We start from the raw sequence: 239,587 nt of genomic DNA on the forward strand, positions 1-239,587 counted from the left end.
ATACCTAAATACTTTTGCAAATATCTTAATAAAAACTGAGTCATCTGGTTAAAAGTTTCCTCGAAAACGGAAATATTATCCGATCTAATAATATTTGTTCGTATTATATAAGATAAGGGCGAAATAATGCGCTACTAAGTGTGAGTAGTATTGTTTGCGAAATAGGTCACCGCACCATCGGTCCTCTCATGTTTATGTATGAGCTCTGTTCCGAACGCGCATGCGCATGGCACAATTCCATGCAGAGTGCGAGATCGTAAACAACAGCCTTTTCTTGGAAGCGCTGAATCAGTAGTATAAATTGGCCAAGAACCACAATGGAGACAACAATTTCATACCGAACGCCGACGGGGAAGGTAAGTCCAATCTCTCCGTATTTTGTGTTATATTTGTGGATAACTTGTAAAAAATAACATGAGGATTTATAGAAGCAATCGGATTTTTATATCGATTTCTATGTGCTTTTCTCAGTTAAGGAATGTACGGAATTTATTAAGGTGGCCTGTACATGCGCCGTGTACAAAATGTACAGCGGGATAGGGTTCCTCGCATTGCTTTCGCGATCAGCTGATAGCTGCGTTTGGCGAAAAGGGTATTCGTTGTGAATTGTGTATTGCGCAAAGGGTATTGCATCGGATTTTTACCTTAATCTTATGCAGTATTTCGATTGTCAGATGCTTATTCCAGTAGATGGTCACTATTAGGATCTTAAACGCATTTTATTTGTCTTAAGTGATTTTTGTCGATGGTCGCGTAACGATGGTAGTTGGTGTGCACATGTGATCGAACAGCTGATCGCGGAAGATTGCTTTATAGTTTTATTATACGTACCTGGGTCTTGCACGGTCATGCTTAAAATGTTAAAGCAATTATGGGCAGTTATTAATCTAGTTGATGCCTTTATGGAGCTAGCGTAATAATGTTGGCGCTAGAATTTGTAATCGCATATTAGATGTAGATGACTGATGCCTTATAACACTCTAGAGAATCAATTACCCAGATTGCCGAGTTGATCTCTTTCAGTGTTACCCCTCGCAGGCGATAACTCCGAGTTCATCTCATTAGGGTGGGCTGGTTACTCTAAATTTTTAGTTCTGGCTTGAAATAATGACATGGCAATACCACACTTAAGAAGTTGGCCCGGAAGTTGCGACGGTATACGGTTCAGACTGGGAGACGGCAGACTGCTGAAATGTGGAATCGGGAATGATTGCATCCTCGCTTTGCCAGTTGGCAGATTCCACATTTTAGCAGTCTCTCATTGTTTAAACCTACCGTCGTAACTTCCGGTGTGGTATAGCGTATAAATTGTTTAGGCCTGCTTTTTACCAGACTAAGCAACTCTAGTTAAGATACTGTCAGTGTTACTCAAAGTATATACATACATAATGTATAAGCGTGAATAAATAAATGAGACGTGCGACTGAGAAGTGCACGGAAGTGCGAAAACATCAATTGTGGAAAAAATTTTATATTCATCAATACTATCTTCGGAGCCACCGTGTCCAGGGCGACTTCGTTTGCTTAACTGTGACACTGATAGTGGATTTAATGACCAATACGAGACATGTCGGAGTCCTCTCACCCAGGCGTATCAAACCAAGTCTTAAGATAAGATAGGCTTAACACCTGTACTCGACACGTCGTGAATTTGATACTCGTCTTTGTCTTAGAAGAATTATTAATCGGTAAATCAAACATTTGAAGGTCAGTGTCAGTAAGTTTTTGATATTAAGTACTTTGCTGTTGCTAGGCCCTTGAATAAAAATTGGGTGCGACACGAAATACAAAAAATTAATTGTGAGTGTTTGACGTCACGCATACCATTGCATTTTTTATTTGGTACTCTGAGACCTACTTTACCCATGCCATCTGATCGATCTATTCGTGTAAGTGAGCGTTGATTTGTCACTAGCTCACCTTTCTGACTAACTTACTGGTAATACTGACTTTTGATATTGTCATATTGGCTTAGGGCAGCCCGTACCTGGTACCTGGGAAAATGACGCACAAATAGCTCGGAGTAACCAGCTAAGTAAATAGTCACCTCTAGGTGTAAGTTGACTAATACCAGCTCCTAGGGTTGCATGGCATTGCTATTGAAATCTTGGTGACATCACATTTATTTTTGTCACCAACATTCATCCCGAGTGATGAATAATGCCGGTGACTAAAATGATACAGGGAACGGGTACAGCCATCTATGATGTTGAATGTCTCAGCATCTTTGACTCAATCAGTCACTCATGCCGCACCAGCTAACCCCGCGCTATAAATAAAACAATCACTGAGCAACACAAATCGATAAATTCCTCGAAATGCTCCACACACTTTATAAACGTGATCGGTCATCGATTTTTGCTTAGCATAACGCTATAATGCATTGATGAAGTCCCGAGAAGGCTAGCATGGCATTAATATCCAATGCGTTCCTGGAACAGGTAATGGCCGCCGAGCTGGAAATGGTAACTACGTCATTGGCGCTAAAACGACAGTAAACAAACCCACGTGGGATTTCATACATCGCGTAAAACATGCGAAATGGTGGTTCTCTTTTCAAAGCATTATACGCAGGGAATGTTTCCACTGAAATGGGTACAAAACTATATTGTCGCCGCATTAACATGACTTTTCATTCACCCCAAATGAACTCAGGTTTTTTTCGGGCCACTCTATCATCACATAAAGTATTGAAATCTGGCACAAATGACAAATATCTGGGTCACGTGCATGCTTCTCTTATCAATATGCGCAGTTAAAATGCGAAAGAAAACAACCTTTCCAAAGGAATGTTGGACGAAATTCGTTCAAGATGATCGTATAAGCTAATGCAAATGTAACTGGCTACCATGTGCAGCTGTTTTGGAGCAAGGGCGTGTTAAATGAATGTTGTTCCCTGCTTTTTGTCACTCATCAATAGTCGTTAAACACTCATAAAAACTACATTTACGAACATATGATAACTTAATAACCCCGACCTTTATGTGGAGCAAGCAAAATACACATTTGATATGCAAAAATCAACTCGAGTATTGTTGGGTTGAGGTAAAATTGGGTCGCCCCTTGTCCCCAAAGTTGCATGATCATCAGCACGTGGTTTTATTGCTGCATATATCGCACAATCCGAATACTGGCTTACCTGAACCTTGTGGGAAACACAGGCTCACCCGATTGTTATTGTTCCCTTTTTCAGGATCGTCGAGAAAGAATATCTTCAAGGAGTATTGATGCGTTTAGAGAGGATCTAACGTGGATATACTTAATTAGGCGTTCCAGAGATTTAACCTAGTTCTGCAAAGTGCTTGAGAAGAAAGTGCGTAGTTTGTTGGAGATTCTCACTGGATTCAGACTATGACATTTGCTGATCTCATCGGAGATCAACAGGTAAGTAAAGTGCTTGTCTTGAGGACTTAAACAGTTGAGCATTAGGATATGATCTGTGTTACACTGTATTTGGCATCTGAAGTTGAAAGCATTTGTTGTATAACATCTGTGTCACAAACTAATCGGCATCTTCAGCTTTGAAAAAGCGTAATGGATGATTTTATCCCGCCTGTGTTACAATGTACAATGTAGTTAGTGCTTTGATGCAGTTATCATCTGTGTTAAAACGTAGTTGGCATTTGAAGTGCAATGAATGATTTGATGTAGTTATCATCTGTGTTACAGTGTAGTTTGCATTTATAATATAAGAAGGAAAGATTTTATAAAATTATCATCTGTGATGCAATATACATGTACCTTAGGGTATCTCCGTAGGAATAATAGTTACTACATGTATACTAAGCTTACTTTGCACTATACCGGCCTAATGGTTTGTCACAAAAAAATTAACAGATAAATTCATTAGTCATTTAGTAAAATGCATTGTTTAGCAAAAGTGGCCAGATCAGTCACACAATAAAAGGTTACTATTACTGTATCTGTATCACCGAAGCACCTAATCATCTCTTTCTGACTCGTGCAGCGGATGGTGTAACAGCATCACTTATCCGATGGTCTTGGTGGCCTTGTATTGTTTTGATCGAGGGTAATCGAAGGTTCACTTGGTCACTAGGCTTTTGTTTTAGGTCATTATCCTATTAAGGGTTGGCCTTGATGACAGGATATAGGGCCTACTATCACTTAGTAACAATGATTACACTGCATATGCCTATCGAAATTGTTGGCGTTAAATATAATGGTGCACAATACCAATTAATCTTGGAGATACAATTGATGATACTTGTCATAATTTGAATTTTCAAGGTTGATGATGCTTATCAAGTGTGATTAAAGTTTAAAATAGTTTAAAAAATTGGCATTTATGTTAATGATACAAAAAATTGGCATTGGAGTTAAAGATATTTGATGATGAAGTTAATGATACGTACCAAAATTAGCATTGAATTTAATCAGTTAATGATAGGCATACTTTGTGTGAAAGTTATTTATACTACCAATAATGGTGTTAAAGATACTTACCAACATTGACATTTAAGTTTTTAGGTGATACCATATACAAATACCTGGTTGAAACTATCACTGTTTGGAGAGTGCAGATGATACTACACGTATTTAAATATGCCTGGTCTCACAGTTTCCTTGTACATTGCAGGTACCTGAAAGTGTTATGCAAGACTTGCTGTCAATGGAAGACGAGAGGATGTCTGGAGACTGCCGAGTTCCCCCCATTTACAACAACAACAACAACAATATAAATAACTACAACATGGCACAATCAGTGATGCAGTTCACAGACAATGGTTTCTCCCAGGCCCTGAACTGCGGTGACTTCCAAACTTTTGCCGACATGGAGGACATCACGTTAAACTACCATGTGAATGGCCCCTTAAAACCTTCAAGGGAACCAGAGTACATTGCAATGGACTACTCCAATATCCCAGTTAGTGTTTCAAATTGTACGATTAAACAGGAGCCAAAAGATTATACTCAAACTTGTTCTGGACCGAAAAAGGATTTATCATACAATGACCACAAAGTTAGCTTCACTGAATTGGATCAGCTTTTAAACTGTGATCTTACTTTTTATGATGATATGAACTTTGGTGTACAGACGTGCAAGGAGGAGAACATTAAAGTCGAGTATGAGAGTGATCCCGAGAGCTGCAACAGCCATGACAGCGACCAGGAATCTGGACTTGGCGAGAATTTCGACAGAGTACAATCCGAAGTGATTAGACAGGTGAAGAAGGACATTGAATATGCCTGTACGATTCTGGACATTCCTGCTGGTAAGTGCATTTTTACATCAGATATTTCATCAAAGTTAACGATGATTTGGCATTGAGGTTAATGATACTTAGTTAATTTGGTGTTGAAGTTAATGATGCTTAGCAAATTTGGTGTTGAAGTTAATGATATTTGGCAAATTTCATGTTGAAGTTAATGATATTTGGCAAATTTGGTGTTGAAGTTAATGATATTTGGCAAATTTGGTGTTGAAGTTAATGATACTGAGCGAATTTGGTGTTGAAGTTAATGATACGTAGCAAAGATTGGTATTAAAGTTAATGATGCTTGGTGTGAAAGGTATTGATACTTCCAAATTGTTGTAAAAGTTAATGATAGTTACCAACATTTTAGTTTTTAGATGTATCCTTTCATAGCTTGGCAGTAAATTTTAATTAAAAAACCTGTTTTATTTGAGGATTATAAATCAACAACTGTCATGTAAAGGCTTGATAAAATGACACCTGTCAAATTTAACAATCGACAAATCACAAAAAAATCACGTAGTCCCAAAGTTGAACATACGAAAATTATGTTGACCCAGTAAATGGATTCGTATATTCAACCAAATGATAAGCACCTGACAGGTGAAAATTTGTTGGTGGTCCTACGTTCTTCCGACCTGTCATGTTATGATGTAGCATGTAACAGCTTTGATGTTTCTTGATAAACTTGTAAAATGACCATTCTCCTTTCTTCAACAGAGCCGAGGTCATGGTCTGTCGCCAACGTACAGAAGTGGGTCAGCTATATCGTCCATCAGTACAAACTGCCAATGGTCAACCTCGACTACTTCCAAATGAATGGCTTAGGGTTAACGATGATGGCTGAAGAGGACTTTAGGAAACGATCGCCAGAGGCAGGGGCCACCTTATTTGCTCATCTTGACATTTGGCTGAATGGTGAGTAGAGTTTCAAAAAGTGATACGATTCAGCTGTGACTTTCAATAACCAATACAGTACAGCTTTAAGTTAACCTCCCTTTGGTATATCCTCATGTATAATTGTTTAGGGATTACTACGAATCAGAACAGGAGCTCTTAACAAGTTTTAAAAATTAGGCTACCTTTTTAATGCGTTTCCTGTCAGATATTTAACGATCAACTTAAAGGTTAACCACAACAATTGACCTTCACAATACAATGGTGGTTAGCGGGAACCCTTTAGCCAGCGGTTCTTGGAACCCCTTTAGCCAGATGTTCTTGGAACGGGTACCGGGTTATGTAATAGTGTGAGTCATTCAGTACACTCATGATAAGCGTGGGCGGATTGTATAATTCTGGCCCATTAACCTGAATAAGCTGCGCGAGTGCCGAGGAATGAGTGAGTCATTAGCCTCTATGAGCAATTGCAACAGGTGGTCGCTCACACTTTCAGTGCCTCCTCTCTGAGCATCGGAACTTAAAACAAGATGTGGGTCTTTTCAAATCATTTTCAAAGCTAGAAAACGTTTGGACAGTGACCGAATATCACTCCCTACTTCTTGATGGATTCATCTTTCTTGGTTTAAACACTTCTTTTACATCAACGAAACCAATCTAAACTTGAGATGGACTGGCTACTTCATCATCCTCGAGACTTAACAAATTGTCCCTGCCCAAAAGTGTTATCAATCATTATTCTTATGTTTCTTGTCCACTCTTCCAGCATCAAAACTTGAAGATCCAAACCAGAACACACCCATTCCCAAACCAAATCTCATGTACCTGAACATGGACCAGCGGAAGGTGCTCCAAGAGCTGACTCCGGCTGACAGCAAGGTGCCAATCCCTGTGCCAATGTCTGTACCCTCGCCTGTCTCCAGCCTGGGCAGCATGTCCCCACCAGCCAGGAGTCCACCACTGGATTCCTCCTACGACTCCGGGAGCTTCTGCTCCATCAGTAGCTGTGGTTCCGAGGACGAGGCCGACACCGGGAACAGTAGGCCCAGCATCCACCTGTGGCAGTTCTTGAAGGAGTTGCTTATGCAGCCACAGTTCTATGGGAACTGTATCCGGTGGCTTGATAGAAAGAATGGTGAGTTGAATTTATAGTAAGGCAAGCTCTGATTTCAAGAAGGTGTTGCTTCCTAGAGTTCAAGTAATTATCAACACAAAACTTTTTTTACTCTCTGGCTACTAAGTGCTGTGCAGAGGCATTTGTTGACATAATTTTGGATCATCAGATGAATCGCTTCAGCATCTGTCAACTTGAGATTAGGAGTGTTTTAAATCGCTCAGTTTATGTAGGGAGCATTCTGTAGGGTCTCATGTGTTGACTAGACCCCCGAGACAGTCCATTCCTCCTCCTATCCATACCTCTTTCATGGGTGAGGATGTGACCGATCCACTGCGCCCAGAGTGTAGAGTTGCATGACAGTCGGCTGGACCAATCTTTGGAATACCATGTCAATGACCTGTGGGGTTCTGATCGATAATTTGTTAAGGCTGTATATAGGCCTATATTGTGTCATGCAGCAAGCCAATCTTGATAAAAAGATGCATTGGATAATATCTCTAATGACTAGTGGGTTGTGTTTTGACTGAAACACTTTTTACATATCATGTTGGGATTAATGTAAATTGCAACCACAACAATACTTCTTAGAAGAGCTGTCGTAAACATGTTTGTATGGCCTACATGTGAGTGTAAACAAACCCTTAAAAAATTGGGGAGTGAGATTGTAAACAAGTTCAATAACGTTATGATAGGAATGTACGATGCCCAAGAGCAAATGTTATTGAGATCGCACGAAGTTACCTTGAATCATGTCAGATCAATATGAACTCTCCCTCACGTTATTGACCCCACTCCTAAAACACCCTTTAGCCTCAACAAACTTCAGCCCTCCCAATCTATCATCCCTTGTTGGGGGATAAGGGGCATTCTCCTTCATTGATGCAGTTCCACATTGCCACGATGACTCTGAAAAACGACGCTGGTACTTTGCAGTAAGCATACTTTGGCGCAGTGATATTCATGTGGTGAGGCGGTCTTACTGGTCCAACATGGAAGCCTATCCTTGCAGAGAGAATATGTTTGGATCCTATGTCTGCTTTGGAGAATGCACAATGTCCATTGGAATCTTTTGCTCTTCATCTTCTTACGTTCCTCCTCCTCCTCTCTTTCCAGGTGTTTTCAAGATTGAAGACTCAGCACGAGTTGCCCGCCTCTGGGGCAAGCGCAAGAACCGTCCTGCCATGAACTATGACAAGCTCAGTCGTTCCATCCGCCAATACTACAAGAAGGGCATCATCAAAAAGACGGAGAACTCCAAACGTCTTGTTTACAGATTCTGTCATCCATATTTGTTGTAGATGTAGATGCAGACAACATGACGCGACATTAGTGCCATCTAGGAGTGGAAAGGGGAACTAACATCCAGGAGCAAACTTTGGCTTGCCATTGAAGAGTGGAACTTTTGAAATCTGCATTAGGAATCTGATCTGATGAACTGATTGAATCTGCATTAAAAATCCGATGAATTGATTGAATCTGCATTAAAACTCTGCTAAACTGATTGAATCTGCATTAACAATATGATGAACTGATTGAATCTGAATTCAAAATCTGATGAACTGGTCCAATTGCATTAAAAATCTGATGAATTGATTGAATCTGCATTAAAAATCTGATGAATCGATTAAGGTTAACAATACCATTGATTAAGTTTGAGTAACATAACACTTCTTCCAGTGTCCTGTTTGGTCCAACCTTGGATAAATTTACGGACAGGATGTCTGTTTCTGTTTGTTCTTTTTCTGGGCCATTCCAAAATGGCCGCAAGTGTCAAGTTCTCGAGATAAGGTGCTATGGCTGGGCATTGTTTTCATTTATGTTCATGTTTCATTCACCATACTTCACGATTCCACCCAAAGCTTGCTGGAAGTCCCTTGTACATCTTACATAGACGAATGTACATAATGGTTGGTTCTAGCTAACTTTTGGTGGAATGCTTTTTTTGTATATTTTGCATAGAGTAACCCACAGAAGAACAGTATTTTTAAATGTGTAGTTAGTTTTTTTGCCGACAGGAGTGCTTTGAGTGCATCTTTTGCTTGACCTTGGGGTCTGACCTTGAGGCTTGACCTTGACCTTCGATGCTGCAAAATAGCGTAGGCCATTTTTCTCTTTTGTTCTTTTTTTACTGCTGCTTCTTTCTAGTCAATTATTTACGGCATTTGACGTTGTTCCCTTGAAAAGGGATAAGCACAAACTTGACTTATAACAACAACCAAAAAATCAGTGCAGAATATATCGAAAATGTTCTCTTTCTTTGAGCCTTGTTAGGGTGAAACCTACTTCTCCTTAATTCTAAAGCCTTTGGGTATCCCTTAGCATTGACGAAGACAGTTCACCTATTCTCACAGCAGCTTGATTGAAATATTAAAAAGATGATTGTGGTCTTAAATGGAACTAAAAATGATATTTGTGGTCGAATTTTTATAACTTTTCATGATTGTAGTCTTGATCAATTTTAGATACATCTGCATTAAATCTCAAGTTCACTTTGTAAGAAACGTTCACATTTCTTATCAATGCTTTGGGACATATAGCTCAAATTGGGGTTTTTATTTTTTTCTTTAAGATGAAGCTGATGGTTGATATGTATAAAATAGATTAGGTGATGACTTAGACCTGATGTTCCAATGAATGGAATGACATTGTCTTAGAGATTTTACACACTATAGTGTACATTATCTCTTGCTTCTGCGATTACCGTTGAAAGAAGTCAATTGATTAAATTGTGAGATGGAACTCTCTAAATTGTGGGGTTTTTTTAAAAATCTGCACCCTGTATTGTTATTTTGGACATATCCTGTTCAATATGAAATCTTCCGGCCATTGGAAATAAAATGATTGAAAACTGCCTGTTCTATGATGATAAGGGAAAAGAGCCAGTATGTTTGTACAGTAACACACACATGTTATGTAATAGATTAAAATTGAATATTTTTATATCATCCGATTAAAAACTGTGATTAGCAATTACCAGCAGAAACGAAATGTGATTCTTTTTGGACAGTTTATTTTGAAGAAGTGCCAAGCACCTTCGTTTTCGTCCAATTTTAGGCTCAGTTTCCTTTTTGGTCTGACATTGACGCACAGAGAACTTTCGAGTGTAAATTTCATTGATGAGTTTGTAAATTTCATTCGGTCATTTTGAGGCATTAAATCGATTTTTGAAACCTGTTTAGACTTAAACACCCAGTGAAGTTGTAGTTTTAAATCTTTGGCATTAAATTTGAGTTTAGAAATATTCACATGGTATAATTTTAGTTCTAAATGCATTGCCTATTCCTCGAGGTGTATTAGTATTTTTGACACTGATTTTATGATAACTTTTGGATTAGTGATTGTGTTTTGAAGATGGGGACTCTGTTCGTCTAGAGTTGTTAAATCACTGTAACTATGCAGTTGTTGTTAGATGTACAAAAGTGGGAAATGTGGTTTTAAACAAGAAGTTGATTTTCATCTCTTGCTGTTAGTTCAGAATGCCGTCTTTAGGGACGAGGTTAGAAATCACCCATTATCTGTCAGTTAAGAAAGATCATATTTTGTATGATCTTTTGTATGAAAGAGAGCTGTTGAGTTAGAAAGCTATATGGTTAGATATATTGATATCTCCATAAACTGATGATTATGGTCAAATGAATTGGACCATCTGCAATAAAAATCTGACGATTGTAGTGCAATATGTATATTGTTACATAATTTTGTTTTCTTAACCATACAGCTTTTTACCTTGGCATCTCCTTTATAATCTTAAACTTTCATATTGACAACCTACTTCAAACTCAGTTGACTATCTTCATGTTGTTAAAACCCTCTTAATGTTGCCCAGCGTTAAAAATGAACTGTACCTCATCGAATATAGATCAAGTTGGAGAGCAGGACAGCCCTAAGGCTGGCATCTCTTTCAAATAGTTAAACTGTCCTTTACTCACCAAATCTTTGTGAGGTATTAATTGTTATGAATTGACAAATCCTGTTACTGTCTCGTAATGCCGGACAAAAAAGTCAGAAGCATTTGTTCAGAGACGGATGTGAAAAAAAATGGTTGTGTCTTTTTGTTAGTTTTATACATTGTTGTTCTTTTGAAGCGATTTTTTAATACAATCTGCATCCTAGTGTCATAAAAACTATGTAGATTTCTCTTTTCTTCTTTGAAAGAAGCCATTGACAAAAGTCTGTACAACGAATCGCCATCTGCATTAAAAATCTGATGATAAAGTCTGGTCGAAAAAATCGCTTCAATTTAATCAGCAATGTTTGGGAACCACTGATGAGAACAGAAATTGTATGGAAAGAATACTTCAGGGTAATAGTTTGAAAGTTTGTTAAGTCCTGACTTGCTTGTCTGACATTTTTAAAGGCAAGGTGCACGCACTTTCAAAATTATAAGTTAATTCTAACACAGACGTTTTAACTTGATTATTTTGAGATCCTGGTGTAAATTGTCGCCAAACTTTTTCTTTTAATTGTGTTCGCCTTAAAATCTGTTTGCAGACGCCATCAGGTTTTGTAAACAAGTATACTCATTGACCTGTCCTGATTAGATCGACATAAGGCATGTTTCAAGTGTGTATTTCAACTTCTCAAGTGTTTTGCAAGTGCGTGCACCCTGTTTTACAATTAATCATCATCAGAGATTCTTCAGTGTCTACTTATATACTGCCTCGAGTTAAGATTAGAGAAGGCCATAGTACATGAAGTGTTTCAAATTACATTGTACATTTACATGTATGTGCTTTCACTTCTATAACTTTAGCTGGAGACGAGACTCAGATTTGTATCTGTCTAGATTTCGCTTTAATGAGGTCAATTGTGCTGTTATTGTGTTTTTCAATTAATAATTGGCAATAAATGTTGAGATTATAAAGAGTTTGACTGATTTTGGCAGCAAAACCAAAGTTTTGTAAATAGAGACCCACTGCACTTTGTAAATATATTGTACTATAGAATAGGCTACTGCTATTTTATACGATGTCCCTACGTTTTGTATGCATCGATAAATAAAAGTATTTTTATATAAGATAATGAAATCTAAACACTGTTTTGTTGAATTTTATGAGTAAGGTAAGGTGGTATTATAGCTGCAGTACAATTGTACAATTATTATAGCTGCAGTACAATTGTACAATCATTATAGCTGCAGTACAATTGTACAATTATTATAGCTGCAGTACAATTGTACAATTATTATAGCTGCAGTACGATTTTCTACACTGTAGTCCCTGCAGTGTAGAAAATAACTAACAGTACACATTTATAATTGTACGGTATAGATGCTATGATTCTATTACCTTTCCTTATATTCTCGCCGTCCTTGGATGACAAACGTGGATATGGATGGGATGAACTTCAACATCCCTTGTTGGTCATTCTTGGTCATACCATAAGGTAATAGCACCATAAATAATGAATGACTAGCACCTTTATGGTCTTATCAATTTATGGTATCATCTGATTTCTATTTTGGCTTCCTTCCTTGACCGCAACTGCTTTCCCCTCTCACAGCTCTCTGACCAGAACTTCCCAATAATTTGAACCAAAGAGCAGCCATAATTATCAATATTAAGGCGCCAACTTCGAATCAATATTTTCCAGCTGTGGTCCGCCCCAAAACCATCATGTTGCAATAACACATTTCGGAGATACTTGTTACTGCTGGCGCTTATTCTCGCCCACGGACCATTAATATTGATAATGGCAATTTTGAAAATGATACCCCTCTCCTCTACTTCGAACACCCAAGGCCAATTGTATAATTGGGTTCGTTTTAAAGTACATTCCAAGTCCTACATACCTCAACCAAGCCCATCAAAGAGCGAACTCACTCACCGTAGGGGAGAGGTTTGCAAATATAAAACAACTCTTGACTTTTCTTGGAAGGTACCTAATCGGTTCTATATAAAGACTAAAGTATAATGAAATATTAGAAGAAAAAAATGACGCGAATGCTTGTCCAAATGGACATGTTATTCGGGATAACTAATAGCCGATCTTTCAATGTATAACTTGTTTGAATGGTGTTTTTATCTTGCGGTTTTTCGTCGAAAGCGATGAGTTGCACTCACAGCACAGGAAATAGGTGACAGGTTACACATTCCAAACAAAACATAGTTCTCCTACACCCGAAGGTTCGTTGCCCATGTACTGGGCCAACCCATCTGGCCCGCACAGCCCGTATAGTACAAATGCCTGGATAAAAGGTGAAAAACAATTCTTTGAAATCTTCGCGTGACTAAAGTGATTCCGAGAACATTAACACAGGTTTGCTCTGAGGCACCAGCAAAGCACAGGAGCCGCGCACGTGCAGGTGCTGCCTGGCGCCATGTTGAATCGGGGTTTGAAAATTCCCGCCTCCAGAAGCGCACAAAATCCTTTGCGGCCCACCGCAACGCCTCACTACGGTATAAATAGATTCAATTCAATTCAATTCAATTCAATTTATTGCACAACTATCAAAGGATACAGACAGTATGGCAGTACACATAGGACAAATACAATACACACAAAGATTTATTTTTTTTAATTACATGTATATGGCTGTTAAAAGTATTATAAAACCATAATCAATTGTTAAAACATAGTCATTGCTCCTGAAGAGCTGTTTGCTTTCTTCAAAGGTCTTACAGATAAAAATAGCAGTGTCTAAAATAATCTTGCTGTCAGTACTACTCAATGTAGAAATAGAATCCATATTTGAAAAAAGCTGACTAACTTTATAAAAATTGATAAAAATGAGATATTTGTCTCTTAGTTTGTTGATAGATGGACATCGTGCAAAAAAATGAATCTCATCCTCGACTACAATACACCCAAAAGGACAAAGACGAGACCAGAATGTCTACCTTTTTCGATGAGTTGGTTAAGGAATAGAGACCACAAATCATGAAATTCGCGTGATACTTCCTTGATTCTTTTCTCTTTATCCATAAAATGATTCTGTATATGATTTATAAATCACATCCTCGGACTCTGAATGTGCACTGACCTTATCAAAAAGATATTCGCATTGTCTAGGTGTACAGTTATTATTGATTTATACATAAGTACAATAAAACCTTATAAAGTGGGTAGCACCCCTCCCCCCCCCGGCGTTTTCGGCGGAGATCGATGATATTTAACGGCACCTCTCCCCAAGAAGCAAAGTCTTAGAACCCCCCCCCCTCCTCCCCCGCCACCGGTGCCCGGAAAACGCAAGTTTTGGCCCAAGTGGGTGAGCTCCGCCAGACCCCCTCGTTTCCATGACCGCATCTTCGGTCCTTTCTCTGGTTGAGGCTTGGCCCCTACCCTCCGTGGACATAGCTTTGCCACAAATTACAATGACAAAGGTGGCCTAGTACAAAGACGCCAATAATATCCGTATTACCTTGATTATAGGACATGATGAGGCATCAACCACTACACTACGGACGCATTGGACTGCCTCGTTCCGTCCCCATAAGGAGATGATGAAATGGACTGCATGGGAGTCCACCAGACATACAATTTATCCCCCCCCCCCCCCCCGGCCATGAAACCCATCCATTCTTGATGCCAAGCCGGTGTAAAGTTTGAAATGAACTAGGATAGAATGTCCGGGGAACAACAGATTCTATTATTGATCACGCCCTGGAACCATCCAGAATGTCACACGTTCTAAACCGGCTGTCACACGCTTTCAGGCCAGAGACCTCTATTGAAACCTGTGTACATTACGTGTACATTGTTGTGCATAAGTTTTGGTAAAAAAAGTACTCATTGGACCAATCAATCTGCACAAAATTTTATATGTGTCAAGAAGAACCCTTTGCCAATAGCATAATAAAGTTTTAAAACATTCCAATACCGATTGCCTGAGAAAAAGAGATTTCCGTACACCATATCCATCAAAACGTCACTGGCGCATTGATATGGCCCTGTCAAAGTACAAGTTCTAAACTGACCAGTGAGACCACATTTTCTTAAATATATTATCAAAAAGCATATTTCTGTGATGGCCTGACTCTGTAGATTAAGCATCAACCACAGATTGAGAATTGATTCCACTTTGGTCCATCCCAGCCATGTATTTACCACAACTTGACATTTTGATAAGCTCTATGTGACTGAATACATGTCTCTGCCCTTCTGGTACCAATACATTTTTTCGAAACGCTCAACACTCACCGCGCCATCTTACGAATGAAAATACAACTAAACGTCTCACGACTTGTCCTCAGCACGAGTCACGATACCAGGGTGTTCGATCAAAGACAAAATTATTTCATTCGTACGCGATATCGCTCATGCAAAACTAAATTTGGTTGTCGTATTCGCAGTTAATGTGGCAAAGGGAAGGGATGACGGGTGACGGGTGCAGTAACCGCTGCTGCCTTGTCTGAGCAACTGCACACGTAATCATCACTATTGTCAAACACTGCTGCTATTACGCATGAGCAAAAGACTCTTACCCTTGAAATGGGCATTCACTTCGCTTTTAAAGAGTTCTAATTGCTAATTTACGATTTCCAGTTTGTGCCTATGGTCGACCCTTAAAATCCACATGGTCACTGTGACAACGTGGTTGTGCCCGAGACGAATATTTACTGTAGGTCGTTTCCACAAACTTACATATTCAGTGAAGACACGAACACACACAAAAAAGAACAAAACAGAAATTATCTTTTCAAATTTTATTCGAAGCAAGAACAATTAAAAATTTGCTAATTAACATACAATGTACAAATCATGAAAATGAACATAAATGCAGTATACTGTAATAAAAGCATATTTACGAACTCATGGAATGAAAGTTAGCTTGATGAGCAGTGATGAGCAGGCGGATAGATTCAAATTACATATAAACTTTCTGGTCACCTAAATCCCACACCCAAACTGTCCCTTCAAATCACGTGCACTGAGCTATATGAATGCGATTTCCGTGTGCTTGCGCACTTCCGACTCGAAAAGAATCGACTCGAATCTTCCAAATTATTAAGTAAATATTAAGAAAAATCCGTACAACTATCGAAATACACATGTACATTTTTTCACTACTGGCAACATTGATATACATATGTACACATAAGCTATATTGTCTTCGTTCACATTTGAGTAACTTACTTTACTATATAGGCCTACCTGTACCAACATTCAGTGATACACATAGGCTAACTACACAAAGTACACCCAGTAATTAAAATGTAATCTCGTTCTTTAGATTCACAATTACAACACAAATGTTTGGCGAAAAAGATGATAAATGGTAATGGAATTTAAGTAAACAGGTTTTGAACTGGTTGAGCACAGAGAGTTGTAAAAGAAGAAGATATCGAAGAGACCAATGGAAACAAGGCCAAAACGCAAATCTGGATAACCTCGGCCCCCATGAAACAAGCATTGGGTGTAAAGATGCTAAATCAGAACTGAATGACAGGACAGAGCCGGTGTAATATATGTGAGTGTTTCCCGTGTGTGAGTGTTTCCCCTCATTGTTTGGGAACGCTCAAAAATAGATTGACAAGTTTTTCTGTGTATCCCCCCTATTGAAAAGTCGTGGTCTCTCTAGCTGCCTATTGTTTGGAAACACTGACACATGGGGAACAACCACAGATGTTACACCGGTGTAGAAGTTTAAAATGTCCTAGGACAGAATGCCCGGGAAACAAAGGATTCTATTATGCGCTTCAATCTCTGAGCTATTGACGGTCAGGGTCTCTATAGAACCATATTGCAGAATACAATAGGGCCGGACACTTTTTCCAGGGGGACCTTTTTGTACTGTTACACCGGTCTTACAGTGCATTTACAGTAGAATTCGCCTAGTGCAGCGCTCAGCACTGATGACTGAGCTCAGAGACGTGTGCGAGGGGACGAGCATACGACTGACTCTGGTATTCGAGGATGGATTCAACTGGATCAGCCATCTTTATCCGAGTTCCGGAATCCTCCTTTGGTAGTTTTTAAGCATTAACGTAACTTTAGCCTATCTTTATGCAACATTATTATTGATACATGGTTCACACTTGGATATACTTAGTACATGGTTCGCACTTAGAACTTGACCTTTGAATGAATGATATAAATCATTACCAATGCCCTTCAACGCTAGAATTTGGAGACTTTGCCTTTAATCGACTTCTTCAACAGTTGGGCCACCCTGGCCACCGCACTGTTGCTGGCCCTGGCCGCTTCCCCCAGAATGCAGCTTGGTCATGACGGGGGCGCAGACCAGCTGCAACTCCTGCATCTGATGATCGAATTCTTCCTTCTCCGCCAATCCATTCACCTCCAACCACTTCATGACCTCATCACACTTCTTGGTCACAATGTCCTTGTCGCCTGCTGAGAGTTTCCCGCTGCTGTCTTCGGCCACTGCGCTCTTGTACTGGAACGCCAGCGATTCAAGGTTGTTCCTGGCCATAACTCGATCACGTTGTTTGTTGTCCTCGTCGCGATATTTTTCGGCGTCTGCGACCATTCGGTCAATGTCCGTCTTGGACAGCCTGTTCTTGTCGTTGGTGATGGTCACCTTGTTCGTCTTGCCCGTGCTGGAGTCCTTTGCCGAGACGTTTAGGATGCCGTTCGCGTCTATATCAAACGAAACCTCGATTTTCGGTACTCCGCGCGGCGCTGGAGGAATACCTGTCAAATCGAAGCTTCCCAGTAGGTTGTTGTCCTTGGTCATGGCCCGTTCACCCTCGAAGACTTGAATCGTCACGGCAGGCTGGTTGTCCGCGAATGTGGTGAATGTCTGGCTGGTCGTATACGGGATTTTCGTGTTGCGCTCGACGAGTTTTGTCATCACGCCTCCGGCAGTCTCAATACCAAGTGACAGTGGTGAGACGTCCACAAGCAAGACGTCCTTGATTGCCTCGTCACTACTCCCGGTCAGGATAGCAGCCTGGACTGCGGCTCCATAGGCGACTGCTTCATCTGGGTTGATGGACTTGTTCAACTCCTTCCCTCCCATAAAATCCTGAAGCAGCTTCTGGATTTTCGGGATCCGCGTCGAACCTCCGACCAGGACGACGTCATTAATCATGCTCTTGTCCATTTTTGCGTCCCGCAATGCCTTCTCTACGGGTTCTAACGTCTTGCGAAAAATATCCGCGCACAAGTCCTCGAATCTCGCTCGGGTGATTTTGGTGTAGAAGTCGGTGCCTTCGTAAAGTGAATCGATTTCGATGCTCGCCTCGGCACCACTGCTGAGTGACCGTTTTGCGCGCTCGCAGGCTGTACGCAGACGGCGCAGCGCACGTGCGTTACCAGAAATGTCCTTCCTGTATTTTCGTTTGAATTCTTGCACGAAATGATCGACCATTCTGTTATCAAAGTCCTCACCCCCGAGATGGGTATCCCCCGCTGTCGATTTTACCTCAAACAAGGACCCTTCGTCGACAGTAAGAATGGACACATCAAAGGTACCGCCTCCCAAATCAAAGATCAAGACATTTTTCTCACCTCTGAGGTTCTTGTCCAATCCGTACGCAAGGGCGGCAGCAGTTGGTTCGTTTATAATCCTCAGCACGTTCAGTCCGGCAATACAGCCGGCGTCCTTCGAAGCAAGTCTCTGCCCGTCGTTGAAATACGCCGGGACAGTCACGACGGCGTCCGTCACTTTCTGTCCCAAGTACGCCTCAGCGGTCTCCCTCATTTTCGTCAACACCATGGAGCTCACTTCCTCAGCGGCGAATAACTTTCGTTCTCCCTTGTACTCCACTTCGATCTTCGGCTTGTTGGATTCACAGACAACTTTAAACGGCCAGTGCTTCATGTCAGACTGGACAGGAGAATCGTTGAAGTTTCTCCCGATGAGTCGCTTGGCGTCGAAGATCGTATTCCTAGGGTTCATGGCGACTTGGTTTTTCGCAGCGTCCCCAAGGAGTCTTTCCGTGTCCGTGAATGCCACATAACTCGGGGTGGTCCTGTTGCCTTGGTCGTTCGCGATGATCTCCACCTTCCCGTGTTGGAAGACACCGACGCAGGAATAGGTTGTGCCCAAATCGATTCCAATCGCTGGTCCTGGCATTTTGTTTCGTGTCGGTGTCGATTCGTGAAAGTTCGAATTAGCAACAGTTCAATCGCAGATATATGATTATGATGTCCTATGCGAATCCTGCACAGAAAATTGTGACAGTTCCTCTATTCAACGGTTTAGCAATAGTTCCGTAGTGTTGCAATTCTGATAATGACAACACTCGGAATTTCCGAGGCTTTTATCCATAAACATTGCAATCCAGAACGTTTGTGACTGTTCTACAACATTCTACCCACATGGCAATTAAATGTTTACGTGTTCGGCTCAAAATAGGCCTAGATTGTGCCAGGAAGTCCAGGTCGAATCCAGGCGTTTCTGGAAAATTCTTGCCGGTCTGGTGCCAAGGATAACGCCTGGTTTCCAGGTACATGTAAGCACTACCGCGCCATCTCTCCTAAACTTGTAGAACTGAAATCTCACGGCAAAACTGGAATCATTCCATTCATTGTTTACTTACGGCGCAACCAACGTTTACACAAAGACTGTCATGCTTTTATGTAGATGAAAAGTTTGCAAAGTTTTCTCAGTGATTCTATCAATCGTGGATTAGTTACGAGAAAGTTGAAAATCTTGAATGATAGTTTATATCATAGGTATGTATTTGCCTTTTTCTCAAGATGTTGTTTCATTGAAATATTGGAGAAATATTTAGGTGAAATTGGACCCTTTTTTTCTCGTACGCGGGATGAGTAAGGAGCGTGTATCGGGATATAAATGTATGCAGTTAGTGCGTAGTGTGTTGGATAACACATTAGCCAATAGTAATGTACTATCTGTTGTTACATTATTTATGAATGGCCAGGTGTGCAAATAAATGTTGCAATAATGAGGTCTGTTGGTGCATAAACTCATAATTTTTTTTCATTTGACTCAAGTTTTTTCAGCTCTTGGTAACTTGAGTAGTTGAGGGGCAAGAATGTTTTTGGCTAGCCATGCAAAATAAATGATGGAAGTGAAAAGTGGCATGGTGCGAGTCCTCCCCAGCCCAGGCCCTGTAGCCCCTTAGATTGCAGATTTAAAGGGGACCCACATGCTTAGTCCTACAATATCCAAGTACTCCCCATCTTCAGAAATAAAACTTCGTGATCTCCTTTCCTAGATATTTTCTTTGTGTCCCTTTAGTTGATTGTGCGTGTAATCTTTAGTTGCATATTGATCTCAATGACCTGAAGACTACCATACCAATATTTAACAATCCACATAGGTCCTCCCTATAGTCCCTTTAAAGGGAGACTATAGGCAGGAGGAGAGGGGCTAATTTGGCCATCTTTAAGTAACTAGTACACACAGTATTAAAGGGCCCTTGGTCATGTCAGACTTGGCACTAAATATATTCCTCGTACAAGCGTGAATCATTTCAAACTACTGTGAGATGTGATAGACCCCTATTGGCAGCTTTGTGTAACTTTATCTTGCCTGCCAACTGTCTATATTGTCCCTTTAAAGCGGGTTTGGTAAACAATTATAAAGTTGTAAGTAAGTAAAGGGTTTGGCAAGGAGAGGTTTGGCAAAAACACAACATTGTTAACTGAGAAAATTTCTTGTTGTAATACATGTAGTTTGTTTTTATATTGGCCACAAGCGATTCATTTGAGGAATGGTTTTGGCCAAGTGGTCTCACAAAGACAAGCTGTTAGTATTTTTATTGGGTGAAGTCCCTTGAATAATCTTATGCTAAGTTTGTCAATATTTTGTAGATGAGCTTCCACCTGGGCTTCCTGTTCAAAGAACCCAAATCCTTTTTGCCCTATGTTCAATAATCACTTCTTTTATACGTACATTCAGTTGGTCACAGGCTATTTGCCAGGGTGCCTGCACTGTTTCTGATCCAGTGTTCTCCACAAGGGCATTTGTCAAGGCAGAAGACCCAACCTTGGAGCAGCCACCTAAACTAGCTCTGGAATGTTGTAAGGGTTTCTATCGGGCTACCCTACCTTAAATGTGACCCACCACGACAAAATGAGTCGCATGTCGCACATAAGATTAGCCTAAAATGACACCAGGACATAATAGAAGAAATTGATGTACTCAGGTGTAAGAAAAGGCAGACAACAGTGAAATAAACAACCAGTCCGCCTCGACCTGTCAAGCTCGGAGCGACATGCGACTTGTTCCGTCATGGGGGTTAACAAATTGCTGGCCACCCTGAGTTGTGTTACACACTGGCAAAACTTCTTTAATATCAAGGGTTTCACCCTACATGAAATTGTACCTTGAGGATAACCCAGCTGCAGAGGTCTGATGTCAGTGACTTCTCCTTAATGCCGCCCATAAGACATTGTTGGATGTAACATACATCTTCAAAAACTTAGGGGTAGGTAGGCAGGCAAATAGTTTGCAAAACAAACATTTCCAGAAATCCCAATTCAAGACCTCTCAAAATTAAGATGAAAAAATGCCAAAAAATGAAATATTTCTAGCAATTTTTCTTCTTTTCCGACCCTAAACTTAAAGATTAGGGAGTATTTTCTATGGGTAGGTAAGAATAATCAAGTGGACAGCTCTTTGATGGCAGCCTTTTTTGCCATGGTGCCTGCATGGGTCTAATACTAAATATCTCTCGCTCTAATGTCAGTGACGACTCCACTGAATGGCGTAAAAAGTTATTGATGACACCAGCTGTGTCATTTGGATTGCGACCTAACACTTCATGGTGAATTTGTGAAACACAACAAAACTGTGTGCGATTGGTTTGACAATTTCACCATGCTTTGAATCTGTATTTCTCTTGGGTCTGCTCTGCCTGTGTATTCTTAGCTAAGAATATGACTTTGTGATTTCTGACTGAGACAAGACCACAATTGATTTTTTAAGCCTTTTAGCAGTTAAATTGTCAATGTTTGACCGCAACGCATCAAATACTGCGTGCGGTTGTGAATCTGAAATTTAGATTATGTTATTCCGGACAGTCGGGCAAGTAAATGGTGAAAAATAAACTGGTAGTTGACCACGGAAATTTTTTGATAATCGACAAATTAGACAGACCTTGATATTTCCACTCTTTTCTGCCAACTGGCAGAAAAAAACTCAAAACACGCCCCCTATTACCCAATTAGCAAAATTCGAAATTAATTTTTTCATCAAATAATTTCTTTATATCTGTAGACTTGCCACAGCAAATATTTTTTCAATACCTCTCCAAATATGTACTTGAGAGTTAAAAACATGCACTCGTCTAATTGATAGGCCTCGACCCTCCAACCTATGAATATTCATTAGTGGTCTTGTCTCGACTTAAGGATTGACCATAGGCACCACCATTTTGGCTAGAAATTGAAATACTTTTAAGTAATTAGAACTTCTTCAAAATGAAGTGAATGTCAATTTCAAGGGTGGGAGTCAGTTCTCTGGAAAACAAAGAACTGACTCTCACCCTTGAAATCAACATTCACGTCGATTTGAAAAAGTTCTTATTGCTTAAAGGGTAACTCGTGTCAAATTTCACCATATAATGTTTTAGCTGTTTTTGACAAATGACTACGTCACTTTCTCATAAATCGGTAAGGTTTTCAAATCGAAATTCACATTTTCTAGAAATTGATGGTTTAATCCCGCCCGGACGGCTCGCTTCGATGCCGTTTTCGTTAATGACGTCACAACATGAACATTTTCGCGGTCGCGGTGGTTTACATTCAGCGATTTTATAATAAATCTAATCAAAAATGGAAAATTTGTGATCAACAATTAAAAACGGATGTATTTCCGCAAAGTTGTAAATCACATCATAGTATCACTTTAAGTATTTCGATTTCTAGCCAAAATGGGGGTGCCCATGGTCAATCCTTAAAAGAGACAAGACCACTAATGAATATTCATAGGTTGGAGGGTCCAGGCCTATCTATTAGACGAGTGCATGTTTTTTACTCTCAAGTACATATTTGGAGAGGTATTGAAAAAATATTTGCTGTGGCAAGTCTACAGATATAAATAAATTGTTTGGTAAAAAAAATAATTTTGAATTTCGACAACCTGGCCATAGGGGGGGGGGGGGGGGGGTCAAATTTGGAGTGAAAATGGCCGAAGTGGGTGAAAATGTCCACTTGTGTCAAACTTGTCAATTTAAAAAAAAATTTCCGTGGTCAATCACCAATTTAAATCGCACCAGTTACTCGCAAGACTAACCCGTATATCATATCCGAATTTCAGTTTCACTACTCGACGCATTCTTTGATGCGTCGCGGTCAAACATTGACAATTTAACTGCTAAAAGGCTTAAACAATCAATTGTGGTCTTGTCTCAAAATGCTAACCCTAAATGGCTAATCTTTTGGACTGTTCAGGAAGAACATTGGTGGCATTCAGAAAGTAGTGATTGGAGTGCCGAACTTGTATTCGCTGCTTAGCTGCAGCTCGGACCTGTACCACTCCCAAATATAATAATTTTTGCTTCTTTGGTAGTGATGGACATCTTTACGCTCACCAAAATCAAAACTAATTGATATAATGTCCCATAATCACTAGTCAGCATTCTGCTACTAATTCATGTAATTATGTAAAAGGTTTAATGAGCATCTAGCTAATCTGCTCACTATTGGAACATTTATCGGTTGATTTAATTGGACTTGGAGTACTTTTTGCTCTTTAGGAGCATCTCAAATTGTGAAGAAGACAAGAAATATATTTGTCACTACTTGACCCCCCCCCCCCCCCCCGTTGGATACATGTACCTTAGGATACACATTCCAATATTCAAGGGTATAAGGGGGTCAGATTGATTTCAAAACTAGGTATCATTCCTACACAGGGCACTATTTAGCAGGGGGACAGGGGGCAACTACATGTAGGTTTCACTATTAACATTGACAACCTTGAGCTCCACATAAAAATGACAATGATAAATTGTGTTATATCGCACCTTGCTTACGATAATAACATTCGTAATCAGTTGACATTTGAACAGCTGCTGTGTGTTGCCAGCCCACGCACCATCCTTGAGGGTCAGTGTTGTTGCATTTAAAGGAACAACAAAGTTATTCCATTTAAAGGACCAACCGAGTCATTGCATTTAAAGGACTAGCAGAGTTATTAAGGACATTATTACCAAGCTGTCAGCTGCCATGTTTCCTTCTATTCCACATCACAGTGCTTACTTTCCGTCACCAAATTTGACAAAAACTGGAAAATGAAAAAAACAACAGAACTATCAAGTTTGCCTGATGTTTTTTCCAAGTGAGCCTTTAATATGTGTGTCGATGGTCTTTGTGTAGATCAATGCATTGGCAAGGCAATACCTGGAGCTCAGGGACATCATCAAGACGCCATCATGATGTCTTTGATAACCTTGATAGTACAATGATCCTGACAATGACATAAGTGTTGTGCTATTGAGGTAAAGTCTTACGTCACATGCACCAGGTGGCAGAAAAAGTTTCCCGCACCAGGCCGTGTGCGGGTGCTGAAAATAATGAATGATGTGATATCAAGTCTACTATCGACAATGTAAGAGTTGTAACAAAATTAGAAAATCGTCAAATCTTTCGGAAAAGTAGTTTATTAATGAAATTGGAGAAGAAAAAACTTGTTGAAGAGATAACCCACCTACTACTTTAATACAAAGATCGAAGCCGCCTACTCCTTTAATGCAAAGATTGGTGGATAAATTGAGCAGACAGAGTATGTACTGCTATGAGTACATTGATAAAAGTAGTTTATTAATGAAATTGGAGAAGAAAAAACTTGTTGAAGAGATAACCCACCTACTCCTTTAATACAAAGATCGAAGCCGCCTACTCCTTTAATGCAGAGATTGGTGGATAAATTGAGCAGAGTATGTACTACTATGAGTACATTGATAAAAGAACCATCAGCTGTTTTTATCTTTGTATATTACTTGTAAATAATGGACCATCAAATGATGATAAAAGCTCTTTAAGTGATCAATATCCATTCACCTGAGCAAATGATCTCTCCCAAGGTGTAATGATTAACTGTTTGTACTGTACTGGCTGAAAGAAACATTAACCCTTGATGGGCCCCGTATTTTCCTGGTGTATTCCTGTTTCGCCTATTCCTGTTCCACGAAACAGGAATTTTGTAGGCAAAACAGGAATAGGCGAAACAGGCATAAACCATTTTCCAATGGGTGACGTTATTTCCTGAAGATGCTTAAATGTTGGATTCCTTAGATAAAAGCTCTTTGAAAGTGATGAAGAAGAATTCACCTGGGCGATTGATCCCAACGTGTAATGATTGTTTGTACTGTACTGGCCAAAAGAAACATAGGCGCATGATTTTCCTAATGTGATTTTTTAAAAATGCTGATGGTGGATCGATTAATAATGAAAGCATCTTCAAAGTGATCTAGAGGCATTCGCCTAGGCAACTAATCCCGTGGCGTCTTAACAGCTTCGTTTCCAAGGCGTACTGAGTGATTGTTACATACTGTACTGGCTAACAGTAACATCCCTTATGACACTACAAACCCGTGGGATTACATGTCAAGGTACGGATTGATCAGTGGAAAGAAGAACACCCTCCCAAATCACCATGCCTGTTTCTCAAAGTTTACCAACACTACTATCCTGACAAAGTCTTTCGTAAGTCGTGGTTATTTGCCGCATCAGCAAAAATAAAATGCCCTCTGCATTTTTGGCGGGTTGCAGTAACTTGTAGCAGCTGTCATGCGGGGATGAGAGCTCGTCGAAACCAACCGTGGATCAATCACTACCTGGGAAAGTGATACAGCTTCGGCTGGGAAGACTAATTCTCAAGAGATGCAACACTGATGACAGCATCTTCCCTGTTTCTGTTTTCAGCCGGCAATGTTTCTTTTTTCAAAGTAAAACAAACTTCTAACGCTTAAAAGTTTGATGGTTGGAAGAATACTTTCTTAGGAAAGGTTGCTGAGAGTGCTTGGCTGCAGCTGACAACGTGGTGTTTCAGTTGCATGGGATTCCAACTCGCAGTCTAGTCTCTTGATCAGCATTGCTGGGGACCTGAGGCGCGGGTGGGAGAAAAGAAAAGGGTACATGTACTGCAGTCTTGACGAGCGTTGACAAGATTGGCCTGCCTATATTAGCTGTGACGTGGCATGGCTTGGGTGTTTTTGCAATTGTCAGTGGTTCTTGATTCTTCTCCTTCAACATTTTGCTCAGCACTTGGAGGTGATTTTCTCCGGTAAGCATTCGTTCTCTGAGGCGGGATGAGGGTCTTTACAATTACATGCCACGGTTAAGCCCGCAGCACACTAGCTGCCAACTTTGGCGACAAGAAGCGTTCGGCTGACGCCTCTCGACGCCAAAGTTGGCGGCCAGTGGATCACGGTCAGAGCACACCTGCCCAGAATCAGCGTCCAGTAGCGTCTTTTCCGCCACTTTAACCCATCCTGGGCCATGCAGCGCGAAATCATGTGACATCAAGACGCAAGCTGATTTGGCAAGTGGCGTCAAGTCGCGTTCGCCGACGCCGTTCGTAGCAGACTAGGGATTTTTCAGGCGTTCAGGACTCTTGCGGCAAAAAACGCCTGTAAACGCCGAAGTTGGGCACCAATTGGGTTTAATGGCCTAGTGACCCGTCTTCAGCCAGAGGTAGAGTCCACGCAAGCTACTCATGTTTCACTTGGTGAGGTCTTACCCTAACGTGGACACCAGATACAAGGAACCTCAGTGTTATGTCTCCTTCAAAAGATAGTGAGAAGCCAGGAATTTGAGTTCCTTGAAAGCCACGCCGGTTCATCCAGAAATACAATCCTGGGTTCTCCCTGGGATCGAACCCGGGCCCTATTGCCTGATAGCCAGCAGTGCTAACCATTAGCCTATGAGGCTCCTCATGTTAGTAGTAATTTTCCTCTGACCGTTAAATATCTTTGCAGGACTTGAGGTGAACTGAATTTCTCTGTCATAACGATACAAATCTGACATTGATTCCCAATTGCTTTTGGACAAATTAGCGCACCTAAATTCTGTGCACACACTTGAGCGCACTTATATTACCACTATAAATACATCAGATCGTAATTATTTAGAACAGGTCAATTATTCCTGGCTGAGAGTCAATAATTATATGCTAATTTACGGTGATAACAAGACATCTAAATTAACCGAATATATCGTCTAATCGGAAGAGGCAATTACTTGTGGCTAGAGGTTAATTCAAGTATGTTAACCCTTTTTGTCCCAAGGGCAAACACAGAGGGTTTGTGGTGCATCTTTCATCAGGTGGTCCATAAATGTTTTGAAATTTTAAAATTTTCGTCATTTTTTCATAATTCTTCTTCTTCAGCGTTCGCTCTGCACTTGGAGGGGTCATTCTCCTAGGAGTAATCCTCCTCCAAGGCGGGATGAGCGTATCCTGCGTGCCACTACGGTTAGACGCCAATTGGGTTTATTGGCCTAGTGGTCCGACTTTGGCGAGAGAGATAGAGTCCACGCAAGCTACTCATGTTTCTCACTTGGTGGGGTCTTAGCTTGCCCTGGCATAGACACCAGGTACAAGGAACCTCGGTTTTGAGTCTCATTCGAAGGACTGTGAAGAGCCAGGAATTTTAGTTCCTTGAAAGCCACGCCGGTTCATCCAGACATACGATCATGGGTTCTCCCCGGGATCGAACCCGGGCCCTATTGCGTGGTGGCCAGCAGTGTGAACCACTAGGCCATGAGGCTCCTGATTTCATAATCCACTTTTGAGGGTCTTTTGGATTTCTTGAAACACTTATGCTTTGCTGTTGGCTAAGAAAATACTGTGTCAGTGCTACAGTCCAAATCGGCTTTTTGGTTGAACACAGGCAGCACCATTTTGACTAGAACCATGATTAGAACTCATTTAGGGAAGATCAGTGTCGTAGTGGTTAGAGCACCGGGCTCATAATCAGGAGGTCGTGGTTTCGATTCTCGGAAGGGTCACCTCTGTTTCGTCTTTGTGTCTTTGAGCAAGGCACTTAACCCTACTTGCTTCTCTCCACCCAGGAGTAAATGGGTATCTAGCTGGCAGAGTTGGCACACTATGAATGTTAGTCCTGAGCGCTGTATAGCTGCAGCTCGGACCTTTAATACTCCCAGAGAGTAGAGCTTGAACCAAGAATGTACAGGCCAATAGCTAGGGGTAATAATCTGAAGCGCTTTGAGCGACTGAAACCAGTTGGATTTAGCGCTATTTAAGTCTCATAATTATTTTATTTAAAATGAAGGAAATGCCAATTACAAGGGCGGGAGACTGTTCTTTGTTTTTCCAGAGAACAGCCTCCCAGGTTTTGAATGGCCATTCACCTCATTTTGAAGGAATTCTACATGTAATTGCTTTAGGATTTCAAGTTGTAGCCAAAATGGTGGTACCCATGGTCAACCCTTAAAGCGAATTTCGCAGGAGGAAAACAATGCCTCTCCCAGGCCCCCATTTGGTATCAGAGGAATTACTTCATTATCAAGTCATACAGAGTTTCTGAATGGTACCCTATTTGGGCCCTATTGTCCACATATTCTGTTAAGTTGCCTAAATCACATAACTGACTATAGGCACATCTAAATATTGACCTGGAAACAGGGTTTTGACTGGTCAATGACTTCGGCATTTTTATTGTAGGTGCCTTGCTCTTGGAGGGGTGACTTGGGCCAAAAAACTCAAAACGGCCGAAAAGTGAGTTAGACAATTATCGTAGGGGGGTGGCGAAAGTTCATGTTGAAATCGCAATTTTCTGGAGGAACAGATGGAAAAACAATTAAAACACTGGAGTGCTAAAGGGTTAATTGCATCATTGTATTAAGATCTCCGCTCTGACTTCTGTGCCACTGCTATTGAACTGGAGTTGAACACACAACCCTCTCATTGCTAGCAGACTTTCAAACCACCATACCATGCCACTGCATTTCCTTGCCTGCACAATGCAACGCGGTGTCATCCATGATGTGTGTCACTGCACCGCAATGATAAGAGTTGGCATGTCTCTGATAATTGTCATTGTCTCGTCAAGTGGCCCTAACTTTGTCTCATCAATGACGTGTCACCCTGCGTAGTCATCATCGTTGAGCACTTGATGAGGTATACATACAACATGCTGGTATTGTGCAGATGACATTTTGCCGAGCTGAGTTCATTGCCCGATGTTGTATGCATCCTCAAGAATACCAGAGTCAGTCGTATGGTCCTGCTCTCCCACACGTTACTGACATAAGGTCGGTCATTTATGACCTGCCGTGACGAAACAAGTCGCATCTCCGAGCTTGACAGGTTGAGACGGACTGGTTGTTCATTTCACTGTTGTCTGCCTTACATCAATTTCTTCTATTATGTCCTGGTGTCATTTTAGGCTCATCTTGTGTGCGACATGCGACTCATTTTGTCGTGGTGGGTCACATTTGTGCGTGTTCATAGCTCAGTGTTCTTTAGGGCTGTAGGATGAGGGATGGTGGCATTTTTCGAAATTGGTCATCATCTAAATTTGGCCAACAATAAGCTTTTAAATGATACATTTTTGAAGAAATTGTAACAAAATGTTGAATGAAGACTGAAAGGTTGACCATAGGCACTATCAATTTGGCAAAAATTTGACATCCTAAAGCAATTGGGAGTCTTTCAGATGCTTGTTTCAAGGGTGGGAGGTTGTTCTCTGAAAAACGAAGAACTAACACGCAGCCAGAATTACAAAGATGTATGAAGTAGGCCTATGCCTCACCAGCAACCCCCAACAAGGGCAGTAACTGTTTGGTTGAGGGGAGAACACCACTTATCATTCCAAAAGGGTCCAAATCTGCTTGAAAATACACATGTACACTTTTTGGCAATGTATATGGCCCTGTGTGACAAAGTTTTCAAAGATTTAACTAAGATTTTCAACAGTTTTTCATTGAAGTTTAAAATACAGTAGACCTCCCTTAGCAGACACCTCTCTATTATTGACACTAGTTTTGGTCCCAAATTGAGTGTTTCCATTCACTTTGACCTCTCTAATCAAGGCACCTCTCTATTAAGGACAGCACCTGTCAGTCCCAATTGTGTCCTTAATAGGGAAGTTCTACTGTATTAGTAAAATTGTCAGACGGAATTCATCGCCTGAAACTGGCCATTTTACATGTCACCTCCAGACTGTCCAGAATACCATATCGAAATTGCAGATTCAGAACTGCACACTTGAATTGACGCGATCTGGTCAAACATTCTCAAATCAACCTCTGCTGAATGGCTCAGAAATTCAACGGCGGTCTTTTCTCTTGTGCAGACGTCGACGTTGTTTCTTTCTTGACCTTTCATAAAAACCTGCTCGCGATCTATTTTTGCCGAGGCTGTCAAAGAAACGCGCGGAAAAAATATAACAGATCGGAAAGGTGCAAATAGTCTGGGCAGACGGCTGGCTGGTTGCTAAGCGCAACAAAAATGAGAAGTGGGGACGCATCGCCACAAGGCTGATCTTAGTGTGATTGCGTGAAGTTGTGGAGTCGATGGCGTCGTTTTTAATGTGTCTTGGATTCTAAGTAAGCTTCGGATAATACAGTGGAAGCTCCCTTAGAGGACACCTCTCTATTAAGGACAACCTCTCTATTAAGGACTACCTCTCTATTAAGGACAACCTCTCTATTAAGGACAACCCCTCTATTAAGGACAAACTCTATTAAGGACAAACTCTCTATTAAGGAAAACCTCTCTATTGAGGACACTACTTTTGATCCCAAATTGGTTTGTTTCCCTTCAATTTGACCTCTCTAATCAGGACACCTCTCTAACTGATGGACAACGCTTGTCAGTCTCGAGGGTGTCCATAATAGAGAGGTTCTACTGTAACTCTGAAAATTCTAATTTAGGGCTCTTATTACACCCAATTTATTTCATCTTGACCCAGAAATCCTGATATCGTTTTTAACCGCTCTTGAAAATAGTAGTTTGCTGCACACATTTTTTTACTCCACGCTTTTCACAATTTCTTTCCCGGCTTGACATTAATTATGCAATTATCTAATTAGGTATACGCTGAAAGACTGACTATGCTACATTTTGTGTACCAGTAAAATATATTTTGCATATTTTTTAACCCTTTTGTTGCGACTAGCTGAGCTTTACCGTGTAAAAGAGAGGGAGTACCGAGGTGCTAGATAAATATGATTGATACAGAATGTAAGGACTAATGTTGTTGTTAGGATCAACTTGTTTACACAATGTCCGCATTTTGCATTCGCAGCCGAATTCCAGGGCTTTTCAAGTTGAGAAGCAGAATGCTAAAAGGCCTATTCCCACATAAGCATTTCACACCAGGTATCATGTTCAAGGCTCAAATGAGATGTTATTATAATCTATTAAATGTACAGTCCCAATCACAAATGACATCCATCCTGGTTCGCGTCATTGACGCGCAACGTACGCGCAATTTGCCCGCTGAGTTGCGTGCGTGTCAGTGACCAGTGACGCACTTATCTCTCCATGTTTCGCTTAAATTACGCGTAACCTAAGCACGAGTTACGCGCTAGGTAGGGACGACAATTGTCATTTGGACTGTAATCAGAAACTTTGTTGCCAACTACCTGTACTATCCTTCTAAAGCCTTTGACAGATACACGCGTAGATAAATGTGACCCGTTCCAGCAAAACCAGTCGCATATCGCTCAGAGCTTGGCAGGTTGAGACGGACTGTTTGTTCATTTCACTATTGTCTGCCGTTTGTGAAATCTGACAACATCAATTTCATCTATTATCTTCTGGTGTCATCTTGGCTCATCTTATGTGCGACATGCGACTGGTTTTGCTGGAGCGGGTCACAAATGGCATGGATTTCTTCAGGTATAAGAGGGCTACGGACAGAGTACCTCTGATAGTTCAGAATAACACAGAATGGGAAGAAAAATCAATGAAATCTGAAGCAAATTGTACCACCAAGCTACATCCAGCTTTAGTTAAGGAATTAATACCGAGCTGGCGGTCATTGGTTGTATAATCAAGACCGCTCGGGTAGACCGAAAATGCAGTCCAAAACCCGAGGCGCTTCGACGTAATTTGAGGTCTACCCGAGCGGTCTTGATTATTCAACCAATGACCGACAGCGAGGTATTAATTTCTATTCTAAAAGGTTTCAAAATTAAACAAATTAAATACGATTTGAAAGGTATATATGTTCCGTTTTCGTCAAAGAATGATCCAGCCTGGTGTCCGGAACTCTGCCATATTGTTGCTTGTGAAGATGACGTCACGCAGCAAGGGAATTCCCAGTCTGCTAGCTCGATTTCTACCATTTCCTCGTCTTTGACCTCTTCTGAATCCTGACTGACGACCTCGAAAGAGTCCTCGGGTATCCTCCCTACTTCACAAATCCCAATATCGGGGAATACTTCAAAATCTCGTGTTCTTGACATTGTTTTGTGGGGCTGAGTCGTTGCTTCTTGGTGAAAATAATTCGTCTGCTAAAATTCAGAATTTTATACCTACCCAGGCGGTCATTGGTTACGATACCAAGACCGCTCCGATCAAAACGAGGCGTAATGTATTTTGTATTAGAAACAATGATATACTGTGACTAAGGCATTTTAGAATTCAAATTCACAGCCATGCTCCAGAGTCAGTCAGTGTGATTCCCGCGTTATCGAACCTGACGGACAAAGGGGATTCCTCACAGAAATGTCTTCATCAGAGTCCCAGCGGATGCTGGATGCTGTCAGGGGATGCTGGATGCTACCAGCTGCGCTAATTAAAACGCAGAGTAGCCACCTGTCTTTGCCGTAGCTGAATGAGCTATGGCACCAAATGAGAAAAGAATTGATAGCATCTGTCAGACAAAAATGATAAAGAAGACACCATTTCATTTCTTCATTTGCTTGATAGGGCTGTTTATCAGACGCAAAAAGTCCCAATGATATTTAATCGAAGCCAGAAGTGGTTTAAATTTCTCTTGGGTAAACGGAAACTAATCGCTACTCATGTGGACCAGTCCAGATTCAGATCGTAGATCACGGGGTCATCACGGCCAATGACCATCTCGAAACTAGTCTGCGGTCAGACAATTGCCGCAGGCCTCTAACAGACAGACAGCATCAATAAGCCTCAGTTCTGCAGTGGCTCAATCTCTGGACTAGCGATCAAGAGATCCCTAGTTCGATCCCCACTGTCGGCGTGAGACTGTAAGCAGGTCTCTTTGTTCAACTCGCTTCTCTCTACCCGGGTGTATAGATGGGTTCCGGTCAGAAATGATCAGATTGTAGCGCTCAAGTCTACTGAAAGGTTTCAGGACACACCGGGGTTGAAGTGTAAAGTTGGATGATAACCTATATACATTGTATAAGGTACAGTGGAACCTCTTTTAGCGGACACCTCTCTATTAAGGACAACCTCTATTAAGGACACTAGTTTTGGTCTCAACTTGGTTGTTCCCATTCAATGTGACCTCTCTAATCAGGACACCTCTCTATTAAGGACAGCACTTGTCAGTCCCGAGGGTGTCCTTAATAGAGAGGTTCTACTGTAGTTGATATCAGACTATAAACTCTAAACTTTAACTTTTGATACTAACGGCCAAGTCGCTTTCTCTTTTCAGATTGTGCGTGAGAGAGTGAAAAGGAGGGGGTGCCAAAATGGCCAATGACCACCTGGAAGCTAGTCAGATGCTTGCCGCTGCCCTCGAGCAAATGGACGGCATCATTGCAGGTATGTATACGGCTACACTCCTATCACACCTTTTTTTCTACACTCCTATCACAGTGATAGGTGTGCTTGACCCATGCAGCGGTAAAACCATTTTATGTCTACAACAGTGATTCATGCTCGTTAAATATGCCAAGTTATTTTAGGGACACCCTGTAGGTGCCTCATTTGTAAGATCGAAGACCTGGATGGGTAAATTCTAATTGACATTGCTGATGAAAATCAGCTGGAAAACTCTTAGTCTTAGGCCTAAAATGAAAAAAAGTTTAGGAATTTTTGAATTCCTTCAACCTCGATGTACCCTGAAAACAAATCCTGGTGGAAACATCCAGCTTCTGCCATTTGAGTCCCTTTAACATCTGGCTTCTGCCTATAGGCTCCCTTTAACAGTTGTCTTCAGTCACTTTCTAAAGAATGTGCTGGCTGTTTATTTTCAATGAGTATTTATCGGGAGAAGTATCAAGGCCATATACGATTCCAAAATGTTTACAAATAATCCTACTTTATCAACTTCCAACTCTTATGTTTCACATTATTGACCTAAGGCCGAAGCAATTTGATTTCATGGTTCTTGTCCACCACTTTCAGGAAGTAAAATTTTTTTTCCCTTCATCTTTCATCTTTCATCGTCTGTAAAACTATGATTTTCTTGTGAAAAATGTAAATTCATTGGAATTAGTCTAATTGGCCAGAAAACTTGAAATATTGGAAAATTGTCATCAGCAGGGGGTAAAGTTCACTTCCGGCGACTTTAATTTTGTTTTTCTGATGCTCTTGTGAAGAGTATTATGTCAAAGTGATGAAATGTTTTGGTGCAGCCTAAAAATTAGGTGAGGGTGGTGAAGAGAACCGTGACATCATCTTCCCGTGGCCTCAAGATGTGTTACAGCTCTCGAGGTCATCTCGAGCAAGAATCGAATTGTTAAGGAACTCAGTTGAAGTTGTATTTTCGAGTTTAAACGTTGCTTTATACCATCATGGCGTCAAATTTTCACATTTATCCGTATCTTGGCGAAGCAGGAATGGAATTTTACCGATATGGTTTGTATTGGCTTTGTTCTTGAGTGCGGGAGTAGAGATGAATGTGTCAGCTGGTATGACATCTTCAGAATTTTAACACCTCAGAGTTGGAGCTGGGCCGCGATATTGGTGAGATGTTAGGCAATGAGTTGTTGACGCGCCTTAATTCGTACCCCAAACTGCAATTGGCCCCTCTTTTGCTGTTTGTTAATTTTTCTGGTAGCGCAGTTGAAAAGTGCTGACGGTATACGCGTTACTTTCTGAAGAGCTTTTGAAAAATCCTGACGGTGATTTTCGTATCAAGAGTAGGTTCAATTTCCTCATCCTCTTCTCGACAGCAGTTCAAGTCAGTAGTCCAATCGGGTTTATTAAGTGGACTGTTGACTCAAATTCCCTCTTTGTCCCCCAGAGTTGCTGTGTAGTCGACATTGGGTGATATGAATAAAGACTAGCAAATGCTTTTATCTAAATCTCCATGTACATTAACACTAGGCCTTCCTGTACAAAACCGGAGTAAAAGCATTTGCTAGTCTTTATTCATATCACCCATTGTCTGTCCAAACCTTAATCCTGTCGGCAGCATAGAGGATGTAGTCTTGCAGGATATGGATCATCCTGATGAAATCAGGGGTTAATGTTCGCTTCTCCCGGCCCTGCACCCCCCCCCCCATCCTGACAATATCAGGCCATTTCACTCGATACATACTTACTCCCTCAATGTGAAGTCATGTTGTAGGCCCTGTTTGCAAGAGGATGACAACTCCTGAGACATTCGCCCTCATTTGGTGAAGTACAGACATTCATCACCTTTAAGTCAGCGCAGAGATTTAGCAATCAACCTCGTCAATTTGTCAGCATGATCAAACAACCAGTGAAAATGCCAGTTTGGATATCCTTATCACCGAATTTTTCAAATTCCTGGACTTAAATGTAAGCGGCGCTCTGATTGGCCAAATTACTTCTGTGCTGGCACTTCACCCAATGAGGGCGAACGTCTCAGGGGTTTGTGTGCAGGGCCGGGGAAGCGAACATAACCCCTGATTTCCTCAGGATGGATATGGATGGAGGTCTGTTCCTGGTGTCCACAGGGGCTGGTGAATCAACTATCCCATCAAATTTCCTCATCAAAAACATTCATGATTCGTTTGTCTTTTCAGGTACGCTGACCCACGACATCTCAAACGGTCACACGAACGGGCAGACGTCAACGCTGCCCAAATCCACCACCAAAGTTCAAATCAAACGGATTACCAACCTAGTCGAAGACCTCAAACTGCTCATCGAAACAGCAGAGAATCGATCGCAGTTGTTGCATTTACTTCCACAGGACACCACGGGATTCGTTCAGGAATTAGCAAAAGATTTGCACCAGGATCACAAAATTGTAAGTTGATTTTCAAATCTTGTTTCTCTCTCCTTGTGATTGTAGCACCATTCATTTCCCAATGCCCCAAGTAGCATTTAGCATTTGCGATTACTAGCGCGGTGCTTTCATGCGCTGGTCGTGCGAAATTTTCTTTGATTGCGGGGTCCGCAAGTTTTTGCAATGTCCGGGTCTATCACTTCTTGTGATAAGTTTTCTTAGTGAGAGAGGATAACTGACATAATCTATACAATTCCTTAAACTTTCAGTGTAAAAATAGAAAATTGGCAGACAGTTTTTTAATCGTTTTGCCTCTTTGCCTTGAAGGGGTTAAGTTGCTATCATTTACCCAGCCAATTACTCTTCTGTATGATAGTCTACTTTATTATTGATGAACCTTTCCAGAAGCCAATATTCTCTCAGGAAGACTTGTGTTTAGTTTATACAAAACTCCCAGTGTGGCAGCACCAGTCGGCTTACATGTTTCCAGCCCAGGGTTGTTCTTCAGAATTTCAAGTTGGAATAGTATAGTTCGGGTCTTGGGATGTGTCTGGTCGTGAAGGCAATGAGTTTTTCTAGCATTTCTTGAACACTGGGTCGATTCTGAAATAACTTACAGAGGGCATTTATGCAGCCATGCCCTTTTCAAATCAGTGGTCAATGTTAACCCTGTACCCCTCTGGTTTGGCGATCGCCACTAGTTCTGCTAATTCAGCTTTCACTCTGCACTTGGACTTGGAGGTGTTGTTTTCAAGAGAATGTCTCCTCCAAGGTGTCGTGAGCACCTTTTTGGTGCTGCTACGGTTAAGGTGCCAATTGGGTAATGGCCTTGTGACCCGACTTCAGCCAAAGGTAGAGTCCATGTGTTTCTCATGTGGAGGGGTCTTTCGCCTGCTCTGGCAGCCATCAGATGCAAGAAACCTTGGCTTTCCATCTCCCAAAGGACTCAGAAGAGCCAGGAATTTAGGCCCTTGTTCATCCAGGAATACAACCACGGGTTCTCCCCTGGGATCAAGCTTCTCATGTTTCTCACTTGGTGGGGTCTCTGGCCTGCTCTGGCAGCCACCAGATACAAGAAACCCTGGCTTTACATCTCCCAAAGGACTCTGAACAGCCAGGAATTTAGGCCCTTGTTCATCCAGGAATACAACCCCAGGTTCTCCCCTGGGATCAAGCTTCTCATGTTTCTGACTTGGTGAGGTCTCTTGCCTGCTCTGGCAGCCCCCAGACACAAGAAACCTTGGCTTTACGTCTCCCAGAGGACTCTGAAGAGCCAGAAATTTAGGCCCTTGCTCATCCAGGAATACAACCCCGGGTTCTCCCCTGGGATCAAGCTTCTCATGCTTCTGACTTGGTGAGGTCTCTTGCCTGCTCTGGCAGCCCCCAGACACAAGAAACCTTGGCTTTACGTCTCCCAGAGGACTCTGAAGAGCCAGAAATTTAGGCCCTTGCTCATCCAGGAATACAACCCCGGGTTCTCCCCTGGGATCAAGCTTCTCATGTTTCTGACTTGGTGAGGTCTCTTGCCTGCTCTGGCAGCCCCCAGACACAAGAAACCTTGACTTTACGTCTCCTAGAGGACTCTGAAGAGCCAGAAATTTAGGCCCTTGCTCATCCAGGAATACAACCCCGGGTTCTCCCCTGGGATCAAGCTTCTCATGCTTCTGACTTGGTGAGGTCTCTTGCTTGCCTGGGCAGCCATCAGACACAAGAAACCTTGGCTTTACGTCTCCCAAAGGACTCTGAAGAGCCAGGAATTTAGGCCCTTGCTCATCCAGGAACACCTGGTTCTCCCCTTGGATCAAACCTAGGTCCTATTGTGTGATAGCCAGCAGCATTAACCACTGGGCTATGCTGCTTCTCGACACTTGGTCGACGCGTCTTGGCTTCTTTTGCTGGCCGGGATTTGCCACTAATTCAATCAAGACTTAAGTCGTCTAGAGTTGACAAAATGTTCCGCACATTTTTCACCGAAAATAAGTCCACGTAAATTTCTATTAAAGAAGTCAATTTTTCCTATAATTTGCAACATCTGCAAACAAATTTAATTGGGGCAAAGAATGTCTCCGGGTCTGAAAAGAACAATTCATTACTGTGTGATACTTGATGCACCACAGGTGGTCAATTATGGAACTAGTTATAAAAAAATTCCTTTGTGTTGTATTATTTTCTTTACATTATTTACCTAGCTACTACTACAAGTATTAAGTTGTCTTCTACCATTTGTTTGTATCTGTGATGAGTGATAGTTGCCTGCATACTTTCTGGGATCTTGTAACAAATGCTTCAGTGGTGCATTCTGGTTTGAAAAAAGGAGCAAAAAGGGATAAAAAAACTATATTAAGACAATGCTCTTAAAGGGACACCCGTAGAAGTTTAAAGGAGGAGTTGATGGATTTACTCATGTTAATTTTTGTGCCTCTTTTCAAAAATATTTCTAATAACGTCAACATTTTCATGATTTTTGGCGGATAACAGAAGTTGTTATACTGTGTAAGGGTTAGGTCTTTGACGCAGCAGAAATGTTTGTGTACAGTTTTGGATGATTGACTGTGAGACCTCGACAGTAACTCTACAGTTGCACAGTGGCTGAAAATTGTGTTTTTATCTCCAATAAACTTCTAGTCATGTGATAAATCGTGTTGTATATTGTGCCCATGCAACCAGAAATATTTTTACACAATTTTAAAACATTTTGCATTGTGACTAGGAATTGCAGGCAGGGCAAACTCCAGGTAGTTTGGATAAAAGCTTAAAGTTATTTACATTTCAAACAATTCTAATAAGAAAACATTAATTGAAATATCAACAATATGCTTTGGTGATATCTCAAAACAATGAAATTTGCATCATTCTCTAGCTAAGGGCACAAAATACCCCCGCTATACTCTGTGTTTTCTTAGGTTGAAGGGCACAAAATACCACTGCTATACTCTGTGTGTTCTTAGGCCGAAGGGCACAAAATACACCCGCTATACTCTGTGTGTTCTCAGGCTGAAGGGCACAAAATGCACCCGCTATACTCTGTGTGTTCTTAGGCTGAAGGGCACAAAATACACCCGCTATACTCTGTGTGTTCTTAGGCTGAAGGGCACAACATAGCCCTGCTGTACTTCATATGTTCTTCGGCTGAAGGGGACAAAAAATTCCCCGGCTATACTCCGTGTGATTTCTGTCAAACAAAAATTTACGCGTTTCATCAGATGACTTTCTGCGACCTCTCAAAGTCATTCATCATACTGTTTTGATGTATACTATTGTCATGGATACATAAAGTGTGTGTTTGTCACGTCGTTGCCATGGATATGAGACTTCAACGCGTTGTCAACATCTTTATACATGTAAGTACTTTTTCTTAACCCTTTGATATCCACTCCTGATTTTTTTCAGCAGAAAATAGGACCTTATACCATGTTTTACAGAAAGGTGTCTATGACCTGTCTCAACGCATTTTTTTATACCTGGGACTTTTAGGATATGCTGCTCATGATATTTTAAACTCCTCGTGAAGAAGAGCGCCCTTTAGACACATTGCAAAGGTCGAGATCAGACTGCCTAATCAGAACATCATCAGCATCCGACAAGCGACCTATGACCAGGTTATAAGCCGGGCGCTAACCACTATTAGCCATTAGCCCATGATCCCACAGAATATCATTATTGTTTGAAGTAATGTGTTTTTTCGATCGGTGACGTTATTACAAAACTGTCAGCGGGTTCGTCATCTTTATGACAGGAGTTTATTAGCTTTCGTCACTTATTGGCACAAAAAATGAAAAATTCTCAAAAAACCATGAGCATGAAGCGGCTTGAAGAATCTCTCTCCCTCAACAGGATGCAGGTTAATTTCCCAGGCAAGCATGGTACTCATTCAAAGTAAAAGCAACTTCTCAAGCATCTCTGAGAAAGTAAAAGCTACTATTCTCGAGCTTCTTTGTGAAAGTAAAAGCTGCTTCTCGAGCTCCTCTATAAAAAAGTAAAAGCTCAAGCTCATCTGTGAAAGTAAAAGCTGCTTCTCAAGTGTCTCTGTGAAAGTAAAAGCTGTTTTTCAGTGAAACTGAAAGCTGCTCCTCAGTGAAAGTAAAAGCTGCTTCTCAAGTGTCTCTGTGAAAGTAAAAGCTGCCTCTCAGTGAAAGTAAAAGCTGCTTCTCTGTGAGAGTAAAAGTTGCTTCTCAAGTGTCTCTGTGAAAGTAAAAGCTACTTCTCAGTGAAAGTAAAAGCTGCTCCTCAGTGAAAGTAAAAGCTGCTTCTCAAGTGTCTCTGTGAAAGTAAAAGCTGCTCCTCAGTGAAAGTAAAAGCTGCTTCTCTCTGAAAGTAAAAGCTCCTCTGTGAAAGTAAAAGCTGATTCTCTCTGAAAGTAAAAGCGCCTGGAGCTTCTCTGTGAAAGTAAAAGCTGATTCTCTCTGAAAGTAAAAGCTCCTCGAGCTCCTCTGTGAAAGTAAAAGCTGATTCTCTCTGAAAGTAAAAGCTCCTCGAGCTCCTCTGTGAAAGTAAAAGCTGAATCTCTCCAAAAGTAAAAGCTCCTCGAGCTCCTCTGTGAAGGTAAAAGCTGATTCTCTCCAAAAGTAAAAGCTCCTCGAGCTTCTCTGTGAAAGTAAAAGCTGATTCTCTCCAAAAGTAAAAGCTCCTCGAGCTCCTCTGTGAAAGTAAAAGCTGATTCTCTCTGAAAGTAAAAGCTCCTCGAGCTCCTCTGTGAAAGTAAAAGCTGATTCTCTCCAAAAGTAAAAGCTCCTCAAGCTTCTCTATGAAAGAAAAAGGCTACTTCTCAAGCTTAACCGCCCGGCTTAGCCTTCACCCATTTGTTAACAGGTTCCTCGGGATAATATCGCTGAGCAGAAGATTAAACGCCCCTTGTAAAATCTGTGATATATCCTAAAATAAACCTATCAAATTGCCCCAGGATTTGACAGGATGAATTCCTGCGGTATCAAATCTTGCTGGAAGATAAAGGCTTATGATATGAGCGGCTTGTTCAGTGCATATTTATTTCAACTCTATCGAAATAACCAAAGGCTTGGGAAACTGAAGCATCTTCCTTGATAAGCCGTGACTCCGTTTTCGACCCGGCTGCTACCTGCGTGTAGCGGCTTTTCCCTGGTTTTGCCAGGTGGCTGTGTTGTTGTTGGCCTCAGGTAGGGGACCAACTGAGAAGTGAGGTTTTCTCTGGGAACGGTCTGCAGCAAATTACTGCTCAGTGTTTGCGCTAGCTTTAGATTTGAACGCGTCAGACCTTCCTGTGTCAATTTCTTTCTTCTTTTCTTCTTCTTCAGCGTTCAATTTGCACTTGGAGGAATATTCTCCAGGAAGAATTCCTCCTCCAAGGCCGGATGAATGTTTTTACGTGCCACTACGGTTAGGCCCCGATTGTTTTTTTTGGCCTACTGCCTCCGCCTTTGGCCAGTGGTAGAGTCCACTCAAGCTATTCATGTTTCTCACTTGGTGGGGTCTTTTGCTTGCCTTGGCATAGACACCAGATACAAGGAACCTCAGTTTATGTCTCATTCGGAAGACTTTTATCAGACAGGAATTTTAGTTCCTTGAAAACCACGCCAGTTCATCCAGAAGTACAATTCTGGGTTCCCCGGGATGAACCAAGGCCGTTTTGCGTGATTGCCAGCAGTGTTAAGCAGGCTACAAGGCTCCTCCTTTCTTTTGAATTCGGCAAAAGTCTCATAAGTATCAGGAGTATTATTGTGAAATAAAGCGACAGGATAGCAGCCTGGACATAACATCAAAGCTATTTCTGTCCACTCCTTGAGATGCCCCCTCACAACAATCAGATAAAGAAACGTAACGGATCTTCCGGTGTGGACAGAACTACTCGGAAACGGAGTGAAGAAGGTCGGGGGTTGGTCGCGGGCTGTGGGGCAACGCAACGCCGCAGGGTCAAAATGGACCCTTTCGGCATCAACGTGTGCAGGAAATCTGTGATTTTTATCCATGTTGTACCTGTGAGTAAAATTCCCCTTTTGCCGTTTTTCGTTTCGTTTTCGTTTCTCGTGCGGTTTCTGTTTGACGTGAAGTTGGCACGTGTTTTCTTTTGAAGCCAGAGAAGGATAGGTCTCTATATTCAATGAGTAGTAGCAATAGTCATGGTGCATGTAGCATAGCGATGCATGCACTGATTTCCTGTACCATCATTTAAGCTGCACTTTGCCGTATTTTATATTGCTGTGGAACCTCCCTTAGCGGACATCTCTCTAAGGACAACCTCTCTATTAAGAACACTAGTTTTGGTCCCAAAGTGGTTGTTTCAATTCAATTTGACCTCTCTTATCATGGCACCTCTCTATTATGGACAGCACTTGTAAGTCCTGAGGGTGTCCTTAATAGAGAGGTTCCACTGTACATGCATCACCTGTGTTCGTATATCTTCCTGGGATCGGCAAGACTTATCAATAGGTTTGAGAACTTAATTCCAACGTTTTTGTATCTTCTCATATTTTGAGTAGAGTGGACCCCCTTAGCGGACACCTCTCTATTAGGGACACCAGCACTATCAAGGAACCCTCTCCTTTAAGATTCATTGTACAGTAGAACCTCTCTATCAAGGACACCTTCGGGACTGACAAGTGCTGTCCTTTATAGAGAGGTGTCCTGATTAGAGAGGTCAAATAGTGTCCTTAATAGAGAGGTTGTCCTTAATGGAGAGGTGTCCTCTAAGAGAGGTTCTACTGTATTATGATCATGACATCACACAACTTGCATTTAGTCGCATTGTCAGAAGTTTAGTCCATGATTTTTCAGCACTATGAGCACTATTGCCAGGCTTTGAACAAAAGTGGTAAATCCCATAATGATGTTGTGAACCCGAATCAAAAATCTTTCAAATTTATCGCGGTAGTTGATATTTTATCATTTGACTTTTAGCGCTGGTTTCTTGAAAAATCTTTCAAGACCATCGAGACCCAATTAGTGGAGAATTCGCGGTTGTTTCCGACTGATTTAATTGAGATACGGCACCTTTGCTTACTTAGCGTAAAGTTCTTTGCAGAAAAAAACTCAAGGTAGCTTCGAAAAAAATCTGTATTAACTTTCCGAGGCAAAAATAAGTAAAGTGGTTCCAATTTGTACCTCAGTTTCCGGCTTTAGAAACGTTTTATTTCTGAATACTATTAGGAATTACAGTCCCAATCACAATTGACATCCATATTGCTTCGCGTCAGTGACGCGCGACCTACGCACGACTGGAGACTCTTTAGTTTCAACTTAAAGGGACAATATAGGCAGCAGCTGGGCAGGCAAGATAAAGTTACAGAAAGTCACCAATAGGGGTCTCTCACATTGCACAATACATCGAAATGATTCACGCTTGTACGAGGAATACATCTAGTGCTGAATCTGACATGACCCAGGGCCCTTACTGTGTATATGAGTCACCTGAAGATGGCCAAATTAGCCCCTCTGCTCCTGTCTATATGTCCCCTTTAAGGATTGACATGGGCACAACCATTTAGGCTAGAACTGGACATCCTAAAGCAGTAAGATTTCCTTCAAAATGAAATGAATGACCATTTCAAACCTGGGAGGCTCTGGAAAACGAAAAGCAGGCTCCCACCCTTGAAATTGGCATTCACTTCGATTTGAAATAGTTCTCACTGCTTTAGGATTTCAAGTTTAAAGCAAAATGGTTGTGCCTATATGGCCAACCCAACAAACTTTGCTCGTAACTTTGTCGGATGCAAAACACCTGTTTTGATAATGAGGAGAGCAAACAGTAGGAGAATTGCCGGCTGGGGTTGTATTCAGCAAATGTTTGGTCTTACCTGATATTTTTAAAAAACCGACAAAGTTTGTGGAATAAGTCTACTTCCTTATTGCCTAGTGAGGTGTAAAATGTTTCTTTCAAGAATGCTGAGTGTTATGCGCTAACTGTTGCTTAGTTTGGTTAAGTGTATTGCCAAAGAGCTTCACCAGTATTGGGTAGACTATTGCAGCACTGGTTGATAGAGAAATGTTTCAAGGCCTGTTCGATAGAACTAAGTGTTGCAAGTTTTGGTCAAGTGCCTTGTCAAAGAACTCATGAACAGTATTTGTTGGAATGTGTTTGATTATGCTCGACTTGAGTTGTTAAAGTCCCAGATTGATAGATTGGTTAAGTGTCTTGCCAAAGAACATCAACAGTGTGCTATGAAACTCTTACATTCTGCCCTAGATAGGCTTGAGTGGTTCCAAGCCCAGATAGATAGAATTGCAAAGTCTTGAGTCAAGATGCGAAGGACCTGGAGATGCCATTACAACCAGATGAGATATTTTGAATGAAATGTTGCTAGCTTGGTCAAGTGCCTTGCCAAAGAACATCAACAGTATACTATGAAACACGTTCCACTCTGCTTGAGATAGGCTTGAGTGGTTCCAAGCCCAAATAGATAGAATTGCAAGGCCTTGAGTCAAGATGCGAGAATCTGATGATGCCATTACAACCAGATGAGTGTTCTGAGCTAGGGATCCACATCTGCTGGGCAAGGTATCAGATGTTCACCAGGTTCAAGTGTAGGCATGCCTGTGAATGCTTGAAATACCCTTTCCTCTTGCCCTACAAAATAGCATCTGACATGTCTGAAAACTTGGGTTACCCCTCGCACCCCTCATACTTGTCATGTGAGGGGGAAAAGGGGCTATCTGTCCTGCCCCCTGGTGGCGCTGTTTTAAATGTGTCGGCCTGACATATTCAGGGAGCAGCCAGATGATACCCTGAAAAGGTAACATGTACCTTTGCTGGACAGACCAAGTTTGACAAGTGGCTTGCTTAAGGACACAGCTCTGAGATGGGGTTGAGAGGTTCTATGGCTCCAATACTAAAGTCTTGAGAGACAATGCCATAAACCTGAGGATACCATTCCAATGAGATGAGTGTTTCTGTTCAGCTTCTAAACATTGCACCTGGCCTGATAGGCCTACCTGTTACAATTACATTTACCTCTGAGCAGGCCTGGAGATATATTTTTATCTGCAGCTTGGGGTTGGGGGTTGGAAGGAGCAAGGTCATAACATGACTTCTTTCCTAAATGAAATTAACATGGGCATGCTTTACCCTTCTTGCACAGAGCTCTGTGCAATAAGAGAGAGAAAGTCGGAGGGAGATTCAGGCTGCTTATTTTACACTTTTATGGGTGTTTCATGTACCTTTCATTATGCCTGACCTCAGAAGGATGGAGTTATGACAAGGCCTGGCACTGTAGTCACTGTCCATAAACTTTTCTTTTTCTAAAGGCAGGAGCTGGGCTGTCCAATCTGTGGTCTTTAGGTGACCAACAAGCTCGGTTAAGCCCGTAGCACACTAGCCGCCAACTTCGGCGTTCACAAGCGTTTTTTGCCGCAAGAGTCCTGAACGCCTGAAAAATCCCTAGTCTGCTACGAACAGCGTCGGCGAACGCCATTTGCCGCAACTAAACGCCAAATATCTAACATGTTTGATTTTTGACGCGTTTCACCGCGTTTGAACGCAAGAAGAAGCCAGGTGTGCTACGGATTGCCGCCTGAATTGGCGTCGGCGGCAAGGCTATGGCCAATCAGTATGCGTCTTGATGTCACATGATTTCAAAATGGCAGCCTAAAGTGGCGGAAAAGATGCTACTGGACACCGATTCTGGGCAGGTGAGCTCTGACCGGGATCCACTGGCCGTCAACTTCGGCGTCGAGAGGCGTCAGCCGAACGCTTCTTGTCGCCAAAGTTGGCGGCTAGTGTGCTGCGGGCTTTAGGGTATCTGGTTGTGTTAGATTCACCAATTTTATTCCTCGCTAGCATCAATACTTGTACTGTGAGACAGGAGAGACTCCTATTGGCAACTCAACATAACTTAATCTTGACCTACCTCGCTGCTGCCTATACGCATCAGCCTCCCTCAACTCTAGTATTTCAGTTCCGTTTTGTTTTGATAGATGGCAGCACTGGTCATCTACTATTTAGTTGAGCTTGTGTCAATGCACTATATCAGCTGGGACATCCCTGCCAGAACTTCCTTAGATTTCTATGGGAAAAATTAAATGAGCTCCCTTGTCACCTAGAGAAATAGAATTTGTTTTAACCCTATAACACCTGAAGGCGCCCTATGACGCCCGCCGCCGATCTTACTGGAGGCGCCCTATGACGCCCGCACACCCATAATCAAATTTCGCGTGCTTAGCTACCGATCTCCTTCAGAGCGCCGCCTATTATTATTCTATGAAACTTAAGCTTTCAAATGCCCGGATGAACAATGGTGGTTGCTGTAGAAGTTTTTGAGATATTTGACGATTAAGTTTTTGTTTCTCTTCAAGCCAGTAAATTCAGGTTGGACATTTGAATTGCTGAAATGGATCGTTTGTTTGATTCCAATTTGGATGTACCCTATCTAATAGGGAATTTCATGTTCTTTTAAATAAACTTATAATACATTATTTGGAAGTTCACCTATGTCATTTTGTAAAAAACTGGACCCATCGCAAAAAATGTGATTTCCAGGTAAAATCACGTCGGGGCCTAGGGGAATAAGCACTTGCGCTGGCAGTGGCTCTAGGTGTTATAGGGTTAAGAATGATTCAGTGGTAAAGGTTTCCAAAGATTGATTTTTTATGGTAGAAACTATGACGATTATCACAAACCACGTTTGACAATGGATCTCCCATCATAGATTCTAGTGATGAAAATATTCCTTGTACAGGGATGAATATCTCCAGGGTTTTGTGAGATACAGTCCAAGTCACAATTGACATCCGTCTTGCTTTGCATCAGTCATGCAACGTACAAGCGAGTTCAACGCCAATGACGCACCAGTGACACGCTTATCTCTCTATGTTTCGTTCATTTCGCACAACCTACGCGTGACTTACGCGACCTACGCTCTTGGTAGCACGTAAATGACGCACCAATCCATTGACATGTTTTACAGGCTGTCAATTGTGATCAGGACTGTATTAGAGAGCAATAGCTCATCATACTGTTGCGAAACAGCAAAGTGTCTTTATCTTTTCTAAAGTTCCCCTTTTTCCCTTTTAAGGGTTAAAGTGGTTCCCTCTCATGGAAGGAAGTCTTTTAAAATCTGCAGGGAAATTACTCGATGACTAAAAGCCTCACATCCGCTTCATTCATTACGGAGCATTTTGCTAACCTAATTTGCGATGTTCGCGTTATAAAGTTACCTATGGTTATAAAACTTCTATACCTTTGATCAGCAGTGGCGCTCAGTTCCCAATTCCTTTGCTTGCCTCTTCTGAAGATTTAGGCATTTTCAGCTGAAAAAAACCATGAAACAGTTTTTTTGAGGCATCGTCAACATTGTTCTCACTAACTTATAACAGTTGCTTCATATCTGCGAACACTTGAATTCCCACAGTTTTTATCATATCAACAAATTCTCTTCGAGTCATCTGATTTTGATTTTGATGGGATAGTTCAGAAATTGCTGTCAGTTGGGGAAATGACAGAGAAAAGGTTGGCATTTCTGGGAAATGCTACCTTTAATCGCAGAATACCCTTGAAAAATGTCACACAGATTCTCCACGGTGATTAGAAGCAAACTCCCCGTGATTTCAGCAAGATCGTCTAATTCAGACATGGGAAGTTAATTTGAGGATCAGCATCCGATGGAGGCAGACTCTGGTCAGACCTTTGATGGTCCGCATTAGCAATTATTGAGGTGTTTGGCCGTGTCATTGGCATTGTTTTCGGGTGATGTCGTGTCGGCAAGAAAAGAGCTGTTGTTTTTGACCCGAATCATTGCGGATAGGCAGTCAGAGTGGTGCATTAGAAGCAACAGCGCCTGTCGCCTCTGACGTCCTTGTACACTCGCGTGATAGAGGGTCACTTTCCTTGACAGCACAGGTTTCGTCCGGGGTCTCCAGTTTCCTCCTACTTTCACTAAAATCGCCCACTATTGTCGCCAGAGGTACATCTTGTCATTATATTGGTTACTGATGATGCTGTAGACCACAAACGTTTCATAGTCGTTTAAATTTCGCGGATGTTGCAAATAACTGGCATTTGCAAAATCAAAAATCACTAATAGACTTTTTGATTTCAAAAAACTGAATGATATGTTGTTCATGCAAGCAGCCAAAATGTAAATCGTGAAATTTGCGGAAGTCGCGAAAAAACATTTCTGTTCAGCCGATGATTAATTGTAAGTTACTTCACTGGCTACAGGATACCAACTACAGTAGAACCTCCCTTAGCGGACACCTCTCTATTAAGGACACCCTCTCTATTAAGGACACCCTCTCTATTAAGGACACCCTCTCTATTAAGGACACTAGTTTTGGTCCCAAATTGGGTGTTCCATTCAATTTGACCTCTCTAATCAGGACACCTCTCTATTAAGGACAGCACTTGTCAGTCCCGAGGGTGTCCTTAATAGAGAGGTTCTACGGTATATATCGTTTGTGACACTTTTTCACTCCCGTTTTCATCTCCCTTGTGGAGAAGCTTCGGAATTGTGTCGATATTGACAATTGACTACAAGACGCACTGAGCAAAAAAAGGATAGCTGGGAATGATATCTGGTGTCTGTTGTGTGGAGGCTAGTTCTGTTCTTGCTGATGTGTCGTATTGTTTTCTGACGAGGATGGATATCAGGTTGAAGGAACAGGCGTCTTTTGTTCAACTTAGATCCAACACAATTGACAGCGATAGTTTTAAATGACCCCCAGAGCAAAAAAGCTGATGCTTGTAGCTTCTCTCGTCTCTGGAATCTGTCACGGGAGGAAATAGCCCCAATTATCATTGGTTGCCAATGATATTGTGTTTATTGAGCGAGGGCGGACCTTGTGTAATCTGCCATTCTGTTGAGGAGGATATGGACCAAGACCCGATTGTTTGACTTTGATTCTGATAGCAGTTGTTTTGAAAGACCAACTCAACTAAACAAACTGATAAGCCTACTGGTAGCTTAAATTCTGTATTGGTAAGATTTTGTCTTGGGAGGAACTGGATCCAATCTTTTCACAGTTTGCAGAGGTTGCCAACAGTATTGTCTCTTTTTGCCAGGATGAGCCTGTCAACGGTCTTCCATTCTGAAGATACTCTCACAAAGAGAAGAATGGGTATTCAAGATTTTTTTGCTGGGGGTGGTTGTTGCTATTCTCGAGCCAGAATTGCAGATTCTTAAAATGACTTTCGCACGATCAGTGGTCTAGCCAACTTCTACATTTTCACCACTGACGAAAATATACCGCTTCATTTCCTGTAACAGCTAATGCCTCTCCGGGCTCATCCTTCTCAGTCACGTTCAAAATCAAGAACTTCCCATTTAGAATGACCAAAAAACGGCAGAGACACAAGTCTTAACGTTCATAGACACGGGGTTTTCAAATCGGAGGAAGTGGAACAGCTATTCTTAATTCAATTTGATGGTTTAACGTCCTTGAGTAGCGATTGAAAAAAACCTGGTGTTAACTGATTGTTTTCAGAATGGTTCCATGTTGTGCAAGGCAGAGTTTGAAATTGCCTGTCACCTGCAGGAAAGGAAAGATGTTTTTCATCCATGACGCATTGCTGTTAACCCTTTCTCTGACGTAGGATTTTGGCAGTGTGTAATACCCCTGGCCCACACACGCTTTAGACCAGGCGGCCTGCAACCCAACTTGGTTCACAAAAAGCTTCATTGTATAGCCAGCATTACCCAATCTTAGGGACGAGGTCTTCATTGAATTGCGTGCAGTGCTGCCATCTTGTTTTTTCAGGTGTAACCAAAGAAAAACTTATAGCGACTGTGGAAAATGTTATCATATGTGACCCACCACGGCAAAATGAGTCGCATGTCGCACAGAAGATGACCGAAACAGACACCAGGACATGATAGAAGAAGTTGATATACTCAGATATCACAAAAGGCAGACAACAGTGAAATGAACAACCAGTCCGTCTAAACCTTTCAAGCTCGGAGCGACATGCGACTCATTTTGCCTTGGCGGGACACATATGGATTACTGCGGGCCAGTAGTAGGGCGTACCCAGTGTACGGACCCGGTAAAGACCTGATATGGTAGCAAAGGAGATTGATAGGGTTTAAGGAATCGATACCTCACTGCTGGTATTGGTTGACCCACCAAACATGGCTTGTGTGGAGCTAAAACGTTGACCAAACTGGAGCAGCAGCCAAGGTTTCCGGGTTGGGGAATTCGCAGCTCCAGCCGAGCTCAAATCGCAAAAGTGCTTGAATACGGGGCCGCAAAAGTAAAGGGTTTCACCGTATCTGAGCCTTGTTGTTGAAAAGAAGTCCTGTCACTAACTATGTTGTTGACTTAACTTGACGTAATATACTTCAGTTAACCTCTTGAATCCCAAAACTTGAAAATCCCGGGATCCCAGTGTGGTCACGTGGTTGCGAAATTGGGTCTGACTTTCACGATGTATAGCGCCCGCTAAAACCGCCAAGGTCCGGTACCGAGGCGCCATCTACCCAGGCATGCACTAACTGACCCTACTGTACATCAAACATGCTAAAACAAGCAATAAACTAGCGTCCCAGCTCAAGGGAATAAAACTATCACTGAGACCGACCTGTCGGTCGTTGGGAAAAAACGTTATTTCAAAATGACCGACTGGTCGGTCACCATGATTCAAGAGGTTAAGCCCTCACTCGGGTGGAGCTGAAATGTTGGCCAAAACCTCAGTTGCTGCCTCAGAATTTGTCTACATTTTAGCTCCGCCCTCGCGGTTTTAGTGAGACAATCATGCAATGCCTCCAGTTTGTTATTGATTCCTGAATAAGCTAGTTTTCTACAGCGGAGACAGGTTATTATAGACCTAGTCTTGTGTATCAACTGATGACCTCCCCCACCCTTTTCATAACACAGCCCAGTATTACCAAATTCAAATAGTCTGGAAATAATGTAGCCATCCCAAGAGAAATGCATTGTTTTCCAGTTCGTTTTTCTTGGCATCTTGTCTTGATTGAACTCCTGTTGGCGGTATTATCGAAGAAAACCTGCCCCAAACCTCTCGGGGTTCGCGTTGGAAAAGCAGCAACTTTATTGTTTAGTGTCTGGTGATTCTGTGAGGTTGGTCTTTCAGGTTCGTTGTTAAAATGACACAAAAATATCAGCGGCATTATCGGAACCGGATAGCTGACCATTGTTTGAAAACGGTAGGTTGTTCAGTCAGATGATCCTAGGATTTTGAGATGCGTCAATGCTCAGAGGGAACAAACGAAAAAACTGTTTGATGTGAAAGTGACTTCAAGTCAGCAGTGGGAAGCAGGGAATGTTGGCATTTGTGACCCACTCTGGCAAAATGAGGCCTTTGGGTAAAATTCTTGAAAATAAGTTTTTGGTACTGGCTTATTTTACACAAAGTTAAAATAATGTCTGATACAACCTGAGTATCTCTTGAGGATGGGCTGTGATATATGGACTTCAGAATATATCACTCTCTAAAGTAAAAAGTTGAGAAAACCTTGTCCGAAAATGGGTTACCTGTGGATAGGCATTTAAAGGAGCAACTTATTTGCTGCATTTCATGGCTTTAGTGGCCTCAAACACCTCTAGACAGAGTTGAATAATGGCTCAGCAAAGTCATTAAATCATTTTTCCAAAAAATATTTTCGCTCACTTATTCCCTTTTTCTCCCTTTTCCCGACTTCCACCTCCTTTTGCCAGAGTGGGTCACATTTTATCTTGTTTTCGAACCTTATTATCAACCCTTATTTCGAAAATGTCTGATGATATTTCATTTCTTTTTCATTTCATTTCATTCACATCTGATTGCTAACAGGTAAGTACAAAATACATTTCATTTTATGACAACTGTCAGAATATCATAATGAGGCATAGCGATGGTTGAGGTCCTTAAAAACTCGATTTCCGCACGATTTTTAAGTGATGCATCCCCAGACAGCAGGGTGTTTTTAACTTTTCAGTTTGCCTTGTTGGGTCAGCATGCATGACCTTTCCACACGTATTGCTTGATCAATGTAGTCAACTCCAGCAAGTCTCAAACAAAATATTGTCCCAAAAAGTGGCAAGAAAAATGCACTCGTAATGCATTTCATTGCCTTCTTGAGTTTTTAATCGGAGTCGGAGAACACAGGGACAGATACCGATCCTGAGGTTCAGCTGCCAAGGTGGCGGCCCCTATATCCAGGAAGCGTAATCGCTTCCAGGTGTCTCGGCTGATCCTGACCTTATCTTTGTGGATGATACTCTCTCTTGATTGTGGTGGTATATTTTCTGGGATTAAAAATATTAATTTCCACAATGCAGCAAATAAACAATAACTAAAGATATTTTATATGACGCTAACTAGTATATCAATGACAGATATTCACCATTCGTTGCATGATTATTTTGAAATAACTGCAATAAAAACTTGTCATCAGTGACCCCATTGGCCTGGGCAATCTAGGGACATCTGGGCAATCTGGGCAATCTACAATCTACATCTGGACAATCTACATCTTGACAATCTGGGCAATCTACCCCACTAACAGTAATGACATAATGTGTCTAATCCTGGATGAAAAACTATTTTTAGGTTTCGATTGACTGAAAAGGGGTGGTACAGGGTTTGTATTGACGGCTGCATCACTCCCCATCACTCCTGTAAATTTTTTCAATAGAGTGTTGTTTACCCCTCCCTATAAACTCCAAAGTTTTAGTGTTTATTCCTACCGCTCCCTATAAACACTGACGTTTTAGTGTTTATTCCAAAGAAGTTTTAGTGTTTATTCCTACCACTCTCCATAAACACTGACGTTTTAGTGTTTATTCCAAAGAAGTTTTAGTGTTTATTCCTACCACTCCCCATAAACACGGAAGTTTTAGTGTTTATTCCTACCACTCCCCATAAACATGGAAGTTTTAGTGTTTATTCCAAAGAAGTTTTAGTGTTTATTCCTACCACTCTCCATAAACACGGAAGTTTTAGTGTTTATTCCTACCATTCCCCATAAACATGGAAGTTTTAGTGTTTATTCCAAAGAAGTTTTAGTGTTTATTCCTACCACTCCCCATAAATGCCAACATTTTAGTGTTTATTCCGAATTTAAGAAGAGTAATTAGCTCTCCAAAATTCGAAAAAAACTCTCAAAGGGAGTGACTGATATCTCTCTTTCGAGTTCGGAAAAGCCAGATTGCTCCTAACCAGTGACATGTCCTCATAGAAGCTTAACCTTGTCGACATTGAGGTATCTAGATGCCTGATATTTATGGCGGAATCTGGCGCTGACAACCAGATATTGGACCTGTCGGAAATGACTAATGTTGGCAAAATATTTTCTATAATGCTCCGTATATAGTTTGATTTGCGTCAGAAGCTGGGGAGTCAGATTGCTGAGGGATTTAAAGGACGTTCGACATTCAGTTCTATGAAAAGGGCGAGGATACTTCTGCACGCCAACATAACGAGAGAAAAAATGGAGAACTTGAAGATAGCCAACGGAATCATAGCTTTTTTGTCAAAGATGTATCAGTGGTAACATAGTGGTTAGAGCACTGGGCTCCGCTATCTGCTAACGGTTATCTTAGCATGCCGCTAAATTTGTGCTGTTAGGCTTAGCTGCCGCTATGTCACGGCTAAGTTAGCGGAGCCTCAAGGACTCTGCCATAGGGTAGCAGCACCCCAAGGGTTCCACTAAGTTAAGTAGCGGTCACTAAAACTTAGCAGTCGCTAAGCTAACCGGGCCTTGAACAACCGGGCCCTGGGCTCATAATCAGGATGTTGTGGGTTTGGCACACAGAGGACTCTGCCATGGGGTAGCGGCACCCCAAGGGTTCCGCTAAGTTAAGTAGCGGTTACTAAAACTTAGCAGTCGCTAAGCTAACCGGGCTTTGAACAATCGGGCCCTTGGCTCATAATCAGGAGGTTGTGGGTTTGGCACATGGAGGACTCTGTCATGGGGTAGCAGCACCCCAAGGGTTCCGCTAAGTTTAGTAGCAGTCACTAAAACCTAGCAGTCGCTAAGCTAACCAGGCTTTGAACAATCGCGCCCTGGGCTCATAATCATTAGGTTGTGGGTTTGGCACACGGAGGGATCTTGGCTGTATCTACTTTGTGACCTTGAACAAGGCACTTACTCAACTTGCTTCTCTCCAACCAGGAGTGAATGGGTAACTAGCAGGTCATGAAGGTTGAGGCATTCTGCTGAGTGGCAGCTTAACCGTATACTCCTCAGGGAGCTGAGCAGAAATGTACAGGCCTAAAGCTATCATTCATTCTTTTAAAATACCATTCGATGTGTTTCTGGCAAAGCTCATTGATTTCATGCCTTACAGAATGATTTCAAAATAAGAATATTGAAAGGGTTAATCAGAAAAGTGAATAAAAATCCAGGGCCTGCGTTGTTTGTGAATAGAACTACCTACGTGCCTTATCCAGGCATTCCATCCGTTTTCCTGGACAATGGTATAGAATTTATTGATTTCACTATTTAAACAGCTGTCTGAAGATTAACTCATCAACAAGGCCGGAACTTGGGTTTCCCAATTGTCATGGGGAGCTTGTCAATGGTGGTGTCCATCAATGTAATCCTATGCCCTGGATCTGTCCCCTGCCCCTCCCAGTAACTAAAATGGAAAATGTGGTGCGACCACAAAATTGACCAACCCCTCTATGGGAGACTAGGCATGAAACACTGTGCCGCCACAATAGCACCAAACCCCTTCATGGAGAGTGTAATGTAAAACACAGTGCGACCACAACAGCGGTAAACCCCTCCATGGAGAGTGTAATGTAAAACACAGTGCGACCACAACAGCGGTAAACCCCTCCATGGAGAGTGTAATGTAAAACATGGTGAGACCACAACAGCGGTAAACCCCTCCATGGAGAGTGTATTGTAAAACATGGTGAGACCACAACAGCGGTAAACCCCTCCATGGAGAGTGTAATGTAAAACATGGTGCGACCACAACAGCGGTAAACCCCTCCATGGAGAGTGTAATGTAAAACACGGTGTGACCACAACAGCGGTAAACCCCTCCATGGAGAGTGTAATGTAAAACATGGTGAGACCACAACAGCGGTAAACCCCTCCCTGGAAACTTTACCGTAAAACACGCTGAGACCACAATACCAACAAACCCCTCTTGGTAACCGGAGTAATCCTTCCCGTCGACCAGGTGAGGAGTGCCGATAAATATTGTCGGTTTGAATCAATTGCCTATTTGCCTAGTTACCTCCTCAGGTGCGTCAGTCAGTCGATGGTGTCTCGATCGGCCGTGTCAGATTTGTTGACGACTTATCAAGGATACAGAGTTACGTGTTGGTTGAGAAGTCGGCTGTGGGAGATTTTTTGTCAAGTTTTGAGGAACGTGTGAAGTGGTTAATAGAAAAACTTAAAACTTTATTCGCGGGAAAAAAACCCTTAGGTCAGAAGATTACTTTCACATTTGTAAATTAAGTGTTAGTGCCTGTTACTTTGGAAGTGTGACAAATCTATTAGTTTTGAATTGAATTCAATGAAAATAACCCATTAGTTTGGAAATGGGAAGAATCTGTTGTGGAATTCAGTGTGAATGACCCATTAGTTTGGTAGTGTGACAAATCTGTTGTGGAATTCAGTGTGAATAACCCATTAGTTTGGAAATGTAACAAATCTATGTTGAATTCAGTGTGAATGACCCATTAGTTTTGAATGTGACAAGTGTGTAGTGGAATTCAGTGTGAATAAACCATTAGTTCGGAAATGATACAAATATGTTGTGGAATTCAGTGTGAATGACCCAATAGTTTGGACTGTGACGAATCTGTTGTGGAATTCAGTGTGAATGACCCATTAGTTTGGACTGTGACGAATCTGTTGTGGAATTCAGTGTGAATGACCCATTAGTTTGGAATGTGACGAATCTGTTGTGGAATTCATTGTGGATAATCTATTATTTTGGAAATCTGCTTTGGAAATTCATTTTAAGGCTGGAGTGTTGTCAATAAGAATTGAGAGGCTGGCTGCCTGGTGACATCCACAGGTGCCTCAGTCAGTCGAGCTCTATCAATCGGTCGTGTCAGATTTATTAGTGGGGTTGTTAAGGATTGTTATGGCATAGTGAGAGTTGGTTTAATAATCAGTCTGTTGGATTTATTGTCAAGTAATCTGGGATCGTTAGGGAGTTGTGAGCGTCAGTTTAGAAATTGGTCGTGCCCAGTTTTCTGTGGCGTTATCGAGGATCGTTATCAGATAAATTTCAACTTTAGTGATATTTTCAGATCAGGGAATTCAGTTGAAACTTGAAGGAATCCAGAGGTTTTAGTTGGGAAATTTTCAATATTGGAGTCCACTCTACTTGGAAGTGTAACTTAGCAATTTCAGTATTTGGACTCGAAGGGCAAACCTTTCAGATTGATTGATTTTGTGTTGTTCTCATGTAGATCCATAAGGATTGCTCTGACATGGAAATGTTCGAAATTTGAAAAAAAACAACAATAATTTGGAAACTTCAAACTGAGGGATTCTGGACTATGTAAATTACGTAAAACGGAATCGTAAGTTGTAGATCAGATTTTATCGAAGGGATGACATTCTCTCGGAGGGAATTCATAACAAATATTTCAGCTGGGGTAGATATGGACATTTAGAAGTGCTGATTGCTGGTTTGTTGCTGTTGTCGATTTGGTGGTCAAGTTTTGTTCTCAGGTTTAGTTTTGAATGGGGGGGGGGGGGGTTCTGAGGCTCTGTAATATTTATCCGCCCTCAAAGTTGTTCATCATCATGATGACAGCTCTTTCGTTACGTTTAACCCTTTTGCTGTGAAAGCCCTTTTTCGTCTGCCCAACCCAGTGTGCAGGAGTTGATAGCAATACTGAACATTGCTTTCTTTCAACTGAACGGTCAAATAATATTTTTTAAAGTGCCGCCATCTATAGGATTTGTATCAAACTAATGCTTCCTCAGTGTGTGTGGTGTGTTTGGAGAGGCTACATGTTTCGTAATCTTACGATCAACTGTTCTAAATTCATTTTAAAACATGTTAAAAGGGAAAAAAATCTGAAAATCATCCTTATTTTACCAAATTCTTTTCCCATCACAATACTCATCAATCTAAACATGAACGTTGTACAACTGTTTTCAATTTCCAGTTTGATGTACTTCATACATGTACATGAACTTCTATTGAATGTCGATTGCAGTGCTGAGAGTGAAGTATATGCAACAGGTGTTCATGTTGTACAGGCCTATGTATGCCTTGATCGATAAGGTTCATTTTCTATTACATTTCCAATGAAAAGCTTTGTAAAAAATAGATAAACAGGCACTGTGATAACAGTTACTGAAAGCATCGTATAAAGTAGAACCTCCTTCAGCGGACACCTCTCTATTAAGAACACCCTCTCTATTAAGGACACTCGTTTTGGTCCCAAATTGGGTGCTCCATTCAATTTGACCTCTCTAATCAGGACACCTCTCTATTAAGGACAGCACTTGTCAGTCCCGAGGGTGTCCTTAATAGAGAGGTTCTACTGTAGTTGATTTTTTGTGTGTTGATTTTTTGTAAGGTAATAAAGTACAGTTGATCAGAAATCCACTTGTTGTCCCATAAGGGCACAAATCTGTGTGCTAATCATGTTTTTCGGGAAGGTTATGGGGGGGGGGGGAAGAATCGCCACTGTGAGGCATGGATATAAGCAACTTGTTGGTTAAGGTAGCTTTTATAGTGGGCAATCACAGCTGCACTCATGATAATTAAACCTCACGTCTGACGTTTAAAATCAACTGGCTATCACATGCAGTGAGAATCTCGGCCATTATGAGTCTGATCACACTACGCAATCATATTACATTATGTACAGTGACGTCACAAAATGGAAGCCAATACTGGCAAAGAGAATATTCTTGAATGTTGTGTCTGCTTTGGAGAATGAGAGTGAAGAAAGAGTTAAATTCAGTCTCCTAAAGCAATCCAATCTCAGAACCCACATCAGCGGGAAGCCAATTCTTCCTTGACGAACAACTTTTTACTCAAGTCCTCCAGCAATTTCCTATATAGTCTGTGACATCAAAACATATCTCAGATTAGCTTGTTATGGTATTTTTTCATGGTTGTCTGTCCGTAAGACATTCTTTGAATTGCTTACCCTTTGAAGATACACTTAGATCACAATGCTTTGCAATTTGATATCATGATGATAACAAACAAAACCGTCTCAGCGGAAATCATAGAATTCGTAATAATGATACCTGATGGTTATTATATTGCCATGGTTTAAACACTGACCAATCACTTTTATTTGTCAAGTAATTCTTTGTCCAGGAAAGACTCCTTAAAAACGTTGTACAAAGTTATTGAGGACAATAAACATGATGACTGAATCCATGAATGGTGTGTGCTCTTTCAACCTCCCCCCCCCCCCCCCCCCCCCCCCCCCCAACACACACACCTTAAGCAATAGGTGAAATGGCTAGTAGGCGAATTGACAAGTAGGCGAAATGGCTAGTAGGCGAAATGGCTAGTAGGCGAAATGGTTATAGGCAAAATGGCTGTAGGCGAAATGGTTATAGGCGAAATGATTGTAGGCGAAAAGGCTGTAGGGGAAATGATTGTAGGCGAAATGGCGATACACCATCAAAGATGCTACACCCAAAGTCCTGAAAAGGAATTAGAAGTACACCTAGGCCTACAAGATTTTCCAGAGATTTATCATTCCTTCCATTATTACCCCACTCGCCCCTATTGGGTGTAACGATTAGACTAGTATCTCTATTGCAAAGTCGTGCTCATAATTTTTTGTATGGCAATCAGTTTTTTAAACCATTAGGCCCTCACCCATGGTGTAATTAACCCAATCTTATCGGTTCAAGCTGATAAATAATTTGTCCATAAATCGTTTTGCACCAACAATCCTATCGGGACCCTTCCTCTACCTGAACATGATAAATTAGTTCAATTTTGAAAAGTACTAAACATTACCTGGGTCGTCTTGATCCCATGCTAACCCCCAAATATACATGCATTTTGTTGCGTGAACTGTACATTTATGCATAGAAGGCTAGGCCAACCCTGCCTGGGATAGAAAATGCTTGCGGTTGCGAGCTAAGTTGGTTGAATCTTCTCCATGGCAATGCACTATTCCTTGAGGGAAGTGTACACTACGTTTGGTGATCCAATGTCCAGAATGAATTTCGTTTCATTAGATGTTGATGTATTCAAGTGTACAATTTTCCACAGAAGTTTGACTTAAATGTACAGGTAGCCAAGATGGTTTGAGGTGAAACAAGCTAGAAATTTGCTTCGTGTTTGGTTGGTAAATTATCTTGTGCTTTTTGTGAGGTAAACATACTAATGTATAGGTATTTTGGGCCAACTGTACCTGACACATACTGCACCTCCATCATCTGTCTGTTCCAACGCAAATGTACACAATCAACCTGTGCATTGTATAATGCAAAATGCACTGATGGTATAGGCAATATGAGTTGGAGCTACTTAGATGTTTACAGCAAACTCGTGTAAGTAATGCGGAATGTAACTTCTGAACGCTTAACGCTATCTTCTGTAGGCATATGTCAGCTGACAGACAGTAGTCTAGTGTGTAGTTTCCCCTCCTCTAAACATTCTAACGAACTATCTCGCTTTCCCCTAAACATGCTGCAGGATATATCTCAGTGTTTAAAAATATGAGTATATTAATATATACTTGCAGCTCAGACCTAGTAGGATATCTTAATTCGGGAACTAAAGGATTTGCCGTCTGTATTAAATATTTCGGATATCCTATTTGCATCTGTCTAAAGCTTCTCGTATGAGTGGATATCAGCTGTTGACATGGAGTCTATCTGTGTATGTAGTCTACTATTTCATAAAGAGTCATCTTTATCAATTCTTGCTTCAATCTACTGTAAAACAGGAAATTTTCGCAACTCTTTTAATTCACGATTTTGTTAAATTGTATATTTGGCATAGTTTTTATTTAGCATTATTGGGAACACTGTAAGAGTATTTCAGTTAAATTTTGTTTTTCAACATGTTTTATTTTTGCAGATTATGTTGATTGTTACGTTTGCATGATATAGGTATCTCAATATGTTAACAAAATCGAGGTTGAAAGAGACTTTCGAGGTGCTTTCCATTTTATGTACATTGACAAATGTATTTCAGCTGAGTGCCAGACCCTTGGGCCTCTTGTTCATCATATTCGACCATGGTTGAAGAGATTGACTAAAAAAACTTTAGAATCATTGGAATTTGCTAAAAATTTGTATGTCAATACCAGAAGGCCCACAAAAGCTATAGGGTTGAATAAAATTCTCAGAAAAAAATACTGAAAAAATCTATGAACAGTCATTGTATGCAGAACCAGTTGGGCAATGCAGAGCTGTGTTTTGTGGCCTTGACCTTGGCTGTAGTTCCAAGGTCAACATGTCAAGGTCACTGAAGATCACAATTTCAGGAATTGGTCTTGTCACTTGTAAGGACCCCTGAATTCCTACCCGAGTTCAATGCTATATGATTTTACCAAGTAAAACTGGAGAAATGAAAACAATAGCCAATATTGTCGTCTGCTTACCATTGCTACAGACGTTCATATGCTGCTGGCAAAACACATGAGTAATGTTTTCATGGAAAATGCATCCAAGAAAACTTCCAACAGACTCAGAAGGAACAAAGTGGGATTGGTCATCCACCATTCACCTGTTGGGCCAATTTCCGTGAAGTCTGTATCATTTCTTTTGAAGCTATCTATAGTTTGTGTTCAGCTAACTGGGTTTAGATTTGACCCCAGTGACATCTCAATCATGAGGCCAGTGCACCCCAGGGCCTGATGGTGCAGTAGAGAGCAGCCCCACTGGGCCAGAACTCTTAGATGTTACCCATATCAGACCTGCTGCAACATTGAGAGAACCATACCTATCATGGAAAAGAAACTGCCTTCTACTGATTTTTACCAACATTTTGGCCTCACATGTTGGAAACTTGTCTTCTGCTAAATAGCATTCCGCGACGTTACTATTTATAGCTCACAAGGTCATTTGAATAAGATATTCATGACGTTTTAGTCACGTGACAGTCGGACATCGACACTTATTTCTACGCATTTGAGCTTATTTCAAAGTCAATTATCTTTGACCCTGCATTGTTTTTAGCATGAATGATACCATAGAGTCAGAGAGAGAAATATTCAGAACAATTATGTAGTATTTCCAACACTCGGACATGTGCCAGATTGAATCTAACTGCCCTAGTTAGAAAGCCTGAATCCATTACGAAACTGCATGTTTGTCCGACATTGCCTGTAATTCAGCGATGGGGAAATAGAGGGCAGCAGCTGCAGTGACGTCATCTTCGCGGAATGCTATTGTACCAAAACAATGTATGTTGGCCTAAAGATCATGGTAGGCGGAACACATGAGCAGTGTTTACATGGAAATCGCATCTGAGAAAGCTTCCTTCAGACACAGAAATGATATTCCCTTCGGCCATCCACCTGTTGATCCAATTTCCGTAACTTTCTGGCTTTGTCTGAAAAGATTTCTTATGGTTTCCGACTCACTGTAGACAAATCCTTTAGTCTTTGCGTACAACCATTACTGTCATTAAAGGAGTACGCCATTTATAGTTTCTGGTGGCCCAGGAAGATAGAAAGAGAAATGCAGTTAATACACAATGCCATAGTGCAGTTATTGTGCATACAAATTCGCTGAAACTTGGTATGTTTAGTATTTGTGTATCTGTCCAAATGACAGCAATGCCGAACTTCATATTTAGTACATGTTGACGTAATTGGAAAGTTTAAAATTCAATTACAATTTCGAATTTTAGCAACTGGCGTAAGGATGGTACCTGAGTATTGAGATTTAGACAGAAGACCTCAGATTAGGTCAAATCTTGCGCTCTCTGGACCAGAGCAATTGGCAATTGTGATGTCATATATAGAATATGACGTCATGTTGTGGTAATTTGCACGACGTCCTCTAGACACAACATAACTGACGTCACGGTCATTGTTTTAACCTGGTTGTATGAGCGCCATACAGTGGAACCTCCCTTAGCGGACACCTCTCTATTAAGGACGCTAGATCTGGTCCCAAATTGGTTGTTTCCATTCAATTTGACCTCTCCAATCAGGACACCTCTCTATTAAGGACACTAGATCTGGTCCCAAATTGGTTGTTTCCATTCTATTTGAACTCTCTAATCAGGACACCCCTCTATTAAGGACAGCACTTGTCAGTCCCGAGGGTGTCCTCAATAGAGAGGTTCTACTGTATTTGGTTTCTGTTCCAGTACCTTTTATCCGTAGAGCACCATTGAAATTTGATCATTCGTTCCTGGATGGTGCGCCTCCTTAAATATACCGCAATCAGATGACAGCTCTTCTGATGACATTGAGTTCTTTCAGTGCGATGAAAGATCAGCTTCCCCGCGGTGAATTTGATACCGAAAACCAAAAAATTTCACTCCAGACAAAACAATTGGTAGACGCAATGTCGTATATCAAATTTGACTTCTTATGAAACTGTACACGATGTCCTTTAAAAGACCTAACAGATGTCACAGTCATTGTCAGTCATCCCTTAGTTGTGGGTGAGTGCTGTCTCTGTCTTCAGTTTCTCATATCATTATCATCATGATCATCATTACCGGGGTGGTAACCCTACTCGATTTTTGTCAGAGGTATGGAGTCCACTGCAGGCTACTGTCCACCTATGTGGGATATTTTCCTTGCTTAGCTTTGACACTAAGGTACAAGGAACAACAGCTTTTAGTCTCATCAGACAGACCCTCATCAATTTATCCCAAATTTAGCCTCAAATTTGTTCCGAAAACCCAGGATTTTAGTTCCTTGAAAGCTACCAGTTCATCCAGAAATACAATCCTGGGTTCTCTGCGGGATCGAATCTTGACCCCATTGCATGGTAGCCAGCATTGTTAACCACCAGGCTATGAGGCTGCTCAGAATCCGATAGGTAGAGCAACTATTGGATTTGACCATTTGTTCCAGAGTCACTCACCTCCTTGGGATAGAACTCGGGCCCTATCGCGTGGTAGCCAGCATTGTTAACCACTAGGCTATGAGGCTCCTCAGAATCCGATAGGTAGAGCAGCTATTGAATTTGATCATTTGTTCCAGAGTCACTCACCTCCTATGGATTCTGTTATAAAAGAACTCCGACCCTATAGCATTGTACCAGCAGTGTTAACCACAAGGCTATGACGTTCCTCAGAAATACTATCCATAGAGCAGCTCTTGAATTAGATCATTTGTTCTTGAGTCACTCACCTCCCTTGACATTTAGACTCTGCTCTGAAGACAATGGCTCTTCGGATGACACTGAGTTTAGACGGTGTGATGAAAGAGTGGAAGTTCCCCGGAGCATCTAAAATCGGATGGTCGAGCCCTGAAGTTGAATGTGTGGGAGAAGGACATGTACATCTGATCCGCTCTGGCCTACAGTTAATAAGCGGCAGTATACATCATCCCTACATCCTTATGACCACCATGCTTCAGGATAGTTTTACATAGGGGAGGTGATCCTATCCCTTTATAAAAGAGGCCCCATGCCAACTGATTCCTGACAGGCAAGTTCTGCAGATCCTGTTGCAATTTCTGGCCTTCCCAAATTTTCTTTAATCCTGCTAGGATAACTGTTTCTTCCTTCTGATTGTGTAACCTGGAAAAAGAATGATCGTCACCCTAAATTGATGAATGTGGGAACTGAAATTTGTTATCTTTTAAAATTTCTTGCAATGTCAGAACATTTAAACAAGGATTGTCTATTTGCATTGGGGCAGTGTGGCAAATGAGGCTATGTTGGTTTGGCTCATCTTTTTCATATTTCTCCAGGTGTCTATGCATCTAAACATGGATTGCCTATCAAGAATGAGACAGTGTTGCGTATGAGACAATGTTAGTTTGGCTCACGGGCAGATTCGTTTGATTTGACAGAAGAAGGTTAAAGGAATGGGCGGCTTTTTACTGCAGTGTGTTTGTTCTTCTTCTGGTTCATCAGTAAACTATTTTTCTGAACGTGTTTGGTGCAGTTCCAATTTTGTTTCAATCAATCAATCAAAATGGGGTTATTTATAGTGCCAGTATCCACTTACGTGATCAGTGACACTTTACATAATACCGAGCAAAACTATAGGTTTTAAGTGACCCGCGAAGACAGGGGTGCTGGTTAGCATCTGCAAGCTGATTGGCAGTCGGTTTCAGCTCTTAGATAGTAGAAAAACGCATTATCCGTTATTTTTAGTACATGCAAGTCCTGGCGCGAAAGACCTTTCCCGCCGCGTGAGTGCACGCCAAGATCCGAGTTCACGTCACCCCGCTATTAAGACGCAACGTCATTTCCATTATCATCGTTGTAGTAGAGTAATCAAGCGCCATCAGCGTGACTTGGTGATGTAGATTTTCGTCTCCGCGCAGCGCGTCTCCGTGCATCGATCCGCTCAAAAAATCTCTGCACGGAGGGTTCACTCGGGTCGAGTTGGAACCAACATCGGAAAAGTGTGTTAATTCAGTCAGTTTTCGAATTTAAATGTGTTATTTAACTCTAAGACCACCATGACCGTTAATCTACGTTTTGAAAAGTCAACTGTTGACGATCAGGGACGTAGATCTACGTTCAACCTTCAGTTTATCAAAATGCCATTAGTGGTGTTGAGGATGTTTTCTGCCTTGTTGTGAAATTTGCATAATGGTAAAAGCGTGCAATCCTGGCTCAAAGGGGACCTTTGTTTTTGGCTCTGGCGGTCAAAGAGTTAATGATGGAAACTGCGACTGTAGAATGGGTGGTGACTGGGCAGCCGACCGCTTGGTAATAATGGCCTTAATAATGCCACTGGTCCTTTAAAACAACCTGCTGGAGAACTGGTATTGTCGTTGGTAACACTAGGCTTTATGTCTCATCGGTATATGAAACCATGGAGATGGTTGCGATGAGCCCAAGACATTCAGGCATGAAAACAAAGCTATTATGAGCGTTACATCATTTGCTTGGGTTTCGTGGCTAGTGCTATTGCTATCCATGTTGGTTTATGGAAAACTCACTGACCATGTGCTTTGAAGCATTTCAAATACCAGTTGCAGTAAAAAAAATTCCAGAAAAAACCCATACAGTTGAACCTCTCTTAGCGGACACCTCTCTATTAAGGACACTAGTTTTGGGCCCAAAGTGGTGGTTTCCATTCAATTTGACCTCTCCAATCAGGACACCTCTCTATTAAGGACATTTGTTTTGGTCCCAAAGTGGTGGTTTCCATTCTATTTGACCTCTATAGTCAGGACACCTCTCTATTAAGGACATTAGTTTTGGTCCCAAAGTGGTGGTTTCCATTCTATTTGACCTCTCTAATCAGGACACCTCTCTATTAAGGACATTAGTTTTGGTCCCAAAGTGGTGGTTTCCATTCAATTTGATCTCTCTAATCAGGACACCTATCTATTAAGGACACCACTTGTCAGTCCCGAGGGTGTCCTTTAGAGAAGTTCTACTGTAATTCTTCAAATTCGACACCTATTGACTTAAATCTCCTTTACAACTTGTATGGTAAGGTGTAATGAAAGCTATTTTCGACACTGTGTGGGCTATTTGCTTTACCAATCTTCCGACCTTGTCCCTTAAGCTAGGGTACTGGAAGTGCATAACGGGGAAGGCACGTGGAGAATTCAACGTAACCTATTCCTTGGATAATGAATCAGCATAATTTTGACAATTCAGTTACACGCTATACAAGTTATCTTCGCATCATCAACTACTAAAGTTTTTCGAAAAACACCTGAGTCCTTTTCTAAGAATCTAGTCATGTGTTAGCATCTTTCTAAGACCCGGATCCACCTACACTCGTTACTTGGTACATTTGGCGAAGAGAGGCAAAGAAGCCATTAGAATTGACTTGCCTCAAGTTTATAACGGTGTTAACCAACCGGTTGCAAAACCATGACAACGATAAATCATTATGAAAGGCTTTCTTATTTTCTTGCTGTTGATAGGCCTACCATAGCAAAAGCGTTGCTTTTAACACCAGAGAATCAGCTCCCCAACTTCGCGAGAATCCTGTGTATTTCGGCAGGCAATCCAACTTCCAGAGCAGTTGATGAACACTGTCAAAATTGATGAGTCATCACTTTGGCAAAATGTCGATGGCATGTTGATATACTGTTGCTTACGTCATCATTTGTTTTCGAAAGGGTCTGATGCAAGTATCAATTCGTGTCTTGTACCCCCCCCTCAAGGGTACGACACCTTATCACCCTATAACGACATCTTAAGGCTCAAGCATCACCCTTTTTTCACCAATACTACTTTTTCTTTCGTCAAGACTTCACCATCAACAATATATCAGTTATCACCATCATATAAAGTAAACGGACTAATTTTACTGGGTAAGGCTGTATGTTCGAGAAGACATCGACACATTAGCATCCTTATTCTTTCCAGCTTCGCCAAATTTTCACTAAAGGAAAAATAAATACTACTCAAGCATCGGCAAAGATTAGTGGTGATAGCTTAACTACCCTTGAGGAGGGGGGGTACAAGAAACGAATTGATACTTGCATTAGTTGATGCTCAGAATTCTGGAAAAATAAGGGTTCACCATATGCACCACCATTTTGACTAGAACTTGAAATCCTAAAGCTCCTTCTTCTTCTTCTTCTTCTTCAGCGTTCGCTCTGCACTTGGAGGGGTCATTCTCCTAGGAGTAATCCTCCTCCAAGGCGGGATGAGCGTATCCTGCGTGCCACTACGGTTAGGCGCCAATTGGGTTTATTGGCCTAGTGGTCCGACTTTGGTGAGAGAGATAGAGTCCACGCAAGCTACTCATGTTTCTCACTTGGTGGGGGTCTTAGCTTGCCCTGGCATAGACACCAGGTACAAGGAACCTCGGTTTTGAGTCTCATTCGAAGGACTGTGAAGAGCCAGGAATTTTAGTTCCTTGAAAGCCACGCCAGTTCATCCAGACATACGATCCTGGGTTCTCCCCGGGATCGAACCTGGGCCCTTTTGCGTGGTAGCCAGCAGTGTAAACCACTAGGCCATGAGGCTCTTTGAAATCCTAAAGCAATCAGAACTCTTTCAGAATGAAGTGAATGCCAATTTCGAGTGTTGAAGCCTGTTCTTTGTTTTCCAGGGAACACTGCCTCCTTGTTTCAAATAGTAACTCGCTTCATTTTGAAAAGTTCTAATAGCTTTAGGATTGCAAGTTCTCGTCAAAATGCCTTTGGTCCACCCCCAATCTTTATGCAAATGTGTGGCAAATCTCTTTTCGAATTCATACACGGCCGGAACATTTGTGCGGCAAAATGACTGAAATGGCAAAATTTGCCGAGATCATATCGCTGGAGAATTATTTTGCGATTGAGGAAGCAGCCTTCCTTTTGGTGGCCATCAATAACGAATATTCGAAACATTAGCGGTAAACTGCCATGGTGTATCCTGACTCAGGTCAAGTGACAAGTATAAGGCCCCGTGAAATAAATTGTTTGTTTTTCAACCTTTTCAACATCAAAGTGATGCGGGAGGGGGTGTTCCCAAAAAATCCTGAACACGAAGCTACGCTTGTGCTACTGCTGGTATTTTTGGCACCAAACCAATAAGAACATCTGTTCAGCAAGACGCTGGATGTTCAGAATTTAAAGGGTAACTCGTGTCAAATTTCGCCATATAATGTTTTAGCTGTTTTTGACAAATGACTATGTCACTTTCTCATAAATCGGTGAGGTTTTCGAATCGAAATTCACATTTTCTAGAAATTGATGGTTTAATCCCGCCTGGACGGCTCGCTTCGGTGCCGTTTTCGTTGATGACGTCACAACATGAACATTTTCGCGGTCGCGTTGGTTTACATTCAGCGATTTTATGATAAATCTAATCAAAAATGGAAAATTTGAGCTTTACATTTGTGATCAACAATTAAAAAAACGGACGTATTTCCGCAAAGTTGTTAATCACATCATAGTATCACTTTAAGGGTACAACTGCTGATTAAATGAGCCAAAATGGACATGGTTAGTCTCTAGAGCGGCCTACTGCTATACTTTATGGGTGGTTGCTTCACATTGCCAGGCCTGCTTCGGCCATTTTACCCGTTTTTACCAAAGATTTTACACATTACCAGACTTTAAAGGGTAGGCAGCTATGGGTATCATTGTAAATGCAATTTTATCAGGAATGTAACTAAATATATAAGTAAACAGTTCTAATTTCTACCAGACACAAATTTAGTGATTGAATTTGAAAATTCGAAAAAATTGGAAAATGTGATGTGGGTTGGGATGATAAACTAACAACTTTTCATAGGGCCTAATGTCAGAAGACATGGATTCGAAGTCATAAATCATGGTGGCAGATTGCAGAAATCATTTGCATTTATTCGACTGATCGATGGCAAGCGATATCTGCCTCTCCCCCGATCCGTTAAAAAAGTTGGGGTTTAATGTTTTGACAGAGATTTAAAAAAGCCTTCTTTTATGTCTCTCGAACTCCAGCCTACTTTGATCTTTGTGCCAAGTCACCAGCCTTCTTTGAATGTCATTTAAGTGATCTTTTAGTGTCTCTTTCAAACACTTCGTAAAAAAGACGTGATGTGTTCCTTATGCATCATAGAGTGGAATCTCCCTCAGCGGACACCTCTCTATTAAGGACACTAGTTTTGGTCCCAAAGTGGTGGTTTCCATTCAATTTGACCTCTCTATTCAGGACACCTCTCTATTAAGGACACTAGTTTTGGTCCCAAAGTGGTGGTTTCCATTCAATTTGACCTCACTAATCAGGACACCACTCTTATCAGGACACCTCTCTAATCAGAACAACAGTTGTCAGTCCCGAGGGTGTCCTTAATAGAGAGGTTCTACTGTACCTTTTAGAATGCACATACTTTCATACCGGTGCATCAGCGGTCTCAGTGTTTCCAATATCAACCCTTTTACAGGAGATGACGTGCATAGCACGTCATTCCACATGTCCCCTAAGTGTCAATGACGTACATGGTACGTCATTTACTAATATAGATATCAATTCCTCAGCACTACACTGCAGCCACTCTAAACAAGCTGTACACACGCAAAGACATTAGTTTAATCCAAATACAATAGATGGCAGAACTTTTGAATATTATTTGGGCACTCCAATAGATGTCACCGCTGCTCAGGACAACCAGCCACAGCTCAGCACTGGGCAGTGTAGGCCAAAGAGGCTGCCTCAAGGAACGAGTTAAGTCTATTGGGTTTTGACAAACTTGTCTTGCTTGTAATTTTTAGCATCTTTCACCATCATTTTAACGGAATAGCTGGATTGCGAGTTGCTAAGTTCTTCAGATGGCGATGATGTGAAGAAAGGATTAGCGCAAGGAACACAGGAAAATATCTTTTTTTGCGGAGGTTTGAATAACTTTTGTCTCGCCGTCGGGGAAAACAGGCACATTCACGCCCTGCCAGAGGTGTAGAGATCAGAGAAAGTTGATGGTACTCATCTGTTTTGTGCCGACATTGAAAAATGCTCTTAATACTGTCACGGCTATTTTGTAAGTTTGAGCCAGTGAGTTCTCAGCAGACAATATACACGCCCTGCCTGAGGTGTAGAGATTAGAGAAAGTTGATAGTACACACCTGTCTTGTGCCTATTTTGAAAATTGCCATATTTCAGTGCCTGTGCGGTTACACCTAACTTACAAGTGGTCTTTCCATTGACTCTTCAACAACTTGTACCAAAAGATGATAACTTGAGCCATGATTTTATAAAGCCTTGTACATTTCATCACATTTTGAATATCCTCTGAAGTCTCTGTGTCAATTCCATTAACGTGAATGGAGGAGCAGTTTGGATTAAGTGTCTAATGGAATTTAGTTAGAATTTCAACGGCGGCCTCTGTGAACATGCGGACAGATCTGACTTATGACTGCATCTTTGGCGTACGTTCCGAGATTCTTGGGTTTCAGGATTGTGTCTTTGGCATCAGTTATGACGGATAAGTAAACAAACATTTTGTGAAATTTAAAAGAGGTTTGAGTTTTGTACTTTTGGAGTTTGAAATTCGAAAGGGAGTGCATTTCAACACAAAAGGCTGACTTGTTCGAGAATTGTTGAATGAAGTCAGGTTTTTGATGGATAAATCAGGAGAAAGTCAAATGGAGTCAGGTTATTGTCAGATAAATCCAGAGAATTGTCTGAGTTGGTGAACAAATAGTGTGTAATAGTGGGCCTTAATGTTGGATGAAGTCTGGTTTTTGGTGAAAAGAGCAGAAAAGGTTGGGGACACTGTTCAGGATTGACATTAAAAGTGTCACTGGATATCAGGATAATAAGGATTGGGGATTGAATTTATTTCTGTTTTTATTAACGCATGTGGTTCTGATTAGCACATGGATTTATATTATGGGATGTCGGCCATGGCGTGAATAAATGGATTGTTTTTGAAAAGCATTGCATTTGCATTTATTGCAACCTTTATTAGCAGAACTGACGACACTGGTGGCGTGAGTGTGGTAGATGTATGGATTTTCAGGGATGTAAAATTTCTGATTTTAGGCGATTTTCAGACGTTTTTCTCTTACTAAATGCTAAATTTGACAGTTGGAATGGAAGGATCTTTGTCTAACCTCTTTGTGGAGCTTTGAACTTCCATAATTGGACGATAGATAACCATTTTAGAGGCATTTTTGTGTAAGTGAGTGTCGATAAAAAAAGGACATGATTTTTACAAGAAAAGTAGTTTCAGATTTTTTGCCTTAGCTTAGTTATTGGCATCCCTGGATTTTAATCAGAGGATATTTATGTCAGTTTGAGTGTGACTAATAGGTCTTTTGATGACATCGAAAAAAATTACATTTTGATCGTGTTTTTGATTCAAATGGATATTGAAAACATAGCATGAAGGAGGCCATTAAAGTTACTAAAAATCTCGGACCGATTTCAAAGTTGGCCGGACGCACAATTCAACTTCAGATTATCATAAGTTGTGCCGAATTGGATGAAAAACTTGGACAAGGGTGTCACAGCTCTGCGCCAACCTCGCCCGGAAGGAATTGTACTCGAACGCCCGGATTTACTGTCATGGTAAGAGTCGGACGTGATTTTGTCGGCGTAGTGGATTACTTCTTTCCTTGTGGTGTTTGATTTTGGTTGTAGCTGGTAGTGCCCTCTATACAGGGATGTGGGGTACTTCTAATTTTTTCAGGGTTTCCATTTTTTCTCCTCCAGAAAAGTAGAAATGGAAATATCTCTGTGTCAGCTTTCTGTAGAGTATATTGAATTTTTGAAATCGGACGCTACTCGTTAAAAATTTGAAATTTGGAATGTAATTCGAAAATTTCCAATTGTGTAAATACGTACTAAATATAAATTTCAATAATGCCATTGTGTAGACAAATATACATATACTATGAATGCCAAGTTTCAGCAAATTTGTATGCATAATAACTGCACTACGGCATTGTGTAAAACTGCATTTCTATTACCTGGACCACCAGTTGTCACGAACGGCATACCCCTTTAAAGATGGTGGTCACTGAGACGGTAAAACGACCAGATGCTGAAGATGGAAATGATCGACCACCTGAGACTGATGAGAATCACTGCTCGATTTAGATCGATCCTTCTGCCTTTAAAGGTGGACTAGAGGCAGAAACTAGGGGGTCAAGTCGATGGTATTTGGGCAACTTACATGAATAAAGCTCTAGGGGACTATTTGGTATTTGATTCAAAGATGAATATTCAGTGGAACCTCCCTTTGTGGACACCTCTCTATTAAGGACAATAGTTTTGGTCCCAAATTGGTACTTTCCATTCAATTTGACCTCTCTAATCAGGACACCTCTCTATTAAGGACAGTATTTGTCAGTACCGAGAGTGTCCTTAATAGAGAGGTTCTACTGTACTGTAATCAGGCAAAATTTTGCTTCACTTTGCAATTTCACAAAAATTTGGAGAGAAAAAAAATTCACACATTTTTATTTTGGCGATTGCACATTTCTTTCAGTTTTCGAAATAATTTTTGTGCTTTTAATTTTTTGGCAAATTTTATTTTCGCAAATTCATGTGATTTGTCAATCCCGCGAAAACAAAATGCCTGCAAGAATTTGGTGGTTCACAATATTCTTAGTACAAGCACAAATAGTTTCGATGTACTTAGCGCTAGGAGAGATCCCTATTGACAACTTTGAGTAACCTAATCTGACCTACCTGGCTCCTGCCTAAGGATTCCCTTTAAGGCATTACCCCACTAATTGATTCTAACGCCAGTTAGCAAGGGGATAATTAGCTTATAGGGTCATCACCAGCTGGTGACCAGCCTGCACCCAAGAGCGGGATTGGAAAAGACTTTATCTGCACACTTGAGAGGGGCAGTGTCTGTTCAAAAAGTCAACCCTTTTTGTACGATCTCATCACAACCATTTGTAAGATATCTATCTATCTTTTACAGGCCTACGTCGTTTATTCAAAAATTTGAAAGTTGGACTTGAATTTGAAAATATTGGCACAAATGGTGAAAAAAATCTGATGGGAAAAAAATCTTAATCAACCAAAATAGAATTCTTGTAAATTTTTTTGCAAATCTCATAGAGAGGCATGAAAATTTGGCAGTTTACACTAAAGGTTTTTGAAACAGTTATTTTGCCAAATTGTAGCCCTACAAAAACTGTTGTTTATTCAAAAATTTTAAAGTTGGACTTGAAAATGAAAATATTGGCACAAATAGTGAAAAAAAATCTGATGGGAAAAAAAATCTTAATCAACCATATAATAGAAATCTTGTAAGTTTTTTTTGCAAATCTCATAGAGAGGTGTGAAAATTTGGCAGTTTCCAGTAAAGGTTTTTGAAACAGTTATTTTGCCAAATTGTAGCCCTACAAAAACCCACACAAGAAAATATAATAAAACTTCACCAGTCGTGGAAAGATTTTCTCTCAGAAAACGCAAATTCAGTACAAAGTGAATTAGCATTTTGAAAAGCGTTGGGGCAACACGATATCATTGTTGTCGTTTCGAAGCGAGATTAATCACGGCACTTCAGACGGCGAAAGAGAGTGCCGTTAGTGATGAACATTAATTACAATTACCGCCGTGAAAATTGATTATACCCACAAGGTTTCCTGCCGACTCATGTTCTTCATTCGAAATGGCTGCAATTTATTATCCAAGAGTCCACCTGCGCTGTTCCTCGACTTTAGCGTGACAATGCACTTGGAGGTGTGATTCTCCAGAAAGTATCCCTCCTCCAAGGAGAGATACAGTAGAACCTCTCTTTGAAGGACACCCTCGGGACTGACAAGTGCTGTCCTTAATATAGATTAGTCCTGATTAGAGAGGTTAAATTGAATGGAAACAACCTATTTGGGACCAAAACTAGTGTCCTTAATAGAGAGGATGTCCTTATTAGAGAGGTGTCCTGATTAGAGAGGTCAAATTGAATTGAAACAACCAATTTGGGACCAAAACTAGTGTCCTTGATAGAGCGGTTGTCCTTAATAGAGAGGTTGTCCTTATTAGAGAGGTGTCCACTAAGAGAGGTTCTACCGTAAGTGGTTTTACGTGCCACTACGGTTAGTTGCCAATTGAGTTTATAGGCCTAGTGCTTAAGCCAGAGGTTGAGTCCATCCAAGCTACTTTTATTATGTCGATGGGTCGTTTAGAATATAGCCAACAGGTCGAGCAAATATTGGTTTTACATATCTTTCTAAGGACAAAGCAATAAAGGTTGAGTGCTGTACCCAAGGACAGTTGGCCGAAACAACGATGATCTTTCTGTGAGTCCAACCAAGGGTCGACTGATAGTGAGCCAAATGCTCTTACCACGATGCCACTGATCTCAGACAACTCTTGTCCTGCGAAATGAAATATCACACACAGTGGACCCTCTCTTAGCGGACACCTCTCTATTAAGGACACCCTATTAAGGGTACTAGTGTTGGTCCCAAGTGGTTGTTTCCATTCAATTTGTCCTCTCTATTAAGGACACCTCTCTAATATGGACAGCACTTGTCAGTCGCGAGAATGGCCTTAACAGTGAGGTCTTACTGCACTGTAAACAGTGGGTCCCATATTTAAACAATTTCAGATTCACCAATTTCAGATTAGCTTCAAACAACTTTAAAATAAGTTGATCAGCCGGACCAAATAACGAAAATTTGATGTCAGTTGCTGTACAACGAGTTGGAGTCCGAGACATCAGTCAACCGCGTATTTTGAGTACGTGGCAACATTTTTCATCGTTTTCGCATCTTCTCGTTTCAGACAAATGGTTTCTCGGCGGAAAATGTCGACGAGAAGGTCCACCAGCTGGAAAACGAACGCGAGCAGTTGGTCCTTCAGATTAGCGTGCTAACAGAGCAAGTCGAAGCACAAACGGAGAAGATTCGAGAATTGGAAGACGACGCGGAATGTAGCCGCGATAAGCTGAGTTCAACAGAAGAGATGCTGCAACATGTAAGTGAAGTTTTTGATTTCAGTGGTACAGTACTTGTCAGAAGTGACCTCTCTTACTTATGCAACTCTGAGCTCAGATCTACAATACTATTCGAGGCTGTAATTATCAGGTCTCCTTAATTTTGTGCTTCAGTAGGATAGAAGTTGCATGCAGCAAGATATGTAACTTTTGACCAGAATGGTTCATGTATGGGATATGTTTGAATACTTCAGAGCAGTACTGTAAACTGTGAAATCATTGTGGTGCTAAAATGTTTGAGAATTAACCCCTTTGAAATGTTCATGTTACATGTATCTAATTTCCACAAATCCACTGGATTTCTTTATAAAAGACCCATTTCCTTGTAATTTTGCAAATTTTCAAGTTTTGATCTGGTTCTGAAATTGACAAAAGTAAAATGCTCGCAAAAACGTCATGGTTTACAGTAGATGCCAAGCTTTCTGTGTTGATCCTCAACTTCGTAGTTCATCAAAGCCTCAGATTTTAGTTCTGCTTTTATCTACGAGATGGACCTACCATTGAATTCACTGTGTGAAGCATTTCAGGTTCCTCTCTCCACAAAACCCAGTGTGCCATAACAATCAGGCCCCCCCTCTCCACCCATCCTTGAAACAAGGGGGCTCTGGGCCCTTGGCTCTCCCCAGAAAGACTCATGGTTCAATATGCCTTTGCAGGGCATCTGAGGGCTAAAATTAGGAGTACAGTGGAACCTTCCTCTATGGACATCGCCCTATGAAGGACACCCTTTCTATTATGAACAGCACTTTTCAGTCCCGAGGTTGGCCTCAGTAGAGAGGTTCTACTGTAGTAATTTGCTTTTGGGGAGAGGCAGCCTGAAAAATCACTGCTGTGCCAAAAAGTGGGGGGCTCACCTTGTGCCAACCCTGTTGTCTTGGTGATCTGATAATACTCTAGTTTCACCATTCTAAGACAGATTTGAAACATGCGAATCAGTCCACAAAATATGCACGTGGTCATTTAACATGTTCAGTTTGGGTAAACAATGGGTTGACAACACCAATTCGAATGTTGGTCGTGACATTGTGTTCTGGCCTGACCTGTGTGTCTGTTTCATAGTAATAATGAAGCGGTCTTATATCAGTGAAACTGGAGTATTGACAACATTTTGAAAATACAGTAGAACTTCCCTATTAAGGACACCCTCGGGAGTGACACATGCTGTCCTTATAGAGAGGTCTCCTGATTAGAGGGGTAAAATTTAATGGAATCGACTGATTTGGGACCAAAACTAGTGTCCCAAATAGAGAGGTTGTCCTTAATAGAGAGGTATCCGCAAAGGGAGGTTCAACTGTATGTTGAAAAATATGGTGACTGAGTTGAATCAGGTACCATTTGTACAGTTCGTCATGTGAAATTCTGACCCAGAATCGATGCAATATTGTCCAAAAGGCACATCATAAATTATTAGTCAAAATTGGGTTTGTTGGTGATGAATACAGGATGAGCATGAGTGTCGTTCTATTGTCAACTACTTACATCCTGGTGGCATTTAGCATGTTGTCGACATACCTCTCACCTCTCCAATCGATTTCATACCCAGATTTCGCATAGGTAGGTACCATTGCCAGGGGCGGATTCAGGAGCCAGATGAAGAGGGGGTGTGCACTTCATTCCGCATCAAAATTCCTGCTGTGGTCCAAAATTTTATTGTCAATTTCTAAGATTTTGAATATGCCCCTGTCCCCGTGCATCCGGGCCTGATTGCCTCAAAATTTGCTGGGCGTTAGTTGTGAGCTTGGGCCTACCTGAACAGTACAAACTTAAGTTACTGTAAACCCCGTAATTTTCACAGCCCTATTTGTTTGCCACAGCATAATTTTCAGATTACAATTCCATCAACTTCTGTAAATGGTTGCATTTTCAAACGATACAAGCATTTTAAGTTCGCCATTTTCGCGCTCACAGTCGATTGTACACCATTGTTTGTACAGATGAGGTCAGGAAAATTGCAAACATATTAGGCTTGTGAAAAAAGGGATTTACAGTATTTTGTTCCCAAACGTACTGTAATCCTTGGTGAATTACAGTTATCTTGTGGTGTATTAGTGTATTACCTACCATATGCAACTTTGCAAAAATGTTGCAAAACTTTAAGGTTCGTTTGAAATTCTCATGACTTTTCTTCATGATTTGTAACAAAATTGCTCCTGTGCAGAGGTCATTGCTGGTGCCTTTACAAGAATAAGTGATCAGAATAACCCCAAATCAATATCAAACTCAACGTTTAAGAGTTTTGCACACAAGAGATTTGTTCGTTGCACATCACAGCGATTATCATCGCAGGTTAGAGCTAAAGTGATGTTGGTCAATATCATCATGTTTTGGTTGTGCTTGACGGATTAAATACTTAGTCATCGCATAAGGCAGTCGTTTGACTTGACGCATCTGTATAACATTGGTTCGACGTCTTGGAATAATCGGGTGAGTCACGGTGTGATTGACTAATGTTCTGATAAATATCTCAATACTAACAAACAGATCAATTACTTCTGTAATTATATGTGGATGTTCTGTATTTTGGTGCAACAAAATCTGTCAATCAGTGAACTGCCAATCAATTACAGTAGGAGTACCTGTCAATCAATTATCTCATAAGTCATCGTGTCAATCGATAATGAATCTACCATTAATCAAACGCTTTTGAGTTCAGGAAGTTATGCTTTCAAGAAAGCACTGGTTTCTCTTTGACTGTAGTCCCTTTAAAGTTACCTGTCAATCAATTATCCGACTAATCAATGTGTCAATCAATACTTGCTCAGTTGATCAATGAATGATTAATTTCCAGGAAGTTGTACTTAGGAGGAAAAGTACTTCAGCAGTGGTACGTACTGAAATGGTTCTCTTCTGCGGGTCGAGGATTGATAATAGCATGTCACTAACACAACCGCGGTGAAAAGGAGACTTTGATCGTTTAAAGATCGTGGTCTTCTAATTCCTCTCGTTATCGAAACTCGTCACATTAACGCTCACGATATCTAACTCATTTCACATGTAAAAAATCTCAACTTATCTAAACCAACATTCCTCTTATTTTTCAAAGATATCAAACGTGTAGATCAGTCAGGATGTACAATTTCCCTCTTATAAGATGTGATTACATATCAGAGAGAACGAATTCCGGAGATATTTTGATTAGCCCATCTAACACCACGGACATTAACAACAGAAAGACCTGTCCAGATTTTCCATCACATTGTTCCTGGACAATGAATTATTCAGACCAACTGCAGTGGTATTTTGGTATTTGACCCAACAAGGGAAGTGACTTGTTTTTAGGGCATGAGGCCGAGCAGATGTGTTTCTTTGAGTCATAGGCAATTGAACACTCTCATTGATCTCTCATGCGAGGTGCCTGGTGAAAAGGCAGTTTGAAACCTACTTGTTTTAACTAGCTGGTCAGAACGAGCCTGGTGAAAAGGCAGTTTGAAACCTACTTGTTTTAACTAGCTGGTCAGAATGAGCCTGGTGAAAAGGCAGTTTGAAACCTACTTGTTTTAACTAGCTGGTCAGAACGAGCCTGGTGAAAAGGCAGTTTGAAACCTACTTGTTTTAACTAGCTGGTCAGAACGAGCCTGGTGAAAAGGCAGTTTGAAACCTACTTGTTTTAACTAGCTGGTCAGAACGAGCCTGGTGAAAAGGCAGTTTGAAACCTACTTGTTTTCATTAGCTAGTGGTCGACCAACCGGCCTCATCCGAACGGGCTACTTGTGGCTTCAAACCGATATTTGTTGTTGTTTATTTGGGGACATGTGGTGCCCTCTTACACCATTAAACGGTGTAAAAACCATTCAATAAGAGGCCTTGGAGCCCATCTGCGAAGTCTTACAAAAACGTACAAAAAACTATGTAATTATTGAACCAAATAAAAAATTGGCTTTGCCTGACAATGGTCCAGTGGGTCGCAATGCTCTAATAATGCATTGAGCAGCACTTGAGATGACATGTAGGCCAGCAGGTAGAATTCAGTGCTTATTTTATTATGCTGTGTATAAAGTAATTATACCACCATAATGTACATGTACGGCAGTTCGTCTGTGATCAGCCGGTACTGTTTAGATAAAAAGCCTAATATTCTGTGAAATTCAGTATGTAACAGAGAACTCTGTGATGGATGTATTGGTGATTTTTGAAGGACGATCTTGATAAGGACTACAGGAGTGGTATTCAGAGTGTGTAGGAGAAGTGTGTTGTTAGAAATGATTTCCTGCTCCCCTTTGACGTGCAGGTCCTAAAAATTCAAGGAAGGATTTGGAAGTAGAGTTTGACAGGACTTTGAAGTTGTAGGTATTTGGATCTCAGTGACAGGTGTTTGAAGTTGTAGGCATGAGGATCTCTGTGACAGGTCTTTGAAGTTATAGGCATCAGAATCTCAGTGATGGGTCTTTGGAGTTGTAGGCATCATGATCTCAGTGACTGGTCTTTGAAGTTGTAGGCATCATGATCTCAGTGGCAGGTCTTAGAGGTTGTAGGCACCAAGATCTTAGTGACAGGTCTTTGAAGTTATAGGCATCAGGATCTCAGTGATGGGTCTTTGAAGTTGTAGGCATCAAGATCTCAGTGACTGGTCTTTGCAGTTATAGGCATCAGGATCTCAGTGACAGGTCTTTGAAGTTGTAGGCACCAAGATCTCAGTGACAGTCTTTGAAGTTATAGGCATCAGAATCTCAGTGATGGGTCTTAGAAGTTGTAGGCATCATGATCTCTAGTGATGGGTTTTGGAAGTTGTTGGCATCAGGATCTCTAGTGATGGGTCTTTGAAGTTGTTGGCATCAGGAGATCTGTGAAAGGTCTTTAAAACTGTAGGCATCAGTATCTCAGTGACAGGTCTTTGAAGTTGTAGGCATCATGATCTCTAGTGATGGATCTTTGAAGTTGTAGGCATCATGATCTCTAGCATTGGGTCTTTGAAGTTGTTGGCATCAGGAGATCTGTGAAAGGTCTTTAAAACTGTAGGCATCAGTATCTCAGTGACAGGTCTTTGAGGTAAAGCAATACCTTAAAACAGAGCAAGCCAAGAGAAGAATTTACTTTGCTAAGTCGCATTACTTTCCTCCACAAGTTCATTAATGTATTGATTCAGCAATAAGATATGATGTTGACATTTGGGCTTTATCATAATTCATAATGTTATGAAGTGATTGATTTGTGGCCAGGGTGGTTCAGTGCACTAGTTTGGCTTCAGCCTGTTTTTTCTGAGTCAGGGCCGAAACGACAACATCAATAGACTTAGAAGGTAGTAGGCCTTTCTCAATGTAGTACTAAAACAAGTACATGCACATGTACAGTAGAACCTCCATTAGCTGACACCTCTCTATCAAGAACAACCTCCCTATTGAGGACACTAGTTTTGGTCACAAATTTGTTGTAACCATTTAACTTGACCCTTTGTAATCAGTTCACCTCTCTATTGAGGACAGCACTTGCCTGTCCCGAGGTTGTCCTCAATAGAGAGGTTCTACTGTACATGTAATATTCTCCATTTATTGTTTGCATCTGGAAAACGATTCAAAGGCTTTGAGTAAATAGACCTGTAAACCTTATAAAAATACTACATTATTACTAATGTTTGCATTTAGTCCTGCATTAGGCTATAAGAGTTGTGAAGTGTGGATTTTTGTCAATTGATCAAATCGATTTGATACTCATTGAAAGTCTGAACTTGGCTCCTTGGCCTTGCTGAGCGTGCTCAGTGAGGAAGCTCTAAGTTGGAGGCATGGTCATAAAAGGGCCTTGTTTAGAAGTGACTTTTGGTTTGAGGCTAGATTTCCTCGGCGAGGTGGTTGGCCTTGACTCAGCGAGGTGGGATGTCCTCGGAGAGGTGGCTGCTCATTCCACAGGGTGATCTCAGACGGGCTGACTTTGCCCGTCTAGTAACTTTTAAGGTCACTTCTAGAAAGGGTTAAGTGTGCCCTATCAACTCAATATAATAGACGTCTTGGTAAGGTAGAATGGGGTAATTGTGGCCCCAGTTTATTTGTGGCCCCTGTATTATTTGATGCATGGGAATATCAATCAATATCATAGGCATGGGCTACAATTAAACCAGGGCTACAATTACCCCATTCTACCTTAAAAATCATAAAATAAATCATACTATTATATTTGGTTGGATTTTATGTGATGTCATAATTGGGATACTAGGCCTTTTCAATATATGAATTAGTATGTCGTTGTTTACGTCCTCTGTTGTGTTCCGACAAAGGCCTATTTTATATTCCACTCCTTTGTCCATGGATCAAAGTATTTGTAAACATCCACAGGCCTATTTCCAATCAGCTGGCCCTTTGGTGCATAGGCCCGTATAATATGCTCATAATGCCATCAAAAACATGCTTTGTAATTTTCTCTTTAACATGTTCATAGAAAAGTAGACTAAAGTAGAAACACCTATAAAGACTTCTTCAGGATTAGGAAATTTGATCGAGGTGTTTTGAAGTCCTTAGACTGTATTGGCCAGGTGGGACACACATATTGACTTGACTTTGACGTCAGTGGATCTCTCTTTTGTGGATACAGAGTTTAAGGAGGCTAATGGACGTTGCAATTGGAAGAAGTTTGCTTTGGCTGTGAGACAGCTGTGTGTGGTTGAAAAAAACCTTGTCGAAACCTTGCACAAACTGTCTTTATTTGAGTAAAAATGGTTTACTGATTTTTCTGTGTAATATTTCGACTGCTTGTACTACCGAGGATAGGGGTACTGTTCGTACTCGATTGATACAGGTTGGTTACTTGTGACCAGTACTTTTAAAGTTTTTGATATCATCCGTGAAAGTATTCTGTAAGTGATTCATAAATTGTCTCAGATTTGGAAGTTACAATTTCTTCGATTTGGACATAGATGAATCAGTCGACAATATTGGATAGCTTAGATAATTTGGATTACAATTTTGGATAGCTAAGGCAAATTGGATTTCAATTTCGGATAGCTAAGACAAGTTGGATTGGAATATTGGATAGCTAAGACAAATTGGATTTAAGTATTGGATAGCTATTAGATAAATTGGGATTACAGAATTGGATAGCTGAGCGGAATATATTTTATAGGACACAGGGTAACAGAAGACAATCATGGCCCAGTATAGCCACATGAATAAGGTAAGGCCGGTAAAATGTCATGTCCAAACTTCTCGATTTGATAACATAAGGGAACACAAATTTGCAAGAAACAATCAAGCATTTTCCTGTATTCCCTGAATAACCTCGACTTGCATGAACCTTGGTCTTCACACATTCTATGATGTGCAGCAGTAACCTTAACGAAATCTTAAAAATATTGGAAGGTCATGCAATCAAATTTCCCCTTTTAGATCACATCAACTGTTTTCCCCTTTAAGGTCACGTCATGGGACTTCCCCTTTAAGGAAACGTCATGGGACTTCCCCTTTAAGGTCACGTCATTGGACTTCCCATTTAAGGTCACGTCATTGGACTTCCCCTTTAAGGTCACGTCATGGGACTTCCCCTTTAAGGTCACGTCATGGGACTTCCCATTTAAGGTCACGTCATTGGACTTCCCCTTTAAGGACACGTCATTGGACTTCCCCTTTAAGGACACGTCATTGGACTTCCCCTTTAAGGTCACGTCATTGGACTTCCCCTTTAAGGTCACGTCATGGGACTTCCCATTTAAGGTCACGTCATTGGACTTCCCCTTTAAGGACACGTCATTGGTCTTCCCCTTTAAGGTCACATAATGGGACTTCCTCTTTAAGAACACGTAATCGAACCTCCCCTTTGATGCCACGTCATCACACTTCCCCTTTAAGTCACATCATTGTGCTTCCCCTTTAGGTCACATAATCGGACTTCCCCTTTAAGGTCACGTAATCGAATCTCCCCTTTAATGTCATGTCATAACACTTCCCCTTTAAGTCACATCATTGTGCTTCCCCTTTAAAGTCCCGTTTAGGCCTTCCCCTTTAAATTCCTTTGACACAGAAATGATTGGAAAGGGTAAACAAGTGGGGATGTTTGTTGTAGGCCTAGCATCTCTTTGGCTTGACTCTATTTGCTATCTTGGCTAGTCAGTGTGACATGCGCGTTTCAAGCATACCATGCTATACAGACAAGAAGAAGAATAGTTCTAAGGTTACACCTTCGGGTGAACAAGTGGATGTTAATGCCGCCGGTGTATAGCTGATATGAAATTGTGCTCGAGTGGTATTGAAATTCCCTGCCAAACAAAAAATATGGTCAATGGTGTCTACATTCTCCTTGGGTGTATAGCACGGTATGCTTGTTCAAAGTGTTACTCTGTGCTTTTGTCTGACCTTTCAGTTTGTGAAATCAGCCTACATCTTGATTTCTGATCACATGTCATGTAGGCCTAATAATGTCAACTGCTTTTGATCTGTTTGATAAAAATGACATCAGTCATGACAGTATAAAAATTAGCCTTTGATAGGCCTATCCTCTTAGTGTGGTTGTACAGTGGAACCTCCCTTAGCGGACACCTCTCTATTAAGGACACTAGTTTTGGCCTCAAATTGGTTGCTTCCATTCAATTTGACCTCTCTTATCGGGAAACCTCTCTATTAAGGACAGCACTTGTCAGTCCCATGGGTGTCATTAATAGAGAGGTTCTACTGGCATTTAGTGAAGTTTCACGACCAATTCACCGAGAATGATTCTTGTTCCCTTTCTCGATATCGGATATATAGAAATGCATTTCTGACCAGTTCCAGCAGCAGTTTTCAATGTTACGACCATCTCTTTTGTGGCGTAATACAACCGAAAACGCAAGGGTGATGCTAAAATTGAAGGCGGAGCCGAGGTTTTGACCAACATTTTACCTCCACTCGAGCACTTTTGGTGAGACAATCAATACTAACAGTGAGGCATCAATTTCTATTCTAAAACATCTCAAATCAAATAACGAATGACATGGTTTTAAAAATGCTTTCTGTCTGCTTCCACATTTTGCAGCAACCCAAGCGATTCATTCTAAATCCAGGTGTTTTAGAATATCTTCCCAAACATTGAATTTCTTCCTTGTTCTTCCCAAACTTTGAATTTTCCCATTGTTCTTCCCAAACTTTGAATTTTCCCATTGTTCTTCCCAAACTTTGAATTTTCCCATTGTTCTTCCCAAACTTTGAATATCCCCATTGTTCTTCCCAAACTTTGAACTTCCCCATTGTTCTTCCCAAACTTTGAACTTCCCCATTGTTCTTTCCAAACTTTGAATTTCCCCATTGTTCTTTCCAAACTTTGAATTTCCCCATTGTTCTTCCCAAACATTGAATTTCTTCATTGTTCTTTCCAAACATTGAATTTCCCCATTGTTCTTCCCAAACTTTGAATTTTCCCATTGTTCTTCCCAAACTTTGAATTTTCCCATTGTTCTTCCCAAACTTTGAATTTTCCCATTGTTCTTTCCAAACATTGTTATATGTACTGTTAACAAAACAATGAAACTCGCACGACAAAAATACTTATCTTTCTATTATGCTAATTGTCTCGAGTATCAAGTTCCCATGGCATCGAAATGACCTCCTAAAATTACCAGTTGTAATTAACCAATTATTTCCTATAACAGATACCGAATGTTTGCGAGAGATCATTAAGAAAACGAAGGTTATTTGTCATTAAATGTTACTTATATAAATGAGGTAACCTGGTGCTTTCAGTTCTTCATAGCATTGCACCAGTGAGGGGGGGTCAAAATATATTTTTTGATGAAGATGTTGAAGTTATGATGACCTAATTCTTGCCAATAAATTTGGCGTCAGTTGTCAATCAAATGACTTACCCCATTTAAAGGGGGAATATAGGCAGGTGTTAGGGGTAACATTGGTTGTGTTTTGGTGAGTAATATGCACAGTTTAGTTAGGGGACTGGGTAATGTTTCAGCCAGCAGTAAATATATTCCAAAATGTTGAATATCCAACAGCAATGATTGTGGAGATGAGAGCTATTTTCAACATTTCTGATCATCTTGAACCAAACTATAGTGTGACTTGCCTAGAGGTGACATTAATGTACCCACTGACATTTATCAAGGCAATTAGTCTTTGTATTTGACTTACATTAGTTTTAGCCTCGGGGAAGATCCCAGCGGGCTTTTAAAGACCTACATCATTCGTCTTCAATGTATTTTCTCGTGGCACAGGTAAATAGATATAAACATTATAGTGCTGTTATCATACATGCAAATTTGCTCAAACTTGGCATTTCGAGTATTTGTTTATCAACCTACACAATGGCACTGCTGAAATCTACATTCAGTACATATTAACCTAATTATAAAATTTCAAATTCAACTTTTCAAATTTTCCAATGAACGAAGTATGCCTTTAAGTGTCGGTAGTTTGAACTATCTTTTAGCAAGAAGTTGAGGTACTCATTGCCTTTCCCGCATCCATTAGAGATTTGGCGATGGCCGTCGGCTGTCGGTGAGATTGTCGGTCATGTTTCCATTGCGGCTTTCAAATGTAGAATGAAAAACAGCTGTCGTCAAGGAAAAATCGACTATTTTGTGGAGCGTTTGTAGGTATCTTGACTTCTGTACTCTGAGTTGATTATGAAAAAGAGCAGAGCTCCTAGGTACACTAAAACACACTGTTTTACACTGTGCGTGCCCAAATTAGGGGGGCTCAAAATTTAAAATTTTTGTTGTTTAGCCCTTCTGAAGTGTTATTTTATGCAAATATACTCCTATTCACCTTAATGACATCATACATTGAGTTCCCCCCCATGATTATCTCAAAAAAAACCCCTGAGTTTGTGGCTCGGAAGATCAGTGTTTTTGCGAATGCGATCAAATCACAGTATTCTGCATCAAAACGGTTCATCAACCCACAGGTTCTCCTGGTCATTGTTAGTGAACTGAACTCTTCTCGACTTGCATGAACCATATTGCACTGGAACCAAACAATATCCATTTCGCATCTCAGACATATGGTACCCTTCATCAGGATGTATATACAAAACCATTTTTTCGTTTCGACTTGAGCAAGAAATCTATAGAAATCAATAGAAAATGCGCTGCAAAATTTTGCTCAAGTTCGACAGAGTTATAGTTTCCATCTCAACTTGGTTGAAGAACTGTTTACGCTGTGATGGAAAATATAGTACGATTTTAGGTATTTTTGTCAGCACCTAGCCTCTATCACCTGATACGTCTATTAAACGTTAGTTGATATACCTGGTTGGCCAGAGCTTAGTTGGGTGGCTGGAGTGAGGATTCATCAAGATTCGAATCGAGCTCCATGGATTTTACAAGTTGGTAAATTTTGTACCCTTTTCGTTCTTTCTGCACTTGATTTCAGGATGTTAAGTCAAGTTTGCAAAGTGATGAGTAATCAGAGTCGGAATGATCTGCCTGATTCATCCTCCCATGGTAGGTCTTTGTGTCGTGTGTGCGTATATTTTAGAAATGGTCCAAAGGCCTGTTGAGGATGACAGATCGATCTTTATCTTCTGCTACTTCTTCTTCTTCAGAGTTTGCTCTGCACTTGGAGGTGATTTTCTCCAGGGAGTATTCCTCCCCCAAGGCTGGGTGAGCATTTTGCGTGACACTACGCTTATGTGCCAGTTGGGTTTATTGGCCTGGTAACTCTGACTTCGGCCAGAGGTTGAGTCCACGCAAGCTACTCGTGTAATTGTTCTCGCTTGGTGGGGTCTTTAACCTGCCCTGGCATAAACACCAGATACAAGGAACCTCGGTTTTAAGTCTCATTCGAAGGACTGCGAATTTTAGCTTCTTGAAAGCCTCGCCAGTTCATCCAGACATTCAATCCTGGGTTCTCCCCGGGATCGAACCCTTGCCCTATTGCGAGGTAGCCAGCAGTGTTAACCACTAGGCTGTGAGGCTCCATGGCGGATTGATCAAAGCCTTTGTGAGAGTATTTCCTCGAAAAGATTCATGGGCCTGCTGTGAGAGGATGGTGTTTGACAGTTATTTGGTCATGCGATTCCAATCTCGGGATTCATTTCAGGCGGATACGCCTTTTTGGGATGCTTGGATTGGCCAAAAGTGGCTGTAGAGACTTGGGACAGTCATTTTCTCAGGATTTGGGTCGAGCAGTAGATGGCATCTGGCTTTGGCAGTAAATAGTTGCGGTTCCACTACAGGAAAGTGCGGACTACATCCGAATTAGTTGTGATTCCATTACAGCTAGTCCGGACTAAACAAGTCCGGCTCTCACTAAGAGCGGTCTTATTAAGTGCGGATAGGACAAGCGGATTTAAGCCGAACTTAGAATAGACCCGGATCTAAAGCAGAAATTACCTGTAATGGAACCGCATTAGTCCGGATTAAGATCAAGTTACTAAGTACGGCTACAGGTGGCGTGTCAATGTGAACGTATTGCGCATGAGCGGAAGTGTTGGTTCTGTCAAAACAACACGCGGTATTTCTGTCAGGTCAACTCTGATTCGTTCTCATTTCTCATTTCATTATTCAATTCTTAATTAGAGTAAATTCTAGTGCTTTATCCTAACTATGGCTCGCTGTTCATGGACAGAGGTGGAAACCCTCGCGATTCTAACCATTTGGGAGCGTGCGGACATTCAGGCCCAACTAAATGGGACCTGTAAAGACACGAAAGTATATGCTAAAATAGCAAAAGAATTGACTGAACTTGGTCACCCAAAGACCAAGGAGTTTAGCCTAACGTGCATAGAGTGGCGCCGCCTGTAGCCGTATCTGTTAACTTACCAATCCTGTAGTCGAACTGCACCACATTCGTTAGTCCGGACTAAGCTAAGTTCGGACCTGATGCGGATGCGATAGAAACGGATCTAAACCCTGTAGTGGAACCAAGACTATTGTTTTTCGGGAATCTGGACAGGGCCATTTTTGGCATTCACTTCATTTTGTAAGACTTCTAGTTGCTTTTGAATTCAGTTTCTAGCCAAAATGGTGGTGCCTATGGTCAACCCTTAAAATCTGTATACACCTTTCCAGAAATGGGGCGCTGAGTGTCCAAAATAGTGATGTTTATATTAAGGGGAAACTAGGCCTTATGGTGGAGGGACAAAGGAGATAGTCATGGTTGACCAACACACTTGAATGCCTTTAATGACGGACAAGGGGGAAAAAGTTAGTTCCAATGCAAGCCACCAATTTCGGGAAGCATGTATAATTCTACGAGTCATTCATTGTCAATACTACTGGTAGTATTTATACTGAACCATGTGTTGATACTTCTAGCATAGAAGCATAAGCCAACATGTGGGGCCTATGTATATCCGTATACCGATATTGTATACACACTGATATAATTGCATGATATGTGGAGTGTACTTTTTTATTGGAATTTATATTTCTAGTTTCTGTTTTGGCTTACCAATTTGATGCTGATACGAGGTCTGGGAGATGTTCTGATTCTGCCAAAAGGGGAGTCTGTCCATTTGATCAGGCTCAGCTGTTGTTCAAGGCAAGCAGACAAAATTAAAGGGGGCCTATAGGCAGAAAGGGGGGTCAAATTCTTCATGTGACTTATATGCACAGATAGGGGACTACGTTGTTTTTAAGTCAGCTGTAAATTTATTCCTGGTGCAAGCCTGAACAGTTTCGATATTCTGTGAGATAGGGGAGACCCCTATTGGTGTCTTCGTGTAACCTAATCTGACCCACCTGGCTTTATGCTGCCTGTAGACTCCCTTTAATCAAAATTATCGCTACCCTCATTGATTGGACAGTCCATAGACTCCTTTCAATCAAAATTACCGCTACTCTCATTGATTGGACAGTCCATAGACTCCCTTTAATCAAAATTATCGCTACCCTCATTGATTGGATAGTCCATAGGCTCCCTTTAATCAAAATTATCGCTACCCTCATTGATTGGACAGACCATAGACTCCCTTTAATCAAAGTTATCGCTACCCTCATTGATTGGACAGTCCATAGACTCCCTTTAATCAAAATTATCGCTACCCTCATTGATTGGACAGTCCATAGACTCCCTTTAATCAAAATTATCGCTACTCTCATTGATTGGACAGTCCGTAGACTCCCTTTAATCAAAATTATCGCTACCGTTATTGATTGGACAGTCCATATACTCCCTTTAATCAAAATTACCGCTACCCTCATTGATTGGACAGTCCATAGACTCCCTTTAATCAAAATTATCACTACCCTCATTGATTGGAGAGTCCATAGACTCCCTTTAATCAAAATTATCGCTACTCTTATTGATTGGACAGTCCATAGACCCCCTTTAATCAAAATTATCGCTACCTTCATTGATTGGAAAGTCCATAGACTCCCTTTAATCAAAATTATCACTACCTCATTGATTGGACAGTCCATAGACTCCCTTTAATCAAAATTATCACTACCCTTATTGATTGGACAGTCCTTCAGTCCTATTGGTTCTGCAATATCTATTTTAGGGTTCTTTGGGTCGAGTTTGTTTTTAGCACCAAAACGTATTGGAAAAGTCTCGCTTTATATCTGCTATCGTTTAATGTTACACGGTTTGTACGATGATTCGCGCGGCATTTACCACAGGCAGAAATCCCAGCGAAACTGCCGTCATATTCTTTGGCTCAAAGCCGAAAGATGAGATGTTGTGCCGGCTTCTGTTTTCCGTGAGGGGATAGTCTCTCAGTGCCGAGTTCTTGTATGCAGTTGAATGTCATTGTGGAAATATTATGCTAGTATGTTCACGGCAAGGGACCTTGGGGGCAGTTAGGCCTGTAGCCAGCATTTTGGTCGCAGGGGGGGACAAAACACCTGTTTTAGCGCTCGTAACGTACTTGATTATGTGGCCAATGAGCTGCATGAGAAGTAATCAAAAATTGAGTTATTTTTACCACATTCAGCTAGTCTATTGTGCCATGACTGGATCTCTTTAATGGAGACCCTCAACAGGTTGCCTGGTGTGGTAAGAAGATGAGCAGAACACTTGCCTTCTTTCATATAAAGTAGCTGTATGGGCAGGTGTTTCCCATCGAAGGCATGTATTTGTATTATCCCGATGTTGTGCTCCAGGTGAACTCATCACCATCATCAACAAGGAGGAGCAAGATCGGATTCAATCGCTTAGACTAACTTCCGTCTTGATCAAATGTCGGGGAGTTGTGTTTCTTTTTGGCAGCAATAAAACGTTGCAGCTCCCTGCCCATATCTATCAGGGCCATGTAGAATGAGCGGAATGAGCGGAATGAGTGGAATGAGCGGAATGAGTGGAATGAGCGGATTGAGCGGATTCTGTACAAAATAGGATATAATTTCATACAAAATGGAACTTAATGAATTCATTACGTTTTAATTTGTTCGATACGCCACAAAGATTATTTGAAAATCGCTTTTTACAGTCGTTAAGCCATGACTCGCAATGAGGGCATGAAAACAGGTCTGTAGGGACCGTTTAGTTCAGTCGGTAGCCGTGTGCAGCGCTGTGTTACCGTACCTCCTTTTGTCTTCAGAGTTCAGGCATGGCGACGATCATCGCGACAAAAACTGGCTTTTCCAGGTGATTGAAGCCCAGATCCGTTCATTCCGCTCATTCCGCTCATTCCGCTTATTTCGCTCAGTCCGCTTATTCCGCTCAGTCCATTATTCCGCTCAGTCCGCTTATTCTGCTCAGTCCGCTTATTCCGCTCAGTCCGCTCAGTCCGCTCAGTCCGCTCAGTCCGCTCAATCCGCTCAATCCGCTCAGTCCGCTCAGTACGCTTATTCCGCTCAGTCCGCTCAGTCCGCTTATTCCACTTATTCTGCTCATTCCGCTAATTCTACATGGCCATCTATCAGTTCCCCTGCCTTTGTTCAGAACCGCTAAAAAAATGTTAGAACAGCTAACATTTTCTATTGCATTAGGGCACTGACCCTGCCCTTCTCTCAGTTTACCCTGTTCGATGGTGAGGTTGAGAACAGCAACTTGATATGTCACAGATTTTACCCTCGGTAGAAGGTGGATGAATTTTATGTATATTTCGATTGGTATGCGTTTAAGGATCTGCGATAGTGGCATCTCAACCTCCCTAATGCTGGTGGTGTCAGTTGTCTATGTCACACACGCTTTCAATGTTTGCTCAAAGTGCAGACTAGACGTTTAGTAATATCTTAAATGTCACTGGGTGTCTAGAAATATAAGAAGCCTCATTTAGATCAGACGCATAATAAGTCTGCTAGAGGAACAATTTTGAGTATAAATAATATGCCTGGACAATGGTTTTCGTGGATGTGGATAGAGTAGGTTTGGAGGCTTGTAGCAAGCATTTTTATCACAGCGGAGCAACACCAAGTCAGTAAATCGTTTAAAGGGATATGCCGTTTGTTATTACTGGTTGTCCAGGAAAATAGAAATGCAGTAATACACAATGCCGTAAAACTCTTGGTTAACTTGACACTCTGTCAAGAGGCCAAATCTCATGGTTGACACTGGACATAAAAACATGTTTTATTTCGACACCTTGGGTCCGCTGGGTATGACGCATGGCCCGGTTTCATAACTCATTCATTCACTTCAATCAAGCTAACTAAGTGCCTTGCACAATGTCACAAACATAAGAATATGCAACAAATCAATTAAACCTGATTGGCTCACCACATGAGTCGAAAGTGCTTCTCTGTTCTCACAGCACCATTGCTTGGCATCAATCAATCAATGGCTACCCTCAGCAGTGGGGGTGTAAAACAACAGCCATACCGTAACTCTAGCAGTGGGAGTGGACACAAATGATCAACCAGCTTAATGAACTGTGACTGGATTTCCCCTTGCATATTATAGCGGACAGTCATGATATCATAGGGCAAATGCCTGACAGAGATTGTAATGTCAACGCTTTGATTCACTTGCGCATACGTAAGTGTGGCCGATTTGTTTGCGCTGTGTGGATATAATCTTTGGGCTTTCGAAGTTGGAATACTTTCGTGAGGTGTCATTTGGATACTCAGTTAGGATAAGTCTTCTCGGATATCTCGAATTGGAATACGCAAGTAAGTTGGGTTGAGGGTTGGTAACAGGTACCACTATTTTGGCTAGAACGAGAAATCCAAAATCAATTTGAACTCCTTCAAAATGAATTGAACACCTATTTAAAACCTGAGAGGCTGTTTTCTCGAAAACAAAGAACTTACTCCCACCCTTGAAATTGGTATTCACTTTGTTTGGAAAGAGTTTTAATTGCTTTAGATTTCAAGTTCTAGCCTAAATGGTTGTACCTATAGCCAAGCCTTTAGCCAAGCCTTTAGCCAAGCCTTGATTAGAATACATAGACATTTACTATCTCTGATCGGAAATGACATAGTTTGATCACATTCAACTATAAATCTATTGAAAAAGACTCTTATTTGGTCAATTGATGACTTTTTTGGCCATGTTCGGATATTTTAAACTCCCTATTAAGTTGGCCCTGTGTTTTAGCTTTGAGTTAGACGGTTGATGTTGACATTCTGTGACAGAGCTGAGGGTATATTCTTCTTGTGATTGGTCTCATGTCTGGACTAAGTAGGAATTTGGTAAGGGGGGGGGGGTGCGATGGCCACAGGCCTGTCGACGTTTGAGTGGGGAAGGTGTAGAACTTTTTTGCCCAAAAGAGTGGGTTGGGTTGGTGGAAAAGCTTATCAATCAATCGTCTGAAGTCCACTGAAACTCCATTCCTGAATGTCACCATTTGGAAGTGACTAATACATTCTATGCAAAAGAGTGACCGTCAGTTGGGAAATTTTATCTTTTAAGTATCCTTTGGTGAGATCGATTTACCTTGATTGATCAAATTAAATCAGTCAGAACTAATTATAAATAATTTTTTTCAGTAATTGAAGTTCGAATGATTTTATCATGGGCATAAATTGATACCGATACTGATCTCGATGGCCTAGTGGTGAAGGCGTCCGCCTCGTGAACAGAAGGTCGAAGGTTCAAAGCCCGCTGATAACCTCTTTCCGATGTGGCCGGTTGGTTAGCCGCCAGCTAGTTAAATATAGGGTACAAACTGCCTTCTCTCTGGGGGCCTGGCATTAGAGAGAGGAGTTTGGAAGTAAAGAGTGTCTCATAGCCAAAGCTGGCTGGCCCTTTCATTAGGGGTGACACTATAATAGTGAGGTTTTGCAACCACCAGGTTATGCCCTACGATGACGTTTATTTATTGTGTGAGTTCACCCGGACAATAGATAAATGTCGTTGTAGGGCCTAACCAGGTGATTGTGAAACCTCACTATTAAACAAGCTTTACTTTTACTTTTAAATCGAATGTCACTGCCCTTATAAGGTCAGGACGCTTGATTGAATATATCAAATCATATCTATAAAGCACATTATTCATGGAAATCACTATCCACATTGTGTCAGTGCATATGTTTGTATAAGATGATATAGTTACATGATGTCCATTGTGGGAGAGTTGTGAAAATTAACCCTCAGAGCCTCAAGCCGATATGTCATGGGGTGACAATAATCAGCCTGGTTCAAATCCCTGATGTGACAAAAATTTAGGCCCTTTGGGCTGTAGACATATGTGAGGGTTATACCACCTACATTATTAATAGTAGTGCACTAAGAGCATGATCATTGTTTTTGTACTGAATGACCAAAATATGACCCATGCTAAAGGAAATACAGGCCTATTAGGCTATAAACATTCATGTAACAAGGTTTAACGCTGTCATTATCAGGCCTTTAGACTGTCATTTAGGCCCTAACACATTCCTTGTGTCCTTTCGAAACCAACAATTTTGTCATGAAGGCAATTGGTGATTATTATTCCAAATGATGGCCAATGTCCATGTTGACCTTCACTTCCTCTTGTCTTGTTCACTCTTTCACGACCATATCAATACAAGGTCTGGCCACTGCGTCCTGCTGGCCCTCAGTAATCCGTACTCCCCACCTCTGTCATTCAAGCACAGTCCCCATAAGTCTTTGGTCGGTGACACCTGAAAAAACCATGGGCCAAATTCATAAAGGGCGTTTAGCTTAAAACAGCATTTAACTACTGAATAGACAGATTCAGGTCCTTCATGTGAATCTTCACAGAATATGAATAGGCCCTGAAACTGATTAGAGAGAAGTTGTACACGTCTAACCCTTAAACGCCCTTTATGAATTTTGCCCAATGTTTCCTTCTTTCTGTTGGCTTATTGTGAGCATTTTTGGTTGTGTTCATTGACAAGCGACATCTTTTGCCAGGAAGAGTCAGTGCCTATTCATAGTCTGCTTTGATTGGCCATATTGCCTTAGCACCGCTGTCTCGTTTGAAGGATGAGGCAATTGAAGTGCAGTGTCTTGCCCAAGATCACAAGCTCAGTGCAACAGCATCTTGTATCAAACTATGGATCATGTTGCCTTACCATAAGACTTTACCTCCCTCACTCATTTGTAAACCATTTGTTGAAGCAATATCTCATGTCAATCAGCCATTAAAAATAAAACGCTATGACAGGATCATGGCATTAAAACGAAAAATTGATTTTGAAAATGTGCTTCAGTCATGCGATGAATCCTTGGGGATTGTTTGATGGATTAGTTCATAAATAACGCCATTAAAGAGGTATGCCATTCGTAATTATTGGAAATGCAGTTATACACAATGCCGTAGTGCAGTAATTATGCATACAAATTTGCTGAAACTTGGTATTCATAGTATTTGTACATCTGTCTATGAAACGGCAATGCGGAAATTTATATCTAGTGCATATCAACGCAATTGGAAATTTTCAAATTCAATTACAAATTTCGAATTTTTGACGAAAGGTGTAGGCCTTTAACTACAGCCGCTATTCCAAGCTGTTTCACCACATTGTGTGTTGTGTATTGTCGTGGCCATCATTCTAAGCGCCATCTATTTGCGACTTGTTACAGCAAAACCAGGCACATGTCGCTTTGAGCTTGGCAGGTTGAGACAGACTGTTTGTTCATTTCTCTATTGTGTGCCTTTTGGGAAATATGACCACATCAATTTCTTCCATTATCTCCTGGTGTCATTAAGGCTCATTCTGTGCGACATGTGCTTGGTTTTGCTGTGATGGGTCACATATTTGCAACTAACTTCAAACCATGGTGTTGATCACTAAGGTGCATCACTTTCTATTAGCCAGTGCACTGATGTCAGCTGTAACTTGTGTGGCTGCAGCAAAATCAACTCTGCTCAGGGCTAAACTGACCTTCCCAGATAATGTAGAAGCTATGATTGAGGACAGCTTCAGCAGTTGTATCCTTGATGAACACCGGTTGCTAACAAGAGGGCAACCAAGTTCAGTTAGGCTATCATCGTGGTGTCGATAACCAAGGTGTATCACTTGCTATAAGCTGGTGACATCAGCTGTTACTATGAGGAGTCTGATAGCCTATAGTTAGCACTGCAGGCTACCACACAGAAGGACCCGGGTTCTATCCCAGAGAGAACCCAGGATTATATTCTGGATGAACCTGTGTGGCTATCAAGAAATTAAAATTCCTGGTTCATCACAGTCCTTTAAAGTAGACTAAAAGCCGAGGTTCCTTGAATCTGGTGTCTATGTCGTGGCAAGTAAAAAACACCACCATGAGTCGTTTGCGATGACTCTACCGCTGGCTGAAAAATGAGTCTCTAAGTAAGTCCAAGTAAATGAGTCCAAGTAAGGTCCAATATAGGTGGACGGTAGCCTACAGGTGACATCATACCTCTGGCAAATCCAATAGGGTAACAATGCCGGTGTACACAAGCGTCCTGGATACCCCGTTTTACAAATTAACCTTATGAATACCGTGCAGCCAATAGTTTCAGGACTTCACGTTACACCGGTAATCATGAACTCTAAAGTAAAACTCGAATACCACCCCCCCCGAGAAAGAAAGACCTGAGTAATGGCAGGTTGATTCATATCCCTGCACAAGAAGATTCGAATACATCCCCATGACATCCAAGAGGAACTACCTGACTCATAGCAAAACAACGAAGCTCGATTACGATGTCACATCAAAGTATTGATCGCAAGGTGCATCACCGGCAAGTAACGTCAGCGGTAACACAGCAAGTCAGCTGTAAGGCGGCAATGCCCGTGATTCGTAGAAGTTGTGACTAAAGGAACAGAAGGAGATTATTGTCTTGAGACAGTGTACGATATGAAAGGAATTTGAGGGAAGTTATTAAATTTCAGCTGAGCGCCAGGCGCTTGGGCCTCTTGTTGATGATTTCACAGCATAGAGCATAGTAATAGTGTGCTCAGTGGTGCTGATCATCTTATAAACAGCTTTGACAATGTGACAACTGGGTGACATTTCCAGCCACGGGTCACAAGGTCATGCTGTCATTTTGTCAACTTGGCTCTTGAGATTACTGAGCCACGATGTTGTCAGTTCAATAATAGCTATCAGGTCCTCGATTGCTGACCCTGGCTTTGTGATGCAATGATCCTGACCAATTGAATGAAATGGAACTGGGTGTCAGATTCATTGTGGAGTGAATTTACAATTGTTGGATTTTGGTATGGTCATTCCACTTGATTTTCATAAGGTTTGACTATTGAAAGAATTCAAAGGTTTCAATCGACCATGCTGATGTTATCCAACACACTGGGAACCACTTCAGGGCCAAATAACACTGTATTCAGTGACTTCACCAATGATAAAAGAAGCCCTGGCAATAGCTGTTCAGTTTAATTTTAGATTGTCATTTTTTCAAAATCTCTTCACAAGCTGAGAGGGATAATCGACAGTGTTATCACACCTATCAGTTTCAGTGATACCTATCAGGTCCTTGGTTGTTGACCCTTGCTTTGTGATACTGTTATCTTGGTTAATCGAGAGATTATAGCCGCGCGTACACCACCTGAAAATGGACCACCAATCTTGGTTCGCAAACCAATGCCGACCATCGAAAATCCACCAAGCGCGTACACCAGCGCTGCAGCTAGTTATAAAATCCGGCAACAGGTGGCGCGCAAACAATAAATTGCATGCGCAGAAAGCGCCATTTCGAAAGCGCCACCTGTCGCCGAACCATCTAACTAGCTAATTGCCGATCCATTAGAGCGTACTCCACGGCAAAGCGAGCTTTTAACAAGCCGGGCGAATTTGGACCATCAAGCTTCATGGGACAAATTCGCCTGGCAATTTGTACCGGCAATGGATTGCCGAACAAATTTGTCGCGGCAATGTGGTGGTGTACGTGCAATTGGTCCACCAATATTTCGTGGTGTACGCGCAACTATGGAATGGTGTCAGATTTAAAGTGATGGACATTCACACTTTCTAGAAAATGAATACCCTTTGAGGTCTTTCACATTAAGGGTTGACCACAGGTATTGCCATTTCGGCTGGAACTTGAAATCATAAAGCAATCAGAACTCCTTCAAAACGTAGCTGATTGCTCATGTCAAGGGCTGGAGCCTGTTCTTTGTTTTCCAGAGAACAGTCTCCAGGGTTTTAAATGAGCATTCACGACGTTTTGAAGAAGTTCTAATTGCTTTATAATTTTAAGTTGTAGCCAAAATGGCGGTACCTATGGTCAACCCTTAAGGCACTTTCGTTTCTCTGAAAAATCTCTCGGGGAGTGAATACCTGAAGTGTTTTTCGGAGAAACAAAAAAGAGTTGAAGTTTTTGAGCCTGTGAAAAATCGTAAAGGGTTTTCCATTTCCCTGAAAAATCTCCACGGTGAAAATTTGTTTTTGCTGACGAAACCCAAAACGGTTTTCGGGGAAAAAGGTAAAAAACCTTTATTTTTAAGAGTGATTGGATTGGGAACACCGGGTTGACTTTTGATCATGATGTCAGTTTGCGGCTTGGCAACTGTGTCGATTTCTTAGTAATCGATAAAGCGATCTTACATCGATGAAACAATAGGATTTCTTGCCAATCATGCCAGCCCAGCACCTCTGAGCCAAGAAAGTTGTGACGACTCGCTGAATAATTAATAATCCATTACCAGACGACCGCCAAATGGTGGCTGTGGTGGTTGGCCTTGAGCTATTTTTACAAACTTTATTACTAATATTGTGTGTGTACATTGACCTTATACAGTAGAACCTCTCTATTAAGGACACCTTTGGACTGACAAATGCTGTCATTAATTGAGAGGTGTTCTGATGACAGAGGTCAAATTCCATGAAAATTACCAACTTTGGACCAAATGTGGTGTCCTTAATAGAAAGGGTGTCCTTAGTGGAGAGGTGTCCGCTATTGAGGTTCACCTGTATAGTGTTAAAAGTCAATATTCTTACTTTTGACATAACTTTTGCATGACATCCATTTTAAAACATTCAGTGCTATATTAAAAAGCACCCCGCACACAGGCAATTATGATTGCAGCACCTATGATAATTATCACATGCAACAATAATTGCTTGTTTGGTAGGTGGTCTGTCACGAAGGTATCGAGGCCGTAGAAAGATCATTGAACCTCATAATCTAATGATAGATATATTTTGATTAACATAATTTTGGGAAAGAATGATGGGTGAGAAAGCTTTCACAAGACAATCTTAAGCCAACCTATGTTGCATAAGACCATAAACGTTATTTACCCCCTGTAGTATGTCTCTGGAGAGTGTGCAGTGACGTCATTCGGGCATCCACTTGGACGTCAATCGTTGACCTTGACCCTGCTGACGTCGCTTTTAAAGTGTGCCACGTGTGAATGATGTCTTGGTGGATGTCACCGTACTTCATTTCTGCCATTGTTGAGTTGCTTCCAAGTCCGCCACGTGGGTCGTAAATTTGACATCTGAGGTGACGTCTTTTCAGTGGTGACGTCTTTTCAGTGGTGACGTCTTTTCAGTGGTGACGTCTTTTCAGTGGTGACGTCATCGGTACCAAAAGCTAGCAACGACGCAGACATTTATGATTATTCCCTCGCACCTCTAGCATTGTATCACCAGAAATATCAACTTCCGTCCAATAATTGGAAAATTTGCGTACACGTTTACAATCGTGATTGCAGCCTTCTCTCGTTATTTGTAGAGCCTGAATCAATGGATGGATTTCAATCCAGTGACCGCAGAATATGTGTTTGTCCAGGAAACTGAGTGACCGGACTCGATCGTCAGTAGTCCAATCAGTTTCATTGATTTCTTGACGGGGTTTGCTTAGGGGCAAAATATTTTGTTTATTGGGAATATTTTTGCACTCAGTTGGCCTGTGTTCTGACCATCAGTGGTGTCTGATAGCTTGTTGGCTACTGGTGCTATCAACTTGAAACTTGGTACCTATGTTTCCCTATAAAACTTCACCAGGAAGACCACATTTTGGTTTCGATTAGATTCCTTGTTTGGCCACCAGGTGGCCAAAATCGAAAACTCGGGGCTTGATCATTGGTTAATTTGTTCCTGAAAGGGTTAATAAAACTTCTCAGATTAGAATTCAGTTGAAAATAACCAGTAGGAAGTTGTTTGATTGGAGCATGAGGAAGTAAGCTCAAAATAACTTTTCTTTCCACGAACAGGGCAATAATAGCTTTTAAGCTAGGTTAAGTCCCAACAGATCTTGGTTAATCACCTGTGGGGTTTCTGATAGTTGGAAAAGGAGTTCTTTTTATTGGTATGGCCATTTATTGTTAATTACGTAGGAGTACGCTTAGATGCCACAAAGGCTGCATCCTACCATCGTTGGTAGGGCTTCTGCTGTGGAACACCCAAATCCTAGATTACCTGCCATCACGTTCTGCCCAGGTTTAAAAACTGAGGTTTTCTTCTACTAGATATGTTACCAGGGTTTAAAATCTGAGTTTTCCTTCTCCTAAATACCAGCCAGAGCTTATCAAGTGTCGTTTCCCATCTGGTAGATGGATTCCGTTTCCCATCTGGTAGATGGATTCCGTTTCCCATCTGGTAGATGGATTCCGTTTCCCATCTGGTAGATGGATTCCATTTCCCATCTGTAAGGTGGATTCCGTTTCCCATCTGGTAGATGGATTCCGTTTCCCATCTGGTAGATGGATTCCGTTTTCCATCTGGTAGATGGATTCCGTTTCCCATCTGGTAGATGGATTCCGTTTCCCATCTAGTAGATGGATTCCGTTTCCCATCTGGTAGATGGATTCCGTTTCCCATCTGGTAGATGGATTCAGTTTCCCATCTGATAGATGGATTCCCTTTCCCATCTGGTAGATGGATTCCATTTCCCATCTGGTAGATGGATTCCGTTTCCCATCTGGTAGATGGATTCCATTTCCCATCTGGTAGATGGATTCCGTTTCCCATCTGGTAGATGGATTCCGTTTCCCATCTGATGAGCTCCATCTTCCCGGGCTGTTGGGAGTGGCACGATGGAAACATTGGTGCCTTTCACCTCTGGGTTCGATTCTGAGTTGGTACTCTAGTTCAGACTGGTATTCAAATCATAGAAAGGCCGACTCTCTTGGACAGTGTGTGTTTCCTCTCGATTGCCCGGTTTCCTCCTACAGTACAAATCGCCCAAATGTTGTCTAAAGGGGAAGCAATGCGCCATGATAGCTTACGTATTATAGACTCAGTCTCTTACAAGAAAAAAATATCATAGTGAGCGAGATTCTCTTGGACGGCTTGGATTTCCTCTGGGAACCCATTTTCTTCCTACAATACAAAATTCCCCAAATGTTTTCTAAAGAGTATTAATGAGCCAAATCAGAGCTCACTGCTCTTGACTCAATATCTTAAAATGACTTCACCAAGTCTGTAGGTTTTCAGAGAGTACATCCAGTTCTTAAAAATACTACAGGATATGTTATAAACATAATAAAAACTGATTGTCATAAAAAGTCAATCAGCTGAAAAACATAAGCTAGGATTTTGCCCTCTTTGATGTTGAACAATACAAAACCCAAAAGACAAATCAACACAGTGATTTAGAAAAAATCCTATCTTTGATATTTCTGATACGAAAAGATGAGGTCTGTATCCGATTAGATTTCTTATCAAAATGGATTTTCGGCGTCCGGAAACCAGCGATTTTTGTGGCTATGACCTGCAATCGTGATCCTATAGGACAAAGTTCTTTTGTTTGTGGCGGTTGTCAGAGATTACCGCGACTGGCATGGTTGGAAAATTTGGCAGAATACAGTATGACAGGGTGAACTTTTCTTTCAAAGACTGTAAGTGCTGAAAAGTCTAGCTGAGATTTTCAAGCACTCACCATTTTCCCTTGGTCTGCGACGTAGTTTTAAAAGCCAATCCACCGGTTACATTAGTGTATTTGCCACCACTTAAAAGATGCTTTGACATGTTTGAGCGCTGTGTAAATCAAAATATTTTTACGGATGACCGTAATGTAAAGGTGAGCTATTTGGAGATTGGTCCATTCAATGAATTTCTAGCGTTGTCAATTGCTGTAACTTCTGCTAGGTTTTTCAGGGTGAAACGTCCCAAGGCCACGACTTAAGTGATCCTATAGTGTGATTGTTATTGCGTCACTGTGCTGCTCATGTCAGTCAATCAATCAATCAGTTAATCAGTCATTTGATTAATCGATCGGTCAATCAATCGATCGATCGATCGATCGATCGATCGATCAATCAATCAATCAATCAATCAATCAATCAATCAATCAATCAATCAATCAATCAATCAATCAATCAATCAATCAATCAATCAATCAATCAATCAATCAACCAATCAATCAATCAATCAACCAACCAATCAATCAATTATCCGGATTTCTGAAATTTTAAAATTAAATCCAAACATTTTTTCCAAAATTTTGTAGAAAATGTTCGTGAATCACGAAACAAATAAAATGGTTATTGTTGACAAGTTTGCAGTCTGTTCTAAAAATAGTTAACTGGCAAACTTTACATGAAATAGCGAAGGCCAAATAACACAATAAAATAACAAACATCAAACCCGGAACTAAATTATATCAGTCATATTTTCATCACTCTTTTCATTCGTTGTGGCCAATAAAGCCAGGTATGCTGTCTGCTCATAACACCCATTGAAACTAGAAGCAATGTCAATAAAAAATGTCCAGTAAAATCGCAAATTGGCCATTACCGTCAGAACAGGTATAAAAGCATGTCAGACGTCATGTCAATAGATTTGTAATGCAATTTATAGAAAATTTATTCGATTGGTTTAATCGATCTGTGGCTGAAATGGCATGGTGGGGTTGGGAGAGTGGTGGTGCGGGTTGGTGGGACTGAAACAGGTGAATTTAGTGTGGTGAGTTAAAGATATGTTAGCCAACAAAGCACATGGCTTTCCAACTACTATAAGATGGTCGTTGGAGTGTCTTGCTGAACCAGGGGGCACCAGAAAACCAACAGGCTGCCCCAGGGGCCAGCAGGCTGCCCCAGGGGCCAGCAGGCTGCTGGGGTCCGCAGCCTGTAGCAAAAAAATTCAAATTTTGTTGTTGTTTTTTTTTTACTCCCAATCACTTTTTAACCACCAAACACATGATTAATGAGTATAAACAAGTCCATTTCAGCCTGGAATTCTGCCTTATTAGGGCTAAATAATGCATACAATCAATTCCAAAAAGTGAGTTTGTGGTCGTCGCACATTTTTTCCGGCATTATCTCTCCATCAGAGACCATCAGCAAGGACCTGCTCTGTGGAGAAGTTGGAAAGCCCGGCAGGCAAACTATATCTGCTCACCTAAAACAGTGCTAACCCCTATGCTCCGAGGCTCGTTTGGAGAAGTAATGACAAGTGCAGAGCGATATCACTGCCTACACCCCCTGGGCCGACAAATAAATCACTGATTAACGAAGAGAATGAGACTAATTGAATCTATTAATCGTGGCTTTGATGCCTCGGATGAGAGCAAGTTCTACCGGAAGCGTTATTTTTAGCCAAGAAGCCTCCTCGGTTGGGAGTCAATGGTTACGGACCTGGTAACCTCGAGTACGAGGGAGGTGCAATCTGTCGTCATCTGCTTCGCTGAGCGATGAGGGTAGATTTTAAAGGTGCACGCCGTTCGTAATTACTGGTGGTCCAGGAAAATGGAAATGCAGTTATACACAATGCTGTTGTGCAGTTGTCATGCATGCAAATTTGCTGAAACTTGGTATGTTGAAATTTGATTGATCCCTTGTTGACCGAGGACGGTTTATACGGAGTTGTCAAAACACTGAATCAAAAGTACAATCCAAATCACATTTATAGATAATTGACCCTTGTTTCTTCCTCCTTTCTTTCTAGGAACTGCTGAGTAGGACGAATCTAGAAACTCACAAACTTGACTTGATGGCGGATATCTCAAGTTTGAAAATTCGCTTAACGTCTGCTGAGAAAGAAGGAAGGGATCAACAGGAGAAGTTACATCATGCACAAGTAAGTCATAGGATAGGTGACACCATGTACTAGTACATCATTGGATAGGTGACATCATGTACAAGGAAGTCATAGGATAGGTGACATCATGTACAAGTAAGTCATAGGATAGGTGACATCATGCACAAGTAAGTCATAGGATAGGTGACATAATGCACAAGTAAGTCATAGGAAAGGTGACGTCATGCACAAGTAAGTCATTGGATAGGTGACACCATGTACTAGTAAGTCATTGGATAGGTGACATCATGTACGCATAAGTCATAGGATAGGTGACACCATGTACTAGTAAGTCATAGGATAGGTGACACCATGTACTAGTAAGTCATAGGATAGGTGACATCATGTACTAGTAAGTCATAGGATAGGTGACATCATGTACAAGTAAGTCATAGGATGTGTATGAATGTTTAGAAATACAGCTTAATTTAGTAAAAACACTATTTTGGAATTTTCTGTCATTTCAGGTCAAAATAGTTTGCAGATTCATGTACCAAGGACAGAACCTGTCGAGAACCATATTACGATAGCATATCATGACACACACTTTATCCATTCAAAGCTGTTTATTTTTAATTGTGCATTCTCGCCTTTCCATGCCTGCCATTTAAGAGTCGCCCTTTCGCGTTTTCTTCAGAGACACATCGACGACTTGACAACAAAGCTGACAAAACGAGACTCTGAGATTACAGAGCTCAAGATCAAGTTAGCGAAAAATGGCACAATCCCGTCACAAGTTTCTTCACAAACGGCAGGTGAGGCTATGTGTGAAAAGGTCAACGACTTATGCTGCAGCCAATGTGAAACCTGTACCACCCCTGGTCAAGGCTCCACACTGATTTAAAAATAAGAGTTGAGCTCTGGGTGAATATTTTTCACCGTCGATCAAAAAATATGTGTTGAATACCGGGCAACTTCTTCAAAATTTTCTTCAATATCAAGTTCCTTAAGAGTGTGATGTTTTGGAAAATTTGGCGAACTCCAGATGACTTCATTTCAAGTCCTGGACCAGGTTGTCCAAATCAAATTTTTGTCGCTAACGTTAGCATTAGCTTAACTTGGTGTTTTCTCCTTCAGTGTTAAGTCCATTAGACTTAACGCCAGCATTATGGACCAAACTTGCTTTGAACACAACCGGGCCCTGCTTAAATTAGTTGCAAATCCTGGCCAAAGAAAAAAATGCCCTGTGTTGACTTGGCGATTGCCTGACCAGAGGGGGTACAAGGTTTTCATTGATTCTGCATTACTTATTTGTAAACTTTTTAGGTTTCCCCTGTGATGTTTAATGCCGTGTCTCTTTGGTCTATATCACACTTTTATCGTTAGAACTACAATCAGGTACAGACAAAAAACTTAATATCGTATCCATGGTTACTAAATTCAAAAAATCCTGTTGGTCGTAAGGCAAGGATAAAGAAAAACCAAAAAAAACATTAAAAAATTCAAAAAAAACATCCGAAGAAATGCGATCCGTGTTTTCTGCACAAGAGCACCGTAATGATGTTGACAAATGGTTTACGAATGGATGTAGTTTTAAGCGGGTGATAAAGGGTCGCAGTAGATTTAACAGCGAGAGTGTTGCATATTTAGTGCAGTGTCACCTGTCACGGACAGTTATAACTATTTTATTATTTCTGCTTCGGGTGAAAATTCTGCAGAGCAAAGATGCAGAGCGGAAAATTCTGCAGAGCAAAGATGCAGAGCGGAAAATTCTGCAGAGCAAATATGCAGAGCGAAAAATTCTGCAGAGCAAAGATGCAGAGCGGAAAATTCTGCAGAGCAATAATGCAGAGCGAAAAATTCTGCAGAGCAAAGATGCAGAGCGGAGAATTCTGCAGAGGAAAGGTGCAGAGTGGAAAATTCTGCAGAGCAAAGATGCTGGTTACAAAATAAACTCAGGGTTTTTGAATGGGCTGTAGTGTTCCCTCTCTCCTTCCTTGTTCCTCTTCATCATCTAATCTTTCCTATCCCTCTTCTTCCAAGATGAGACTGCAATGTCTAAACTGGACAACCCCGAGAGTTGGCGAGGTTGGTAGTTCTTTTGTGTCTTCTGTAGGAGAATGCATAACTTGCAAAATGCATAACTTGCAAAATGCGTAACTTGGAATGTGAAATCAGAATGCGTGGAATGTGAAATCAGAATGCATAATTTGGAATGTGAAATCAGAATGCCTAACCTGGAATGTGAAATCAGAATGCGTAACTTGGAATATGAAATCAAAATGCGTAACTTGGAATGCCTTTATTAGAATGCGTAACTTGGAATGTGAAATCAGAATGCGTAACTTGGAATGTAAAATCAGAATGCAAAAATTGGGAATGTGAAATCAGAATGCCTAACCTGGAATCTGAAATCAGAATGCTTTACTTGGAATATGAAATAAGAATGCTGATCTTGGAATGTGAAATCAGAATGCGTAACTTGGAATGTGAAATCAGAATGCTTAACTTGGAATGTGAAATCAGAATGCTTAACTTGGAATGTGAAATCAGAATGCATAGCTTGGAATGTGAAAGTAGAATGCTTAACTTGGAACGGCTAATACTGAGAATGATTACCCTGAATGCAAACTCGTAAAACGTGACTGGGTGTGGAAACTTGGAATGCGTAACTCGGAAATAGTAACTTGGAATGCATGACTCATAAAATGTAACTTGGCATTGGAGACTGGAATACTTAACTCAGAATGTGTAACTCAGAGACAGTGGGGGGAACTAACAATGTATAAGCTGGTGTGGGGAATTTAAAATGTGTAACATCAAATGCAAAACTTGCCACGGGAATTGTCACAACAGTATCAGAAACCACCGAATACAAAGGCAACAGTTTCATGCTCCACAACCTGACCTCATAGATGGCAAAACCTTTGGGATAATGGCAGTGCTGCTCATGTTATCGTGATGTGATAAGGCAACTGAGTCAACAGACTTTGGATGAAGCTTGGCGTATTCTCAACGATTTCAAACTCCTCTGCAGCAGGGCTGCATAACCAGCCGTATTTGCAAGGCTGGTATAACCCTGCAAACATTCAGATGCATAGAAATATGAGTTTTGCAGGACTGGACTAATAAAATCAGCTCCTTCAAGCTCTTATGCTGCAAGGGTTCATTGCCAGCAACATCTGCGAGGCTGGTATAACTCTGCAAGGATTCAGATGCATAGAAATATGAGTTTTGCAGGACTGGACTAATAAAATCAGCTCCTTCCAGCTCTTATGCTGCAAGGATGCATTGCCAGCAGCATCTGCGAGGCTGGTATAACTCTGCAAGGATTCAGATGCATAGAAATATGAGTTTTGCAGGACTGGACTAATAAATTCACCTTCTTCCAGCTCTTATGCTGCAAGGGTGCATTGCCAGCAGCATCTGTGAGGCTGGTATAACTCTGCAAGGATTCAGATGCATAGACATATGAGTTTTGCAGGACTGGACTAATAAAATCAGCTCCTTCAAGCTCTTATACTTCAAGGGTACATTGCCAGCAGCATTTGCAAGGCAGGTGTTACTCTGCAAGCATTCAGATGCATAGACATATCAGTTTTGCAGGACTGGACTAATACAATCCGCTCCTTCAAACTCTTATGCTGCAACGGTGTGCTGCAAGTAGCATTTGCAAGGCAGGTGTTACTCTGCCAGCATTTGGATACATGGAAATATGAGTTTTGCCAGACTTCTCCTTCAAAGTTTTCTGGAGAAGGGGCACAACACCAGTAGTATTTGCAAGGCAGGAATATCTCGGTGAGCATTTAGATGCATCGAAATATGAGTCTTGCAGGACTGGACTAAAGAATTCTGCTCTCATGTGAAAACTGGCTGTATCGAGACTTGCAAATAGATTGAGATTAAGATAGGTGATGACATCATGAACACCGAAAATCCTTTCAGCCTCTCGTTAATAGTACGTTGTGTGTTATGACACGACAGCTGATTCAACAATCTCTGCATGGAGCTTGGATTGATTAGAAGACTTCTTGAGTGGGTATCGACACGACAACTGAATCAACAATCTCTGCATGGAGCCTGGATTGATTAACGATTAACAAAACCCTTGAGTGGATATTTATCGGTAGATGATTAATTGTGTTTTAATTGCTTCTTGCATGGTTTATCAATCTTTGAATGAGTTTTCGTGTTTTGAGGCAGTCTGTTGTAAAATTATATTTTCTAAATTGAATTTGAATTTCAAGATTGGGATGTTGAATAAAACCCTTTCCATGCTACTGGCAAACATAATCCGCCCAACTTGATCTCACTCATCCTGTGGTTGGCGAATCATGTTCAGAATATCTTGAGGGAGTCGATGTTTTTGGGAAGACCATTCCCCAGCACCGGAGCACATCATGAGATACCGCAGTCTCCAAAACTTTTCAAAGTTTCCTTGAGAGAAATTTTGACGATGTTCGTTTGAAATTGTTGTTTGTTGGCCGTCGTCCTAATAGCAAGAATTGATAAAGACGAAATTCTTATTTCACGAAAAAATGGCACTGCACAAAAAAAAACGTAAAGCGTAATTCCTATGACAAGTACAATGCTTTTCCCTCACCTCAGTAGATATCAAAGCATCATCAAGTCATACGCAAGATACTAAATGGAACCCTGTGAGGACCATATGTGACCCGCCATGGCAAGATGAGTCGCATGTCGCTCCAAGCTTGACAGGTTGAGACGGACTGGTTGTTCATTTCACTGTTGTCTACCTTTTGTGACATCTGAGAACATCAATTTCTTCTATTATGTCCTGGTGTCATTTTAGGCTCATCTTCTGTTCGACATGCGACTCATTTTGCCGTGGGGGGGTCACATATTGTCCATATGTTCAGCAGGCCTAATGTGAGTCAGTTCATTTTCACCGCCCGAGAAAATGTAAAAAGTAGCCTGAATCGTTGGTGTGTGAAATCCCGTTTAAAATAGCTGGGAAAAGTTATTAATAAATTGCACATTCTTGTCATGCTACATTTTCTCCTGAAATAGACTACAATCTTTCTTCCTTCTTGCTAATACAGGTTATCCTTGCCTATAACGTCTTTGGGTGACATTGCAGTGAGGCCCTATGGGGTACATAATAGTGGTTCTTGAATAGTCATACGTGACCTAGCAAGACTAGGCCTAGAGGGCGGAGTTTACTACAAAGATTTCTTGAGTATTCACACCCACTCCTGGTGATACCCCTTTGTGGGCCTAATTAAATGTATGATACATCTTCAGTTGTACAAGAAGGTATAGACGACGTTATAGGCAAGGATAACCTGTATATACATGTACATGTATGTCAAGATCATGCCCTGATTTCGTGTTGTCGTTAATTTATGTAACTGTATCCGTCCGTTCCAGATTCTCTGGCCGAGTTAACGCGGACCATCGAGAAGGAACACACGTTCGATCGCTTACGGCGAAAACGTAAGAAACTTCATCGGCCGAGTCTGCGTTCACGCTACTAATCCTGATCTTTCTTTATCTAGTGCATGTTTTGTCCCCAGTTTGTCCTTATTAGATGAGAGTGCTACAGATTTATCCGGATATCCGGATTTTTGGGATCTGTATCTGGAGAAAAACATTTCAAAACTTTTTGTAATTTTGAAAAAATTCTTTATAGATTTATCCATGTATCCGGATTTTTGGGATCCGTATCCGTAGAAAAAAATTCCAAAAAAGATTTGAATTTTTTTTCTTTTGAAAATGACCCACTAATAGATGAGAGTGCTATGGATTTATCCATGTATCCAGATTTTTGGGATCCGTTTCTGGATAAAATAATTCCCAAAAAATTTGAAAAGTTTTTCTTTTGAAAATAACCCACTAATAGATGAGAGTGCTATAAATGTATGGATCTATCTGGATATCCAGATTTTTTTTATCGGTATCCGGAGAAACTTTTTTGAATTTTTTTTTTGAAAATGAACCACTATGAGAGTGCATGAGAGTGCTATGGATCTAACCAGATATCCGGATTTTTGGAATTTGGATCCGGAAAAAAAAATGCTCTAAAAACTGAGGTGGTTTTCATTTCTTTGCTTCTGCAAATGATCCCTTGTAAATGGACTCAATGGGGTCCAAAAAGGCATTTCCAACAGTAAAAGAAATCAGTTAAAAAGCTGTAGTTTCGTCGACAACATTTTACCCAGATTTTATTTAGGTTGGCCTCTCTTGTCCTTTGTCCATGTTCATCTTCTAGGGCAGTCTTGTTCAGTTGTGCTGGTACTGTATTGTCCCTGGGGCAAAATTGGTCCCCATTTTATCCAGAATGTTGGAAAAAAGGTTTAAACGGTCTGATGTGGGTCCACATAATGGACACTAATAGATATAGGGTTGTAATGGAAATGGTCGTGCTCAGGGTGTCTCAAAAAATGGATATCCTAAGATAATCTATAGATCATGAGACAATTCTGCTAGCTGTTTTACAGAGCGTTGCAGAAATATTTGGTTATTGGTTGCTTCTGGCCATTGTGGCCATTGGTATCACCGGGAAATTGTCTATAAGTGAGTTTGGAGTTGCAGAGAAACACAGTACAAGCTCTCGCTGGCGTTTTTCTGATACACCCTGTATGCGCTGATTTTAAATGGCCGTCACTGTCACCAGCTATACAGGAAGTATGACCTCTGATACTAGGCATCTGTTGTCGTATTTGACTGTCACACTCCGAATCAATATACAAACTTTTACCTTGTATTTTTCTGTAACACCCTGTGTGCACATATTTTTAATGGACCTTCAATCTCCTGTCTGAACAGGAAATTCGCACCTCTGATACGATACGCTATCCTTTGATGTTCGGCTGTAACACCTTGAAATCAATATACCAATATGTCACTGCACATCAGACAAAGTTTTTTTTGCGCTGTATATCGGGTGGATTGTTGGCACAATTGAGCAAGACTGGTGTTTCTTGCGTTTTATTTGAACTGGTATGACCCGACGTGTTTGAAAGTTGGATCTTTTCGTGGGATTGAAACTTACCCGATTGCAACTTACCCGTGGCTAGTCATTTTGTTTTCAACAGTTCCGTGGTCCACCACAATCCCCTCAACACCCTGTGGAACTAACTGTAACCTCTCGAAGCAATTCCCACCTCTCTGAGTAATGGCCAACTACCTCTCCGAGCAATCCAGCCTCACACTGTAAAAAGTGTCCACATATGGACCCCTCGTCCAACATACAGCTTCCTCAAGGTGGCAAGGCTGCGCAAGGACACCCAAGGAGTCATGAAGGTGGTCTTCAGGTTGTGGCTAGATTTGGGAGAGGTGTTAGGCTATGACTCTGAGTGGTGAGAGATGCTTGGAGAGGTTGCACCTGATTCCATGGGGTGCTCATCAGTAGAGGTGTGAGGTGCTTGGGAGAGGTTGCACCTGATTCCATGGGGTGCTCATCAGAAGAGGTGAGAGGTTGCACCTGATTCCATGGGGTGCTCATCAGTAGAGGTGAGAGGTTGCACCTGATTCCATGGGGGGCTCATCAGTAGAGGTGTGAGGTGCTTGGGAGAGGTTGCAGCTGATTCCATGGGGTGCTCATCAGAAGAGGTGAGAGGTGCTTGGAGAGGTTGCACCTTATTCCATGGGGTGCTCATCAGTAGAGATGTGAGAGGTGCTTGGAGAGGTTGCACCTGATTCCATGGGGTGCTCATCAGTAGAAATGAGAGATGCTTGGAGAGGTTGTACCTAATTCCTTGGGGTGCTCATCAGTAGAGGTGAGAGGTGCTTGGAGAGGTTGCACCTGATTCCATGGGGTGCTCATCAGAAGAGGTGAGAGGTGCTTGGAGAGGTTGCACCTGATTCCATGGGGTGCTGATCAGAAGAGGTGAGAGGTTGCACCTGATTCCATGGGGTGCTGATCAGTAGAGGCAAGAGGTCCTTGGAGAAGTTATACCTGATCCATGGGGTGCTCATCAGTAGAGATGTGAGAGGTGCTTGGAGAGGCTGCACCTGATTCCATGGGGTGCTCATCAGTAGAGGTGAGAGGTGCTTGGAGAGGTTGCACCTGATTCCATGGGGTGCTCATCAGAAGAGGTGAGAGGTGCTTGGAGAGGTTGCACCTGATTCCATGGGGGGCTCATCAGTATAGATGTGAAATTTGCTTGGAGAGGTTGCACCTGATTCCATGGGGTGCTCATCAGAAGAGATGTGAGAGATGCTTGGAGAGGTTGCCCCTGATTCCATGGGGTGCTCATCAGTAGAGGTGAGAGGTGCATGGAGAAGTTGCACCTGATTCCATGGGGTGCTCATCAGTAGAACAGATCTAACTTTCAAATATCGTCAAAGCTTTCCTGGATATAGAACTCCCTTCACTCCGGATCGGAAATATCTTCACCCGACTCGCAGCTTCAGGGTTTTGATTTGGTGCAGTAAGGTGGATCAGCTCAATTGGTTGTGGTTTTTCTTTATTGGTTACAGGGAAATGTGTCAGTTGCAGGGTGCTCCAAAGATTTCCTAAACAAAAATGTTAAAGTGTTGAATATTAGGTTTTTGGTTATTCACGAACATTTTTGGGAACGTATTTTCTAAAAAGCATGATTACCCTACCAAGTTCTTGAAAACTTTGTCGCTCCTAAGTCTTTTCCGCAAATTGAATTTTTTTACTGTCATGTGATACTTTGAAATAACAGCATGGTGTTCTCGACTTCACCTTTAATCAGTTACATGATAGTGGCATCAGAGAATCTTTGGCTGTGCCCAGTAATGGCATCAGAAATCCACATCTGGGCTTAAAGAGGCATTAGGAATTTGCTGTTGTACCAAGTATTGGCAACAGGAATTCTCTGCTGTGCACAACAGTGGCATTTTGAGTCTTCTTCTGTGCCCTGAAATGGTTTCTGGTGTTCTATGCTGTACCCAATAGTGGCACTGGAATTGGCATTGGGATTTCATTTAGTTGCACATTAGTGGCCACAGGAAATTCTCTGTGTCCCAAAAATGGCATGAGGAATTCTCGGCAATGGATGTCAAAGGTGGGATAAAGGAAAAAGTATTTTCAATGCTGTTTCCCCCCTGCTTCGGTTGAGGGATTTCGTTCTGCAGCATTTTTACCAAGCCTAGTGTTCACCTAACATCAAAAAGACATCACTAAAGTGAGATACTCTGGTTTAATTCATTCTCACACAGCATTGGAAAAAGAACTTGTCACTTTCTCTTCCACCCAACAAGAGGCATAAAACACTTACACTTTCATTGACCCATACATTCTTTCTTTACTTTCGTTAAATACATCTTCTGTGTTATTAAAATATTATTGCATATCCAAACTACTAAAAGTAGATCATGATAACATAGAATAACAAATTATCATAGTTCTAAGGCACTTTCGTTTCAACAAATATTTCGTTGCCCCAAATTCCATGTAGTAAAAACCTACGCATGACTAACTAATTTTACTTCGGATTTTTGCAGGGATTTTAATAGGTAACTTTTTTTCACACTAGGAGGCACAGGGGTTATTTGATTTCTTTGATTGAATATCTGGTCATGCTGGTAGTTTCTATTCTCCTTGCAAAAAGGTTACCAGTACAGAAATTTATGTACCCAGTAATTTACTTTAGTTTCACCCAAAAAACTTGCTGCCACAGCGAAAGGGTTCTGGCAAAATCACTTCAGAAATATCAGATTCAAAAACATCTGATATAACTTCGGATAATAGGCTTGGTTGACTATGAGTAGCAGGCTTTATTGCCGGATCTCACTCTAGGGCCAACTTCGAACCCCATCCCCCCTCAGGACCGCCCCCCAAAACCCTGAACCCAGCCGTCGCGATTCCTAAACACAGAGTTAACCGGTTACAGCAAAAGCCCATTTGAAATATCTTATATGAAAATACCCTGCTTTTCAAAATCTCTTTGTCTCTGAATGACGTCGGATAACAAGGCTTGTTGAGTATGAGTAGCTGGCTTTGAAACATCACGTCAGCTGGTCCACAGGGATCAAAGTGTATGATAGACGAGGAACAGCTATTGGGAAAACGTTATCAGCACAAAACCCCATCCCCCCTCAGGACCGCCCCCCAAACCCTGAACCCAGCCATCGCGATTCCTAAACACAGAGTAATAACTGGTTACAGCAAAAGCCCATTTGAAATATCTTATATGAAAATACCCTGCTTTTCAAAATCTCTTTGTCTCTGAATGACGACGGATAACAAGGCTTGTTGAGTATGAGTAGCTGGCTTTGAAACATCACGTCAGCTGGTCCACAGGGATCAAAGCGTAAGATAGACGAGAAACAGCTAACGCGGAAAACGTTATCAGCACAAAACCACCCCAGCCTAACTAGGTCGGGAAACGCAATGCATTCCTTACAGCGAGGTGCATGTGAGTGTTTCCTAGATTCTGATGAACTCGTAACCTAAGTTTTGATATCGAAGTAGTGACACTTACTTATTATTAGATATGCTTAGTTTATCGGAGACGTTTGTGACATCAATGCTGACTAAGAACTTGTTACTTGTGCTGAAAATTGCCAGAGGAGAATGGAGGGTTCAGTTGGCCCTTTGATGTTTGCTTAGAGTTGCCTGCTATAAGATTGTGATGGGGGAGGCGGGTGCCTTGGTGTCATACATTAAAACGAATCTGATATAAGCAATACACAGCCCTTCCAGCGTATCAGTCTGTATCAAAACAATTGAGGCAACATTTAGTCACACACGAGTTTCTGCCCGGCCTCTTCTTAGTTTTGTTATTTTTTGGCAGAGGTATATTATGGGTTGCTTCATTTTTGTTAGGTTGCAGGTTACTTGGGTACTGTTTGATTAAAGGCCATTGCCGTTTTTAAAAATTTGAAAATTTGAATTTGAAAATTGAATTTGAAAATATGGTGCTTTCAAAATATGATATCCAACAATGTGTGAAAGGTATTTGACATTTTTAAAAATCTGGGAAAGTTGAAAATTCGCTTTAAGCTTGGCAGGTTGAGACGGGCAGGTTGTTGATTTCCCTTCGTCTGCCTTCTGTAAATCTGAGTAAAGCAATTTCTTCCATTATCACTTTGTGTCATTTAGGCTCATCCTATGCACGTTTTTGCTGTATTTTTTGTTGCCAAATTAATATTAGATTTCCTAATGAGCCTCATTTCGTGTCGTTTCAGACTTAGAAGTAGAAAAGCTTCGAAAGGTCGTTGAGACCTTGATGATATCGAATGAAGAAAAGGATGCAAAAATAACTGAGTTACAGCGCCATATACGGAAAGTTGAAGAGGCGTTCCTGCACACGCCGGCCAAGAAAGCAACCGACATCCTCGCCCTGCTCGACGATGATCGCCATAGCGATACCAGCTCAACGCCGTCAGTCAATTCGGGATCCATTCGAGGGGTAGGTACCGCTGTGTTTTTGGTGGCGTCTGTGCAGTTAAAGAGTTAATGTTGGATTTAACCCTTTAGGTCCTGGAACACTTTTATGTGTTTCCGTACTGGAGCATTTCACCAATTTTCACCCAAAAAGACCACCGAAAGTACACCCTACCAGCCAGTCACTAAATGTCCATAGTATTTCAAGAATAGATCCCTTACCGGCCAAAAACTGGCCTTAGTTTCATTGCTTAAGTAGAAATGGCGATGGTGTTGCTCGAGAATAGGTAGGTACTGGTGGGTGGTAAGCGGCCGTTTAGCGATGTAAAGACAAAGATTTGTGCGTGGATATCGGCCGGTTTTGATCCAATGGGTTAAATTCAGATAACAACTGCTCAGTAGGTGTGTCATCTGACTTTACCCTTTAATCCATGGTTATCCTGAATACTTTTAGTAATCAGATTTTATTGGTATTGGGCCTTAACTGTTACCGTAACCATGATATTTTTACTCGGGTTTGTTTTTGCAAAAGCACTGCTAAATGCAAACTAAAGCATGTATTAATTTCTCCGTCATAACAGCTGTTAACCTAATCTATCTCCAGTTACCAAACGGTGATCGTTACGAGCATGAGCGCCACCTTATGGCCCCCACAGCCACTAGCACCCCGGACGGACACCGCCTGCCTTATCCAGGGTCCATACCCAGTCCGTCGTCGACCATCCACAGCTCGCCTATACCCCACAAGTCCAGTATTCCGTCATCAGAGAGCAGTGGTTCACTCCCGGGGAAGATACCAGTAAGAATAGTTGTCATGTAACATCAGTGGACACCTTTAGTATGGGGACTACATTTCGTCCCAAATTGGTCATTTATATTGAATTTGACCTCTGTAATCAGGACACCTCTCAATTAAGGACAGCATTTGTCACTCACAAGGGTGTCCTTTTAATAGAGAAATTCTGCTAGAATGATATACCGATGATAAAAGAGCAGTTGAAAGCGACATGGTTATTTGATGTACCGATAATAAAAGAGCAGTTGAAAGCGACACGAATATTTGATGTACCAATAATAAAAGAGCAGTTGAAAGCGACACGGTTATTTGATGTACTGATAATAAAAGAGCAGTTGAAAGCGACACAGTTATTTGATGTACTGATTATAAAAGAGCAGTTGAAAGCGACACGGTTATTTGATGTACCGATAATAAAAGAGCAGTTGAAAGCGACACGGTTATTTGATGTACCGATAATAAAAGAGCAGTTGAAAGCGACACGGTTATTTGATGTACCGATAATAAAAAAGCAGTTGAAAGCGACATGGTTATTTGATGTACCAATAATAAAAGAGCAGTTGAAAGCGACACGGTTATTTGATGTACTGATAACAAAAGAGCAGTTGAAAGCGACGTGGTTATTTAATGTACCAATAATAAAAGAGCAGTTGAAAGCGACACGGTTATTTGATGTACCGATAATAAAAGAGCAGTTGAAAGCGACGTGGTTATTTGATGTACCGATAACAAAAGAGCAGTTGAAAGCGACGTGGTTATTTGATGTACTAATAATAAAAGAGCAGTTGAAAGCGACACGGTTATTTGATGTACCAATAATAAAAGAGCAGTTGAAAGCGACATGGTTATTTGATGTACTAATAATAAAAGAGCAGTTGAAAGCGACACGGTTATTTGATGTACCAATAATAAAAGAGCAGTTGAAAGCGACATGGTTATTTGATGTACCAATAATAAAAGAGCAGTTGAAAGCGACGCGGTTATTTGATGTACCGATAATAAAAGAGCAGTTGAAAGCGACATGGTTATTTGATGTACCAATAATAAAAGAGCAGTTGAAAGCGACATGGTTATTTGATGTACTAATAATAAAAGAGCAGTTGAAAGCGACACGGTTATTTGATGTACCAATAATAAAAGAGCAGTTGAAAGCGACATGGTTATTTGATGTACTGATAATAAAAGAGCAGTTGAAAGCGACATGGTTATTTGATGTACTGATAATAAAAGAGCAGTTGAAAGCGACATGGTTATTTGATGTACTAATAATAAAAGAGCAGTTGAAAGCGACACGGTTATTTGATGTACCAATAATAAAAGAGCAGTTGAAAGCGACATGGTTATTTGATGTACCAATAATAAAAGAGCAGTTGAAAGCGACATGGTTATTTGATGTACTAATAATAAAAGAGCAGTTGAAAGCGACACGGTTATTTGATGTACCAATAATAAAAGAGCAGTTGAAAGCGACGCGGTTATTTAATGTACAATAATTCTCTTTCTTTCTTCCAGCAGCAGAACAACCAATTGAAAAAGCCCAAGACGGATGATTACAACAACGGCACCTATGCAAACGGTCAGGATGAAGCTTCGACTGTACCACGTAGAAAAAGTAACCGCTTTGCTTCATTTGGAAAAGGCTTCCTAAAGCTGCGATCGTCTGCGGGCAAACGAAGCACTTCTGCACCAAACCTAGGTGGTGGACATATTCTCCTTGTCCCCCTCAGCATGCACATCCCCAGCCATTTTGCCGTGTTTTCGATAACGTGTTGAGTCCGAAAATTGATTTAACTCCGTTATTTTAGTTCTGTAATGAGTTGTGGTAAGCGTACTGTCAATTTAAGTGTCTGTTTTCCCCATGGGGACGAGGCTGCTGCCAGGTTTGGCAGGTCGTTAAATCGGAAAAAAACTGGTACAAAATGTCTACTCCATTTGTGAAAAAAAATTGACTTGGAATTTGAAAAATTTGAAAATTTGGCTTGAGTTTGAAAATTTAACTTGAGTTTGAAAATTTGACTTGAATTTTAAAATTTGACATGAATTTGAAAATTTGACATAAATTTGAAAATTTGACATGAATTTGAAAATTTGACTTGAATTTGAAAATTTGACATGAATTGAGTGGTGATCACATGTGTGTCCAGTTCACCTCTAACCTGATAGAGGGCGCAATTTTTGATCTCGTCTCAGTAGGAGTTGATATCAAATTCCAGGCTTGACAAATTGTCTTAAATATCGCAAAATGGCTCATACCTACCTTTGTTGGTTCTCTACTAGAACTATTTGATGAAAAAAGTAAAATAATTTAGTTTTTTTACCCGTTTTACCTAAAAACAGTAATTAAACTCCGAAATTTAAATGCCCCTCCCCCAAAAATGAGCAAACTGGTTTTAGTCAAATGGTTCTGGTTGAGTGCCTGAGGAATAACCATCAAGTATGTTAACCCCTCCCTCGCCCATTCAGGAGACTCCCTGACCCCTGGGAAAATGATTGTCTGAAAAGAACTGAGACAAAACCATGCCCCCATATTCATACTCGATGGTTAACCTCAAAATGCTGCAGTAAATTCAAAGACATCAACATCCGAAAGTAAATTTGGCTTTTAAGTTTCGAGAATTTCAGAAATAACCTCGAAATAAAAATCACCAAAACAAATTATTGAAAAAACTAAAAAAAACAAATACACCAAATTATATTGTCTTTTTCATAAATTGGTCAAACATTGAGGTCTCGATTTTGAATTTTTCATGACAGTTGCTGTTGATGTCTTTGTTTTTCTAGTAGCTGTTATTTTGTCGATATTTTCCATGAAAATCTGGCCCAGGTGTTGCTTTGGCTTCCCTTTTACTTAAAAAGCTTATGTTTTTACTCCTTGACCTTCTTGGCCTTAAATATACGTTTTGAAAAGTCAATTGTTGACCGCCGGGACGTAGATTTACGTTAATTTGATTTGTAGTTCATCAAAACACCATAAAAAATGGTGGAATTTGAAGGTGTGTATTTGAAGTAAAAAAACATTGAAACCTTGAAATCTGTTTCCATGGAAAATGTCTGTTTTGAATTGATGACTTTTGAAGGCTTAGACTTCAGGCTTCTTAAACTTTTGATTAACACGATTAAGGGGGAAATTTACCCACACTTTATCTAGATTTTAAAAACTCGACAATGCAAGTTCAATTGTGTTTTGTTTAACAAGAAAGTGCACAAAATGGCAGCCTTCAGAAATCCTGTAGAGATTTATTTCATTGATAGCCAGTTTGAGAGAAACCAAAAATCCCTTTAATTAATTTGATCAGTGGGCCACGAACGAAATTGGTCAAGCAAGATGGGATTCATTGGGAGTGGGGTCAGATCATATGGTTTGGGTCCGTTGAGTGAATGTGGTTGGGAAGGGCTGCTCAGCAATGCTATTTTTCTTATCTATGTAAGGTTGGACCATCGCCACACCCAAATATTTGCATAAAATACTGGTCGGTTAAAAATTGGTAGTAGTATTGCGTATGGGGGTGGATGGAGAAGATTGAGAGGTTAGGTGTGCGAATTTAGTAACTAAGTTATAAAAAGCTTGTCACCCTGACCTTGCCAATCCTTTGATCAGAGATCACCAGGATATCGCCAATTCCTAGTCTTTTATTTGGTTTATAAAGTGGTTCTACTGAGATCTCATCAGAATCACCTCATTCCCAGGGTAAGATAAGTGCACAAGTGAGGCAATCTAAACATTAGAGGGTCTACTTGGGACAAGATTGATAGACGTGGTCCCCAGACAATACAAACTGAAGTACCCACTGATTCCTGGCGTTCGAGGTGGGCCTTTCTGGAAGATGGTTTGAATCGAGGCTAGCTTGAAGTTATACTTGAGTTTTAATATCTTGGCTATGGTCCTGGGGTACGAGGGTGGACATTCCAGAGGATGGATCAAATCGGAGCACGGAGATCAAGGCCAGATTGCAGTTATACCTGATTTTCAATGTCTTGATCGTCCTAGGGTAAGGGTATGCACTTTGTCCCTTTCCCCTGGTGATGGAAGGGTACACAAAGGGTCTCAACTCTCGATAAGTGTATTGGGAACGGTGCATGAGAAAATGAAACACCACTTGGATTTGGGTGCAATTCACTTGCTCTCTTGCTACACTGAGTCTGGTACTGCTGATGTAATCACTGACTTACCTTATGGTTCTTCTCATATTTGGCAAAGTTTTCTTAGATTTAAATTTCTAAATCATACGCAGAATCAGTCCAAATTTTAATTGTCACCGCTAAATTCGCGTCATTGGTGTGTCATTGGTACGTCACTGCGCGTCATTGGCGCGTCACTGGCGTGTCATTGGCGCGTCATTGGCGCGTCATTGGCGCGTCATTGGCGCGTCATTGGCGCGTCATTGGCGCGTCACTGGCGCGTCACTGGCGCGTCATTGGCGCGTCACTGGCGCGTCATTGGCGCGTCATTGGCGCGTCATTGGCGTGTCACTGGCGCGTCACTGGCGCGTCACTGGCGCGTCACTGGCGCGTCACTGGCGCGTCACTGGCGCGTCACTGGCGCGTCACTGGCGCGTCACTGGCGCGTCACTGGCGCGTCACTGGCGCGTCACTGGCGCGTCACTGGCGCGTCACTGGCGCGTCACTGGCGCGTCACTGGCGCGTCACTGGCGCGTCACTGGCGCGTCACTGGCGCGTCACTGGCGCGTCACTGGCGCGTCACTGGCGCGTCACTGGCGTGTCACTGGCGCGTCACTGGCGCGTCACTGGCGCGTCATTGGCGCGTCATTGGCGTGTCATTGGCGTGTCATTGGCGCGTCATTGGCGCGTCACTGGCGCGTCACTGGCGCGTCATTGGCGCGTCATTGGCGCGTCATTGGCGCGTCATTGGCGCGTCATTGGCGCGTCATTGGCGCGTCACTGGCGCGTCACTGGCGCGTCACTGGCGCGTCACTGGCGCGTCACTGGCGCGTCATTGGCGTGTCATTGGCGCGTCATTGGCGCGTCACTGGCGCGTCACTGGCGCGTCATTGGCGCGTCATTGGCGTGTCACTGGCGCGTCATTGGCGCGTCACTGGCGCGTCACTGGCGCGTCACTGGCGCGTCACTGGCGCGTCATTGGCGCGTCACTGGCGCGTCACTGGCGCGTCATTGGCGCGTCACTGGCGCGTCATTGGCGCGTCACTGGCGCGTCACTGGCGCGTCACTGGCGCGTCACTGGCGCGTCACTGGCACGTCACTGGCGCGTCATTGGCGCGTCATTGGCGCGTCATTGGCGCGTCATTGGCGCGTCATTGGCGCGTCATTGGCGCGTCACTGGCGCGTCACTGGCGCGTCACTGGCGCGTCACTGGCGCGTCACTGGCGCGTCACTGGCGCGTCATTGGCGCGTCATTGGCGCGTCATTGGCGCGTCATTGGCGCGTCACTGGCGCGTCACTGGCGCGTCACTGGCGCGTCACTGGCGCGTCACTGGCGCGTCACTGGCACGTCACTGGCGCGTCATTGGCGCGTCACTGGCGTGTCACTGGCGCGTCATTGGCACGTCATTGGCGCGTCATTGGCGTGTCATTGGCGCGTCATTGGCGCGTCACTGGCGCGTCACTGGCGCGTCATTGGCGCGTCATTGGCGCGTCATTGGCGCGTCATTGGCGTGTCATTGGCGCGTCATTGGCGTGTCATTGGCGTGTCATTGGCGCACTGTAGGTCATGCGTAAGGCGAGCGTAATTTACGCAAAACTTAGATAAGTGCATCATTGGCGCGTACGTTGCGCTTCAATGACGCGAAGCAAGATGGAGGTCAATTGTGATCTGGACTGTATCTGTTTTTGTGTGTTGTGTTGTGTAGTCTTCATAAGGAGTGATATGGTATGTATTTTAGTGTTGTGTCATGTAGTTTGATGTGTATAGCACCCCCTTAACGTTTTACCGTGGACAATCCGATTATTGTGCAGAAATTCTAATGTTGTAAATTCCTTCCCCATACCTCTAAACGTTAGTAAAATGAAGTACATACTGCTTTGCTAAACTATTGTCCCGATGGAATCTAGATTTAACTTGTACAGTGCCTCAGGGCTTTTTCACAATCTTAGAAATAAAGGTTTTTAAGCTTTTGAAACACTTAAAAGGTTTTTTGCCCAGCATAAATATGCACCCCTGAGTCAGTTTTTCAACCAAAGGAAAATCTCTTGAAGATTTTTCAAAATCTCAACAACAATTTGGAATTTTTCGTGATTGAAAAACTTTTACCAGGTGAATATTTACATTTACAAAGGAAAATCTCTTGAAGATTTTTCAAAATCTCAACAACAATTTGGAATTTTTCGTGATTGAAAAACTTTTACGAGGTGAATATTTGCATTGGAAGAAAAACCTTTAGAAGTGCTTCAAAAGCTAAAAAACCCTCATTTCTAAAAGTGCCCCCCCCCTCCCCAACCGTGTAACTGCACTTAAAATTGTACCTGCCTAATACTTGTGAAGCTATAGATGGAATAGATAGAAGTAGTCACCAGACTCTATTCTCTGTGTGGATGTTTCCGTAGGAAATTCAATTTTGCGATGATCATGATAATGAAGCATAGTATAAGATTGTCAAACTTGTCTCTAGTCTGTGCCAAAGATAGATTGGCTCAGTTTGACGATGGAAGAATTGGAGTTGAAGAGTTGGAGAAAGTTTCTGTCATGATCAGTTTTAATCTCAAGTTGAGTTATTTGGCCGTGTGTGAATTCTTTAAAAATAAACAATAAGAATGGGATATTACAAAAATCAGAAAGTTAAAAATATAATTTTGAAATTTGTATTTAATTGATAATTGTCACAAAAATCGCTCTCAAGGTGAGTTAATAGCACACAAACACTTAGTCAAATTTCACTGTTTCTCTGAATTTTCTAGTCGTTTTTCAATCCTCGAGTTTTCTATGCATTTCCGCTCTTAGTGTCCTCTTTGTGTGCTTTTAATGTTCCACCATAACTTAGCTTCGCTCGCCAGTCAGCAGATAAGGAGATTGTAGCAAAATGGTTATTTTTTCTCTGTATTATTTTCATGAAGATTTTGGTTCAAAATTTCGACAAGCTGTGCGTCGTTTTCTTTGAATCTTACAACAAAGAGGTTTATGTCTTTCATAGTCCTTTCCCGCGCCAATTTTGATTTAGATACATTTATTGACCTCTTCGGTAAATTAGTATAAATGAAGAAATTCGACTCAAAAAGTGTCTTCAATTCAGGTCACTAAAGCACCCAAGCAGAAAAGTAATTTTTATTGCCTTAACTTGCAATAATTATTGCTATGAGGATCACCGATAAAATGGGCAAAATCAATCATTTCAAAATAAAACAAGTTCGATATTTATTGCTCATTGCAGTGCAGTCCTCAATTCAGGTCACTAAAGCACCCAAGCAGAAAAGCAATTTCTATTGCCGTAACTTGCAATAATTATTGCTATGAGGATCAGCGATAAAACAGCCTAAATCAATCATTTCAAAATCAAACATGTTCGATATTTATTGCCCATTGCAGTGCATTGACAGACTCTTGTCTACAATGACAAACAATCGATTTTTATCCCGTGTGATAAATATCGCATGTTGCTCATTATCATCATCATTGGTATCGCCTCAATTTTCAAAACAGTAATATTTACTTATTTTTTCTTAAAATTTCAAAAGGTAAATTGGAATTCGTTGATAAGATACCAAAGAATTTCGTGTTCGGAATTCGAGGTTTGTTGATAGGAATTTTTTTATTGAGGTGGAGGAGTTTGGCCCCTTTTTGGTTCAGCCTTAGAGGATATAGGTTCTTAGTTTTCCCCATAGTCTCGAGGAGAAAGTTTGTTTTTTTCATTCCTGCTCAAGACCTATACTGTAAATAGAAAATACTGCAGGCCTTTTGGGAAAAAATTTGTTCTAAAATTTTAAAATTTCACAATTTTTATTTCGGCAGATTATGAAAATTGTTTTGGTTTTTCCCAGTAACCAAACTTATTGGTGTTTTGGCAAATCACATTTATTTGTGAAATCCTAAAAAATAAAATCATAAAATTGCTAAAGTTGGCAATTTCTGTATTCGTTTTGGTTCGCTAAAAAATCAATTCCATATACTTTGCCTCTTCTGTTCGGTTGGTTTTAAATTCTGCTAGACCTACAGTCCCAATCACAATTAACATCCCTAAGTTCGAGTAAGTTATGTGCAATGTATGCGCAACATACAAATTGTTTGCGCTATATAACTTTTTGTACGTGCTATATATCTTATATGCGCTATTGCTGTGAAGGTTTTTTGCATGTTACATGCAGCTTAATATATGCAAAACCTTCAATATGCTCATAACTAGTGTGAATGCGGCATCTGAGCGTAGGTTGTGCACACCTTACACGAAACAGAGGGTATGTCAATTGTGACTGGGACTGTAAATACAAAATTGTACGAAAATGAAACAGTTTGATTCTTTGAACTTGGGTAGGTAGTGGGTGTACTATACACACAGTCATGTCAATTTTACATCCAAAAATGTGCACAAAAACTTTATAGAATGTTTTTTGTGTCAATTTTCTGTCACATCAAAGTAGTAGTCCTCTCTAGAGGGGGGCAGTAAACTTTATCACTCGGTTGGCATTTTCTCGAGACACTGCTCCTTTAAGACTGGTGGTCACACGGAATCCATCCAAGGTGTCTTTATTGGAGACTTTGTGAGTTTGTCGTGTGATTTACGACATTTGTGAGTGACACTAAAGTACATTTGTAGGTGTCGTTATAAACTGTTTAGTGCGACGTTTCTTTTTGTTGCATTCGTAAAAAAGTCGCAAAAAGTCAGTTGGAATTAAATGCCTTACAGTTTGTTTTTTTGAGTGAATGTATTACTGGTTATGCGAAGTGTGGGGGGGGGGGGGGTTAATTTATATTCATAACTCTGATCCACTATCGATATAAATAAACTAGAAAATTATTGGCACAAAATTATTTTGGGGGGAGGACGAAACGGACCTGTACCCACTGGCTAGTGAGACCTAAACATTTAGGTGATATTTGCAGAATTCCTTCCTTATTTTTGCCGTCTTGTCGATTTCAGCTCAAAGTGAGAAGGACGAGGAAGATGAAGCCATGAGGAGGCTGAAGGACGAACGCGCCCAGCAATACAAAGCTATGCAGAGTCTGCCCGACGGCAAAAAGAAAAAAGGCATCAAAAAGATATTTGGAAAGTAAGTATTTAAGGCCTACGCCATTCGTTACAAATTTTGAATTTGTAATTGAATTTAAAAATGTCCTATTGTGGAAATACGTACAAAATATAAATTTCAACATTGCCGTTGTGTAGACTGATATACAAATACTATGAATACCAAGTTTCAACAAATTTGTATTCACAATAACTGCACTACGGCATTGTGTAGTAGTGCATTTCTATTTAACTGGACCACAAGTAATTACGAACAGTGTACCCCTTTGTGTTAAGGTTTGATCGAAGAAGCCGCCATTTTGGCGAGAAATTTAAATCCTAAAGCTACAAGAACGCCTTCAAAGTGAAGCGAAGGCTGTTTTCAAGGGTAGGAGTCGGTTCTTTGTTTTGCAGAGAACACCCTCTCCCATCCCTGTCAGACACTACTATTATACTTGTCAGCTGAGTACCGGGTCATTGGACCTCTTGTTATCATCCTGTGTGTCTGGAAAAAACAAGTTACAGAAACGCCTAAATTTATGTGACTTATAATTCATAATGTTTAAATCTTCATCAACATCTGATCACAATGTATCATTTTATCATAATCATTCCGCCACCTCTTAATTTTATTTGTGTCAACTCCTTAATTGCATAAGAATGATAGTCATTTTTTGTCGCGTCATTCAAACTTGTAATCTCAAATTTATGTGCACCACTGCAGTCCTTCCTAAAAATTTTGTTATTTGATTTGTTCAATTATCATGTGTTGGATTATCTCTGTGAAGAGGGTGTTGATGTTTCACAATTTGCGTAAATCAGAATTCATGACTTACCAGTTTCATTCAGTACCAGACGTCAGCTCTCACAGTCAAGAAAAATGGTGTTTTTGGGATCAATTCAAGTGTAACTCGTGTCAAATTTCACCATATAATGTTTTAGCTGTTTTTGACAAATGACTACGTCACTTTCTCATAAATCGGTAAGGTTTTCGAATCGAAATGCACATTTTCTAGAAATTGATGGTTTAATCCTGCCCGGACGGCTCGCTTCGATGCCGTTTTCGTTGATGACGTCACAAAATGAACATTTTCGCGGTCGCGGTGGTTTACATTCAGCGATTTTATAATAAATCTAATCAAAAATGGAAAATTTTAGCTTTACATTTGTGATCAACAACTAAAAACGGACGTATTTCCGCAAAGTTGTAAATCACATCATAGTATCACTTTAACATCCAACGCATGACAAATTGAGTGTTATGTGATGTCACGATCAAGGTAAAAAAGTTTATTTGTCCCAAAAACATGATTTTTCGGGACTGTAAGTGCTGTCCTCAAATTCCGATATCACCATCGCACTGAGATCTCAGGCATAAATGGTGAAATGGACAGGGTCATACCTATTGTTACACCTGGATGAACCACAATTGATTGAAAAAAGAGATGGATCCTTCTTTTGATTGAGGTTTTTCAGATATAACAGCTGGAATTCCCGTGTCCTTTTCACCAATCAGGCCCTAGGCCATAAAGTGGTGATATCCTAAAATTTCCATAGCATTGCAATGGGCATTTAAAAAAATATTACCAATCATTTAGGGGGAACTTGATAACATTGGTTGAGGTGTTTATGATATTTCAAATATTTATTGCATTTGATGGACATTTTTTATTGCCTGAATTTATAAATGTCTACAAATGTTTTGTTAGGAAATCAAAATCTACATCACGGTATGTACCGAGTCTGTCATTATTTTTGATGACACCACATTCAAAGTTCACCTCCTGTTTCTCCTGTACAGTCATGCTCAAAAGTTAATCAACACCAATTCTTTTCCGATTCTCTTATTATTGGCTTGAATTTGGAATTACAAATCTATCAGGGTTGGAGTTTACAAATTTGTGTTCAGGATGATGTCAACTTTGCAATCAGTTCTATCAGAGAAGATATTTTCAAGTTTTATTTCCGTCATTTCTACAGCTTTTCTCTAATTACCTAAGAAAATATGAAAATATGGTGTAGATTTACTTTTGACACACACTATACACATGTCCTGTCTGTCTGTCTGTGCATGTATAGCATGTGTCAATGCAACATGCTCATGTCGTGTCCGAATTCACCATCATTCCGGCAAAGATTTTCGGTGAGCCGATCTTGGGCTAAGTTGTTTTTTTTTGTATTTCGCCTAAATCGTATGATCATTTCCTGTGACAGTTTCGTCCACCTCAGTTTTAAATACCTACACCGTTTGTTAAAGAATTGCACACTTTTCTGTGGAAATATATGTGACTCGTCACAGCAAAAACAGGCGCATGTCACTCTGAGCTTGGCAGGTTGAGACGGACTGTTTGTTTTTTTCTCTGTTGTCTGCCTTTTGTGAAATATGAGCACACCAATTTCTTCCATTATCTCCTGGTGTCATTTAGGCTCATCTTCTGTGCGACATGCGCCTGGTTTTGCTGTGACGGGTCCCATATTTTCAATCCAGCAAAGGCTGATCAAAAAATTATGTATGGATCAGTCTGCAGTGGACAGCGACAATCCAGGCCAAAGGACCGCCGTCATTTTGCCAAAATACAATTCATATCAGCTTGATCGGTTCATCGAGTATCTTTGCTGCCGATTTCACCATTGGTGTTGGGTACCTGACCATTTGTCTACAGTTCTTAGAGATCAATGGAAACACAGTAGAACCTCTCTATTAGGGACACCCTTAGGACTGGAAAATGCTGTCCTTATTTGCAAGGTGTCATGATTACGAAGGTCGAATTCAGTGGGAATGACAAATTTTGGATCAATTGCAGCGTCCTTAATAGAGAGGTCCTCATTTATAGAAAGGTGTCTGGGATATTCCACTGTACAAGGTTGTATTGTGTACACTTCTATTTTCACCCTTTCCTGCCCGAAACCGTAACACTGATATGCAATACCAAATTTGTTGAGTGACCCTCCCTGAGTTGTCAGTGGCAGTGTGGGAAAACCTTTGAAGATGAGGACCAGTGTGAGCATTCCCTTGATGTTTCAAACTGCAAGATCTTTAATATTGACTATAACTAAAGCATGAAATATCCCTGAAATATCAAGGAAAGCCCAATTTGCAGATGATCTCCTAGATGGTATCACAGAACTCCTTACATACATTTCACCAGCATGACCCTGACATGACTTCATTTATCCTCATCAAAACATGCACTATTTTGTAACATCTTCCTCAGATTATCTTTCTGTCCATCCATTCATTCATTACCAGTGCATTTCATACGTGGCCATGTTTGATGGCCAATTCCTTAAGGTCGCACTTTGGATTAACACCTTGGATGCCCAATGACGTATATTTACGTTCTACAGCCAATGTTGGTGCCCAACCAATGACGTTAATCAACGTTGTCGAACAAGAGGGTTCCATATCTACATGTACAGTGATAATTGTCTCTTTAACAACACCCAAGGTGTTAATCATGATTTATCTTAGGCCTTGACTAATCTCATACTGCTTATCCCACACAGAGATACAAATAAGGACTCTTCTACAGAGAGGCAAGTAGTGGATTTAGGTGGACACATGATTTTCACTGGATATTAGAATTTATTGTCTTACACTGTGACCATTGACTTTATCATCTTACACTGCGACCGTTTACTTTATTTTCTTACACTGCGACCGTAGACTTTATCATCTCACACTGCGACCATAGACTTTATTTTCTTACTCTGCGACCGTAGACTTTATCATCGTACACTGCGACTGTAGACTTTATGGTCTTACACTGCGACCATAGACTTTATTTTCTTACACTACGACCGTAGACTTTATCATATTTACACTGCGACCATAGACTTAGTTGTCCAACACTGCGACCATAGACTTTATTTTCTTACACTGCGACCGTAGACTTCATTGTCTTACACTGCAACCATAGACTTAGTTGTCCAACACTGCGACCGTAGACTTCATTGTCTTACACTGCGACCATAGACTTTACTGTCTGACACTGCTACCATAGACTTAGTTGTCCTACACTGTGACCGTAGACTTAGTTGTCCAACACTGCGACCATAGACTTTATTGTCTTATACACTGCAATTTTTTTTGCTACTACACAGTCAACACGCATTTCTTTGCTCAAAATTTCAAACTCGTATCAGTTTTTATGCACCAAGATTATTTCATTTTATATTGCAGATTTTCATGTATATATGTGTTTATGGATATGCTTGCAAAGTAAGATACCAGCACCTTGTGTACAAATCTAAAGTTTTTTATCGGGACATCCTGTTTATAGCAATTTAAATAGCCTTGTATAACGTGCCATTTTGAACCATCCTACGGAATGGCCCGCCTTGAATGCCTTGAATCAGTGTGTACTTCAAATTGTATTGTTCAAGTTCAAGGGACCACCTCTATCAATCTCGTCCCCAAGTTGACCATCTAACACTTGGATTGCCTCACTTATGCACTTAGCTTGCCCTGGGAACGAGGTGATTCTGGTAAGATATCAGTGGAACCAGTCTTTGTCATTTGCAAGCACATCCAGTTCACGTCATTATCTGTGTTTTTGTGGTGCTTGGCTCGAGACTTTTAGAAAAGGGTGCAGGGTGTGGTGAGAACTATTCTCCTTAAAATATGTTTCATTTCAGTTTCATGCTTTCCTTCTGTGTGGGATTGAGTCTGAATTTACATAGAATTCACATTGTCACGTGTCACTTGTCATGAACATCTTCATTAACTGACTTTGGCTTAACAAAAGTGAAGTTTGTTTACTATAGTGTCACCCCTACTGAAAGGACCAACCAGCTTTGGTTATGAGACACTCTTTACTTCCAAACTCCTATCTCTAATGCCAGGCGCCTGGCGAGAAGGCAGTTTGTACCCTATATTTAACTAACTGGCGGCTAACCACCTGGCCGCATCGGGACGGGGTTACCAGCAGGCCACAAACCTTTGGACCTCTGTTCACGAGGCAGATGCCTCAACCAAAAGGCAAAAGGAGATATTGAGAGTACATGTACATGGGTCACTGACTTTCACTTCAACAAGCAAGCTATTCAATTCACTTTGTTAAAATACTGAGGCATAGTTTCGATTTCTTTTTTGCAGGTTAAAAAGGAGTAATTCAGATGAGGACTTAGATCGGGCTGGACAGCCGTCATTTGTCCGTGGTGGTATTCGATCAACGGCAGGGCCTAGGTTGGGATGGACGGTCAATAAGTGAGTAGCTATTTATTTATGAGATATCGCACTTTGTTGAGGGTAGGATGGATTTTTTTTGCCGCAGTAATCTTGTATTGCCCAAGGCTGCAGGTTAAGGGTGATGTTAAATTTTGAGGGACAGAAAAGTATGCCTTGCCTGAGGAAAAGGATTGAATTTACTTTATAACATGTCAACCCGGACTATCCAACATGCCAGTGGAGATAGCGGTTTGAAAGAGTTTATGTAATGATGTTGTATGCCGGGCATGACATCACCGGCCAACATCTTGTGTCACATGACATCACTAGCCAATCATGAAGGCAGATTGCGACGGCCGTCGAAAGCCTCGTGAAAATTTTAGTTTTCCCCACTGTTTAAGCGATGATCTCGTAGGCCACCAGTACAATAGCATTCCGCGAAGTTACTATTTATAGCTCACAAGGTCATTTGCATAAGATATTGATGACGTTTTAGTCACGTGACAGTCGGACATCGACACTTATTTCTACGCATTTGAGCTTATTTCAAAGTCAATTATCTTTGACCCTGCATTGTTTTTAGCATGAATGATACCATAGGGTCAGAGAGAGAAATATTCAGAACAATTATGTAGTATTTCCAACACTCGGACATGTGCCAGATTGAATCCAACTGCCCTTGTTAGAAAGCCTGAATCCATTACGAAACCGCATGTTTGTCCGACATTGCCTGTAATTCAGCGATGGGGAAATAGAGGGCAGCAGCTGCAGTGACGTCATCTTCGCGGAATGCTATTGACCTCATTTGCGCTGAATGATGTACATGATGCAATGCATCACCATGCGTCATGCGAAATCTCCCTCCATTTCTAACACGCTCATTCTCTTTCCAGCGACCTTGGTGTACCGTTCAGCCGGTGGGATGGTGACAGAGTTGGTGCGTGGCTCCACGCCCTTGGCCTCAACATGTATGTCAGTGCCTGTCGCAAGTGGGTGAAAAACGGTGAGCAATTGCTCAAAGCCTCGCCGCATGATTTTGAAAAGGTAAGACGATGCTTTTGACTTTAGTTCATGACTTGCTGCAGTTCCGAACTTTCTGTCATTCTGACGGAAGTCAAGTGATTGAACGCAGAAGTTTGCTTTGTATTCTCATGTTACAAGTAACAAGGGCCAGTAAGATATGGATATCTCAGAATTTCTGTCTTTTTCCTTGTGTCTCCTTCTAAGCGTTCCCCCTGTCTTTGGGGACGTTATTCTCTAGGTAGAATTCCTCCTCAAACTCGGGATGATCATTTTTGCATGCCACTACAGTTAGATGCCAATTGCTTCATTTTTAGCTCAGCTGAAAAGCTGAGCTATTCATATGAGTAAATGGTAGAATGAGTGTCCGTCTGTCTGTCTGTCTGTCTGTCTGTCTGTCTGTCTGTCTGTCCGTTAAACAGGCACGTTTCAAAACTATGGCGGATAGGCGATAGATTTTCCCTCTGAGGCGTTGAGACCCTTCAGGACTCCTGAATAGACCAAATGTGGGTCCGGCAGGATGAGCGGTTTGGCCACTAGGTGGCACCGAGCGAAATTTTCCAAAAACTTTTCCAGCAGCTGATTTCTCAGTTGGGGATCATGAATCAAATCTAATTTTATAGAGCAAAGCTTTCTCTTTCATTATCAATAGGCGTAGTTCATGAATTTCTCACCAGGTGGTGTTACTGGCGCAATTTAGTGAGCACCCCCCAAGAAGAGCATTTTAAATTTCGCGCGAGTTATCCCACGTCCAATCACACATGCAGCGAACGTCACGTCTCGAGTCTGCGCAGTTCAGACGTAAGGAGACCATGCTATGGAATAGATCGCGTTCTGTCAATTCAGAGGTAAGTTCTCATTAAATTCACAATTTCATAGGCGATAATATTTGGCTGCTTGTGTTATTGCATGTTGATGACATTAGGGAAGGCTTGGATTGTTTAATTGGATGTGATTAATTTGAAATAGTTCGTCGACGATCGTTGAAAAACGATCTGCGAAATGCAGCTTGGTTGGTCTGAGAAACGATGTCAAAGTCCGGCTTTAAATCATGGATTTCTCAACAAATAACTCTTGTCACATAGCAGAACTAATGTGAATAAACAAGACAATAATAAACATCGTTCTGATATCATCGGGTAAGGTTGCCAATGTACATAAACAGTGTAATTGAGGATCGACGCCAGCGATTTGAAATGTCAACAAACAATAAATGCGATATGATACACACTGACACTTGCACACTGTACATAGCACAATGCTTCAAACGGGGCCGATTCATCACTCTTATCACAATGTATTCCCAATCATATCAATGAACTTCCTTGATCATTCGGCCCTAGCGCCTTATCAGTTGTTGTTGGCCTTGTATTTGATATAAAACTTGGCTAGCCTACCTATTCTATCAAAATTAAAATGTTATCTCCTCATCATGTTTTGCAGGACAGGAATGATCTGCAGCTGCATTTGAACATATTTGGTGACCACATCTCAAAGATGACCAAGAGAGAGGATCGAGCTATGACTTTGCACATCCCATCGACTTCGGTGTTCACCAGTGCAATCATCAGAAGAGCCAGGCAATTCTAGTATTCAAGTATTTCATTCTGTAATACTTACCTCAAAATTTACTAAATAAAGAAAACCGCATGTGGCAGTTGGTTAAAAAAATCAAGTCTATCTGTTTAAAGTTTTTACTTGCTATCATTATTATCAACATTTCAATGGTGGCATTCTGCTAAGGTTTGTTAAGAGTTTCACTTGACTTAAGCAGGGTGTACACTAGTAAAATATTAGCAACATTTTACCAACATTTTACCAACATTTTACCAACATTTTTACAACAATTTTGCAACAAGCCCTTCAAGGCCCTGTGTTCACTAGCAACAAAATTGCAACAAATTAGCAACATTTTTACAACATGTTGGTAAATTGTTGCAAACTTTTTAGTGGGAACAAAGGGAAATAGGTATTTTGGAGGGAAAATGGATGATTCCAAGGAGAGAGGATGTGTTTTGAGTGCTTCTGCAGCAATTTTAGCTGTCATTGTTGAGAGACGGAAGAGGCGGCGAAATAACCAAAGAGAATATGGACCAGGCCCTGGATCAAAATGAGGGTGGATGATGGGGCATACCACTGCCTGTTAAGGCCGCGTATCCATAGGGTATGCCCTTGTGTAGTGTGGCGTTATGGCGTAACAGCCTTGTGACCTGGCACTATGCCCTGAGTCTCCATTGGATATTCCTTTTTGGTCATGGTAGGCCTTTGTAGTCCTCATTTCGCAGCGGTCAGTCGCGTTTATCCGCACGCTGTCATTATTTCAGAAGACGATTTCTTATGAATATTGAAAATGAAAATACAAGTAACTTGTATTTTCACTTGCAACATCAAATTGACATGTACATGTATATAAAACCTGACTTAAGCAACAAATTACAGGTTCGTGCTTGTTATGATAATCATCAGTTTCGGGGTCCCAGAGTAGTTCCCGTTGATGAACCTCTTGAATTAATTTCGCCTCAGACATTGCTTCCGTGTTGTTCACTCGCAAAAGAGTGGACATGTTCAATCCCAATATGGGCCTATATTCCCAATCCACAGTGCATATATGCCCGCAATGTGACACGGCATAACCTATGGGAACGATCAATAACACCAACGAAGGTTCATTGTCCGTGTTGCGCGCCAGGCGGTAAAAAGGGAATGTTGTGCAGGGCACGGAACAGCCTATGGATACGCAGCCTAAAGGAGTTGCGGCTGACTGACAAGCCGTCACACAAAAACTTCTAGAAAAGGTTTCATCACCCTACGAAGCAAGACACTCACTTGAGAGTTGCTATACCTGCTTCTTGTTCAAGTCACATGAACTCCGGTAGATCACATGACGCAAATCCTATTTCTGATTGGCTGAAGAGTTTGCAACATTTTTACAACATGCAACAAAGAATTGCATTGCATTTAATTTGCAACAATTTTACAACATGTTGTAAGACGCGTTTTGCTCTGTACACACTACGCAACATTTTTGCAACATTTGTTGCAACTGGAAATGTAAAAATGTTGCTAATATTTTACTAGTGTACACAGGCCTTTAGGCGATAATAGAGTTGGGTAGAGCATTTTGTTAATGTTACCCTTTTAGTTAGGGAAACTGGTGCCTTCTGCATTAGGTGGACCCCACTTACTCATCTGTCAGACCGGCCTCACACGTCGGCATTAGAGTTTAAGGTCCAGTCTGCGAGATTTACCCATTTCTACCCAGCCAAACGCGGGTGATTGGGCTAGTCTCTCCATGTGATTCAATTCGCATGGATTCTTGTGTCCCGGTGCTGAAAGGATCCCTCCACAAGGGCAGACTACATCCGGTGGCACTGAAGTATGGAAGAAAGACAGAAGACGACCAATTTGCGAAAAGGATCATCATCATCATCATCATGGTAACAGCTGAGGATAAATCATGTTGCTGTGTGTAGAATTGATGGTCCAATATAGGTTAGGTTATCTGTTTGCGCACACATTGCAAGGGTGGAGCTTGCTTGAAGTAGATTGCGCCAGTCTACCGTAATTCACTGTTACACATCCAGAAGCTAATATCCTTAGGCTTTGAGTCCTTAGTTTAGTAGAGTTTGACGAGTAATGTAATATATACGAACAACGCAGCAACAACTCAGCTGAGCGCCAGGCCCTTGGGCCTCTTGTTCTGCTACAAAGTGCAGTGATACACACTAGCTGCTACGGTAGAATATTATCTCAAAGATGTGGTACTAAAGCGCCGTAATAAAAAAAAAAACATTTCTCATTCTAGGAACTTGGCATGAAGCATCCGTTACACAGAAAAAAACTCCACTTGGCCTTACAAGCGATCAGTGCTGAGCAAATGGATAAGATGAGCGACTTGGACCACAATTGGGTGACTCAGTGGCTCGATGATATCGGTCTGCCGCAGTACAAGGACCAGTTTGTAGAAGCGAGGGTCGACGGTCGTGTGCTCCATTATCTTACTGTGGTGAGTTCATGGCCTTTGGCAATGCTCTTTACTTTGATTGCGATGTCCTTGGGATAAGAGACGTGAAACGGAGATTCCTACTTGGTTCCTATGCCAGGCAAAGCAAATGATGCGTAGCAGGTCCTGCTTACTGGTTTTGCCGAGATTTTAACAATAAAGTGGAACCTCCCTTAGCAGACACCTCTCTATTAAGGACAACCTCTCTATTAAGGACACTAGTTTTGGTCCCAAATGAATTGTTTCCATTCAATTTGACCTCTCTAATAAGGACACCTCTCTATTAAGGACACTAGTTTTGGTCCCAAATGGATTTTTTCCATTCAATTTCACCTCTCTAATCAGGACACCTCTCTATTAAGGAGAGTACTTGTCAGTTCCGAGGGTGTCCTTAATAGAGAGGTTCTACTGTATTTGAATGAGGTTTGCTGTATGTACTGACATCTGGTGTTTTCAAGAGCTAACTTTAACTTGCTGGGCTTTGGCATGGTTTGTCATTGTCTATAGTCTCCCTTTAAGGTGTCGAATGACCTTGATCAAATAAATACGGCTCATGCACTCTGACATTTTGTTTTCAGGACGACCTATTGCAACTTAAAGTGACGAATGCCCTCCATCATATCAGTATAAAACGTGGTATACAGGTGCTCCGGTTGAATAACTTCAACCCGAATTGTTTTAAGAGGCGGCCGGTCAGGGATGAGGTACGTAGAAGAAATTTTTGCAGTAGCATTCCGCGAAGTTACTATTTATAGCTCACAAGGTCATTTGCATAAGATATTGATGACGTTTTAGTCACGTGACAGTCGGACATCGGCACTTATTTCTACGCATTTGAGCTTATTGAATTATTTCAAAGTCAATTATCTTTGACCCTGCATTGTTTTTAACATGAATGATACCATAGAGTCGAGAAATATTCAGAACAATTATGTAGTATTTCCAACACTCGGACATGTGCCAGATTGAATCTAACTGCCCTAGTTAGAAAGCCTGAATCCATTACGAAACCGCATGTCTGTCCGACATTGCCTGTAATTCAGCGATGGGGAAAAAGAGGGCAGCAGCTGCAGTGACGTCATCTTCGCGGAATGCTATAGGACATGGAGCACGAAATGTATGTTTTGTGGGAAAACAAATGTAAAGTAGACACTACAGGGTGTCCCAGAAAGGTTTTCCCTCGCACAATAGAATTCTATTGTGTATCCATTGTGTGAGGGAAAATAATTCTGGGCCACCCTGTACCGATAGGTTGTGGGTGGGGGGGGGGGCATATTAGTGTTTGCCAGGTTCGTAAATCAGGGGAAATATTTGCACAGTTAAGGTCCTGGGTTTGGTATGACTTAGCCTGAGGAGAAGCATAGCATTGCAAGATAGTAGAGCCACCTACAGGTGACATTGTGTAACGTAATCTGACCCACCCGACTCCTGCATATGTCCTCCCTTTAATGGGTTTATCTTAGCCCTCTGATGATGAATATTGTACATTTCAGGACTTTTATGAGTGGAAGGTTAGTTTTAATCCGGGTTTTGGTTAACATATAGATTGAGTCGGTGCTAATATAACGAAACAATTTTAAAATATCTGTACCAGACTAAATTGGAATTTCTATTCATATATTTATATCAGTCTTTGTATAATAAGGGGTCATCTCATAGACTGAAGCCAAATTAAACACAATTTTCAGTTGCTCTGTCATTGTGGACCCCTCCCCCTAAAATATACTAAAAAGTTTACATTTTCTTCTTTACAAATGTCTGAGTCAGACCATGAAACTGACAATTTTTCCCTCGTTTTCATTTTTGAAGCTGCAACTATCACTGTTCGGATGCAACTCCTGCTATCTGAAAAAATGTGGTATGGTTGAGGGACAGCTTTCTGATTATGAAAAAATGCAAATTGTAAAATAAAATTAAAAAAATCTTTTTGCAGAAGATTTGCAAAAATGAACAGTTTCATATTGAAAGTTGAAATGCCCTCCCCAAAATGAACAAATGTGATCCGTCACAGCAAAACCAGGCGCATGTTGCACAGAAGATGAGCCGAAATGACACCAGGAGATAATGGAAAAAATTGATGTGCTCATAGTTCACAAAAGGCAGACAATAGAGAAATGAACAAACAGTCCGTCTCAACCTGCCAAGCTCTGTGCGACATGCGCCTGGTTTTGCTGTGACGGATCACAAATAGTTATTTTTGGCTTCAATATATTTTGAGATGACCCCTAAGTCCATTATCTAACATTACTTTCGCACATCAAACTACCCCTGTACTATTTAACAGTCAGATCAAATCTCAACTCAATGCAATATGGGATGGGTAAAATAAATCCATGGGCTCCTTGTATCGGTGATGTCTACGCCAGGACAAGCGGACGCCCCCACCAAATGAGTAGCCTGCGAGGACTCTACCTTTGGTTAAATTTGTACCTACAGTAGTGGTATGTGAAACTCTCGTCCTCCTTCCTTGGAGGAGGATTACTCCCTGGAGAGAATCACCTCCAAGTGCAGAGCAAATGCTCAAAGGGTAACTCGTGTCAAATTTCACCATATAATGTTTTAGCTGTTTTTGACAAATGACTACGTCACTTTCTCATGAATCGGTAAGGTTTTCGAATCGAAATGCACATTTTCTAGAAATTGATGGTTTAATCCTGCCCGGACGGCTCGCTTCGATGCCGTTTTCGTTGATGACGTCACAACATGAACATTTTCGCGGTCGCGGTGGTTTACATTCAGCGATTTTATAATAAATCTAATCAAAAATGGAAAATTTGAGCTTTACATTTTTGATCAACAATTAAAAACGGACGTATTTCCGCAAAGTTGTAAATAACATCATAGTATCACTTTAAGAACAAGAAGAAGAAGTAAAGATGTTTTTAACTACCAACTGGTGCATGGTTGATGTGATAATGATCTTGACATGGTTTTTCCCAACTCTGTACAATATCTACCATCAAACCTCTTAATTTACTATCTGTATAGGTACATATCTGTTATAATACACGGTGTACTTCTAGTCTAACTTACCTGGTAAGTCATGATATTGGAAAGAAGGAAACTTAGGCTGACTTAGTGAAGGGTTTTGCCAGTGTCTTTCTGTTGAAGGGTATAACTTTCAAAATCAGAAAATTTGTATCTGTATAGGTACATATCTGTTATAATACACGGTGTACTTCTAGTCTAACTTACCTGGTAAGTCATGATGGTGAAGTAAAGGAAACTAAGGCCGACTTAGTGAAAGGTCTTGCCAGTGTCTTTCTGTTGAAGGGTATAACTTTCAAAATCAGAAAATTTGTATCTGTATAGGTACATATCTGTTATAATACACGGTGTACTTCTAGTCTAACTTACCTGGTAAGTCATGATGGTGAAGTAAAGGAAACTAAGGCCGACTTAGTGAAAGGTCTTGCCAGTGTCTTTCTGTTGAAGGGAATAACTTTCAAAATCAGAAAATTTGTATCTGTATAGGTACATATCTGTTATAATACATGGTGTACTTCTAGTCTAACTTACCTGGTAAGTCATGATAATGAAAAGAAGGAAACTTAGGCTGACTTAGTGAAGGGTTTTGCCAGTGACTTTCTGTTGAAGGGTATAACTTTCAAAATCAGAAAATTTGTATCTGTATAGGTACGTATCTGTTATAATACCCGGTGTACTTTTAGTCTAACTTACCTGGTAAGTCATGATAATGGAAAGAAGGAAACTTAGGCTGACTTAGTGAAGGGTTTTGCCATCGCTGTTGTAGGGTATAACTTTCAAAATCAGAAAATTTGTATCTGTAGGTACATATCTGTTATAATACATGGTGTACTTCTAGTCTAACTTACCTGGTAAGTCATGATGGTGAAGTAAAGGAAACTAAGGCTGACTTAGTGAAAGGTCTTGCCAGTGTCTTTCTGTTGAAGGGTATAACTTTCAAAATCAGAAAATTTGTGTCAGTATAGGTACGTATCTGTTATAATACATGGTGTACTTCTGGTCTAACTTACCTGGTAAGTCATGATAATGAAAAGAAGGAAACTTAGGCTGACTTAGTGAAGGGTTTTGCCAGTGACTTTCTGTTGAAGGGTATAACTTTCAAAATCAGATCATTTGTGTCAGTATAGGTACATATCTGTTATAATACACGGTGTACTTCTAGTCTAACTTACCTGGTAAGTCATGATAATGGAAAGAAGGAAACTAAAGCTGACTTAGTGAAGGGTTTTGCCAGTGTCTTTCTGTTGAAGGGTATAACTTTCAAAATCAGAAAATTTTAACAGCATAAAATTTGTGAAGTTGTGGTGAGGGTTGTAAAGATATGAAACATTTACTGACTGGTTGGTAATTTTTATTGCAGACGTCAGATATCCTCGCATGCAGCCAAAATCGTCACTCTGCGTGGTTATACTTGTAGGTGCCTGTCCTTAATTGCACTGATAAAGATGTCGCTGGTCTGCAGACAAAATGATTTGAAAGAGGCTCAGAATTATCACACATCCTAGCAACGTGGTGTCCTTAATAGAGAGGTTCTAGTGTACTATATATTTGCAGGGTCCGATACACAACTCTCCTGAAGAAGTGATGTTATGGACGAACCATCGTGTTATGGATTGGTTGAGATCGATCGATTTGTCTGAGTATGCTCCTAATATGAGGGGGAGTGGCGTTCATGGTGCTCTTATGGTAAGTCTGGGTCCAATGCTTGGCACAGTCTCATTACCTGTGCCCTTGGGCAAGGAACTTTACTAAAAATTGGCACATTCTTTAAACGGTCCTTAATTCGCATAGGTTATGTGCGGTGTGCACATAATTTATATCCCACCTACACAAAACACTGCGTGTAGGTTGCATAAGTGCGTCCTGAGTCAATTACCCGTGACAAGTGAAACAAGTGACACCATGAACCCTATATGACGCCAGCTTTACACGGATGTGTGCAGTTACGTGAGGCAGAGGAGTATGTCAGTTGTGACAGTGACTGTAATCATCGTGGCACTCAACAAAAGAGAACACGATTGGATTGAATTTAGCCAAGGTCAACAAATTCAAAATGATGATACGGTTTTTTTTCATATGTTTTTTTTTCCGGTCCAGGTTTTTTCCAGGTCACACGGATGTGCGCAGCTACGTGAAGCAGAGGAGTATGTCAGTTGTGACAGTGACTGTGATCATTGTGGCACACAACAAAAGAGAACACGATTGGATTGAATTTAGCCAAGGTCAACAAATTCAAAATGATGATTCATGTTTTTGTTTTTTTCCAGGTCTCCGATCCTGCGTTCACAGCGGATCTCCTCGCAAGTTTACTCTCCATCCCGAGCGCCAAGACTTTACTACGGCGCCACCTTAAAACACACTTCGTATCGCTGATTGGTAACGAGATGCAAACTAAGAAACGAGAGCATGAAGCGTGTGAGTCTTATATGCCCCTCACGCCGAATATGAAAATCAAGGTAAGTTTCAACCATTAAAAGAAACCTATAGCGAAACGTTTTGAAAAATGGGGAGTTTTGAACGGCCCGGTTAAAATCTATGGCGGGAATAAGCTTCCATTGATAAATGTTAGCAGTTTCGAGTTCCCCCCAGGTAGTTGATTATGTAGCCAATGAGCTGCATGAAAAGTAATCACCAATTCAGTTATTTTTACCATGTTCAGCTAGTCTAATGAAGACTTGTGGCATCTCGGGTCACAGTTCGAAACTAACTGTCATTTTTGTTGATTTTCAGTCAAAGAAACATGGTATTTTTGGTCACAAGCGAAGTAAATCTGAAACGGACTTCGATATTTACGTCTGTCCGATGGACATACAGGGACCTGCGGGCCAGAACCGAGTCCGCAATGGAGTGCCCGCATACGCAATAAACAGCCGTGAGAACGGAAGCACGGATCCGTCAGTTAAAAAGGTAGATCAGGCGTTTCAATAGTTAGCATGGGTGTCGTCAGTTTGCCTGTGAACATGTGTGTTATGTCAATTGCCTGTGAATGCTGCAAACTGCCAAATTTTCACGGGAGTTTTTTTCTTGAGAATTTCACGAAAAGCTGCGCTTCGCAAAAATAAAAACCACAAAAAATATTTTTGAAATTTTCTTTGAAATTTTTTTTAATCGCAAGGACAAAAAGTCGTGAAAGTTTGTGCTTTATAGTATGGGTGTGCTGTCTGGTTGCCTTTGATATGTAAGTTGCATTTTCAAATATTGATGCCTGCAGAATTGACTTGGAAATGGTTACAGAATTTGGTGTCTTTTGTGTCGTGTATGCTTCTTTCCACACGACTGTTCATGGAGGTCACAGGAACGACCTGCATGTTGGCTTACCACTGTCCTCAAGGATATCAGCAACGTTTGCCCAAGGATACTGCGAATGGCATGGAGGTTGGATATGACGATCGTTTGCATGGATGACGGTGCAGTGAATTGCCCAAGGACGCTGGAATGGCATGGAGGTTGGATATGACGATCGTTTGCATGGGTGACGGTGCAGTGAATTGCCCAAGGACGCTGCGAATGGCATGGAGGTTGGATATGACGATCGTTTGCATGGGTGACGGTGCAGTGAATTGCCCAAGGACGCTGCGAATGGCATGGAGGTTGGATATGATGGATCGTGTGCATGGGTGACAGTATACAAATAGTGGATGTTTGGCAAAGCCTCGTCCGCCATGACATTTCTTCGTCCAGCAAAATTCCATATTGGACGACCTTAAACATCCACTATTTGCTATATTATGCAACCAAGTGTCTTGGCAAAGAAATCAATCCAAAGGAAAATAATGAAACAATTTGTTTTCATTTTGATTGGATTAAAACCTTTTAGGATCCGTTACGACATTTTTTTTGATCCGTTATTGCTTTTTTGGATCCGATACGATGTGATGACTTGAAATCACATGATGTGAATCGAGTTACGCTATTGGCCAAGAACATTTGGTAGCATAATATTGCAATGTAAAACACCCACTGTGCATGTGATGCATGGAGAAGAAATACACATTCAAGGAAGAAGGTCCTGCATTGACTGTGTCCCGACCTGAAGTGGATTAAGTGACTGTTACATATAGACTCTTCATATAAAGAACAAACAAATTGGAATGTCTCCAGTTTTGAAACAGTCCTGTATGGCTAAAGGAATGTCGTCTGCATGCAGCATTTTGTTTGTATTGCCTTGTTTTGTCTTGCGACGTCTGCTGTTATACCTGATGGGTTTTGCAAGATCTAACGAATTTCCGTGAAAATTTTCAAGTGAAAGTATTTATTGATTCCCCATCCTGAGGAAATCGAGGGCTGATGCTCGCTTCTACAGCCCTGCGCGCCAATTCTTGAGACGTTTCCCCTCATTGGCTGAGGTACAGGTGTCGAACCAAATGTACCCAATCAAAACTCTCGAAATGTCTCAGGTTGTGTACTGTGCTGCAGGGTCGTAAAAGCAAACGTAAAGTCCCGATTTCCTCAGCATGCAATTTCTGTACAACTGCATTAAGCCTTAAGATACTTCCTGATAGTTTTAAAACGATCGAACTTCATCAAAAAATGTGGTTTTAGCTCTGGTTTCTTCATAAACTCGGAGATATGGGGTGCTTCTGAATATGCAAATGGGTCCATACTGCTGATTTCAACGCAATGGAGAGGTTTCATACCAACCTTCAGCTGAGCGGTAGACCCTTGGGCCTCTTGTTATTAGAACCCATCAGGCAGCAGCAGCAGTTTGGAAAAGTTCAACAATGGGTGATATGAGTAAAGGCTAGCAAATGCTTTTACTTCAGTTTTGTACAGAAAGGCCAAGTGTAAATGTACATGGAGTTTTAGATAAAAGCATTCACTACTCTTTATTCATATCACCCAATGTGTGCTGTAATTTTTGTGTCAGTTATTGCACCAATTATCTGGAAATTTCCTCCCAAAAGGCAAACTGCTGTTGTGTTATTTGTACATTTGAATTTATTAACACTTAATTTGATTGTGATTAGTATTGTACATTTCAAAGGTTTGTGTGTATTCTGTAATTAATGTTGGCCATTTGTGAAAATGTTTTTTGTAAGAATGTTCCAAACAGTGTTGTGAATTGTACCTTGACTTTAGAAGCAAGATGTAGAATTCAACCATATTTATGATTTGTAAACAAGAAATTTTAAGGAACTTAGAAATGTCCTGCTCTCTGTCAGACTGTCAGGAACTGATAAAAATAACAATGATTGCCATGTTTTGAGTTCACATACTGCAAATTGTAAAATTTCTGTGGCTACTTATGATTTGGGACTGGAAAATATGTAAAAATTCCTCGTTTTTTTCAATAAATTTTTTTTTTGTGAGTCAAAAATATTCCCAACTCCAAAATTTCTGGGTTTTTTTCAATAAATTTTTATTTTTTTGTGAATCAAAAATATTCCTTAACTCAAAAATTCCTCACTTTTTTCAATAATTTTTTTTTTGGTGAATCAAAAATATTCCCAAACTCAAAATTAATTGCCAGCAGAAATTTTTCGGTTTACAGTTCTGTTCTAAAGAAATGTTTGTTAACGTTTGTTTGTTGACTTGATGTGATGTTAACGTGCGTCTCTTCACTGATTATTTCCAGTCTCGGCAGCTCGGAGAAATCAAAGAAGTGCCTGTAGTAAGTCGTTTAGTGTGTGCTTGTGCAAGACTTTTTTTTTCTCAATCGGTGTGGAAAATGATTTCAAACCCCACGGAAGAAATTTCATCACCAAGCTTACCGTGTGAATGCACCAAGAACACATTACTGACACAAAAATATTATATTTATTTGAAAGGGCCTAAAAATCCTTGGCTCAGACTGTGTTTCATGAGCAGGTGGTGATTTTCGGTAATGTCACGTCCAATGGTTTTTTTCCGTCCCCAAGTATGCTAGCAGAGAACTACAGTCCAAATCACAATTGTCATCCCTACCTTTGCATCATTGACGTGCTACCCAGCACGTAGGTTGTACGTAAGTCGCACTTAGGTTGTTCGTAATTTACGCGAAGCATAGAGATAAACGTGTCGCTGGTGCGTCATGGGTGTGTCATGGGTGCGTCATGGGTGTGTCATAGGTGCGTCATGGGTGTGTCATGGGTGTGTCATGGGTGCGTCATGGGTGCGCAACTCGTGCGTAGGTTGCGCGCCACTGACGCGTAGCAGGATGGATGTCATTTGTGACTTGGACTGTACAACGTATGATTTTTTTATGACATCGGGATTTTTTGTGCCAATTATTTAGTTTGTTAATCATTTATTCATCTGTGAAAATTTTACGCCTATGTCCTCCGGAAGAAAGGGTTTTAAATCCACCGAGGAAGAAATCGTGTATGCAAAAATGTAAAGAGGATTTTTGTGTCGTGACGGAGTTCCGTAACGTTAAAAACTGGCGTGATGTATCCCATGGTCACCGCCTGCTCAGAGAGCGAGATACTACTGTATAATCACTTAAACTTTAAGAGCAGGCATCATGTTATTGAGAAAAACAATTCTTGGAATGTTGCAGTAAATCTGAGTGTTGGTAATGTGCTGTTGATTGCATTAGAATATATCCCTCTCTGGAGTTACACCACACCTTAAATGTCACACCTATCCACACCATAAACCAAAGCACCTTAGGAACTTTAATTTCCACCTGCCATAATTCCAAGAACACCCTTGAGAATGATTTTCCCAACTTGTTGAGAAACAGGTAGGCTTCCCAACTTGCTGAGATATCCTTACCCTGGGAAAGGAGAAGATAAAAAGCTGTGTTCCTGGAGTGTTCATTGAAACATGGTTTTAAACTTTAATGAAAATTTCAAAATTTGTTGTAAATCCTTCATTGGTTTGGTCTATGAATCGGCTCTACAGGGTTGCCCAGAAATATTTTCCCTCGCACAATGAATACACAATAGAATTGTATAGTGCAAGGGAAAAGTCTTCTGAGCCACCCTGTAATGTGTTCTTGTGTCAATTGTATTCACTCTATCCTGTTCCTTATTCAAATGTTTCATCTTTTGAATCTTTTGTAAAGTTTTTGAACCTGATTTTAAGGCATTTATGTTTTGCGTGTGTTGAAGTCACTGTGGCTTTTTATTGTGTGGTTCTGTCTCTGAGCTCCTGCTGCTCTTTAATCTGTTTTTGTTAAAGTTGCTATAATTCTGATTGTGGTCTTTGTAAGACATTCGATTACCTAAATTTCGCGCGCACTGGCCGACTGGTCGAGAACTGAGGGTTCTGGGTTCGATCTGGTTGCCACTTTGTCCTACAAGGGTCAGGTTCAAGTGGGTGGGCTGAATGAATAGTTCCTTAAAGTGATACTATGATGTGATTTACAACTGTGCGGAAATACGTCCGTTTTTAATTGTTGATCACAAATGTAAAGCTCAAATTTTCCATTTTTGGTTAGATATCTTATAAAATCACTTAATGTAAACCACCGCGACCGTGAAAATGTTCATGTTGTGACGTCATCAAAGAAAACGGCATCGAAGCGAGCCGTCCGGGCGGGATTAAACCATCAATTTCTAGAAAATGTGCATTTTGATTCGAGAACCTTACCGAGTTATGAGAAAGTGACGTAGTCATTTGTCAAAAACAGCTAAAACATTATATGGTGAAATTTGACACGAGTTACCCTTTAAGGGTTGACCGAAGGCACCACCATTTTGGCTGGAACTTGAAATCCTAAAGCTGAGAGAACTTTCAATATGAAGTGAATATCCATTTCAAGGTAGGAGTCGGATCTCTGTGAGCAAAGAACAGCCTCCCATCCTTGAAATTGGCTCTCACTTCGTTTTGAAAGCCTTTTAATTGCTTTAGGATTTTAATTTTTTGTGTGATTCATAGGTGTTTAACTAGATTACTGGTCGCTAAATCATAGCAACGACAAAGTGTATAGCACCCACTTGTACGGCAATTTAGTTTAGCGTCAATAATGCCACTTTAACTACCAATCATCCTGGTTCCTAGGTGTCACACCAACTGCTTCAATAGAAACACGTATTGAAAAGATCGCATCCTGGCTTTTTCTTGGAGATTTCGTCCAAGTATTTTGGGGTTTTATACAGTGAGCCCCGAAAATGTGAAAAATTCGAAAGTTAGCGCCTTTGTGAAACACGGAATTTGTCCACATCAAAAACCGAATTCAGTGTTTCCTGGTTTAAAATGCGGATTTTGAGGGGTCTTTTGGGATTTTAGCTTTTGATTACGGACTTTACTAAATCAAGTTTTTTTTTAAAAACGGATTTTCGGGGGCTTAATAATGCGCGTGGAAAGAAATTTCTGTTTTTCTAAGAGATGATATTTTCCATTTCAGAGAGAGGAGAGAGCTGCGAAGGAGATAGGTGCATATTCTCATGAAATAAACACACTAACAGTGAGTAACATAAGACCTGACCTCTCTCACAATACTAAGATTTTGTAGCAATCCCCCCCCCCCCGTGGTGAATATTGTCGGTTTTATGGACTCTGATTGATTATTGGGGAGCTTGGTGGCACAAGAGTTGAGGATGTTGGCATCCCCTGCTCTACAGGGAGGCCTAGAAAGTTTTTCCCTTACACAATAGAATTGTATTGTGTATCCATTGTGTGAGGGAAAAGCTTTCTGGGTCACCCTGTAGGGTAATTCACGCTCCTCTAACAAAATGGTGTAAAGAGAATCTGTGTTGATAGTCGGAAAATCGCCTGATCTGCTTGGCCCACAGTCAGATGATTTTGTTAGCTCAGCTGAAAAGCTGAGCTATTCATATGAGTAAATGGTAGAATGAGTGTCCGTCTGTCTGTCTGTCTGTCTGTCTGTCTGTCTGTCTGTCTGTCTGTCTGTCTGTCTGTCTGTCTGTCTGTCCGTTAAACAGGCACGTTTCAAAACTATGGCGGATAGGCGATAGATTTTCCCTCTGAGGCGTTGAGACCCTTCAGGACTCCTGAATAGACCAAATGTGGGTCCGGCAGGATGAGCGGTTTGGCCACTAGGTGGCACCGAGCGAAATTTTCCAAAAACTTTTCCAGCAGCTGATTTCTCAGTTGGGGATCATGAATCAAATCTAATTTTATAGAGCAAAGCTTTCTCTTTCATTATCAATAGGCGTAGTTCATGAATTTCTCACCAGGTGGTGTTACTGGCGCAATTTAGTGAGCAACCCCCAAGAAGAGCATTTTAAATTTCGCGCGAGTTATCCCACGTCCAATCACACATGCAGCGAACGTCACGTCTCGAGTCTGCGCAGTTCAGACGTAAGGAGACCATGCTATGGAATAGATCGCGTTCTGTCAATTCAGAGGTAAGTTCTCATTAAATTCACAATTTCATAGGCGATAATATTTGGCTGGTTGTGTTATTGCATGTTGATGACATTAGGGAAGGCTTGGATTGTTTAATTGGATGTGATTAATTTGAAATAGTTCGTCGACGATCGTTGAAAAACGATCTGCGAAATGCAGCTTGGTTGGTCTGAGAAACGATGTCAAAGTCCGGCTTTAAATCATGGATTTCTCAACAAATAACTCTTGTCACATAGCAGAACTAATGTGAATAAACAAGACAATAATAAACATCGTTCTGATATCATCGGGTAAGGTTGCCAATGTACATAAACAGTGTAATTGAGGATCGACGCCAGCGATTTGAAATGTCAACAAACAATAAATGCGATATGATACACACTGACACTTGCACACTGTACATAGCACAATGCTTCAAACGGGGCCGATTCATCACTCTTATCACAATGTATTCCCAATCATATTAATGAACTTCCTTGATCATTCGGCCCTAGCGCCTTATCAGTTGTTGTTGGCCTTGTATTTGATATAAAACTTGGCTAGCTTACCTATTCTATCAAAATTAAAATGTTATCTCCTCATCATGTTTTGCAGGACAGGAATGATCTGCAGCTGCATTTGAACATATTTGGTGACCACATCTCAAAGATGACCAAGAGAGAGGATCGAGCTATGACTTTGCACATCCCATCGACTTCGGTGTTCACCAGTGCAATCATCAGAAGAGCCAGGCAATTCTAGTATTCAAGTATTTCATTCTGTAATACTTACCTCAAAATTTACTAAATAAAGAAAACCGCATGTGGCAGTTGGTTAAAAAAATCAAGTCTATCTGTTTAAAGTTTTTACTTGCTATCATTATTATCAACATTTCAATGGTGGCATTCTGCTAAGGTTTGTTAAGAGTTTCACTTGACTTAAGCAGGGTGTACACTAGTAAAATATTAGCAACATTTTACCAACATTTTACCAACATTTTTACAACAATTTTGCAACAAGCCCTTCAAGGCCCTGTGTTCACTAGCAACAAAATTGCAACAAATTAGCAACATTTTTACAACATGTTGGTAAATTGTTGCAAACTTTTTAGTGGGAACAAAGCGAAATAGGTATTTTGGAGGGAAAATGGATGATTCCAAGGAGAGAAGATGTGTTTTGAGTGCTTCTGCAGCAATTTTAGCTGTCATTGTTGAGAGACGGAAGAGGCGGCGAAATAACCAAAGAGAATATGGACCAGGCCCTGGATCAAAATGAGGGTGGATGATGGGGCATACCACTGCCTGTTAAGGCCGCGTATCCATAGGGTATGCCCTTGTGTAGTGTGGCGTTATGGCGTAACAGCCTTGTGACCTGGCACTATGCCCTGAGTCTCCATTGGATATTCCTTTTTGGTCATGGTAGGCCTTTGTAGTCCTCATTTCGCAGCGGTCAATCGCGTTTATCCGCACGCTGTCATTATTTCAGAAGACAATTTCTTATGAATATTGAAAATGAAAATACAAGTAACTTGTATTTTCACTTGCAACATCAAATTGACATGTACATGTATATAAAACCTGACTTAAGCAACAAATTACAGGTTCGTGCTTGTTATGATAATCATCAGTTTCGGGGTCCCAGAGTAGTTCCCGTTGATGAACCTCTTGAATTAATTTCGCCTCAGACATTGCTTCCGTGTTGTTCACTCGCAAAAGAATGGACATGTTCAATCCCAATATGGGCCTATATTCCCAATCCACAGTGCATATATGCCCGCAATGTGACACGGCATAACCTATGGGAACGATCAATAACACCAACGAAGGTTCATTGTCCGTGTGGCGCGCCAGGCGGTAAAAAGGGAATGTTGTGCAGGGCACGGAACAGCCTATGGATACGCAGCCTAAAGGAGTTGCGGCTGACTGACAAGCCGTCACACAAAAACTTCTAGAAAAGGTTTCATCACCCTACGAAGCAAGACACTCACTTGAGAGTTGCTATACCTGCTTCTTGTTCAAGTCACATGAACTCCGGTAGATCACATGACGCAAATCCTATTTCTGATTGGCTGAAGAGTTTGCAACATTTTTACAACATGCAACAAAGAATTGCATTGCATTTAATTTGCAACAATTTTACAACATGTTGTAAGACGCGTTTTGCTCTGTACACACTACGCAACATTTTTGCAACATTTGTTGCAACTGGAAATGTAAAAATGTTGCTAATATTTTACTAGTGTACAAAGGCCTTTAGGCAATAATAGAGTTGGGTAGAGCATTTTGTTAATGTTACCCTTTTAGTTAGGGAAACTGGTGCCTTCTGCATTAGGTGGACCCCACTTACTCATCTGTCAGACCGGCCTCACACGTCGGCATTAGAGTTTAAGGTCCAGTCTGCGAGATTTACCCATTTCTACCCAGCCAAAAGCGGGTGATTGGGCTAGTCTCTCCATGTGATTCAATTCGCATGGATTCTTGTGTCCCGGTGCTGAAAGGATCCCTCCACAAGGGCAGACTACATCCGGTGGCACTGAAGTATGGAAGAAAGACAGAAGACGACCAATTTGCGAAAAGGATCATCATCATCATCATCATGGTAACAGCTGAGGATGAATCATGTTGCTGTGTGTAGAATTGATGGTCCAATATAGGTTAGGTTATCTGTTTGCGCACACATTGCAAGGGTGGAGCTTGCTTGAAGTAGATTGCGCCAGTCTACCGTAATTCACTGTTACACATCCAGAAGCTAATATCCTTAGGCTTTGAGTCCTTAGTTTAGTAGAGTTTGACGAGTAATGTAATATATACGAACAACGCAGCAACAACTCAGCTGAGCGCCAGGCCCTTGGGCCTCTTGTTGTATTTTGTGGTGCAGTTTCACTGTAACCTATTTTATGACGTGTTTTGTACTAAAGTGTGTTCCCTGACTATTTACTACGGGTCGGGCCAACAAGTTGAAAACAGTGCCACCTAACGTCTGCCGCGTTAAAAATATTGTAGCAAAAGTAACTGTAGTCTTCTCCTTACTCACAATGAATAGTGTGGCCTATAATATTTATAAATTCATGCTAGATAGCAGCACTGATATCTGCTATCTAACTGGCCATCATTTAGGAATTTAATCCAATTTCAATCCATCTTCCCCATTGTCAATCCAATTCCATAATATAGTCTGTGACTTTATGAGTATGGAACATACATGTAAGGTAAACTGGTACAATTATCGCCTCTACAGTGTAGAAAACCGCTGGCAATACACATTTATGCACACAGCGGCTATAATTGTACCACTTTACCCTATGTGTCTCGCTAATTAACATATCATCTAGGAAGATCCATTTATGCACACAGCGGCTATAATTGTACCACTTTACCTTATGTGTCTCGCTAATTAACATATCATCTAGGAAGATCCATTTATGCACACATCGGCTATAATTGTACCACTTTACCTTATGCGTCTCGCTAAATAATATATCATCCAGGAAGATCCTTATTCCGGAGTTAACTAGTATCGACATTTAAAGTGACCTTATCCCAGCCTTTTGGAAATTTGTCTTCGTGAGACAGATTTAGGATGGATGCGAGTTGTGATAATCAAAACACCTCACGATCTCCCTGGTCGACCATCTTGACCACTTTTGACGTTTGTTTGTGTGACGCGTGATATTTTTCATAACTTCTCCATCCTCTCGCTTCAGCACATGCTTGCCCATGAGAACTTCCTGGAGGACGACAACCTTCCAACGTCTGACGTGTAACAACAAATCGATCGTGTACAGACTTTTTTACGACACACCTCATGAAGGCTTACCGAGATTATCTCCGCATGAGTACCTTAGTTTAAACTGGATTGATTGACGATTATCTCCACACGAGTAATTTAGTTAAACTGGATGGATTAACAATGGGCTGCAGTCACTTAAACCCTGTATTGACATTTTTGACATGTAGCTGAGTGAATCTGCAAGAGAGACTTTGGAAATTTCACAAACCTGTGATGGCCTCAAAACTGTAGGAAAGAAAATGGAAATTTATTGAACAAATTGATGTGAATTCCTTCAAATCCTGATCAGTAAATCATTTTTGTCACCCTGTAGAATACATGTAACAGTTTGCTATGTCCTTGGGCTGAGAAAACTCACTTGTTTTGTAAAAAATGACCTTCCCTCGAGTTCATGCTTTCAACAGATATGTTTATTAATTTACAACTTAAAGTACTGCATTTGGTCTTTTTTCAGTTCTTTAAGTTTGTTTGGAACATTTTTCAGTTACCTCAAGTTTTGTTGACAAGACTTTTGGTTATCTAAAGATGCGAGGATAATTTTGTCTTATGAACACATTTAAAGGATGATAAGCTTAACTGAGCGTAATATTTTCTCTTATGAACACATTTAAAGGATGATAAGCATAACTGAGCGTAATATTTTCTCTTATGAACACATTTAAAGAATGATAAGCATAACTGAGCATAATATTTTCTCTTATGAACACATTTAAAGAATGATAAGCATAACTGAGCCTAATATTTTCTCTTATGAACACATTTAAAGGATGATAAGCTTAACTGAGCGTAATATTTTCTCTTATGAACACATTTAAAGGATGATAAGCATCACTGAGCCTAATATTTTCTCTTATGAACGTCAGCACAACTGAGCACAAAATGACTACGCTCTCGTAAAATATGTTTTCGGGTGACTGAACAACTTCATGATAAACAGAAAAACGGAAAAAGTCTAACAAATGGAGAAAATAATCGGTCAACAGAAAACGCTAGTATTGCTAGTCATCCTTTAACACCAGAAAATTTCCAAATTTTTGGTACATGATCAGTTTTTAAGATAAAATTACTTAATTTTGAAATTGATAGTTGGTATGTTTGTCCAGCATGCCTATTCATTTCAGAAATGTTTTAAGTTCGATTATATTGTGCATTGGTTTTATTTCTCAGGGGTTGCCTGATTGTGAAAATTTAAAATCCAAAATTTTTTTGCAATCAAATGTCTCTAAAGGAGAGAACTTGGAGAAACATTTGTGGCATTCTGATCAGTTGTGAAATAAAATCCATGCACATACTGTAAACCGGGAAATTTTCGCTTGCGTTTTAATTTCGCGTGTTCATGATCAGCAAAATCTGCGAAAATAAAAATGCCGCAAAAAATAAACATTGACTAAATTGCTGTTACAGTGTTGTCAAAACGCGAAATTAAAACTACGCCAAATATGCAATTTCGTAAAAACCGTGAACAGTAATACCCGCGAATATTTCCCATTTTACTGTCAACAATATTTGTATGGACCTGTTCCATTTGACCAAGTCCATGCACTTTCTATGTAAGTTCTAAGTTCCTTTGTGTAAAACCAAAAAAACGTTCATCAATTCTTGGATGAACTAATCTGCCAGATCATACAAGTAATACATGTCTTTAGCTCTCTGTGTTCACTTGTATATTTAGCCAGATTTTATAGTTACGCTAAGGAATTTAGAATTTCTGTGATTCCTTTTAGGACTTATGACATATCCTTTCATACCAAGAACCTTCATTGGAAACATTTAGATTTTCCATGTCTGTTAACCTTGAGTGCCTAACGACGTATATTAACGTCTTTTGCACCAAACTGTTTGGTGCCCAATGACGTATTTCTACGTCTTCTACACCCAATCATTGGAATTTCTTTTGTTTCAGTATCAGACATTCTTGGTTGTCACTAGAACCTCTCTAGTAAGGACAACCTTGGGGCTGAAAAATGCTGTCCCTACTTGAGAAGTGTCCTGATTACAGAGGTCAAATTCAATAGGAATGACCAATTCGGGACAAAATGCATTGTCCTTAGTAGAGAGGTTGTCCACAATAGAGAGGTGACCGCTTAAGTAGGATCAACTGTATATCAAAGTCCTTCGAGGAATCGTTTCGTGATATTAATGAAGAACCAGAACTCGTCTCTTCCATGAAGAACGAAGCCTCTTTCTTCATTTATAATTCATGATGTTGTTCTTAACCCTTTTCAGACGAGAGTTCGAACGGAAAAAAAAATTAGACCTAAGTACTCTCTCAAAAAGTGCTTTCATTTTCTGACAACCTCGTTTTTGATGATTTTGAGAACATTCGAAAGAAATTTTCCAAAAATTACCTTAAGGTTGAAAAGGGTTCAGATATTTTGATTTTACATTTATTTTAAGGACATTTTCATGAAGACAATTTGAAAATTGTCTTCGTGAAATGCTTCCTTTAAATCATGTGTAAGACACAATCTGTTGAAAGCTTAAGCTGCAACCTGCGACAATTATCGCTTCGATGAGCGATGAAACTTTTGCTCATCTGCGGTATGTTTCTGGGCTTTGCTGTTTTATTTCTTGACAAGATTCGCCAAAAGATCTTGTAAGATTTATAATACCAGGGTTTTCTTCGAGGGAAGGTCATATTTCTTAGATATGTTTTTAAAGTCCTGGATATCTTTATCATATAGTTTTGACTGGGGACATCAGTTTTCTAGACAGATGTGGCCAAAGATTCTTTACTAAACTGTTATAGTGTGATCACAAATAATAATGTTACACAGCCCCGGGCAGCCGGTGTCATAGTTGACCAGCTTTTGTTGACACCTTGAAAGACCTTGACTCTGTTTTTAAGTCGGGGAAGAATATTGGCTAATAATGGGAACTACAGGGTTGCCTATAGGTTAATGCCGGACAGTTGAGCCAAGCAGAGAAAAGCCGAGGAATTTGAAACAGAGCATTACTGTTTAGCATTGGTAAGGCCTGTGAACTACTTCAAAATCGTTTTTAAACATGTTAAAAGAGTATTGGCAATGATGGCACTTCACTTCCTTACTCAACCCGATCTTATCAAATTTTGAACACAAATAAGCATCTGACGTAGATCTACGTAGGATGGCCCGGATATGTTAAGTGGTTTGACGTAGAACTACGTCACCTGCTGCAAACGGTGTTAAAAAAAATATCTAATAAACTCTGGTCAGATTTATATAAAAGTGGTAAAGGGAGGTTGTCTTAATGGACATAATTATCATATTGTATGAGGCATTTTCATAATTCATTATAATCATATGTAAATATGCGCATCTCATTATTAATATAATGTAAATAAAACAAAATAAACAAGTCAACTTGTATGCTGACAGTCCCTGATGATCATGTTGTATCACCTCGTCCCAGGTACATAATATCCTATCTTCGCAATAGGAATGCATGCGGGGTAGGGCACCTGGGTATGAGGTTATGCAACCAAGTCATTCGGGCACTCTTGTAGAATGGTGGATACTTGGTGAAGGGTTAATTACATAAATTGACGAGAAATGCTAATCATCATTTGAAAATGAAGTCGGTTCTGAAGAGTGTTTCAATAAAAGCGCTTTTCACCTTCTCTCTATATGCAATAAATAATAAACATGTAAATGGATTGTCCACCATACAACATGGCCCTTGTGGATCGGTGTAGAAAGGTCTTAGATTAGGCCATACAAATTAATTTCACGATTCTCATCACTCGGATTTTAAAAATTGGTCGGAGGGGAATTAAGATTTCTTAAATTTTGTCTATTGGTTGTTTGAGATGAGACTTTTTGCATTGATATGTAGGCACTACTTAGGCCAAGAATCAATAAAGACTAGTCTTTATTAATTCTTGTATCCTTGACGAGGGGTTGTACAAGTAACACATTGATAGTTGCATAAGCCAGATAAATTCTTCGGTAAAATTCTCATCAATGCCTCAAGGCACTCAAGGCTAATTTCAATCGTAATATGTAATTTTCAGTATAATTTACATCTTACATATTGGGTGATATGAATAAAGACTAGCAAATGCTTTTACTTCAGTTTTGTACAGAGAGGCCAAGTGTAAATGTACATGGAGTTTTAGATAAAAGCATTTACTACTCTTTATTCATATCACCCATTGTCTCCTTAATCTAAGCATCTTCCAAAAAAATTTTAATATCCTCAGTAAGTTCACATAAGTCATTATTGAAATGATCATTCAACATGATGAATACTTATACCAAAAGTGTATGGGCTTGCTTGCATATTTTTGTTGATTATACTAATTATAATAAACTTAATTGTGTCTACCACTTTTATCAGTATGTCTGCCTTGTGTCTGTCATCAACCAGACAAATTGGTTTTCCATTCGCAGTAGAACCTCTCTATTAAGGACACCCATTGGATGACAGATATTGTCCTCGATTGGGAGGTGTCCTGATTACTGCATTCAAGACTCATTTTGATTCAAAACCTTTCTATTAAGGACTCCCATTGAATGAACGATATGTCCTTGATGGGGAGACGGCCCGATTACAGAATTCAAATTGTATCTAGAAGACTCATTTGGGATCAAAACCAGTGTCCCTAATAGAGAGGATGTCTTGCTAACAAAGGTGTCTGCTAGGGAGGTTCTCCTGTCCTTGTATTTATTTCTTCCACTACTCCTTAAATAGTTCTTCCTTATTTGATATTGGAATTGAAATAAGACAATTTGATTGACTGCTAAGAATAACATGAGAGAGCATTGATCTCTCATTGGTCTATCCCGGCTTCAAAAAACCCTGCATCCTTATAGCATATTCACATGTATTATCATTGAAACTTGTGACCCCCAGGTCGTGAGATTTGTAAAAAATAAAATCCATGTGAAATTTTCACTGTTCCAGGTATGTCTGAAAACATGAATGGAAGAATAGCATTCCGCGAAGTTACTATTTATAGCTCACAAGGGCATTTGAATAAGATATTGATGACATTTTAGTCACGTGACAGTCGGACTTCGACACTTATTTCTACGCATTTGAGCTTATTTCAAAGTCAATTATCTTTGACCCTGCATTGTTTTTAGCATGAATGATACCATAGAGTCAGAGAGAGAAATATTCAGAACAATTATGTAGTATTTCCAACACTTGAACATGTGCCAGATTGAATCTAACTGCCCTCGTTAGAAAGCCTGAATCCATTACGAAACCGCATGTTTGTCCGACATTGCCTGTAATTCAGCGATGGGGAAAGAGAGGGCAGCAGCTGCAGTGACGTTATCTTCGCGGAATGCTATTAAACATGAAATGTACTTTGTTCGGAAGCAATATTTGCATGACGTTTATTGTCTATTGATGATAAACCACTTCACTACAAGACGTATTTTAGTCCTTCCAAGGAGCCGCTGTGGTGTAGTGGCTTGGACTCTCGACCAGCGGTCAAGAGGTCCCGGGTTCGATCCCCACTGTCGGCGTGAGACTGTAGGCTGGTCTCTCTGTCTTACTTGCCTCTCTGCACCCAGGTGTATCAATGGGTACCGGTCAGAAATGCACAGATTATAGCGCTGGTTGAGCAGCTCATCTGTGGTCTACTGAAAGGTTTCAGGACAGACCGGGGTTAAACTGAAAGTCGAATGATAACCTATATCGTAGTTGATATCAGACTACAAACCCTAAACTTTAACTTTAAACTTTAACTTCAAACCTTCAGAGTGTCATTATACGCTGGACAGTAGTGAAAGATCCCAATTATCGATAACGAGTAAGGATTACATGTATTACTTTAATAATGACAGGTTTTCATACCTGTAAAACTGGTGATTTTTATGATGTTGATAACATGTAAAGGAATAAACTATTTTGTATTGTAATAGATGAGTTGTGTTACTTTTTCTTGGCGAAGTCAGGCTGATCAAAGTCTCGGTGAATAGACAGGCCATTAAAGGGACAAATTGGGCGTGGGATTCAGGTGACAAGAGGGATAATGGGTGATATGAATAAAGACTAGCAAATGCTTTTATCTAAAACTCCATGTACATATACACTAGGCCTTTCTGTACAAAATTGAAGTAAAAGCATTTGCTAGTCTTTATTCATATCAGCCAATGTGCCTATTCACCACCATGTGCCACCCCTTGCAACATCTGACGAAATCTTCAGAGTGTTTGGCTATGATACTTGCCTTAGCCTTAGTACAGTGAAACCTCTCCATTAAGGACACCATCGGGACTGACAAATACTGTCCTTGATAGAGAGGTGTCTTCAAGAGCGCAGCCGGGTAGAAGCTCTACCAAGGGCAGAGGGGTCCTCCAGGTCATAGGCGTCTCCAAATAGGCTATACTTGTGTTGCCAAGTAAGGTACTTGGACCTGTCTTCAAGAGCACAGCAAGATAGAAGCTCTACCAAGGGCAGAAGAGTCCTGATTAATGGCCAGGTACATCACTACTCCAAGAAGGCCACTGGAGTTACCATGTCTATTATAGTACTTGCCATGTACTTTATCAAGATTGGTACTCAGGCCGGTCTTCAGGAGCACAAGATAGAAGCTCTACCAAGGGCAGAAGGGTCCTGATAATGGCCAGGTACATGCACTACTCCAATAAGGCCACTGGAGTTACCGTGTCTAGTATAGTAGTTGCCATGTACTTTGTCAAGAAGGGTACTCGGGCCGGTCTTCAGGAGCACAAGATAGAAGCTCTACCAAAGGCAGAAGGGTCCTGATAATGGCCAGGTACACGCACTACTCCAATAAGGCGACTGGAGTTACCATGTCTAGTATAGTACTTGCCATGTACTTTGTCAAGAAGGGTACTCAGGCCGGTCTACAGGAGCACAAGATAGAAGCTCTACCAAAGGTAGAAGGGCCCACCAGGTCATAGACGTCTCCAAGGAGCCTCATGGCCTAGTTGTTAACACATCTGGCCACCACGCAATAGGGCCTGGGTTCGATCCCGGGGAGAACCCAGGATCGTATGTATGGATGAACCGGCGTGGCTTTCAAGGAACTACAATTTGGCTCTTCACAGTCCTTCGAATGAGACTCGAAACCGAGGTTCCTTGTACCTGGTGTCTATGCCAGGGCAAGCTAAGACCCCACCAAGTGAGAAACATGAGCAGCTTGCGTGGACTCTATCTCTCTCGCCAAAGTCGGACCACTAGGCCAATAAACCTAATTGGCGCCTAACCGTAGTGGAGGAGGATTACGTAGTTGAGGAGGATCCCGGATTACGTAGTGGAGGAGGATCCCGCCTTGTACTCCTGGGAGAATGATCCCTCCAAGTGCAGAGCGAACGCTGAAGAAGAAGAAGAAAATTGACGTCTCCAAAAAGCCTATACTCGAGTGGCCAGGTTCCTGAGCAACTCCAAGAAGACCACTGGAGTTACCATGTCTAGTATAGTACTTGCCATGGGTACTTAGGCCGGTCTTCAGGAGCACAAGATAGAAGCTCTATAAAAGGTAGAAGGGTCCTGATAATGGCCAGGAACACACATTATCCAAGAAGGCCACTGGAGTTACCATGACGTCTAGTCAAGAAGGGTACTCAGGCCGGTCTACAGGAGCACAAGATAGAAGCTCTACCAAAGTTAGAAGGGTCTATACTCGAGTGGCCAGGTTCCTGAGCAACTCCAAGTAGGCCACTGGAGTTACCATGTCTAGTATAGTACTTGCCATGTACTTTGTCAAGAAGGGTACTCAGGCCGCTCTTCAGGAGCACAAGATAGAAGCTCTACCAAAGTTAGAAGGGTCCTAATGTTGTCCATGAGCTACTCCAAGGATGCTATACGAATTGCCAAGTAGGGTACTTGGACCTGTATTTAGGTGAACTCCAAGATAGAAGCTCTACCAAAGGCAGAAGGGTCCTCCATGTCATTGGCGTCTCCGAAAAGCCTATACTCGAGTGGCCAGGTTCCTGAGCAACTCCAAGAAGGCCACTGGAGTTACCATGTCTAGTATAGTACTTGCCCCTCGGTAAGAGTACCGAGATAGGGTCCTCATTGGCGTGTACTCACTTGGCCAATAAGCCTTTTAATACCTAGGGTACTTGGACCTGACGCCAAGAGCCCAGCAAGACAGAAACCCAACCAAAGGCAGAAGGGTTTTTGTTGTACGAGGTACATCAAGTTGGCTACTTGAGGGGCAGCAGCTCCAAATGTACTCCTTATTGGCTTGTAGTCTCTTGGCCAGTAGGCCAATTGGTACTGCTGCGGGCAGCATTGATGAGCATAGCATAAAATAAAAGGGACATTGAATTCGTAATAAAAGTGGCCAATTTATTGACAGTGTTTTGTGAAAAGTGTACAAATATACATTTCAGGTGTTTATTTACAAATACAAATGCATAAAACTAAAAAAGAATTCGAGATGTGCCAATATAAGATGCAATATATGTGTATAATCACAAGAAGGCAACAGCCAAAAGGTAAAAATTCATCATCTTGGATTACAGTACAAAAGATGGCTATATGCAAGTCAGTGTGAAGGCATTCGGAGTCATTTTTCTGATGATATCACCTAATTAATCAGTCCGGGAAGGTTCCCAATTTGCAATAAATATCCAAATTTCAGAACCACACTATGGAAATGACAGAAAAACTTGGCACTGCCACGCAATGGGAATACATTGAAGAACTGGAAGACAGCCAAATTAATTGGGGGATATGAATAAAGACTAGTAAATGCTTTTACTTCAGTTTTGTACAGAAAGGCCTAGTGTAAATGTACATGGGGTTTTCAGTAAAAGCAATTGCTAGTCTTTATTCATATCACCCATTGTTGCAAATCACAGTGATAAACCAAATCGCTTGTTGACATTACAAAATTGCGCAAGATTCGTTCAAATTGGTCCTAGCGACAAAAATCGCTTGTGCGCGATGCACCTAAGCTGATATTACATTACAAAATTGTACATGATTCTTTCTTCTCTAACTCAACTTCAGAAGTAGTGGAAGAAGGGAGATGATCTCTACTTTCATGATTCAACGCGTTCGAATTCTCGCCCCACGCCTCCAGTGGCCGATTCGAGGACAGAGTGTCAGATGTCTTCACAACGGACTCCGTCAGGAACGGGGTTTCTGCATTTCCAACTGCCTTTAATTCGTGAAGTACCGGGAGTTGATTTGAGCAGGACACTGACCTTCCATACCTCGACGGCCCTATCTTTCCATTTCTTGCATCTAACACAGGGGGTAGTGAGAGAAAATTGTTCTCCGGACCATAAAAACCGGCCTCTTGGGTTCGAACGTATTGTCCGGACATCCCAAAGAAACTCAACCGATCTGCCTCATCAGAATCATCTTCGTTACGTTTCAAACTCTGAGGTCCAGTAGTTTTCATACCTGGCATTTGGGTAGAGTCCATGCTAAGCGGCTGTTCAAGACTTCTCATACCCGAATTCGATTGTTCCCTAGCAGTGCAATTCAAAGTCTCCTGTGCGACAGAATTCACACTCAAATAGTCCATGCTAAGAGGCTCATCAGTCAAGCTTTCTCGCTGAAAATTTCTCAAGCTTTGCGGTTCAAAACTGTTCATATCCCGACTCACGACCCCGGGCTGCCGACAATTCAAGCTCTGCGGCTCGCTAAATCTCTGGAGCGTTGCACTTGGCATTCCCCCAGGCCGACTGAAACTTTGGGGCGGACAAAAACTTTGCGGTTGCATACTCATAGGCTGCAACAGACTACTCATCAAACCCTCCGGCTGATTGTTGATATTCTGCAAATGCAAACTAGACATATTTTGCGACTGGACGCTGATGTGTCGACGTTTCGGAAAATTCTCCCAAGGGTGCGTGGGCAAGGAGTTTAGACTCATAGGAGGCAGACTCATATCGGGTTGAGGTAGGAAACTGATTTCGTCATAGACGTTTTCTTGTTCTTGCCCCTCTTGTGGTATTTCCTCCTCACTGAAGGGATCCGTTGACGATTCTTGAAATTGGAGTGGCGCATTTGGGTCACTTGGTGACGCAGCACTTTCCGACTTCGAGCGTTTACGCGGCAGTGGAATACGGATCCTCCGTTTGATACGAGTTAGGGACCGGCTGAAATGACAAGTAAGATATTGTAGGTATACTAGAGAAGCCAGGCAAGTTAGGGTGCGACTGATGCCCTACTCTGGACTCATTGTTATAAGCATCCTGGAATAACCACTGGTCTTCACACTCCGTCTGTCGATATTTCAAAAACCTGATGAAATCCATACCCTTCAGACAGATTGTGGCCGCAGAACTCAGAGTGTGCGTAAACAAGGGTTGCAGCATAGTATCCAAACACCCGTTTTCATTGGTTTTATCCCGACTGTCAGCGGAGGAGGAAGTATGTTTGTTTTGTGTCTGCGCTATTACTGTGAGACGTCAACAATCTTGAACCAAAATTTAAATGTGACACGCAAGAAGTTGCTTACTTGATGGAACCTCTGATCGTGTGGCCAGCTCTAGAGTTCTTCAACCGTCGCTTCAGCGTGTCCACGGCAGTGTTACACTTTACTGCCTCGCCATCCAATCCCTGCAGACACGCGTCCTTCGGTAAGGTCCCACACCTCTCATAGTGCCCTCCAGCACCCTGCAGAGTCGACCCGTCACAATTTCCTGCCGCTTCTGGCATACTGACGTTGGATAGCTGTTTGAAGAATCTTGGCATGGTGACATTGAACTCGTCCATTCCTGGGTCGTCGACAAGTTCAAAGGAATCCTCTGGTGCGACAGCAGCAGACGTCTGGAGACACAGAATATTACAGTTTTATAAGAATAGATACTATAGTAGAACCTCTCGGTTAAGGACACCCTTGGGAGTGACAAATACTGTCCTTATTTGAGAGGTGTCCTGACTACAGAGGTCAAATTGAATGGAAATGACCAATTTTGAGACAAAATGCAATGTCCTGAATAGTGAGGGTGTCCTTGGTAGAGAGGTGTCTGCTAAGAGAGGTCCCGCTGTAGTTGATGATGCTAATGTTGGCTCATATATGTATATAATAAAAGAACAAATGAAAGAAGTACAGAAAAATCAAGGTGGTTTGAACCACAGATCTTTGGATAACAGGTCCACAGCTCTACTGTCAAACTACGCCAAAGTTTACAGAAAGACATCAGAAAATGTACACAAATCGAACCCGGGCCCTATTGCATGGTAGCCAGCAGTGTTAACCACTAGGCTTAGAGGCTCCTAAACTACATGTTTTTACTAGGCCCTTGACCTACCTCTTCCTTGTCTAACTTGAGTCGTTTCTTCGGCGTACAAAACAGCCTCTCACCGTCCTGTTTCAGCACCTTCCTATACTTCAGTATCGCTTGAGCTTCTGGGCGGCAGGATGCTGGGGTTGTGGTCTTGCATGTTACGTTTTCAGTGTCATCTGTGACCAATGTCGTCTCATCTGCTGCCTTAAGGTCATCTCGCATCTAAATTGAATACAAGATATTGAAACTTTGCTATAACATGTAAAACAAACACCTCGCTATAACAAACATTTTGTTTGGATTTTTCTGCGTCTTCTGGGTCTTTTCATCTGTGACCAAAGTCATCACCTCTGCTGCCTTGACGTCATTTTGCATCTAAATCGAATACGAAAAGTTCGACCTTGCTATAACATGCACACCTCGTTATAACGAACAGTTTTCTTGGATTTCATCGAATTGTTATAGCGAGGTTTGACTGTTCAGTGTAACTGAAGCATTGATTTACACAATTTGCAGATTTGAGGCCAACTCAGTTTACACTAAAGTCTATAGTCCATTATAAACAACGCTAAAGGGTATTATCTGACTTCACTCTCTAGCGCTGGTTTATCCTAGAACTCAAATGAGCTGCTTCATCAGTGTACAACCTGACCAATTCTGACCGCTTTTTTATTTACACACCAGAGCCCGGTTGTTCAAAAGCACAAAAGTCACGTTATCCTTAACATATAATAATAATAATAAAATGGTACTTCTATAGCGCTAAATCCAGGATAAATTTTCCCGCTCAAAGCGCTTTACACAAAAAAATAAATAAATTCTAATTTGATGGAAAGGCACTCCTGAACAGAAAGGTTTTGAAGAGTGCCTTGAATTCCTTGATGTCAGTGCAAGAAGTCACGTATCATTTAAGACGTTATTTCTTTCAGTTAATCGCATTAGAATTTTCATGTTAAAGCGTAACTCATGTCAAATTTCACCATATAATGTTTTAGCTCTTTTTGACAAATGACTACGTCACTTTCTCATAAATCAGTAAGGTTTTCGAATCGAAATGCACATTTTCTAGAAATTGATGGTTTAATCCTGCCCGGACGGCTCGCTTCGATGCCGTTTTCGTTGATGACGTCACAACATGAACATTTTCGCGGCCGCGGTGGTTTACATTCAGCGATTTTATAATAAATCTAATCAAAAATGGAAAAAGTGAGCTTTACATTTGTGATCAACAATTAAAAACGGACGTATTTCCGCAAAGTTGTAAATCACATCATAGTATCACTTTAAGACTTGACGTCTCCATTAAAGCTAATGTGGTTTTGAGCAACTCAGCCCTGGGTGGGAAAAGGGAAGTTAGAGTGGACAAAGACATCTGCCAATTGTCTCATGCTGACGTCATCAAATATGCAAATATTTCATTGCTTACAGCAGCAAGTGTTTACAATTAGCGTACCTTTTTCATCTTGTCGCGTCTGCACTGGCGTTGCAACGCCGACCGCCTCATCGGCCGTTTAGCGCTGCTCTCCTTCCTCAAGGTCTGACGCGACTGTTTCACCTGTCTGAAAAGTTACATCACAACATTACAACCAAAAAAAAGTCGAAGAATTATAAAAACTAGATTTACAGGACCGTCTGTGAGATCAGTGGCATAGTGGTAAGAGTGCCAGGCTCATAATCAGGAGTTAGTGGGTTCGACTCTTGGAGACCATTGCCACAGTTGACAGAACCTGCTGTTTGAAGATGTTGATCTAAATTATTCTGCACCCAAAGCTTTGGCTATGATTTGAAAAAGCAGACGTACGCCATTGGGCGCCAAAAGGTTGGGCGCTAATGGCGTTGAATTACATCCCTGGGCACCCAAGGCATTCGATATGAAGTCATTTTTGGAAATTTCTCCAAATGGTCATAGTGAGTAAAAATTATCAATCTTCCACATACCCAATCGTGTCCAGAAAAGCTTTCATCCATTCTACAACTGTCTCCTTATTTTCAGAATACAGCAACAGGTTTTCATCCTTACACGATAACTGAAATATTGCATTCAATCAGATTAGTCCTGAAAAATTGTTTTGGAAAAATTGAGAACTAAAAAATCTAGAACCAACTAAGTGCATACACCTATTCACGGCTCGAGATGGTGACAGATTGTTGGAACCACACCAAGGCCCGAGCTATAAGGATAAAGTGGAGGAATCTTGTGGTCTCCTGCTGCACAATCAACTGAGGATGATGATTTATGGAGAAACTGGCAAATTTTCCTAGCCATTTTTGGTCTTTTTTGCATTTTCTGTGCGATTATCGCGGAATTTGGAATGTGATGTAACAAGAAAGAAGAGTCAGAAATTCATAAGATTTGAAGTGAGTGTTGACAGGAACATGGTTGTGACCAATCATGTGGCCTCCCGCTGCTCAGTAGACTGATGATGATGATGATAATGATGATGATGATGATGATGATGATGATGATGATGGAGACCACATGCTCAATAGCAAACAGCCAGCTTTATCAAAGTCTAATGGACAGTCTGAGTGTTAAAGATCGCCACACATTTCAAGTCACTGAATGCCTCAAGTCAAAGATTAGAATACTCACCCTAAACATCGCACCCCTGTCATCGGGGCTCATGGGGCTATCCTTCGACGCGCAGCACCCAAACATGTTTTCAACGGAGCAATGATGCAACGGTAGAACGCAGCAACAGCTGTTGTGGTGTTTACCGTTGTCGAGGAGCTTGGGTTTGGCGTACATCACCATGTCGGAGAAGAGGAAGAACATCCGCTCGTAGGACCGGCCGCCATTTCTTGACATCTGGAAAGTAAAACATACCATCCTTGAAAAGTCATTCGCATGCTCCTCCCCTTGCACAAGTGCGGTCGTAAGTGCTGAAAGTTGGTCCAATGTTTAGGATGGGAATGTACAGGAACAGCGACACTTTTGTTGGTGTTTTATTTTCATGATTTTTGCAGTTTGAAGTGTAAATCATCAACATCAACATGGGGGACTGGCCTCCTTAGCCTTGGTTGGTAACCAGTCTTAAGCTTTTTCTGCATCTTAAAATGCTTAATTTTGCTCATATATCCCATTAGGTAATATCTGAAAGCTCAACATTTTTGTCATTTTTTCGTGGAGATGGCAATATCAGAGCGAACTTCAATTTTTGGCCACCGAATATCAGGATACAACTTCAACAACTTGTTTGGACAAAATGTCCCATATTAAGCCGAATAGGAGACAAATGCTTTTGGCTAAAGAGAGAATCATACTCACATGAGGAAGAGATTTGATCAGGAATTAAACACAAGATCACCTGAAGGCCAGGGGTATCAATTGCATGGTTAACAGTTTAAAGGGGTGCCACATGTAGCCAACTTTCAGTTTTTTAGGGATAACTGACCTCCAAGAAGCATTTTCTGCATCTCAAAATACTTAATTCTGCTCCTAAATACCATAAGGTAATGTCTGAAAGCTCAAAATTTTCGTGGAGATGGCAATATCAGAGCGAACTTCAATTTTTTGGCAACTGAATATCGGGATATAACTTCAACAACGAGCTTTGACAAAATGTCCAAAATTAAGCTGAATAGAGAAGAAAAAAAATTTCCCCAAAAATAGGCTAAAATTAACAAAGTGGGGGATGTAATGGTAAACTTGTAATTGAAAGGCCTCAAAGGAGCTACTAAGATTGGTGTCTGACAGTAGCCTTATCTGATAGTCACACTGATAGCCTATTCCTGATCAGAGTAGAATTTTTCATCTGGCCAACTTACCCTCTTTAGAATCCCCTCCTTGATGAATCTTCGGCCAGGCGCAACAATCTTCGGTGCACCGCTCCCCTCCAAGCTTTTCTGTATTTCGATCATCTTCTGAAAGTTCTCATGTTCCTTTATATGGTCGTTGATGTGTCTAGCGACCGTGCTGATCTGTTTTGCGGCCTTTTTCAAGGACGCGTAATCGGTGTGGGTAGTAGGAGTGCAGGCCAAGAGATCATCAAGCAGCAATTTGTATCTTGAGAGAAAAATTAAAGAAACAGACAGTTATATTGAAATTGCCATAATTTAGGGGGCCAGCCTGATGTGTTTTCGCTGCCATTCGACTGGTTTCTGAAGTACCCTGAAAAAAAACAAACTAAATTGGTGATTACTTCTTATGCAGCTCATTGGCTACATAATCAACTACCTGCGGGGAACTCAAAACGACCTGGTGTGTTTTCACTGCCATTCAACTGGTTTCTGAAGTTCCCTGAAAAAAAACCAACTAAATTGGTGATTACTTCTTATGCAGCTCATTGGCTACATAATCAACTACCTGCGGGGAACTCGGTCAGCCTATTCCCTCAGGGCTGACGCCGCTTTCCTTCTACAGGAGCCACGCACCAAGTGCATACGTTTTGGTGACAGATCCTTCTACAAGGCGGCGCCACTCCTATGGAATGGGCTGTCCACACACATTAGACTTGCGGCGTCAAAGGCAGCTTTTGGAACAATGCTAAAAGCACACCTTTTTCGAGTGTATTTCAAAGGCGCCTGAGAGTTGGTGAAATTTTTCACCAAATTTGGGCGCCGTAGAAATGTCTTTTTTGATTGATTGATTGAACTCCAAACTGCTAACATTTATCATTGGAAGCTTATTCCTGCCTTAGGTTTTAAATGGGCTGTTCAAAATTTCCAATTTCTATAAGCGTTTCGCTTAAAGTGAGGGGTTGGCCTCTGTAGATCTAACTCTAAGTAACAGTAGAACCTCTCTATTATGGACACCCTTGGGACTGACAACTGCTGCCCTTAATCAGAGGTGTCCTGATTACAGAGGTCAAATTGAATAGAAATGACCAATTTGACACCAAATGCAGGGTCCTGAATAGAGGGGTGTCCTTAGTAGAGAGGTGTCTTCAAAGAGAGGTTCCACTGTTTTAAAATACCAAACTAGATCTTTACCTCGGAACTCGCTGAACGGGTGTAATCAACAATGCGTTAAGCTTCATCTGTACTTCTGGGCGGTCCTCCTGACGATTCCTGAAGGTCACGAGGTCAGGATTTCTAGACTCGACATCCTAAAAGTGTCAGGAGAAAGTGACATGACTTCATTTTCAAAAATTGTTTGCAATGGTTTCTTGAAAAATAAGAATGTTTTAAAAAATAGCGGGGAGGGTGTGTTTTCTAGCGGTGGATGGGACGATAAACAAACAATTTTTTTGTGTTGTCTAAGAACAAAGACAGGGAGCTACAACATGTATAGTAGAACCTCTCCATTGAGAACGCCCTCGGGACAAGTGCTGTCCTTAATAGTGAGGCGTCCTGATTAGAGAGGTCAAATTGAATTGAAACAACCAATTTGGGACCAAAACTAGTGTTCTTGATAGAGAGGTAGTCCTTATTAGAGAGGGGTCCGCTAAGGGAGGCTCTACTGTATTTTTACAAACCTCTAATGTTGTGATAGCCAATGTGTGATTTTTAGCATAAACCGAGTACAGTTTCAGGAAGTGTCCCATCTGGAGGAAGGCATTCCCGACCTCCATCTCCTCCAAGTGGAGGCGGAGTTCGTTATTGACTTGAATTAGCTGCTGGATGTTGCCGAAGATGATGCTGATCTGGGCATTCGGGAGGAGCTTCTGGGCACGGAGTGGAATCTCGAAGTACTGGAAGGAAAAATATGTCATGAATTAGACTATTTCAAAGGGGTATGCTATTCGTAAAGACTGGTGGTCCAGGAAAAAAGAAACGCAGGATTTAGGATATTTTGAAAAAATTGGTTTTCTTGACAATTGTTTGCCTTGGCCTTGAAAATGAACTGCGCCATCTACAGGGATTTATCAAAAGTGCTTCCTCATTGACACTTACGTCTGCCATAAGTTTAAGATGTCTGTGGTACGTTTCTTCGGTTGCCAATATCTCTTTGACTATTTGGACGCGGCGTCTGGCCTGTTTCTTCAGCTTCTCTTCAGCCAGCTTCGGGTCCAAAAGACGCTGCTTCAGTTGGCTGGTTCTTGTCGTCAAGGACGCCATAGCAGTATCTTCAACTGAAAGAGACGAAAACGATTCTAAAATTTATTGTAAATTATCGACAGACAGGTGGGGTCCGTGGATCACACGAATTTTTTATGTTACTGGACTATGTCACGGCACAAAAATTTCTTTCTCGGTGGATTAAAAAAACCCTTCAAACATAGGCGGAACGAGTTTACAATCCCCGATCACACCCCATAAAAAGGTCATCGGTTGACTACACCACTGTTCAATGGATTTATAGTTGAATGCGATCAAACTACGTCATTTCCGATCGTGGATTGTAAATTTTAACCACATAGGCCAGGCATGTGTGTCTCACACTGTGACTGTCCGAAAGTATGCGCATGTATACAGAGACTGACTCACTCTGCACTGATTCAGGACAGGAGTGTGAATCGTTGATTCAATGATTGAATGAAAGTCTGAATAAACTCCTCATTCGGTAATACTTTCAAAATCTATTGTACCCTATAGTTTCTTTAGTTTATTTTACACCAGTATTCACTGGGTTTACTTGAGATTTTCACTTCTGTACATCATAAACGACGAAAATATTATTTATCAGGATACACTTTGTATTTCAAAACAAAATCTGGTCGCGGTACACGGTCACGTGTACAAAAAAGGTTCGTTTCGTCACCCGGATAGCAAGTGTATTGGCCAATACGCGTGTGTCAGGTACAGCCGAGTTAATTGACTCATCAGAACGAACGAGAAGCATATTCATGAATTATGACAAAGCGGGAATAAAATGACTAATAATTTGCGAAAGGCTTTCGTTTTGGTGAGATTTTATATCGTCTCTCGATAAAGATTATGTATTTTCACCTTTAGGGCCCATTTTTTCGGTTATTGCTCTTCTTGTTAAAGTAAAAAACTCTGTTGAAAAGGATAATTTTCACAATGTTGTTCTTCCTACAGGATGTCTCATAAAATATGCAATCTCGGATTTTTAGTATGTATTGTTGTCTGTGACGTTTTTGGCGAAGCAAGTACCCAAACGTTTTGTGGTCGGCTTCCGTCAACATTCAGGGCCAAGGGGGTTGTCGATGACTTCAAGCCTGGCATATATCGTTATAATTCTACTGTATGTCTCGACTAAATTAAGTATGGTATGACTAAATGTATGTTTTTCCATATATCATTATTTCTTTTCTTCAGAAAACTCTGAGATTGTTTTAGAATTTATCTTTCACTTTCAGGTGTGATTTGTCTGCCTGCAGTTACATCAAGAAGTGAGAATGGGAGGTCGTTGTTCTTTGACTGGATGTGTCAAGCTGACATTCACAGTTTTTAATGCTTTATTTTGGGTAGGTTTCATTTCTTATTTGTGGCCTGTCACAGCAAAACCAGGCGCATGTCTCACAAAAGATGAACCTTATGACACCAGGAGATGATGGAAGAAATTGATGTAGACAGCTTTCACAAAAGACACGAAGGAACAACCGGTCCATCTCAATATCAACCCGAGGAACATGTCCCTAGTTTTGCTGCAATAAGTCAAATTTGTAAAATTTCTGACATCTCGAAAGAAATCTTTCTCAAACTTTTACTTCATGCATTTTGGCTAATGCCTTCTTTTTCATTGTGAAATTTAAAGTTCAGAATTCGAATTTGAATAGTTCCAGATCACATAAAAAAGAAAATATATAAATTTGTTTCTTCCATTTTCCATTAATTGATACATGTTGTTCTGAAACTTTCAGCTCCTGGGATGTGCTCTCATCGGCATGGGTGTTTGGCTCCACATCAACAAAGGCCCCTATGTTGACGTCTTGGCCCCCGGCTTCAACTGGTTGAGTGCAACCGCCCTGATCTTGACCACAGGTATTCTCTGCGTTCTCATCGGTTTCATGGGATGCTATGGGATTCTTATAGAGAATCGATGCATGCTGATTACGGTGAGTGTGTTTAAGGCCAGTGTTCATAGGATTCATGATGTCACAATTCACTTGTCACATTCATGAGCTTGCCCTTGCATTGTTGTAGGGCCATGTTTACATATGATTCATGATGTCACAATTCACTTGTCACATTCATGAGCTTGCCCTTGCATTGTTGTAGGGTCGTGTTTACATATGATTCATGATGTCACAATTCACTTGTCACATTCATCAGCTTGCCCTTCCGTGTTTACATATGATTCATGTCACAATTAACTTGCATTGCTACAGTGCCGTGTTTACATATGATTCATCAGCTTGCCCTTGCATTGTTGTAGGGCTGTGTTTATACATGATGTCACAATTCACTTGTCACATTCATGAGCTTGCCCTTGCATTGTTGTAGGGTCGTGTTTACATATGATTCATGATGTCACAATTCCTTGTCACATTCATCAGCTTGCCCTTGCATTGTTGTAGGGCCGTGTTTACATATGATTCATGAGGTCACAATTCACTTGTCACATTCATGAGCTTGCCCTTTTATTGTTGTAGGGCCGTGTTTACATATGATTCATGATGTCACAATTCACTTGTCACATTCATCAGCTTGCCCTTGCATTGTTGTAGGGCCGTGTTTACATATGATTCATGAGGTCACAATTCACTTGTCACACTCATGAGCTTGCCCTTGCATTGTTGTAGGGCCGTGTTTACATAGGATTCATGATGTCACTATTCACTTGTCACATTCATGAGCCTACCCTTGCATTGTTGTAGGGCCAGGCTTACATAGGATTCATGATGTCATGTTTTGCTTGTCACATTTTACATGTACTTTCCTTGGTGATTTAGGCTGGGTTCATGATGTCACATGTCCATGAGGTCATGTTTCATAAGGCAGGGTTTTGATAGGATTTGCATTGTCATATGTCATGTTTGATGTGTCACCTGGAAAACATGACATGACTTGTCATAAGGGTTCAAAGTGACCCTTTCACTTTTCCAAAAAAAGAAAGTACAGGTCATTTTCAAAGGCTTACAAACAGATTTAAACACACTAAAGCCACCCAGACTTGTTGCCCACACAATGGAACACTGGCCTGGTGAATGAGAGATTGAAGGTTTGAGTCTTGACCCAATTACAAAAATTTCTGTGTTTTTTTCAGTATTTCCTCTTTGTCTTGTTCGTGTTTGCCCTGGAGGTGATAGCCGCGTTGATTGGCGTCTGCTATCAGGATGAGGTAAGATTGTTGTTCTTTCTTCTTTGCGTGCGTCTGGTTAAACTTTTGCACCGTTTGTCCTCGAGAGCGTAGCAGTGCGACGCAATGCCTCTATTGCCCATAGCTTTTCTTGGAGTGATGCAGACTCTGGCCAGGCCTCCCCTCGATGGTACTCGGAGGACATTCCTCAGGATGTGTTCCAGGATCTGTTCAGAGAAACCACATTCACAAATGGCAGATTCACACAGGCTGAGTTTTCTCAGATGTTTGTTGAGGCGGCAGTGTTCAGTTCTTGGTGGGAAGATGGCAGAGAAATGTTGGATTGGAGTGGTCCGGTACGGGCACTCTCGGTCCTATTACAACTGATGGGAACATTTTGCCAGGGTGACGATGTCATGACAGCACTTCTGCACCTATTTTTGGCAAGATCTTCTGAGTGCTGATAGCTATCCTAAACTGCTACTCTGGCTAAACCCCGTGACGTGTATTACATGAGTCCAGGGCACTGTTGGTTGGCGTTAGCAGTTACCTTGGTGCCAAATCCTAACGCTGCAATTGTGAATGAAATTTACTGAAGGATATTATGCTTAGTAAAGCTAACACTGACGTTTGCCTCTAAGGTCGATTGAGCAATTGGGCCCAGATGATTTTTATTGAATATTTTTAGATAATGACGTGTTTCTATTCCAGTTGAAGATATTAATGAAGGATGAACTTCAGTACGGCATCAGGGCAGTTTATCCAATACCAGGTGTTGATGATCCGAGTGGGTTAAGGGCGACATGGGATGGCATGCAGTCTGCGGTATGTATTCATCATATCATTACCGGCGTCGTAACCCTATTGGATTTTTGCCGGAGGTATGGAGTCCACTATAGGCTACTGTCCACCTATGTAGGATCTTTTACTTGCCCTGGCATAGACACTCAGGTACAAGGGACCACGGCTTTTAGTCTCATCCGACAGACCCTCGAGTATTTCATACGTTAATGTACATGTTGTGAAGAGCCAGGAATTTTAGTTCCTTGAAAGCCACGCCGGTTCATCCAGAAATACAGTCCTGGGTTCTCCCCAGGATCGAACCCGGGCCCTATTGCGTGGTAGCCAGCAGTGTTAACCACTAAGCTATGAGGCTCCGTATTATGGGTATTGTTACAGTTATGAGCTAAGGTTGAAGGCTGTTGACCTGTGTGTGTGTGTACTGTAGCCCTAGTCATATGGTACGGCTCAATCCGCTGGCCATGGATGATTTATACTTTATTGCTTGGTGGGCGTTTTGGCCCCAGAGCTGGAAGTTCAGCAGCGTTAAGCGTGGCCATGAATTGGATGTGTATTACACTCATCGGTCACCCATCCAGTTCGTGACCACGCTCAACATTGCTAAACTTCCAGCTCTGGGGCCATCACGTCAACCACTAGGCCATGGAGGAAATCCCCCATGGCCGGTGGGTTGAGCCATGCCATGTAACTGGGGGAACAGTCAAGTATGGAAGTGGGAGTCCACTACAGGCTACTCTCCAACCTGTTTTAGGTCTTTTAGTGTCCCTGGCACAGACACAAGTTACAACAGACCATTGATTACTGTCCATGGATTACAACTGATGTTTTGAGCCTCGGTTTTCTCCCGAGTGGAAACAAATTTTTCGGAGAAATCCCCTGTCACGAGAATGGCCCTGTGTAGTTGAGAAAATACTTAACAATAACATCACTTCTACTGGCTTTCCTAGGTACTTACACCAGTCGATAAGTAAGACTTGAAGATTTTGGAACAGACCAATTTGGATTGAAATTATTTTTCGCTATTCTCGTTCCATTTCAGCTGCAGTGCTGTGGCGTCACTAACTACACGGACTGGTTCACATGCAACGGCTGGAAGAAGCAGAACTGGGTTCCGGATACGTGCTGCCTTGACATTTCGAAAAACTGCGGCAAGTCGAAAGATCCCAATAAGTGGCAATCTAAGGGGTGTCTCGAAGAAATACTCTACGTCATGCAACAACAGTATTATGTTCTTGGAGTCGTCGCAATCGTTTTTGCCGTGATTCAGATTATGTGCATGGTGGCGTCGTTAGTTTTGTATTCACATCTCAAGAAACAGCTGAAGAGAGTTACACGGAGGAAATGAGGTTGAAGTTTTGAAAGGCCGCAATTTTGCTTCATGTTAATGTTTGCGTGTCACGTTGTGTAATGACGTTTCGAAAGTGCCCCCAAATGACTGATTTAAGTTGTTGTGGCCTAAGGTAGCGATACTATCTCGTCAAACATATCATTTGATAATTTCTTAGCGATTGATGCAGGATACTTTGGTTGCTCATAGGCCTACTCTATGCAAAACTAGGCCTATTGTAAAGATGCCCTTGGATGGCTCAGATGTGTACCCTCAGTACATTGGCATTGGTACATGTATGAGGTAGAATGTAGGGGCCAACCTTACAGTTTACATTCCAGTCGGTTCAGTACTCTGTCAAGTCAGGTATAGTAGGGTAGTAAGACTGTTCAATATTTTCTTCCTTTACGAATTCATGCAAAGGTACAAATGGTTCAAAATAATCCTGTGTGCATGGTGACTCATGTTCGCAAACATGACCATATCAATAAATCACCAGTGCCACGCTTTCTTGAAAGAAAAACAGATTTTTCACAATTCATTTAGGCAGATTATCGAAATATATTTCAGTATTTTAATTCAAAAAATATTTTCGAGTGTGTTATTACACCGATTGAGGTTCATTTCTGAAATCTATAAAAAAAACATCCGCCTTAAGATTGAAGTTTCACACTTCGGAATACTTCCTTTGAACTTTTTGCAACGTTAAGACGTTTTGGGAAATATTTTAGTTGCATTTTTAAATGTTGTGTACATGTGCAGTGTATTGTATTGCAGTTTTTGTAGATCCATTTATGTATCAATATACCTCATGAGATGTATTTATTGTAAGGCATTGACTATTTACGGGGTGCCTGTATTTTGTATTTTTTGATGAAGTGTGTATTGCAAATTTTATGAATTTTTACAATTTCATAATTTTTTTCCAAAGACATTTTTAGATGGTTTTAACTTTGAACCTACTAGCTAATTTTGTACCTCAATTTTGCCTGTAATATCTATTAACTACCTTCGAAAGACAATTTACCCATGCAGTGCATGTAGATGTGCATGGGAGAGTTGAATTGTTCATCGAGATTCAAGAGTTCAAGAGTTCATATTGTTCTGGCCAAGATACTTTGTTGAACTCAGGAATGTGACTAGATCACATTTTCCAAAAGATAGTGCTTTTGTACAACACCAGATTATCCTAGGGTAGGCCCAACCAATGCTAAGAGTAATACTCTTTCACAGTGTCAACTAAAGCCGGTCAACTATGACACCTTAGATAGTGGTGTTTCACAACACTAGACTATCCTCAGGGTAGGCCCAACCAATGCTAAGAGTAATACTCTTTCACTGTGTCAACTAAAGCCGGTCAACTATGACACCTTAGATAGTGGTGTTTCACAACACTAGACTATCATCAGGGCAGGCTGCACCAATGCTAAGAGTAATACTCTTTCACAGTGTCAACTAAAGCCGGTCAACTATGACACCGGCTGCCCAGGGCTGTGGAACATAACGATTTGTGATCCCACTATTACCGTTACGCGACAAAAGATCAGCCAAGTATCTTTGACCAGACCTATCTGAAAAACACTTCACCTGTGGTTAAATTCAACGCCATGATTGGTGTTCATGCATTGATCAAAATTTAATTTTCACACAAACAATTCAGTATTTACGTAAGAGTTTCTTTCCCAAGTTAAACTTTCCTCACTGCTAAACCTGGCGGTCCAACTTAGAACTTTTCAGGAAGAAGGTGTCGCAATCTAATGCATCAAGGTGAGTATATTTCAATGCATTGTTGAAAATTAACTTTTGATCAGTGTGTATCTTTCACAGTCTTATGATATATACAGATGTATACAAGTAATCTTTTTCTAAGTGCACATAATATACTCTTACTATTGGAATTCCAAGTCAAATTGCATATCAGACAATTTTGTAAGCATTTTATATGATAATAAATCGTTCATTTATAATGAAATTGTGCTTGTCTTCAATTTCTGTTTTCTTTCAAAAATTGTCTTTGTGTGTCAGGTTACCATATCACTCTGGATAATCCATTGAAATCCGTTAAGCTACCAGTTCTATGTAGATTTCATATGAAAAGAGCAGAAGATCGTTTTGGATGGCTAGCTTATTCCTGCAGCCATGGCAATAATGTACATTGTGATACCAGGGCTGTAAGATTGGCAAAATCGAATCAACACCTGGGACATCCAAGGTCCCCCGGTTCCAATCCATCAGTCCCGGCAAGAATGTCTACTTGGTCCCGGCAATATTCATGGGATAGACTGCGACTCTTCCACCATAGAGGTTTCCTCCTACAGGCAATCGCCCAAATATTGTCTAAAGAGCCAAGTTTGCTCATGTTCTCTCAACTCAGTGGGTGATATGAATAAAGAATAGTAAATGCTTTTACTTCAGTTTTGAAGAGAAAGGCCTAGTGTAAATGTACATGGAGTTTTCAGCAAAAGCATTTGCTAGTCTTTATTCATATCACCCAATATGTCTGGCCTTTTTCTTCAGGTCAAGCCAAATGTGATCAGGCTGTCTTCATATGCCGGCAATCCTTTGTGCATGCAAGACTGGTGGAGACACTGGTCTTGTAGAGGACGAGATTGACTTTTATTTCAGGAATTGAATAGTCGACAGCACAGTCACATACAAAAACAAAAGATTTCGTTTCCAGTAGCTAATAATTTTATTCCCAGTATAAAAACCAAAGTTTTTTGTAGACTTTCTTTACTCCACAGATTGCCATACTTTTCAGCACATCAATTTACATCACAATGATATTGGTGTACATGTAACTCTTTTTCCAACAATAAATTATTACTGTCATGATCATGTTTAGACACATAAACAAATTCATCAGCATCTACCCATGTAGGCCTACATGAAAATAGGGAAATATTAGATATTGATATTTTGCAAAGGGCTACGTGGAGAAGGTAAGAATGATTAAAAACGTTATACCAAGGCCAACCAACTTGCATAATATGACTGGCTTGCATCATCAAGTAGTTTGCCTCTTGCCCAAGGATACATAGAAGTCAGTCAGGCCTCCAGAGCCACATACAATCAGAGGAATATTCCAATTGATCTGGGGCACCAATGAAGCCAGCACTTTGGAAATCACGTCATGTGAAACTGGCCACAAAAGTATTAATAGTATGTTCATATCAACCTTGACAAATATAAATTTCATTAACAAGTTATGTATATTTCAGTAGAGTAAATGATTATCTTACTTCCAATTTCGTTTGGCCAGACCAGTTATCATTGCAGGTTATAAACTGGAAAATATGAATATCAGCATGCTTGGTGTTTGCCATATTTTGGTAAGGACCATATTTAGAAACTCCATACCATAGATTAAACAAATCAAACATTCAAATGAATTGGTCTGATGTTAGATGAAGGACAGAAACATTCCCTGATTTTTCAGTTTGCCAGTCAACAAGTTTATCAGATTCTTTTGTAAAAATCAGAGATTGAGTTGAATATTTTCCAATTTAACAACAATTTAACTGGCCTGGCCAAATGATGATTTTCCCCATTCCCAAACAAAAAATCCTAGCCGAACTTCCTGCAGCATTGATCAAAGACCCCAGTGTCAAACTGAGACAACAGGGTCGAAAAACGTGGCAACAGTGTCCCTTTAATAGGCTGGTGGCTTGCCAGGGTCTAAAGCCGGGGTAATAGCCGCTAGACTGGCACAAATATTGGTCAGATTCTCTCGCCAAGTGATGAAATTATCGCGTAGAAGTTGCCACTGCTGCTTTTGAAATGTGCGGTGCGTTGTCGAGCTGATGACAATCCTTTTCTCGCGCTGTTCGATTTTACAACGAACTGCTTTTGTCCTGACCACTGAAAAGAGAGAGGAGGAATGGTTGAGAATAACAGTCAGCACTGGTTACTTGTTTGCAATTTGAATAAGGACCAATAAGGACCTATGGAGGAAAGCTCAAGAAGAAGCATTGGAGATAGAAATACAACGTCGGCACTGGGGTCGGGTGGACATTCGCTAAGGAGACCGTCATCCAGCATCACCCGACACGGTCTGACGTGGGACACACTGGGGAAGGATAAGAGGGGAAGATCAAAGGACAAGTCGAGTTTTTCCTTATCTTTTGGCACCGAGTCTGACGCCTGACAATCCCTACACTGGCACTCGGACCACTACAAGTATTCACAGACTCACCGTCAATGAAAATGCCTCCAGGAGCCAACTTCATCTCATATCTGTACGTGCCAACTCACTCCCACTCTCACTCATTCACAGACTTACCATCAATGATGAACGCCTCCACCTCATTCAGAGCCAACTTCATCTCATATCTGTACGTGCCAACTCACTCCCACTCTCACTCATTCACAGACTTACCATCAATGATGAATGCCTCCACCTCATTTGGGGCCAACTTCATCTCATATCTGTACATGCCAACTCACTCCCACTCTCACTCATTCACAGACTTACCATCAATGATGAATGCCTCCACCTCATTCGGGGCCAACTTCATCTCATATCTGTACGTGCCAACTCACTTCCACTCTAACTCATTCACAGACTTACCATCAATGATGAATGCCTCCACCTCATTTGGGGCCAACTTCATCTCATATCTGTACGTGTCAACTCACCCCCACTCTAACTCATTCACAGACTTACCATCAATGATGAATGCCTCCACCTTATTCAGAGCCAACTTCATCTCATATCTGTACATGCCAACTCACTCCCACTCTAACTCATTCACAGACTTACCATCAATGATGAATGCCTCCACCTCATTCGGAGCCAACTTCATCTCATATCTGTACGTGTCAACTCACCCCCACTCTAACTCATTCACAGACTTACCATCAATGATGAATGCCTCCACCTCATTCGGAGCCAACTTCATCTCATATCTGTACGTGTCAACTCACCCCCACTCTAACTCATTCACAGACTTACCATCAATGATGAATGCCTCCACCTTATTCAGAGCCACCTTCATCTCATATCTGTACGTGCCAACTCACTCCCACTCTCACTCATTCACAGACTTACCATCAATGATGAACGCCTCCACCTCATTCAGAGCCAACTTCATCTCATATCTGTACGTGCCAACTCACTCCCACTCTCACTCATTCACAGACTTACCATCAATGATGAATGCCTCCACCTCATTTGGGGCCAACTTCATCTCATATCTGTACATGCCAACTCACTCCCACTCTCACTCATTCACAGACTTACCATCAATGATGAATGCCTCCACCTCATTCGGGGCCAACTTCATCTCATATCTGTACGTGCCAACTCACTTCCACTCTAACTCATTCACAGACTTACCATCAATGATGAATGCCTCCACCTCATTTGGGGCCAACTTCATCTCATATCTGTACGTGTCAACTCACCCCCACTCTAACTCATTCACAGACTTACCATCAATGATGAATGCCTCCACCTTATTCAGAGCCAACTTCATCTCATATCTGTACATGCCAACTCACTCCCACTCTAACTCATTCACAGACTTACCATCAATGATGAATGCCTCCACCTCATTCGGAGCCAACTTCATCTCATATCTGTACGTGTCAACTCACCCCCACTCTAACTCATTCACAGACTTACCATCAATGATGAATGCCTCCACCTCATTCGGAGCCAACTTCATCTCATATCTGTACGTGTCAACTCACCCCCACTCTAACTCATTCACAGACTTACCATCAATGATGAATGCCTCCACCTTATTCAGAGCCACCTTCATCTCATATCTGTACGTGCCAACTCACTCCCACTCTAACTCATTCACAGACTTACCATCAATGATGAATGCCTCCACCTCATTTGGAGCCAACTTCATCTCATATCTGTACGTGTCAACTCACTCCCACTCTAACTCATTCACAGACTTACCATCAATGATGAATGCCTCCACCTCATTTGGGGCCAACTTCATCTCATATCTGTACGTGCCAACTCACCCCCACTCTAACTCATTCACAGACTTACCATCAATGATGAATGCCTCCACCTCATTCGGGGCCAACTTCATCTCATATCTGTACGTGTCAACTCACTCCCACTCTAACTCATTCACAGACTTACCATCAATGATGAATGCCTCCACCTCATTTGGGGCCAACTTCATCTCATATCTGTACGTGCCAACTCACCCCCACTCTAACTCATTCACAGCCTTACCATCAATGATGAATGCCTCCACCTCATTTGGGGCCAACTTCATCTCCTATCTGTACGTGCCAACTCACTCCCACTCTCACTCATTCACAGACTTACCATCAATGATGAATGCCTCCACCTCATTCGGAGCCAACTTCATCTCATATCTGTACGTGCCAACTCACTCCCACTCTCACTCATTCACAGCCTTACCATCAATGATGAATGCCTCCACCTCATTTGGGGCCAACTTCATCTCATATCTGTACGTGCCAACTCACTCCCACTCTCACTCATTCACAGCCTTACCATCAATGATGAATGCCTCCACCTCATTTGGGGCCAACTTCATCTCCTATCTGTACGTGCCAACTCACTCCCAGTCCCACTCTAACTCATTCACAGACTTACCATCAATGATGAATGCCTCCACCTCATTTGGGGCCAACTTCATCTCATATCTGTACGTGTCAACTCACTCCCACTCTAACTCATTCACAGACTTACCATCAATGATGAATGCCTCCACCTCATTTGGAGCCAACTTCATCTCCTTCTGAATGGTCTCAAAGTCGATTTCTTTCTTATTTTCTGCCATCTGCATGAATGTCAGCAGCCGCATCTTCTGCATGTTATCATCGTGAGATAAACCTGAAGGAAAATTGACATCGATTATAAATTGTGACAGTAAGCCATGAGCCAAATCGAAAAAGCTGCCATTCATAAAACAATTCCGGGGGCAAAGTAAAAATGCTCTCATGATGAATTAGGTAAGAATATCATATACAGTGGAACCTCCCTTAGGTGACACCTCTCTATTAAGGACAACCTCTCTAATAATGACACTAGTTTCGGCCCCAAACAGGTTCTTTCCATTCAATTTGACCTCTCTAATCAGGACACCTCCCTATTAGACAGCACTTTTAAGTCCAGAGGGTGTCCTTAATAGAGAGGTTCCACTGTAATCATGAAGTTCACATAATAACTGTAGCAGGTAAATCTGACATACTGACTTTAATCATGAGAATGGCTAATACTTATAAAAGACTAGTAAATGCTTTTACTTTAAACTTTATGTACATTTACACAGCCATCTCTGTAGAGAACTGTAGTAAAAGCATGTACTAGTCTTTATAAATATTAGCCTATGTCTTATGCTGAGAGCAGTTACTTTAGTTCATCATTTTAATCCTAGGTGGCCGAACCTGTTTCCTTCAGTCCTGCCACCTATCTGGTTACGCACATGCACATAAATAAGCATAAATGCGCATGCACGACCGGATAATTTTGTTCCAATTTCTACCAATCTTGCTGCTGATTCAACGTCCTCAAAGGAGAATACCTGACAGAATAAAACGTGTGCTTACCTAGTGTGTTAACGTAGTCCGTGTTGCTATTGTAGAACTTCATATAGCCGTCTAAGTTACCGGATACAAATATTGTCAGCAGCTGAAAACAAAAAATAAACAAATTTACAAAACTTCTTCTGCATTCAGATTTTTGAGATCCATGAATGAATTGCTGGAGTTGGCCCGTTTTTACTAACAAAGTTGGCTGTCCTAATCGCAACGGCCTTGTGGTTAAGCCGTCCGAATGGAACTTTGAAAGTTAGAGCCCCATGGGTACCTCTTTCCAATGCAGCCATTTGGCTGGCAAAGCTTTAGGGTAGAAATTACTTTTGCCAGGCACCTGGCATCAGAGATAGGGTGTTTTGAAGTAGAGAGTCCCAAAAGAAAAATCTGGCCAGCCATATCATTAGCTGTGATACATGTACTATAATAACAAACTTTACTTTTTCAAACAAGTTCCTAAACTTTTTTATTCTGCCAGAAGAGGGGATTTTGGTCAAGGTAGATCGAAGTACTTAGACCATGTAAGTATTTAGACAAACTTAAAGACAACTACACTATTGCTTTACTACTTACATCATGAATAAGTTCTCCTTCTAAAAACTTGACCGGTTTCAAAGTGAGTAAATGGTCGAGTAGGAAAGTGCTTGGGTCTCCTAAACAGGTCACAATGCATCTGTAACAGAAACAAATAATAAATTCTCATTAGACCACGGCACAATTTTACGCTAGTAGGCTCTTTTCTCTTCTCTTACACAGGTATGGAAACTTGATATTTGTTGGCACTGGCTAGATCACTGATTTTTTGCTAACGCTCAATCAGCAGAGGGCAATTTGGGAAAATATTGGCTTTCAAATGACTATTCCATTTCCAATCGGATTTTGTGTCCATTTGATACAATACATGCAGGAATAAGTTGATATGACTTAGAACAGGATAGAAATGTTTATGTATTATATCAATAATGGATTAATCCATTATTGATTTTATCCATACACTGTCTGTCTCTTAGACAGGCCTTATGGGCCCAAAATATTTGTGGCTTATAAAGAGGGTGTCTTGCTTAGAGAGGTGTCCACTAAGAGAGTTTCTAGAGTACTCGTAACAAGAAAACTATTTCCGGTGAACTTTCTGATACATACTTATGCGCATCATCTCTGGCCTGCGAAGCATTTTCTTCAGTGTATGTTCCTAAGAGTTCTATCATCACTTTGGTGGACTGTTCGCTGAAAAGACAAGGTTAGGTAATTCAGGAGGTGATGTAGCTATTATAACATGTCTTTCAAACACACTATTTGGGACACACCTTGCTTTCTTCAATTGTGGCTTATTTTATCAGGATTTCATTTGAATTGTGCCATGGTTTTCGTCCACATTTATGCTCCACCCTCGTGATTTCTTTGGTGAGACAATCAAGCCTGAAAGTGAGGTATCAAGGGACATGTCACTCTCGAGGGGGAAATTTTCCCCACCATTTTGTGCAGCATTTTTTCATTTTCTCACCTCTGTTTTGCAGCTACAAATGCATCATAAAGTGCCCTCAGTAAAGTCTGGTATTTCTGACTGCTGATCTCCCACTGACCAATCCAAGTTTTCAACTGAAAAAGAGGAGGAAATTAATTCACAGGCTCTACACTGAGTAGGGTGCAGGGTTTCCGCCAGGATTAAATTTAAGGGGAGCAAAAAAAATTTTTTTTTCTAAAATTGTTTTTTCTTAAAAAGGGTATATGACCCCTCCCGAGACGTTTTTCGGCCCTAAAACCGCTACAATTGGCTCCCAAATGCTCTTATTATGCATATCAAATCATGAAAATTACTCATTTGACAGTAAAACAAACTTTAGTGCTCAAAATTAAGGGGGGGGGGAATATCCCCCTTGAAATATTTTTGGGGGGGATGAATCCCCCATCCCCCCTCTAGCGGAAACCCTGAGGGTGGGTCTGGATTCCCCCCGCATAGCAGCATAAGCTTTATAAAGGCAAATCATACTAATGTCTAAGATATGTCGACGCATACCTGTCTTAGATCTGTAGTGATATAGTCTATACACTGCACCTGGCCGGCCAATCGGACCAAATGATAGTACACCAGATACCGATGGGACGATCGCTCATCCAAACCATGGAAAAGATGGTTCAGCCTGAAATTGAAAATGAAACATTGACATTAGAGATACACAATGGAACCTCACTTAGTGGACACTCCTCTAATAAGGACAACATTTCTAATAAGGACAACCTCTCTATTAAGGACACTAGATTTGGTCCCAAATTGGTAATTTTCAATTTATTTCACCTCTCTAATCAGGACACCTCTCTATCAAGGACAACACTTGTCAGTCCCGAGGGTGTCCTTAATAGAGGGGCTCTACTGTAATTTACTGATAGTTAAATAATTTGGTCCAAAAATGAATCGTGGTCCGACGTTGCCTCTTGAGGGACCCGAAGTTCACTCCACTGGACATTTCTATTTTAACAGCAACAAACAAACAAGTAGTGAGATTTCACTAAGTTGGTTGAGAAATTGTCAACCTTCCAGTGCACTGGTGCCAGTATCAACAGAAAGTAAGTTTGTAGATCTACTAGTGACTTGTGAGTTCATACAGACTATGCAGTGGTCAATGTAACTTCTTGAATATCAAGGCCACTGCCCAACCTTGGGCAAACGACAAAGCATGGAGGGGGAGTTCAAGAGTTTACAATGACAGCTGCATTATAATAAATTTATAAACACTTCACTATTTTTCCGCACCCTTTGTGAAATTTTGAATGCAAAGATGGCAAACTTGAGCGACAAACCATCACTTCTCTCAAAATCGGCTGAGAAAGAAGACAACTCATACTTACAATCGTATCCTAACAGTGGCCCTTTTGTCCCCAGGCGGCGCTTTCGCAACTTTTTCACAAAATGACACGACGACATTCTCACTTTTTTCTTGAGGCACAATCAGGATTAGCGAGATGATACTGTTGAAGACACACTCAAGGTGGTCTGGAATTGAAAAGCAGAAATTGAAATTCATCGGCTTTGAAACATGCGTGTCTGTGTGTAGAATTTTTGATGAGCCTCACAGCCTCGTGGACTGGCCACGAGTGAATTGGTATGAGCCAATAGGGGGCACTTCTAACTAGTACTCATGCATTGCATCACATGCACTACTGGGAATTGCCCAATCTGGAATCTGGAGTTACACCTTGTAACACTGCTGGCCACCACGCAATTAAAGGATCTGAAATCAATCCCGGGCAGAACCAAAGATTGTTCTGGATAAAGTATGTTCTCATATATTTACCATTATCGGCGGACTCCTTCCAACAAATATTTGCCGCTTCTATGACGTGGAGAAGATCAGTCACCAAGCCTCGTTCTGAGTTCTCCTCCGATATTTCTGCGCCAAGGGATTTTAGAAAGCTTCTCAGCTCAAGAATCTGAAGGGAAATACACAAAAATGTAACTTACAATATGTTGATAAAAGAGCCATCTAGATTTGAAGTAAACTTTCAATAATATTCTAAATGAAGACACTATAGGCCCCTAGTATTAGTAATTGATAAACTAGGCCGGACAGGAACTTGGGTCTACTCTTGGAGGATGCGACACTGACACCGACGGCGACCGACAGGGCTCAGATAAAAAAATCTAACACAATTTCCATTTGAAAAAAGTTGTACTTAGTTTTATAACTGCCCTTACTTGCAATAATATGTTCGACGAAGGCAAAAAAAGGCGAAAAATACGAACTTGGCGTTTCAAAACTAAGCCCCCTGTACATTTACATATGCGCCCAGTACATTTTACACTACGGCTATCATCCATTTTGAGTTTTCAGAAAAATGCCGGTGGCACTTCAAAAGCGTCTACAGAGGAATCTACGAGAACCGTGTCCTTCATGTTTGATTTGTGGATTACGTGTACATAGGTGAACATATTCAACATCTTGTTTTTCTAAATTACCTGCTCAACTTCGCCTGCATCGATAAAAGCTGGAACACTCATGTCGAAATTTTCGCAAACATGTGTACCTAAACGAAAGCGAGGCTGATAGTCGCGCTTCAATCGACATTCGAATCAACTAATATCGATCTTTCTTTTGAACTTTGAATAAATGCCTTTTTTCCACATGAAATAAAAAATATTTTTTAAAGATGCATATGTCAATATTCAATTTATCTATCTCAATCTACTAGACAATTTCGAACATCAGTTGTCATTGTTCAGGCGACTTTAATCGTAAAAAGAAGTCTGTATCAGAAAAGCTAGTATAAGGACTAGGCCTACCGATATGAAAATACGTCATCAGTCATCAGTCACCAGCTGGTCACAAGCTGGTCATGTTTTCAAATTCAAATTCAAATTCAAAATAAGTTTATTTACCGTAAATCATGTAATGATACATAATGAATAGGCGGGTCCATAGAGGACATGCGTTTATTTTCAATATAATAGAAAAATCTTCTTTTTACAATGCGTTTTTTTCTCTCGAATTACAACCGCCGTCGGATTTATTTCTCACCGCCGAAAAAATAATTTCCACCGCCGGGTAAAAAATAATAATTCCCACCACCGCGGTGGAAATTAATATGAGGAAGGCTCAGGCCTTGATAGGGAGCTCTTCGTTAATAGGGCTGGTGAGCGAGAAGACTCGGGTGGTGGTGGTGGGGGTGGTGGTGGTGGTGGTGGGGGGGGGGGGGGGCGGGGGGGGATATAGTTAGGATGATGCCATCATGGCAGTTGACCGAAGAAGCAGTTGGCTAGCACACAATGTCAATGACCGAAGAAGCAGTTGGCTAGCACACAATGTCAATGATGGCGAGTAGTTGGTGGTTGGGAGAGGGGGTATATAGTTAGGATGATGCCATCATGGCAGTTGAACCAATAGACGCTGTCGCAGTATAGAAAATAGGTGGGGAGAATGTGGGAAACTAAACACAACAGGAGAAGGATAGGTATTTTTGCCCGGAGATAAGCATAATGATCCCAAGACCCAAGTGTACGATTTGAATTCAAAAAGACCTTAGCCGACCCCCTGAATAGTTTGAGGTCTCACTAGCCAGTGGTGATCAGGTGTTAAGGTTGTCTCATGCATTGTGCTACATCCGTCTATGCATGACTGTATGTCTAGACGATGTTGAAACTTGGTCAGATGTATTCTACAAGAGACAAGCTATTCAGAAATGTATAGGTTTGTGTGAGAGTAAGGTACTGCCAAGTCTACAGCCGCTGGAACAGGGGTATGCATGAAATGACATCGCGTCATTTTTGGAGGCAGGTAGGCCTGGCCTCCGCACCGGCTAGTGACACCTGATGTCAGCGCGCGTTTGAGTTAGTGCGCATGCGCTTTCTGAAAATAGAAATGGCTTGTGTTGTGGAGGAGTGGTTTGAGGTTTCAAGGTAGGATTTTGTCATGGAAACGGAGAAATAGACATTGAGACCAATGTACTTTCAAGATTATTGCATCATAAATGGAACCAGACCGTCGACATCTTGCCACACCCCATGATATTGACGAAATCGTCGTCGAAACGGGCAGCCCCGGACCGATCATGTTGGTGCGCATGCGTACTACGGAAAATGTAGCAGACGGAAAATCTTTTGCGGAATTTTGCCAGTTCAAAGCACGATTTCTTCGCGGAAAGAGAAAAATAATCTCTGGCAGCGATGCAGATTGTTGTTTAATGCATTTCGATTCGCCCCAGGGTATCGTCACACTTTGATTCGGCCCTGTTTTGACGAAATCTTCAACCGAACAGCGGCTTCTCTGCGTAAACATCGTAGCGTCCCGCTGAATTGTTTGGAAAAAGAAAATCTCTCCCCAGGTAAATTGCTGTGCATTAGCGAATACGATTCACGTGCAAAAATGTCACCTGGGTGCAGAGGTTTTCTGGTTCCGGTCAACCGGGTCAAGGTTTTTTCGTTGACGGTATACACACACACATTCGACCCTTAACCATAAAGCTCGCTCAAGAGCTCCCTAATATGTAAAGTCAAGGACTTAGTGAGCCCCCCTTTAGGTCGGGGGAGCTCCCCCGAACCCCCCTACGAGCATATGTTAAGTGCAAGCTCTAACAACTACAGCTGTTACAATGGGGGGGACACCCCCAAACCCCCCTCCGTCGACATAGGTTTTTACCAGTGTGTTGGGGGGAAGCTCCCCCAAACCCCCCCCCCCGGTGGACAGTCAACTAGCCCTTCTGTGTCATACTGCTGGGGGGGGGGGCGATGGATGTCATGATATTATCCAGTGCAATGGGGAGCCCCCCAACCCCCCCCCCCCCCCCGGTGAACAGTCAACTAGCCCTTCCAATTCCATGTCATTTACCGCTGGGGGGGGGATGGATGTCATCTGTACTGCGCGAGTTTTGATTGAATTCCGCAAATAAACAGCACTTTTGTACAGGATTTAAGCTGTTAAGGCGGACATGCAAATGAAATTCTTTGATCTGTCCTGAAGTATGTGTCGGGGGAATAAATCCCCTCCGAACCCCCCTAAAATTGTTGGGATTATTAGGCCACGGCCGAGGTGGAAATGGTTCCGCTGGTGTATATATTGAAGAAAAAAAAGTCAATAACAATAATTTTTTCTCGCTAATTTGCACCCGCAGTGGGCAGTCAAGTGCATGTTAGATGGCACGAAAAGCGTATTTGCATTATTTGGATCATATTGTATTGTTGATTTAGTGTGATTTTCGAGAAAACACTGAAGAAACACGTCTTGGCAACAGTTACCAGGCGAGCGCGCGCGTGTGTGGAATAAACTAATTGTCACGTGACCTCTACAAAATTGAAATAAAACGTCGGCATTTTCATCATCATCATCATCATCATTAATTTTCAGCTGTTTAACCAAAAGTTGATTTTTAGCCGTTGCTTTCCTATCTTACGTATATTCGTGCGTGCGGGCGCCATAATCTATTTAAAATATTTTTTTGTATTATTATTTTTTTACTGTGCGTTTGCCAAAAGTCTCATACATTACTGTATATCAATACGAAGTTCATTTTTTAACGACTTACTATGTACACACCAAAGTTCTAACCGAACATCCCCTCTTCGTTTCTATTTCTCCAATGTTTGTCTAGGCGGGACTTGAACGCCTCCAAAGAGCAAGCACCCACAACGTTTTCTGGTAGGCTATTCCAGTCAGCCGCCACCCTCACAAAGAATGAGTACTTTCTTAGATTTGTATTGGCCCTTGTTCTTACTAGCCTCCTTGAGTGGCCTCTAGTCTGGTGGTGGCGATCAGCCTGGCACACATAACCCTCTAGTAATGGGGATTGTTTTTCAAAAAGGTTGTAAAGCACTATTAAGTCCCCCCTCCTCCTACGATGCGCAAGACTAAATAGGTCTAGCTCGAGCAACCTCTCCTTATATGTTTTTCCAGACCGACCCATGATCATTTTTGTGAAACGTCTGGACCTTCTCCAGATTGTTGATATCCTTTACTTTATAGGGATTCCATACTGGTGATGCATACTCTATATTTTTGTGAGTAATGCGTGATTTAGACGTCAGTTTTTCTAATTAGAATATAAATAAATGTTTCCTGATTTTTTTAGGCATGTGTCGGGGGGAAAGGCCCCCCGAACCTCCCTAAAATTGAAATTAATTCTTGAAAATTGAAAATCGGCCAATGGGCGCGCGACCCACCGACCCACTGGAGTGACGCACAGACACATGAAACTACCCCGCATATTTATCAGCGCCATTTTTTGACCAAAAATTTTTGTTTCAAGCTATACATTGAATTTCTAATGGAAATACACTAATTCCTTCACGCATGTATCTTAAGAGCCCCCCTAAGAAGGGGGGCTTAACAATAATTTCTTCTCGCTAATTTGCACGCGCAGTGGGCAGTCAAGTGCATGTTAGATGGCACGAAAAGCGTATTTGCATTATTTGGATCATATTGTATTGTTGATTTAGTGTGATTTCGAGAAAACACTGAAGAAACATGTCTTGGCAACAGTTACCAGGCGAGCGCGCGCGTGTGGAATAAACTATATGTCACGTGACCTCGGCAAAATTGAAATAAAACGTCGGCATTTTTGTGAGTAATGCGTGATTTAGGCGGCAGTTTTTCTAATTAGAATAAAAATAAATGTTTCCTGATTTTTTCAGGTATGTGTCGGGGGGAAAGGCCCCCCGAACCCCCCTAAAATTGAAATTAATTCTTGAAAATTGAAAATCAGCCAATGGGCGCGCGACCCACCGACCCACTGGAGTGACGCACAGACACATAAAAACTACCCCGCAGATTTTTTGACCAAACATTTTTGTTTCAAGCTCTACATTGAATTTCTAATGGAAATGCACTAATTCTTTCACGCATGTATCTTAAGAGCCCCCCTAAGAAGGGGGGCTTAATATCCACCGCGGTGGAAATTAATATCCACCGCGGTGGAAATAATATCCACCCGGTGTCAATAACGAATTAGCTCCCGCGGTGGATATTATTTCCACCGCGGTCGATATTAATTTCCACCGCGGTCGATATTAATTTTTTCGGCGGTGAGAAATAAATCCGCGGCGGTTGTAATTCGAGAGAAAAAAAACGCATTGTAAAAAGAAAATTTTTCTATTATATTGAAAATAAACGCATGTCCTCTATGGGCCACCGTAGAAGTCAAATAAACTTGTGCAGGTGCGAAAACTACACTATTGTGCAGACAAACACATGAAGTAGAACATAATGCAAAATGGATACTTTAAAAAAATTTTTTTTAATAAATATTAAAATTTTAAAACCTAAAATTCATGCGTGGCCTTATATTCATGCGTGGCCTTATATTTATGCGTGGCCTTATACGATATGACTAGTCAAGTGACATAGTGATAACAAAGGTGAACACGTATTCAATGGGTTCACCATTCAATGCTCTGTAGACTGTATCATATATATGTTGGTTATTGCAGAAGGAATTGCACATTAATAAATACTAGGCCTACTATACCAGACGTGAATACTGGGACAAGGTAAGGTAAAGACAGGTTGTTGATACCATATGGGCAACGAGTTTACAAACCCTGTTCACTACCCAAAAAAGGTCATCGGTTGACTAAAGAAGTGCCACTGTTCAACAGATTTAAATATTAAGTTTTTCACTAGTCTATTTTCTTTTTAGATGAAGGGCGAGAAAGGATTTGTATTCAAGAACTGGGCACAGACATATTCGTGTATGCCCGAGTTGTTGTTTAGGCCAGAAACCGACGAAGATATCAGAGAGGTAAGCAAATAAAACCCACAGCCTTTTTAAAATCCCCCAAATCTACAATTTCCTCTGGCAACAGGAGTCCACTTCAACATAAAGCAAAAATATACAGGTTATCCTTGCCTAACGTCTTCTATACCTTCTTGTAGAACTGAAGATGTACCATACATTTAATTAGGTCCACAAAGGGATATCATCAGGAGTGGGTGTGAATACTTGAATATTTGTAGTAAACTCCGCCCTCTAGGCCTAGTCTTGCTCGGTCACGTATGATTATTCAAGAACCACTATTATGTACCCCATCAGGCCTCGTTGCAATGTCACCCAAATACATTATAGGCAAGGATAACCTGTATATGCTCACCTTTATTAGCTCACCTGTCGTCGTCCGTCGTCGTCGTCGTCGTCGTCGTCGTCGTCCGTCGTTAACTTTTGACAAAATCGTGGCACGTTTCTTAACCGCTTGACCCAGAAAGTTCATACTTGGTGTGTGGGTACCCCTAGGCAAGACCTTCCTTCAGAATGAAAATCAGCGCAATTTGACTGCTGGTCTGCCATATAGGGGGTGCTCTTTGAAAACCTATTTTTGTCATTTTGAAGCTTATGGTTAAAGCTAGAGCGATGAAAATTTTATGGTGGGTGTATCTAACAAAGGTACATCACATATCACACGGGTTTTTGATTTGACCTTCATTTCAAGGTCACAGAGGTCGAACTCTAAAATTTCTTTGATCATGGCACGTTTTTTTACTATTGGTCATAGACTCTCTAAATTTGATATGTAGACACCTATTGGACATCTCTACATGTTGACACAGATTTAGGTCAGTGTGACCTACTATTCAGGTATAAGTAGGTCAAGGTTAAAAAAGCCCATTTTCTTTATTCCAGCAGATTGAAGTTTGAAATGAAGTTTTAGAGGTTGGCCTGATATAGAGGTTTCGATATTAAATAGATTAATTTCGTTCCATATCACTAGGTGGCGATATTGTGCAAAAATGTCAGTTGGCACATTGCCAGCAGTTTTGAATTTCGCGGTTCGAGGGAATCCGTCGGGGTATCCCAGATGCGCAGTAATGTACTGCGCCACTAGATCTGCATACTACAAGTATGGAAGACAGCCATTTTATGAATTTGAAGCGAGACGAAGAAGGAATTAAATCACCTTAAATCAATGCTAAAACTTAATCATCCGCTCTTCGGATGAGGTCGTATGTGTTGATTACATTCTTGTGATTGGTTTGAGATTATTAGTTTGTCCTCATTGCCGGTCGTTTTAGAAAATTTTGACTGTGATTGGAAGGTAAAATGAGAAACTTGTCACACTGTTCTTCGGCTTGGAATGGGGATAGTCAATGCGAGATTAGCGTCAAGCCGGGACCTTTCGTTACAATGTGGGCTTTTAAACACAAGTTAATGGTTTATAATCACCCAGACGCTACTCATTAGGTAAACCTCTACTAAAAACACTTGCTTTAATTTTTGTAAACATGTCACGAGTGCTTAAAAAGAACCATTTTTGTGATCGTTTTTCGTCGCTGTAGAAATGTACACAGTCAGAGTCAGTCAGTGTGTCAACACAACAACGGTGTTAGTATACACATGAATCCATGATACACGGAGACACGAATGTAAACATTTGCCTGTTGGGTCGGAAGGAGTTCACCGTTACCGATCACTGCCCCAAGAAAGGTCATCTGAGCTGGTTGACTTAAGTAGATGATGATAATGATGAAAGTGTAGCGCAGCTGTCATCAGTGCTTTTATAGTTAGGCCTAGGCTAGTATAGTCGGATTCATAAGTAAATGTCATTGACTGCCCTTTTGGGTCGCTGTGCAAAAACTATTGGGCCGATTTCTTCAAAGTTTGGTTTTTCTTGAATCTAATTTCGGGACCCAACACAATTTCCAGGTTAGAGATTTGCAAATTATAAAGAAAAAAATTGTCAACTTTGGAGCCCTTTGGCCATTTTGGGGGAATCTGGAGGGCCCTTTTTTTTATGGATAGTTCTAAATGAAACTTGGCAGCTTTAAAGATACACACGAAAAAAATTTACCTGAAGATTTCAGCAAAATGCATCCAGAAATAAGCAGTACAGAGGAGAAAATGTCAAAATCAATACACTACGTCAATGTACACCAATACATACCAAAAAAATTATTTCGTAACCATGGTTACTGAAATATGAAAATCCTCTTGGGTCCCGAAATTAGATTCAGGAAAAAACAAACTTTGAAGAAATCGGCCCAGTAGTTTTTGCGCAGCGGCCCAAAAGGGCAGTGACATTTACTTATGAATCCGACTATAGGGCTGTCTTGTAACTATGTTATTGTCTCAAAAATGAATACAAACTGCTACCTAGTTACTCAGTACATCATATTCTATACTGTGCATTCCTTGCTTCAATTGTTCTTGTATCATATTTTTCAACATTTCTCTCTAATCGCAAGCCGAGGATAAATACTCCTTTCAAGATAGCGTATTCACACAAAATTCCACAGGTACATCCCATTCATTTGAAATTTCGGCCAATGACAGCAGGTTTTACAAAATGTAAATGCGCTGTTAATTTTCAATAGTCACTGAATAGCTAAGACACATGTAAACCCGTCTTCATTGGCCAGAAAACATCTCTCAGCTTCTCCCACAAATAACGATTCACTTATTCCAACGTCAGTAACATGTGCACGCGGAAAACAATACGACTAACTCCACTTTTTCAAGACAAACCACACCATCCCACAACTATTGCTTGATTAACCCCTAACAATGACAAGTTCTTCCTCATACTCTCCCTTCATATCGACAGGTGAGCACAATGGCCCTGGCCATTTCATATTTTTACCTAAAGGTAATTTAAACTGATCAATTTTAAAAAGATTTATTTCTTGCCTTTTTTCTCTTCATTTTCCTTATTATTGCCTTTTTCGATATTAAAAAAAAGATCTTCAATGGTTTCTGTTTATTGCCTTTTTCTCCAGATTTTGCCTTATTGCCTTTTCACTTCTAGAACTTACAATTGCCTTTTTCTCCAGATTTTTCCTTATTGCCTTTTCACTTCTAGTTATAATTGCCTTTTCTCCAGATTTTGCCTTATTGCCTTTTCAGTTCTAGAACTTATAATTGCCTTTTTTCTCCAGATATTGCCTTATTGCCTTTTCAGTTCTAGTTATAATTGCCTTTTCTCCAGATTTTGCCTTATTGCCTTTTCAGTTCTAGAACTTATAATTGCCTTTTTTCTCCAGATATTGCCTTATTGCCTTTTCAGTTCTAGAACTTATAATTGCCTTTTTTCTCCAGATATTGCCTTATTGCCTTTTCAGTTCTAGAACTTATAATTTTTTTCCCGATCATTTCTCTGTGTGTTTTTGTTTTTTTTACAGTTAAAAAACATCTTTTTTGATCAAGATTTATTCTTGTGTTCATTGCCTTTTTTTCCAGATTTTGGATCTTGCACGAGAGAAGAAAAAAACGGTCAAAGTCGTTGGTGAAGGTCACTCCCCATCTGATATTGTATGTACAGATGATTACTTGATAAGTATGAAGAAGTTCAACAGATTGGTTGATGTAAGTGATTCTAAATATTTTTATCACTCATACAGTAGAACCTCTCTATTAAGGACACCCTCGTGACTGACAAGTGCTGTGCGTAATAAAGAGGTGTCCTGATTAGAGAGGTTGAATTGAATGGAAACAACCAATTTGGGATGAAAACTAGTGTCCTAAGTAAAACGGATGTTCTTGATATTGAGTTATTGTGCATACAAATTCGCTGAAACTTTGTATTTTAAAAAATACCAACTTTGTATTTAAAAAAATACCAAGTTTCAGCAAATTCGCATGCATAATAACTTCCCCACAGCTTGACTGCATTGCATTTCTATTTTCCTGGACCACCAGTAATTACGAACGGTATACCCCTTTAAGTTTAAATGATTACCTTCCAGGTGAACCATGAGAAGAATCAGGTAACAGTTGAAGCTGGAATAACTATGAATGATCTCAACAAGCTACTCAAGGACAACGGAATGGGATTTAGCGTGTAAGTGTGCTGAGGGTCAAACTATAGTGGAACCTCCCTTAGTGGACGCCTCTCTATTGAGACACCTTTCATTAAAGACAATGCATTTTGTTCCATATTGGTAATTTCCAGTTTAGTACCTCTGTGATCAGAACACCTCTCTATTAAGGACAGCATTTTTCAGTCCAAAGGTGTCCGTAATAGAGAGGTCCTTCTGTACTTAGAGTTAGGTCTACACAGGGAAAACCCCTCACTTGGCTGGTTATCAGATGGGCTCACAGATTTATCATTGGAATGGCATCATTGGCATCTTAAGGGTAAAACAGAAGTATACATCCAAATTCAATAGTTGTGGTGCAATCAAACTCTGGATTTCTATTTGGCAGATTGGCTGTTGGGGGGGGGGTCATTTTGTTTAAAAAATAGGTATTGGCTGCAGGAAGCTCTGGTCTAGGAGAAGCTATTGCAAAAAACCTTATGCAGCTCTCTAAATTTTTGGGGGTGGTGCAGGTTTGGCCCTCGGGAGAAGATATGGAATTACTGTGTATATGCCGGCCATGAATGTGTTAAAGGGCTGCTATAGGCTATAGGCTAAGCATTTTTGCCCATTTTTCCAGTCTTGGGGCCATTTCGGGAATCAGTGTTGGTGGAATGATATCAACAGGAACTCATGGCACTGGCAAGAATTACGGATGCTCTTCCACTCATGTAAGTACAGTAACAGTACAGGACAATGAGTTAGGCATTTTTCAAAAGTGGTTATTCGTCAACACAATTAGATAACATGCATCGAAGTGAAGGCCACGGGGATTCCCTGCTGGTTCCCATCCTAGCATAACCAGTGGGTTTCAATATACGTTGCCTGTCGATATTCTAAACCCGTTGTGAAATCCATACCCTCCAGATGGATTGTTGCAGTAGAAAAAAGTGCCCAATCAGAGCATCGCTTGCATCCGAGTCTCAGAATTTGATCATAGATGGCTTTAAAAGCTTTTTTGTCTTGGACGACAGATTTTTAAATTTTTTCTACCACAATCACGGTCAAAAATACATTTTTTGGTGACTTCTGGGGGGAGCATTTCCCCTTTGACCCCCCTCTCTGGTAGCTTCACCCCATATACACAGTTTAGACAGAAATTGTAATTTGGAATCTGCTCAGTGAGAACATAAACCCTGAAAAGATCTGAAATACTCTTTCCTCCAGGTTGTGGACTTGGAACTCATGACTGCCAACGGTGACATCATCAAGTGCTCCAGGCAGGAGAAGCCAGAGACATTCCTTTGCGCTTGCTGCAGTCTCGGGAGCCTTGGGGTGATTCTTCGGGTCACACTCCAGTGTGAACCCGCGTTCAACCTGCTGAGCAAAGTCTACCCTGCAGAACTGGATGACGTAAGTAAAGTTACACTCTTAAAGGGGGACTATAGGCAGGAGCAGAGGGGCTAATTGGACCGTCTTCAGGTGACTTATATACACTGTAAGGGCCCTAGGTCATGTTAGATCCAGCACTAAATATATTCCTCGTACAAGCGTGAATCATTTCGACTTACAGTGAGATGTGAGAGACCCCTATTGGCAACTTTGTGTAACTTTATCTTGCCTGCCTAGCTGCTGCCTATATTGTCCCTTTAAAGGGGTACTCCGTTCGTAATTACTGGTTGTCCAGGAAAAAAGAAATACACAGACGTGCTAATTGGCCAATTGGTTATTGGCGTGCAACGAATGCACGAATTGCGCGTCAATGATGCAAAGCCGGTGGGATGTCAATTGTGATCAGGACTGTATGATCAACAAGCCTGTCATGAAAATGTGTTTAAAGGTATGCGGTATTCTCAATTCCTATTTTACTTTATCATTTCAGATTTTGGAGCATCTTGATGTGCACTTGTCATCCTCTGACCACTTCAGATTTCAATACTATCCGTACACCGGGAAGGTAGAGGTTTTCCATGACAGTCGCACGGACAAGGTAACTTGCTTGATGGTGACAGGTCAATGGGGTTTTGCAGTGGTGTGGGGTTGGCGGGTAAGGGGGGTTGGGTGGCTGGCTCAAAAACTAAACATTGAGTTGCGAGATGAGGTGTAAAGGGGTACGCTGTTTGTAATTACTTGTGATCCAGTTAAATAGAAATGCACTAATACACAATGCTGTATTGCAGTTAATTTGAATACAAATTTGTTGAAACTTGGTATTCATAGTATTTGTATATCAGTCTACACAACGGCAATGTTGAAATTTATATTTTGTACGTATTTCCGCAATCGGACATTTTTACATTCAATTCCAAATTCAAAATTTTTAACGAACGGTGTAGGCCTTTAAGTAGGACATTATAGCTCTCTAAGCAATATTGGGTGTGTCAATCTAATGAAACAGATGAAACCCAAGACCCCAGGGGAAGCCTATGGTGTCAAGAGTGTCACTCACTGTATCAGATATCTGACCGGGAATCGAACCTGGGACCACAGAGGTGACTGGCGCTGATGTTTTCACTACACCACTTTGAAAAACGGTCGTTATTAATATTTAGATCCGGGGTACTGTCAGTTTCATTTTACCATAGTTACCTGATGCAAAAATGCCCATTAGAGATAGTTGAAGTAGATAAGTTGCTTTTACTCAGAGATTTAGCTTCTCCATCATAACTTTTTCAATCTCTGTTTTGACGATCATTTCGCTCCTTTCTTTTAAGCCTATCGAGAAGAAAAAGACAAGTTGGTTTTGGGACACCCTGTGTGGCTTCCACTTGTTCCAGCTGCTGTATTGGATCAGGTATGTTGTTGTTTTTAATTCTTCTTCTTCTTCTTCTTCTTCTTCTTCTTCTTCTTCTGCCTTTGCAATTATTGAGGAGCACGCTAGACGGTCAGTCTGTTTTTGGAAAGGAAGTCAGCCGTTCGAGAGAGTTCCACCACAGAGCCCCAGAGCTCCAACTCCACATTCATATTTAGCTGATTCTCATAGGCCTATTCTGTGAAGATTTTTTTTTAGTCAGCAGTGTCCTGTGCGTAGACAATATAGCTTGTCACCTGTTGCTTCCTGTCAATGGCGGATCAGTGGCAGAGTCGTCAGAGCGCCGGGCTTTTCAGGACGTTATAGGTTCGATACTCAGATGGATCAGCACTGTTTCATCTTTGTGTCCTTGGGTAAGCCACTTAACCCAACTTACTTCACTCCACCCAGGAGTAAATGGGTACCAGGCTTGCCTGGGAAGTTAACCTGTGATAGACCAGCATCCTAGCCAGGGGGAGTAGTACTCCTAGACGCTTAGACCAGCATCCTATCCAAGGGGAGTAATACTCCTAGACGCTTAGACCAGCATCCTATCCAGGGGGAGTAATACTCCTAGACGCTTAGACCAGCATCCTAGCCAGGGGGAGTAGTACTCCTAGACGCTTAGACCAGCATCCTATCCAGGGGGAGTAATACTCCTAGACGCTTAGACCAGCATCCTATCCAGGGGGAGTAATACTCCTATTCGCTTATACCAGCATCCTATCCAGGGGGAGTAATACTCCTAGACGCTTAGACCAGCATCCTATCCAGGGGGAGTAATACTCCCAGTCGCTTAGACCAGCATCCTAGCCAGGGGGAGTAATACTCCCAGTCGCTTAGGCCAGCATCCTATCCAGGGGGAGTAATACTCCTAGACGCTTAGACCAGCATCCTATCCAGGGGGAGTAATGCTCCTAGTCGCTTAGACCAGCATCCCATCCAGGGGGAATAATACTCCCAGTCGCTTAGACCAGCATCCTAGCCAGGGGGAGTAATACTCCCAGTCGCTTAGACCAGCATCCTATCCAGGGGGAGTAATACTCCCAGTCGCTTAGACCAGCATCTTATCCAGGGGGAGTAATGCTCCTAGTCGCTTAGACCAGCATCCTAGCCAGGGGGAGTAATACTCCTAGTCGCTTAGACCAGCATCCTATCCAGGGGGAGTAATGCTCCTAGTCGCTTAGACCAGCATCCTATCCAGGGGGAGTAATGCTCCTAGTCGCTTAGACCAGCATCCTATCCAGGGGGAGTAATACTCCTAGTCGCTTAGACCAGCATTCTATCCAGGGGGAGTAATACTCCTAGACGCTTAGACCAGCATCCTATCCAGGGGGAGTAATACTCCTAGTCGCTTAGACCAGCATCCTATCCAGGGGGAGTAATACTCCTAGACGCTTAGACCAGCATCCTATCCAGGGGGAGTAATACTCCTAGACGCTTAGACCAGCATCCTATCCAGGGGGAGTAATACTCCTAGACGCTTAGACCAGCATCCTATCCAGGGGGAGTAATACTCCTAGACGCTTAGACCAGCATCCTATCCAGGGGGAGTAATACTCCTAGTCGCTTAGACCAGCATCCTACCCAGGGAGAGTAATGCTCCTAGTCACTTAATGCTTCGAAAACCGGGATTAGCTCTGGCCGGAAATTGCTTAAAGGCCTACGCCATTTGTTAAAAATTTTGAATTTGTAATTGAATTTAAAAATGTCCTATTGCAAAAATACATACTAGATATAAATTTCAACATTGCCGTTGTGTAGACTGATATACAAATACTATGAATACCAAGTTTCAACAAATTTGTATTCACAATAACTGCACTACGGCATTGTGTATTAGTGCATTTCTATTTAACTGGACCACAAGTAATTACAAACAGCGTTCCCCTTTAACTCTTTACTTCTTTTGCAGTTCTTTCATACCGTTCCTGGTCAAATACGTTAATCACTTCATCTTTTGGCTGCTGCATTCTAAACAAGAGGTATATGTGGATTGGGCTCCCTCCGTTTTCAATTTTAATTGCCTCTTTGAACAATTTGTGAATGAATGGAGTATACCTAGGTAAGATTTTGATGTAGCCTTGTTTGGCATGTATTTCATACGGCAGTTTCAGGACATTTATCATCCAGAGGAAATCAGGGGTTAATGTTCGCTTCCCCGGCCCTGCACACAAACCCCTGAGATATTTGCCCTCATTTGGTGAAGTGCTGACACAAAAGTGGGTGAGCCCAATCAGAGCATCGCTTGCATTTGAGTCTAGGAACTAAACGATATCCTAACTCATATTTTCACTGTTTGTTTTATCATGCAGACAGTCTCCTCCGAGGTGCGCACTGCAACTTCGATTCTAAGATTTCTGAACGTGATTTCATTCATACAAATCATGAGAGTTACAGAACTGGAACCGAGGTTGACAGTTAAATCTCTATGCTGACTTCAAAAAGTGATGAACGTCTGTACCGAACACCAAATGACGGCTAATGTCTCAGGGGTTTGTGTGCAGGGCCGGGGAAGCGAATGCTAACCCCTGATTTCCTTAGGATGGTTATTTTGTGTGTAAGATGAGTACTGAGTTGTCTAAAATGTACCAGCATCCACCTCTCAGTCGGTGGCCATCTTGGATTCGACTTAGAGGAAATGATAGGTCATCATCTGCCAGCACTTTACCATGGTGAATTGGGACGAAGATATATTTCACCATGGTGAGCACGGTAAAATCTTATTCACCATGGTGAGCATGGTAAATGCTGAATAAATGAGCTCAACATGGCGAATTCAGCTTTTACCGTGGTGAATCCGAGATCTTTTTGACAAGGGTTTTGCTAATTTAAACATGGTCATTCCAGGGAGAACACGGCACTAGTTTTGAAAGAACTTCAAGCTTGGATCATCAATAACGACTACCCTGCTCACATTCCCATTGAGGTCCGCTTCGTGAAGGGCGATGACATCTACTTGAGTCCAGCTTCCGGTCGCGATGTTACATATATCAACATCATCTGTTTCAAGTAAGGCCACGTGTTTTTTATTTCTTGGTTTACGGGACCGACCGACTTGCTTTTTTTGGATTTTGGAAAAAAAATAAAATCTGAAAATCATCGATTTTTTATTTTATTTTCTGCCCGACCCATCATAATTGGATAAAATTATGAGAAATAAAATGAAATCCACTGTATAGAGCAGTGTGATAAGCAATGTTTGTGCACTTTCACAACTTATCAGCCATCTAGCTGAGGGAAATAGCCCCGACTTAGACATTGCGCCTTGTTCTGAAAAAAAGTGAACGTTGATTCCAGCAGTATTTGGGTAATTTTATTTCTTCCGATCATACATAGCTATTTGGGTTATTTTTATTTTTAATTTCATTTCGACCACCCGACCATACATTTTTAAAAGCTCTTCCCGTAAACCAAGAAATAAAAAACATGTGGCCTAAGGAAGTAACGGTTCCTCTACATCTTAATAGGATCAATAGAAGGGCTTGGTGCACTTAGGCCGTAGTCACTTTTGAAAAAAAAAGAGCTGCTGACTGGCGCAGATAGACTGTGTCACCATCTATCATAAAAACTGTGCATTAATGGTGTTCTTATGTCCTCTGTGCTCAAAGACCTTCAACTACTCTCTTACTGTCCACTAGGAGATATAATTGTACCACTCTACCTTACTACCCACTAGGAGATATAATTGTACCACTCTATCTTACTACCCACTAGGAGATATAATTGTACCACTCTATCTTACTACCCACTAGGAGATATAATTGTACCACTCTACCTTACAACCCACTAGGAGATATAATTGTACCACTCTACCTTACTACCCACTAGGAGATATAATTGTACCACTCTATCTTACTACCCACTAGGAGCTATAATTTTACCACTCTACCTTACTGCCCCTTTACCTTACTGCTCACTAGGAGCTATAATTGTACCACTTTACCTTTACTGTCCACTAGGAGCTATAATTGTACCACTCTACTTTACTGCCCACTAGGAGATATAATTGTATCACTCTACCTTACTACCCACTAGGAGATATAATTTTACCACTCTACCTTACTGCCCACTAGGAGATATAATTGTACCACTCTACTTTACTGCCCACTAGGAGGTAACAATTTTAATCAGGTACAATAATACCGGTATATCTCGTCATGCTGAAAACGTTGATCATTTCAGGCCCTTTGGTAAATTCGTCCCCCATGATGAATACTGGCGGGCGTACCAGAAGATAGCCGCTGAAAATGGCGGGAGACCACACTGGGCAAAGGTAAGTGATGCTACTCATCAAAGACACCCGGGTTTTGCTGCCCTTATGATGGGACAGCCTAAAAACTCTGCCACTATCGACGCGTCCTCCGTCCATATGAATACTGCACCAGAACCACCCCGTGGAATCAGCTGCACCCTCTTCGAGCATCTCCAACCTCTCCGAGCCATGGCCAACCACCTCTCCGAGAAAATTCAGCTACCAACTGAAGACCATCTCTCAACGAGGCCCTCGCATGGACCGAACAGCGAAATGATAGCTTTCTCATTGTGACGAGGCTATGCCAGGACCACTAAGGAGTGAGGTTAAGGTTTTCAAACTGATGTTGCATTTCTGGTTCCGCCATTTTACAGCTGTTACAGTTGCGCGTAAGGGAGAAAAATCGCAGAATACATTCGAATATTAACAGCTCGAACACTGAAACCAGAGTTGCAACATTGTGTGTCCTGGCATAGCCTCGCCACAGTGAGGAAGCTGTGAGTTGGATGAACGGTCCATGCGAGGACTTTGTTTACAGTCCGAGGCTGGATTTACTCGGCGAGGTGGTTGGCCATGACTCGGAGAGGTGGGAGATGTTCGGAGGAGGTGCAGCTGATTACACAGGGTGAGAATGCCTTTGATGCTGCAGCCAGCTTATGCAAGAAACTTGATCACTTCTCGAATGTGAAGTACTTTGAGCGACTGAAACCAGTTGGATTTAGCGCTCTTTGTGTCTCATAATTATTCATGTTTCTAACTGTTTCTTGAGAAGATAAACTGATTCTGAAATTATGGATTATCGAAAATATGAATCTGATCAAGGATTTGTTTTTTTCTTGATTTCAGGCCCATGGACTAACTGGCAGTGAGCTGAAGACGAAATACCCTAAGTGGGATGCGTTTTGTCAAGTTCGGGAAAGTTTAGACCCTGCTGGCATGTTCTTGAATGAAAACCTCAAGCGGACATTCAATTGATATGCAGCAGAACCTCTCTATTAAGGACATCCTCGGGACCGACAAGTACTGTCCATTATAGAGAGGTGTCCTGATTAGACAGGTCAAATTGAGTGGAACAACCAATTTGGGACAAAAATAGTGTCTTTAAAAGAAAGGGTGTCCTTATTAGAGAGGTGCCCGCTATGGATGATTCCACTCTATTGAACTATGATATTGACTAATGGACTATGAAAATTGGCTTGCAAAACCCACCCGCCACTGACAATGCAATGGCACATGTAAAAGGATTCCGTGTTTTGTCAGTAGGGGGGGTTGTACCAGTCTCGGGGGCTATGGAGGGCATATTTTCAAGTGACTGTGGCTTGACATGACTGAAGGGCAGAGACATGTATTCATCCATGACCGGAAGTGTGGCACAGTCACATAGAGCTTATCAAAATGTCAAGTTGTGGTAAATACATGGCTGGGATGGACCAAAGTGGAATTAATTCTCAATCTGTGGTTGATTCTTAATCTACAGAGTCAGGCCATCACAGAAATATGCTTTTTGATAATATATTTAAGAAAATGTGGTCTCACTGGTCAGTTTAGAACTTGTACTTTTGACAGGGCCATATCAATGCGCCAGTGACGTTTTGATGGATATGGTGTACGGAAATCTCTTTTTCTGAGGCAATCGGTATTGGAATGTTTTTAAACTTTATTATGCTATTGGCAAAGGGTTCTTCTTGACACATATAAAATTTTGTGCAGATTGATTGGTCCAATGAGTACTTTTTTTACCAAAACTTATGCACAACAATGTACACGTAATGTACACAGGTTTTAATAGAGGACTCTGGCCTTAAGCAGGGTGTACACTAGTAAAATAATAGCAACATTTTACCAACAATTTTGCAACAAGCCCTTCAAGGCCCTGTGTACACTAGTAAGAAAATAGCAACAAATTAGCAACATTTTTACAACATGTTGGTAAATTGTTGCAAACTTTTTTGTGGGAACAAAAGGCCTGTGTACACTAGTAAAATATTAGCAACATTTTTACAACATTTCCAGTTGCAACAAATGTTGCAAAAATGTTGCGTAGTGTGTACAGAGCATTAAGAGATAAAGAAGCCTCTAAGTATTGATGTAGTACGTTGTAACAATGCCTTAAATTTGTTGGCATCAAATTGGAGGTTGTGACATTGTCCCTGCCCTGGATGGTCTGTCCGAGGACAGATTGTGACAAATGTCACAACCGACAGGTATCATTAGCATTTATAAGCCCAACCTCCGTGCCATATTTAGATCACATCTGTATGTAGTATCAGCCAATCATTGCACGCTTGTATTAACCCCATGTTCTTTACATTTATGGTGATAATAAATCGGGAGTTATTTTGGTTGTAGCACTGCAAACATCGTTCTGTTGGCCATTCTTCCTAGCAGTGCCCCTGAACTCTCCCATGATTCTTTTAAGTCCACATAACAAATCTCGTTATCAGAATAGGACGTTGTGACAATGTCTTATCTGGTCAGTATCTGAGTTGAGGTTGTGATTCTGTCCCGGCCCTGGCAACGTTGTCCCAGGACAGATTGTGACAAATCCAACATCCCAAGATTGAAGGACCCTACAACCTGTTAAATCTATTTTGGATTCGCAAGGATCGTCTAATCCTCCCTGTACTCATCATCATCATCATCATCATCATGTCCTGCAGCCATGCGGCCATTGGGGTGACACAAGCTATTAACGAAGCAACACTTCACGGTTCTGTCCTCGGCGAGGCGGATTAGGTCTTTCTTCCAATCCAGTGCATCACGTCCAAATTCTATTCGGACGGCCGCGTCGACGGTAACCCTCAGCTGTGCCATGCAAGATGGCATTTGCTAGTGTTTCCTTGGCTCTTGTAACATGGCCAAACCGCATAAACTTTTTCTTGTTGGCAACGTTTAGGAGGCTGTCATGACGCCCAATGTACTGGATGACCAGCTCTCTTACTTGGATGTTGGTAATGTGGGATGTGTAGTGGATGTTGAGTGGTCTCCTGTAGCGGTTCAGCTCAAATACGTTGATCCGTTTCTCAACGTGGGTGTTCAGGGTCCAGGATTCTGCCGCATACAAAAACACTGAGATCACCAAAGACCTCAGGAGGTGGAGTTCCGACGTCTGAGATGTTTCTGTCACGCCAAATTCTCTTCAGACTGGCTAGGGCAGCTGCGGCGGCTGGCTATACGCGTTTTCACATCCTTGAGGGAAGTACCAATTTAGTACAACCATCATCTGTTTGCTCGGCCAGATCTATCTGGAAGACACTTAAGCTGGTAATGAGTTTCGTCGGGTGATAATCATGATCACGGATGCCGAGGAGGTGATAACCTTAACATCCTTTTTAAAGTTCGTGTTGGCAACAATTTTCGAGTTAATGTTATTAACTTGTTGTTACAAAATGGAGCGGTAGGCCTAATTATCATCCAATTTGGCTTGCCGCAGGTGATAATTATAATCAGGCACTGAAATGATGTGATATAAACACCTCGTTGTTATAATTTGTGCCAGTGGTAATTATTTCTGGTCAGGACAAAGTGGGGTGCTAAATTATTATCGAACTGATTTGCTAAGTTCGTGATGTTAGGACCATGGTGTCCCATCAAAGACAAAATCATTTTATTCGCACGCGATATCGCACATGCAGAACTCGTCTAGGAATGGCGCGGCTGTACTGGATAACAACTTGCTTTTTTGTCAACCTGTTTTCCAAAGTTTATAGTGAGGCACAGGCGATGAAACTGCCAACTTCTACATCATCACGCAGTAATACCTCGGATTTTGATGAACTGAAATCGAGATCATTCAATTTGCCAGACTCGACATCGCTAAATGTGTTTGAGCAGGTTTCGAGATCGCCAACAGTGCCCGAGCAGAACTCGACAATGCCAACTGGGTTTGAGCAGGTTTCGAGATCGCCAACAGTGTCCGAGCAGAGTTCGACATCGCTAAATGTGTTTGAGCAGGTTTCGAGATCGCCAACAGTGCCCGAGCAGAACTCGACATTGCCAACTGTGCTTGAGATGGTCTCGAGATCGCCAACAAGGCCCGAGCAGAACTCGGCATTGCCAACTGTGCTTGAGATGGTCTCGAGATCACCCCAGCAGAACTCAACATCACCAGTTGTGTTTGAACAGATTTCGAGATTAGCAACTATGCCAACGACAGCCTCTAAGCACAATGCGACATCTCCAATATTTACAGAGCAGAACTCAACATCACAGTTTATTCCGTCTGAGCTTGGGTCGACAACACCTACAGATTGGTCGTTGGCTTATCAAAATTCTACTTCGATAAGTGATTCAGATGAGGAGAAGACTTTTGACTTAACTGAGGATGAACGTGAGCTGATAGGCCGGTTGAATGCCGTCACATCTGTAGTCAAGCTGTACGTCCCTCCCGTGATGATAGTCCTCGGCGCACTCGGAAATGCCCTAAGTTTGATAATCATGACGAAGAGCCAGAATCGGGGTAACAGTACGTGTTTGCTGCTGGCCGCCCTGAGTGTTCCGGATTTTTGTCTATCGGTGCTACTTCTCAGCTTGTTGTGGATTGCGTGGAACTTCTACCCGGGGTTATTCTACGTCTTCCCAGGAAATAAGTACATTCCTGACGTCTGTGGCGTCTTCTATCTCTGCGGGGCCTTTACTACCAGTTGCAGCGTCTGGATACTAGCCGCCATAACTATCCAGCGACTTTTTGTCATTGCACGCCCCTTGCGGGCGAAATGTGTCATGCAGAACATCACCACGACAAAACGGATTCTGTACTCGATTATCGTCATCGGGTTTATTCTGAATCTGCCGTACCTTTGGTCGATGCGCACAACTACTAAGTTTGGAGAGCCTTCCTTGTGCGCGTCGCCCTACAGTTCCAATGGCTATTTCCGGACATACGGGCTTATCGCGTCGTCCTTACGTTCCCATGTACCATTTCTCGTCATCCTATGTTCGAACATGGCGCTTGTTTATAAAGCCATCTCTGCAGCCCGATCTCGAAATGAGCTACATTTGACTGTTCATGATGAAAATGAGATTGCTCTAACTCGGATGCTCTTGTTAGTCTCATTCGCGTTCTTGATCTTCGTCAGCCCGATAGGCGTCTACTATACATATAGAATGCGCGTCAGTGATGATGATCTGGACCCCTTGAAGCTTGCTATTCTTGACGTCGTTCATCATATTGTCTACATGCTGTTAACGGCAAATCATTCTCTGAATTTCTATTTCTATTGTTTGAGTGGGAAGCGTTTTCGCAATGAATGTATTCAACTGTTCAGGAAAGGCACCAAGAGGAAAGACAGTTTTTCCGTGCAAAGGGTCATATCTTGCTGACGTGGACAGTTCGTATGGGTATGCCGGGGTGGATCCAGGATTAAGAGAATATGGGGGGGGCTGGAGCACCTAGTCCGCCATTTTGTATATATTTTATATCCTGTGATTGGCTAATAAATGTCATTTTATTTCATTTCATTTCATAGCTCGGTCAAACAGTTTGTGCCAGCGCGGACAACGTTTGCAAACATTTAAAGGGACAACTTGGCGTTGGATTGACCTAGTAAGGAGGATACTACCCCTGCTTACCACCATGTGCCGCCACTTGGAGTAGGCCTATCACTCTGATGCCGATTTCTGATAAAGATTATGCCAGTGTTGCGAGGCAGTTTTGAACATGACTTGTGAACTTCAGGCAGGCCTACGGTGAGATCTCGTTTAAATAGATTGTTTATTGCAGTTCAATGATTGGTCTGTTCTGGTCTGCTCTGGTACATGGCTGCACGTGTACAACGCCTACGTCTTTCATGACGTCATGAGCGATGTGATGTGATCTGGTCAGCTGATAGCTGTTTGGAGGGTGACTTGCGCGTCACCAGCGCAATATCAAGCGATGGCCTGGCGCTGATCACATGTATGCACTGTGTTATTTTCGAATCGACCAATCACTGAACGTATGGTAGAGGGATGGGCCTGTCGATCTACTGTTCTGAGGCCAGCCCTGCCATGCATTTTACATGTAAGCAAGAATTGCATGTACCAACACTTGTGCCAACTTGCGGATGTATACGCAGAGGCGCCCTCTACAGAGGAACCATGTTATCATATCCCGCTCGTCCTCCGCTGAACTTGCAAACATGGCGACTGTCTCGGGCATGATTTGATCACGTTCAATCATCACAGTGCTGTGTGCGAGGGGGAGCAGACAACTGACCCGGGTATTCGATGGTGGAATAACTTAGACTGCTCTCAAACCTGCCACTATGACAACACCTACTTGTCATTTTACGATGATAAAAAACATGATATCTGATATGCCAGAACTGGGAGCCAAATCAAAGTCGGCTGCGTATAGTAGTAGAATCTTCTAAAGATGGAAGCCACTTTGAAATCACAGCCTTCTTATATCTCCATGCCTTTGTGTATATCGCTTTGTTGGTAAGAGTAAAGATCAGTCTCTTCCACAGATATTGTCAAAGGAAAAGGATGCTTTCATCCATAAAAATCGAGCGAGTTTGTTCTGGGTAATGTATATCTTTGAGCTAGACGTTATGTTGGATGTTTAAAGAAGTTCATAACGGAATACGTTCACGAGACATTGGTCGCCGAATCGATATGTTATTTTGCTACGACAGATGAAAGGTGTTCCGCCTACGATCTGTCATCTGATCCATGTCTGTCGTCACAGAGCTAATCTTCAAGTAGGATAAAGCGATTTGTTGATAAGGGTGGTGGAGAGCAATGAGTCACAGTCCAGTCCAGTCCAGCCTAGTTCACAAGCCAGTCCAGTCCAGTCCAGTCCAGCCTAGCCCACAAGCCAGTCCAGTCCAGTCCAGTCCAACCTAGTCCACAAGCCAGTCCAGTCCAGTCCAGTCCAGTCCCGTTTTTCAATCGACTGAGCAAGTTTGTGCTACATCCGTGCTTACACTCTTAAAAAAAGGTTTTTGGGCTTTTCAAATTTCAGCCAAGAGGAATATGCGCCCAGCAGAAGTTTTTCAGAGAAAAAAATTGGAAAATCCTTGAAGGTATTTGAGCTTGTAAAAAACCACGAAGTGTTTTTCGTTTCCCTGAAAAACCTCGGGTTTTGAGGTTTGTTTATTATGAGCCAACGGAATACGCGCCCTGATTTTTAAAGAGCATTTCGGGTGGACTACGTTCTACGTACTATCAAGTATTGTATACATGTATATTGTACAATACCAGAAGTACTCTCGAAAGGATGCATAATAAATCGAACAAACAATATTGGTGTACAAATGCAGAACTCCATTTTAATATCAGCCACAATAATACCAATAATATTCTATAAAGACGGATTTTGCCGACACATTTAGACATATATTGTGAATGATATTTTCTATGGTGCTGGGATAGGACCAGGGAAATGAGAGTATTCGTAAAAGCTGGATCGCTGGACGGCTGGATTCACTCGATTGTGAGTCATGGATCACCACCGCCTGGATTGGCGATCGGTGATTCATGAGTCCCAATCCAATAAATGCAGCCGTCCAGTGATCCAGCTTTTTCGAATACCCGGGAAAGGCCCAGTGAAAGGACCACGGTATAATTTTTTCTGAATGGGTCGACTTACTAAGTAAATCGCCTCGTCCCCAACTTAAGACGTCCCGTCCAGAAAAATGTATACCGATGTCCTTTCCCAGCCACTGTAATATTCAAACGTGGCTGCCTAGGATACAAAAATATTACTCCGTTTACAAATAAGTGAAAAAATTAATATCTGCCTTTATGTTGACCCATACAAGAGTTGTGAAGCATCACCAATTGTTGTACTCTTGCTCAAAAAGTATCGATGGTCATTGTATCGATCATGCCCGGGCGATCACTATTTCCTTTCGTGAAGGAGCGCTTTTTCACCGCGCTCCGCCCCGCAGCGCAAAACTTAGCTGGGCTCTTCATGGTATTACTGAATTTATTCAAGGACCGGCTGGTTTGGAGAGCGACCGTACCGCTGACGCCCTTAGAAATAAAGGTTTTGAGCACGGCGAACACCAATATGCACCCGGTTGAGGTTTTTAAAAAATGAAAAACCCGAAGTGATTTTCGAGATTGTGAAAAATCTCTACAAGCGAAAGCTAGAGCCCAGACTCGCGTAATTTACAAAGTTTCTCGGACGTGTGGTGGCAGCCAGGCTCAACAGACATCTTGCGGCCATTATGACCGCCCTTACCACAGTCACAGTGTGGCGACTGGCTTGCTGTCCGTCATTCACAGCGCTCCAGAGAACTTCGACAAGAGACACAGTGTCGCAAAGCTTCTCTTAGACTAATCCACTGCAACTAATCAACTTTTACTGGCAGGTGGCTACTCGACTCTGTGAAACAAAAGGGAAATCGAACACTACATTAACCTTACGTCATTACATAATCCCAACAGTCAGGACTCCCAAGCACACCGCATGCACTTCTAATCACACGTAACAGTGCAGTCATGTACAGTACATGTACATGTTCTCTAAAGATTCGTCATTTATAAATATTCTGAACCAGAATAACCAACCGATACATCCAGTTAAAGGACTGTGTATATATATAAAAAACATTGCAAAATTTCAAAAAGCGCCTGACGTTCAAAATTGATACTTTTCAGCCGTTGCGTTGAAACAATATGGGGGAACGTGGTTAATTAGCATTCTCCACGACCCGCGTCTAACATAATTGACGATAGATGGCATGTCCACAAACCGCGTCATCGCGGGCCAATTTTGGAATGTGTGAAATGATGCAATAATCGACGGAAAAATTAAGATATTTTGATTTATTGTGTCAAAATGAAAATACTTCCATCTTGCTAATAATGGTGAAGAAAACGCCCCAATTACCTTATTCTAAGTGGGACCTTTAAGTTTATTTCTTTATGGCCATATATATGATGTTGAATAACAGGCAGCCTCTGGACACATTTTTAGAAAATAAAGGCACAGTGTTTTTACAAAGGTCGAAACGGTAATATGAAAAAAGAAAATATCAAATTTGTTCGCATTCAATTTAAAACTATTTTTTCCAATTTTTTAAGCTACATTCTGGAAGAATGAAGTACCTAACAAATGAAACTAACTTGATTTAGTGAGATATAACTTTTAAAGGTATATTTTGCAACTTTTCCGTGCCTTGTATAGGCATTCCCGCTAATCAGATCGTTGTCTCTGCGTAAATTTGGCTCGGTCGCCGTCGTCTCGCCCGGGTGTACATGTATACTTGGTCTTTGGCCGTTCTAAACTGTGCTAAGGGTGATCTAAAACCCTGAACTAAAGGTAGAGATATGTGAAAAGTAGACCAATTTTGTAAAGTAGGCCTATTTGAAATTTCAGAATTTGGTGAGAAATCTCACACACCATCTTCCTATACTTTCAGATATTTTCTGAAATTCTACAATGCATTTTTTCTGTACGGCGCGATCCTTCAGATACATCCCTTGAAACATCCAAAGTACCGTCTCACTCATACAAACCACACTCTCCTTGTCTCACTGCCATGGCCACGTACACGTACATGCATATACCGAGTGCATGGATCACCCGCTGGGCAAAGTCGTACAACAGCTCAGGTTTCTCGTAGGGAGTTTTCGCAAATCTCCCGAAACGTCACCGCGAACGCCTATCTCACTGTTCGACATAGTTATCGGGAGGTCGAACAATGGGATAGGCGTTCAGGTTGGCATTTCGGGAATTTGCGAAAACTCACTCCCTACTGCCGCCAAGAGCACAGCCAAAGTCACCACACGTTCACGGTCTGGGGCCAGCATTCACACACTCAATTCACACACTGGAGAATCAGCACCACATTTCCCGAGGAGTTAGAGGTACGATCCTGAAAATGTCATCCTTATTCCCGAGGTGATCTCGCTAACACACAGAAAATCCTCAAATTTCGCATCAAAATCATAATTAGATGGCTCTACATTTTAAATTCGCTGGAAAAACAACTCATCTGGTAGTTCCTCCTTATGCAGCAACTGAGAAGTAGTAAAAATTAGCAGTGAAACTAACCACTTATTAGTTTTCCTAACTATAAAAATGTAGTGAAAAATAACCACATCAGTGGTTAAGAATTACTATTTCGATAGTTAAACAACAAATTTCACAATTGGTGCGACAGGAACTACCAAAGTAGTAAAAAATGCCGTAAAATAGTTATTTTCTACGAATCAATTTTAAAAGTGTATTTGTCATTTAGTATTTGATACCATCACACTCCAAGGGAATGTGCCCCAATCACATCAGTGTATCCTCACATGGCACTTCCTTCCGACTAGCCACAACACCACGTTCAATCAAACACTTCAGCCTTTGAATTTGTTCATTCTCTCTATTCCAAAACGATCATATTATCGTATAGCTTTCATTCGCCGCACCAAAAAGGGAGATGAGTCATATGTTAAAGCCACTCTTTTATGTACCGTCCGGGGAAGGAAATCCCTAGAACAGGGTAGCGAAACCTCGCTATCAGCAAGAATTCATGAAGACTCCTATTGTCAATATTTTGAACCTAGTGCCAGTTAAAATGCTTTAGTATGGTTCCAAATTCTTAGGGCCAAATTCATAGAGGGCGTTTAGCGCAAAACAGCGTTTAACTACTGAATAGACAGGTTCAGGTCCGTCATGTTAATCTTTACAGAATACAATAGGCCCTGAAACTGATTACACAGAAGTTACCCACGTCTAACCCTTAAACGCCCTTTATGAATTTGGCCCTAAGGGTCTTTATTTATTCTTGCTATCAGTTCACCGACGATCATGCCCGAAGTCATTCTCCGTTGTTGTAAATGTACGCTGGTCGTTTTCGATGGCGATTCAATTCAATAACCCTTGCAACACTAGCCTCAAAGACGACAGAATATCTAACTATTGTGAAATATCTGACATTTGAAAACTATAAGCTATTACTGGTGATCAAATTCCGTTGTTCAATACTAATATTAAGCCTTTGCTCATGTCTATGTTACACCACCCTTAGGATATCAAAACAGTCATTGGTACATGTAGTTTATTAACAATGGTCTGAATTTTTGATTGGTGACAAGTAAATCTGCTACACCGGCAAAAGTGTCCATGCATGGATCATTGATGAGGCCTACGATGGACCTATGATAATTATCACAAACCACTTGATAATCAAACCACGTTTTAAACTTGAATCTCATCATATAGATTCTATGATGGCCCATGTTAGGTAGATCCACTGATGGCCCATGTACCATCCATTGATGAGAGTTCCGCCATAGGCCCAAAGACGGCGGTCCCATAATTTTTAACGTACGCAGCAAAATACAAACCCATTTCAGTACCAGTTCACCAATTCTGATAAATTGTTTTGATGGCCCGTCAAAAAATACATAACGGATTCCATCCATGGGTCAATGATGGGCACCGGTAGATTCTCCATATCCATAAATGGGCACATGGATCGAACGTTGATGATTAATCGCCGTCGTAGATCCATGTATAGACACATTTCCCTGTGTAGTTAATTACTGTAGTATGAGAGTTCGACTGGTGACTAATAAAATCTGCCAGTGATCGACTGAAGAAGTGTCAAAAATGTAACATAATGCTTATTGCGCAAAAATTAATGCAGGTAATAAGATCAAACTAACTGGACACTTAAAGTATTGATCGCAGCTCCATGTTGTAAAACGTTTGTAAAAATCAAGTATTTGGTGACTTATTCAATATTAAAAGCATACAATCTTTTTTGTGACACCTGGTATATGCAACTGAGGTGGAGGATTCCGTCCATGGCAAGACCACACGCATACAGAGCAAATATTGGGACAAACCAAAAATAAATTTTCCATCAGAAAACATATTGGAACTTATTACTTTCCACATCATAATATTCCTCAGTTATTATAACGTGCACTTTTTAGAACCTCCTTGCAAAATACATTATCATATGACTCACACCCGTCGAGCAACATTTTTTTATTATGTCTCGAAAACTTGCTCGTCACATTTTCATTCCACAAATCAATGTACATGAAGAAGCAATACAAAATATGAACAACGACAACAACCATCGAGACTGGATGAATATTTCGCTGAACGGCCTCAAACACCGTAACGACCCGAGACCCCAACGGCAAATAAAAGCTGTCGCACGACATGCCATACGTATGCGAGTTTCAGCAAACCAAAACATCTTTCCCGTATGACGTAGCCGTATTGACTTCACGTATGATGTAAAAATATTTGTGACGTGGTCATACGTAAAATCGATACGGATACGGCATACGGGAGAGATGTTTTAATTTGCTGAAACTCGCTATCTTTCCCGTATGACGTAGCCTTATTGACTTAACGTATGATGTAAGGTAATTTGAGACGCGGTCATACGTAAAGTCGATACGGATACGACATACGGGAGTTTCAAGTCAGAAACAACTGATTTTCCGACGCCTTCTATTTTCACAAATTGTCTGAATTGTCATCAGAGTCTTAAGGGTAAGTTTAACGTCGGGAAACAAAGGAAGTTATTCTTCGAAAAATCTGCAAAATAGGACAAGTGTTCACTGGGAGGGCCCTTACGGCAGTGGCGGAAACCACTAGCATGGAAACGACCACGAAATTAAAGGAACGGCGTGGTTCTTCAAAGGGGTAAGCCGTTCGTGTGTTCATTATTATACTGGTGGCTCAGGGAAATGAAAATACACAATGCACTTATAATGCATGCTAATTCGGTGAAACTTGGCATTCATGGTCTTTGTGTATCTATATACACAACAGCAATGTTTAGATGTTTTTACACATAAAGGCATTTTGGAATTCGAGTTCAATTTTCAAATTTTTGAACGAACGGAGAGGCCTTTAAAGATACAATGCTTTGGCTTTTCTCAGTTGAGTCACATACTTTAGTTTTTATAAATGTTTTATATATCTATACACATAATGGCATATGATATGTACAGTAAGTATATCCATTTTACTTTACAAAACATTGCTTAGATAGATTTAAAAACACATGCACAATGATCACAGTTGATTCGTACAAACGCGTGAATTCTGAACGTGCCCGGCGTATAATTATATTCCTTTTGAAACTATGCATATTCCCAATTAGAAAAGTCAATTTTGCACAAAAATGTCAATATGCATATTTTTTCATAAGGTCTGCCTCGGCTTTTCCGCAGGGTTCCATACAGCACCGTAACGGGATATAGCAACACAGGCAGGGCATAATTATGGAGGAGGCCGCCAGGCAGCCCCAACGTCCCAGGCAGTGCGGACCTGTGCAGGCACACGGCGCGTCCGCACTCGTAAAATCCTCATCAATTTCTTCATCAATGTACATGTGATAAAATAATCCCCTAACGAAACACAAACACGTGGTCATATGAAGGCAGACGTTGGCGTTGTAACCGCATTTTCCGCCGCACATATACCTATAGGGCGGGTCCACCGGGTGCGTACACCGGTGAAATCGTAACATCAGACGTTGCTTCGGGGACAGAAGGTCCCAGTTTATCATTGGCGGCTGCGTCTCAGGGTCGGACACGATTTCCTTCGAGATGTCTCTTTTCAATTCTTCCTCACTTAACCCCCGCGAGCCGTCATGGAGATGATGTCTCTCCCGCCTACGTTCAGAATCGTACATCCCTACGTACACTTTCAATGATTCCTTGAAATTCGCCGGAGAACCTTGATTTGATTTCACCGATCCACTATTTTCACTTTTGCTATATCCATTTTTTCGCACGATTCTCGGTGAGTACCCCGGCGATACGCTGGGGGACTTGTCAAAATCGTGTTCTATTTCGATGTGGTCGGCTTTCAGTTCGCTAGTTGTAATAGGAGCGCCAGTAATTTGTATGTGTCGGTCGAATGTAAACACCGTTGGCGTATCCAGCTCGTTCGGCGACTGCGCAGACGACGCCGGCTGTCTTGTGATCGGAAGTGGCTGGGGATCGGTCCTTTCCGCCATCTTGAAACGCGTTGCCTGAAACGAAAAGATGAAATATATAAATAGTGTACGGTCACAAATTGCCCTGCAAGTGGTTTCCACTCTGGCTTCACTGTCTCACCAAATGAACCACAGCCCCTGCCTCATGGGCGCTGAAGTCGGACGTCTGTGGAGTGATCTTCTCGATCACTGACAACAACGAAAGACGTCTTGAGAAAAGCAGCAAATGGTCTTCACATGTTGAAATCTCTTCGACAATGAAAACAGACGAAACAGGATTAAACACTTAAAAGAAAAAGACCATTAATGGTTAATGCACAGAAGAAGAAAACTGTCTCCGGATGAAAACGGATATGATCGCTCTTCTCCGTGAGCATTAGGCGCTGTGCATGAAAAACGGTTTGTTGGCGACATGGGGAAGCTGCGCTCTCAGAAATAATGGTTTATGAGCTTTCAAAAACCATTTGAGTTTTTTATTTGACCAAAAAACTCTCCAGTTTAAAGGTTTTTCAGAAGCTCCAAAACCTTTGTTTCTAAGAGTGGAAGTGGATACGTTGACGCATCGCGATGATTCTGTGTAGCTCTTCGAGAAATATTTCAGCTGGAGGTATGAAATTTGGTGATTTTGATTCAGGCTAGATGCGTATCACATGTCTGAGATCCGGATTTGATTTATCGCCGATTTCCTTTACTTGGTATAGGGGTGTACGTATACATTATCTAATTGAGTTAACCGGTAACCGTATTTGTCATATCTAACCATGGTTGGAAAGATTGACGATTGGAATATGCCAAACATCAAACTGAAACGAAAGAAACATCTGTCGTAAAAAAACGAAATGTGCTAATCTTTTTACACCAGCGCGGACTGGAAATGGGCCTCCTGCCAGAATACCAGGATAGGGTTGTCCTCTCGGCGAAGCATTCGACAAAAAAAAGAAATTGGATGAAGAAAGACAACAAAGACAAAAAAATAGACACCCTTTGTTACTCAGAAATTCTATCCATGGCATTTCTAAGCTTTTCACCGGCGTAGTATCAGTGAGTGTTCCTGTGTGTGAGCATTTCCCCTACATCTGATCAGGACTCGAATGGTTGGGTCTAGTAGTCGCCGTATCCGTGAATAGGGGAACAATAAAGGGAACACTAAAACATGAGAAACACTGATAGATTCATACACCGGTGGCCCTAATAGTATACGTTTCTTACCAAGAGTAAATATCTGCCAAAAGAACTAAAAATCGGCTGCGGACACTTTACACTCGTCTAGTTTGAACGGTGCTTCCAACCTCCGTGGCTGGAAATACTTACACAATGTAATGATGAGGCTTATAACCAACAGGCGTCATTTACACCATCAACACCTTGGGGGTATGGACGGTCGTAATAACGTAATTGACGAAATCACACATAAACACGCGTGGGCATCAGATGACATCAAGCGACGCGTGAAGCAGCATCCGTAGCAGGGATACGAAATAGAGAATATCCATACGTACGTATTACTCTCCTTGCGTGCGATGCGAGTGTGTGACAAACATTATTGTGTCATGCCCGATTCATTCATATGTTATCCTCGTAGATACTCTACGCCCACGCGTTGTTTCTGCGCATAAATAGATACAAGATACGGTAATACACGTAATGGTGATGACGCCATGCCTATTACTATTCCAACGCAAAAAGATAGCCACACCGTAAATAATAGATTTTCCGGATTTTTCTCTTTGTGCAGGTTCCTGGTGGTGACGTCAGTTGCAGACATGATCGATCAATTTTCAGATATATTGATTAGTTACTAGCAAGTGCCTACGGACAGATGACATCATCGGGAAAACATGAACGAAACATTGACAAATTGTGGAGGTGGGGGCTCACCACGCCCAAAACTCTACGCCTATGTTCAAAATATGGATTCACAAAGAATTCAATTTTTTCCCCCAAGTGCACACTGACTACAAGTTTCAACATTACTGTTGTGTGCACAGATTTAGATGTGGAACCTCCCTTTTCGGACACCTCTCTATCAAGGACATCCTCTCTTATACGGGACATTATAAGTTTGGTACCAAATTGGTTGTTTCCATTCAATTTGACCTCTCTAATCAGGACACCTCTCTATTAAGGACAGTACATCGTGCTTGAAAACGTCTTGTACAAAGAAAGTCTGGCATGCGCCAAACTAATAAGTAAAGAACTTCTGGCTGCGCGAGACTACTATGATAAAAATGACCATTGCAGAGTTTTTACAATTAAAAATGCTCTCAAAAGAAGATATGGAATGATTATTTATTAACATTTCCTGAACATATACCTTCTAATTATAACTTTACATAAATAGGTTGGCGTTAGGTCGCGTGCTTTTCTTTCCTCGTGACAATATACAGCAAAATAGTTACAACCCCACAATCACGCTTTAAGTCCATGATAAGGCCACGGTGACCCGTTATAAATGTTTCGCCAACTTCGCTATTTTGCCGCTACGCGGCGCGTTGGGTCCTTGCGTAAAGGCCACGGTCACCCGTTTCGCCAGCTTCGCTATTTTGCCGCGGCGCGGCGCGTTGGGTCCTTGCGTCAAGAATCTGATAGCGAACGCGAAAGAAGAAGAGGAATAAGGAGTATTGGATTAGAACTGTAAATATTAACAAGTAATAAAAACGTAGTTTTTTATCCCCTTTTGTCGGCCTTTGTTCCTTTACTAATGAGGGGCGTGGGTGGCTCGAGCGTGATGGGGTGCGTCATATATCTGATGTGGAGCCCAAATGTAGACTAGCGTGACATTTCGTGAATAAACACATTGGGAAGTCTCGGGGCCTTCCCCTAAAAAAATAACATACGGACTACTAAATATGCATTTCCTGGTATCTGGAAATAAAAATTTTAAAAGAAACTTTTGTTGTAAGACGGCGGAACAGCCGTGCTCCTCCCAGCTCTCGGCCTTGACACGCATGTCTAGACACGTCTAGACGCCTCCCGTCCGCGCTTCCGACGTGGAAGACAAACAGCCCATCGGAATATATTACACATGGTGGCAAAACGGTCCAGTTCGAGCCGTCATGTACTTTATAATATATGCTTTATTGGAAAAATACTAACCAGCGAGACAGTTTTTTTCCGGTTTTCCCTAAACGGTGAAAATCGATATTATCTTCAGTGATAACATCCTTTCTTGCATTGAAACCAAAACAAAAGACAAGATGATGCGCACAAAACCAAAAGGATCGAAGAGGAGCCGAGCCCAGCATTAAAGTGAATTTCGCACGAGCAAAACAATGCACCTCGATTTCCCGCGTATCAGTCTCTTTTGGTGAGTGTCTGAATAGCGATCTCAAATCCTTGGGGGTCAAAATGTACAAACTTACTGCCACAAAAAAACGTGTGGGGAAAAATCGTACAAGCCGAGCGGCGACAAGGTGGAATATTGGTTGCATTAAACGGTCAGCGAAGAGCAGTGCCCTTTTCCTATGTTATAAGTGCTTTTATTGCGGGAGGATCTAGGCAATATAGCATAAAGAGCTTTGATGGTCCCCCATGTGGACAACGTGTCCCTGATGCAAGTATCAATTCGTGTCTTGTACCCCCCCCCCCCCCCTCCTCAAGGGTACGACACCTTATCACCCTATAACGACATCTTAAGGCTCAAGCATCACCCTTTTTTCACCAATGCTACTTTTTCTTTCGTCAAGACATCACCATCAACAATATATCAGTTATCACCGTCATATAAAGTAACCGAACTAATTTTACTGGGTAAGGCTGTATGTTCGACAAGACATCGACACATTAGCATCCTTATTCTTTCCAGCTTCGCCAAATTTTCACTAAAGGAAAAATAAATACTACTCAAGCATCGGCAAAGATTAGTGGTGATAGCTTAATTACCCTTGAGGAGGGGGGGGGGGGGTACAAGAAACGAATTGATACTTGCATAAAGTATGCAAGGGGCCACGTCGGATGACGAACACCGCAGAGACAGTCAAGAAGATCAATATTGCACAACATATTTCGGCCCATAACACGAAATCAGCCGCGAAAGAAGTATGTGTAGTCAAGTTGCGTGAAGGATTCGCAGTTTGTACAGGACAGCGGCCACCCCCTCCCCCCCCACGGGCAGCAGATCAGATCAGAAATAATGCTAACCTATTTGAGCAAAAATCCCATTTTATCCCTCGGTGATTGCTATTTGTCGTTGTCTGTTTATGTCTTGTCGTGGTAATTACCATTAGCCGTACGCTGGGAGGGATACTGGTGATGAATATCCGCTCATATGGGATGTCATCTGCAGGACATCGGGGACATGTGGCAATAAATTTGCAAATCTTTAGAGACGGCGTTTTTTCCCTAAGAGAGAGTGGTTGTCTCTCATGTTCGCCTTTATTAGGGCTGATGTAAGGTAGAAATCATCCCACAGTTTTTAGCAGCATGAATTCACTCATATGAGATATGAAGGTTTTTGAGCTTTTGAAATATCTTTGATGGTTTTTCGGCACAAATATGCACCGGGAAGAAAATTGAATATCCCGCAGAAGTTTTTTCAGACTCAAAAGCCAGTAGGGTGCATATAGCGTATTGGACGAAAAACCTTTAATTTCTAAGAGTGTAACTGAGTAAAAATCGAGCAATGGAAATCAACATAAATCCTTTCGCAAGTATTTTCCATTCCTAGAAAACTGTTTTTGAAAGAACGAAAAAAAATCGAAAACGTTATACTCAACTTTAATAGTAGCCAGAATTTTTTTTACACCCTGTATAAGGATGAGCATTACGCTGACATTAAAGATGCCATTTGCAAGAGGCGAACAATGGAGCTCAACATAAATCCTTTCGCATGTACATGTATTTCCCATTCCTGGAAAGAGTTTTTTGAAAGAAATTAAAAAAGTGGAAAAAATTATACTCAACTTTAAAAGTAGCCAGACATTTTTTTACACCCTGTATAAGGATGAGCAGTACACTGACATTATAGATGCGCGTCTCTAGGAGATGCCATTTACAAGAGGTGAACATTGCAATCGCAACACGACACGGCGCCGACGTGCCGGGAAAGGTTACTGGCAACATCAAAGATACAGCCGACAATAGAAAAAACCGTTTACATGTCATCCCGGACCCTAAGGCCACGAGAAATAAATTCTCCTTTTCTGAGAGAATAAGATCAAGTGAGGCCAAGTAGACTTAAAAAGTTTCAGACTTTTGGCGTCAGTTGCTACAGTTCAAACCAGAGGCCTATCACACGGTGGGTAAAGGGCAGAGACCTGTATTCATCCACGACCGGAAGTCACATAGAGCTTATCAAAATGTCAAGTTGTGGTAAATACATGGCTGGGATGGACCAAAGTGGAATTAATTCTCAATCTGTGGTTGATTCTTAATCTACAGAGTCAGGCCATCACAGAAATATGCTTTTTGATAATATATTTAAGAAAATGTGGTCTCACTGGTCAGTTTAGAACTTGTACTTTGACAGGGCCATATCAATGCGCCAGTGACGTTTTGATGGATATGGTGTACGGAAATCTCTTTTTCTCAGGCAATCGGTATTGGAATTTTTAAAAACTTTATTATGCTATTGGCAAAGGGTTATTCTTGACACATATAAAATTTTGTGCAGATTTATTGGTCCAATGAGTACTTTTTTTACCAAAACCTATGCACAACAATGTACACGTAATGTACACATGTTTTAATAGAGGACTCTGGCCTAAAGGTATCCGTTTGCCTAAGAAAAATACGTGCTTTACCTGGAGAGGAAATGACGACACAAAAGAAACAGACAAAAGGTTAGTTCATTTTGAGGGGTGTGAGGCCCGCATCTATTATTTTTATCCAATTCTACCCCTCGAACACTGTAATGGGAGGGCCTTGCTTCTATTGTGTTGCAAAGGTAAACCAATACCTTTACTCACCGTGTGTCAGCTGAAGAATCTTCGCGGGTGTTTTATATTTGTAGATTTTGCAAATTAGGCTATGTTCAAATTGGCTCGGATAAGTACTCTTATTTTGCGCTGCACTGGAACCAAACAATAGAAACGTACTTGTAGTGGGTGTACATGTAGAGTCATCTAAGAAAATGGCGTTCAAGGACTTTCTCGCTCCATCATAGCTAACCGGAACCTTTTATGATGGCATTGTTGATAGACCATCCGGCCTTATATGATCTCCCGATCCACGGTAGCCTTGATGGTGATGAATTGTCACCAATTAGCAGCAGCAACAATGGGTATTATTCTTTCCAGGTTTCACCTAAGTAGCGAATACGATCATTATGGTGACTTAACACCTTACATGCCTCAGCCTTGTTTCTTGTAGAGACAATTGCTTTAAATATGGTGATAGTCATCCTGAAGCTCAGGCCAACACTCGGCACTATCGACCGAGCTTATAGTAACGTGTGGGAGGGGAGGAGGCTACGACTGACTCGGGATTTTCGAGGATGGGTGATAGTAGGCCGGCGGACTTCCTCCGTAGCCTAGGCGCTACTGCGTGCATGACCAACTGGCATTGACTGCTGAATCACGTTTCTTTTGGTGGCAAGTACATACGGGGTGCGCCTTTATTCACATATATTTACTGTTGGTCCAACTATATCTTGTTACTATTTCTAACGCCAGGCGACGCCAATAGTCTCTCATAATGCCAAACTCACCCCAGTGCCGAACTTTTAAAATTTCAGACACTGGAATTGATCAATTGCCGCCATCAATTGCCGACTCGAAATCCGGATGCAGTAAGGAGAGAACCGAGACGATTTCTCGACAAGTCGGAAGGCGCGTTGATCTGAGGAATGAAGGCGCGCCAGGAATCGTTAGCAGGGTGATATACAGCATAATGGAAATTATCTTCTTCCCAATACGAACATACATCCTCAGACAACATCGTCAACCGGAGAAAACCGATAACCAAAATAGCCTAGACGATCCTATACAATACACAAAGGAAATACGGCACGACATATTAGCGTGTTATATATCACGTTAAAGGAATCTTGTCGCGAAGCGCTTGAAAAAGGAGGAGTTTTGAGCGGCCCGGTAAAAACCATAAGCAGGAATACGTTTTCATTCATAAATCTGAGCAGTTTCGAGGACACCAGACGAGAACAAAGTTCGCAACTTAATGTTTGCCCTATGCATAGCATCACCACTCAGCGTTTTCTATCAAAATGTATCAAATGTATCTAAATCAGACTGTCACATACTGCAACAGGTTACAATTTGTCTTCGGCGCCCCAAATGGCGGAGTCGGAATTGTACAAAAATGTGTGAAAAAACAACAACCAAGCTGGTCTCGTAAAATCCAGTCTTCGTTTTATTATCGTCGAATAAGGCACGAATGTATCGAAATAGTCCAGACAGATCATTTACCAAGATCCGACATGGTGTAAAACAATTCATCTCATAGTATTTGCTATATGACACTTCATTCGTAGCGTTGGTTATGCTCTTTCCTCTGCATCATCTTCCAGTTCAATTTCTTGACAATTCACTGAGAGCGATATTTGAGGAAACACATTTCACCAGTAGGGATATAGGAGGCGGCAGAATGTCAATGTCAATGTCTTTATCCCAAAAGTAATCCCAATATGGAATTTACCTCTCTTCTTGTCAAAACATTGATACATTCAATTGATATTTGACTATTTGGAGACGTCGTCCGTTCCATGGCAGGCACCCAAATGGAGTAACCACTTGGCTGTTCAGATACCAGTAGGATGTGGATCGAATAGTCCCTTAAATTAATTGCTAGATCCTGATACCGGGTAGTCTCCAAAGTCTTTCCATAGACTCGGATACAGCCTACAGTACAATAGACACACGACTCTTTCGTGTCCAGGTTTAATTAATGTTTTCTGAAGATTTTACGGCGCTGATCGATCGCTAATTGATTTGCTGATTTTTGAATCCTTCCTCGCCTATGACCACGTGGGGAGATTAAAATCTGTGTTGCAGAGAGAATATCCCAAAGAAATAGCATGGAGAGGTAGCAAAGGGTATATCGAATTGAATGTTGGCTGCATTTTATAGGCTACGTTTTGTAATTTTATGCGGGGCCGATTAAGAGGCAGATAGATCAGCGGCAGCCTTTGCACAAGACGAGCAGAACTTGTTTAAAGGGCAAAGATGCAAATCTACAATGCCGTGGTAATCATTGCATTGCTGCATAGCACGGTACCGAGACGTGGGCAACCAGGGTTGCATATGAAACGAACCTGGATGCCTTAGTCAGCCAGCGCGTGCGAAGAATATTCGGGATACGCTGGTTCCTTCGAGTGCGAAGCACGATGGTGAGGAAGAGGACACGGCAGACACCGGCCTTACTCATTTTGAAGCAACGGTGCCAGAGATGTCTGTCGTATGGAACTACTGAGGCTATCAAGAACAATCCTAAGGGGAAGCCAGAGCTAGCTGGTGGAAGGAGGAGAAGAAGGGGAGACACGGTATGAAATGGGAGGAGGATGTTGAGAGGGACGTGAGGGAAATCAACAGAAACAGCAAGGAACATAGGACCCTGAGGACCCAGGGAATAGAAACCGGGGAACAAAGATCTGCAGACCATCAGCCTGTATAAGCATTGACAACCTTAACTTAGACTACCAACGCACAAAGCAACATCTCAGACGCCTTTTTCGACAGCGTGCCAGCGAGTTCTAAAGAACAAACCAACCATGAACGGCATCAGTTACAAACCTGAGGAGTGAGCCCAACTGCGCGAAAATATCTACGAAATGAACTCGCGAGACTTGATTGATATACCGAAGAGAGTGGGTGAAGTCATTTCCGGTTGAGAGCTGCGGGGTTACACGGCGGCCATTTTGATTTTCTGATCTGAGGACAAAGTCACAAAGCCATAGCTTTGAAAAGGCTTTCTTTTATACTCAGCTCGTCGCATTTCCTAATTAGCTGTCGAATAAAATGATTAGGCTGGCACTCCCAGGATATTTGTCTGATATTTTAATATACCGATATATGTGAATAATTGAGGACTAGTCAAATGGCCAGAAATACTTAGGTTGGTTTCGGGGCCGTCTGAGGAGCTCGAAAGATTTGACGGGGGTTGAAGTGTCAAAGGAATGGGCGGCTTTTTACTTCAATAGGTTTATTCTTCTCCTGATTTCCGCACATTTAGATTGCAATCAGTGGTGAGAGTAGGCCCTCCTCATCACACTACTATCACTGCGCAAGGAGTATGAACTCGTTTTAGAGCGAAACGCAACCTCTTTCAAAGGGGTCCACATCTGTGGCAGAAATTGCAAGAACATCTGAGCTTTACTTCAAATGTCAACTCGGTCTCTGAAGTCAATTAGGAAGTCAAGATATTGATTTCAGCGAAGATCTACAATCATTATATGATTGCCTTACCTTTCCGTTTCCAGGAGACCACGCCAACTTTGTTGTCGGACAACAAAGTGTCGGACAACAAAGTGCCGCAAATGGGTCTTGGATCTGATTGAGTAGTGTCGTAATTTACATGTACACATAAATCAAAAGATGTCTTTGTATAGGCCTACTATAAGGACGGTTGCTCACTTTCTAATATTAGAAGGGCAACTGGAGGCGACATTCGGAAGGGAGTACCTTGGAACGAGATTTTGTTGCTCAACCCCTTCGCCTCATTTTCCAAACTCCCACCGTGAGATATCTACTTTCAACCTAATGCTTTGTTCTTCCTGTTACCTTACTAACCCGCTATCATAATACGGCTTACTGGACTTTGCGCAACGAAACGAAACGAGCGAAATGGGGGAGCGACCATTATGTTTTACCCCGGTACGTGATGACCCACACCCACCCAGGCAGCTGAGACACATGTCTTGTTGGACATGCCTACCGATTTTTACTAAATAAAAGCATAACTTCACTTCACACTTTGAAAATGTACTCACGTAAATTACCAAAATTACATGCCAAATTCGCACATGACCCGTTATTTCTCAAAGCTTGGAAGCTCAAATGTCTAAATGTAATGTATGCGCGTAATGTATACTCTCAGCAAGCGAATAGTTGTGATCGTCGGTTTTTGATACGAATCGTTTCCTGTATGGCCGTTACAAGCCGTTGTCTGAATATGATGTGAACCTGTTTACCGTTCAATGCTGCTCCCTGTGACGCTGTACCCGCAAATGTTCAATGAAAAAAATGCTGATAATGACTTACACGGCTTGTTCGCATCGTAAACATAGTGGTACCCGGGTTAACTGTCTTTGTTTGGCCTAATTTAACAACGATTACTCCCCATGTAACCACGATCTAGGATGGACAGGCTGTGTATTATGAATAGGAAAAGTCACCTAGGGACCGTTGCGTAGAATACTTTTTTGGCGAAATATTGCGCAAAGTCCAGTTAGCCTCATAATTCTACATGTAAGAAGTACGATACAATCGGTCAAGGCCCCGTTGTTCACCACGTACTGGGTCTATGTAACGCACGTAACAATGCCCCAGGATCGGGAAGTTCGCGAGAGCGGGTGGTTGGATGACGGTTGGTGACGACTGCGAAAACCTACTACAGTATGTTATTTTCTAAAGAGCACTTAAGGCGGAGTTAGCATATTCGGAGACCCTTTCTAAAGAGGAAATATCTGAGGTTTCGATGCCTCGTACCCGATACGGTTAATCAAGATATGTCAAAGCTAAAGGGGCATAACTATACTAGTCACACAAACATGACAAAGGCTTAGTTGTCATGGAGAACCTATTCATTGGAGCACGCCACAGAAGCAGCGTATCTGGGCACGAGAGACATCTTATTATGTCAAGATGCGATGCCAAAGGCCATGCTTCAAGGTGTCACAGCTTAGCGACTACATTGTAATTGCTTCGGGGCCCCGAGAGAAGATAATGCTGAATGCGATTGCTTCGAGAGAAGCTCAGCTCGGCATAGGTTGTTTCAGCATGGATCGTCATCGGGTCGTATGGGGAAAAGTTTGTATCCAAGTTTCACGCAAAGAGAAAAGAGAATCGATCGGAGAACAGTAGTGGCTTCATGAGAAATATTGATCAATTAAGTTGCTTCAAATTGGCAAAGGGGTTTCTAGCAATGTTTTCGGCGTGAGGCATTTCAGACAACAGGTAGCAGCTTTGTATTTGATTGCGAGGGAAACATTCATGTGTTAAAGTGTTTTTCATGTCGTTCTGGCCAAAGGCACTTGGTTGAACCCAGGAATGGGACCAGATCACATTTACCGAAAGATAGTGGTGTTGCACAACACTAGAGTATCCTTAGGATTAGCCTAACCGATGCTATTTCACGGTGTCAGTTATGACACCCTCTGCCGCAGGGCTGTGCAACATAACTATTTGCGAAGATAATGCTCAAATGTAATTGCTTCGAGGAGAAGCCTAACTATCTATAAAATGATGGTAGGTTCATAAATCAGGCTAACCCACATGCCGAATTCCTTCGGGGAGATGATGATCTCCCCTTTGCACGAGCTGAACGCGGGAGATGGGGAAACCCATCACAGACAGTCGCTTCCAAATTACTTGCCGGGCCAATGGCGCACTGAATTAGCGCCGCATCACTGACGACATGAATCACTTGCCAGTTGGAAGCCTGGATACGATTTATCAGGAAAATCGAGCAGCTTAGTATTGGAGGTACAACATGGGTGGTGGCCAAATATTCATGTATTGGATCTGATCATTCACTCCGTCAATCAAGAATCGAAATTGACCAAAAGTGACTATGTTTTCGGAGTAATACTTTTACCATTTAGTGGATTGTGGATGAGTTCTGGTTAGCTCACCTCTTAGCAGAGGTGAGCTTATCCCATACCGTGGCGTCCGTCGTCCGTCGTCGTCGTCGTCGTCGTCGTCGTCGTCGTCGTCGTCCGTCGTCGTCCGTCGTCCGTTAGCAGGGCACGTTTCGTAACTGTGAGAGCTATTGAGTTGAAACTTGGTACACATGTACCCTTATGTAATGACACCTTGGAGACCAAGTTTCGGTCCGATTCATTTCATGGTTTGGCCACCAGGGGGCAAAACGTTAAAAGTGAAAATATGCAATATCTCCCTTAATAGTAGTCGGGAAATTTTGAAAAAAATATGGTAGGTACTTCTAGCAAAGGTGCATCATATATCCTCCGGGTTTTTGATTTGACCTCCTTTTCAAGGTCACAGAGGTCAAATGGTGTAAATTGGCCGTTAGGATGTAACGATGGCACGTTTCTAAACTGCAATGACTATTGATACCAAATTTGGTACACATTTACCCCTTAGTCAGGTGATCTCAGGGAACAAAGTTTGGTCCAATATGATTCACCACTTGACCACCAGGGGGCAAAATCTAAAAACCTTAAAAATGTGATTATTCCTTAACTTCTTGCCCGATTGCCACCAATTTGATATCATGGGTACATCTAACCACCATACAGTATATGTCACACAGGTTTTTAATTTGACCTTCTTGTCAAGGTCACAGAGGTCAAATGGCATAGATTCGCCGTCAGGCCGTAACTATGGCACGTTTCTTAACTGCAATGACTATTGATCACAAATTAAGTACACATGTACCCCTTGGTCAGGTGATCTCAGGTACCGAAGTTTGGTGCGATCTGATTTGCCGTTTGGCCTCCAGGGAGGGGGCCAAATCCTAAATTCTTCAAAATGCCATTATTCCTAGTAATGACTTGCCCGATTGGCACCCATTTTATATCATAGGTACATCTAATTCTAACAACCATTCAATGTGTCACCCGGGTCTTCTTTGATTTGACCTACTTTTCAAGGTCACAGAGGTCGAATGTACTGTAAATTGGCCATTTTGGGGAAATTGTAATTGCTTGGACCTACATCAAACCTAACACTACATGACACAATACCATGCTCTTTATCCATCTTTCCTCCACATGAGGTGAGCACAATGGCCCTGGCCATTTCATTTTTTGTACATTGTCAAGATGGAGTCACGAACTGTAGTTTCACCTTAATAATATTTTATGAATCCTAGCGCTGATGTAAACAACAATTTGACGCTACAGTACATGTAAATGATACATGTAGTCATACGAACTTTCTTTGTATTACTGAACCCAGCATATTCATCATGACCGGTATTATCAACAATCCAAATTGGCAGCCCGGTAAACATTGCTCAGACGTGCTTATGACGTCTTACCCCTTTAATGACCTTTTCAGACCAGCCGCCGGTCATCCACAAACATGCAGGTGATTGGGCTGCAAGTCGGAGATTAGGCAGCTGCCAGCGCTTCGGAACCCTTTCGCTAGGGTCCGCAAATATCTTACAGGGACAACTCGGGCATGAAATATGTTGTTTTTTCATACAAAAATGGCTTCCAGCAGGACCGTGATTTCTCCAAAGAGGTTAATTGATTGAACAGCTATTAACAGCGCACTAGAACGAGTGTAACCATAGGCCTGCTTGAAATTCGAAGCCCATGTCCATATGACAGTATTGTAACACTGGCGGCGAAAATCGCTCTCTAGATCAGTTATACTACAAGTGGCGGCGCATGGTGGCAAGTAGGTGTATCATTCTCCTGGCCATTTAATGAACACGCTCGGTTAAAAATCATCATCATCATCGTCGTCATCATCATATCAATGCCGGTGTAGAAGTTTAAAATGTCCTAGGATAAAATGTCCGGGAACAAAGGATTCTTTTATGCACTTCAATCTCTGAGCTATTGACGGTCAGGGTCTCTATAGAACCATATTGCAGAAAACAATAGGGCCGGACACTTTTTCCAGGGGGGACACTTTTTACTTTTACACCGGCGTCGTAACCCAATTGCCGGAGGTATGGAGTCAACTATACACCTTTCCACAAATGGGGCGCTGAGTGTCCGAAATAGTGATGTCATAAGGGGAAACTAGGCCTTATGGTAGAGGGACAAAGGAGATAGTCATGGTTGACCAACACACTTGAATGCCTTTAATAACGGACAAGGGGGAAAAAGTTAGTTCCAAAGCAAGCCACCTATTTCGGGAAGCATGTATAGGCTACTGTCAACCTATGTGGGATCTTTTCATACTTGCCCTGGCATAGACACTCCAATACGAGGGACCATGGCGTTTAGTCATGACCACATGGAATTTCTAAATATCTCCGAAATGATCAATATATGGATCAAAATATTTAGTTTGTCATTTTCACAAGACTTGATTTGGTTGTTACGTTTCAGAACTCGAAGGCCTTTATGAAAAGAAATATAACACTAAACATCTAAAATATCTGAACACAGAATATCTAAACACTGCTTTATTTTTCTGTCGATTCTTTGGATTGATCTGTTCAGCAGCATATGCGTGTGTGGTCTCTAGGCTAAAGGTCTACATTCACATCAGTGATGTACGCTCTTGAGTCATTCCAAGTGATACCAGCAATGAAACCGAGTTGCACTATTTGCTCAAGTCAAATAACTGTGCAAATTGAGCGTCGCATTGCAGAATATGTCATGAAACGATAATGTGGAGTGACACAGAAGATATGCCTTTAGGGGGTTAATTTCCATGAGAGAACATTACCGTAATGAGAAGACTGAATGGCGCGCGACCACGCAAAATAATAATCACCGGTCCCTATACGTGGCTTCCGCACAGAAATGAGAAGACAAAAATTTCCGATATTGTTTCGCGACATCTGATCCCTTTGATCAGGAGATTTACTATTCTGCACGTATCTCCGAGAAGATCTTGTTACTTCCAATGGGCACTGACGTCACAATGGCCTCGAGCAATCTGTATATACGTGTAATACCAAGAATTTATGCAGACAAAAAATTTGGAACCTATACTAACAGCATTTCAACTAGCACTAGGTTCCATATTTTGACAATAGGGGGCTTTGGAAGATAATTCGTCTTCTTTTCAATGGCTATCACTACTATTGGCTGGTTGTTGCTTGATTTTTGTCACGAAATACTCGCTCAAATAGTGTCAGTCGATAAGCAGCAATTATTAGGCTAATAAGGAAATGGTATTTTAACGAGGTTCTAAAACCCCTCTCAGACAAAGTATGCCCACCATCACGCCATAGCATGGGAAATAAAATAACATCTCCTTTATCCTTAGGAGTTCAGAGCTGAATAAGGTATCATTTTGTTCGTCTTAGTAATATCTTACAATGAATCTATAACATTTAGTATCTGAGTTCAGGAAACTTTTACCCACCCTTTTGAAAAAAACTTGATTTTTTTTATTTCTGAAGTTCTTTACAAATTCTTGGTAATACCAGGTAGAAATGAAAGAAGCCTGAACAGCTCAGAACAACCCCATAAGCCGTTTTTGACTTTTCAATTTGAAAAAAATTAGCATGATTAACACATTTTGTTTACGGGGAATATTTTTCTAGTACAGGGTTGTAATAAATAATTCAGGCAGAAGCAATCCGATAATACCAACGGTTAATGAATCAGCTAATTTAATCACAAAAATCCCCCTATAAAAAAGCATATTTCTGTGATAGCTTAACTCCGTCGATTTAGAATCAAACACAGATTGAGAATTAATTCGACGTTGATCTATCCCAGCCATGTATTTACCATAACTTGACATTTTAATAAACTCTACACTTCCGGTCGCGGATGAATACATGTCTCTGCCCAGAAGAGAAAATTACAATTGTTTTAGTTTTTTTTAAATGGCGATTTATAAGGACTTAACAAAGGTATGTAAAAAATCCAAATGAACATTCATATAAATGTAGTTCCTAAAATAGGGACACGCGAAGGCATCGAGGCAGAACGAGTGACCTTTTACCTGTTTATTCCCGAGAAAATCATCTTTTGATGTGGCTGCCGTGTGTAGGCTGAGCTAGATTAGCCGAGATGTTTGGTGCCTGGTTTTTCTGTTGATCATATCGACAGAACATTCCAGGGTGAAGTCGGCATGGAGAGGCACAAATTTCAGTTGAACATCACTTTGGTCGCCTTTTAAGTATTTTATTGCAATGTGCTAACGCAGACGACAATTTGAAAAAAAAAGAATGAAGAATTCTTGATTTATTTTAAAGAATTTGGCAATTTTTGCCACAGCTCTTGTTCTTGTTAAAATTTGCACTCCATCCATCTCCTGGCGTTTTCTATTAGTTCTTTTAGCGTGTTCGATTAATCACTCCACGCTTCCTCTGGTACTCGTTCAAGATTTCAAGGCATGCGCAGTAGAAGCGACTTTACGGATGATGCATCGCCTGCCATCTTTGCTAAAAATCACGTGCGGTGGCCATTTTGTCCCGAAAGTACCTACTCCGCGAGTGGGTATCACAGGCCGGAGTTTTGACGTCACTGGGGTGAACGAACTCTGTGGCAAGTGAAGGCGCGGCGCAAGTAATCGATCAAGCCATTCGTTCACTGCCGGCAAGCCTGGAGGAGGGTTGGCCGACTTACCAGCGAATGTCAATCCTAAAGTCTCCTCCTTTCACCGGCAGTGAATGTCCACGGCGGTAGATCGGCATGACTCTGAGGAGAAAACAGGAAAGGATACCTCACGCCCGGACTTAGTGTGTGCCGCTTGTATTAAAAATCTACCATTGGAACTGAAACATATATTAGTAACACTCTTCAGCGCCGGAACCTTTAGTTGATTGCTTTTAAATGAGCGTTTTATAGCGGAACTTCAATGCAATTTATTTTAAAAAGCCATTTGAAGGAAATGAATAATCATGATTTAAATTTAATTAGCCTCTCTCTTGATGTGCACGTGTACTGAGTAGGCTGTTGTACGAGGCCATAAATCTTTCAACGGAGAAATTCTACTGTTAAAAGAAGTAGAAAAAAGTAAATTTCTTTAAATGAGCATTTTATACAGAAATTTCTCCTGATTTTATATGAGTATTAGACGATGATCTATTAAACGAACGCTGTACATCGGGCTCTATCATTTTGAAGTTGCACCTATTTTGTGACCCCTAATTTGATAGTTTCTGATCGTTACGTTATTCAAAACATTAATGATAATGATAAAAATTAGTTTCTATATGGCGCTTTTCCCTGTACATGCTTTATATACTGTCTCAAAGTGCTTTACAACCGTAAACATGACGATCGAAGCCATGTTTTATTTCCTTCGTAGTTCAGGATAAATTTAATTACATATATGTAATACCACAGTGGCCTTGGGTAGTACAGATCGAGCCAATCACATTGACGAAGTATCCACCCTCGATGACCATGTGTCCCTGTCGTGCCAGGGCGTTTATTTCCTAAATTCAATATTGGCGGACACTGTTATTAGGGGAACAATAAAAACAATACACCGGAGCCAGCACATGATCCTGATCATCTATTAATAGCCGATGACATTTTAAAACAAGGCTTTCACCCCTGACGATCGATACCAGCAGGCTAGCACTCGATATAATACGTTTATCGTCAAAGTTCAACGGCATCATCACCAGCGGTGGTAATCATTCGCGAAACTTCAAACAGCTGCACTCAATCGATTTCTCACGCTTTTCTCCATTTTTCGCAAACACAATGCGCCAGATTCGTCACTGGGATTAATTTTTCGCGAATATTCTTTAAAGGGGTGCGCTATTCGTAATAACTGCAGGTCCAGGAAAATAGAAATGCATGCAGTTATACATAATGTCGTAGCGCATGCAGTTACATGTAGTATACATACGAATTTGCTGAAAATTGGTATTTGTAGTACATGTATGTGTATATCAGCCTTCACAACGGCAATAAAGAAATTTATATTGATCACGTCTTTACGCAATTGGGTAGTTTCAAATTCAAATTTAAAATTTGTACGAACGTCGTAGGCCTTTAAATGCCTACGTCATTCCCGTCCATTGAATTTTCTTTTGTGGGAGACTGCCTGGCCTCCTCAACATTTGCCGGCAACAAGTCCGGGAGAAGGAAAACTCCTATAACCAATAACCCCGGAAGGTGGCGCCCGTTAGCCTTCAACGGATGGCAAACATCTAGGAGAAGGAGACTCCAAAATCTAACACGTCCACGGCCGAAGTCTGAAGGGGCCAGCGTGGAAAAAAAAATCGGTTCCCTGGCCTACGCTTAACCACGGAATTAGATATATTCCGAATGTAGAAAAAGAAGAAGCAGAAGAGAGCGAGAAGAAGTGTTTGCTTGTGTCTCAGGTAATAATAACCATGCGGCTCTTACGCATGCAATTCTGCTGAAACCAGGCATTCACATAGTACTTGCATATCGGTCTACACAACGGACCGTTGAGATTTACATAAAGTGCTCATTCACCTAAAAGGATTTTTAAAATTCGAATGAAATTTAAAATTTTTAAAAGAATGTGTAGGCCTGGTGCGTAATCAGGTGAGGGCGCATTTGAATCCGCTTGATACCTGAAACGGCTAGCAAAAACAGAAATGTCGCAACAACATCGATAATAGCCACCGGTGATAGAAAATGTATCGGGTGAAAATCGCTAAATGTGTCGGATGAGTGGCGTTGTTTCACTGACGCAAAATATCAGGCGCGTATCAGCCTCTGTCACAAACATAACGTTCTTTTGCCCCATATCCCGCAGTTAAAAGAACTTCTGGCCTCGTCCGCTACACGGTTTTTGTCTTCAAACAAAGCCCGCTGGCACCTACGTTGTAGGCCGAAATTACCACTGTTTTACTGTCTTTTCAAAGGGTTATCAGGACAAACCTTGATTACATCGACCTCCATGAAACAGCTTACATGGGAGTCGATTTGGCAAGGGAAAATAAATATAATGCGGATACACGTTTAGTAAATGTATCGGCTTGCTTTTAAAGAGTATACGTGCTGTGCCAGAACAGGAATTGACGGCACAGAAAAAGCCTGACGAAAGACAAGTTCATTTTGAGGAGCATGTGGACAGATCCCGTGTGTGCCGAGTGTGCAAAAACACGAACTATCCTTCAACTGACTGCCTGCTGGCCAATACTATACCATCAGTTAACATTAATCCCCTAATCACTCGGCAATTATCAAAGGCGCCAACATCGTTTTCAATGTTTTCCATTCTGCCGGCCTCGTTTCAGGAGGCTTACTTTCGGTTCATTCTATTGTTGTAGGCATGAAAAGACGTTGCCTGGCACGAGGTCGGCCGCATGAAGGAGCCAATTCACGCCTATCTTGAGGACCATTGCATAGTTACAATCTCGCAGGCTGCCAGGGAACCAACCACTCATTTTTTCAAGGACCACTACAAAGTTAGTTGTAGTTGGTATTGGAAACACTATCTTAGATCACATGCCGTCCCATGGCTGTCATCAGCAGTGTATGACCGGTCATACAATGCTGATGATATTCAAAGCACTCATTTTTGTTCGGGTCGAAAAGTAATTTTAAAGGAATTCCCAAGGTGCGTTACATATTTTGAGTCAGTTAAAGTAGAGTGTTTGAAAAGTCATCACACTTCCATCTCGAAAATTCCGAGACGAACCAGCCCAATATCATACTAGCAATCCATGCACAAACACGTGCACAATGCTCCACAAATGCAAATGCAAGGTTGATAAAGGTATTGGTTTACCTTTGCAACACAATACATGTAGAAACAAGGCCCAATTACAGTGTTGGAGGGATACAATCGAATAAAAATAATAAACGCGGGCCTTACGCCCCTCAAAATGAACTTATCTTTTGTCTGTTTCTTTTGTGTCGTCATTTCCTCTTCAAAACCTTTAACCACCGTGAAATGGCACGAAAAAGGAAATTAAAAACAAAAGCATGAGTGAGACGTTTCCGTCCTGTACCGTATGCATTTTTGTGACACTGGGTTAAGACCTATAAAGACAACAAGGACAAAATTCGTAAACGTCAGTCCTGGGGAAACAACACTCACCTCAGTTTTTCAGTTTCGTTTCTTGACTAAAATCCAATATGACAGTTATTCCTACAGCCTAACAAGAATCTGTAGGCAAATCTATAGAAGATTCGCTCACACCTAGAGAGGATTACGTCATTGACACTACCACTATATGCCCGGTGTTGTATTCTGGTGAGGTAACACGTTAAGGCTGTTAATATTTGGTTGCTAACGATACGATGTTACATATTTTTGCGGCGTATCACCATAATAAGGTATGGAGGGTCACACACCGGTGATGAAAGTGCCCGTCCATAGTCTTGTTAAAAATATAGTCCCTTTAGAAAATCTGGATGACGTCATTTTAACCCCCCCCCCCCACCACCACCACCACCACGCAGGAGACGGGGGTTGATTAAAATTTTAACTTTAATAAATTACATGAGTATTAGTACATGTACATTTTCTGAAGAAAAAAAATTCATGTTGAAAAAAATAATCATTACGATGTCGTCCTTTCCCAGCCAACGTACAATATTGTGACCATGCAGGAGGCTAAATCTCATAACGTTACAGCGCCCCATGCACACGGGGTTATAAAACCCGCGGCACTGTAATGGAGTATCCTGAGGTAATCAGGTGTTAATGTCGGCTTCCCCCCCCCCCCCCCCCCAACAGGCGCGGATCCGGGATTACAAGAAGGAGGGTGCAACCTTTGTGAAAATGAACAGCATTTGCTGGCGATGTCCCCACACTGCCAAAAGTGCTTCGATGCGTTTTCCTGCCTTCTGGGAATGCGTTAACCATGTATATCCTAGTTGCAAAAATATAGTTTTTTACGGAAAACTTTCTTACTGTCGCCAAAATTTTATTTGACTACACTGGATTAAAACATTTTGGAATCAGTCCTGACTGGTTTATTGAAAAAATCAAGCCAGTTTTAGCTGACCCATAAAGGGAGACTAAAGGCAACAGCCCAGATAGGCAGGTAAAGGCAAGATCAAGTTACGCGAAATAGGGTCGCTCCTATACATGCCATGACCAGCCGCTACAAAGATGGAACATGGGGTGGATTTCGGTTGAGGCTGAACTAACAATTCCAGTTGTTTATTGTAGCAACTGGTATGCCATGTTAGTCCAGGATGCTCCCCTATCACCTCACACCAACCCCGTCCCCCTTGGATCCCGTTTTTTCCCGCCATTGTCATTTTAAAACGAAGAAGGTCCCTCATTTTGTCATCCCTGTTGCTGTTAGGATAGGATAGTTCGATATTTATAGATAGACGATTGTACTGTTTAACCCCCTATCCCTTTAAGTGATCAATGGTCATCTGCATGTAGGATACAACAATAGATTTCGTATAGTATTGCTCGTTGTCAAGGTTACCATTACAGTTCTTAACTTTTACGCGGGAGAAAATAATAGCCGGGTATGCAGGATTCTAACTGTCACAACGCATAGCATTCTGTGCCAGGGAGTGTTTTCAAAAACAGATTTAGGGCCTTATTCCACTATAGCTGAAAACCGTCGTTGGTATGCCGCTTTCACAGGCCTTCAAACTATCGTCGAAATGAATCCAACCCTGCATTATGAAAACCCATCCTGAATTATCAGACCATTTCACTCGATATATGCTTTATATTCCCTCAGAAGCATGCGTTAGGAGGAGTCGTGATGTAGGCCCTGTTTCCAAGACGATGATGAAAATCACGCGCTTTAGAATTTAATTACACTAACACAGCGGGAAACCATCGCAGTTTTGCCGCTTTCAAAGCTTTCTGACAAAGTGCTGAGTAAATAACTTGTACCAGAGTTAACCAAATGTCTGTAAAAACCGCCGTTTTCCGCTGTAGTGAAACTAGGCTTCAGACCCATTTCAGATTTTGTACACCTGAAGATATAACGGGTTACTCTGTAGTGTAATTCTCTCTAACATACTAAAATATAATCGAATTCCAATTACTTTATCAAATTTTATAGTCAATTATTCAACTCTTTAGTCAAACATGACGAAAAATGGCTACCGGTTTACTCATGTCTACATACACCCTACCAAGTATAGGAAATAGGAAACAAATCAAAACCGGATCTAAAACATGTTAGACACATGGACAGTCATTTGAAGATTTTTGGTGAGAGAAGGCGGTTTTTCCCCAAATGTGAGAATTGTCTTCAAAATTACCAGTGCCTGTGCTGCCATCTACCAGTATCAAAATAACTGACACCTACAAAATAGGCGTAACTGTATGGGCGCAAGAATAACGAACTTCTAATATAGGCGCCGTAAACACATCAACGGCATTCCTGAAATATAACATGGGGGGGGGGGGGGGGATATTTGAACCTACAAAGAACCTTATTTTACTGTAACGCGATCTCACTAACGGGTGGCAACTGATTGGCAAACGAGATACATCCTGAGAGAGAAATTGGGAGAGAATTTATAGTGGATGAGAAAAACATTAGGGAGTTTTCGTGGATCCGAAAACGCCAACGTGAACGTCTGTCCCATTGTTCGACATCGTGATCAGGAGATAGGCATAAGCATTTCGGGGGCTTTACGAAAACTTCCTTTTCACTCTTAACGTAAACACATACCATCAGTACTATTTCTAGTAGAATAAAAACTATGATCTCAAATGTGAAATGGACAAATGAGTCATAGAAAATTTGACGTCTCAGTACCTTTACAAGCAATACTTACCAGCTTGTTTCCCCTCTGAGACTAGTTTGAACTCTCTCCTACCGATATTCCTAGAGAGATGCGTGTGGCTTCTTGTCGATATCCAGACGAAAACTGTCGAAGACTGGTGATCTATTTAAACCCCAACTTTAGTAGTAATCGATGTCAGTCAGACAGTCACCACATTACTGCACTTAAAGGGGTGAGCGGTTCGTATTTACTGGTGGTCAAGGAAATTGAAAATGCAGTAATACACAATACCATAGGGTAGTTATTGTCATGCGAATTTGATACTCGGTAATAGTATTTGTATATCTGTCTACAAAACGGTATTGTCGAATTTTTAATCAATATATCCAATACGTATTATTTGCACCATTTGCAATTTCAAATTCAGTAACAAATTTCAAATATTTAGCGAACAGCTTCGTCCTTTAAAGACGATATATTGCAATGTATGATAAACGACGCGTTTTGGACTGCTGTTTTGCCGACCCGAATAGTCACGATCACCGTTAAATATATTACTGGAATGTACTATATTTTGCACGTAGTTCGTTTTAACACTCGAATAATTCCTATTTACAATGGTTTGACTTATGGAAAAATTCTTGCATGATACTGCGTTAGTTCGCTGCAACACTCGAACAATTCTTGAATACCATGCCCTGTAGTTCGCTGCAACACTCCAACAATTCTTGAATACCATGCCCTGTAGTTCGTTGTATTACTCAAAATTTTATTGCATCGTTAGTTCGTTGTAATTCTCAAATATCACTTACTTTGGTTTGACATAGGGTTCGTTTTTAAATACTGTATAGATTATACTTACTACGCTTTTCCTATACCGTGGTCTCGTTATTCACTCGAAGTATCCCCTCGCACTCATGTATTTAGTTGACTTCCTCTATTTATAGTCTATTTCCTTTCAAGACATTGTCTTATGCATGTACACACAATACATGTTCGTTACATGTACATCACTCGAATAATCCTTTGTTTTCTCAGGTAATGAGGAAGTTTGGCAAGATGGTATCTTAACGAGACATATATTTTGTCTTAGATTTCGTTTATCAGTCGAAGTACGTAGTTACGGTGTTAAGTGTCGTTGTCTTCATAGTCTGGGACGATATCATATTGGAGTATCAGACCTTCGAGCTAATGATAAATAGCTTCAGGATTTTATGACGATTCCTCCTATCTGTTCCAAAGCTACAGGCTTTACGTGGACATGTCATTCAGAGGCAGAGACACAGGGAAATAAGTGCATACGTACTCTTTGATTTATGGGCATGCTAATTCTTCGAGAACGACGCCTGTAGCTTGCTTTCCTTGTATTGGAAGAAAGTCAAATCAATTTCCTCGACAACTCTTGATGAAACCCAACACAGTGTAAACGTCAGACTTGGTTGCTATCTCAATCTGGTGCACTGTATTATTGACTTCCCAAGCGACCCTAGCGGGCTCTCGTACTGTCATCACTTGATAAATAGGACCAGTCTGGTGGAAACAAACCCTAAAATCATCCGTGTTCGCTCCAGTAATTTCCCTTCGAAAGAGTTTATCAAATCGGTAGCCGCCGAACTACACACTAGTAGCAATTAAAACTGATTTTTCCCACTTCTGACAGTGTTAACAAAAATTATCCAAGCTTTCGTATGTTTTCTTAGAAAGACGTAAGAAGAATTTCACTTAATTGAATAATGGATGGCATTTTCTTTGTTCGAATAATTGTTTCGCGGAAGAAATTCCCCCGACTGCTTTCCTTGTTTAGCATTAATGCTTTCCTTGTTTAGAATTCTCCTCCTGAAGTCTTTAACAATCCTATCGACAAGACCTACGAGTAGTATTATCACGATCAGTCTACCTCCGTCACATCAAGTTTGGTATCCTAACGCGAATATCCTTTCCGTAACCTTTGCCCGACAAACACTGTGTCCCCCTCAGTAGCTGCCTCCGTTGGAGAGATATGACATCGTAACAGACGGTCAGTAGCGCTTTGCCTAAACGTGGTATTCAAATGCCCGAAGCCTTCCAACTGCTCATGATAACATCGCACAGCAACACGGCGCATCTTTGCTTTCCTGCTTGAGCAGAAGACCCTAGTATTTCCACCTAGCGATGACGTGGGCGTTCCATCTCGGCGATCAATGCTATGCCTCCCAGCAACTGCACGCATTATTTATGTCTTCCAACAGCGCACTATATCACTTTTTACCCTGAGTAATCTCCGTGTCATGTTTATTTCGAAACATGCGAACGAGAACTAGTATGTCAACTCAATTCATCAAAGGGTTTACCAGATATCTCGTGACAATTGTATTATTTTCAAACCAAAATCGAGACGACGTGAAATTTCTGTGATGTATATGGAGAGTTGCCGCAACATAACATCGTACTTTTTTAAATTTCAATTTCAATTTCAATTTTCATTTTCAATTTCAAAGCTTTATTGAGCATCAACAATATGAAATGATACAAAGAATAACAACGAGAATGATAGTAAAATAAAACACAGTCAATTGTACATGTATTTAAAAACGAGGTCACGAGTCGGGGACGGTGTCTTATCAAACATTTTATTCTCATGGATAATTTACGCATTGCGCCGACATCTACACTCTTAGAAGTAAGGTCACGCTCAACAGTTTTCCCGAAAGTGCGTGACGTCAGGATGTTCGGTCAATGAGGAACCTGCACAACAAAACCTGCCAAAAGGGGGCCCTGCAGGCAAGTTGACCATGGTTGTAATGAGAAAGCCATTTCTCGGGTCAATGATTATTCATTATTTCATCCCTTAATTACTCTACATGGGGAAATAGCACCAAAAATGTTGTTTTATTGGTCCTTAATTTTATTCGATGAGTTTTAGGGAGAAAATCAACAAAGCTTAATTTTGATGGAAAATGCACTGGTGTACTGGTGCTGCCATCTGGATTTTTAGTTCTGCAGGGTCCTCATTGCGAATGACACCCATTTCAAAATGCGTTTTGAAGGCGCTTTTCAAAGAATGACCAATTGGCGCTGTACACCACTGGAAAGACCGTGATCTCCTCTTTCTACACGAACTCATCATATTTATTTGATGAATACAAGTCAGTAATTAGCGCAGGATGGCTCCGAGCACTTGAGGTGACCCCAAACTAAATACATGTACTTCAAACCAGACGCCCAAATGACTAAA

General features: G+C 41.4%; 8 protein-coding genes across 30 annotated transcripts; 4 read left to right on the forward strand and 4 right to left on the reverse strand.

Moving 5' to 3' along the window:
• The first annotated feature begins 268 nt into the window (after positions 1-268).
• LOC135492002 (SAM pointed domain-containing Ets transcription factor-like) lies at positions 269-12,263 on the forward strand. Its single transcript, XM_064778050.1, has 6 exons — positions 269-356; positions 3,194-3,384; positions 4,598-5,234; positions 5,937-6,134; positions 6,880-7,248; positions 8,344-12,263. Exons 2-6 carry the CDS (start codon positions 3,352-3,354, stop codon positions 8,526-8,528), a joined length of 1,422 nt encoding a protein of 473 aa, XP_064634120.1. The 5' UTR covers positions 269-356; positions 3,194-3,351; the 3' UTR covers positions 8,529-12,263.
• Positions 12,264-17,219: 4,956 nt separating this feature from the next.
• On the reverse strand, positions 17,220-19,435 carry LOC135492060 (heat shock protein 70 A1-like). The gene has a single exon (XM_064778197.1). The coding sequence runs from the start codon at positions 19,211-19,213 to the stop codon at positions 17,312-17,314; it is 1,902 nt and encodes a 633-aa protein (XP_064634267.1). The 5' UTR covers positions 19,214-19,435; the 3' UTR covers positions 17,220-17,311.
• A 264-nt stretch (positions 19,436-19,699) lies between these two features.
• On the forward strand, positions 19,700-155,799 carry LOC135492187 (liprin-beta-1-like). Of its 21 annotated transcripts, none has more exons than XM_064778443.1 (24): positions 19,700-19,815; positions 33,666-33,775; positions 35,950-36,176; positions 74,237-74,428; positions 102,443-102,574; positions 103,212-103,329; positions 104,558-104,602; positions 107,906-107,971; positions 113,639-113,862; positions 114,442-114,636; positions 116,146-116,245; positions 122,278-122,331; positions 123,678-123,807; positions 125,474-125,494; positions 128,863-128,973; positions 129,828-129,978; positions 133,760-133,960; positions 134,536-134,661; positions 138,500-138,631; positions 139,213-139,401; positions 139,676-139,852; positions 142,521-142,556; positions 145,218-145,277; positions 149,865-155,799. In XM_064778443.1, the coding sequence occupies exons 2-24, from the start codon at positions 33,703-33,705 to the stop codon at positions 149,922-149,924; spliced, it is 2,820 nt and encodes a 939-aa protein (XP_064634513.1). In that variant the 5' UTR covers positions 19,700-19,815; positions 33,666-33,702; the 3' UTR covers positions 149,925-155,799. The 21 variants fall into 21 exon arrangements, with proteins under 21 accessions (XP_064634513.1, XP_064634519.1, XP_064634510.1 ...); XM_064778449.1 differs by having other exon boundaries at positions 116,146-116,209; XM_064778440.1 differs by lacking the exon at positions 122,278-122,331 and having other exon boundaries at positions 116,146-116,329.
• Positions 155,800-158,537: 2,738 nt separating this feature from the next.
• Positions 158,538-167,107, reverse strand: LOC135492188 (uncharacterized). Its single transcript, XM_064778463.1, has 10 exons — positions 166,942-167,107; positions 166,524-166,739; positions 166,039-166,154; positions 164,875-165,112; positions 163,700-163,915; positions 163,045-163,133; positions 162,560-162,665; positions 161,131-161,328; positions 160,335-160,645; positions 158,538-159,972 (listed from the first exon to the last, which is right to left on the reverse strand). The coding sequence occupies exons 1-10, from the start codon at positions 167,104-167,106 to the stop codon at positions 158,829-158,831; spliced, it is 2,799 nt and encodes a 932-aa protein (XP_064634533.1). The 5' UTR covers position 167,107; the 3' UTR covers positions 158,538-158,828.
• Positions 167,108-167,817: 710 nt separating this feature from the next.
• LOC135492358 (tetraspanin-9-like) lies at positions 167,818-174,246 on the forward strand. Its single transcript, XM_064778774.1, has 6 exons — positions 167,818-167,893; positions 168,312-168,419; positions 168,816-169,010; positions 170,162-170,236; positions 170,906-171,019; positions 172,035-174,246. The coding sequence occupies exons 2-6, from the start codon at positions 168,351-168,353 to the stop codon at positions 172,338-172,340; spliced, it is 759 nt and encodes a 252-aa protein (XP_064634844.1). The 5' UTR covers positions 167,818-167,893; positions 168,312-168,350; the 3' UTR covers positions 172,341-174,246.
• Positions 174,247-175,197: 951 nt separating this feature from the next.
• LOC135492217 (eukaryotic translation initiation factor 3 subunit M-like) lies at positions 175,198-183,890 on the reverse strand. The gene is made up of 10 exons (XM_064778512.1): positions 183,808-183,890; positions 183,146-183,281; positions 182,700-182,844; positions 181,870-181,993; positions 181,357-181,451; positions 180,996-181,079; positions 180,429-180,528; positions 179,871-179,952; positions 179,011-179,154; positions 175,198-176,183 (listed from the first exon to the last, which is right to left on the reverse strand). Exons 1-10 carry the CDS (start codon positions 183,847-183,849, stop codon positions 175,975-175,977), a joined length of 1,161 nt encoding a protein of 386 aa, XP_064634582.1. The 5' UTR covers positions 183,850-183,890; the 3' UTR covers positions 175,198-175,974.
• Positions 183,891-185,208: 1,318 nt separating this feature from the next.
• On the forward strand, positions 185,209-202,458 carry LOC135492190 (L-gulonolactone oxidase-like). Of its 3 annotated transcripts, none has more exons than XM_064778469.1 (12): positions 185,209-185,244; positions 188,976-189,077; positions 192,504-192,629; positions 193,010-193,104; positions 193,701-193,791; positions 194,288-194,473; positions 194,943-195,050; positions 195,775-195,854; positions 197,767-197,916; positions 198,702-198,863; positions 200,037-200,127; positions 200,953-202,458. In XM_064778469.1, the coding sequence occupies exons 2-12, from the start codon at positions 188,976-188,978 to the stop codon at positions 201,079-201,081; spliced, it is 1,320 nt and encodes a 439-aa protein (XP_064634539.1). In that variant the 5' UTR covers positions 185,209-185,244; the 3' UTR covers positions 201,082-202,458. The 3 variants fall into 3 exon arrangements, with proteins under 3 accessions (XP_064634539.1, XP_064634538.1, XP_064634540.1); XM_064778468.1 differs by lacking the exon at positions 185,209-185,244 and adding an exon at positions 188,723-188,826; XM_064778470.1 differs by lacking the exons at positions 185,209-185,244; positions 188,976-189,077 and adding an exon at positions 190,236-190,511.
• Positions 202,459-213,188: 10,730 nt separating this feature from the next.
• On the reverse strand, positions 213,189-214,025 carry LOC135493000 (protein sprouty homolog 4-like). Its single transcript, XM_064779749.1, has one exon. It carries the CDS (start codon positions 214,023-214,025, stop codon positions 213,189-213,191), a length of 837 nt encoding a protein of 278 aa, XP_064635819.1.
• Positions 214,026-239,587: the final 25,562 nt, after the last annotated feature.

This window comes from Lineus longissimus, chromosome 8 (assembly GCF_910592395.1).
Source record: "Lineus longissimus chromosome 8, tnLinLong1.2, whole genome shotgun sequence".
Taxonomy (NCBI): domain Eukaryota; kingdom Metazoa; phylum Nemertea; class Pilidiophora; order Heteronemertea; family Lineidae; genus Lineus; species Lineus longissimus.

Coding starts and splice junctions, on each gene's coding strand:
- LOC135492002 (XM_064778050.1), top strand. CDS start 3,352: ATGACATTTGCTGATCTCATCGGAGATCAACAG. Junction 5,235..5,936: donor GATTCTGGACATTCCTGCTG/GTAAGTGCATTT, acceptor TTTCTTCAACAG/AGCCGAGGTCATGGTCTGTC. Junction 7,249..8,343: donor GTGGCTTGATAGAAAGAATG/GTGAGTTGAATT, acceptor CTCTCTTTCCAG/GTGTTTTCAAGATTGAAGAC.
- LOC135492060 (XM_064778197.1), bottom strand. CDS start 19,213: ATGCCAGGACCAGCGATTGGAATCGATTTGGGCACAACCTATTCCTGC.
- LOC135492187 (XM_064778440.1), top strand. CDS start 33,703: ATGGCCAATGACCACCTGGAAGCTAGTCAGATGCTTGCCGCTGCCCTC. Junction 74,429..102,442: donor CAGAAGAGATGCTGCAACAT/GTAAGTGAAGTT, acceptor CTTTCTTTCTAG/GAACTGCTGAGTAGGACGAA. Junction 103,330..104,557: donor AGTTTCTTCACAAACGGCAG/GTGAGGCTATGT, acceptor TCTTCTTCCAAG/ATGAGACTGCAATGTCTAAA.
- LOC135492188 (XM_064778463.1), bottom strand. CDS start 167,106: ATGGCGTCCTTGACGACAAGAACCAGCCAACTGAAGCAGCGTCTTTTG. Junction 166,740..166,941: donor ATCTTAAACTTATGGCAGAC/GTAAGTGTCAAT, acceptor TTTTCCTTCCAG/TACTTCGAGATTCCACTCCG. Junction 162,666..163,044: donor GCTTTTCTGGACACGATTGG/GTATGTGGAAGA, acceptor GTAACTTTTCAG/ACAGGTGAAACAGTCGCGTC.
- LOC135492358 (XM_064778774.1), top strand. CDS start 168,351: ATGGGAGGTCGTTGTTCTTTGACTGGATGTGTCAAGCTGACATTCACA. Junction 170,237..170,905: donor GCGTCTGCTATCAGGATGAG/GTAAGATTGTTG, acceptor TTTCTATTCCAG/TTGAAGATATTAATGAAGGA. Junction 171,020..172,034: donor GGGATGGCATGCAGTCTGCG/GTATGTATTCAT, acceptor GTTCCATTTCAG/CTGCAGTGCTGTGGCGTCAC.
- LOC135492217 (XM_064778512.1), bottom strand. CDS start 183,849: ATGAGTGTTCCAGCTTTTATCGATGCAGGCGAAGTTGAGCAG. Junction 179,155..179,870: donor GGACTACGTTAACACACTAG/GTAAGCACACGT, acceptor ATTTTCCTTCAG/GTTTATCTCACGATGATAAC. Junction 176,184..179,010: donor GGAGGCATTCATCATTGATG/GTAAGTCTGTGA, acceptor CTCTCTTTTCAG/TGGTCAGGACAAAAGCAGTT.
- LOC135492190 (XM_064778469.1), top strand. CDS start 188,976: ATGAAGGGCGAGAAAGGATTTGTATTCAAGAACTGGGCACAGACATAT. Junction 195,051..195,774: donor ATGACAGTCGCACGGACAAG/GTAACTTGCTTG, acceptor CTTTCTTTTAAG/CCTATCGAGAAGAAAAAGAC. Junction 197,917..198,701: donor AATGAATGGAGTATACCTAG/GTAAGATTTTGA, acceptor TGGTCATTCCAG/GGAGAACACGGCACTAGTTT.
- LOC135493000 (XM_064779749.1), bottom strand. CDS start 214,025: ATGGCGGAAAGGACCGATCCCCAGCCACTTCCGATCACAAGACAGCCG.